This window comes from Lutra lutra, chromosome 14, assembly GCF_902655055.1.
Source record: "Lutra lutra chromosome 14, mLutLut1.2, whole genome shotgun sequence".
NCBI lineage: Eukaryota > Metazoa > Chordata > Mammalia > Carnivora > Mustelidae > Lutra > Lutra lutra.
Genome location: NC_062291.1, coordinates 77,484,021 through 77,772,378, shown reverse-complemented (window position 1 = coordinate 77,772,378; position 288,358 = coordinate 77,484,021). Strand labels below are relative to the sequence as shown.

Sequence of the window (288,358 nt, the reverse complement as noted above, 5' to 3'; positions counted from 1 at the left end):
GAAGCAGGGTCCCCGCTGAGCAGAGAACCCAATGAGGGGCCCAATCCCAGGACCCTGGGATCATGACCTGAGCTGAAGGCAGAGGCTTGACCCACCGAGCCACCCAGGCCCTCCAGGAACCTTGTATTTATGAAAATGTCTTTACCGATAGAGACAAATGGAAGAACAAGTTCCCCCAACCATGTGTACATTTTAAACCCCAATCAATTGTCAAGAAGAACTATGAAGAGATAAGTATGCTCCCGAGGAGTGTTTGTGACCCTCCAACGTAGAGTTTCTCTTCACATTAAGTATAATATGGCATATCATGAGGAACTGGATCTCATTAAGCTCTATTTCCCCCCAAAGCAGCATTTTCTTTCTAGCTGTCAGCTATTCCGGATGACTTTGGAAGGAAAACTCCCACTGCTCCATGGAAGGCAGGGTTTTCAAGTCTCCACTGGTCTGGGAACTAAGTTACTGACACTTGGAGCCTCCAGATTCCTACGAAAAGCAATTCTCAACTGAGACACGTCTTTTACCGTAGTGTGTCATCCCAGCGACAAGAACACAAAGACCTGAAGGCAGCAACTACGGCCAAATTTCGTGCACTCGTTTTTCTTATCATCTTTTTCTTTTCAGATTTTACGTATTTATTGATCAGAGAGAGAGAGCACAAGCAGGGGGAGCAGCAGGCCAAGAGAGAAGCACACTCCCTGCTGAGGAGGGAACCGGATGAAGGACTCGGTCCCAGGACCTTGGGATCATGACCTGGGCCAAAGGCAGACGTGTAACCAACCGAGCACCCCAGGGGTCCCTTCATCATCCTTATACAATCAGACTTATTTGTAGTTCCTAGAGTCCTAAGAGCTGGCTATCCCTTGAAAGAAAAAGGTGGTGAGCCAGAAAATGGAAGAATCACTAGTTAGGGCTGATAGCCATGAGGCCACATTTCCTATTGACCCGGGAGGCAATTTTAGAATGTACTGAAGAGGAGGAGAAAACTATGTATCGCAGTCACTGGGGGAGGACGGGGCAAACATTGATATTTTTCTCTATAACTGTCACCTTTATTTCACATTTTAAAAAGGAATTCTGGACTCTAATAATGGAAAAAGGAACTGCACTACCTCTTATTTTTATAATTTATGCTACCATTTTACTCTGCTTCAGAGATGAATGACATCATAACTTTCTTTTTTTAAAAGATTTTATTTATTTATTTGACAAACAGAAATCACAAGTAGGCAGAGAGGCAGGCAGAGAGAAGGGGAAGGCAGGCTCCCTGCTGAGCAGAGAGCCCAATGCGGGGTTTGATCCCAGAACCCGGAGATCATGACCTGAGCTGAAGGCAGAGGCTTTAACCCACTGAGCCATCCAGGCGCCCCCATCATAACCTTCTTAAATCAATTTAAGCTTCCATTAATGTTAGGAAGGTAAACATGATCACTGATTGTTCCATAATAAGTCTGATTTCCACTCAGCCTCTCTTTACAAGACCACAGAACTCATCCTTAAATGGAAATCCCATGAGCATCCGTTAAAATTACACCCAGAAGAATAGTCCCCTCTTGCTTTAAGTGTTTAAAGTCAGCCTGTCAGTAGAGTTGAGGGGTAACCTCAAGGGAGTTTAATAACTAGTCAGCAGATTGGCCCATAAATCATATGATGTAGGCAAAATGACGACTTCAGGATTTCAGAGATAAACTGTAAAAACCTATGGAAAGACCATGTAACTTGATGGATAGACAGAATTTTGTCCTCACCTACAGTGCCAGAGATGCCAAACGTAGCCCACAGAGTGGCTTTTTTCCTACCTGCATGGAGTTTAGGAAAATTGAGTTCATTGCTTGCATTCAAAAATTGGGAGAATTCGCAGAAAATGTGGATTTCCACCGACACTTTGAAAACATATTTCTGGGGTGGGGGGTGGGAGGTTGGGGGCACCAGGTGGTGGGTATTGTAGAGGGCACGGATTGCATGGAGCACTGGGTGTGGTGCAAAAATAATGAATACTGTTATGCTGAAAAAATAAAAAATTAAAAAAAAAAAAAAAGAAAGAAAACATATTTCTGGGGGCACCTGGGTGGCTTAATCGGTTAAGCACCTGCCTTCAGCTCAGGTCATAGTCCCAGGGGCCTGGGATCGAGGCTCAGTCGGCGGGCTCCCTGTTCAGTGGGGAGTCTGCTTCTCCCTCTCCCTCTGCCCCTCCTCCCTACCCATGCTCTTTCCCCCACTCAAATAAGTAAATAAAATATTTTTCAAAAAAAAAAAAACACACACACATTTCTGTCAACACTGAACTTAACCTCATAATGTCAGTGAGAGAGGGAGCCAGGGAAAGAGGGCAAGTCCAGCTAGTACAGAATTAAGAGAGCCCCTGGGAAGACACCCATGCTGTCAGTGGTCAGGTCAGTGCTAATATTGGCCACCATCCTTCTTAGGAGATGGGTAGTTTGCCAACAGCGTGTTGCCAGGAGATTAGATTGTCCAACTCTCCCACACTTGCAGACACCACCAAAACTTTTCAAACAAGTTAAAAGCCAACTCAAAAGCTACCTTTCCAGAGCTCCTAAGAGTCTGTCCAAGGGCACACTGGGGACATGTACAAATGAGCAATTGCAGATGCTGAGATGCGAGACACACTGTATCTTTCACTTCTTTAAATCAATCCCAATTCAGGTAGCACCACCAAGCAAACACCATCACCACTTGGAGTATCGCTGTGACACGGCAGGAATCATCTAGCATGATGACGGGACATGGCGGGGGAGAGGGAAGAGGGTGCTCCTCTGCAGACATCACTGTGAGATGTCCTCTCTCCCAGGAAAGAAAACGGACTTTTGCTCCCATCTAGTGTCCTGGAAGCCAGCCCCCCACATTCAGGGGCCATCCAGGGGGAGCGCGATCATGGACTGTGATTCAAAGGGGCATTATTAGGTGGATGTTGAGCCAGTGGCCTTGCCCTCTGTAGCATAATGAACTCCTCAGTTCAGCCAATCGGGCAGCCCCACAGGGAACAGGAAGGAGATATTGGAAATCTATAGCCAAGGGCTGTGGGAAGGAGAAGCAAAGTGAAAAAAGCAACTTGCTGAGAGCACACCTGTGAAGAAAGTGTCTGGAAGGATGCACACCAAATGTGAACACTGACCCTCCGGGACATGGTCGAGGAACACAGAGGCCTGAACGCAGCAACCAGGGCTCACTACGTCAGCTCCCCCAGTCTGTTCGGCTTCTGTTTCCTACAGCAAGCACGCAGTGCTTTCGTAATTACAAAAGTGCTGGGGCACTTGGGTGGCTCAGTCAGTTAAGTGGCCGACTGGATTTCAGCTCAGGTCAGGATCTCATGGTCCTGAAATTAAGCCCCGCCTTGGGCTCTGCACTCATCGGGGAGTCTGCTTAAAGATTCTCTCTCCTGGGACACCTGGGTGGTTCAGTTGGTTGAGCGGCTGCCTTCGGCTCGGGTCATGATCCCAGCGTCCTGGGATCAAGTCCCGCATCGGGCTCCTTGCTCCATGGGGAGCCTGCTTCTCCCTCTGCCACTCTGTCTGCCTGTGCTCACTCTCTTTCTCTCTCTGACAAATAAATAAATAAAATCTTTAAAAAAAAAAAAAGATTCTCTCTCCTTCTCCCTCTGCCCCTCCCCCCTAAAAAAATACATTTTTTAAAAAACATTATTATAAAAGCTTTTTGAATAAAATATTTATAAAATACCAACTATAAGATATTCTTATATAATACATCCTATAGGTAGGAATATAGGCATTAAAAAAGCCTATCTTTGAGCAGTGGAATGATGAGTAATTGTTTTCTTGTTTATAATTATTGATATCCTTCAAATGATCTACTTTTATTATCCATAAAAAATAATAAACATTAACAGTAAATTTGAAGATAAATTTTTGTATCTTAAATCATCCCTCACCTTCATCCTCTCATCCCTAAATATTTTAATTAAAATGGAAAGCTTCCACTGGCCTCCCTGCCCCACCCTGCTGATTTCCCATATACTGTTCCCCCCCATACAACATTTTGTCACTCATAGCTGTCCATCATCTGTTGACATGGTCAGTAAGTGACATTTCAGACAATCTCAGTGTTAAGACTGGCTCAGAAGAAAACCCACAGAGACAGCAGGCTCTGGTGGGTCTCATGTCCCAAAACCTATAAGGAGGTCACGTTCATTGTGCTCCCTCACTGCCCCAAATGTCCACATCCACTGTGTTAAGAAGAGCTTCCACTGAAGCACATGTCCTTTGACTCAAAGCATCGACTATAAGCTTATGAAGACGAATACAGACCATTGGGTAAAAAGCAAATCCCCCCCAAGAAAAGTGCTATTTTTCTATAATAGCTTCAACTAGCTTCATCTAGAGTAAATTCTGGGTAAAGAGTGTACAGCAATTCTGCCCTAGCTAATGAGACCGCACAAGGCACCACCCAGACTCATGGAATCTGTTACTGGGGCTTGTCCTAAATCCTATAAACCTCTGATGAATGTTCTTGATATGAATGATGACCTACAGGTGCTTGGGAAATTTTCTCAAAAACTCTTAAACACAGAAAAATTCACATGTGCTAAGTCCAAATGGTTACCAAGTAACAGAAACATGGAGTCACAATACAGTTTCTGTACCAAGTTGTGCAAGTTGGTGGAATCTGTCTCATCCCTTTAAGGATACATGAGGCAAAGGGAGAATTAAACATACACACACACACACACACACACACACACATACACAGACGCATGCAAACAGGTCCCCAGCAAAGAAATGCAGCAGAGTGACCTTGGGAGATAGAAATCACTGGGTCACCTGGGTAGCATGTGTCAGTTAAGCGTCCAACTCTTGATTTCAGGTCATGATCTCAGGGTCATGAGATCAAACCCCACACTGGGCTCCACGCTGGGCGTGGAACCTGCTGAAGATGATCTCTCTCCCTCTCCCCCGTCCCTCTACCACCAACAACCACCTCCCTCCCCCACACTCATTCTCTCTCTAAACAAACAAACAAACCAAAAAGACAAGAAATCGTCCAGTCTGGCCCCATCCTCCCTCTACCCAGAGTCCCTTTGGATCTTGAAAAGTGGGTCTCATGTCCCAAGGTCTGTGCCCAGGTCAAGTCCAGAGAACAGAGTCAACAAATTATTTGTTTCTAAGCTCAAAAGGCACAGTTCAAGTAAAAGACAGAAAATATATAAAAAGAGGTGCCATCTGGCAGAAGCAGCTCCCCATCCTGTGCCCTCCCCACCCCACACCCATTCCCTCACCCCGGAGCTAGGAGAGGAAGGAGGCAGAGAGCAGAAGGGGAAAGGAGAGAGCTGAAGTAGTGTGTCTTTGGGCCCTGCTCCCAGATGAGAAGGTGTGCGGGCTGGCGGCAGAGACCCAGATGGACCAGAAATCCCAGAGTGGAAAGAATCAGGAGTCAGGGACGCCTGGGTGGCTCAGTTGGTTAAGCCGCTGCCTTCGGCTCAGGTCATGATCCCAGCGTCCTGGGATCGAGTCCCACATCGGGCTCCTTGTTCTATGGGGAGCCTGCTTCTCCCTCTGCCTCTGCCTGCCACTCTGTCTGCCTGTGCTCGCGCTCTCTCTCTCTCTCTCTCTCTCTCTCTCTCTCTGACAAATAAATAAATAAAATCTTTAAAAAAAAAAAAAAGAATCAGGAGTCATCTGCCCCACACGGGACCCTGGACACCTTCTATCTTGTCTCTTGGGCCACGTAGGCCAGGAGTTTTCTGCTTGGGGAACATCTGGGATGATCAGAGGCTGTCGGAGGGGCAGGGGGCTTGCCAACAGCTGCAGGTGGTGGGGGGGAATCTCCAGGGAGGATACATCAAACTCCCCACCCGCCCCTTGCTTGACTCATTGGCCTTGCTGCTGGCACAGAGGCCAGAACAGGGTTTCCAGGGAGTACCTACAGTAAGTTCGGGAGGGGCCAACGAGGGGACACCAGACAGGTAAATTATTTTCTCTGACTCACACTTCCCTGACTGGTCAGAAAGGGCACAGTCACCTCCCAAGGCCTTGGTAAAACACAGAGAAAGCCTCAGTAAGTGGTAGCCCCCCCCCCCCCATTTCCCTCTCCCTGACACCAGCTAGAATTCTCCTTTTCTTCACCACAGCATCCTTGCAAAGACAGCTCACGCAGCAGGGCACAAGGTCCTGACACTATGGCGCTTATGCCCGTGGTCTCTTCCCTCCGTGGGCCTGCATTTAACTTACAGCACATAACTCTTCCTTAGCCTTAAAACTACAGAGGCAGGGCGCCTGGGTGGCTCAGTTGGTTGAGCGACTGCCTTCGGCTCAGGTTGTGGTCCTGGAGTCCCGGGATCGAGTCCCGCATCGGGCTCCTGGCTCCACGGGGAGTCTGCTTCTCCCTCTGACCTTCTCCTCGCTCAGGCTCTCTCTCACTGTCTCTCTCTCTCTCAAAAAAAAAAAAAAAAAAGTACATAGGCAATGTGTGAGGAAACAATTTTTAGAGACTTACGTCAAAAAGCTCTTAATTATTTATTGACTCTACTGTTTACCAGGCATTTTTTCCAAGTGCTTTAAAACTGTAACCTTATATCCCTTACAAATGAGGACGAGGAGATATGATTACGTCTGTTTTACACATAAGTAAACTTGGGCCACTAAGTTACAAGCAGTTAGGTCCTTACAAACAACAATAATGTGTGATAGTTACTAAATATTTACTATATACCAGATTCTATTCTCTTTATAGACATTAACTAGACATTTGTTTGTGTTCCTGGCCTGTACTAAGCATGAAATGTGTGTTAATGGCTCCATATTATCCAGAGTTCTCACCTGATTTCTCCAACAACCCTAACCAGTGGGTAATATCCACATGAGAAAAGCAGGTCGCAGGTCGCAGACAGGTGAAACAAATTGTCCTGGTGACCTGGTTCCTTAGTGATAGAATGAGGAGTTGAACCCAAACAGCCAGATCTCAGCTACTGCTTCTGCCGGGTCTCATAGCTGGCAAGCAGTAGAGGGAGAATTGAGACCCCACGTCTGACTCAAAAGCTCTCGACCACCTGATCATTTGCAAGGGCCGCCTATCATTTACAGAGAGTAAGTTCCATCAGCCTCTTGGTTGGGGCAGGGAGCCCACATGACCCCAGGCCCTCTGGAATATCTGTCTGCTCATTCCCAAATCTGAAGGTGGCAACTGTGTCAGACAGACCGACAAGGTAAGCCGGGCAGTTAGGATATAATATTCATGACCATCAGGTTCTCCAGTAACGCTGCTCTCCAAATTCAGACATCCTGGTTTCTAAAGCAAACCTAATTCACTCTCCTAACAGATGTGAATGCTCCCTCCTCCAAACCCTCAGAGCATTTCCTGCTCTCTGTCATGGAATTGCTCATATCCTGACTTGCATTGTGATTGTTTGTAGTCTAGTGCCTTGAGGGCTGTATGGTTAAAGACGGACTAGGTGCTGTTGTAAGAGACATCTCCAAACAACGGCGGCCTAAGGAAGATGGAAGTTAGTTCCTCGCTTACATGATGGGACAGGGACAGAGTGCATGGGCTGGAGGGTGGCTCCGCTCCATTCTGCTGCTCAGGGATCCAGGCACCTTCCTCTGTGACTCTGCCATCCTCGCAGGGCTGCCTCTCACTGCACACAGTGTGCCAACCCCTTGTCTGCATTCCAGCCAGTAAGGAAGGGAAGGAAAGGGGTCCGGGAGAGAGCAAACCCCTGCCTTCTAAAGGCAGAACCAAGTTAAAAGTTCTTTCACCATCAAAGTAAGGCAGAGCACATAGTGAAAGAAAATTAGCCATCTCAGAGCGGCTCAGTGGGTTAAAGCCTCTGCCTTCAGCTCGGCTCATGATCCCAGGGTTCTGGGATCGAGCCCCACATCCGGCTCTCTGCTCAGCGGGGGAGCCAGCTTCCCCCCCCCCTCTCTCTCTGCCTGCCTCTCTGCCTACTCGTGATTTCTGTGTGTCAAATAAATAAATAGAATCTTGAAAAAAAAGAAAGAAAGAAAATAAGAAAATGAGCCATCTCAAGTGACCATTTCATAGGAAATACATTCAAAACCATGTTGTATGCATACACACAACATTTCTCCATCCAACAAAAATGTAGAACATGCCACCATATGTCAGATGCTGTATGATCATCAGGAATCCAATGAGAGGCCTTACAAGAATGAGATGAATAAATAAGTAAACCCTTTTACGGAAGAGCAATCTGGAGGTGAGGCCATGAAAATTTCATGAAGGTAAATAATTTAAAATATGGACAAAAGTAATTTCTTCCCATAGAAGATCATAGATTAAAACAGACACATTTAAAGCTGAGTTCTTTGTGGCTTGCTAAAAAAATATATATGGAAAATCAATAATGAGGAAAATAAACCAACAGACCTGATTTATTGGACTATACTGCCACCAGCAAAATATATGACAGAGTCCCAATCCTGAATTTTTCTTTTAATGACTTTTTTTTTGTATTTTACTCTGAGACACATTTTTACTTTTTACCTATACAAAAGAAAACAAAAAAAATTGTCATTTACAGGATAGATAAATATACAGGTCTGAAATTGAATTCTTTCTGTGTCTTCTATAAGATAAACCTTCAAGGGATTTAATCTGGGAGAGGAGCCAAGAGTCCAACTCCAATTTATTATTATTTCTAAATTATATATAAAGCACCACATAAAGCCTTTAATAATAATGTCAGTGGAGCTGCCACGGGAATGCATTATTGTTTTCAGACATACACGTCACCAGCGAGGCTTTTCTCATTTCCCAAATTCCATTAAGATGGAATTTTCCATCTTTCCATTTTCCATCTTTCCATTTTCCAAATGGTGCTATCACCCCCTTCACCTCTCACCACCGTAAAAAAGTCCAATGAATGACCCACACTTCGCATTTTAACTAAAGTGACACTAGCAACATGAATAGTAATATCAAAAAGTGAAGTGTTTCCATTTAAATTAAGAGATGCATGAAATTTTGCACTGAATTAAAATGTCTTTGTATATACTTAGCATGAAGTTTTCTGAACTTAGGCTTTAGGTTTCAAAGAGGCAGAGGTATTTACATTTTATTCCCTCCTGTTGTTAACCTGTGACGTTTCTTCTCTGCACACACTGCTCCTAAGAACCTGACAATTTCTCCTTGCTCTCCCTGGCACCCAGACCCTGTCATACCCAGCATGCCATTTCCATGAGGGCCCATTCTGAAAGCCTTCTTCCCTCAAACTGCTTTAGGCTTGACTCAAGTAATAATAATTCCTAGGCACCAAATAAGAGTTTCTCATCAAGAGAAGGCCAAGCGTTGTCTCCTAGAACTTTGTAATTCTCATTCTATGTAACTGAATTGAGTGCGTATTTATTGAGCTAGTGTAGGGAAACTATCTGGCCGGTGTGTTTGCAACATAGTTACTGTTTGTTCAGGGCTTACTAAATTAAGACACAATTCTAAGTCCTGTGAGGAATACTGAGACTCATTCATTCATTAAAAATACTAATGGACCATTAACTGTGTATGTAGACTTATACATATGAACAATTCTATTCATTCAACATATAGTTACAGAGACACTTCCATGTGCCGGGTATCAGTCTAGGTTTGCAACACAGTCCCTACCTTCATGGATTTTACAGGTTAGTGGGGAAGGCGGACAGCCAAAAACTTGCACAAATAAATGTAAAACTAATTATCAAATGGGGTAAGTGTTGCAACCCTTCTATTATAAAGGGTGGGTTCCTGTGCTTCAATTTCGTAGTGATGTCACAGTCAGAGAATCACAACCCAACAAACCGAAGTCATTTCAGTATAGCTCAGCTCTCTGTCAAGGTAATGAGGACAAGGGAACACGGAGACAGCATCAAACCAGGAGGCTGCAGAGGTATAATAATTAAATGCAATATGGTGCCCTAGTTGGGATCCTAGAACAGGGAGAAGACAATAGCAGGAAAAACTGGCAAATCCAAATAAAGTCTAGAGTTTGATTAATGGCAACGTACCAAGGTCAGTACTACAGTGATGGAAGGTGTTAACAAAGGTAGAAAATGGGTGCAGTACGTGGAAACTTTTTCTGCTTTCTTTGCTGCGTTTCTGTAAATCTAAAAGTATTCCAAAATAAAAAACCTATTTTAAAAAATTAGCTCACACCTTTACTTGAATTCTCAAGAACTCAAAATAGTATCTAAATACAGTGACAGTTAACACTTCTAAAAATCTCCATTTGTGATTGACCTCTTACAGGAGCTCTCTGTTGCTGCATAACAAGTCAGCCCAAAACATAGGAACTTAAAACAGCTAATATTTATTAACTCACACAGGTGCTGAGGATCAGGGATCTGAGAGTGGCTTAGCCAAGGGAATCTGTCTCAGGGTCCTCATGGGACCCTGATGCTGATGCTGCAGGCTGAGGCTCCCATCACCTCGAGGCTCAGCGGGGACCAGAGAATCAGAGTTCAAGCTCACTCATGTGGTTGTTTGGATGCTTTAACGTCTTGCTTGGCTTTTGCCTGGAGGCATCCGTTTTTCGCCAATGCCAGCCTATATATTTAACTGTTCCAAAAAGAAAAGTGTATTCAAAAAGAAGCAGTAATTTGTTTCCTAGATGCTCTCCTCAGCGTCATGGTCAATCATGCAGGCCCTCTAGGGTGTGTTTTACCCCCTAAATAGGGAAACTCCCCTTTACATGGGGGAGTGATGCTATCTGATGGAGTCAGGGTCTTATTATTACCAAAATTTGTGTTTTTATGATTGAGGTTGAATACTTCTTCATACATGCATCATCCATTCAGTTTTCCCTTCTGTGATTTGCCTGTTCATGTAATTTTCCTTTTTATCCTAATTCGTTTTCTAATTTTTTTCCATGCCAATTTTTAGATATTTGTCTCTGCATCCCAGAATCTATTTCTTGTTTTTCAGTCATAGATGTTGCAAATAGATTACCACTTTGATGATGGCCTTTCAACAGTGATCCCCAAAAGTCCATTTTTAATGCATTCAAGTCTATCTCTACCTTTATTGTATATAATTTAAGGGTCCTGTTAAGAAATACTCCCGCATTCAAGATCACAAAGAATAATCTACTTTTTTTTTTTTTTTCTAGAGTGGGGCGATTTTATCTTTAACTATCTTTAACTTTAGGTCTTTAATTCACCAACATATGGCATGAGATGAGGATCCAATTTTGTTTTTCCTCCCGGTAACAACCCAGTTTTCCCAGGATTACTTACCAAATCCTCCATCTTTTTTCCTATTGCTCTAAAATATCAAGTTCCATATATGTAGGGCCTATTTCTGGATGCTCTTCTGTTCCATCGGGCCCAGGTTTTTTTGACTCATTCTACAATCCATGTTAATATCTGGTATTATAAGTCTCCTTTCTTTGCTCCTTTTTTCCCTAAAAATGTCTTAGCCATTCATGAAGCTTTATTCATTTATCAAATTTGTAGAATCGGTTTATTAAGCCCCCTTAAAGTACTCTTGGAATTTTAATTGGAGTTGATTGCATGTATAGACTACGTGAACAACAGTTTTATAACGTTGTGAACAACAGTTTTATAACGTTGTCATCTCCTCCCTAGCTCTTCATTTATTTACATCTTATTTTATAACCATTTCAGATTTCTCTTCATAAAGGTCCTGAGACTTTTTATTATGTTAATTCCTAGAAACTATATAGGGTTGTGGGGCTTGAGGCTTTTCTTTTCTATTTTAATTGGTATCATTTTCATTTATTTTTTAGAAGATTTTATTTATTTATTTTAGAGAGAGAGAATGGGAGAGAGAAAAAGGAAGCACACAAAGGGGGAGGGGCAGGCAGAGGGAGAAGCAGACTCCCCGCTGAGCAGGGAGCCCAATGCGGGACTCGATCCTGGGTCTCCAGGATCATGACCCGAGCTAAAGGCAGATGCTTAACCAACTGAGCCACCCAGGCGCCCATTGGTACCATTTTTAATATTACAGAATGAGTAATTTTAGAGAAAGTGTTAAAATCTCCAACTATAATTCTTGATTTGTGCCTTTTATCAGCATGTCACACCTTGCTTGGTCTTTAAGATATCGTTTCTCCCCTACATTTGTTCGATCTGATACTGAAATTGCTACCTGAGCTTTATTCGCCTGGTGCATTTCTTTCGATCTCTTCGTTTTCAATTTACCTGTGTCCTTTTGTTTCAAGTGTGACTTGGTAGATCACAAATATGTCACTGGATCTCGGGATTCTCTCACTAGTCCATCGTGGAGTCCTTGACCCTGACTCCATCCTTCACAGAGTTCCTGCCCCTTAGATGTCTCCTAATTGTCCTGAGTTCACCTTACTCCCTTAAGACTGACTGTTCCTGGGACGCCTGGGTGGCTCAGTCGGTTAAGCTGCTGCCTTCAGCTCGGGTCATGATCCCAGCATCCTGGAGTCGAGTCCCAATTCGGGCTCCTTACTCAGTGAGGAGCCTGCTTCTCTCTCTGCCTCTGCCTGCCACTTTGCCTGCTTGTGCTCTCTCTCTCTCTCTGACAAATAAATAAATAAAATCTTTAAAAAAAAAAAAAAAGACTGACTATTCCTTGACTGGTGATAGCTCTCCAGAAGAAAGGCCCTACCTTGCCTCTGCAGGTGAGTTGGGGTACAGAGACAAAAGTCCCTACTGAGACTTTCCAGGCTCAAGCAATTCCTGCCCGGGTACCCCCTGCGGTGGGCAGTGATACCAGCTCTGGGCTCATGGAGGTGGGCAGTCAGATCAATCAGGGTGTCTGTTTGCTTGTTGGGACCAGCTCCAGACTGTAAGCTTTTGAGCAACCCAAGTTCTCATCCAGCCATACAAGCTAGGATTTGGCTATCGCACTTGGGAGCGCCTCCTAGCTACTCACCTGGTTCGCCCAGCGCAGGGTGAGGGAGGGAGAAAGCCCTAAATAAAACCCAGTCTTAGTCCATCCTGGCTTTGGTCTCTTGCCCTGCACAACTGCAAACCCCATGCCCTGCACACAATGTTCCCCTTCTTTAGAGTCCATTGCAGAGTGAGGCTCTGAGCACTGTCCCCTTCCCATCTCCTCTCAGGGCCTCTCCAGGGCTGGGATCAGAAGTTGCTGGCTTCCTTGACCAGAAGAAAAATTCTGAAGAGCTTCTAAGAGATGTATTTTTTCTTGCAAGGAATTTTGCAACTGTTGGTTGCCTATAAATCACCTTAATTTAGGATTCGAGCCAATGGGCAGGCTAGTGGGAAAATACAAGCCCTTTCTTTATTTTCAATAGGTGATATGTTTATATGGCTCAGAAATAAAAAATATATAAAGTAATGATGTGAAAATCTCCTTCCCACCTTGATACATAACCACTGATATTGGTTTCTTATGCATCTTTCCAGGACGTCAGTATACACACACACACACACACAAGTAAGCATAAGAATGCACTCGAATGTGTGTGTGCACAAACACATACACACACACACAATTCTGATTTGCTCCCTTTTGCTACAAAATATGGCATACTGTACAATCTACTGAGCATTTTAACCTTTGTTATCTCCCTTAAAATGTCTGGTAGATCTGTCTCTAGAGAGAGGTCTGTCATTCTCTTCCTCTACCCAGGATCCCATGACACGGTGGACTGTGGTTTAACTAACTACCTCCCACTGACAACCACTGAGGTTGTTCATGAACTTCTACCATTATAACAACCCTGCACTGAATAATACACAGAGTTTAAACAGTGAGGGGAAATGTAAAAACTAGCCCAGGCATTTCGTTAGGTGTTTCCTAGTGATTCCTTTCTCCCGCCGCTGTTTCTTCCTGCTGCATTTTTATCTTCCTGGGAGCCAAATGTTGATGCTTTATTGCGTTTGCCCATGGCTCAGGGTCATTTTAGCAGTTGGAATTACAAAGTAAAATAGAAAAATGTATACTTGTGGAAGTCCTAAAAGTAGCGACAACAGCAACAAATCTCACGTTTGTCCAGCATCTTCTGCAGCCCTGAGTACTGAGAGAGCAGGCTGGTGGGGATGGGGCAGGCTCAGCACACAGGGACACGATCAGAGGCAGACCCCTCCGCTCTGTCGCGGCAGCCTGAGAGGCCCAGGGTGTGCCAGTCAGGCCGCTCTTCCCACTGGCTGAGGCACCCAGGGATTCCCCCCCTCCCCACTGACACAGAGACTGAAAAGAATGAAAAGCAGGGGCTCCAACTGATACGGGCAGCCAGTGTTCAAAGCAGCATTATTCACAATATCCAAGGGGTGGAAGCAAGCCCCGTGCCTCCTGACCAGTGAGTAAATAAGAAAACATAGCGTATGCATACGAGGGCATGTTATTCAGCCTTTTTAGGAAGGAAATTCTGGCAAATACTAGAATATGGATGAACCTTGAGGGCATTACAGTACATGAAATAAGCCAGTATGAAAAGACAAATACTGTGTGGTTCCACTGATGTGAGGTACCGAGAGGAGTCACACTCCCAGAGACAGAAGGTCGGGGGGCGTGGCGGGCAGCCGGCGGACCGGAGGGGGGGGGGTTACTGTTTGATGTGTACAGAGTTCCAGTTGTACGTAAAAAGAGCTTAGAGATGGATGATGGTGTGGTTGTATAATAATGCAAATGTACTTCATGAGACTGAATTGTATACTTAGAAATGGTTAAAATGGTGAGTTTTATGTGTATGTTACCACCATGTTTTAAAAATGTTTAAGAGTTAAAAAAAAAAGGGGGGGTGCGGGCGCCTGGGTGGCTCAGTGGGTTAAAGCTTCTGCCTTCGGCTCGGGTCATGATCCCAGGGTCCTGGGATCGAACCCCGCATCGGGCTCTCTGCTCAGTGGGGAACCTCCTTCCTCCTCCCTCTCTCTCTGCCTGCCTCTCTGCCTACTTGTGATTTCTCTCTCTGTGTCAAATAAATAAATAAAATAAAAATCTTTAAAAAAAAAAAAGTTAAAATAAATAACAACAACATTGGCAACCCCTTGATTGAGGACAGTCTTTGTGGAAGCAGCTGTAAAGGAGCCTTTTCTAAAAACTCCTGACCTCAGGTTAAGGTTACCTTTAACTTTATACACTAGGTTAGACTCATCCCTGGGGGGGGGCGGTGGGAGGTAGGAAAACACAGTCTATAGAGGCAAAAGTAATATAAAGGAAATTCCATTTTTACTCGAACTCTCTCTCCCTTTGCTCCCTCCCCACAGCCCCCCCCAGGCTCCCCCTTTGGAGCACCCGGAGGCTTCACACTCATGTGCTCTCTGCCTGCCCTGCCCGCTGTGGCCCGGCTCCCCGAGCAGCTCACGCCGTCACCTCCCTCTGGTCTCTGCTCAGCAGTCGCCTGGTGTGAAGCCAAACCCGACCACCCTCCAAGGTAGAACACCCCTCCCAGACTGTTCATCTCCCCTAGCCCATGTTGGTTTTTCCCACTGCACTTGCCATATTCGAGAAAACCCTGCACCTATCACTTGTTTATTATGTTCATTGCTTATTAGCTACTGTTCTTCCCACTAGGGTGCAGTTCTGGAGAAAAACAATCTCCGTGTCTTTCAGGGCTACATCTCGAGCGTCTAGAATAGAGCCTGGCTCAGACTAGGCTTGCAGCACATCTCTGCAGAATGAACTAGTGAATGCCTCCAAACCTGTGTCACAGGATCCTAGATTGTCCCCAAAAGGCAACAGCGGCGCTCTTATTATGTCAGTCTGGGAAAGAAGAGCAAATCTCTCATAATGACTTTTATCCCAGCACGTTAATGCTCTCTGGGGCACCTTCCTTATAACACAAGTCTACCTAATAAGTGAAAATTATACCCTGTAAATGAAGGAGTACTACCAATTTCAGTACCCAAATTGATATCTCTATTAAAATCATATTTCTGCCTAGTGGAGAAATGGAGAAGAAAAAATGCACATGGCCCCAGGGAAAGGTTTCCCCAGGTTGTTGCAAGGACGAGATGAGATCCTGCATGGCCATGGCTTCTTCTGGTGTCTGGTAGGTATTTAGTGCTCTCTGAAAGGCGGATATGGTCATTTCTTTCATTTCTCCTGAATACTCCTCTGTGTTAATCCAGGGAGTGCCAAAATATCAGACAGGTGGATGTTAATGGTGGATGCCTTTAATCTTTCATATTAAATAAAATTTATTTTCCGATGTTCTGCAATGTAGCTAAAATTACAATATTAATTGTATAAATATGTATTTACCTAAGGAAAAGGAGGAATACATTGTGAGTAAAATAAATTGGAGTAAAACACCTAGTGTGTGCATGGGTAAATAATTATATAAATAGAGGTGCCTGGGTGGCTCAGTGGGTTAAACCTCTGCCTTCGGCCGGCTCAGGGTCCTGGGATCGAGCCCCGCATCGGGCTCTCTGCTCAGCAGGGATCCTGACTCCTCCTCTCTCTCTGTCTGCCTCTCTGCCTACCTGTGATCTCTGTCTGTCAGCTAAATAAATAAAATCTTTTTAAAAAATAATAATTATTGGGGCGCCTGGGTGGCTCAGTGGGTTAAAGCCTCTGCCTTCGGCTCAGGTCATGATCCCAGGGTCCTGGGATCGAGCCCCGCATCGGGCTCTCTGCTCAGCAGGGAGCCTGACTCCTCCTCTCTCTCTGCCTGCCTCTCTGCCTACTTGTGATCTGTCTGTCAAATAAATAAATAAAATCTTTTAAAAAATAATAATAATAATAATTATTATTATATAAATATATTTTTTCAATGCATTAACCAAGATGTTAACAGTAGTCAGGTTAACAGTTGAACCAGGAATACAAGATTCAATTAATGGAAACCATTATTAAAGAATTTTCTGATAGAATGGTGCATTCAATGCATCGATTTTTCTTAAAAGGCAGAACTAGGAAGCAAATTTAAATGGGTCAGTAGTAAGAACAGTGACCTTTACTATAAGAAGAAAAATCCCTCAGCCAATCTGGCTGGTTTATTTGATCCTATCAGGGTCTGATTTCTCTGGCTTTCTGGAAACTTTTCAAACTTTAATGTTTGCTTCTTCCTTTGAAGGATGAAGTTCACCGACTCTTGTACATACTTAAAGAGATTAATTTTTAAGGTCTCTCGTCTGATATAAAATGTACACCACCTCCTCTGCTTTCATGTACAGTTCCCACTGAGGCAAAATAGGCACAAAAGGTTTGAAGAAGACTCAGCTATTCTTTTTTTTTTTAAGATTTTATTTATTTATTTGAGAGTGAGAGGAAGCAGGAGAGAGAGCACAAGCAGGGGGAGTGGCAGAGGGAGAGGAAGGGAGAAGCAGGCTCCCCGCTGAGCAGGGAGCCCGATGTGGGACTCGATCCCAGGATGCTGGGATCGTGACCTGAGCTGAAGGCAGATGCTTAACGACTGAGCCCACCCAGGTGCCCCAGCCTCAGCTATTCTTAAAGAAGAATACATACGTGGCTGTGATCAGACTAAAGAAATAAATGGGTCAAGGAGATTTGAAAATAAGCCCATCCCTTAACTGTCTTCTATACATCAGCCACTTATATCCATGAGTTCATTGAAATCTCATAACAACCCTTAAAAGTGTAACTGTTATCATCCTTATTGTTCATTTCGGTACACTAAGGCTCCAAAAGATAAGATTATACGATGACTAAGTGGGAGAAGGAGGAGGTGAATGAGGATAGCAATCTGTTCCCAGAGCCTGTGCTCTCAGTTGTGACCCTTCCAGCCCCTCAATGAAAGGCATGCCCAGACAGACACAGCACTAAGCATTTCTCTCCTGGGACTAGTGAGAGGAGCACATCAGCCCTGGGGGCACAGGGACCTCACTCTGGGCAAACACTGGTCCTTGGAAAATGTTCCCCCAAAGAGAGATGTATCTGGTAAGAATTCTAAAGGTACAGGTGAAGAAGCAGTTGTGGAAATGCACAGCAGTGGGCTTGCTCATGTAAGCGAAGGTCTGTTCAGTAGAAGACATTCTTGTCAAGTAGTTACTTATGGAGTGATGTAAAGCCACTCAGCATTTCCAATGATGTGCTTTAGTGTGTGTTTTTCTTGGGATTTTCTTTGGATTTATCCAGCGAAGGGTTTGTGGTGCTTCTTGACAACATCATCGGTTTTGGAAAGTCCTCTTATCTCTTCAAATACTGCTCCTGCCCTAGCCTCTGTCCTCCCTGCCTTCAAGGACTCCATATACATGTGTTAGATCTTTCATGATATACCATACGTGTCTTACACTCTTTCCTGTGCCTTCTATCCTTTTCCACTGTGTGCTTCAATCTATTTCTTTCTAACCTACCTTCTAATTCAGGATGCCTTTCTTCAGCTACATCTTCTTAGTCATGAAACCAAGTCTATATTTCCAATTCAACTCTATATCTCCAATTCTCTACTCCAAATTGTCATCTAATTTTTTGGTGATATAAAGCACCATCATTTTTAAGTCTGTAATAACTCCAGTGTCTGGATCTATTGTAGGTGTGCTTTTTTCTTTTGGTTTTCAGTCATGCAAATTGGACATTGTATATGAAAAATTACACAGAAAATTTGAAGCTCTGGGTGATAGTATCTTCCTCCCAAAAGGACATGTTTTGCTTCTTACAAGCAGTTCACATGGGGCCAAATCACCTTAATACAATCAGGGCTTAAACGGATTTAAATCTGAGCTTCAGAGCCACCTGGGTGGCTCATTCAGTTGGGTGTCTGACTCCGGACTTTGGCTCAGGTCATGATCTCAGGGTCGTCAGTCTGCACTCAGCAGGGAGTCTGAGATTCTTTTACCTCTCCCCTCCAACCCCCCTCCAAGTCTCCCCCCGCTTAAATAATTAATAAATAAATAATCTTAAAAGGAAAAATCTGAGCTTCAGTCTTTATCAGGGCTGCCCTACTTCTGATTCATCGCTATCTAAAGGAAATCCTGCAGTTTTTATCAGAATCCCTCCTCCTTGGTGTGTTGTCAACTCCAATTTTGTCCCGTTGGTCTCATAAAAATGCTGAAAGCTCTGCTGTCCCCTTAGCTGTATCTCGGTCACCACCTGCTGCTTTGGAATTACCTCAAGGGGAGAAGTGGCACCCAGGGTCCGACTTACTTTGCCACACTTCCTTCTCTTTGGAATCTCAGTCCCTCCAGTCCTTGCTTCTTTGGTAGGTCTCTGCTACTGCAAGACATTATTTTCTATGTATCATATTTTCTAGTTGTTTTTAGTAGGGCGGCTGGTATGCAGTAAGCTAGTCCGTCACTTACGGATAGTGGAAACCCCTCGCACGGCATCGTAAGTGAAAAACGGGATGAGCTGGGTATTGAAAATTGGGCAAGGGTGGGGAGGCAGGGGGGGTCGGGGGAGCAGGGGACCAACAAGGGAACAAGTGTGTTCTGGAAGACAAGATTGCTCAGCAAGAGGAAACACTGGACGGGCCGCTCTGCTCCCCCTCCTCCCCTCTCATGTGCATAATTTGGATTTAAAAGCCTCTGGAAGGTAGATTAGAGAATCTGGAAATAATATCTACAGCCAATAACTGCATTTTCTGAAATTCAAGCTGTACATTCAAGGACCAATTTCATTTTTAAATCTTTTATTTATTTATTTGACAGAGAGGGATCACAAGGAGGCAGAGAGGCAGGCAGAGAGAGAGAGAGAGAGAGGAGGAAGCAGGCTCCCCACTGAGCAGAGAGCCTGATGCGGGGCTCAATCCAAGGGCCCTGGGATCATGACCTGAGCTGAAGGCAGAGGCTTTAACCCACTGAGCCACCCAGGTGCCCCACCAATTTCATTTTTAAATAAGAGTAAATAAATGAAATGCCACAGATACTACAAAGGAGTTTTAAATGTTGTCAACATTGGCTACATGAATCAGACCAAGTACTAAATCTTCATTCGCCTGAAGGAAAACAATCAGAAGCAACTCAAGTGATATACATCACACACGTGGGATAACTAAAAACTTTTTGAAATATAAAGCCTTTCCAGAAGTTTTGGAAAGGCTCAGGCACTGTATCACTAGACTTCCATGACCATATGGGCAAGTGACATTTAAATGATATCCACTGGTCAAAACAGTTTGTGGAGTTAGATATAAAATGTCACCTTTTGGTAAACATATCCCTTCTAGGTAAATCGGACTTGGAAGTCACTGAGGTGTGTTCAGTGGCCACTGGGTTCAAACAGAGGAATGTTTTCTGGAATTCACATTTCTCTCTTTTTTTTTTAATTTGGCTCTTCAGTACAATTTATTTTGGCTTGAAAAAAAATTTCACTTCACTACCCAGCTAAGTAGCTGATGTTTAAATCTACAAGGAATGTACAGTTTGGGTGGATACCAACACTGCTGCTCAGGGAACAGGATCTTGAGGATCTATCTGACATGTCTTTCTACATACATACACACACAAACACATGCACTTACACATATATATTCGGAAATTTGGAAACAATTCAAAAATCAGCTAATGGGGATTGGTTAAGTAAAAATTGATTTAATTTTATAGAAGATTTTTTTAATAACAGAGAAAAATTCAAGAAATAATAAATGAAAAAAGCAAGTTTCAAATATTGTAATGTGATTTCATTTTTATAAGGGGAAAAAAATGGTGTGACTTCTATTTTCTCATTTATGCTTATCTGTATTTTCCGAATTTTCTAATCCAATACAGTGTCAAGAGCTACTTCATATTTATACATTTCGGGGCCTGGCAGAGCTACCAATAATATATTGATGCAAAATGTGTTTCCAGGGGCGCCTGGGTGGCTCAGTCAGTTAAGCATCCAGCTCTTGATTTCAGCTCAGGTCATGATCTCAGGGTGGTGAGATCAAGCCCCGGAGTTGGGCTCTGTGCTCAGCGGGGAGTCTGCTTGAGATTCTCTTTCTCCCTCTCTCTTGCCCCTTCCCCCTCTTGCATGTTCTCTCTCCCTGTCTAAAAAAAAAAAAAAAGGAGATACAGAGAGAGAAGGAAAAAAATGTATTTCTAAGAAGCAAATGGTGCCACAGAAAGAGGGCTGGTCTAGGATGGGAAGATCTGAATTCCAGTCCCAGCTTCATCACCCACTCTTGAGTCACTGTGGACAAGTCCCATTGCCTCTGGGAACCTCGATTCTCTCATCTATAAAGACAGAGATGATCAACCCTGTCCTGCTTCCTCCCGTAATCAGCACAAAGATCAAATACAGTGAAGCTCATGAAAGTATTCTGCCACGGGGAAAGTGCAAGCCAAGAAAAGAAATAGTTGCGACTTTATTAAAGATGTTCTTAACATTCTTGTTGGCTTGACTGAAGCTTATAAAGTTAAGGTTCTATATCTTACATCAGATAAGACATCCATTCCTACCTCTTCTTCAAATGTAGACATGGGACCCTACACAGAGGACCAAAGCAGGGGCATTGGACAGGTAGGGTAGCACCAGCCAATAAAGGGGGAAAAATGTATTTATAAAACTCGCTAAAGTGAAGAAACAGCTGTCCCTGGCCCCAGTGGCATATTGTCAACAGTTACATAAGGCAGGAAAGGTAAGGAGGTTGTAGGAGATACATCCCCATATGAGAGATCGGATATTTTTTAGATGATTAACATACTCCTCTCCCTTCAAAATCCACTAAAAAAAGAATTTTTGATCAACACACTGAGAGATTTTGTCCAAACGTGGGAGGAACATAAGAAAGGCCAGAAGTAAAATCTTGAATGTTCATCTCATTTTTCCATTCTCTTTCGCTACTCTGACAATTCCACCACTCAATCACTGTGTGATCTTAGACAAGTTACTCCACTTTCCTAATCTCAATTTATTTATCTATAAATTGGGCCTGTGCCATTTCTATGCCACAAACATTTAAGTGATGTAAGAGGCTGTCATTTACTTTTTGGGTTCCAGATAGACATAAATTGACTCGACTCGGGAGATGGGGCTCTAACCCTGGCTTTGTTGTTATCTGCAACTGTGGCCAAGCCCACTCCAACCCCCACATAATGCTCAGGTTAGGACTGGTTAGGAGGATCCTGAGCCCCCAACTCCCACCACAGTTCAAGGTACACACATCCTTCATCCACTCAGGCTGGTTTATATACAAATGACCTCCAGCCTACCACCAACAGGGATTCACATGGGTTGGTTGGTTGGTTAGTTTTCCCAAGATTTTATTTATTTATTTGACAGAGAGAAAGACTGCATGAAAGTGCAAGAAGGCAGACCAGCAGGTAGAGGAAAGAGAAGCTCCACTGAGCAGAGAGCTCAATGTGGGGCTCAATCCCAGGACCCTGGAATCATGACCTGAGCCAAAGGCAGATGCTTAACCAACTGAGTCACCCAGGCACCCCAATATGTGTTGTTTTAATACTTACAAAAATAAACACAGTACATTAAAAGAATTATTCATCACAACCAAGAAGGATTTATTCCTGGGCTGCAAAGGTGTTTCAACATCCACAAATTCAATCAATGTGATACACCACATTAATAAAAGAAGGGACTAGAACCATATGATTCTCTCAGTAGATGCAGGAAAAGCATAATACAGCAGCCTTTCTTGACAAAAACTCTCTGCAGTATAATGATAGAGGGAACATACCTCAATATCCTAAAAGCCATATACAAAAAACCCACAGTAACTATCGTTCTCAATGGGAAAAAATTGAGAGCTTTTCCCCTAAGATCAGGAACATGGCAGGGATGTCCACTCTCACCACTGTTGTTCAACATAGTACTGGAAGTCCTAGCCTCAGCAATCAGACAATAAAAAGAAATAAAATGCATACAACTTGGCCAAGAAGAAGTCAAACTTTCACTCTTTGCAGATGACATGATACTCTATGCAGAAAACCCAAAAGACTCCACCCAAAACTTGCTAGAACTGATACGGGAATTCAGCAAAGTAGCAGCATATAAAATCAGTGCAATGGATTTCTAGACACAAAGAATGAGGCAGGAAAAAGAGAAATCAAGGAATCGATCCCATTTAAAATTATACCAAAAACCATCAGATACCTAGGAATAAACCTAATCAAAGAGGTAAAGATATGTACTCTTTTTTTTTTTTAAAGATTTATTTTTTTATTTATTTGACAGACAGAGATCACAAGCAGGCAAAGAGGCAGGCAGAGAGAGAGGAGGAAGCAGGCTCCCCGCTGAGCAGAGAGCCCGATGCGGGGCTCCGACCCAGGGCCCTGGGATCATGACCTGAGCCAAAGGCAGAGGCCTTAACCCACTGAGCTACCCAGGCACCCCCAAAGATCTGTACTCTTAAAACTACAGAGTACTAATGGGGCGCCTGGCTGGCTCAGTGGGTTAAGCCGCTGCCTTCGGCTCCGGTCATGATCTCAGGGTCCTGGGATCGAGTCCCGCATCGGGCTCTCTGCTCAGCAGGGAGCCTGCTTCCCTCTCTCTCTCTCTGCCTGCCTCTCTGTCTGCTTGTGATCTCTCTCTGTCAAATAAATAAATAAAAAATCTTTAAAAAAAAAACTATAGAGTACTTATGAAAGAAATAGACGAAGACACAAAGCAATGGAAAAACATTCCATGCTCATGGACTGGAAGAACAAATATTGTGAAAATGTCAATGCTACCCAAAGCAATCTACACATTCAATACAATTCTTATCAAAATACAATCAACATTTTTCACAGAGCTGGAACAAGTAATCCTAAAATTTGTATGGAACCAGAAAACCCGAATCACCAGGGGAATGTTGAAAAAGAACACCAAAGCTGGAGGCATCACAATTCCAGATTTCAAGCTCTATTACAAAGTTGTAATCATGAAGACAGTATGATACTGGCACAAAAACAGACACATAGATCAATGGAACAGAATAGAGACCTCAGAAACGGACCCTCGACTCTATGGCCAACTAATCTTTGACGAAGCAAGAAAAAATATCCAGTGGAAAAAAGACAGTCTCTTCAACAAATGGTGCTGGAAAAATTGGACAGCCACATGCAGAGGAATGAAACCAGACCACTTTCTTACACCATATACAAAAATAAACTCAAAATGGATGAAAGATCTAAATGTGAGATAGGAATCCATCAAAATCCTGGAAGAGAACACAGGGAGCAACTTCTGTGACCTCGCCACAGCAACTTCTTGCTAGACACATCTCCAAAGGCAAGGGAAGCAAAAGCAAAAATGAACTACTGGGACTTCATCAAGATGAAAAGCTTTTGGGGCGCCTGGGTGGCTCAGTGGGTTAAAGCCTCTGCCTTTGGCTCAGGTCATGATCCCAGGGTCCTGGGATCGAGCCCCACCTCTGGCTCTCTGCTCAGCAGGGAGCCTGCTTCCTCCTCTCTCTGCCTGCCTCTCTGTCTACTTGTAATCTCTGTCTGTCAAATAAATAAATAAAATCTTTAAAAAAAAAGATGAAAAGCTTTTGCACAACAAAAGGAAACAGTCAACAAAACTAAAAGGCAACTTACAGTGTGGGAGAAGATACTTACAAATGACTTATCAGATCAAGGGCTACTATCCAAAATCTATAAACAACTTCTCAGACTTAACACCCAAGGAACAAATAACCCAATCAAGAAATGGCAGAAGAACTACTGGGTATTTACCCCAAAGATACAGATGTCGTGAAAAGAAGGGCCATCTGTACCCCAATGTTCACAGCAGCAATGGCCACGGTCGCCAAACTGTGGAAAGAACCAAGATGCCCTTCAATGGATGAATGGATAAGGAAGATGTGGTCCATATGATGCCTCCATCAGAAAGGATGAATACCCAACTTTTGTAGCAACATGGACGGGACTGGAAGAGATTATGCTGAGTGAAATAAGTCAAGCAGAGAGAGTCAATTATCATATGGTTTCACTTATTTGTGGAGCATAACAAATAATAGGGAGGACATGGGGAGATGGAGAGGAGAAGGGAGTTGAGGGAAATTGGAAGGGGAGATGAACCATGAGAGACTACAGACTCTGAAAAACAATCTGAGGGTTTTGAAGGGGCTGGGGTGGGAGGGTGGGGGAGCCTGGTGGTGGGTATTATGGAGGGCACGCATTGCATGGAGCCCTGGGTGTAGTGCATATGAATTCTGTTACACTGAAAAGAAATTAAAAAAAAAAAAAAAGAAAGAAAGAAAAAATGGCAGAAGACATGAAGAGGCATTTCTCCAAAGACATACAAATGGCTAACAGACACATGAAAAAATGTTCAACATCACTCAGCATCAGGGAACTACAAATCAAAACCACATCGAGACAACACCTCACACCGGTCCGAATGGCTAAAATGAACAGCCCAGGAAACAACAGATGCTGGCGAGGATGGAGAGAAAGGGGAACCCTCCTACACTGTTGGTGGGAATGCAAACTGGTACAGCCACTCTGGAAAATAGTCTGCAGGTTCCTCAAAAAGTTGGAAATAGAGCTATCCCACAACCCAGCAATCGCACTATTGGGTATTTATCCAAAGGATACAAACATAGTGATCTGAAGGGGCACATGCACCCCAATGATTACAGCAGCAATGTCCACAATAGCCAAACTATGGAAAGAACCTAAATGTCTATTGACAGATGAATGGCTAAAGAAGATGCGGCACACACACACACACACACACACACACACACACACAGGAATATTACTCACCCATCAAAAAGAATGAAATCTTGCCATTTGCAATGATGTGGATGGAACGAGAGGGTATTATGCTAAGTGAAATAAGTCCGTCAGAGAAAGACAAATATCATATGATTTTACTCATATGGAATTTAAGGGGGCGGGGGGGGAACAGAGGACCATAGAGGAAGAGAGGAAAAAATAAAACAAGATGAAACCAGAGAGGGAGACAAACCATAAGAGACTCTAAATAATTGGAAACAAATTGAGGGTTTTTGGAAGGGTGGGCGGTGGAGGGACGGCGTACCTGGATCATGGGCTGGAGGGCACTTGTGATGAGCACTGAGTGTTATATGTAAGTGATGAACCACTAAATTCTACCCTGAAACTAATAACATACTATATGTTAATTAAATTGAATTTAAATTTAAAAAATAAACAAATAAATAGATTTGTACTGACCTGTCCACAGGTTTTTACTGCCCAGTAAGACTCCTTATGCCCAAAACTAGAAATGTGTGAAATTTCAAGTCTTCCTCCCTCTTCTCCAACTTCTTCCCAAACTGACAATTTTGTTCCCAGTTCACTCTTAAAATAGTCCCATGATGAATAATCCAGGGTATATAAATCTTTGTCCATTTTAAGACTATTTCTGAAAGTGTATCTAGAGGGTTAAGACCATTCTTAGGTTCTTGGGGCACCTGGGTGGCTCAGTGGGTTAAAGCCTCCCAGGGTCCTGGGATCGAGCCCCACATCGGGCTCTCTTCTTGGCAGGGAGCCTGCTTCCTCCTCTCTCTCTCTGCCTGCCTCTCTGCCTACTTGTGATCTCTGTCTGTCAAATTAAAAAAAAGACCATTCTTAGGCTCTTGACACAATATACCAAATTGTTTTCTGGAAAGCCAGGAAGAACAAATTGATATTCTTATCAGCAGTGTAAGAAGTTATGTGCCCATCTTTCTTTTTTTTATTTGCAATTATGAGAAGTTAAAAAAAAAGATTCTTCTTTTTATCTTCTAATTTGTATTTTTGAGATAAGTAACAAGGATGAATGTTTTATTTCAAGTGTACTAGTCCTTTTTAGTGAATTATCTGTTCATGTCCTTTTCATATATAAGTTGCTACAAGTTCACCATGAGAAACTTTGTGGAACAATTTCTTCCACAGCTAAAAGGAGCAGGAGACTTAATTCGAGACAGAAAAATAAAAAGTGACCACTTTCTTTAAAGTAGTTAGGATTCACACCATGCAAAATGAAACAACATCTACAAAATAAAACGGCTTAAAATATTCATTTCCCTTTGAGCTTGGCCATAGCAAGATAATCCCAGTTTTCTGCGCAAGAAGAAAGTTTGCTATTCAAGAAAGCTTTCCTGGGGCGCCTGAGTGCCTCAGTCGGTTGAGCTGCAGACTCTTGATTTCAGCTCAGTCATGATCTCAGGGTCGTGAGATCAGGTTCCACACTCGGCATGGGGTCTCTCTCTCTCTCTCTCCCCTTGCCCCTCCCCCCACTTGTACGTGCTCTTTCTAAAATGAATGGATGAATCTTTAAAGAGAAAAAAGAAAACAAGCTAGCTTTCCAGAACTTCAAGCGAGGCCAAGGAGAAGACTGTTGATGTTCTCTCAGCACCAAAGAGAGCAGATGTGGCTCTGAATTCAGACCAGCAGGCTGGATTTCATTCTGTGCATGAGACACAGCACATGTTTGACTAGAGATACCCAAGGGTCAGAAACCTTAATCTTCATGGTTTTTGTTTTTTGTTTTTTGTTTTTTCTGGAAGAGGCTTACTGAGACTTAAAATCACCAATTCAGAACTCATTATATTTGACAACATTTGAGGTGAACTCTCATTTTCAAGTAACAAAACACTGTCATTTTATAGAGAATGGAACTCCAGAGGGTCCCAGTGATAGAAAGTGGTGACAGATGAAGATAATGACACACAGTCCAGAGAGCCCACAGCCACGCGAGATGCAGGTGTTGGCAAAGCTGATTTGGGAAAAGGGAAAACAACGTAGGGCCATCTAGGGTTTGACTCTGAAACTTGCTGGAAAATAAAAAGCAGCATCAGAAATTGAATGTTTTTAAAGATTTTATTTATTTACTTGACAGAGATCACAAGCAGGCAGAGAGAAAGGGGGAAGCAGGCTCCCTGCTGAGCAGAGAATCCGATGCAGGGCTCTATCTCAGGACCCTGAGATCATGACCTGAGCCGAAGGCAGAGGCTTAATCCACTGAGCCACCCAGGTGCCCCAGAAATTGAATTTTGAAGGCAATTCGGAGAAAGATGTTTGAGCTAAAAATAAATAAATAAGGCAGGTATAGTCTCAAGGGGTAAAAAAAACATGACTGTACATTACAGCTGTGTTTCAAACACAAGACTAAAAAGTCACCTGCCCAAAAGCTGAACAAAAGGACAAAAATCCCTCCTGCTCACGCATGTGACCAAAACACCACCTAAAGGAAGCTCTAAAGAGAATGATAGAAAAGGAACACTTCAAAACAGACAAATGAAGGAATTTCCAGATGGTATCTAGAAAAGTCTACCTAGCAAAAGGGATCGTGGGTACCATTTAAAGAAACTGTTTCTGACACCAGATGATACTTTGGGAGGAAATTCTGTATCTTTTCGCAGTTCCTGTATTCACAGGAACACAACACATTCAATCCAGACCCCCGGAGTGAAATGCAATCCCCCGCCGCACAGGGACACCTCACGGGGTGACCTCGAGTTTAGAGGTGGCACCTGTGGCTCTGAGGGGCTCGCTGACCTCCCCTTGCCAGGTGATCAGCCAGCCACACATGGAGGCTGGAGAACAGAAAGGACGTTCAGGTGAGAAACCGTACTTCTAACGTTGCTGTTGTGTCTGGGGCAGGGTGCCAAGTCACTGACAGGGTGGCAAGGCTAGAAGTGCCAGCAAAGAGGAACAGAGAAGGGTCTGCATTTCTGTTTGCCTCCCTTGAACATCGTTTGAGAGCAAAAGAAGGAATTCCGTTAGTCATTTCTCCCTGTTGAACTGTGCTGTCTTTTTTTTTTTTAAGATTTTATTTATTTATTTGACAGAGAGAGAGAGAGAATACAAACAGGCAGAGCAATAGGCAGAGAGAGAGAGAGAGAAGCAGGCTCCCCGCAGAGCAAGGAGCCTGATGCAGGAATCAATCCCAGGACCCTGCCATCATGACCTGAGCCAAAGGCAGCTGCTAAACCAACTGAGCCACCCAGGCACCCTGAACTGTGCTTTCTGAGTAACACCTGAGACCAGACTAAGGCACGCAGGCTCGGGGAGGCAGCACACACAGGGGGCCGAGGCAGGTGGAAGCAGGTGGGACGGGGCTCTGGTTCCACATGGAGGGGGGACATGCAGCTCAGGGCAGCACAGCCCACAAGGGAAAAGCAACCGGGTAGAACGGATAGCTGGCTGGGTGCATGGAGGGAGCCGAAGGCAAAGCCGGGGAGAGGATGGGGAGGACAAGGAGGAGGACGTGAGATGTGGAATGAAGGAAAGCCCCTGGGTGGGATGGGGGAATCAAGGATGGCGTCTGAGGACAAGCTGGCACGGCCAAGGTTTCGGACACCCGAGCCAGGGCAATGTCGAGGCTGCCCTGAGTGAAAGGAAAGCCTGTAACAGAGGCAAGGATGGAGAACCAGCCTAGGGAGGGTCAACCGGGCTGTGGCCACTGAGAAGCTCCGGGTGGGCACACAGACCAGGCCACTGTCTACACGCTGCGGTCAACAGACCGTCTTGCATTTACCCCACCCTGCGGAGTTCAGAGGGGATTTGTGCAAACATCTAGGTCCTACTTACATCAGGATTTGGGAATCTTCACCAACAAGAGCTTTTTAGCCCTCCATCAAAGAAAATAGCACTTCAGGCAAAAACAACAAATTATAATCCACAGCTCCTAAAATGTATCCTTTTCTTCCACAGGTATCATTTCAAGATGTTTTGGCTCATGCGATAATGAAATAAGCCAGAGGCAGGCAGTCAATCCCCAAGTATTTGAAAGGACTTCCCTTATTTTTATTTTTATTTCTGAGATTTAAATGCACTTTTTTTTTTTAGCCCTGGCAAAACAGCTCGCTTCTAGAAGCCTCGGTTCTCTCGTCTGTAAAATGGGGTGGATAACAGGCTCCTGTAAAGACTACAGGAAAGAGGTAGAGCGTGCACAGCGCCAAAACCTCAAGGCATCCGCACCTCCTGAGGGTCCCCCGTCCCGCAGCTCGAGCCCAGGGAGGAACATTCCGGGGTCGACAGCAGCCTCGTGCACCCGAAGCTTCTCCCGCAGTCGGCTGTGCGCTGTAAAACAGCTTTGTAAGTGCTCAGCAACAAACACACGCTGGGAAGAGAAGCCGGGGCTCTCGGGGAAGCAGGTGCACAGACCTGAGAGGCGCAGGAAAGGAATACAGTCGGGCTGGGAGCGAGCACGCGCCAGCTGTCCACACGGTGCTCCTTTCAGCACGAGCGGGGCTATTCAATCACTACAGGAAGGAAAGGCGCCGCTAGAACATTGTCTTTAAAACCGCTGTAATGAAAATCACACTCAACACACTCATACAGTTCTTTCCGCATTTCACTCGTAACGACCTATTTCTTCCAGCGCCACGCCCCCCGCCAGCGTGCGACGCCCTCGTCCGCCTGACGTCTCCTCCCACCGCATGTCCTGAAGACACTCCCCGCCCCTGGCCACCCGGCTACCACCACTGACCTGTCCTTTGGGCCATCTGCTCGGGAATCCTCCCGTCCCCGACAGCTCGGCTGCAGCCAGGGGAAGCGCACGCGGGGCTGCATTACACCGTCCTCCCTGCTTCTGAGTAGGTGAACATTTCCAGGGCGCCTGGGTGGCTCAGTCGGTTTAGCGTCTGCCTCCAGCTCAGGCCATGATCTCAGGATCCTGGGTTCGAGCCCCGCATCAGCTCCTTGCTCAGCTGAGACCCCGCTTCTCCCTGTTTCTGCCCCTACCCGCTGCGCACGCGCACTCTGGGGCGCAGGCGCTCTCGAATAAATAAATAAATAAATAAATATTCCATAATACAGTCTCTCAAAAGTCACTTTTTAGCATAAGAAATGACAGAAAAACACCGTGGGTCATCCCGAGTATACCCTTTCCACCTGTCCGTGAACCCGAAGTGCCGCTCACCCTCAAACCAGTCCACTGGCCGGTGGCTGGCTCCTCGAGACTCCCTGGCGTGTTTTATGTGTCATCATAGTTTCCGACATGCTGAACATGGTTTGCGGTAATTTTCTAGAATAGTAAGCATGTGCACTGTCCACATTCGCTTCCCTTGGCCTGAGACTAAAAGAAGAAAGCGTATTAGCTCATCTGCTCCCACTGGGGTTAACGCGAAGTCATTTTCCAAGGGTTCTGTGGGACGATGGGCTCAGGGAAAATCTAAAAGGGCTGGTGTTTTAAAGCCTGAAAACAAAACGTCGGGGTGCGGGGGGATTTAAGAACGAAAAACATGTTTTCTCGGGAAAGGAGCTTAGAGAATCACGGCATGGGGAGGTCACACACAGGTGCTCAGCGTCCTGCCGGCCTACATGAAGCAGCCAGAGCAGCGTGAGCACCCGCGCCCTGCCACCCCACACCCCGCTGGCTCCACCGCCCCTCATCCTCCTTTGGAATGACCGCCACCTCCTCCAGGCTGCCCCACTCCACACATGCGGAGCCAGGAGCAGCTCTCAGCTCCGAGAAACCAGGCCCAGGGACAGGAAGTGCCCGCCAGCGGGCCATGAAGGCCTGGGTCTTCCCTGACCTGAGTGCTCCTGGTGGCACAACAGGAAGTGACAACAAGCGACATTCTGGGTGCTGCTACATGCCTGGCGCTGTCACACACATGTTACCCGTATTTCCATCTGGTGTCCCAACTCTGAGATCAAGGAATTTCATGGCAGAGGAAATGGACCAAAACCAAAACAAACAAACAAACAAACCACTTTGCCTGCAGAGACCGGAGTGGGGAAAAGTCTTGCACAAGGAGCCACAGCTAAGAGCCAGGACACAAAGGCGGGTGGGCACCAGAGCTCTTTATGATGCTATGGAGGTTTTGCAAAGCTCAATTTAGAGGCGAAATGCCAAGACAAGGTTGATAACCTGCTGGAAGGAGGACAGACATCTTGGGGAGATGGTCTGCGGGGAGATGCAACACCGAGTCGGCCTCTCAGCTCCTCAAAGAGCTAAATTCTATCAACTCCTCTTAGAGGACCCACCTACGGAACGGACTCCTAAGAAGCCAGAAGCCCAACCTGCCAAGTGACGAGAACTGCAACTTGGAAGAAAACCAAACACTCAGGGTCTGCAGTTGAGTTCACCCTCCTCCCAGACAGCAAAATCTACACGGGAAACCAAGTCACCACCGGCGTATTGCTTGGTAAACACTAAGGTAGTGGGATGCTTCATGTCATAGGAATCTAGAGCAGTGACAAGACAATACCAAGGCCAATCATCCTGGGTTTCTGGGACAGTCCTGATCGCCAACACCCTGTTTATAGTCAGGCCATCTGTCGTGAGTGACTATCTCACACATATGACCTTCCTGCCAGGATGGTGGTTATCTACCCTCTGCCTCATTGCCAAGGCTGTGTGGATCACACCTTTCGAATAACATACGTACCTCAAAAACCAATATAACTGTGTAGTTCGTTATAATTATGCTCCGGTTTTGAGAAAACACCCTTACTTTGTAGACTCAAAAAACACACGGGTCTGTCAGCTGGAAAGTACTTCCCCGTTGTCACACATCAGGTGACCCAGGCAGGTCACCATTGTCAGTGCTGTGAGGACTCCAGCCTCCAACTTCAGACACTAATGCTTTTTTGTCCCACACTTGGCATATGAAACCCTTTCACAAGGAGAGACTCGACCTTCCCCATCTGGGGAAAGTGAGGGCATTAACCCAGGTTAGGGGCTGGAGTGGAAGGTTGCAGGAGGGGATAAGCTCTTCCTGGGAAAAGGGAAAGGTCAAGCTTGACTCAAAAGCTATGCTCACATCTAGATTATGTTCCAGAATCTGGTGAAAGTTCTCACTTGAAAAAGGCTTCTGCCTCTTTTTAAAAAGTTTACAAACCACAGATCTAGATGATCTTCCACGGTCTTTTCTACGTGTTAGATCGTGTTTTTGATTCTTAAAATTCTCTTATTCGGAAGATTATTTGGAAAGTGCCTTACTCTGTGACAAGACTGCGTGAGGCATGGTGGTTCAACACTGTTCCAACAGTGAACATCATGGTAACAAGGACAGATTCTGCCCTCATGGAACCTACTAACAGTTTTCCTTTTTTGTTTTGTTTACAGAAATGGAAGAGTAGGGCACCTGAGTGGCTCAGTTAGTTAAGCGTCTGACTCTTGGTTTCAGCTCAGGTCATGATCTTGGAGTCGTAGGATTGAACCCCATGTCAGGCTCCGTGCAGAGCATGGAGCCCACTTGAGATTCTCTGCATCTCCCTCTGACCACCCCCTTCCCATAAATAAAATCTTTTTCTAAAGATTTTATTTATTTGACAGAGAGAGAGAGATCAAAGTAGGCAGAGAGGCAGGCAGAGAGAGGGGGAAGCAGACTCCCCACTGAGCAAGGAGCCTGATGCACGGCTCCATTCCAGGACCCTGGGATCATGACCTGAGCCGAAGGCAGTGGTTTTAACCCACTGAGCCACTCAGGCACCCCAAATCTTCTTTTAAAAAAAACTGAAGAGTAATATAAATACACGTCCACAGGCAGAGCCACCCAAAAATTTATGTTTCAAGTGTTAGAATTTCAAGATTCCTGAAACCCAGCTGGTACATATTTCTTCTTTGGACATTGGCTCAAGTGTTTCTCCTCCTCTGCCCACAAATACTCAGGCTGAACGATGCTGCTGAAACCAGCTGTAAGTTGAAAAATCAAACTAGACTGGATTTTATTAAGTATATATAAATAGCCCCTATTCTTTATTTCATCACTTTGGGGAAGTTAAGTGGAGATTAGGTGAAAAGCAGTAATACTAGGTGTAGAGACATGACAGCCAAAAGGGAGTCAGTGAAACTGTATTCCAGCCCGCTCTGCCACTAGATCTGCGGTCAGCGAAAGGCAAAGCAGTGCCGCGTCCTCGCTGGAGAAGGAGGTGGTCGGCAGAAACAGATGTTGCCCGAGGTCACGTGCCGCTCTAAAACTGCTCTGTCCTAATTCAATTATTAGGCATAAATGCTACAAACTAACTACATACAGCAGGCACTCACCATGAAAAGTAAACGAACGCTGAACTCAGAGGAATATTTAAGGAAGACGAGAAACATTTGCTGCTTTTTAAAAATGCAGTGACTATTTTATTCACACTAATTAGAACATATACACAAAAAATGTGTATCATATGTTGCTTTCAAAAAATTCTATGTTCCACGAGAACTATGTAATAAACAGTGTAAAATATTTCTACTGCATAACAAAGGAAGAAAAATCAGCATTCCCATGTAGTATTAGGAAAATATTTAAGATAATTTGAAGTTATAAGTAAACAAAGTGAAATATTACAGAACAGTCTTTCCAGGAAGTAGATGTTATAGTCTAGAAGCAATACATTTCATACTCTGAAACACTTTGGTATAAGTGAAATTAATACAAAGCAAAACAAAAAAAAAAAAAAAACAAAGAACAAAAAAAACCCCCAAGAAACTCTACTTTGGTTCACATTAATTGAAAGTTTAGCAACGAGGCAACTGCACAGCTACCTCAGATGACAAAATGGAAAACCTCCCGTCTGCACCCCCGTCCCCGTGCCGCCGCTGGCTGACATGGATGTGCCGGGAGAGCACTTCCCAGGATTTCGGGGCCACAGGAGCATCTCATGTCCACCACTCTGTGCTCAGCCAGTGCTTGAAAGGCTTCATAAAACCTCAGATTCAACTTGGAATATAAGCGATCTTGGTTACTTCCTCTTAGACACAAATGACCCCCCAGTAAAGCAGCTCAGAACTACAACTCACATTTAAAGTAGAAAAGTAGAACACAAATTTTTGGAAAATCATATAACTACAGTTTCTCAAGAAGTCCATACTTGAATAAAAGAACATACTACATTAATTTTAAAAAATGCACGTTTAATAACCCACTGACAGTAAGTTTTTAAGAAACAGAAATAACCGTCTGCATGCCACAAATATTTCTTCATCGATATCAAGCATTACTTTGACAGCTGCACAACTAACCTGATCTGAGGAATTTTTAATTGCATCATTTTTAAAATTACATTTTCTTATCCATACTGTCCAAACATGGTACTGATTTTCTTCATTGTCTTTTTGTTCTGCGTGTTATCTTTTAAATGACTTCCTACTTGTGAGAATTCTTTCTGAGCAAATGTTGATGAACCACTTTTTCGTCATCCATCACAGGAGCAATGTCTTCTGAGAGTTTTCTCAGCAATGTAATTTCTACTCCAACTTTCTGGAAAGACAAGAAAGTCTTTAAAAGAAAAAAGAATCCTTGGTGAACTTTGCAAACTTACAGTAATAATATACTAATGCACTGTTGCTCCTTCCTGAAGTAAAAGAATATTCTATCACGTGCTCAGCTTTACCACACGTGCACCATTAACTGCCTCCAAAGAACACAGCATGTGAGCCCAAGACCTCGAGGCTCCGGAAGGGACAGAGTGCGCGAGGGAGTGTTCAGTGAGATTAACTAGCATGGTAGATCTTCGGAACAAAAAGAGTATAGAAGGTAAAAGAAAAAATTTCTGTCAAGTTCATGTGAGGCTTTTTAAAGAACAATTCTAAAAAGGACGAAAGGAGATAAACATAAAGAATTATCCAAAAAGGGGGCGCCTGGGTGGCTCAGTCGGATAGGTGTCTGCCTTCCGCCCAGGTCATGATCCAGGGTCCTGGGATCAAGTCCAGCATCAGGCTCCCTCCTTGGCGGAGAGCCTGCTTCTCCCTCTCTCTCTGCCTGCCTCTCTGCCTGCTTGTGATCTCTCTCTCTCTGTCAAATAAACAAAATCTTAAAAAAAAAAAAACTCTTAAAAAAAAAAAAAACAGTATCAGGAACTTAAGTTCCTGCCCAAATTTAACAACCAAGTATAAGAAGAAAGAAAACAATGAACAATGAACAAATAATGTGTGAAATGAAAGGTCTTAGTTTTTCATATTAGGTGAATCCTAATAGAATTAGGTGATCCTAGAACTACATTGTTTGGGTTTTGTTTTGCTTTGTTTTGCAGAGAGAAACGTCAGGGGAACTTAAGTCATTTCAAAATTCATTTGGAACAAGAGCCAAGACTTACAGTATACTAAGACCTTGCACTGCCAGACAGTAAAATCCATCAAGTTACAATCACTAAAATACCATATTTCACGAAGTTTAAGACACCATCAAACGTTAAGATGCACTGTTATTTTATGTACCCACACAAAGAAAAGGAAAGTAGCTCAGGATACGGAGTCTAAAAGGAGACAGGGACCACCTCAGAAAGTGGGGACACTGGACGGCTACAGCCTCAATGAGGGGTAGAAAAAAATAACCCTTCCTCTACAAGGGACAGCAGAGAAGTCTCTGACAATGGGAAGAGGAGAAAAAATATTCCTTGCTATTTGAACTGGTCCCCCAGCCCTGCCAACCCACAAATTTTGTGGTCTGAATTCACACTAACAGCAAAGTCCAAAATATCTCAAGCACAGAAATTAGGTTAAGAAGATTCGAGTTGGTACTGCTCCCCCAGCCCCATAAATGGCAGGAAAAAAAATGCAAACCATCTGGGGAAGAACTCAACTGCCATCCAGGCCATAGCTGACTAGAAGAGGTAATCCAAATTTAAAGATAAAATGTGGAATTTATATGACTTGAAATCAGTAAAATACGGTAGGCAGATAAGTTCCTGCCCAGTAGAAGAGATGTCCAAAAGCCTAGAAAACAAATGCTGGGTACACTTATCATGATGAGCACTGAGTTAAGTTTAGAAGTGCTGAATCACTACATTGTACACTTTAAATGAATTTAACACCGTATGTTAACTACACGGGAATTAAAATTTTTTAAAAAATCAATTTTCTCATCAAAACAAAACAAAACAAACACTGGGCATATAATAAAAATGTCAAACCAGAGCATATCATAGAAACATCAATGACAAAAGGGTACATTTTAATATATGGCACAGCCAAAAAAACTAAGAAAAAAGTTAAATCCCTCTATTCTTCTAAACTATGTTCTTCTAAACTATGAAGTTAAGTGAAAAACAAACTCATTTAAGAAAAAATTAAGCATAATTATTGAAATGATCATCTCAAAAGACTGGCCAACATTTTTTTTCTTTTTTCTTTTCTTTTTTGTTTTTTTTTGGTGACACAGAGAGAGAAACAGGGAGAACGGGAACACAAGCAGGGGGAGTGGTAGAGGGAGAAGCAGGCTTCCTGCTGAGCAAGGAGCACAATGCGGGGCTCGATCCCATGACCGGAGCCAAAGGCAGATGCTTAACAACTGAGCCACCTAGGCACCCCCGGCCCACCTATTTTTAAAACATGCTCTTTACCCACCCAACGCCCCAAAAGCCAAAGCATAAGCAAAAATAAAAGGCAAATGTCAAACTGGAAAACAACTCCGCAGTGACAAAAGGCTAATATCCTTAAAATATCATTAACTATAAGTCAGTTAGAAACAAAAATACCCTACACCACACCTCCACACCTTTTGCTCAAAGGCCAAGACTAGACAACTGACAACAAAGACAAATGGCCACTGAAATATACCAATAATGCTATATTTCACTCGCGTCGGAAATACAAACTAAAACAATGATAAACAATTCATGCAATTGTTTATCAGCAAAATTTTTTAAAATGGTAATACCCAGTGTTGGCAAGGATACAGGAAAACCAGCACTTATACAGACATGAAAATTGAGCAACCCTTCTGAAATGCAATTTAACAAGAGGTGTAGATTCAAAATCCTTTGCAAATGTGCAGTACGCTTAGATCCAACAATGCTACATGTAGGAATTTATCCCAAACAGATTTGTGCAAAAGGTACATGCAACTGTATGTCAGATTTATAGTAAAGTTGGAAATACATCTAAACACCTAACAATGGCAAATAACTTACTTTAATAGAACTATAAAATGGAATACAATGCAACTATTAAATATTATGTATCCCAGAGCATTGTTTATACTAGTGAAATATTAGAATAACCTAAATGCCCATCAACAAAGAATTGGCTAAAAAAACTACAGTGTACCAGTCAGTGGGACACTACACTATCATTACAAACAACGAGACAGCTCTTACGTCCTGACAGCTCTACTTCTCTCCGTCTGAAATGATCTTCTCTCCCCAGATACCCACCCGGCTTACTTGCTTCAACAACATCTTATCAGTGACAGTGTCTCGCACCATCTTAGGATAGCAACTTGTCCCATCCCACGTGTGCTCCCTCTCTCCGTTACCCTGCTGTTCTATTTTTACCATCTGGCACACTGCAATCATTTATTTACTGCCCATTATCCCCCAGAGGAAAAAAGATCTTACCTGTATCAGTGCCCACACTCCCCTCCTTCATCGTTCCAGGAAAGATGTATCCCTGCTCCTCTCCCGAGGCTAAATGCTTCACACGGCCTTGGCCCCTTCCTGCATTACCTTTTCAAGTATTTCCCTCCACAATTACCCCTTTTACTTCTGCCTTATCAATTTCACCCTCCAATACTGGATCATTCTCAGTAGCAAACAAACACACCTTAATATTATAAAATGTCCCCGTCTCATTTCTATTATCCTTCACAGCAAAACTCTTTCCTCTCTGACCCTTACCTCTCCTCCACCCACTTTACCTCAGCCATGACATGAAAACACCTTTGCTCAAGGTCACCAATGATGTCCTACGTTTGCCTCAAACCAATGGCCAAGTCTTGGTTCTTGACCTTGACCTCTCTCTCAGCAGCACTGGACACTGCTAACTACTCTCTCTTGAAGCAATCTTTTCTCAGCTTCCCTGAGCTCACAAGCCCCCAAATCTTCTCTCACTTCAATGGCTCCTCCTTGTCCACCAGACCTCTTCTCTACCTACATACTTCAAGGTGATCTCATCCCATTTCTGGCTTCAAATGACTACATATATGCTGATGATTGGTTTTAAGGTCATTACCTTGAGCTCTGAGCTTCAGACCACCGGCTCCAGAACATCAACCACTGACTTAACACAACAGAACAGATTCCCATTCTCACACCTCACCAAAAAACTATGCTTTGTCCACAAGCCTTCTCAGGAAAAGGTACCATAATCCACCCAGCTGCTCACACCAAAATCCTAAGAGTCATCCTCAACTTCCTTCCTTCCTCCCTCACGATGAACTTATCTGGAAGTCCTGGACTTCCCTCCCTGCAAAACAGATCTGCACTCAACCATCTCTCACCACCCCTACTACTAGAGCCCTAGTCAATGCCACCACACCAGCCTCTTAATAATTCTCCCTTCCTCTCTCCTTGCCAGCGTCTGCCCTCCACCCAACACCCAGAGCGTTCCTTCTGAAGTCTAAGCCAAGTCACATCACTCCTCCCATTAAAACCCTCCATGTTTCCATTATACTTAAGAGAGTAGAATACAAAGGCCTTACCAGCTTCCTCATAAGCAGGCCTGCCACCTCTGACTCCTCTCCTCCTGTGCTCCCCTTCATTACCCCCAGCGATACTGGCCTGCTTTCTGTCCTGCAGACGTGCCACGTCTGTTCCCATCTCATGACCTTTGCAGCTGCCCTTCCTCCTGCTTGGATCGCTCTCTTCATATCCTCAGATGTCCGCCTCCCTCTCATCTTTCAAATTTCAACTCCAATGTTGTCATCTCAGCCAGGCCTTCCCCAGAAGAACCCATCACCCACATCTTCCTAGTTTATCTCCACGAGACCTATCAGTATCTCAAATTTACTTACGGATTAGAGAACAGGTTGACTATCGATCTCCTCCCAGGAGAAGATAAATTCTTTAAAGGGGAGAATCCTATCTTATTTTCCACTTATCCACAGCATGAAAACTGGTGTCTGGCACACAGTAAGTACGAAATAAATATTTGAGGACCAAATAAGAGACTATCTTGTAATTGAAAATCTGAACTGGGGTAGTTTTTGACATTACCTTTAGTTTATTTTACTATTGTAATTCCAGAAATGGTGAGAACTGATAAAACTGTATCAAGAGTCTGATTATAAAATGGCTTTTCAGACCTCTCACCTACTCTCTTGACTAAGACTCCCTAATATACATTAGGAAATGATCTAAATGTACACTAACAGGAAACCAGCTAAATAAGATGGAACACAGCCACACAAGAAATTACTATGTAGCCATGAAAGAGAATGGAAAAGATACAAGCTAACACAGAAAGCTGTGCAAGTTATAAGGCTGATCGAAAACATCACGTTGCAAAACAATACATTCAATGAGATCCCTTTGTTTTTACATGCACGCGCATTTGATTGGATGTGCACGGGGCAATCCAAGGAAACCCTACTGAAAGCGGTTCTCTCTCCAAAAATAAGAAGGTGGAGGCTGAACTTAACACTTATTACTTGAAAATTAAAAGTGTCAGAAACAGGGCGCCTGAGTGGCTCAGTCAGTTGAGCATCTGCCTTCAGTTCAGGTCATGACCTATGGGTCCTGGGATGGAGCCCTGCATTGTGCTCCCTGCGCAGTGGGGAGTCTGCTTTTCCCTCTGCCTGCCACTCTCCTTGCTTGTGTGCTCGCTCTCTCTCTGACAAACAAAGAAATAAAATTTTTAAAATAAAATTAAAAAATACAAGGATTAGCTATAACTGCCAATGTCTTTTCCCCCTTACTCATGTCTTAAATGTACACACAGTGTCTGGAACTACGGGTGTCATCTCATAATTATGGATTAAGAGTCAAAATGCAGTATAAAGATCCCAACAATGTGAATGTCCAGTGACATCATTCAACAGATGAACCCTTCCCGTTACACAAGAAAAATAAACCTCTATTCATTTGAGGTACTGTGAATTGGATTCTGTTACCTACAACCAAAGGAATTCCTAACTGACATTCCTGGGAATATCTTTCAGAAAGAAACTGAAAATAAAAGAAGTCAAATTTTATGCAGAATTAGGAAGAAAATTATAACATGTCAGAAATGTAGTCTGCAAACCAATTCCCCCTCTTTAATGTCTCTATTCTGAATTTTTTTTAAAAAGAAAAAACACTAGGAAGAAACAGAAAAGAGAAAATTATAGTCAACATCAACTCCATAAAAAAGACTTCAGAGAGGCACCCAGCTGGCTCAGTCAGTGGAGCATGCGACTCGTGAGTTCCAGCCCCACGTTGGATATAGAGATTACTTTAAAAAAAAAAAAAAAAAAATTTTTTTTTCAGGATGAAACATTCACAGTGTATGTACACAATAAAGACAGACTCACACAGTGAAACTGAAGTCCAATCAATGCTGGGGCTGTTCTGGACTGATGTTCATTGTTCGATAAATTTCTTTAAGTAACAACAGAGCAGTATCTTCAGATTCCCTATCACAAAGAAAAGAACATTTTTACTTAAGTGACCATTAGTAGAAATTAACCTCTATGCATAAAGGTGGAAAATGCAGCCCTTGTTCTAGTCAACTCTACCTAAGAAAGGCAAATGACAGCGTAGTCTTAAAGCTGTCCTTGTAAACTGGATGGACACTGATCAGCTACAAAACAGCTGTGTGCAATCCTCCACGGTGACAGGGGACATCTGAAAGGATGGCTTTTCAAAGTCCCTACCACTCCCATTCTATGAAAGGTATCCCTCCAAAATCCGTGTGCGAGTACCAAAGGCCTTGGTCAAAATGAGATGACACACTGCCATCTTGTGGATAATAAAGGGGTAAAATACTGATTTTGAATATATGGCACTTGTATTTAATATTCCATCATAAATGATAAATCCGCTAAAGAGTCTCCCTAAAACGTATGTGCTAGCACCTAAAGGCCACGCGAATATTATCAAAGAAGAAACCACTTACCAATAGCATAAATGACTCTGAAGAGCGAAAAGATATTCATTAAAACTCTCTATTGGCTTTTCTTGAAGTACGTAGTCAATTCGGCGACCTCCGTTTAGCATTCCAACCTTTCCTAAGTAGTCCTCATCCTTGGAAAAATCTGGACTTTCAACAATCTTTTCTGCTAGAATTTAAACCATTTCAATATCAAAGTCAATCACTTAATCATTATCCTTTGACTTTAGCTGACTTTCTGGGCTCAAGAGAGTACCGCTTGACACACGTAGCAACCTGGGGAACTACCAGGCTCATTTCCCATTCCTCCAAAGAGCCAGGGGAAGGAAGAGGGGCTGGTTACCCGAGAGAGAGGAGAAAGAGCCAACGAGCTGACAGACGTTTTGAAGAAAAGGGGTGAGAGAACATTGTAGAAAGAAAGGAAACAGAATTAGAATCTGAAAGAGTCAAAAACATCCTGGCACAATGATCTGACAACGCAGACACAGTCTAGAATATAAGGACACCGTGAAACAGCAGCGTCAGGATGAAAATTTCTTACAGTGGATCTTTAAAATGCCTGAATACAACGTTAGCTCTCAACTCTGATATTCCACTCTGGCCTTAGAAATCTCAACAAAAACTTAAGAATGCAGAGTAAAAAGTCCAGCAACTATCAGGCAAAAACCCAGAAAAAGAAATGACATGCACTGTGAAGTACAGTTTATCATAACAGATTTTCCTTTACAAAAGAACCTCTAACATTTTAACAGAAAGGACCAGAATGGAAAAGCATCATTAAATAATTCATATGTGATATGTTTACAAATAACATTTGTACTAGAAAATGCTTCTCAAATGTCAAATTTACCTTCAACTACTTGTTTTTCCTCTTCTTCTTTGATCTGATTGGCCACTTTCTCCAGTTCTTCTTGCAGCTGAGTTGAAGAGGTGTGAGCACGGGCAAACTCGTTTAACGTCTGCCAAGCACTTTTCAGGGAGCTAATAAAGCCCTGTTTCAAATCAGATCCCATACGAGAGAGACTGTCTTTCAGCTCTAAGGAGAGTAAGATGACACATCATGTCAGTTAGTCACTAGATAAAATTCTGCACCACAAAAACTGAAACTAAAGTTAACACGCTTCTCAGACAGGGTAAGTCTTCTTTTAAACGCCACAGTTTCTTGGCCACGAACTCTCAATATATTAAAATGTTTTGTAGAGGGGCACCTGGGTGGCTTAGTCAGTTAAGGTCTGCCTTGGGCTCAGGTCATGATCACAGGGTCCTAAGTTCGAGTCTCTCATCAGGCTCCTTGCTCAGCAGGGAGCCTGCTGCTTCTCCTTCCACCTGCTGCTCCCCCCTGCTTGTGAGCTCTCTCTGACAAACACATAAATAAAATTTTAAAAAAAGTTTTATAGAGCCTTATTCTGTCATTTTTTTTAACAACTAAAACTAATTCAGCCAAAATGTGTAAGCTTCCTCTCTCCACAAAAGAAAAAAAAAAAAAAAGGTGGGAAGGTAGAGTTCAAATATCGTAAAAATGTAGGCACGTTCATGTGCCTTTTTTCTGTAAGTTAAAAGATAAGGGCCCCTCCCCTCTCATGCTCTCTCTCACTCTGTCTCTCTCTCTCAAAACAAATAAATAAAATCTTTAAAAAAAAAAAAAAGACATGGGCCCACAAGATTAAAAAGATGACTGCTTTTTTAATCTATAATCATAAAATGGTTTTGAGAATTTGAGATTTTAATATAACAACAATATAAACTTCTGATTTAAAAATGAAGAAACCCCTGCCCTTTCACCTTTTCTACTTTGTGGTCTAATAAATCCTATTTGAATTCAAGGTATTTGAGTCTCAAACTTCCCATTTTAACTCCAAAAGAGTTAAGTATTTTTTAATAGCACGATGTAAGCATCCCCCCACCAAAAAAAAGGAAGGAAGGAAGAACAGAAAAAAGAAAGAAAATCCAATTTTCAACAAAAGGATATGATCACTTTCCCCTTTTCTCCACTGCACTCCCATCCCTTCCACCCAAACCTTTAAACCTACGGATGATATACATCATTAACAGGTGTAAGAGAGACATAAACCCCACCTGGAATTATTACTGATCCATTATGTTTAATGGATGTTTTTAATTGGAAAAGTTTATATAGTTAGCAAGGAAGTAACAGCTCATTTGACTTAGCATCAAGTTTATTTCTTCTTGGTCCTTAGTTCAAGTGTTATTCTGCTTCCTAACTCCAGAAATCATGACCAAATTCTATCAATCTTTGTATCTCATCACTTTAGTACTGACTTCCCCCATTCCTAAGTATCTCAACCATTAGAACACCACACCAAGAAGAAAGTCATCAAGGAGAAGCGACTCATTCAGAACTTTCTTTATAGCTCTTCTGAACATTTAATAAACAGGTTCCAAACACAGCAGGCACTTAAATAACATTAATTTTATGAGAAAGGATCTAGTGTTAAAATTTTCATGATTAAATTACAAATGACAGGAAGGACATCATTCATTATGACTAACAGATTACAAAATGACAGAAAGGAAACAAGTTTTTATAGTATTTGCTTTTTACCTAAATGAAGTCTTTTTCTGCCTTTGTGATGTGGGATGAGAACCGCTTTCAGGTCCAAATCTGGAACAATCATAGGCTCTAATCTATAAGCCACTGGATCAAGCTGTAAAGAAAAGTGGAAATTTAGGAAAAGTTCTTTTATCTTGAGTAATGTATCTTGACTGGGTGACAAAACGGGTAACAACAAACCAGAGATTTTGATTTTTTCACAAGTGGTAATTATAAGAAGACTTACTACTGGTAATTATAAGACAACTTCTAAATTGTGAGTAAAGCTGGCTTTGCAAGCAAAGCAACAGAATTATTTCCTTGAACAAAGGCTTCCTGGTAGAAAAGTTTATTGGACAGCATCAGACCATTCTCTATTAGGACAAAGAGTTGAGTTGTACATCAAAATGAGAGTTAGTTCCTAAGAAATAAGAATCTGAGACTCTATAAGGATGATCTAATAAGTGTTTCTATGTAGGTGTTTCATCTTTTTCAAAATAAAAAGTAGTTCAAGTCACTCACTGGATGATAAATATTGAAGACTCCTTTACACGTAGGAAGTCTGTAGTTCTCATCTATTCTATCCACTCCTCGAATAGTGAGAAACATACCAATTGGAGATCCCAAGGCAAAGAAAATCTCTGGCTCAAAGTCTAATGCGTTGTAAACAACAGAAACCTAGAAAGAATCAAAAAACAATATAAGATCATCATTCCAAGGTCACAGAATAAAAAATTCAGAAGTTCAAGCTGGAACTGCACTTAATTAAAAGCATGTTAACACAGATGGTGCCATTCTAGGTATGGTTTATAATGCTTATAATCATTGTCAGCTATTTTTTTTTTTTTTTAAAGATTTTATTTATTTATTTGACAGAGAGAGATCACAAGTAGACAGAGGCAGGCAGAGAGAGAGAGAGAGAGAGAGGGAAGCAGGCTCCCTGCTGAGCAGAGAGCCCGATGCGGGACTCGATCCCAGGACCCTGAGATCATGACCTGAGCCGAAGGCAGCAGCTTAACCCACTGAGCCACCCAGGCGCCCCCATTGTCAGCTATTTTAAAGGGACAAAAAATTTCTCTTTAAAATCTTCACAGACTGGGGGCGCCTGGGTGGCTCAGGTCATGATCCCAGAGTCATGCAATCGAGCCCCGCATTGGGTTCCCTGCTTGGCAGGAAGCCAGCTTCTCCCTCTCCCACTCCCCCTGCTTGTGTTCCCTCTTTCACTGTGTCTCTCTCTGTCAAATAAATAGAATCTTCAAAAAAAAACAAAAAAAAGGTAAAATCTTCATGGACTATTACATCCTCTGTCTATATTTTACTTGTTGTACAGCATAACATACACAGTATATAGTAAGCATTGTATTTATTATAATTATAAATACCATTAAAACTGTAGATTCCAGATTCAAACTGCCTGGGCTTAAATCCTGGCTCCACAACTTACTGTGTGACCTTGGGCAAGTTTCTTAACCTCTCTTGCCTCCGCCTGTTTCCTCATCTACAAAATGGGGATAACAATGCCAAACTCATAATGGGGTCAAAAAATAAATAACCTCATCCACATATAGTGTTTAGCACAGAGCCTGGCCTATTTTAAGCATCTCACAACTGTTACTTCTCTTGAAACTACCACCTTTGTTTGTCCAAACAAGTTCCTTTCCAGTAGAAAAATGCTTTTTCCCAAGAGAGCCCCTGTTTTGGCAGCTTGCTTTCAGCCCCTCACCTCACTGACAACGGCCCAGAGTAAGAGAAAGCCCCTACATTCGTGGCACTCTGCGGTTTACAAAGCTCTTTTGTTTGTTGCTCAGCGGCAGGATAGAGGTCTTTGTCACTCGAGTATCCTGACAATGAAGAACGATGAGCGGCATAATCCGACCCCGTGACAGAGGCCCCCTGAAAGGGAGGTTCAGCAAGATTATCGTGTCCATTTCTCAGATGGAGACAGTGAGGCTCAGAGAGATGATGTCACTCACCGAAGAGCACTCACCAGTGAGGGGCAGAATGAGAACTTCGAATTCCAAATCCAATGCGCCTTCTACTACACTAGGCTGCCCCTTCTAACCAAGTCTAGGCTGTTCATCCCTTGGCTTGCCCTTATATTTGCAAATTCAATGGTTTCTGCTACTGATGAGGGCCACACAGGACATGCTCTCAAGATTATACATTTCCCCCAGCTCCAGATTAAAAAAAGGAAGAAGAAAATAGAAAGTTAAGAGAAAAATTACCAACTGGAAATTACAACATAGATGACAAAGAGCTAATATCCTTAACACACAGAAATTCTTAAATATCCAAAAAGGAAAAAGAAACTCAGGAGAAAAGTAGGTAAAATCAACACTTCACAAAAGAAAAATGCCTAGAAGACTTATGAGAAAATATCTACCTTCTCTAATGCTCAGAAAGGAAGTGGGATGCCATTTTTCTTACAAGGTGATCAGACAGATGAATGAAATACTAAAAAGAAAGAAAGAATCTTCTGTTTCCATAAAAGTCGTTTTTTCAGAAGAAAGTGATAAAAGTGAGAACACTACCTATCTGTAAAGGAGAACGACAGCAGCAGAGTTACTGAGGGGGGTGGTTAGTCTTATAGACTGCCTCTGAGAGTACGAACCGACAAAACTTTTTCAGGGGCAAGTAGAAGTAACTACCAGAATTTTCATGTGTACATTCTGGGCCCACCTACCCCACTTCCACGTATTTAACTGAAGGAAATAAGAATGTGCACTGAAAATTGGTTTAAAAGTGTTCTCACTGGACCGCTTAAAAGAGTGAAAAACCTGAAACTGCCTACATGTCCAATGTTATGGGTGAACTGTGTCCCCCACAAAAAGGTCACGTGTACCAGTACTTCACACCTTATTCGGAACTACCACTATCTTTACAGCGGTAATCAAGTTAAAATAAGGTATTTAGGTGGGCCCTAATCCAAGACGTCTGGTGTACTTATAAAGAGGGGAAATGAGGTCACAAAGACAGACACAAACAGAGGGAAGACGACGCAGACACAGGGAGGAGCATGTGAAAACAGAGGGCTGGAGAGCGGCATCTCGGAGCCAAGAAGCACCTGGCAAACCGCCGGAAGCTGGGAGAGGCCAAGAAGGGATTTCTGCTATAGGTTTCAAAGGGAGTATGGCCCTGCTGACACCTCGCTCTTGGAGTTTGAGCTTCTAAGAATTGAGACAATAAATTTCTGTTGTTTAAAGCCACCCCGTGTGTAATACTTTGTCATGGCAGCCTGAATAAACTAATACACCCAGTAATGAGTAAACGAAAAAATAAATCATTATCCATCCAAACGGTAAAACAGCAGTCATTATAATGAGAGAAATATTTACTGACACAGGAATATATTCATAAGTGTTTGAAAATGGCAATGAAAATGAAAATGTTTTGGTAAAACATTTTATGTAGTATTTCCCCATCTTTGTTAAAACATATATATAAATACATGCTTAAATAAAAGTCTAGAAAGCCGGGGCGCCTGGGTGGCTCAGTGGGTTAAGCCGCTGCCTTCGGCTCAGGTCATGATCTCAGAGTCCTGGGATCGAGTCCCGCATCGGGCTCTCTGCTCAGCGGGGAGCCTGCTTCCTCCTCTCTCTCTGCCTGCCTCTCTCCTGCTTGTGATCTCTCTGTCAAATAAATAAATAAAATTAAAAAAAAAAAAAAAAAAGTCTAGAAAGCCTTATTCAAAGAGTTCAGAGGTTAGCTCTGGCTACGTAGAGTATGGTATTTTTTATTTTCTCTTGCTTAGCAATTTCCTGGCTTTCTGGCAAAGAATGATGCACACGGGCTATTGTTTACACTGCCCCACAACCTTTTGGGTAATAGACCCTACTTGCCCACACCATGGAGGTGGCACGTGACTTGGGCAGGGACAAACAACCTGTGCCCCATTCCCCAGGCAGTACGAATTGGCTAAAATGGACCTATAACTCATACCAGGTCAAGCACATTTTCCTAACTGGACCTACCGGGGGAGATTCCTTTTCCTCTGTGGTCATAAAGCTGTAAGGAGATGAGCCTACAAGGACACCCATGATTCCAGGTTCATGGAGAAGGTCAGCTCCCGGAGAGGGACACACAGTGAGAGAGTCCTGGTCACATGGAACCCCTCGTTCCACAAATCTATACTCTGAGCCTTCAGAGTTAAGTGAGAAAATATCTGCCCTTTATTTGCTGAAGTTCAAGGTGGGGCACCTGCGTGGCTTAGTCGAATAACTGTCTGCCTTCAGCTCAGGTCATGATTCAGGGTCCTGGGATCGAGCCTCACTTCAGGCTCCCTGCCACATGGGAGGCTGCTTCTCCATCTCCCTCTGTCTGCCTCTCCCCTGCTAGTGCACGCACGCTCACTCTCTCGCTCGCTCGCTCTCTCTCTCTCTGTCAAATAAATCTTAAAAAGAAAAAAAGTATGTTCAAATTTGGTCGTATTTAAAAAGAAAGGCATTTTAGAATGCAATCAATGAATTGTGTTTACAAGCTTGAACAGGCTATTACAAACACCCTGTTCCATTTTCTGCCTTCTTTAAATCAGTCATGAATTCACTTAGGATAATGGAACTTTACAGACACAACTGAAAGTAACAATGTCTAAAAAGATTTTAATACTTCTAAGCCATTGAGATGTAAGTATATATATTTTTTTTTTAAATTTATTTATTTGTCAGAGAGAGAGCGAGCGAGCGGGAGAACACAAGCAGGCAGAGCGACAGGCAGAGGCAGAGAGAGAAGCAGGCTCCCCACTGAGCAAGAAGCCCGATGCGGGACTCGATCTCAGGACCCTGGGATCACGACCTGAGGCGAAGGCAGCAGCTTAACCAACTGAGCCACCCAGGGGTCCCGAGATGTAAGTATATTAAAGTGTATTATTAAATGTAGCACTATCGACTCCTTGGCCAATTTTTATAGAAATTTTTCTGAAAAAGAAAAAAAAGATTTTTCTGAAAGAGAAGAATTGTGAATACTAAAAAATGTAAGTTAAGTGAATGCAACAAGTTTCTCTCAAAGAAATTTAAGAATATAGTAGACCCCCTTATCCAAGGGGATACATTCCAAGACCCCCTGTGGATGCCTGAAACCTCACATAAGACCATACTCTATACACTATGTCTGTGCCATACTTACCTATGATAAAGTTTAATTTATAAATTAGACAGGGTAAGAGATTAACAACAATAATCATAAAGAGAACAATTACAACAATATACTATAAAAGTTATGTGCACGTAGTCTGTCTCTCTTGAAATGTATTCTTGTACTGTACTTGGCCGCCTTCTTGTGATGATGTAAGATAGAAGGCCTATGTGATGAGATGTAGCGGGATAAGTGACGTAGGCTTTGGAAAGTAACATTCGGTTACTACTGACCTTCTGACCACAGGTCAGAAGGAGGATCATCTGCTTCCACACCACAGACGACCAGGTTACTGAAACCACAGAAAGCCAAACTGCATGTAACTGGAGACAACTGCACTCACATGATTTTCAAACTACCGTCACTCCGTTGCTAGTAGCTATGAGGGACTAATGTTATAAAATAACGAGCAGTGGAAAAACTAAAAATAAATTTACTTCAAAAGAAATATTTTTTAATTGAGAGATGCACACAATCTTACTGAGAGAAAATGTTTTCTCCCCCCCCAAATATTAACTATTTTAAGAATTTAAAGCCAACCCCAATAATAAACATATGTGATTCCAACATAAAATGTGCAGCCCTAATCAACTTGTAAACTTACCTGTCCAGTGCCAACTTCGAAAGACTCATAATCAACATGCACAGAAGACACATAAGCACCAACTGGAAGTTTCCGCTTGGACTCGTTAGAGTCTGAGGGGAGGGAAGTCATTTCTTTAGCTCTCTGAGCATTTTCCTCTTGTCCCTTTGTCGACGCGGCCATCACTGCCTTCTTCTCTGCTGCTGCTTTTTTCCGTTCCTGTGAAACAGCAACATTTCACAACACAACCCTGAGGAAAAGTTCATCAGCTAGCTCTATGGAACAAGCTATCTCAAAGCTAAGGAATGCTCAGTAATTTCCTAGGCAGAGTGGTGTCAGACAAATATCCTTCTTAGAGTCACACACTAAATATTTAGGGAAGAAACGCCATGGTTTCTACTATTTAAAATTCTTTAAAAAAAATGATAAGAGACTGAGAAAAAACAGCAAAACAGCTACAGTTAAATCTGAATATTGGCTATCACTACACTTTTCATTCTACTTTTCTACAGAACTTAAAATTGTAATACAAAATGCCAACTATTTTCCTTTATGAACTCAACTTTAGACAGATTAAAGTACCATATAATTGTGAAATACATATTTCCTATAAAGATGTGGATTTGAGGAGAAATGTCTTCATTCAACATGTTTGCACCCAAGATGTCTGCGTGGAGCCACTGACAAGTTTTCCTCAAACCCATTTTGGGAAAAACAGACGAGCACACTGCGGTTAGAGTTCCGCAACGGAGTAACTACTCAGAAACAGGAAGGAATGAACTGCAAATGACGCAATAATTGGATCGATCTCAAAAACGCTGAGTGAAAGAAACCAGATACAAAAGAGCACGTGGCGCTGATCCCATTTATATGAAAAGGCAGAACAGGCAAAACTCAACAGTGACAGAAACCAGAGTAGTAGGAAAACAGGGAGGAGCAGACGAGAAAGGAGCAGAAGAGAACTCTCTGGTGACAGAAATGTTCTAACTCTTGTTCTAGGTGGTGATTACACAGATGCAAAAAGTTTCAAAACTTACTACGCTGAACACTTAGGATCCAAGTACTTCCATAAAGGAGGAAGTAAACCAAAGCTCTGGGAACCTCTGTGGAACCAGTCTCCATCCCCTTGTCCTACCCTATTCCCAGCTCAACTGCTATTTCAGCCATAGATAAACACAAGCCTCCCCAGGCCAGAAATGCCACTCCCCTGGCTCTGACAGCACGGATAGCACTGTTACAGGACCAGTAAGTCACCTGTGGTCAAATCTCTGCCCCTAACTAGACCACATACCCTCAATTCATCTCCAAATCCCAAATATTGACATGGTACCTGAGCCAAAAGAAATTAACTAAATCTTAAATAACTCAACTGCTTAGGCTAATCAAAACAAATCAGTCCCGACTTTATAGTCCTGTTACATGCAAAGTGATAGACACTAAGGTGTAAATATATAATACAAATAAAAGAACTACAGCAGTTCAAAAGATGAAAAGATAACACAGACCATGTTTACAATAATAAAGTAGCCACCTTAAGAACTAATTTTTCTAAGTACTTAGAGAATCTCTATAAAATTAATTTGATTAGTACATGAAAATTAGGGGCATTGGGGTGCCCGGATGGCTCAGTTGGTTAAGCAACTGTCCGGCTCAGGTCATGATCCTGGACTGGGATCGAGTCCCACATTGGGCTCTCTGCTCTGCAGGGAGCCTGCTTCTCCTGCTGACCTCTCTCTTCTCATGCTCTCTCTCATGCTCTCTCTCTCTCTCTCTCTCTCAAATAAATAAATAAAATCTTAAAAAAAAAAAAAAAAGAAAGAAAGAAAATTAGGGGCACCTGGGTGGCTCAGTTGGTTAAGCATCTGCCTTCAACTCAGATCATGATCTCAGGATCCTGGGATGGAGCCCCGCATTGGGCTCCTTGCTCAGTGGGGAGCCTGCTTCCCCCTCTCCCTCTGCCACTCCCCCTGCTTGTGCTCACACTGTGTCTCTCAAATAAATAAAATCTATGAATAAATAAATAAATGAGAATTAAATGAAACAAGTGAGTTTTTCCCAACTGCTCTTTCTTCTTTCTTCATGCTTTTTAGTTGTTGTTTTGTTTCGGATTTTTAAGAATTTTTGCTTTTTTGGTTATTATTTCATGAGATTTTCGCGAGGCTATTCTTACTGCTTTAGATGATAAGAACTAAGAACAGAGAAAATGAGCTAATATCTATTAGGGGCTAAGCTTACATGCATTAATCCAACCCTACAAGGAAGGTAGCATCATTCACATTCTAGAAATTAGGGAAATCAAGAATCAAAAACGTTAAGCAAATTGCTCATGAATAAGGAGTTGATAAGCAGTTGAACTGGGACGACCGATTCATCCATCTGTCCAGGGCTTACCCAGTTTTTGCACCAGGAAATCCCCAAATACCAATTTTAAAACTCAGAGTCCTTCCCCCTGGGAATTCTCTCAGTCCCAGGAAAACAGGTCAGTCGTCCTAGCTGGGGTTGAAACTCGGTTCTGGCGGACTCCAAGGTCTGTGCTTACATCAGTTCCACACTGCGCCCTTGGGCAGGGAGCACGTTAGCCGGCCTAACCATACTGTATTAACAAAAACTCCCAAAATCTAAACAAGAGAGTCAAAGATGAATTTTGGTTTCTGCTTTTAGGGCACAAATAAACTTTACCAGTTTAGCTGCTTTCTGTTTTACAAAGTTAGCGATCTTCTTTCTGGGTCCAAGGGGTATGCCCATTTCCTTCAGGTCATCAACTGTACACATAAGCTTGAAAAGAAAATAAACAAGCACATTAGTTAATCAGTTTAATGACTGATGAAATGAAACTGAAATCAGGAAATGATAAAAAGAAACTAGACGAACAAAAGCAATCTAAGATCCAGTCGATTTTTTTTAAAAAGTTAATTTGCTTTTAAATCCTCGATTAACTTAGCCTATAAACTCTGAGCCCTCCACATCTAAACCGTTCTAATCATCTTTGGCAGAAAATACATGCATTCTGTACGAAATTAAAAAGCTACACGGTCAACCAGACAGCGAAGTCTCTTCCCTCTGCTCCTGTTCCAACCACCTAGCTCTCTCACAGCCTCTCCCATCTGCTCTTTCCAGAGACACCTTCCGTATACACAGCACCTCGGTGATTTTCCTTGTGTGTGTAGCCTGCGAGCAAATGGGACTGAACTACGCTCTTCTCAGGTAACATATCTTAGAAATCACTTCCTACCACTACCTCGGACACTGCGTCATTTATTCAACAGCTGCATTCCATTACATGCATGCGCCTTGAACTATTTCACTGGTGCCCTCCCAGCGGACTGGTGGGCGTCTCTCAGGGTCTGCTGTCATGGACAGCGCGGCCGCGAGCGCCCTTACATACTCGTGTCAATATTTCTATATCTGGAATCATCCCTGGCAAATTGCTGGAGCAAAATATTTTTTGTATTTTTTGCATTTTGGGGGGGTATTTTTTCTATTTTAAAAGGTATTACCATCTTAACCACAGGGAACAAACTGCGGGTTGCTAGAGGAGAGGTAGATGGGAGGAATGGGGTAAGTGGGGGATGAGCACTAAGGAGGGCATGTGATGGGATGAGCACTGGGTGTGATATGCAACTGATGAATCACCGAAACTAATAATATGAAACTAATAATATAGTATATGTTAATTACATTGAATTTAAATAAAAAATTAAAAAAATAAAATAAAAATTTCCAACGCTATCATTTTAGACTAAAACCTTCATCAAAAAGAAAGTTAATCCTGCAATAAAAAAAATAAATAAAAATTTAAAAAATAATAAGGTATTACTAAACTGCTTTCCATAGAGGATGTACCAACTTACAGTCTTACTAACCATATGTAAACCGTGCCCAGTTACCCTCATCCTGGCCCCATATTATATGAACAAGCTTATTTTTGCCAAACCGGAAGGTTAAAAAAAACTCATTGCACTTTCAATCTGCCTTTTTCTCATGAGTTTTCATATGACAAGAAACCATTTGTTACTTCCTTTTCTGTACGTCATTTGTTCAGTCTTGGCCTATTCTAGTGTGTTGATGGTCTTTGTACAACTAATTTATAGGAGCTTTGAATAATAAGGAAATAAGCCCTTTGTCTCTAACGTGTGCTCCAAATATTCTTAATCTATCACTGGCCTTTAGATGTTGTTTAGGGCATCTCCTGCTGTGCAATTTTTCTTTTATGGCTTCTGGGTTTTGTGGCATACTTAGAAGCCCTCCCAGATTCCACTAAAAAACAAACGAAACTGTGTTTTTCAATTTTTAAACATTTAAGTCTCTGCCTTATCTGAAATTATTATAAGAGTACTCAAATGATTCATAATTTTTGATCTTATAAATAGGAGAAACAATTTTAAACCAAAATGAATCAAACGGGGATGCCCAGGAGGCTGAGTCGGTTAAAGATCTGCCTTCGATTCAGGTCATGATCCCGGGGTCCTGCGATCCCTGTGTCGGGCTCCTTGTTCTGTGGGCAGCCTGCTTCTCCTTCTCCCTCTGCCTGCTATTCCCCGTGCTTGTACACTCGTTCTCTCGCACTCTCTCTCAATCTGTCACACAAATAAATAAAATCTTAGGGGCGCCTGGGTGGCTCACTGGGTTAAGCCTCTGCCTTCAGATCAGGTTGGGATCTCGGGGTCCTGGGATCGAGTCTCCCATCAGGCTCTCTGCTTGGTGGGGAGCCTGCTTCCCCCTCTCCCTCTGCCTGCCTCTCTGCCTACTTGTGATCTCTCTGTCAAATAAATAAAATCTTTTTATATAAATAAAGTTTAAAAAAAAAAGGGATCAGAGCAACCCTCTCGGGTCCCCTTCCTCTTCCGGAGCTTTGTACGATCACTTTACTGTCATTCAGTAAACTTTGCTTTGCGGCCCACCAGAAAAGGAAGGAAGGAAAGGAAGAAAAGGAAGGAAAGGAAGGACGGATGAATGGATCAAACTATCCTCAGTACCAGTGATTCCATATCAATCTTTTCCTTTTCAAAAGTGCTAACATATTCAGAGAGGCTAAGTGCTTCCAGAGTCTCTTGCAAACTTAGGACTTCTTCATTTTCAACGTCAAGGTCACAAGATTCATCCAAAGTCAACTTTGGCTCTTCAGGCATCTTAAGGAAAAAAAAAAAAAATGTCAGGGGAACACTGCAAACCTCATAAAAACTCCCATAAAATGTCTCCTGATCTACAGTAAATCCTAAACAAGTTTCCTCCAAAGAGAAATCACAATTTTAGGTAGTTTATCATCCAAAGTTTGAATATTCTAAGAAAAGTGTATCAATTGAAGAAATCACTCATTCCCATTTTCTACAGTAATTTACTTAACTTTTTTTTAATCATAAACTTTCTCTCACATTTAAATTTATAATCCATAAGGAAGACAAGTGAGAGACTCAAAGGAGCTAAGATGATTCTATCATGCTTATAACCTCAGGGTACTTTGATTTATAAAAACATTTCAGGGGCACCTGGCAGACTCAGTCAGAAAGGCATAGGACTCCTGATCTCAGAATTGCAAGTTCGAGTCCCACAATGGGTGTAGAGATTACTTAAATAAACTTAAAAAAAAAAAAAAAAAAAAAAAGAAATTCAGGAAACAGTTCAGACTTTAGAAAACTGTTTGGCTTTATCTCTAATCTAAATACGTTAAGTGGGCTATACCTGCTTTTCCTGAAAATGTGGCGGCTTCACAACTCCATTAGCTACAGCAAAAGGCCCAGGAGACTTTGACAAATTCAAATCTTTTTGATTAGACAGGATGTCAAACAATATTAAAGAACCTAAAAAAAAATTAATTTTGCTTTATATGACTAATACTTTTATACCACTAAGTAAATTCTCCTTTTTTCCTCAAACTCCCTAGGGAGAAGTCATACAAAAGTTAAATGTCAATCAAGATCTGATCAATATTGTTTTCCCAAACATCAGAATAAATTAAAATATAAAGCATTCCTAGGTAACTGAAAAGCAAAGGCAGAACCTAAACAATATATTCATGTCCACCCTTTATAAAACTTAAAATCTTTAATTCTAAATCTTGTATTAATAATGTCACCCTCACTAAAAGCAGTGATAACACAACAAAAATTATGTTTAAAATGTGAATATTTGACAGTTTTACCTAAACTATGACCAGCAACAGAGACTCCTCCTTTGAAGTCTGGATTCCGACTCATAAAAAGTGCATGCAGACGGTTTATCTCCATTCCTACTTTTTCCACGATTGTCTGACAGTAGGTGGGGCTATTGTAAAATAAAATATCTAGCAAGGTTTCATTGGTAAAATGACGAAACCGACCAATACTTGGTAAAGTAATTTTCTTAATGTTCCTGTTTTAGAAAGAAAAAAAGTATATTCAGTCACTAGCCACCTTACATCTACAGACATTTTTAAAGCTTAGACAGTGATTTCTAATGAGTATAAGAATCCCATAGACTAGGGCACCTGGGAGGCTCAGTCGTTAAGCGCCTGCCTTCAGCTCAGGTCATGATCCCAGGGTCCTAGGATGGCCCTGCACAGGGCTCCCTGTACTGCAGAAACTCTGTTCTCCCTCTCCCACTCCCCCTGCTTGTGTTCACTCTCTCGCTGTGTCTCTGTCAAAAAAATAAATTTAAAAAATCTAAAAAAACAAAACAAAACAAAACAAAAAACCTTACTACTAATTACTAATTACAGAGTAATTACAGACTAATTACTTTGTAGACAAAGTTATTATAAATGAACCAAGATAAAGCAAAAAGGTGTAAGTGTGCGTACAACTATACTGCGACTTTGGGGATTCTCCAAAGAGTTATCACATAAAATAAGGCATAAGTAAAATTTTTAATTTATTTTTCTTCTATTCTTCCATTTTTCTTCCAATTAACTGGAAATCAGGATACCTGACAAAAATTGTGGTAGGAAGGATGACACGGAATATAACAAGGAATCAGAAAGGAGTTTCATGCACTGAAAATCTTTCTTGATTTGAGAATATAGCAAAGCTCACGAACATCCACAGAGACAGATTGCCCTTCATCATAATAGGACCTACCATGAAAGAATATACAGAATAACACAGAATGCTGTTTGTACAATTAGTGTTATAAACCACGTGCCCTGAAACATAATCTTCACTACAATCCAGATACGTTATTACCCCTGTGTCCTACAGTAAATATTATCTAAATCTGTGTTTCTCAATTGAGAGTATGCAAAACAGAGTAGGGCACGTTTTATTGTCACAGTGCCTACAGAAGTCGCTGGCTTTTAACAAGGACTGGAGATATATTTGGCTGTTGGGGGTCTGGGATGTTGTCTAGTGGGTAGAGGCTAGGGTGCTCCCAAACATTCTGCAACATACAGGACAGCCCCATCTGAACTGCTACCGATTAGAACAGCATTCTAAAACTGGATGACGTTTCTCAGACTCTCCTAAATATCTATACAGACATATGCATGCACACATGTGCGAACACACATATGCATGTGCACACAGAAAAGCAGCATATAATCATTAACAGCCAGAGTTTAAATCATACGTCAGAGCAACTATATCATTTAAATAAAGGAATATTTTTTTTAGCACATATGTTGAAGTTACAATAAACAACTTCATATTTTGGTTTAAATTTTGAATCTAAGTTTGACTAATCTAAACAACGAGTTATCAAAGTCCACACACCTGTCAACACCTGTGGCATCCCCACCCAAGGAACTATGCCAGTGAACAGGAAGGAATTCCACTCTGCTTACTTTCCGATCATCTAAAGATTTCTTGAAATGTGTCTGCAGCAATTTCAGAGAAACCACCCTAAAATCATCCACTTAAAAAAAAAAAATCAGGGAAGACAAATTAAATTGATTAAATTTCCTGACTTGATGGGTAGTTTATCAATTCTCTCAAATACACTAGTACTTTTTATATAACAAACCTTTTAAGAAAAAAAAAATAAAAACAACAGTCAGTCCAAAAAGGAAAAAACCCAACCTTTTGGCAACTTTTTTTTTTTCAATGTCTTAGAGGAATGTAAGAATGACTGAAAAACATTTAACTACCGTTCCTGGAAGGCAGCATGGCACTATGGGTACAGACTCTGGAATCAAACTGTCTGCCACAGGATCCCTGCTGGGGAACCCACAGACCATGATACCGGAGAGGTTCACTTAAGCCTGTGGACTTCAGTGCCTCACCTAAGAGAGAGGAGAACAGCACCAACACCTGCACCCCCAAGGTTTATTGTGAGAGGTGAGTAATACGATACGTGCAAAATGCCTGGCACAAATCAGGTAATAAATATGAATTATTATTATACAGATATGAAAATAAAACTTCAAAAATTTAAATACACCAGGTACATTCTATGTTCCATTAAACGACTTCTTTCAAACAATTCATTTTAAATCATTTCAATGCACAGGTATACCTAGTTGCCAAAAGTGCCTAGGCAGAGGCTATCTGTCAGAAAGGCTAAATTATTTCCAAGATCCCTTCTAACCCTTCAGTCTAAGATTTTAAGAGTTACATACATCTTAAGAGCAAATCAAGTATAAATTATTTCCCAGTGACCATTTAAATCTCCTCTTAACAGCTCCTCAGACAATAGTAAACAGCTGGAAACTATCTTAAAAATTAACATTTAAAAGTTCTTCTTTGGGACACCTGGGTGGCTCAGTGGGTTAAGCCACTGCCTTCGGCTCAGGTCATGATCCCGGGGTCATGGGATCGAGTCCCGCATCCGGGTCCTTGCTCAACAGGGAGCCCGCTTCTCTCGCTGCCTCTGCCTGCCTCTCTGCCTGCTTGTGTGTACTCGCTTGCTCTCTCTGGCAAATAAATAAAATCTTTATAAAAATTTAAAAAATAAAAATTTTTTTTAAAAAAGTTCTTCTATTACTTCTCAATTCATTCCATGAAATAAAATGACTAATACTTACCACATTCAATAATGCTTCTAAAGCGCAAGTCACACACAGGTCCAATGCCATGCACCATGAACACCAAATGATCAACCCGAGGCATTTCCCCTACAAAAGAAATACATACATGCCTACATACAACCTGGGAAACTGTTTGGGTTTTCGTATTTGAATAGCAATATTCTAGATATCCCTTTTGTCACCACAAACTGGGCAAAGAAACTGAAGGCCCTTCCAAGCTAATAAACTTCATTACTTTCTATGAAATGAGAAGAACAAACTCAAGGTCCATCTTGGCAAATAACAGTGAACTAGACCGAGAGATGGAGGAAGCACGCCACCTCTGATCCCAGAGGCTCTGAGCTCATGATAACCAGCAGCTTTGTACCTACTGAGACTCCATAACCTTCGTGATTTCTTCAGAACTCCCCAGGAGACTAAGCCCCACATGGAGAAGCAATATGCCCACACAGAACTTTAAAATATTTCCCCCAATGGGCTGCCTGGCAGGCTCAGTCGGAAGAGCATGCGACTCCTGATCCTGGAGTCATGAGTTCGAGCCCCACATTGGGTGTAGAGATTATTTAAATAAAATAAATAAATGAATAAAATATTTTCCCCAAATCTTTCCCTTTCCCTATATAATATACATTCTACAAAGTGTAACATCTTTAAGTTATATATGGGAAAACCAAGATAAATCTATTATTTTACTCTGGCATATAGAAACAACTACAGTTCAATCTATTTTACTCTGGTTATTTTGTTCACATTCATAATATGAGAACGCTTACTTATATTTGTAATTTTGTAAGACAATGAAACAAAAATGAAATCCGTAATTGTCAAAATAAAATCTGTATTTTCAATGGTGTAACAGGAGAAACCAAAGCCCATACACTGGAGCACTGGTTGGCCAAACAGGCCAAATCCTGCTCACCGCCTGGTTTTTACAAAGCTTTACTGGAAGACGGCTACGCTCATTTGTTTACAGTCCACCTACAGATGCTTTCACACTACACTGGCAGAGATGAACAGATGCAGCAAAGTCCATAGGGCCTCAAATATTTACTACATTGCCCTTAACAGAAAAAGTTTGCCACCTTTGCCTCTAGAGGAATACACACTAGACGAGACATGACCACAAAAGCCCAAAAATATTGCCAAAAGCCTAGTTTCAACCAGCAAAGCGCTTCTTCAGAACAATACATTTTTTTTAGAATCTATGTCACATGGTTTGTATATCTTCAACAGAATTCTCAATTTTAAAATAAACAGATATAAAAGTAATAGAATAAAAAGAAAGATATAATGCCAACCTGGCTGATTTCTGCATGTTATGGCAGGTAGGCCTAAGAAATGCTTTTTTTTTTGGTCTCCCTAAAAAAGGATGCTAAAATAGAGGAGTCTAAAAATGGCCTTGGCCCTAAACAACCTATACGCACCGTCAGGAATCTCATCAAGGTTATCATCAACTCCACGCTTCACAACCCTGGGCCTCGTCTGTCCATCTTGTGTGGTTCCCCATTCATCTGGCACTGATGAAGGCTGGAACTGAACAATAACCTTGAAGACAGGACAGAAAGATTATGAAGACCTCATGAGCAAACTGATTTCCATGACAGGCTAAATAAATTACTTCAATACATAATTACTTCATAGTATCAACAGTTACAAGTCTAGTACTAGTATTATTCTCCCAAAACAATTTTGTAACAATCCTGCTAGGGTTCACATTAACCATTAAAACTAGGCAACTCAATACCAGTAATTCTAATGCTTACACTGGAAAATATTACAACTAAATCAGAAGCAGTACACCTTAAAAACGTAACATAAAAATCCAGGTTTACATATAACAAATTAAGAAAAATTACCTAGAATGGAAAAATCTTCATCTTACAAAAATATTTAAGGCGTAATTCTTTAAGTAGCAAGATTCCCAATTAATCTACTAATTCAATTTCAATGCCAAAAACTGATTTACCCACCACTTCTTAGGAAAAAATACATTCTGTTAAATCAACTAAATTTAGTCACAAGTCACACAGAAATTTTTCTACTAAAAAAAAAGGAGGCATGCAAGACGGTGTGCAAAGTTTTGTGTTTGCATCAAAAACAAATAAAAACATAAGTTAAAAGTAATTACCATCAGGGGGAGAAATGGGAAATGCAGAGGTGAGAGGCTTTTATGTTTTATTTGACCCCTTTTTATACTGCTTAAATTCTGTTGGCATATAAATGTTTTTATTTCAGTATCAGGAAGAACTGCAGAAGTGATGACATTAAAATTACTTTTGTTTTCTTGTATAACTTCTCTGACATAAATAGCCTATGTTCTGAAAAATTATCATATGCCAAGCACGATGCTAGATGTTTTTGTATAAATTGCTTCATTTTACCTAAAATATGACCCTGGAAGGTACTTACTACATGTAAGGAACCTGGGACTCAGAGTGATTAGTATGCTAAATGAAAGAACACCCCGAATTAATATCTTTAAAAAAAACTAGTGCATGGAGACAACAAAAGTAAGAAAAGGAAGGACATTATTTTTAAAAGTTGAAACAAACCACCAGCAAGGGTAGGATGGACAAACCAGGGCCTCCAAACCAAATGTGAGCTACTGCATGTATAAATAAGGTTTCACTACACTAGCACACCCCCTGCTTCATATATTATCTGCAGCTGCTTTCAGGCTACAGCAGCAAGTTGACAGCTGCAACAGAGATCGCACAGCCTATGAAGAATTAAATATTTACTCTCCCGCCCTTGACAGAAAAAGCCTGCTGACCTCTGCTCAAATGCAAACATTTATCAAGCAACTTGAGTGGTGCATAATGAACTTCAGCTAACACACTGCCATAAGCAGAAACTTCATGAGAAAAATTTAAATTTTATTTTTGTTTCTATGATCAATGTAAACTATGGCAAGCTTTTAAAAACAATGCACTTCTTATAAATATATCCCTACAAAAATTAATTAAGATGAACATGTATCAACGACATTCAGCAAAATCATTATTAAAATGAACTTAACGTCTTAATATCTTAAACAATAACATTACCTTTGGATTGTGCATAACGATTGTCTCTCCACTTGGGAACTCTAATCTACGGTGCCACTGATTTGTGGTTACTGCTTTTTTATATTCAGCCTAAAATAATGGAAACATAATCCAGTAAAACAAATTTATGCCACATTGAGAAAAAGTGTGGAACAAAAGTATAACTATAATGATAATAAAAATAATGTAACAGAGGCTCTCACGTACTAATTGCCACACTTGTCAGTCACTTTATATAGGCTACCTTATTTAATTAATTACTCTCAATCACTCCTAAATAAGATTATCCCCATCATATAGAGGAGAAAACAAAGGTCTACAAAGCCTGTTAGTATCCTAAGGCCATGGTAACAAAGTATCACAAACTGAATAGCTTTGCAAACAGAAAGGTATTATCTCAGAGTTGTGAAGGCTAGAAGTCTGAAGTCAAGTATCAGTGGGCCATGGCCCTCAGAAACCTACAGGGAACTCCTTCCCTGCCTCTTCCTAGCTTCTGGTGGTTTACCAGCAATCTTCAGTGTCCTCTGGCTTACAGAGGCAACCCTCCCATTCTCTATTTTCACAGGGTATGACATCAAGTCCTATTGGATGAGGGGCCCACCCTTCTCCAGAATGATCTCATCGTAGCTAATTATATCTGCAAGCGCCCTATTTCCAGATAAGATCACATTCAGAGGCACTAGGGCTAGGACTTTAACACATCTTCTGGAAGCTGCAAAGGACGACACAAATGAACACCTAGTTCACAGCTACATAAGATTGCACACCGTGAGGAGCATGGCAGAACTGCAGCTCACTCCCACCCTCAACTTTCTGACTCCAAAGACGTGACTGTTGAGGGGCGCCAGGGTGGCTCAGTCAGTTAAGCATCTGTCTTTGGCTCGGGTCATGAGGGTCCTGGGATTGAGCCCCACATCGGACTCCTCGCTCAGTGGGGAGCCTGCTTCTCCCTCTGCCTGCTGCTCCCCCTGCTTGTGCTCTCTGTCCCTGTCAAATAAATAAATACTTAAAAAAAAAAAAAAAAGGCTGTTGCACTATTTTCTTACTCTTCCTCTAGATATAGTATTCTGCTTCCAACAAGGAAAAAAAAAAGCCTGGGGGCCTCTTGGACAGAGACTCAAGATGAGGTAATGTGGAACCGCTGCCACACCCACTGTCTGAATTTTTTTTTTAATTATTAACAATGATTATTTGACAATCATGTCAAAATAGACGAGTTTCTTTCTGTCTCCTGGACAGTCACTGATTAATGACTCCCCTCCATCAGCCTCTACCCCTCTGCCTCTTCCTCACTTGGCTTTTTGTAATTTTTACCGTATGTACTTATAATTTTTAAAAGCAAGATTACAAAGAAAAATGTTTAAAGAAAGAAGTTTCACTATCTTAAGAATTCTTTGCACTTTTACATATCCCCTTTCAGTCCACAGCTTTAGAATAAATGTTGTCTGCTAGAGCCAAGTTTCAACATGGCATTCTTTTAAAGGCTCTTGGTTATTCTTGACACTTTGACCCTCCATATAAAATTCTGGAGCAGTTTACAAATTTTTTATTGGGATTACATACAATTTATAAAATAATTTGGGAAGAACTGACATCTTAACTGTGTATCTGTGAACATACTTAGCTCTACTTCTTGAGATCACCTTTTTTTTTTTAAGTTTTTTTTTTTTAAAGATTTTATTTATTTATTTGACAGACAGAGATCACAAGTAGACAGAGAGGCAAGCAGAGAGAGAGAGGAGGAAGCAGGCTCCCTGCTGAGCAGAGAGCGCGATGCGGGACTCGATCCCAGGACCCCGAGATCATGACCTGAGCCGAAGGCAGCGGCTTAACCCACTGAGCCACCCAGGCGACCCAACAAAATTAATTTAATGCCTTCTTTTCAGTCTTTGCTCTTCTTAACTGGGTTCTGACTCTGTTCTGTATCAGTGTTTTTCAAACTGTGGATGATGATGAGTAACAGATTATAAAATCAGTGTTTCAGATGAAACAGAAAATATCAGAGTGGCACCCGATAAGTCTAAGTACTGCTCTACAGGCCTTTGTTTTTAGTGGTGTGTGAGAGCAGGCTGACAGCAGCTCACAGCACGCAACACAACTCCTCCCAACTGTGGATACTAGCGTCCTATTGGTAGCTCAAAGTTGGCCATGGAGGGAGTATGTATATCATGGAAATCAGCAAATTCTATAAATCAGGGGCTTTTATTCCCCAGAGAGTCTGTTACCACACATGACTATTTCTGATAATTAAATTATCATCATATGTGTGTGTATGCGTGTGTATAAAATATGTATACTAAATTTTAATGTCAAATGTATTTTTTACTATAGCTTGAAACAAAAAAAATGTGAACCCTGTGCTCTCAACAAGCTTCTTTTCCAATTTACTTTCCCCAACTAACCTCTGTCTTACTTTAGGTCGACATTTATCTTTCAGTGTCAATTTGGTTATAAAATTGTTTTTCAGAGTCACTATTATAGAGATTAGTATTTCCAGAACAGGTACAATTGATAATACCTAAGAAATGCATTTATAGGGGTGCCTGTGTGGATCAGTAGGCAAAGCATCAGCGTTTGGTTCAGGTCATGATCTTGGGGTCCTGGGATCGGGCCCCACGTCAAGCTCCCTGATCAGCAGGGAGTCTGCTTCTCCCTGTGCCCCTCCCCCTGCTCATGCTCTCTCTATAATAAATAAACAAAATCCCTTTAAAAAATGCATTTATAATTAGTTTTAAAAAACAAAATACGCCACAAGAAATCTACACTAATATGTTAGGAAAAAAAAAATATATATATATATGGATAGACAACTGTTGAGGAAAATATTTTTTAAATATAAGGGTTCAATATGAAAGGATGACACATTAAGATTAATGTGATTTAATTTTTTCTTATCTCTATTAAATATTACATCGAGCACAACAAAAATTTAATAATTAATAGTTAGCTGCTAAACTTGACTGTCAGCTCCTAACAAAACATAAAATCTAGTCCTTACTTGAAGCTACTCAAAATATGAACTAGGAAAGGTTAACAATTTAGAGGCCCCTTTTACCGATAACATAGTATTATTTTAATGTTTTCTGTTAGAACAGGTTATCTAGGGGCGCATGGGTGGCTCAGTGGGTTGAGCCGCTGCCTTCGGCTCAGGTCATGATCTCGGGGTCCTGGGATCGAGTCCCACATCGGGCTCTCTGCTCAGCAAGAAGCCTGCTTCCCTCTCTCTCTCTCTCTGCCTGCCTCTCCGTCTACTTGTGATCTCTCTCTGTCAAATAAATAAATAAAAAAAAAAATCTTAAAAAAAAAAAAAGAACAGGTTATCTAAGTTTTAATAACTACAACATTAAACAATAGTAACTACAGAGTTCTGTATCTCATTTCCATGTATGCAAATTGAATTCACCTAACTTATTTCAAACATTTAATTCAGCCACGAAGTAGACTAATCATAAGAAATTAACACAATTATGTAAAACATTACCCAGTAGTTTCAGAATGGCTAGTAAATCTTGAGACATGTGTTCCTATTCTGTTTTCTACTTATTTTCAAAAATCAGAAGTTAATCTCAAGCCTTCTACTGAACAGTAATTTGAAAAGCATCCATATGCTTGGCAATTGCTGTTAACAACAGATCCCAGCAGACTAAGTTGATTTTAAGGTTTGCTACGAGTACCTTTTTAGATTTGTGATATGTCCCTGAAAAACAGTCTATCTTCAGACAGGGAGGCCACAATTAGCATCTCATGAACAACAGCACCACTTAAAAAGCAATCCTCTTTGTGAACAGGATCAAAACAAGCTCTTATCAATAAAGCCAGCTCTCAGGGCACCTGGGTGGCTCAATCAGTTAAGCTACTGATTCATGATTTCGGTTCAGGTCACGAACTCCAGGTTCTGGGATCAGATCATGATCTCAGGGTTCTGGGATCAAGCCCCAAGTCAAGCTCCACGCTCAGCAGGGAGTCTGCTTGAGATTCTCTCCCTCTACCCCTCCCTCACACACACATACATGTGTGCACATTCTCTCTCTCCCTCTGCTCTAAAATAATTCTTTAAAAAAAAAAATAAAGTCGGTTCCATTGTGAGTGGTGTTGTAGGAGGCTCCAATATATACAAAGGCCTATGTTTTTTAAAGAAATGGGTAAAGGAAATAAGCCCACATACCTCTAGTTTTTCACTGAACTCTTCTGTATAGGGAATAAATCTGCTGTCTGTGTCCCCTTTGTAGAACCAAGTACAGCGTCTCACTTCTGCGGGCTCCTCCTCCCAGTACACAGCCTTCCTCACTCGGTCATAGAGATACACGTCATAGCGCCCTCCATCCGTGCCTAGAACCACGCTCTCGGGGTCTGGCTGGACTGGGGCACAAAGTTCACATTTTAACCCAACAGTAACAAGACATGTTAAAAAGTAATAAATAATGAGTATGGTGATTGGCTGATCCTAAAAGACAACTAAGTTCATTTTTGTTTAAAAACAAAATTTTAAGATTAATTTGTGCTGTCCAAAATTACGACTCTTCTTAACTGAAGAAAAAAATAGCCAGAGCGAAGTTTTAAAACATAATCATTTAAGGGGCTCCTGGATGGCTCAGCTGGTAAAGCCTCTGCCTTCAGCTCAGGTCATGATCCCAGGGTCCCAGGACTCAGTCCTGCACACTGCACTAGGCTCCTTGCTCAGTAGGGAGTCCACTTCTCCCTCTCCCTCTAGTCCCCACCCAGCTTGTGCGTGTGCACATGCACACGTGCTCTCTCAAATAAATAAAATCTTTAAAAAAAAAAAATGACCATTAAAAAAAAAAATCATAGGGGCGCCTGGATGGCTCAGTGGGTTAAAGCCTCTGCCTTCGGCTCAGGTCATGATCTCAGGGTCCTTAAAAAAAAAAAATTTAAAAAAAAAATCATAAAATAATTCAAATAACTGCCAGGTTTTCTTTTTTTAATCAAAGCAGCAATGCTCCATAAAGTATATTTCTAGGGGGTATTAACAAGTGACCTTTTTTTTAAAGATTTTATTTATTTGTTTGACAGAGATCACAAGTAGGCAGAGAGGCAGGCAGAGGGTCGGGGGGGAAGCAGGCTCCCTGCTAAGCAGGGAGCCCGATGCAGGGCTTGATCCCAGGACACTGGGATTATGACCTGAGCCGAAGGCAAAGGCTTTAACCCATTGAGCCACCCCGGCGCCCCTAACAAGTGATTGTTAAGTCCCATGGTGAATATCAGGAAGGGACGCCTGCGTGGTGCAGTCGGTTAATAACTGCCTTCAGCTCGGGTCATAATCTGAGGCTTCTGGGATCGAGTTCAGCATCAGGCTCCTTGCTTAAGCATGGAACCTCCTTCTCCCTCTGCCTACCACCCCCCCTACTTGTGCCCATGCTCTATTTCTGACAAATAAATAAATAAAATATTAAAAAAAAAAAAAAAAGAAATATCATCAGGATAAATACACATATTTCTATACTCCCAATTCTCAGAGAGCCTTAAGACTACGGTGCACTATCTCAAAAGGTGAATGGGGTTAAATCATTTCCAAAACTCACCTGACCACAGAACACTTTTCAGAGCATCTTCAGGAACAAGAGTTCCAAAGATGTTTTATAAATGCCCAATAGCTACAAATGAATAAGGGAAATAGAAAAATTGACACCTACATTATGCGAACTAGTCTATTTCTCTAACTTAAAACACCTTTAAACAAAGAAGAAAATTATTAAAACATTTCTTTAAAAACCTTGCTCAAATAACTCAGGACTTGTGTTCATATCACTGTCTTAAGGTACCGAGTCTGGTGGAGTCTACAGGGACTACTAAGGAATTTGACATTCACAAAAAAATAAGCCGTGGATAAATACTCTTTATTTCTGTTCTTCCTAAAATCAGATACAAATGTACCTGTACATGATCAGTACTTACCTGAGTTATAGATTTCTTCAAGATTCGAAGAGTCAAACATACTGAAAGGCATCCATAGTTGTTTGTATTCTACCTCCTTGCAGTAAAACCAGTGGGGCTGAACAGGTTCATACTGGTTTTGAAGTAGAAAAGGAGATGGCGCTTGCACAGAGGGACCTGCTGGTCTAGGCAGGGCCTGCTGTTGTGTTGGAGGAGTCAACCCTGATGGCACTGAAGGAGGAATCTGGAGGACACAAAAAAAGTTAGAGAACATGATGTTTGTCCAAGGAAACAATACCATATATGCCTCGGACCCAAAGTGACATCAGTAATGATTATCCTACATGTATTTCTAGACAACTGTTTCGTTTAATAACTAGGCCTGAAAGCAACTAAAAATTTTTTTATAAATCTAACAAAATCCAACACCAGTCTTAAAAGTAAACTGGGCAAAGTAAAGTAAATTAAATGGCAAAGTAAATTAGCACCTTCACAGAAATCAACCTAGCAGTGTGTCTTCTACGATTTAGTAAATCTTTATAACGTGCGCATTCCTTGACCCCACCATTCCATTTCTAAGAACTCACCCTAAAGATTTAACACAAAAACAAGTAAAAATTTACCTATAAAGATGTACACAATAGGTCATTTATAACAGAAAGTCACTGGACACAATCTAAATGTCTTACAGAAGGGCACCTGGTGGCTTAGTCAGTTAAGCGTCTGCCTTTGGCTCAGGTCATGATCCCAGTGTCCTGGGATCGAGCCCCGCATTGGGCTCCCTGCTCAGTGAGAAGCCTGCTTCTCCCCCTCCCACTCTTGTGTTCCCTGCTTGTGTTCCCCTGGTTGTGTTCCCTCTCCTCTCGCTGTGTCTCTGTCAAATAAATAAAATCTTCAAAGAAAAACAGGTCTTACAGAGACCTGATTAAATAAATTATGTTACTTAAATCCTGAAATTCTCTAGAGCCATTACAAATGTTGTAGGAAAAAAGTTAATATCTAAAAAACATGCATGGAAATATGTTTGTCTAGAAAAAATATAACAAAGACATATAACAAAATGAAAAGATGGGTTACAGAGAGACAATTTTTAATCATTTGACTTTTCTACATTTTCCAAATTTTCTGTACTGGAAATACATTTAAAATCAGAGTATAACTATTTTTTAAAAATTTTTTTAAACTTTTTTTTTAAAGATTTTATCCATTTATTTGACAGGCAGAGATCACAGGTAAGCAGAGAGGCAGGCAGAGAGAGAGGAAGGGAAGCAGGCTCCCTGCTGAGCAGAGAACCCGATGCCCAGGACCCTGGGATCATGACCCGAGCAGAAGACAGAGGCTTTAACCCACTGAGCCACCCAGGCGCCCCGATTTTAAAATTTTTTAATTGAAAATCATTTTGGAATGTATCAGTGTTAAAGCTACTGAGGTGTTAACTGTACAGTACTTATATGAAAGAACTTTCTTACTCTTAGAAAATACGTACAAGGGGCGCCTGGGTGGCTCAGTTGGTTGAGCATCTGCCTTCAGCTCACGTAATGATCCCAAGGTCCTGGGATCGAGTCCCACATTGGGTTCCCTGCTGAGTGGGGAGTCTGCTTCTCCCTCTGCCTCTCCCCCACTACCTGACTTGTGCTCTCTCTCTTGCACACTCTCTCAAATAAATAAATAGAATCTAAAAAAAAAAAGTAAATATGCATGAAAATATTTAGGAGTAAAGAGTCATCATGTATTCAACTGACCAAGTATTTCCCAAAACAACTGCACACATACATGGTGAGAACAGGAGAGAGAGGATGACCAAATGCGTGTGACTGAATGTGTGCACAAGCGACAGAACAAATGGGGTAAGATGAAATGACAGATAAACATGGGTTAAGGGTACCAGGGTACTATTTGTATTTTTGCAACTTTCCTTCTTCTTCTTCTTGTTCTTTTTTTTTTCTTTAAAGATTTTATTTATTTATTTGACAGAGATCACAAGTAGGCAGAGAGGCAGAGGAAGGGAAGCAGGCTCCCTGCTGAGCAGAGAGCCCGACTCGGGGCTCGATCCCAGGACCCTGGGATCATGACCTGAGCTGAAGGCAGAGGCTTTAACCCACTGAGCCACCCAGGCGCCCCTTCTTTTTTTTTTTTTTTTAAGTAGACTCCATGCCTAGCACAGAGCTCAATGCAGGGCTGAAACTCACGACACTGAGATCAAGACCCTACCTGAGATCAACTGAGCCACCCAGGACCCCTGCAATGTTCTTTTAAGTCTGAAATTACACTTTTAAAATTCTTAAATTAGATATCTTTTCAAGAGTTTAATCAGCAAACTAGTATGTTAACTATACTACACATTGTGATCCAGTTATGTTCCAATATGCTGAAATCTAACATTGCCAAGAGTTTACATGTTGAAAGGATTTAAATTAAACAATAAAACAGAGCCCATTCTCTATCCCCAAGAGAGAAGTGAGGTTATACTCTAACGATAATACTGCTACCCTTGCCACACTGGGTTGGGTTCTTAATTCTTCCTTTTAATCACTTCCATTTCTTTGATTCAGGTGATTTCCCTGTGGAAGTCAGTTGAGCAATTAGCTGGGAAAAGAGCATAAGGGAATTTCATAAAATTTACCCAATGCAAATGTTGTTCCATCACCCTCCTGAGAGAGAATCTGACTGTCTAGACCCAAACTTCATAATGTAAATAAAAGAAATTATTGGAGTAATCAATTTTAGTTCCTGTAATTGAATGGTTTGATTGAATAGAATAATTAAAAAGTGAGAAGCTGGCAGTCTGTTCATAATTGCTTCAACTCTCACATGTCCCCAGATGACATTTATTATTGATCTCTTACACTAAAATCTGGGAATACTGACATGTAGTTAACTCATTAAAATCAAGAACTACTTCCATACACTGATAATATAAACCAATATATGAACCATTTGAAGAGTTACCTTTTTTTTTTTAAGATTTTATTTATTTATTTGACAGACAGAGATCACAAGTAGACAGAGAGGCAGGCAGAGAGAGAGAGAGAGAGGAGGAAGCAGGCTCCCTGCTGAGCAGAGAGCCTGATGCAGGGCTCAATCCCAGGACCCTGGAATCATGACCTGAGCCGAAGGCAGAGGCTTTAACCCACCGAGCCACCCAGGTGCCCCTGACAAGCTACCTTTGAAAGAATGTTTCCTTCAAAGCATGTAGCTTACAAAGAAGGGCCTCTGAAAATAATTTGTCATCACGTTGATTATTAGAAGTGCAGTGTTTTAAAAGACACGGGCTAAGATGACAGACAGATTAACAAATCAGAGTGAATAGCTAGGATTTAAAAACACGTCTCCTACCGGTGGCAAAGATCCTCCAGGCATCTGGTACATCTGCACGGGAGGCCCCGGGGCTGGAGGATGGATGGGATGGGCTGGTGTCTGGCACTGCTGCAGCTGCGGTGGTGCAATGTAAGGATTGGCCCTGCTGCTCACAGGGGTATGACGATACGGATTGTGTCCTTGTTGGGGTGCTCCTTGCGGTGGGCTCCCAAAATTGGAAGGAGGGAGACTACCCGGCTGAGAAGGCAGGTAAGCATTCATTCCCATCTGTGAAGGTGGAGCACCATACTGAGCCTTCGAAATGGGCGGTGAACACGCATTCAACCCATCTTGGGGTCCAGTTGTAAAAGGGAGAGCAGCAGGGGACTTGGAGAATGCGGAGGGCCCAGTTGACGTTGCCACAGTCGTTAACGGTGACTGTCCAATATTCCCAAAAGGATCACTACTGCTTGATACCTGAGAGAAATAACTAAATGTCTGTGGGGTAGATGTGTGAGCCAAAGTCTGACCGAGGAAGCTGTCCTCCTCACCAACATCCGTGGAATCCTCTGAAAGGGAACGGGAGAGCAAACGGTTTAAAGGTTCGTCTACGGCTCTGCAGAGAGGATCCAACACAGCAGATCTAGCAACTGTACCTTATTTTATTGTTCTATTTCTGCATTACAGAAAAAAAAAAAAAGATGAAAACCTTTTTTTTTCTTCGAAACGAAAAACCAGAAAATACGAATAAGAAACAAGAAAAAGAGGGAAAAATTAGATTTCATTCATAAGCCAACCTCTCAGAGATAATCACTTTGGTACATGACCTTTTACATTTTTTGAATAAATATAGTTAAGAATTTATTTTGTAAATATATATAGATCGCATCTATTTGTTTAAGGATGTTTTCAAGAAAGGAAATGAAATTTGTATCTATAATGTTTATATCTCATTTTTTCCTGGTAAAAAAATAATTCAAATATTATTCTACTACCAAATTACACATAATTTTATTTCTACAACTTAAGTGCAGATATGACTGTGTTGACAAGAAGGGTGTGTTTCAGGACTGCTACCTACTACAAAGCACTCATTGTAGAAATGAACATGTGGCATTTGTATTCCCAAGGCAAAGTAGGTCAACCATTTATTACCATCCCTAAAATCACACAGTATCACATCCAGGTAACTAGCCTTTAGAGAATGTCAAATCGGGAGAAAAGTCATTTTCTAACCAAAGGACGTTCTCTTCACTTCCCTTTGCCAAAAATGATTTTCACTGCAGGTACTGTCAACCCCAAATTATCTTCTCTTCTGCGACCAAGCTGTAAAATAAAAGCCTGTTCCCTGGGACGCCTGAGGGGCTCAGTCAGCTAAGTGTTGCCTTCTTCTCAGGTCAAGATCCGGGGGTCCTGGGATCAAGTCCCTCATTGGGCTCCCTGCTTCTCCCTCTCCCTCTGCCTGCTGCTCCCCCCGCTTGTGGGCATGTGTGTGCGTGCCCGCGTGCACACACACTCTCTCTCTCTGACAAATAAATAAAATCTTAAAAAGAAAAAGAAAAAAGCATGTTTCCTCTACACGACCTAAAAAGTCCAGCCTCTTCTTCCTTACTAAGTTTTTATAAGCCCTTACCTTAGCTTGTAGAAACTTTCCTCTCCCTCATCTTTTCCTCCTCCAGTCGGAATTCATTCCCTCTTATCTCCTGCTGCTGGAGGCACAGAGCCCAACAGAGGACCCACACCCAGCACACAGCACGCTGTGATCCTTGCTCCCGAGTGGCCTTTCAAGCTCCAGGATCCTTCTTGACCTCTGCTGAAGGAGGCCACTTGGCTCACAGAGATTCTGGCTTGAGCTTCTAGGTTGCTCCCATTATATTTCTCACACATCAATTTAACTAAGATACTCCACTATTTAAAATACTCCTCTCAGTTGTTTCTTTGTAACTAAAAATAAAACATCACCTCCTGGGGACGCCTGGGTGGCTCAGTTGGTTAAGCAGCTGCCTTCGGCTCAGGTCGTGATCCCAGCGTCCTGGGATCGAGTCCCGCATCGGGCTCCTTGCTCATCGGGGAGCCTGCTTCTCCCTCTGCCTCTGCCTGCCATTCTGTCTGCCTGTGCTCGCTCTCTCTCCCTCTCTCTCTCTGACAAATAAATAAATAAAATCTTAAAAAAAAAAAAAATCACCTCCTGCACAAAGCCCTTTGTCTGCTGGTTCTATTCTCATTTTCAGATATATTTCAGTTCCCACTCTCTCTCTTCAACTGCCTGGACCTCACTTGTCTGTATTTCTCAGTTTATCTCTCAACAACTAAAAACATGGAATGGAGAAAACCTCTGTGGTATCCTTCTTCCTTTAAGACAACTTGGGATCAACCTGATCTAAGAAACTTTTTCTGATTAGCATCCATCGTAAATGAAATGCTGATCTCAACGTGCTACCAGCTCACCTCAGGGGCACTTTCTGATTACACGTGGACACATTTGGTAAAGACACCCACAACTTTAATGGGCACTTGTACACTTGTGACACTCGCAACTCTGTCTCAAACCGATACTGTTCTCAGGTGTTCCAGAACCTATTACCCAACTGCTTCCTCGACACTTCTGGCAGCTCAACCACATACACCTCAAACTTAGTAAGCCTGGAAATGAATTTGTCACCTTAACCGTCTCCCTTCTTGCGCTTTTACTATACTATCTCAACAGATGTTTGTCAACATCCATTCAGACACTCAAATCAAAACATCTCCTAGACTCCTCCCCTCCCATCATTTCTCAATTCCTTCATTTAGTCATTCAGATACTCATTCAAGAAACATGTACACAGTATCCAGAGGCAGATACGTTGATTTCACAAACACTTACATAACACTAGGTGCCAGACACTACACTCGGCACCTTACAAAAATCAATTCACTTCTCCTGACAGCCTTATGAGGCCGTACAGATAAGGAAAGTGAAGCACAGAGAGGTAAAGTAACATGCCTGAGGTCACAGAGCAAGTTACGGGCAGAGCCTGGGCTGGAACACAGTCTGTGCTCCCAAATACCATACTCTGTATTATGCCACACAATCATTAAACAGCAATACCCCTAGACAATAATAAAGAAGTGAAAGAGCTAGGGTAAGCATAGGAATGGGGGACAAGGAGAACGAGGAAAAGCTTCTCAGACAAAGGGAAGCACTGTCTTGAAAGATGAGTACTGCATTCTGTACCTCTGCTTTGCAAATATTACAAGTCTATCCCAGGAGAGGGAAGCTGTCCATCCAGGACATTCCCTACCGCATCCTAGTTGTGAAGCACTAACTTCTCTGCATTCCCTAGCACACCAGTAGGTGTTCAACAAAAAACTGGGTAATGTCAGTGCCAGCGTGGAGCGGCCAGCCCTCGGGACAGAGGGCTCCTTGGACGAAGAGCAAGCCTCCTGATCTAACCCCCGCTTGGGATATCTCAAAGCCCCCGGGCCACTCAAACCTGGTCACTGATGGCCCAGGCAAGCTACCCGGAGTCGGGTACACACGAAGGAAAACCCCCCACCCGACCCTCGTCGCCCCACGCCCCCACCCGCCTCCCCACACACACTCGTCCCACCGGATTCCCCTCTCCCTACTACCTCCGGGCAGGAGCAAGGAGGCCGAGGCAGCGGCGGCTTGGGTGACTGGGATGAAGGGCACGTTGAAGCTGAATTCCGTGGCCGAGGAGGAAAAAAGTAAGTTAGTGCCCGATGAGGAGGTGCTGGCGGGACCGCCGCCACCGTTAGGTTTCCTCTCGGCCATGGCTGCCGCCCACCGTCCGTTACACGTCTCCTGGAAGCCGGTGCACTACCACCAGCCGGAAACCGGTCGCACTCGGGGCCAACACACTTCCGCACTTGCGCACAAGGCCCGGAACTCCGGGACGCCGGTCAGCCTCCTTCCCTTCCTCTGGAAAGCGCCGCCAGAGAGCAACATGGCGGCGCTGGCTTCAAGCCCGAGTCCTAGCACGTAATACTCCCCGGCGCTGCCGGGGCCGAGGCTGGGGCTGGAGCGTGGGTGTAGCGGTGCTGCTAGTTCTGAATTTAGGCGCGAGCTGATGCTGAGGGGCACGGGTTGCGGGGGGCACTCTGGGCTTCCTAAAAGTACGGTCGGGCGAGTGTAACTGGCAAAGATTTCGAAGGAATGGCAGAAGGCTGCAGGAGCAGACAGCGGAGTGCTACCCGCATTGGGAGGGAAGAAGAGGTGTGTGAGCCATTTGTAGCCAAAGCCGAGCCCAGTTCACCCACGCTCGTACTCACATCCAGCCCGCCCACATGTCTTTCTGGACTGAACTGAACTCTTTCTGTTGGCCCAGAAATAGAAATGGCAAAAACTTTGGAAGTTTTTAAGCCGTGCTTAAAAGAGGATCCACAGAATTGAAATTTAGAGGTGCTACTTTTAAAATAGCTTTCTATATCTGTCTGCAGTAATCAGATTAGCTGAATCCCAAAATGCACTGGGGGTGATTTGATGTAATTGTCATCTTTCATGTAGTTGGAGATTATGAAACAAAAAGTAACAGATAAGTAGCTTTTTGAAGAGTGGGAGAGGAAGACAGACCCCGAAAGAGGCTTTGAAATAATGAAACACCTCCCCACAGCTGTTCACAAGCCTGTATAGAACCTATTTAATTAACTCAGTAACTATTTAGTGTGCTTACTGTCAGAGATAAACAAAGCCAGACACTGGCTAAAGCAGTAAGAATAGATTTTACTCAGTAACAGCAATTACAACAGGAAAGAGGGTACATCGTGAAAGAACTGAACTTCCCCCAAAATAAAAAGACTGGAGACTTTTTAAAGTCTGGGGTGCTACCGGGAAAGCATTGAGAGGTGCCAAGGGGTGTTGGTCCATGGGACTGGGCCACCTGGGCTTGTTAATTGGCATGTACCTGGAGGAGAAACAAACTTCTCATCTCTTTATGACAGCCAGTTACACAAGTTAGGGCAATACACCACCAGGCAGGGAGGAGATGGGCCTTGAGAAGACAGTTCTGTGTGGCAGAAAATTATAAGGGATTGATAATTGCAAGTTTTCTAAAATAACTATGCTGAAAGGGAGCTCAGGGGCCTATATGCCTAGCACCAAGTTTGGGCTGGAACAAACAGTAAATTCCCCCGGCAGTGTTGGGCTTTCTCAGGGCAGGCATTTTTAGGAGGATTGGGGTCAGTCCAGGGACATGACCTTAAACTGCTAGAAGGTTGCTAAATTTGGTCAAGGAGAGTATCTTTGTCATTCCTATGGGGTAGGAAAGAGTATACTAAACATTGAGAGTACGGTGGTATATAAGATAGATACAAGATCCTCCCTTCTTAGACCGTATACTTTGGCTGGGAAGACAGAAAACTAAACACATACTGACAGTAAACTATAGTGTGATGAAAGTTGTAATATAGAAATTCCCAGTGTGTCCTGTGGGATATGGACACCACCAGGGGAGGGAGGCCTAACCCTTCTGTGGAGAGAGATAGCAAATATTTAGACCAATCAGACCATCAATAAAGGACCTGCATAGTGTTGAGTGACAAGAAAACCTTCTTTGAAGAAAAATTAAAGTCGGAACCTGGAAAACAATGAGGAGAAGCTAACTAGAAAATTTGGTGGGGAGGTTTTGGAGGAAGCGGTAAGAGGTCATTTCAGTAAAGTCGCAGTAGGTAGGGATACCCTGAGACACCACGTTTGGGTGTGAAGAGACACACGTGTTAGAGTCGGGCTAGAGCCCAATGACCAACTGGGAGAAAGTTGGGAGAAGAGAATGAAAAATTCGGCGAGGCCAGATGATGCGGGGTCTTACAAGTGAAGAGCAAAAGGGAATTGAAAAAGGGTTGAAAGGAGGGCGGAGAAATAACATTTGCTCTGCGGAGGGTCCACTCTGACTCGTGGGTAGCAGCATAGAGGAGGAAGGAGCAAGCTGCAAGTAGGAAGAGCAGCGAGCAGGCTGCTCCAGTGGACCAGGCAAGCAGTGGCAGAGGCTCAAATTAGACCACGGCAGTAGGAATGAACAGAAATAGGAGTTACTTCTGGGGAAAGACGTCAGATTGAACCAAAGTGTCATTTTCTTCCTCCCAAAGCCCTACTGAAAACACAAATAGGTGGGGGATCCTGGATGGCTCAGTCTGTTAAACCTCTGCCTTCAACTCGGGTCATGACCTTGGGGTCCTAGAATAGAACTCCTCCGCTTTGGGCTCCCTGCTCAGTGCGGAGTCTGCTTCTCCCTCTGCCCCTCCCCGCTGCTTGCACTAGCTCTCTTGTGCTCTCCCGCTCTCTCAAATATATAAATAAAATCTTCCCCCCTCCAAAAAAAAAAACGCTATTAGGTGTGTTTGTTTTTTAAACCCATAAGGATGAGGTGATTGGGAGAGGATTTGACAGCAACAAGATTTTGCGCGCGCGCGCACACACACACACGAAATGGACCGTTAGTAGGTGATTTAGCAAACCAGTAATGGGAAAAGCGCAGGGGCAACTTTATTTGCATCATAAAATTATTTTAAGGCTCAGGTCCTGATAACCTCAGGCACCTCAGGAAGGAGCAGAGAAGCTAGAGAGAGGTCCTGTAATTAGGTAGATTGATTAAAACTGTTGGAGAAGAAGTTAGGCCCCTTCCTCCTACTCCAAGTAACTGGACCACTAACCATCCCCCTTCTAGAGAAAAGACTGTAACTTTTCCCTTCTGGAGTGGGCAACAGAAGGAACACTAAGCAAATATGTGCTTACTGAATAATCAAATACTCTCTCCCACAACCCCAGCCCAGTTTCTCTACTCAGCTCTAAGAAGACTGGCTGACAGGTCTTCAACCTCTAGGCAGAAGATTAGAAGAATGCTCTTTGGGGCATGGGAAGGAGAGATGTAGAGATGCTGAAGTCAGTCTTCCCAAGGAAGATAGTCCAGCCAGATCACCTCATAATTAAGCTCACAGTCAACAAGACCTATTTATATGCTCTGAGCTCCCAATCACTTTGTTAGTCGCCATGATGTGGGACACAAAAGCAGAGGAAATGCAGATAAAAATTAAATCTCCTTATAACCTGCAGACCACTGACAAGTACTTGAGATAGGCTGATTATAACTTTTCTCCAGGATCCTGAGTCTTCTTAAAATATGAAAGTCCTTTCGGAACTTTCCTTTATCATTACTTCTTCCAACCCCAAGGTATATAATCAGTTGCTCCTCACAATCCCAGGGAAGCAGAGAGTAGCAGGCAGTGACTCTTTCTGCCCATGGGTCCTGTCCCTGGGCTTTAATAAAACCACCATTTTGCACCAGAGACACCTCAAGAATTCTTTCTTGGCCGTCAGCTCTGGATCCCACCAACAAGATTTAAAAAGATGACATCACCCACACTTTATTTTTTCATTTTTATTTTTGCTAAGTATGCTCTACACCCAATGTGGGGCTCACACTCACAATCCCAAGATCGAGAGTTGCATGATCTACCGACTGAGCCAGTCAGTCACCCCAAGTCCCCACACTTTAAATACAACCACCAAATGTTGAGAAGAGCCTTTAATGTGAAAGAGATCAAAACAAGACACACAAAAAAGGAAGAAGAAATAGCAATGTAGAAGGAACAACCCACCCAAGAAGTAAAAGACTTAAAAAAATCTATCAATAATATCCTCAGGGGCGTAAGAAGGTCTGTAACCAAGAAACAAGACTAGGGTGTTATTTTAAAAAGAAATGTTCAGGGAACAAACAAGCAAATCAGTAGAAGGAAGATAAATAATAAGGAAATTTCCCAAAAAGTGAAGCAAAAAGACAAACAGATGGGAGCTAAAAGAGAAACATAAGAAAATTTGAGTGCCGGGCAAGGAAAGCCAATATCTGTATATTAAGAATTCTGCTAAGAATAGAGACAGAGAGGGACACCTGGGTGGCTCAGTTGGTTAAGCAGCTGCCTTCGGCTCAGGTCATGATCCCAGCGTCCTGGGATCGAGTCCCACATCGGGCTCCTTGCTCATCAGGGAGCCTGCTTCTCCCTCTGCCTCTGCCTGCCATTCTGTCTGCCTGTGCTTGCTCTCTCTCCCTCTCTCTCTCTGACAAATAAATAAAATCTTAAAAAAAAAAAAAGAATAGAGACAGAGAAAATGCGGGGGAGGATATCATCAAAGAAAAAAAAATTATTCCCAGAAATGAAGAATACAAGTTTCCAGGTTGAAAGGGTTGAGAACCCAGCACAATTGTTGAAAACAGACAAATACTAGAACACTGGAGACAAACAGAAGATCCTAAAGATTCCAGAAAGATAAGAACAGGTCAAATGCCAAGGATTCAGCTCTCAAAACACTTACCCACCCCCACCCCCGCCACCACCAAGCACACCTTCTAAGAAAGCAAACAGAGGAAGAACTCCACCAAAATAAATGAATAAGCCAAGAAAGTCTTCTTATGTGGGATACAAGAAACACGGTGTCCAACACAAGCATACAGGGGAATGTGAGATGTTATAACAAAAAACCCCAAAAATGCAACAATGGCTCAAACAAAATAAACGTTCATTTCTCACTCATGTAAGAGTACATGTAGGTAACCAGCTTTTCAGCTTCAGCATAAGGTTCCATAGCTGCTCTCATTCCTGCCAGCTGTGGCCACAGGAAGAGGTCAGAGCTCAGACACAAACATCTCCTCTTAACAAGTGAGGCAGCCCTTGCCCGAGGTGCTTCTGCTCACATTCCACCAGTAGGAGCTCAACAAAAGGATCTCGGTACAAGAACAGCCAGGAAGAGTGTCCCCACCTGAGCAGTTGCATCTTAACTACAATTCTATAGTTGTTCTGCAGGGAGGAAGAAGACTTAAATGGGCACATGACCAGCACCACGACAGTCTGTCCCTCTGGCCACCAAATACCAACCCATCTTCCCTAACATAGAACATACTCACTCCCCAAAGGAAGCAATCAGCTGCATTCATCTTAAAAACCCCAGGATCGCTGCGGGCAGCTCAGCCTTTTCCATGAGGTCCAGATGTGGCTCTTCCTGGGCTATGACAAGAGGAGAGGGTAATGGCCATGGAGACTCCCACTGTGCCCCAGAAGTAATGAAATCCTGCTAGGAAGAAATTGAAAATACTTCCTGCCCTGATAGTGGAGAATATTTATCACTAGTCCTGGCTGCCTCTTTTTCGGGATTCTGTATCTCTTTCCTCAGTCTACAGTCTTCCCGGGCCTCAGCTTTGCCCTCAGGAGCTTTCTCCTTGTCCAGGATCTTCCGTGGCCATCTCTGCAGTGGCACTGGGAAGCATGTCCTCTTTGGGAACTGTACAGCTTTGGTTGCCCACCTCCTGCTCCTACCACGGATGGGGCTTGAGACTCACTTTAAAGTTTGGCCAGGGGTACCTGAGTGGCTCTGTCATTAAGTGTCTGCCTTTGGCTCAGGTCATGATCCTGGGGTCCTGGGATCAAGCCCCCCACTGGGCTCCCTGCTCAGTGCGGAGGCTGCTTCTCCCTCTCTCACTCCCCCTGCTTGTGTTCCCTGTCTCGCTGTTCTCTCTCTCTCTGTCAAATACATAATAGAAATAAAATCTTTTTTTTTTTTTAAGACTTTACTTACTTATTTGACAGACAGAGATCACAAGCAGGCAGAGAGGCAGGCAGAGAGAGAGGAGGAAGCAGGCTCCCCACTGAGCAGAGAGTTCGATGCGGGACTCGATCCCAACACCCCGGGATCATGACCCCCGCCGAAGGCAGAGGCTTCAACCCACTGAGCCACCCAGGCACCCCTAAAAATAAAATTTTTTAAAAAAGAAGAAAAATGAACCGCAGGGTCCATAACCTGCCATCTCTCACAACCCGGGGCAACGGCATCTCCGTCTGCCCACGGGTCCTGTCCCCGTGCTTTAATAAACCACCTTTTTGCACCAAAAAAAAAAAAAAAGAAGAAGAAGAAGAAAAATAAAGCTTGACCAGTTGCAAACGTTTTCAGGTCAAGGTCCTGGTGTTTTATTCCTGATAGCTCCATGTTCCTTACTTCCGTATCTGACCTTAGCTCTTTTTCTGTCAACCCTATAGGCATGGGTGGGAAAGCTACAACCTTGATCTGACCTTTGCCATAAAGCTAGATCCTTTAGTTACCTGAGAGATCTTAAAGGACCCTTGAAAATATCTTTGAGAAAGATTCTTACCTCCTCTGATCTGAATACTGAAGGCCTTCATTTCTCCTGTGCTGGCTAATCTGGTTGCAGTGGCCACCTGTGCCCATTGAGGAGAAATGTGTCTGTCCGAATCGAGGTGTGCTTTAAGTGTAAAATACACACCAGATTTCAAAGAATTCATTAAAAAAAAAAAGAATGTAAAATATCCATTAAAAATCTTTACATTGATTATTCAAATTATAATACTTTGGATATGTTGGGTTAAACATATTATTAAAATTAATGTTATCTGGGGAGGGGATATCTGGGTGGCTCAGTTGGTTAGCCTTTGACTCTTGGTTTTGGCTCAGATCATGATCTCAGGGTCATGAGATCGAGCCCCATGTCAGGGTCTGTGCTCAGTGTAGTCTGCTTGAGTTTCTCTCACTCTTCCTCTCCCTCTGCCCCTCCCCCTTTTCTCTCTCTGTAAAATAAATAAATAAAATCTTAAAAACATGTTATCTGTTTCTTTTTACTTTTTTTAAAAATTCTTTTTAAAAGATTTTATTTATTTATTTGATACAGAGAGAGAGCACAAGCAGGGGGAGCAGCAGACAGAGGGAGAGGGAGAAGCAGGCTCCCAGCTGAGCAAGGAGCTGGATGTGGGACTCGATCCCAGGACTCTGGGATCATGACCTGAGCCGAAGGCAGCAGCTTTAACCAATTGAGCCACCCAGGTTTCCCAGTTTCTTTTTACTTTTCAAATCAACTTTATTGAGGTATAATTTACATGATAAAATGCATGAACTGTGAGTATACAATTCTATGAGTTTTGACAAAAAGTATATATCAGTGTAGAATAATTCCATCCCCAGACTATTCCCTTGTTTTCCTCTTTCCAGCCTTTTACATAACTTTGTAAGTTCTACTCCCAGCCCTACTCAACCACAGATCTACTTTCTATTTTTACATTTGTCTTTTTTTTTTTTTTGGTGGCACCATTTTAAAAAATTTAAATTCAATTAATTACTTGGTGATCATATTTGTATATTTGTACACAAATACAAATTGAAACCACAATGAGATACTACCTGATGCCAGTCAGAATGGCTAAAATTAACAAGTCAGGAAATGACATGTCAGTGAGGATGTGGAGAAAGGAGAACCCTCTTACACTGTTGGGAATGCAAGCTGGTGCAACTACTCTGGAAAACAGTGTGGAGGTTCCTCAAAAAGTTGAAAATAGAGCTACCCTATGACTCTGCAATTGGACTACTGGGTATTTACCCTAAAGATACAAATCTAGTGATCTGAAGGGGCACTTGCACACCAATGTTTATAGCAGCAATGTCCACAATAGCCAAACTATGGAGAGAGCCCAAATGTCCATCGACCGATGAATGGATAAAGAAGATGTGGTATATATATAATGGAATACTATGCAGCCATCAGAAAGTTGAAATCTTGCATTTGCAGTGACATGAATGGAACTAGAGGGTATTATGCTAAGCAAAATAAGTCAATTAGAGAAAGACAATTATATGATCTCACTGATACGTGGAATTTGAGAAACAAAATAGAGGATCATAGGAGATGAGAGGAAAAAATAAAACAAGATGAAACCAGAGAGGGAAACAAACCATAAGAGACTCTTAATCATGGGAAGCAAACTGAGGGTTGCTGGAGGGGAGGGGGATGGAGGGATGGGGTAACTGGGTGATGGACATTAAGGAAGGCACATGATGTAATGAGCACTGGGTTATGTAAGACTGATGAATCATAGGCCTGTACCTCTGAAACCAATAATACATTATATGTTGATTAATTGAATTTAAATTTTAAAATATTAAAAAATAAATTCAATTAATGTATAATGTATTATTGGTTTCGGAGGTAGAGGTCAGTGATTCATCAGTCTTATTAATGCTCAGTGCTTATTACATGAGGTGTCCTCCTTAATGTCCATCACCCAGTTACCCCACCTCCCCACCTCCCTACATTTTTCTTTAGTAAGTTTCATACAAATGGAATCAAACAGTATGTATTCTTTTGTACTTAGCATCTTTTGATTAATATAATGTTTCTGAGGTTCATCCAGGTCATGTGAATCATAGTTCATTCTTTTTTCTTTATTAAATAGTGTTTTATTGCATGACTATACTGCAATTTGTTTGCCCATTCATTTTTTGGTGGACATTTGAGTTGTTTCAAGTTTGGGGCTATTGTTATTAAGGCTAAAATGAACATTTATGTAAAAATCTTCATGTGAACATGTTTTCACTTCATTTAGTCATAGAATTGTCAAGTATATTTAACTTTGTAAGAAATTACTGCTTTCTTTTCTTTTTTTAGGATTTATTTTTTCAAGATTCTACTTATTTTATTATTTATTTTTCTAAAGATTTCATTTATTTATTTGACACAGAGAAAGAGAGCACAAGCAGGGGGAGCAGCAGGCAGAGGGAGAGGGAGAAGCAGGCTTCCTGTGGAAGAGGGAGCCCGATGTGGGGTTCGACCCCAGGACTCTGGGATCATGACCTGAGCCGAAAGCAGGTGCTTAACTGACTGAGCTGCCCAGACACCCTTTATTTTATTTACTTAAAAGAAAGAGAACAAACAGGACCAGGAGCTGGAGGGGTAGGCAGAGGGAGAAGGAGAAAATCTCAAGCAGACTCCATACTGAGCACAGAGCCCTGCATGGGCTCAATCCCATGACCTTGAGATCATGACCTTAGCGAAGACTAAGAGTTAGATGCTTAATTGATTGCACCATCCAGGTGGCCCTCTTTTTTTTTTTTTTTAAGATTTGTTTATTTATTTAGAGAGCGTGCATGTGGGGGGGAGGGGCAGAAGGAGAGGGAGAGAGAATCCTCAAGCAGACTCCCTGATGAGTGCAGAGCCCAACACAGCACTGGATCCCAGGACCCTGAAATCATGACCTGAGCCAAAATCAGGAGTCGGCCGCTTAACTGATTGAGCCACCCAGGTGCCCCACCACTTTATTTTCTAAAGTGACTGTATCATTCATTTTCCAACCAGTAATATCTATACTTGGTGTTGCCAGTATTTTAAATTTTGGCCATTCTAATGGGTGTGTAATAGTATCTCACTATGGTTTTTTGTTTGTTTTCAATTTTTAATTGACGTATAGTTGACATATAATATTATGTTAGTTTCAGTCGTAAAACATAATGATTTCACAGTTATAAACATTATGAAATGCTCACCACTGTAAGTGTAATTTCTACCTGCCACCATGTGAAGTCAGTACAATATTATTGACTATATTCCCTTTGCTATTCTTTTCATTCCCGTGACTTCTTTATTTTATAATCAGAAGTTTGTACCTCTTAATACCTCTTAATGTAACTACTAAAACTTAATTTATATATGTGGCTTCCATGTTATTTCTGAGACTGACTATACATACAGTGGCCATACCATATTTAACTATATTTATATAGAACTTTGACCCCCAGCATCTGCAGCAATTGGCCTAGAAAAGTCAGGACTTGGTCAATGAGTCCCAATTTCCTATTAGTTGTCCCCACTTACTCTTCAGAAAACAAGGATAGTTAAGAAATCCCTTCTCCCTTTGTGTTCCAAGAAAAGGATAAATGCAAAAGACCAACTTGCTTTTGCATATTCCAACATAAACTCACATCTCCCCTTCCTCAACAACTCCCTGGCTTTACAAAACCTCAGCATTTAACCCTCGTCTTCCAGATGTTTCTGGATGAAAGTTCTCCCTGTTACAACAGCCTGAACGAAATCAGTCTCCTTCATGTTCTGGGCCAATCCCTCTTTCCCTTATTGCGGCCTGCTCTCCAACCACTAAATGAGAGCCACACTTCCTGTTTGTTATAACACCCCACTTATACCAGCTCTCTGAATTCTTTAGAGCAATGTTAGCAGCTGTAACAAAGAGGCCACAGAATGCAACGTTCCCATGAAAATCCAGACTGTCTTTGACACAGGGTCATTCTAGTCATCACCATTCCATCCATCATGAAGGAGGAAAGAACGTATCCAGGCCAAAAGTTTTCTGCTAAGACACTGAAATAAAAGTTCATACACCTCATTAGATCCCAGTACATTGGTGAGAACCTAATCACACGGCCCCACCCAGCTGCAAAGGAGGCTGGGAAATGTAGTCCCTAGTTGGGCAACCAGCCTCAGCTATACCTCTGAAACTAAGCATTGTAGTTCTTCCCTAGGCAATCTCTCCGGAGGTATGGAAGCAGAAGGGAACAGATTTTTTTCAAAGTCTCAATGAAAACATGAAAGGAAGAATCCTTAGGATAATGGTGATAGGAGACCCTAGGAAGACAGTTTTATACCAGAGGTAGAGGGCAAGAAGTCCAGATTGGAACAAGTCAAAATCTCTGGGAAAAATATCCAAGAAAATATGTCTAAACACCTAGAGAGGAAATTGAGGCAACTGATGGAAAATGTGCATTACCCATTAGGCAACCATTTATTGAGCACCTATGCTATGCCAGGCACTCTTCTAGGTGCTAGGGAATAAAACAGCACATAAATACCAAAATCATTGCTTCACGGATCTTACAATTGAGTAGAAATTCTAGGGCAGTTGGGGTTGAATTAATAACAAGTATGCAGAAAACTAGCAAATGTCTTAAAAGGAAATTTACCCCACCCTGAAGGAAACTACATTCAACTCTTTCAGCTGATTCTTTTAGTATTTCTGTTTTTAAATTAATGTGGTTACATTGCCACTTCTGAAATTTTTCCCGTTTGCATTATGCACTGATGTCCCAGATAAACAATGAGGATTTTGCCCCTTTTGATCTTTGTCCTCATCACATATGAGCCCTTTCCCCTCTTGCCTCTCACTAAAGTTAAATTATAATGCTGGTTAGATCGACATTCAAATTTTAACAGTATTATGATTATATAAAGACTATTAGTAGCCAAGTCATATAATGCATTGTCATTACAACAACAATACAATGTCATTGTCATTAATTTTTCTTTGCAAGTTTTGTTTTCCTAGGCTTGGAACACTCTTCCGCCCCACTTTTTGCCTACTTAACTCTTATTTATCTTTCAAGTCCTAGTGTAAATGTCACATTTCAGGAAAGCCCTTGAGCATCCTTTTTCTTCACCCCACAAAGGTAAAGGAATTACTTAATGCCTTCCTTGAAAATACAGGCTTGGAGAATGGGGGCAGAAGTGCTGTTACTGGTGGTGGGGAAAAAATGGTGCCCTGGAGATGTACTCTTTTGGACCCTGCCCTGGCCACTTATGTTTTCACAACTACTTATTAGTAGTATCAAATCTTCCCACCAAGAAATTAGATGTTGCAGTCATTCACATTATAAAATAATGACATTTCAAAAACATCACAGTGTCTCTTTAAGTAAATCTGAGCAACTGTTTGTTTATAAGTAACTAAATACAGAGGGAGAAACCTAAAACTGCAGTGTCCCGAGCCACTGCTGACTTGGTATCCATCTGCAATTTCCTATGAAACAAATCTTAGATTATTATGACTTAAAGGCAGATGTTTTTGTGGCTGTATACATTTAATTTGCATGTTACTGGTCACAAAGCTAAAATATGGGATTTCTCCATTTGCTACAAGGGACTTGGCAACCCTCTCGGCGAAACAAATGAATAAATGAACCAAGTGGTGGTAGCGCCTTTGGATGTTCACGTCAGTGTTCTCAACTCACGCAGACTCACAAGAGCCAGATGTATAATCCAGTATGCCGACTAATTAGTTCATAATGAGATGTACAAATGACCCCCCTCTTTGCCCCAAGTGGGACTTGAGATTTGAATTCAGTTCTTGTTCGTGGGCTCTCCACTTTGCCGACTCTATTCAGATCATTCTTCTGTTAACAAGCTCTATTTTCGGCTGTTGATACTGCAGTTTTCTCAGGTACATTCCAGGCCTAGGAGAAACATGCTATTTCATCACCAAACTTGGATATTTTCCAAATTTCCTCTCTAAAAGGTTACCTCTAAATTTGATCTTTTGTGTGTACTGATGCCTCCATCTCCATTCTGAGGATATCTCCATACAGGCACGCATTGTTTTATTATGCTTTATTGCACTTCACAGATACTGTGGGTTTTTTTGTTTGTGTGGTTTCTTTTTACAAATTACAAGTTTGTGGCAACACTATTCTGAGCAAGTCCATTGATGTTATTTTTCCAAAAGCATTTGCTCACTGTGTATCTCTGTGGCAGGTTTCGTAATTCTCATGGCATTTCAAACATTTTCCTTATTAATGTGTTTGTTATGATGATCACTGATGGGTTATTGTGACTTGCTGAAAGTTCAGATGACAGCACTTTTTTTTTTTTTTTGAAGATTTATTTATTTATTTGGGAAAGGGAGGAACAGAGGGAGAGGGAATCTCAAGCAGACTCCCCACTGAGCGCTGGATGTGGGACTCCATCTAGTGACCCTGAGATCAGGACCTGGGCTGGTTTACCGATTGAGCCACCCTGAAGCCCCCTGAGGACAGTATCTTTAAAGCAATATATTTTTTTAAAAAAGATTTTTAAATTTATTTGACACAGACACGGCGAGAGAGGAAACACAAGCAGGGTAAGTGGGAGAGGGAGAAGCAAGCTTCCCGCCACGCAGGGAGCCCAATGTGGGGCTCGATCCCAGGACCCCGGGATCATGACTGGAGCTGAAGGCAGCCGCTAAAGGACTGAGCCACCCGGGCGCCCCTTAGGCAATATTTTAAATTATGCACCTTCTTTTAGACATAATGCTATTGCACACTTAATAGACTATACTATAGCATACACATAATCTTTGTGTGTACTGGAACACCAAAAAATTCGTTTGATTCGCCTTACTCCGATTTTCGCTTTATTGCAGCGGTGTGCCTGTACACCTTCTTCATGAACCTGTCAAAGCTCCCTGGCTGTTTCCAGCTTCTAGGCAGAGGCAGACCAGGTAGGTTTTCAGTTATGAGCTTGCCTCTCATTTAGGAACTGGTCCCTCTAACATAGCGCTGGAGATGACAAGCAAAGGGCGTTTGGGGTTTTTCAAAGTGCCCCTTACCGAAATGCATACCTCCCTCAGTGGGATAGGACGTTAGGTAGCTGAAGGAAAATCACTGCATGGGTTTCAGGCAGGGCTACAGAGAAAGGAGCAAAACCAAAACCAAAATCACATCAGCACCAAGAGGAGGTGGGTGCACCCCAAGGGCTGTTTCACCCCCTAATTCTGCCCAGAGAGGAACCCGGGTTCTCCTTGGGTTTGTACTTTCAGGTTGCTGCGGCCTCCTACCTGGGCAAGGCCTCCTATCATGAATTAATAAACTGGACATCGGCAGTTTCCCCCTTCACACTTGCGCAGCGTGATAAACCGCAACACGTCAACTTAGGCCACGACGCCAGTCTCCCCAAAGCGCCGCGTTCCCTTCCTTTTGCCCATCTCCAAGATGGCGGCGGCCATGCCGCCGCGTCGCGGCCCCGCCCCGCCCCGTCCCATCCCGCCCCGCCCCCGCGCATGCCGACCCGCCCCTCCTCCCGCCTGCGGGGCCGCGCCGCGCATTCCCGCCGCCCCTCCCCGCGCGAGCTCCACCCAGGTCGCAGGCAGCGCGGTCGGCGGCGCCTATTTCCCGCCATTGTGCGAAGTGGAGGCTGGGGGCCCGCACGCGCCGCCTGCCCGTGGCCAGCAGCTTCTCGGCTGTCGCCGCCACAGCCGCGGTTCCCTGAGGCGCCGGGAGGCCGGGCGGCCCGCGCCCCGAAGCTCGCCGTGCGTGGGAGGGCGCGGGCTACGAGCGACCAAGCCCCCGAGGAGGAGCCGCGGCGCGGGACGCCGGGCCGCGGCGGCCCCGGCCCGTCGGCGAGATGCCCTGTGGGGAGGATTGGCTCAGCCACCCGCTCGGGATCGTGCAAGGCTTCTTCGGTGAGTGGCGGCGCCGGGGGCGGGCCGGGCGGGCCGCCGAGTTTCCCGAGCTCGGGGCCCGGCCCCGCCGCGCGGCCCCACGCGGGGCTCCCCCGAAGGCTCTCGGCCGGCCGGGCCTGCGCGGGCGACGCTGAGGCACCCCGATGCCGGTGCGGGGGCCCGGGCCGCGGCTTCCCGGCTCGGCCGCAGGTGCCTCCCACCTGCCCGATTCGCGATTCGCGAGCGGCCAAGGTTACGCGGCGAGGAGCCGGCGGTCGGCCGTGATTGCCGGCCTCGCTCCTCTCCGTGGCGCACCGGGAACCCGCGCCCCGCGTGCGGCAGTTCGCGGAGGGGTCCTTGAACCTTGGGGACCCGCTGAGACCGGGCGAGGAAAAGCAGTTTGCCTACGGGGAGCCTGCAGGATATTTCAAAACTTCCGGTGTTGGGGGGAGTGCTCGCTCGCCGCAGAAGTTGGCTCTAACTACTGTATTGCACACATCCTCCTTTTCCGAGATGAGATTGGGTGTAAGGGCTTAATTTTGCTCTTGGGATGACTTTTCCACCTGCCAGGTAGACGTCTGCTCTCGTGCCAGAGCTAGCGAGAAACGTGGGACTGCTCAGACGAGCTCCTGCGCAGAAAGAGCCGAGAATGCTGCAGACAAGATTAGTATATTTTAGTTGCAGTTTATTTGTAAATGCTACTTTTCCGTGAAGCGTCCACGGGGGGAATTTTAGGTTTGCGTGCGGTGAACTGGTCATTTTGGCCCCCTCCCTCCTTATTTTGCACTTAGGAGTGGTGGAGGCAAACCAGGAATCCCTTAGGTTGTAGCACCTGGAGATAACTTGGCGTTGTAGGAGTGGCCTCCGCTCCTGGGAAACACCGTGGGGTATTGGTGAGAAGGGCTAGTGAGACGCTAGATAGTCTCCAGCAGCCAAATCAGTGGCGTAAAATCCATGTATTTCTGGTAGGAGGGACTCAGCAACTCTTTATTCATTTTCCATAAAATTTGAGCTAGTTTAGTTTTCTGGTTTCCTAGGCCGAAACTTACAAGCAGCAAATTCGGAGGAGGCCTGGATAGGCGTCCGGATTGTAGCCCGTGAACACTGACAAGTGGTAAAGACGAAATCTACAATTATGTGTATATAAATTTTTAAAAAGGTAAAAAAAAAATCACTATAACCATAGGGTGCTTTGAGGAAGGGGCACCTATACCTCCACTAAATTCTCGTTCACAGTGAATACTGGAGCCCATAATTAATGTCCAAAACAATGGCCCCAAAATGTGGAGTGAAGATTAAACTGCACAGTTGGTGGGTGTAGATGCATTGGTAATTTTTAGGGAAATTCCATCAAAAGTATAAAGTTTCGGTGCTTAAGGGCAAAGTTCCAGTTACAGATATTTAGAACGTTTATGAGAAATAGCCCATACTTTAGTCTTGACGGATACATGGGATAATTTTATATTTGATGTAGTTTTGAAAGTGTTTGTCAGATTTTGCATACTAAGTGTGTGATCCTAAGGGGCACGTTTCATTATAGTGCAGAAAGGGTATGTTTGGGTATGAAATACTGGCTTTACGGTATTTTGTAAATTTTGTAAATTGTCAAGGGCACCTGGACCTTGTTGATATGTTTCCCCACAGGATGCCTTCTTTTCCCATATAGATTGTGTGTTATAGAGAAGAAAATAATACACTTTATAGTCATAATTTTTTGGGAGAAGCTCTTCTGAAGTATATATCTTCACTGTATTTTTTTTTAATCGCCGTGAATATATTGAAAACCTTTATGATAACAGCATTACAGGTATGTTTCTGTGAAAAGTAAGTCACATGGTGTTAAACTTGTAGACTCACTTCTGTTTTGTAGTAAATTGTTTTAAATTGATTTTCATCCAGATAGAGAAATGTCTTTAGTGGTTTATGAGACCTTTCTTGGCTCCTCCCCTACTCAGCTTTCAGACCTCATCACGGCATTCCCTCTCCTATTGAACCTTCTTTCATTTCTTTGTTTTGAATCTTTCCTCTAGGTCCTCTGCATCAGCTGTTTCCTTTGCCTCATCCCCACCTCGTTCCACTTGTACATTCCTGGCTAACTCTTTTCTTTTGGGAACATAAGTTAGGTACTCCCTGCTTCGATTACTACAGGATCCTATGTCTCCTGGAAAGTAACATGTGTTAATCTAAAAAATAAAACTGCCAGTTACTTTAACAGTAAAAATTGGTTTATTAGAAAATACAGAGAAACTGCAGTTCGGGACATGCAGGCTGTGCAAACCGTAGACAAGTCCCACAAACAAAGGAGAGGAACTTTATTTTACAGAGGAGGACATTGGGATGGATTATTTTGAAGGAAAGCCCATTGGAGAAAAGCAGGAGTTGAGGGTGATGCTGGTTTCTCAGTGGTTGAGTTGTAAGGATAGTAGACTTCCTGTAGGAGACGCTATGTACAACTCTCCCTGTTGGTGCCTGTAATTGATTCTTTCCTGTTGCTGAGTCTTCTTGTTAGGGGTCTGTAAATGACAGTTCTTATAATTGACATTGGGTGGTACAGCTCCCCTTTTCAGCCTCTTCTAGCTCCTTTACTTATTTTTCTTAATTTTTTAAAAAGATTTATTTTCCAGAGGGGGGGGTGTGTGTGAGCACAAACGGGGAGAGGCAGACTCCCCATTTAGGAAGGAGCCTGATGTGGGTGGGACTCAATCCCAGGACCCTGGGATCATGATCTGAGCCGAAGGCAGATGCTTAATGACTGAGCCACTCAGGTGTCCCTTCTTAATTTTTTTTTTTTTTTGAAGACTTTACTTACTTATTTGAGAGAGAGAGAGACCGAGAGAGAGAGAGCGCTCTTATGAGCAGTGGGAGGGGAGGAGGGAGAAGCAGACTCCCTGCTCAGCAGGGAACCCAACCACGGATTCCATCCCAGGACCCCAAGATTATGACCTGAGCCAAAAGCAGATGCTTAACCACCTGAGCCACCCAAGCGCCCCCCAGGTCCACTTTAGTGAGGTTTCCTTTTATTAATTTTCACATATGTAAAGTAAGTTGTTGAAGAACTTGTTTCCTGGGTTCCTTTGCTACGTTTTTTACTCAGGGAGTTGAGGGCCTGTATCTGACTTATTCACCCAGTATATCCTCATTGCCTGGAATACACCTTGTACGTTAAAAATGCTCAATGAGGGGCGCCTGGGTGGCTCAGTGGGTTAAAGCCTCTGTCTTCGGCTCAGATCATGATCTCAGGGTCCTGGGATCGAGCCCCGCATCGGGCTCTCTGCTCAGCGGGGAGCCTGCTTCCTCCTCTCTCTCTCTGCCTGCTTCTCTGCCTACTTGTAATCTCTGTCGAATAAATAAAATCTTTAAAAAAAAATGCTCAGTGAATATGTGCTGAATAGAGGCAGTGAGAAGACTGATGAATCCATCAGAAATGTTGTGAACTGGGATGGTACTGTGACCACAAGTCTCAGATTTAGGACAGTCCTGTTGGACCTCCTATTCTCAGAGGATTCAAGATCCTACCAGGTTTGAGTTACCTTCCCATGCAAGTCCTAATTCTTCTTCATTCAGATCGGAAACTTGGAAATTCAGTGAGTGGCCAGTCGTAACTACAGGGGTCATAATTCATTTTTGTGATGCAATCTGTATCTTGATTTTGTATGTGCTATATTACAGTTGTTCGTAATGTACATTTTTTTCCTTTAAGCTTTCATAAAATATCTTTAATGTTTCCCTCAGAGTTTCTACAAGATCTTATGTACAGGACATTGAGATCCAAAGGTTTAAATTATGATTTAGAAATACTTGGGTTCAGCCTATCTTTGTTGGTCTCTGTTATGTGCGTAGTGCTAATGGCTTAGTCCCTATGGTGACTGTTCATTTAGTGATCCATATCACATCACTTCCTTTAAACAAAGGCAGGAATCATAATTTTTTAAGAAAGTTCTATTTACTTTTTTCTCTTTTAATATTTAAAATAAATTTTCTTTACTTGAATTAATGACTTCTGTTAATTTTGGACAAAGCAGGAATGCATATCGACTCTGATTTCTTTCACTATTTTCTCTTTAGATTGTTGGTTCGGTCAAGATCATTATTACTGGTTACATTCAAGGTACTTTGTATCTAACAGACTAGCTCATGCAAAAAGCAGTGGTTTGTGGAGGAGGGTAGGGAGAAGTATTTGATCACTAGTATTTTATTTATTTATTTTATTTTTTAAAGATTTATTTGAGAGAGAGAGAGAGGTAGAGAAACAGAGAGTATAAGCTGGGGGAGAGGGGCAGAGAGAGAGAGAGTCCCCAAGCAGACTCATCACCGAGCACAAAGCCTGGCGCAGGGGCTTGATTCCAGGACGGGAAATCACAACCTGAGCTGTAACAATGAGTCAGATGCTCAACTGACTGCGGCACCCAGGTGCCCCTTGATCACTATCATTTTAGAGAATTTAAAGCAATAATAAAATCGACTAAAAGTCAGTCTGCTTTTTTATTGTCACCATGAGTCTAGATCATTCATCACCTTTTGTTTGTACCCACCTTAGATCTCTCCTATCATCCTGACCTTGGTAGGCCACTGAAAAAAGGCATTTGTTATAAGGCTGTAGAACCCAGAGATAGGGAGGGCATCTTGGCATCCCAAGAGCAGAATCAGGAACTGGAAAGATAGCAGGAATCTAAGCAACTCTTATCAGTTTTTCTTCCTTAGGCCACATTCATCTCTGTACATGGATTTAATTACCTCAACTCCACAACTCCCAAATTCACTTGTTCTCAGTTCCACACTAGCATCTTTATCTTAATCCCAGATATTAGGGCTAGAGAATCTGATTGGCCCAGCATGGAGTCAGGAGTCCACTCACGCACCAACAGCTATGGCCAGGGCACAGAGTTTTGTAGGACAGTGCTGACTATTGAGGCCCACACTTCAACAGTGGGGCAAGTTCTCTGAGAAGTACCTGGGGCAAAAAGTACAAATATGTATATATGCATTTTGAGGTTATTAAATAATACCTTGCACATGGTTATAAAAAAATCACAGTGGTATTAAATGATCAGTAAAAGGATGCTCTTTCCCCACAGAGGTAACCACTTTTGTTTCTGCTTTTAGTGCCTGTATTTATTTATTTTTAAGATTTTATTTATTTTAGGGACGCCTGGGTGGCTCAGTTGGTTGGACGACTGTCTTCGGCTCAGGTCATGATCCTGGGGTTCCAGGATCGAGTCCCACATCGGGCTCCCAGCTCCATGGGGAGTCTGCTTCTCCCTCTGACCTTCTCCTCACTCATGCTCTCTCTCACTGTCTCTCTCTCAAATAAATAAATAAAATCTTTAAAAAAAAAAGATTTTATTTATTTTAAACAGCATGAGCATGAATGGGAAGGACAGAGGGAGAGAATCTTAAGCAGACTCAGAGCTGAGTGCAGAGCCCTGTGTAGGGCTCCATCTCAAGGCCCTGATGATCATGACTGGAGCCAAAACCAAGAGTTGGATACTTAACCACCTGGGCCACCTAGGCACCCCCTTTGTGTAAAGTAAAATAAAAAATAAAAATAAATAAAAAATAAAAATTTTTTTGTTGAGCTATAACTCCCATAATGTGAAATTAACCATTTAGAAATGTACAATTCACTATCATTTCCATCACCCCAAAAAGAAATCCTATGCTAGTGAGCCAATCACTCCCAATTGCTCCTTCTTCCAGTCTCTGGTAATCCATCTACTTCTGTTTAATATTTACCTAGTCTGGACATTTATGTAAATGGAATAATACTGTGGACTTCTGTGTCTGGCTTTTCACTTAGCGTAAGATTTTCAAAGTTGAACCATGCAGTGGCATATATCAGCACTTCATTCCTTTTTATGATTGAAAATAATATTCCGGGGCGCCTGGGTGGCTCAGTGGGTTAAGCCTCTGTCTTCGGCGCGGGTCGTGATCTCAGGGTCCTGGGATTGAGCCCCACATGGGGCTCTCTGCTCGGCGGGGAGCCTGCTTCCTCCTCTCTCGCTGCCTCCTTCCTCCTCTCTGTACCTGCTTCTCTGCCTACTTGTGATCTCTGTCAAATGAATAAATAAAATCTTTAAAAAAAAAAAAGAAAATAATATTCCATTGAGTGGATGTACCACATTTTGTTTATCCGCTCATTGATGGATTGCCCTTAGTTGTTTCCACTTCTTGGTTATTGTGAATAGTGCTGCTGTAAACATCCGTGTGCAAATTTTTTTGTGAATGTATGTTTTAAGTCCTCTTGGTAACATACCTAGGAATGGGCTTGCTGGGTCATAAGGTAATTTTATGTTTAATTCTTTGAGGACCTGCCAAACTGTTGTCCCAAGTGGCTGCAGCATTTTAAATTCTCATCAGTAATTTGTGAGGTTTCCACTTTCTCACATCTAACACTTGGTATTTTCTGTTGTTTTGTTATAGGCATCCTAGTGGGTGTGAAGTGGTAACTCCTTGATCTACATTTCCCTACTGACTAATGATAATAGCCTCTTTTAATATGCATGTTGGCCATTTGTATATCTTCTTTTGAGAAATGTGTATTTAAATCCTTTAATTAGGTTTTTGTCTTTATTGTTGAGATAAGACTTTTTTTAAGATTCTGCATACTAGACTTGTCAGATATATATTATTTGCAAATGTTTGTTACCATTTTTTGGATTGTCTTCACTTGGTAGTGTCTTTTGATGTAAGTTTTAATTATTTTGTACATAATATACTATAATTTATGTAAAGGACAGAAAGCAACAGAAAAGCTTTCATAACATTTTACTTGTATAAGTTTTTAATTTTGACAAAGTCATATCCAGTTTCTCTCTTTTCCCTTTGATGGCCAAATCTAAGAACCCATTGTCTAATGCCAGGTCATAAAAATTTATACTTGTGGGCTCCTGGGTGGCTCAGTGGGTTAAGCCGCTGCCTTTGGCTCAGGTCATGATCTCAGGGTCCTGGGATCGAGTCCCGCATCGGGTTCTCTGCTCGGCAGAGATCCTGCTTCCCTCTCTCTCTCTCTGCCTGCCTCTCCATCTACTTGTGATCTCTCTCTGTCAAATAAATAAATAAAATCTTTAAAAAAAAAATTTATACTTGTGTTCTAAGAGTTTTGTGGCTTGAGCTCTTAGATTTAGATCTTTGATTCATTTTGAAATAGTTTTTATATAAGGTATGAGGTAGGGATCCAGATTCATTCTTTTGCATGTGGATAGTTAGTTGTCCCAGTATCATTTGGTTTTGGTTTATTTTTACATTTACCAGTTTATTATACAGGATATGATGAACTATACAGATGAGCAGCCAGATGAAGAGGGACATAGGGTGAGGTCTGGATGGGACATAAGGTGAGGTCTGGATGGTACCTCACGCTTCTGTCTCCAGGGAACTGGGGTATGTTAGCTACCTCCCAGCAGGGGATGCATTCACCAACCTGGAAGCTCTTGCACTATTTGTCAAAAAGACTTCTCTCTCCCCAGTGAATGGTTTTGCCACGTTTGTCAAAACCACTGGATCATAGATATATAGCTTTACTGAACTTTCAATTCCATCTATTGGTCTATATGTTTATCCTTATGCCAGTACCATGTTGTCTTAATTACTGTAGCTTTGCAGTAAGTTTTAAAATCAAGAAATGTGAGCCCTTCAACTTTGTTCCTTTTTGATACAGTTTTAGTTCTTCAGAGTCCCTTCCATTTCCATATAAATTTAGAATCAAATCGCCCATTTCTGCAAAAAGTGACAGCATTTTGGTAGAGATTGCATTGAATCTGTAGTGCTTTTAGTTCTTTTGATAATAGAGATAATTAAGATTACAGACTCTAGAACTAGACTGTTTAATCAAGACCATATTTGGCTCCCTGGATCATTTTTTTTTTTAATTTTAATTAATTATTTATTTGACAGACAGAGATCACAAGTAGGCAGAGAGGCAGGCAGAGAGAGAGAGAGAGAGAGAGAGAGGAGGAAGCAGGCTCCCTGCTGAGCAGAGAGCCCGATGCGGGGCTCGATCCCAGGACCCTGAGATCATGATCTGAGCCGAAGACAGAGGCTTAACCCACTGAGCCACCCAGGTGCCCCTCCCTGGATCATTTTTTAAGGATACTTCCCTTTTTACTACAGAATTATTTTCAGTAATAATCAGTAAATGAAGCCATATACAATGCTTAAGGTATTCCACATTTCAAAATGGTTCTGGCATTGCTTCTATCACCTTCCTCTGTCCCCTGCTCCCCCATTTTTGAGTATTTTTTTGTTTGGTATCACTGTGGATGTTGTTTCATGTTGGTGGGTACCACACAGGAGATTAGAAAATTTTTGTTTTAATTGTATAATGAATTCTTTGAATAAAAATAACTTCCCAAGTTCTTGCAGTACAAAAAGGAAATAATGGATAATTAGTAAGTGAATTCTAACAGAACAGACAACTGCAAAAGACATAAGTGAGGCAGTTACCAAATCATGCCTCTGATGTTTGTGTATTTTCTTGATTCATTCTTTAGTTACAAAGCAAATAACTGAGAAGAATACATTTCAGTATTAAATCTATTATTCAGATTTAGTGAAATAGTTCTTGTATGAGCTAAAATTTGCACTTATTATACCTCTTATTTCACACTTTTTTTTTTTTTTAAGATTTATTTATTGATTTGACAGGCAGAGATCCCAAGTAGGCAGAGAGGCAGGGAGAGAGGGAGGGAAAGGAGAAAGCAGGCTCCCTACCAAGCAGAGAGCCTGATGTGGGGCTTGATCCCAGGACGCTGGGATCATGATCTGAGCTGAAGGCAGAGGCTTTAACCCACTGAGCCACCCAGGTGCCCTCACACTGTTTTATATATTAAACACTACTGAACACTCCCAAGTTACCTCATAGAAGATAGAATTGAATGATTCAAGTTTTGTTCCTTCATCTTTGTAATCACTGTGTTGTTTATTTAAAATCTGTCTTAATGCACGTGGGACTCTAGATTGCCACGCAGGAGTTGGGGGATGCTTATTGCCCCTAAGCAACTTTGGACTGTTCTGGACCATTTAAGATTTACCGTCCAAGCAAAGGTACTTAGCTGAGTTTTTGTTGGGAAGAACTGACATCTTGAAAATATTGAATCTTTCTATCCATGAATGTGGAATATTTCCCCATTTATGTGGTTCCTTAATTTCTTTCATCAGAGTTTTATAGTTTTCCTTATACAGATCTAGTACATATTTTGTTAGATTTATACACAAGAATTTCATTTTGGGGGATGCTAATGTGAATGGTATGTGTTTTTAATTTCAAACTCTACGTGTTCACTGATAGCATGTAGGAATATGATTGACTCGTGTATATTAACCTTGCATTTTGCAATCTTGCTATAATTGCTTATTAGCTCCAGGAGGTTTTTTTGTGGATTCCCTTTGGGTTTTCTATGTAGAAATATTTCATCTGCGAACACTTTTATTTTTTTCTTCTTTGTCAGTATACCTTTTATTTCCTTTTTTTGTCTTACTGCATTAATTTGACTTCTAGTAGTGTCGAAAAGGAGTGGTGAGAGGGACATCCTTGCCTTTTTCCTATCTTACTGGGAAGCTGTTGGTTTTTCACTTATTTTTAATTCTTCGATTGCTTTCCTTTTGAATGTAAAGGCATATTCTAAAATTACTTTTTCTATCCAGCAACTTTAGATACTATTTCAGGGTTTCTGTTTCATAAGTTGAGAAAATTAGTATCTCTACAGCCTTCTATTCTTCTGTCTAATTCGTGTCAGTCATTGTGCATTACCAGTTTACAATACTTTAGTGCTTTATCTTATCATAAAGGTCAAAAACCAGTGAATAGCATTTACGTTATTATGATTGTGTAATTGCTTTCCCTGCAGGACCTGCTAGTGTGTTTGGACCAGCAGGGAAGGAAGTACAATCCTGTCATTAAATTACTTTGCTTTAAGGACAGTGTTTCAAGAATCAAGGTCGAATGGTTTCTCTTACACTCCAGAGTTTACTATCAAGCCATAATTTATAATTTTTCATCATAAAATAGGTTTTATACTTTATTAAATACCTATTTTCCTGTCCCCGAGAGGGTTATATTTTTTTCTTTTTCTTTTTTTTTTTAAGATTTTTCTTTTTTTTCTTTTTTTTCTTTTTTTTTGATGGGAAGAGTGTGCGCGCACTGGGGAGCAGCAGGTGGAGGGAGAGGGAGGAGCAGGCTCCCCGCTGAGAAGGGAGCCCAATGCCTGGCTTGATCTCAGAACCCTGGAATCATGACCCAAGCTAAAAGTAGACATTTAACCCACTGAGGCACCCAGGTGCCCCTTTTCTTTAATCTTTCAATGTCCTAGGTTACACTCAAAGATAATAGACTGTTTTTGTATTATTGGGATAAGTACCGCTTGGTCTAATTTTTCTTTTTTTTGAATACTCCATTGGATTCAGTTAACAGTTTATGTAGGATTTTTGCATCTTTATCTTTTGTGAACTTTGTTTCAAAATGCAAAATTATCTGGACTTGGGACTTCATGGAATTGAGAGGAAGAATCAGCAGTTTTTTTTCCCTCTGATATCGATATTAAACATACGATGTTCTTTGACCAAGTTGTGGTAACAATATGAACTCTGTCAGTCTTGTGGCCATTTTGGCAGTTTATATTCTTTCAAAATTTATCCATTTCTGGGTGCCTGGGTGGCTTAGTTGGTTAAGCATCTGCGTTCAGCTTGGGTCATGATCCCAAAGTCCTGGGATCGGGTCCTACATCCCCATATCGGGCTCCCTGCTCAGCAGGGAGTCTGCTCCCCACCCCCCGACCCCATGGGCCTGCTCTCTCTTACAAAACCAAATAAATAAATAAAAATCTTCTAAAAAATTTATCCATTTCACCTGAATTTTCAAATATGTTTTTAATTCATAATATTTCACACAGTTTTTAATATTTCTGTTATCTATATAACATTTCCCCTTTTTTCATTTTGTTCTTGTATAGTTATTTGTTTCTTTTAGTATTGTATTCTGTTTTTTCTGCTTTTACTTATTTGTACAATTCTTTCTTTTGGATCTTCTTTGTTTTTCTTCTGAACAGTCTTGCCAAAAAATTTGTCCATCTTAATATTAATGATTTTTATTAGTGTTTTTGTTCTCCACTTCATTGATGTTTGTCCTTAACTCTGTTATTTTTCTTATTCTTTGAATTTGCTCTATTTTCTTTTTCTAGCTTCTTCTACCTGCCCCCCCCCCAAGATTTTATTTATTTATTTGACAGAGACACAGCGAGAGAGGGAACACGGTCGGGGGAGTAGGAGAGGGAGAAGCAGGCCTCCCACAGAGTAGGGAGCCCAGTGTGGGGCTTGATCCCAGAACCCTGGGATCATGACCTGAGCTGAAGGCAGCCACTCAATGACTGAGCCACCCAGGTGCCCCCTTTTTCAACTCAGCTTAAGTTGAATACTGATAAGCTCATCCATTTCCACTCTTTCTTGGTACTTGATAAATGTATTTGAATCTATAACTTTCTCTCTGAACACCACCTTAGTAACCCACAAACATTAACCCTTGTAACTCTTTGTTAACCATCTGGGAGAATTTCATAATTACCCTACAAATTCTTCTCTCCGGATTATTTATTAGTATGGGCTTCTTTGTTTTTTAAAAAAATCATTGTAAAGGGGCACCTGGGTGGCTTAGTTAGGTAAGTGTCTGCCTTTGGCTCAGATCATGGTCTCAGGGTCTTGGAATCAAGCCCGGTGGAGAGCTCCCTGCTCAGTAGGGAGTCTGCTGCTCCTTCGTCCTCTGTGCGTGCATGCTCTCTCTCTCTCTCAAATAAATAAAAACAAATCATTGTAGATATAAGGGTGCTTGTATATTAAGCTTTCCTTTTGTCAGGAGTTCTTGTCAACATTTTGGACAGAGAATATATACCTGTCATCTGTTGAGGTTTTCTCTATGACTAGCACATAGAACTTTCTGTGAATGTCACATGTGCTAAAGCAGTACCCTGAATATTTGTATTCATTGGAGAGCTTATTATCTTCATACCTGCTGTATAGTTATTTCTGTGTTTTATGCTTGATATATGTTTCTCAGAGGGCTCTGTTAAAAGTCTCTAATTGTGGTTTCTGTTCAGTTTTTCTCTTTAGTTCTGGAAGTTGTTGCTTTGTGTATTTTGAGGTCATGCTTTCAGGCTTATGTGTATTTTCTTGAGCAGGACTGTTTGTTAAAATTTAACTTACTTATATTTGTATTATTGCATTCTTATTGAGCAAAAATTTGACATTTTTATCAAGTTCTTCCAGCATTTCATTCGTATTATTTACTGAGAACTACAATTTCTTTGTGGTTGTTTTTCAGCTTCGCCCTCTGGATTATTCCTCTTAATTTGTGCCAGTTGCTTTTTAGGTTTGTTGTTTGCTATTTTGGATTTTTCCCCCATTGCGTTCATGAGTTAATTTTGTTTCTAGGACCTCAGGTCTTCCTCTTTAGTGGACTCCTCATTTTAAATTTAAAAAATATATTTTTAAAGACTATTTTAGAGCATGAGAGCATGAGCGGGAGGGTCAGAGGGAGAGAGAATCTCAAGCAGATGCCACAGTGAGTGTGGAGCCTGATACAGGGCTCAATCCCAGGACCCGGAGATCACAACCAGAGCAGAAACCAAGGGTCGGATGGATGCTTAACTGACTGAGCTACCCAGATGCCCCTTAAATTTAAAAATATTTTTTAAGAAAGGTTGTGTGAGAAGAGAACAAGAGATAACATCACACAATGATAAAACAGTTTGCTAAGAAGATGTAAGTGTACATGTACCTAACAGCAGAACTTTAGAATGCATGAAGTAAAAACTCAGAACTGAAAAGAGAAATCTGTTTTGGAGATTTTTACCACTTCTCTTTTAGTAGTCTGCAGAACTAGTGAACAGAAAATAAGCAAGGATATAAAAAAACTGCACACCACCACCAACCAAGTACAGCTAATTACCATTTGTAGAATGCTCCACCAACATCAGCAGGATATTACACTGTTTTCAAGTGTACGTGGAACATTCCCCAATATAATCCACATCCTGGATTGTAAAACAAACATTAAGAGATCTTAAAGAGTTGAAATCATCAGGTGACCATAACGAAGTTAGATTAGAAATCAGTAACAGTTGACAAGGAAATTGAAACTCGTGGAAATAATATATATTTTTTTAAACATTTTATTTATTTATTTGAGAGAGAGACAGTGAGAGAGAGCATGAGCGAGGAGAAGGTCAGAGGGAGAAGCAGACTCCCCATGGAGCTGGGAGCCTGATGCGGGACTCGATCCCGGGACTCCAGGATAATGACCTGAGCCTAAGGCAGTCGCCTAACCAACTGAGCCACCCAGGCGCCCTGGAAATAATATTTCTAAACAATCCATGGATCAAAAAGTCTCAAAGGAAATTTTAAAATATTTGAACTAAATGAAAATGAAAACACAGCATATCAAAATTTGTGGGATACAGCCAAAGATGTGTTAAGAAGCATTAAGTACACTTACTAGAAGAAAAGGTCTCAAATCAATAATTTAAGTTACTACCTTAGAACTAGAAAAGCAAAGTAAACCCAAGTCATATAGAAGGAACTACTGAAGATAGGTCAGAAATGAACGAAATTGAAAACAGAAGAAAAAAAAAATCAATGAAAGCCAAAGCTGTATTTTTTTTTTTTTAACAAAAAGCTCAGTAAAATTCATAAATTTATAGCCAGACTAGCAAAGGGGGGCGGGGAGGGAAGACACAAATTACCAGTACCAGTAATGAAAGAGGAGATAACGCTATAGACTGTATGGACATGGAAAGGATGATACAAGATAACTCTATGGACATTAACTCAGTAAGTTAGTGGAGTAATTCCTCAAAAAACACTATTTTTTGCTATTTTTACTGTAGCAAATCACCACAAACTTAGTGGCTTAAAACAACATAAAGTTATTATTTTACAGTTATGGAGGCCAGAATGATGTGGGTCTTACTGGGTTAAATCAACTTGTCAACAGGACTGCATTCCTTTCTGGAGGCTTTCAGGGAGAATCTGTTTCCTTGTCATTTTCCAGCTTCTAGAGTCTGCCAGTGTTTCTTGGGTTACAGCCCCCTTCAGGTTCTTTTCTCATCTTACTAGTGACTGCTGCTTCTGTCTCATTTTTCCACATTAAGTACCCTTGTGATAATCTTGGACCTACCCAGAAAATCTCCCTGTTTTATCTTTTACCTAAATTCCCCCTTTGTTGGGTAACATATTCACAGTTTGTGGGGATTAGGATGTTGCCATCTTTGGGGGGGGAGTCATTATTCTGCCCACCACAATCACATGTTATGCACACTCATCCAAGATGAAATAGATACCCCTCCCCACCAGTTCCCCCTCTTTCCCGTGTCCTCCTAAGGGTCATTGTTCTAATTTTCATTTCGATGAATTTGCTGATTCTTGGTACTTCATGTAAGTGGAATCCTATAATATTTGTCCTTTTGTGTCTAGATTATTTTACTCAGCATAATGTTTGTAAGGTTCATCCTTGTTGTCCTCATTGTTTGACAGAGTACAAAGGTAATTCAATGGAAAAGGATCTTTCAACAAAGATAGTGGAACAATTAGATATTTATTTGCAAAAATATGAATTTTAACCAAAGATCTCATACCTTATACAATAATTAACTCAACATGGGTCACAGATCTAAGTATAAAACCTAAGACTATAAACATAAAAAACTTTCAGAAATAGAAGATCTCAGGGTTTGGCAATGAGTTTTTAGATGTGCATAAAACAAAACTTTGATAATCATCAAAACTAAAAACTTTTGTTCTGCAAAAAATACTGTTAAGCTATTGACTAGAAGAACATGTTTGAGATTCCCAGAGAAGACTTGTATCCAGAATATATTAAAAAAAAAAAAAAAAAAAAAAAACGCACGATGGTAATTAACCCAATTGTAAAAAGGGTTATTAAATAGATGCTTCACTAACTCAGCATCATTAGCCACAAGGGAAATGCAAATTTGAACCATGATGAGATACTACATACCTATTAGAACAGCTAAAATTGGAAAACACAGTGACAGTACCAAATTCTGGTGAGGATACAAACAGCTGGATTTCTAATACGTTGCTGATGAGAATGCGAAATGGTATAGCCATTCTGGAACACAGGCAAAATCTTAAAAATTAATCATACATTTACCATGTACCCAACTGTCCCATTCCTAGGTTTTTACCTAGAGAAATGAAAGCTTATGTTCACACAAAACTTGTTGACAAATGTTTGTATTTGTTTTTGTTCATAGCTATTAGATCTGGAGACAATTCAAATGTTCTTCAACAACTAAATGGAGAAACATTGTCATTCAGCTATACCATGGAATACTATTCAGCAATTAAAAGAAATGAACCATTAATATACTCATGTGTTGGGGTTCCCAGGGTCACTTCTTTCTTCAGAGATTCACTAAAAGGACTTACTGTGACTCCATATATATTTGTATTCAAGGCTAAGATTTATTACAGCAGAATAGTGAAGATATACACCTGGATCATAAGGGAAAAAGAGACAGGTGGAGTCTGGAGGAATCTGTGTTTGAATCTCTCCCATGGAGAATTCATAGATTGGAAGACTCAGTTTTGTTAAGATGTCTGTTCTCCTCAAATTAATCTGTAGATTCAACACAACTCTTATCAAAATTTTAGCAGACTACACAGAAGTCAATAAAGTGGTCCTCAAAATTAGACATGTTGAGGATGGGAATAATCAAGACAAAGTTGAAGAACTTAAGTACTTGATTTTAAGACTCAAGGTCAAGCCGTAGTGGTTAACACAGTATGACTGTAGTATTAAGGCAGCATAAAGATAGACAGATAGATCAGTGTAACATTATAGAGAATGTAGAAATAGGCCAACAAGTACAGTGAATTGATTTTTGACACAAATGCCAAAACAGTTCAGTGCTAGAAAGAAAGCCTTTTAATTAATGCTGGAACAAGTGGATCTTTTTTGGCAAAAAATGAGCCTTGACCCCTATGTCACAATATAAACAAAAAGATTAATTTGGTGTCAGTTACAGACCTAAATGTGGAAAACAAAAAACCTAGGAGAATATCTTTATGACCTTGGGGTCTGTAACTATGAAAGAAAAACTTGGCAAATTGGACTTCATCAAAATGAAAAACTTCTTATCAAAAGACATAAAAGAATATTAAAAAATGAAGTACAGATTAGGAGAAAAATATGCTCTACATATATATCTGACTTAAGACATGTCTAGAATACACAAAGAATTAGTACAATCAGTGATGCCACAACAAAACCATTTTTAAAAAATGGGCAAAATTGTGACTAGGCATCTCACAAAAGAATTCGTTGAAATGGTCAATAAACATGATAAGTGTACAATGTCATTAGGAAAATGCATATTAAGACCACAGTGACATATCAGTATGTATCTGGCAGAATGACTAGGATTAAGATTGACAAGGTCAAGTATTGGCGAGGTAGAACCAACTAAAGCTCATACACTGTTGGTGAGAGCCTATATTTTTTTTCCTAGTTCCTTTGACTCTTAAACTAGATCAAGATTGAGTGATTGAGTGTGATGATGCTCAAATTCAGATGGCCAAGAATTCATAGCAAATAATGATAAAGTGATATGCGTGTGCTAATTAGCAGGATTCTTGGTTGCAAGTGACCCAACTTGGTCCTACTTAAACTCAAAATGATGCATACATTGTCTTGGGTAATCAAATTCATGAGTGGGTTAGGTCGGGCTGTCAGTTAAGCCAAATAATTAAGCCGTGTCTGCTGTTTTTCTCTGAAATGGCTTAATTTTGAGACAGAACTTAGTCCTAGGTGCGACGTGCAGCTTCGGACCTTGAGTGCTCTGTGTACTTGAATATCTGGTAGGGCCATCCTTGTCCTGGCTTTATGTCTGGAATACACCAATTTCTTAGACCTCAGCATGTTTCAGGTCTACCCCTCTTTCAAGGCCCAGCTCAAGTACCCCCTCCATCAAGAAGCCCTCTCTGAGATTATTTGACCTTCTTGCTTTTGGCTGTTATTCTCTGTTCACCACTTTAAGTTTGTCAGCTCTCAATGTCCTTATTGAACCTAGTGGAGTGCCAGACACATCATAGGCTTAATAAATAATGGACAGTTATTGCACGCTTGATTTTTTTTTAATTACCTGTTGCAGTCCTTTAATTGTCTAGCAGTACCAGATATTTGTAAGGTGGCCTTGGGGAAAATCTGGTCTGTATACACACACCTTCCTGCCTCCTGGCCGGTCTCTGATGAGGCTTCAGCATCTGTTAGGTGGCATGGTCATGTTTGTTTGTTCATTTTCTTTCTTTCTTTTTTTTTCCCTTTTATTTCCTTTATTTTATCTGTACCCAGTGTGGGGTTTGAACTCACCACCCTGAGATCAAGAGTCACATGCTCCACCAGTTGAACCAGCCAGCCAGCCCACCAGCCTCCCCAAGCATGTTCATGTATCTTACACAAGTGCAGTCAGAACAGCAGTGTTGGTGTGCTGTCATGACTGTGTATCGGCCTTTTCTTTAATACCCATTTTCAGTGGAAGCAAAAACACACATTCTTTTTTTTTTCTAATTCAGTAGTCCTTTATTGGCATTAGTAATAGTGGTTCTCAGACTTTAGTGTGCATCAGAATCAGAGGGCATTTTATTTATATATTTGTACTATTTTTTGTCACAATTTGCCAATGGCACTTATTTTTTCTTCTCAACATCCTGTTCTGCAGCTTCCTTGGCCCTTTTTGCTTGACTGGGTGCCAGAGCCGGGCATGGACACGGGCCATGTGAACGCTGGCCAATGCCTTGCAGTTCTCCTCCTCCATTGTGCCTCTGGCTTTCTCCTTCTCATAGACATTGCATGTCGGCATGACTGGTCTTGTCAGCTGGGTAGCCAGTTTGAGGTCTTCAGCAGACCTCTCTCCCTGCTTGGGGACCAACGACTTCCTGGGAAGGGGTGGGCTTCGAGTAGTACCCCACAGCTGCTGTGTGCTAGCCTTCAAGGACTCTGTGGACTTGTTTTGCCTTCTTGCATCCACTGAGATCCCAGTGGGGATCCATGCCACCTTCTAGTAGATGCCAGCCACTCGTAACTCTTCCGAGCTGAAGCCCCTGCCAGCTCTCATTTTGGTGTAATGCTTCACAGTAGGGCACCTCACCTTGGGCTGGAGGGGTCCAGACACAGGGCCTGGGTGATGCGTCAGGCCTTTTGTCTGTGGATTTTCCGTGCTGGCTGGTTGAACCATGTGGCCATGCACCTTTGCCAGTCCTTGTGAAAGTGGGACTTCAGGGTCATGCCATTCTGGCTAGGTGCCAGGCTGCCCCACGGAGGGGGCATGGCCAGCAGAAAAGGACCGGCACTGCAGAACCACTGAGCAGGCACTTTAGAACATCAACTGCTAGGCCTCACCTCCAGAATTTCTGATTCGGTGTGTCTGTGATGGGCTGAAAACTTTGCATTTATAACACCTATTCAGATGATTCTAATGCTGGTGGTCGAGGACCAGTTTACTAGTGAATTGAAACCTCATTCCACATCAGAATCACTTGAGGAGTTTATCCCCCGCCCCTTTTCCAGAACTAGATTTTGCTCAGTTTTGTAAAAGTGTTTGGAAGCCCTGCTACACATAGTGTTAGTGGGATTTTATGAGTATTTCTAACAATCAGCTCTGTAACAAATAGAGACAGTTCCTTTACTTCACATCTGCAGAGCACCTAGGGATGAATATAAATGGCGGAAGTATTGGCTAGCTGCGTGGTTTGCTCGCTCTCTCAAAATAGGTGTTCCTGATTCTGGCAGTGGTTTTCTTTGGTCTTGACCAGTTCCCATAATTTTTTCCCCAAAGCCTTGGTTTTCTTACCTTTTTTTTTTTTTTTAAAGATTTTATTTATTTATTTGACAGAGATCACAAGCAGGCAGAGAGGCAGGCAGAGAGAGAGGAGGAAGCAGGCTCCTTGCTGAGCAGAGAGCCCGACGCGGGGCTCGATCCCAGGACCCTGAGATCACGACCTGAGCCGAAGGCAGCGGCTTAACCCACTGAGCCACCCAGGCGCCCCAACTTTTTTTTTTTTTTTTAAGGTTTTATTTTTAAGTAATCTAGATACCCAACGTGCAGCTTGGACTTAAAGCCCTGAGATTAAGAGTCACATGCTCTGCCAGCTGAGCCAGCCAGGTGCCCTGGTTTTCTTATTTTTAATATGACATTAAAAACACCTTTCTCATCATTTTTCACTCATGATAAGAGTTGTCAGTGGCTGCTATAACTGGGCTGGGGCAAGACTCATAAAACTTTTTGCATGGTCTTCAAGTGTCTCTGGCAGGTTACTTACTGGTTGCAAAGGGAACAAAATAACCTACTGTCAGGAAACTGGCTGTCATTCTGACTGGGTGATTAAAGTGAACATCATCAGCGAGGGAAGACGGACCTCTTGTCTCTAGATGATTCCATTACAAGGGCACGGCATCACTAATGGAACAGTCTGACTGATAGTGCACAACCGCGGTCTGATCCTAATGAACATCAGACAAACCCAAAGTGAGCATTCTATATTTCTTTTACAGGTTTTGTACTCCTCTTAAACATGAATGTCATAAAACACAGATAAGGAAAGACTGAGGGACTGTTCAGACTAAAGGAGATTAGAGAGACATGAGAGCTATGAGCAATATGTGATCCTAGACTGGCTCCTGTACTGACGAGGAAAAAGGGCAGTCGGGCAGCGTCGGAGTGTGGTGGTAGGTTAGAGAGAAAGTGTGGTATCAGTTTTGAATTTCCCGAGGTGGGTAACAGTACTGTTAGCTATGTAAGATAATCTCTTTGTTCTTAGGAAATACACATGGAAATACTTAGACGCAAGGGTATATGATGTGTATAACTTAATCTCAGACGGGTCAGGAAAATACATACGAGGGATGAGATAAAGCAAATGGAGCAAAGATACAGCAGAAAGTACAAAGTATTCTTTGTACTATTCATGTGATTTTCTTGAAAGTTTGAAATTATTCCCAAATTGAAAAAAAATTTTTAGAACACCTTTTCATTTCAGGGTAGTTATAAAGAGAAAATCTGTATAAAAATGTTTCTAAAGAGCACTGTGCTTTGTCCAGGTAGCTTCCTATCTCATTCTGTGGGAATTCTCAACTAGGTTGTTGGCTCCTGAGAGCCTGCGCCAGGCCAGCACTGCCCAGTGTTGTACCCAACCCCTCAGCAGGACAGCTTCCCGAGTGCCCAGTGTGGCAGCGCTCCACGAGGTTGTGACCTGAACATGGTCTTGTCAGCTATTGTCCCTTTGGCTCTGAAAAGTCCGTTTTTCTTTCAGCCCAAAATGGAGTTAATCCTGACTGGGAGAAGAAGGTAATTGAATATTTTAAGGAAAAGCTGAAGGAAAATAACGCTCCTAAATGGGTAAGTTTATTGCTATTTTCAGAGGGGAGGGTTGGGCTTTCAGTTTCTCTCAGTGGAGTGGTAATCCACACAGAATTTTAGTATATGTGCTGCTGAAGTAAGCGCTAAAATTTTAAACTGTATACATTCATGTGTAGTGTCTTCCGCTTAAGTGCCTATGTATTAAAAGATTTTGCACTTTTCCAAATGAAATTTTAGATTCCAGCGATTGAGTGCTTCTGTGTTGGAGCCTCTAGGTGGCAGTGTTTGACCGTGTTACTTTCTAAGACCAAAAAAATCAGTAATTGTGAGTCCTGAATATCTTTATTATCTTCATTTAAAGAAAAGTGGCATGTACTAGTCTTACGCGAAGAGCTCAACAAAGCAAATGCCTTTCTGCTGCTTGAGAAGTGTTTTTAAGGAAGAGCGTCCTTTTACGTTAGAGTCGGATGTCATTATACAAACTTGGAAGAACATAAAAAATACTTTTGTGTCCAGCACTTTTGTTATGTTGACTGTTGAGATCACTGGCTTCCTGATGGGGCTTGGTGGGAGGTGGTGCGCAGGGAGGGGGTTGTTTCTGGATATACAGCCTCTGTATATGTGCTTAACATTCTACAGATAAGAATATTTTATTGACTTGTTTTCCTTTCAGGTACCATCACTGAATGAAGTTCCCCTTCATTATTTGAAACCTAACAGTTTTGTGAAGTTTCGTTGCATGATTCAGGATATGTTTGACCCTGAGTTTTACATGGGAGTTTATGAAACGGTTAACCGAAACACAAAAGCACGTGTATGTATTGCTTTTTTTCATGAAAATTTCTGTTTATAATTAGTGGTATTTTATCCTTGTGTTGTTTATGGTAGTTTTGATTCAGATATACTGATATGCTGTTATCCTTTGTTTTGGATCATAGGTCCTTCATTTTGGAAAATATAGAGATGTAGCAGAGTGCGGGGTATGTATCCTTAAGATATATAAAACATCTTAAGAACTTCTTAAGCAGCGAATTTATTTCTTTTGGTTGATCTTAAGTGTATTTATTTTGTGTATAAATAAGTTCTAAGAAGTCATGTGAAATGTTTTATTTACCTTTTATTTAAGCTTCTCTGTTAAAGTTTTTGATCTTTTAAAAATCTCTTAAAAGGTGGAGTATTGTAAATAACTAATTCCTTTCTTTTCCTTATATCTGTACACTTGGTTTCAAAATTAGAGGGTTATGGTAAATTCTTTTAAAGTAAAAGAAACTTACTAGAAAAGCAGTTATAGAGGCACTATAATATATCTGCATTTTTAAAAAATTGTTTTTTTGTGTGGTTCTACTGAAACTGGTGGTAATTGTCAGTTGTTGAGGGGAAAAAAACAAGTATTACAGGTGGGGATTGATCAGCAGGTGCTTAAGTAGAAAGGTGGCACATTGGTGGAGACCCCCCCTCCCATTCTGGGTCTAGTTCTCTGCTTTGGTGATCCAGACTCCCAGTTTAATCACATTATGTGGGGCTTTTTACATACTGGGAGTCTGACTCCTGCTTACCCAAACTTCAAGAGATTGATTTGTAAGCCCTAATACCAGCACATTTACTCATAGTAGAAGCTGTGCCTGATTAAAATGTCCTAGCTCAGGGCCAGTCTGGACGGCAGAACAGCCCTTATATGGAAGGTTGCTGCAAAGATTCTATAAAACAAAAATGTAACTTCATATAATTATTTAGGGGAACTCATGAGAGTTGGATTTGCTAATCTTAACACATAATGAACTCAAGGTCTCCCAGTGTCTTTTTTCTTTGAGAGTGTTTCCATAAAGTAAATGTGGTGCCAAGTCTAATGTGTCAACTTTACAAATAGTTGCTGTGGCCCTTGTTTGAGAAGCCCTTAGCCATATTAGCCTCATCTATCAATACACGGTAATGGAGTATCACCGTAAGCTAGTAATCTCAGCATCTGGAAATAGGAAAGTAAAATAGGTGAGTCTGTCCACGTGTGACACTGCTGAAGGCAAAGAGTTTGTATTGTGTTGCTAGAAATAATAAGTAGAAGCACCAAACCAGGAATACTTTGGTCCTGGAAAGAAAGAAACACATAGAAAGCCCTGCTTGTACATACTAGCTCAGGTGAAACTTGATGTGTCTTGGGTCCTTCCCCGCACCACCAAAATGGAATATAAATTTTATTTTACTTTTAAGAGATTTTTTGTTAATATATGTACTCAAAGTAATATGTGCTTATTGAAGTAATATTTTAATATTACATCTTGGGTTCTTTCTGTGTCTTAGGATTTTCTCATTATATTTGAAATGGAGAACATTCCTTTTCTGGGGAATAATATCTGACTGAAATCTCATGTCAGAGTTACTGCTAATGAATATTTCATTAAGTTCCTATTTTATAGGCTGATACTGATATGGTCTATGAAAGAGACAGTGCTTTGTCTTTGAAAAAAATAAAGTATCCTGTTTATTAAAAGATTTAATTTTGTGACAGGGTGAGATGTATTATGCACTTAAGGGAAGGTAGTATATTGATGGTTGCATGTGAAATGATTTTATGTCCTTTTTTTTTTTAATGGGTTTGGGTTTGGTATTTAGTTTTTAATTCTTAATGTGAAGTATTTACTGTGGTTTTGTAAATAACATGAATATGTGGTTTGCTAATTAAAGTTTTGCTTTTGTTTTTCTTAGTAAAACTTTAAATATGCTTTTTGTGTATATCACAGCCTCAACAAGAAGTTGATTTAAACTCCCCACGAACTACCACTCTGGAAAGACAGACTTTCTATTGTGTCCCAGTGCCTGGGGAATCTACGTGGGTAAAAGAAATATCCTTTATCTGAAGTTTCTTCTGTGTTGAGTGGTTCCTGATTATATTCTTAATTGAAAAAACCACAATTAAATTTTGAGTTTTTGAAACTTAGTGTTTTTACACCAACAAAATAAGCTGGAAAAAAATTGTTCTTCATTTACAGAACTTGGCTTTATTTTAATGAAATGTTTTTCGTTTGTCCTAAACAAAAAAGTTTATAAACAACCAAAGTATGCGTCACTGAGAAATGATAAAATTGTGGTACATTCCTGTAGTGAAATACTGTTAAAAAGATTGAGCCCACCGTGGATTTAAAGGTACTGAAAAAGTACCATAGTTAAATAAAAACATAGTTTCAAATTAGAACTAATTCTAGATTTCTTAAGGGGAAACAACATGTTGGCTCACTGAGAGATGTGGAAACATCTTGGTATACTTTTTTTTTTTTTTTTTTTTAGGTGTAGTTCATATACCCTGAAATATGTAGATTTTAAGGGTGCACTTGAGTGGACAAATGCATACCCATTTAAATTACACCTGTGAAAGTAAAGTGCTTGTTCCAGAAAGTTCCCTTGTGTCTTTCCAGGCACCTCACTCACCTTTTGTGACCACTGTCCTGATTTCTTTCACTATAGCTTGGTTTTACCTATTCTGTACGCCCAAAAATGGAATCATAGAGAGTCTTGTGTCTGATTATTTGTTCTCCATAACACATTTGAGATTCATCCTTGTGTGTGTGTGTGTGTGTGTGTGTGTGTGTTTGTGTGTTGCTCATTCCTTTTTATTGCTGATTTTATTTGTTTACATTTTTTCCACTTGATGAGAATTTGGTTTTTTTCCCAGTTTGGGGGTTGGCATTTTGTGAGAAGATTTTTAGTTAGGTTTTTTTTAACAGTTTTCTTCTGTGTATCAGTTGTGATAAGTTGTATTGTTCAAGGGATTGTTTCAAAATCATTTAGTCTTAGTTGAATTTATGTCAATAACAAAGCTTTTCATAATATTTCCTTAATTTCTTGTCTGGAGGATATCTAGCAATGATCTCTTTTCATTTATAATAATGTTCATTAATTTTTTTTTATTCTTGATCAGTGTTGTTAGTGGTTTGTCAGAGAACCAACTGTTTAATTTTCTGTTTTCTATCTCATTGACTTTTGCTCTTATTTCCTTTTATGCTAGTTTGGCTTTAATTTTTCTCTGGCTTCTCAAAGTGAATGCACAGATCATTAATTTCAAATCTTCCCTTTCTTATATTAGCATTGAAGGCTGTATATTTCTTTCTAATCACTGCTTTGATTGTATTCCAGACTTTGATTTGTTTTCACCATCATTCAACTCAATATTTTCTAATTTCCCTTGTGATTTCTTTTTTGTTCCTTGATCTTTACAGCAGTTTACTTCCATTCATCCCCTCATTCTTTGTGCTGCCGTTGTCCTACACTTCATTTGTACTTAAACTATAGAGCCCACAGTATATTACCCTGTTTGCTTTAAACATTTGTCTTCTTGGGACGCCTGGGTGGCTCAGTTAGTTAAGCGTCTGCCTTTGGCTCAGGTCATGATTCTAGGGACCTGGGATCAAGCCCCACACTGGGTTCCCTGCTCAGCAGGGAGCCTGCTTCTCTCTCTCTTCTTCTTTCTCTCTCTCTGTCAAATAAATAAAATCTTTAAAAAAGGGTGCCTGGGTAGCTTAGTCAGTTGGGCATCTGTCTTCAGCTCAGATCATGATCCCAGGGCCCTGGGATTGAGCCCTGCATTGGGCTCTCTGCTCAGCGGGGGCCTGCTTCTCCTTCTTCCTACCATTCACCCTGCTTGTACTCTCTTCTCTGTCAAATAAATAAAATCTTAAAAAAAAAAAATCTTTAAAAAAATTTGTCTTCTACATAAATTAGGAAATGAGGAAAAAGTGTCTTGTATGTGTTTGTGGTATGTACCATTTCTAGCTCATTGTTTTTTTTTTTTTTTAATGGAGTCATTTAACTGAGCTTTTCTTTAAGTACAGATCTGTTGGTGATGAATTTTTCAGCTTTGGTTCAAGGAATAATGTCTTTGTTTCACCTCTATTTTTGAAGGATGTTTTTGCTGGTTATAGAATTCTGGGTTGACAGCTCTTTTCCTTCCCCAGCACTCTGATGGTCTTATTCCATTGTCTTCTGGCCTCCATTGCCTTTTTTTTTTTTTTTTTTTGGATCCAGAGTGTGAGTATGGGGAGGGGGAGAGAGAGAATCTTAAGGATGCCCCATGCTGGGTGGGGAGCCTGATGCGTGGCTCAGTCCCTGACCCTGAGATATTATCTGAGCTGAAATCAAGAGTCAGATGCTCAAATCATTGCACCTCCCAGGTGCCTCTGGTCCCCATTGCTTTTGGATGAAGGGCTAGCCGTCATTTTACTCTATCCCTGTGTGTGACATCTTTGTTTTTCCCCTGGCTACTTCTGATGTTCTGTCTCTCTGTGGTTTTTGGCAGTTTGGCTGTGATGTGGGTCAGTGTGGGTATTTTTGTGTTTATCTTGCTTGGGTATTTTCGAGGTTTTGGATCTGTGGACTGGTATTTTTCAGATTTCAGCCTTTATTTCTTCAAATGTTTTTCTGTCCCAGTCTCTTGTATTGTCTCGTTTTCTGGGGATTCAGTCACATAATCATTAGATGTTACTGATCTCCAGGTAACTGAGATTCTGTTTGTTTTTGTTCTGTTTTGTTCTCATTTTAGATATCTTTCAGTTCTTGATTTTTTCATTTGGTTCTTTTCCATTGTTCCCATTTCTCTGCTAACATTCCTCATCTTTGACTCATCAGTCTTTCTTTAGGATTTTAACCATTTATTTGAGATATGGAGTATGTGTGTGGGGGGGGAGGGGCAAGAAGGAGAGGGAGAAGCAGACTCCCCGCTGAGCAGGGGGCCCAATGTGGGGCTCCATCCCAGGACCCTGAGACCATGACCTGAGCCAAAGGCAGACACATTACCAACTAAGCCACTTAGATGGATCTTGTCTATATTTTCTTTTAAACTGATAAGAACAGGTACTACGCTTGATCATAGCGAAAAGGCCGAGAAGTGATTGTATTTCCTTTTAAAATTATGAATTTTAAGGTTTAGAGGGAACATATCTCAACATAATAAGGTTTAAAGGGAACATAGCTCAATACATATATATGAAAAAATAGTGAATTTTAGATTGCCTTTTTAGTGTCCTTTTCGGCTAATTCCAATATCTGAGTCATCTTTGGGTTTGTTTTGATTGGTTATTTTTAATCCTGATTGTAGGTCGTATTTTCTTGCCTCTTCATATATAACTAATAATGCGTTACTGTATGCTGATGTACAACATTGTAGAGAGTTCGGTTTTGTCTTCCTTTGAAGAATGTTGCGTTTTATTCTGACAGGCAGGTGATGTAAGTGGATCACTTTGACCTTGTCATGGCTTGGTTTTGCGATTTGTTAAGGTGGGCATGGAATAGCCCTTGGTCTGTAGGACACAGTCCTTACTCATGAAATGTGCTATTTCTGGTCACACCTCAGTGCCCAGGTTGTCCATCAGGGTCCGGTTCTAGTATTGTAGAAGTCCTGAATCTCCATTTAGCTCCCAGCCAACTAGCAGCTGTTCCCTGCTAGCCCTTAAGGAATCCTGACTTGTACATCCATGGTTTTATGTTCAGCCAAAACCCCATATGGAGGCTGCCCAGGTTTCTTGGTCTTATCTGCAACTCTTGCCTCTGTTACTTTCTGCAGCTTCCAGGTGCTCAGGAGCCCGGAACTGTGTGCTCTGTTTCTCTGTCCTGCAAGGGCAGGGTCCTTGCTTCTCTTTGTTGCGGTTTGGGAAATGTTCCCAAGAGAAAGCTGGGAAGAGTGTGGAGTTTACTGGTGTGTTTCCTTATTGAAGAACTATAACCTTATGTTCTCTTACGATGTTCAGTTACTGAAAACAGTTGCTCATATCTTTTATCCAGTTGTATAGTTTCCTTATAGCACAGGTAGGGGGCATGAGGTTAAGCTGCTACTCTCATGATCAAAACTGGAAGTCCAGTCTTTTAAAAGGATGTTTTAATTTTAGCCAAATTGCCAAACCAATAATCTTTTATTAGCCCTAGAATTAGCATACCTTAGGATATTCCTCAGTGCCTGGTAGATTTTCCTTAACTTTTCATTTAACGCCTATGTTAATGCAAACCAAGCTCGAGTCAGTCCGTCAACGTCCTACACTCCCAGTCGTCACAAGAGGAGTTACGAAGACGATGAAGATATGGACCTACAGCCCAATAAACAGAAAGACCAACATGCAGGTGCCAGGCAAGCAGGTAGTGTGTGCCAACAGGCTTTCTGTTCATTTCTCCCTCAGGTCCATTTCCAGAATTAATTGTTGTGTAATACAGCTCTAGATTTAGGAAATGACAGCAATTTGACAACCTTGCATTCAAGTTCATCACTGTTATAAACAGTCTTGAGAGTTTTTGCAATACTCTGGTCAAACCGTGCTTCATAACTGAGCAGTTAGGCATCACTTAGTGAGAAGTGTCTGCTTTTCTGTTAGTCTTTAAGAGTCTCAGGTGGTTAACGGACAAAGGTCTTTTTCTCATTCTTTATATTTTTATTTCAGCTCCTAAGTAATATGGAAGTCTAGTAGTTTATCCTGAAAATGTTTTTTTTTTTTTTAATATCTGAAAACATCCTTTTTTATTTTCCTTTGGAGATAGTAGAACTTTATTTTTTATTTTTATTTTTTTAAGAGATTTTATTTATTCATGAGCGGGACAGAGAGTGTGTGCATGTGTGCACACAAGCATGGGGAGGGACAGAGAGAGGGGGAAAAGCAGTTTCCCTGCAAGGCAGGGAGCCTAACCCTGGGATTATGACCCGGGCCAAAGGGAGATGCTTAACGGACTGAGCCACCCAGGTGCCCCAAGATAGTGGTACTTTAATTTAGTAAGATTGAAAACATCGGAGGAAAACCATGAAATTGTGGGCACTAGGTAACTTTGTACTCAACTTGAGATCAGAGAGCCCTTAAAATAGTCACAGTTCTATTCTATGTACACACATTTGTAGTGGTTTATCTTGAAACATGCTGAAAACCCAGTAAATTCTGATTAACACGGGGACCAAAGTTTGGAATGTCCTAAGAGCATGAGATAGTTTCAGAATTGGCATATTTCATTCTTGATTTTACCAATCACAGTGTTTAAGAATAGTGAATTTCTTTATTGCGGCAGATAGAGAAGTTTGTCATTATTCCTCCTTTTGTGGCCAGTCATTTCTCTGTAGCACCATCCTCAGAGGGCAAGTTGAAGGGTGCGGGGGTTGACAAATCCGTCTAGTCACGGGGCATCTGCAAGATTGGGTTGAGAGTGGTAAACAAAGAATTACTAATGAATTTCATTTAGCCATATGTTTTCCTACTTTATATATATTTCCTTAGAGCTAAGGCATACTTTAATGTTTTTAACATCGGAATGTTTTATAGTAAATCTGTGCAAATGTGGTGGTCTTTTTCTCCACCCCCCCCAAATGCTTATTAAAATTAATGGTGTATCATAACAATAAGTAACATTAGAATCCAGGATATATGGTAATTCTGTTATCTAAGCAACTGATGATCTCTCCTCCTTTTTGCTTTCATTTGGATGTCCTACTGTAGGCTTTTTGTACATTTGGGCGCATCATTTATTTACAGTGTAACTTGTTTGTTGGTTTCTCAGTAATCTTTCAAGCTATATATATTTAAAAAATATTTTTGAGATAAGCGTAGATCACATGTAGCTGTAAGAAATAAGTTTCCCCTGATGGTAACATCTTGTATAATTCTAGTAGAATATCGTAACCAGGAAATGGACATTGCTACCGCCCAGTGACCTTAGATTTATATTTCCTACACACAGTTATTTGTGTGCGTGTATTTTGTTCTGGGCAGTGTCGTCACATGTAGACTCATGGGACCACTACCACAGTCAGGATCCAGAATGGTTCATTGCCCACATCTTTCAAAGTTGTCCTTGTAGAGTCCTGCCCACCCACTGCTCTCCTGCCTCTCCCCTCCCCAGAAGTCCTTAACCCCTAGCAAACACGAACCCATTCTTCATCTCTGTACTAATGTTATTTTATTGCAACAGTGTTGCATAGTTGGGAATACTTCAGTTAAGAAAAAAAATAAAAGATCCGGTTCTAGCTTAACCTTAAAAAACAATGGTAAGTTACGTAAATGGAATCGTACAGTGTGTACACTTTGTGGATTGGCTTTTTTCAGTCAGCAAAACTTGAGATCCATCCAGATTAATCTGTGAATCAATAGTGTATTCCTTCTTATTGCTGAGCAATATTTTATGGTGTGGCAGGCTATGTGATTTTAATTAGTTATAGGCCCTAAACTGTGACCACTTCAGGGATAGAGGGCATTTTTTAAATCATCCTTGTGTCCCCAACAACTAGTCTGATTCCTAGCACACAGTGGATGTTACAAATATTTGGTAAATGAATGTATTGCTATATGGTTTTATTCTGAGTAATAAGTAGAAAAAAGTATATTCTACCAAGGCGGGTTTGTTGTCAGTAGACATCTTTAGATTAAAGTTGTCAAAGTAACTGTAAATATTAACTTTTAAAATATACTTGAGATTTGAAGAGGGGAGTTTTTTGCCATTTTGTTGTGTGGGAGAAATGATTAAATTTTTTAGATCTTCATAATCTTTGTTCTCTTTTAGGTCAGACAAAGGGTTTTGTTAGCATATCTTACTTCCTTAAGAACTGTGACAACTTGAAGTTTTTTTGTGTTCAGAAGCATCATTTATATCAGACTTGAAAGGCTCTTTAGAAATGTTCTTTCTCTCCAGGAAGCCTTAAAAATGACTAAGTGCAGTGCTGTTCTTTGAATTTAGGGAGTGTTGGTGGTCTTCAGTGGTGTGGAGAGCCAAAACGTTTAGAAACTGAAGCTTCTACTGGCCAACAGCTGAACTTCTTGAACCTCTCTTCTCCTTTTGACCTGAATTTTCCACTGCCAGGGGAGAAGGGCCCTGCATGCCTTGTGAAGGTACTAAACCTTTTATAGACCTGACCTTGATGTAGATGTGGAATGTGTCTCAGAGTTAACATGGAGTATACTCTTAGCATTTGTGTTTGTTTTCTGTGGCTGCTGGAGCGAATATTCACCACGTCAGTGGCTTTTAAAACAACAAAAATTTTATCATTTTACAGGCTTTAGGTCAGAAGTCCAACATTGATCTCACTGAAGATAAAATCAAGGTGTCCTTTGGGCTGCATTCCTTTCTAAATGATCTGGGGGAAAATCTGTTTTCTTGCCTTTTCCAGCTTCTAGAAGTGCTCACATTCCTTGGCTTGGGGCCCCTTCTTCCATCTTCAAAGCCAGAGTGTTTTCATAGTCACCTCTTCCTGGAAAGGACCTTTGTGATTCGATTGGGCCCAACCAGATCATCCAGGATAATCTCTTCGTCTCAGGGTCTTGAATTTATTCATACCCCCTTTTGCTTATAAGGTAACCTATTCACAGATTGCAGGGAGTAGGATGTGGACCTCTTTGGGAGGCCATGTTCTGTCTACCACGGCATTCTTAAATTCAGTTGAAGAATATGGGGCACTTGGCTGCCTCAGTTGGTGGAGCCTGCGACTCTTAGTCTTGGGGTTTTGAGTTTGAGGCCCATGTTGAGTGTAGCGCTCACTTAAAAAAAGAATTGAAAAATATTTTGAACACAGAAGTAGAACAATTTTTTTAATTCATGTGAATTCCTATGTCATTTCCAGCTTCCGACAATATCTAACTTTTTCAACATTCTTCTCATCAAAATCTTTTTCTCATTTGTATTTAAAATAAAACAGAGGCAAAAAATCTGTTGGCAGTTTGTTCTATTTTGCTTACCCTGGTTTTTTGATCCTGATAGGTGAAGCAAGCAATGTAAGTTTCAGAAATGATCATTGAGAATTTCCATTCTTTTATTTTGTGGTTTTAAACTTAAGTGGCACTTCAGTTCTGTACCATAGGGACCAGAGTGAGGACGGCTTTCCTGCCATGTTTCGGTTCAGCCTCACCAAGAAGAGGCTTTGACAGTTATTAGCGTCCATCAAAGACACAACTTTGAAAGTTTTGAAAGTTTTGAAAACCCTCATGGCCTTTCTGAGTTTTGTGTTAACCCTCCTAATGGTGCATAGTTGGTGAATAAGTCCAAAGTTAGTAATCCTGCAGTTGTTTCCCACCCCCCTTCTCTTGGTGTTCTGAATAGATTTTGAGATAATGCAGGGTTTTTTTTTTTTTTTTAAGATTTTATTTTTCATTTATTTGAGAGTGAGAGAGAGCACAAGTGGAGGGAGGGGCAAAGGGGACGGGAGAAGCAGACTCTCTGCTGAGGAGGGAACCCATCGTGGGGTTCTGTCCCAGGATCATGACCTGAGCCGAAGGCAGACGCTTAACTAACTGAGCCACCCAAGCACCCAATAATGCACATTTGTAATGTTAGTCATCCATTGGGAAAGCCTCTTCGAAGTAGTGTGGTGTATTGACAGCAGACCCTGGTCTGGGGGTCAGGAGTCCTCTGTTTTAGTGTTAATTGCTAACGAGGAGAATGACTTTAGGCAAGTATTTTATCTCTCTTGGTTTCAATTTATGAAACAAAAGAGTGGCTTTAAATTCCATTTCCTGACCTAAAAATCAAAAATATTATTTCTTTAGCCTTAAAACTAATATTTTATGATTTTTTTGGTGTTATTTAGTCCTAACAACGTGGTTTCTTACGATCTCCTGTCAGGTCTATGAAGACTGGGATTGTTTCAAAGTCAATGATGTTCTTGAGTTATATGGTGTCCTATCTGTGGATCCTGTGCTAAGTATACTGAATAATGATGAAAGGTGAGTCTGTTTGTTCTTTTTTGGGTAACTTTATTTTGATAAAATTTCAAACTTACAGAAGAGCTGGAAGATAATGTTACGAAGAGCTTTCTCCCTTTACCCAGATTTACCAGTTGTTAACCCTTAGTGCCCCATTTGCTCTGTCATTCATTTGTACTCTCACATGTGCACGTTTTTGTATATGTACATGTTTCTCTGAAACACCTGAGAGTAAGTTGCGTACATTATCCCCTAAATACTTGAGTCCATATTTCCTAAGAACAAGGACTTTCTCCTATACAGTCAGAGTACAGCCATCAAAATTAGGAACTTTTAGAAAATTAGAAACACTAATCCACACTCCATACTTAATTTCACCAATTATCTCAATCTTGTTTCTTCTGGTGTGGTTTTTTTTTTTTTTTTTTTTTTTCTTTTTTAAATTTTTCCTTCTTTTCTGTGAGTCAGAATCCGTAGGGTCACATGTTCCACTAATCTGGAACAGTACTTGACTTTTGTCTTTCCTGAACTTGACACCTTTTTTTTTTTTTTTTTTTTTTTTTAAAAAACTTTGCCAAAATTCATTTCTCACTTTCTGGAGGCTGGGAAGTCCAAGAGTAAGGTGCTGACAGATCCAGTGTCTAGTGAGGGCCCCTTTCCTGGTTGCAGATGGCTGTCTTTCCTTGTCCTCACATGGCAGAGAGCCTTGACACCTTTGAAGAGTATAGCCAGTCATTTTGTAGAATATCTGTTTGGGTTTATGTGGTGTATTCTCATGCTTAGAATCAGGCTGTCATATGAGGAGGCACCTGATGTTAGTGTGCTGCACTATTGGTGGTGGTAATTTTGATCGTTTGGTTAAGGTGGCATCTGCCAGGTTTCTGTCCTATAAAGTTACTGTTTTTCACTTTGTAATAAGTAATTTGGAAGGAGGTGCTTGGAGATTACATTAATATCCAGTTTCTTTTTTTTTTTTTTTTTTTTAAGATTTTATTTATTTATTTGACAGAGATCACAAGTAGACAGAGAGGCAGGCAGAGAGAGAGAAGCAGGCTCCCCGCTGAGCAGAGAGCCCGATGCGGGACTCGATCCCAGGACCCTGAGACCATGACCTGAGCCGAAGGCAGTGGCCTAACCCACTGAGCCACCCAGGCGCCCAATATCCAGTTTCTTATTTAACTTTTGTCCACTTATTTATGTAAAATTTTATTTGTCAGAGTGTGCACGGGCATGTACACAAGCATGGGAAGTGGCAGGCAAAGGATGAGGGAGGAGCAGGCTTCCTGCTGAGCAAGGAGCCCCATGTTGGGCTTAATCCCAGGACCCTGGGATCATGACCTGAGTCAGAGGCAGACGCTTAACTGACTGAGCCACCCATGTGTCCCTCATCCACTTACTTTAATATCCATTGATGATTCTATTTTATTTTTAGTTAGAGCATGAGCGGAAGGGGCAGAGGGAGAGGGGGAGAGAATCTCAACCAGATTCCACGCTGAGCATGGAGCCCAGTGCAGGGGTCAGTCCCACGACCCTAGGATGACAACCTGAGCTGAAACCAAGAGTCAGACGCTCAACCGACTGCACCACTCGGGCGCCCCTGTCCATTGATGATTCTTGATCGGTTATTACTAGATGGTGATTTTCTATCTCAGTCATTCCTTCTGCACTTGTTTATTGGCATTCTGTTAGAAGAGAGATTTTCCTTCTCATTCATTTACTTAAGTAATTTGTTTATTTCAGTGTGGCTGTTAGTCTGGTGCTCGAGATTCAGGTTTTCTCATTTGGCTAGTGAGAGTCGTTGTAAGCAGGCTCTGTGTCTTTGCTGATGTGACCTCATTTTTGAAAATGTCTTTCCTGGCACACACGCTGTTTCAACCTCATCTGTCCTTCCTCTACTCCGGCTGCAGTATCAGCCATTTTGCTAAGGAGCATCAGTTTCTTTTAGTGAGGAGTTTTATTTAAAAGTCAAGATCTGAGTGCTTGTGTGCTCACTGGTATCAGGATTGGTATTGCTTCTATGCCCTTTTAATGGGCGGGGCTAGGAAATACATAGACACATACACTGTGCGCGTACAAATAAATGCACATTTATATGCCCGTATACATGCATCTTCATGTATTTTCAAGTCTATCAGAACTGAACAGAACATTCACAGTGTTTCCAGTTCCAGTTCTGCACTCAGATGTTCTCCCTTCTCCCTTCCTATATTTGTAGCCCCCCTACTAACAGAAAGAAGCTTGACTCTCATTGTTCTCAACGTATTTCCACAGTGCAGAGGAGGTAATTTCAGAATCAGCAGTCCACACCGCTGCAAAAAACAAACCTTGTAACTCTCATCCAAGACTGGTTTCCATTTCTTTTTATTTTAGAATGAGGCGTACAGTTAGAGTGCTGTGTCTAAAATTACCGGGGTGAGTTTTCTTCCCATTTGGTCCTTTTGCTCATTATTCATTTTATGTGGTTAGGTTCGGTTGGTTTCCATTGCATTTCTCTTCAGAGTGTTTCTTCTGTCCTTACTGTTTTGATTTTTTTTTTTTTTTACATATTCATGAGTTTTTATTAGAGCATACACTAAGTTTGTATGAAAAGTGGTGGTACATGTTTTGAAGAGTTTAATTTTTAAACTTTAAAATCTGTTAACATTTTCTCATTTGTTTTGATTTTGACATTGTTACCCAAATCAGAGCTATATACAAAGAATATAGGGGTGCCATCTCCCCTGCCCTGTTCCCACTCAAGCTCCATAGAGAACCAACCTGTTTCTGCCTTTATCTTTACTGTATTTTTTGCAAAAATAAGTAGACATGTGTATATTTTATTCCCCTTTATTATATAAAAGATAGCATGTTATATATATTCCTTTACACTTTCTCTTCACAGCTGACAATATATCCTGAAAATCCAGATCTTCCTCATTCTTCTTGTTTTGTCTTGAGTTTGCCAAGGAATGGAGTCATAACCTCCCCCCTGCAACGTAATAGTTTTCTTGTTGGGTATTGGACATTCATCTTGGTTTCCCTATAAGAAGAACTTATTTTTCACTATTACAATAAAGGGGGGGGGACACAGACATGTTTAAATAACTTTAAATAAACTTAAATAGCATTCCTTAATAATAGTATTGCAAATTGCTTGCCTTGGCTGTTTCTGGTGATGATGATTTTCCTGCTTCAGTCACTTCATTGGTTGAAGCCGCTTAGTGCCCAGAGAGAGCCAGATGGCTTGGGGTGCCGACCTGGTGTGGCCGTTTACCGGCCACGTGACTTCTGCAGGGCCTCACCTTCCCACTGGAGACCAGTGTAGGTGAGGCGTTAATGAACTGGTGTGTGCATAGAGAAGGACCCTGCCTGGCACGTGGTCCAGACCACGTACGGTTCTTTTCGTCCTTGTGTGTGAGGCAGGCGGCCATGTGAATGGGTAACTCTGTAGAGCAACCTGTGAAGTCTGAAGTTCTAAACACATCTTAGTGATTTGTTTCAGTTGTATCACAGTAAATCCATTGTCTGCTAATTTATTTAGCAAATCTGAAAAACTCAACACTTTTTTATTTCACTGCTTGACTACTCACTATTCAAGGGAGGTGTTGTGGAGGAATAAAAGTTAGGAAAAACAATTAGCAAGATAAGAGATGAATGGATCTTCCACACTGAGTAATAGATGCCTAATGGCTTATGAGTAAAAGACCCTGGTTTTTGAGACAGGCTGTGAAGCATTTCATGTCTCTGCCGATGAAGTGATTTCAAAACACAGACACTCTTCACCAGTGATGTGCTCTATCCCATTAACCGCAGCTACAGCATACTCAGTGAAAGTGTTCTTTTTCTTGAAAAACACATATATATCCTTGTGTGACCTAACTAGCCTGTGATCTGACCATTGAGAATGAGGAGCCATTTTCCGTTCTCTAGGGAGACGTACAGGTGGAACTGTTCTTGGCTTGAATTCTCATGTTCAGAGATGTGGCTGTGACTTGTGACTTTCTCCTCTCTCCGCAGGGATGCCTCTTCACTCCTGGATCCGATGGAATGCACGGACACGGCCGAGGAGCAAAGAGTGCACAGCCCTCCTGCTTCATTAGTGCCAAGAATTCATGTGGTTTTAGCCCAGAAGTTGCAGCACATCAATCCTTTACTGCCTGCTTGCCTTAACAAGGAGGAGAGCAAAACCTGTAAGTGTAAGTGCTAATGCCTTGGGAGCCAGAGACCGTGGGCCCCTGGGCGGGAGCCGCCTGCAGCGCGTGCTCTGCTCACAGTGGGGCCGAGGCAGCCAGATCCTCGTGCTCAGCCTCAGTCTCTCTAGTAGTCGCCGTGACCCTGGCCCGTTTTCCTTCCCGTTAATTCTCTTTATTAAGATGAGGCGAAAAAGAGTTTACAAGCTGTCTTATCTCAAAGATTGGCATCACTTAATGACCAGTATTTAAGTCTACACTAGTTGTCTAGTGACTTTAGTGCTTTGTTCCACTTGGGTTTGTTTTTCCTTCTTTGCCTGAGACACTCAGGAGGAGTTGGTGTGTGTGTTCTGAGTGTGGCCTCCCTCCCTTCTCCAGTCGTTTCAGGTTTCATGTCTGAATTGTCTCCCGTCCGAGCAGAGCTGCTTGGGTTCCTCACGCATGCGCTTCTGGGAGACAGCTTGGCCGCCGAGTACCTGATCCTGCATCTCATCTCCACGGTGTAAGTGCCAAGCTCCCGGCGGCCTGCGGTGGGGGGTGGTGCTGACGGCGCAGAAGAGCAGGAAGGTTGCTCAGGCCATTGGTGTTACAGTTCATTAGCTGCATCATCAGGTGGTTTTTATTCAGTGTGACAAGTGTTACATGAAATCACACATTCTTTGTCCACCTTGTTTCACATGTAACCTTTTGTTTATGTCTCCCTTAAATATAAGAGCCACAGTCAGACAAAGAACCTGGCTGATAAGTAAAATGAGCTGTTTTATTCTTTCTGCATTCTGAATTCTTGGTTTATACATCCCACAGCTCTGCAAGGCCCACGGGGCGCACATGTAATTTGTAGGTGAAGGTGCTCACTTCCTTTCCACCCCTCCACAGGTCTCTGTTTCCTGATTTCAGAAGTAATGAGTGTTTTCAACAAGTTTCAGGAGCATAAAGAAACTGGAAACTGTCATCTCACCCACTGAGAGATGATCTCTGTTAACACATTTGGCTCATGTTTGTTTCATCTTTTTTGTTTACATATGTGTACATCCCTGCACAGGTCTCCGTGGTACTCTAAACGCCGATCTTGTTTTTATCATTTACTATGTGTTAAACATTCTTCCTTTGTAATTCTTCATGAACTTTTTAATGGCTGTACAGTATTTCATTGTAGACCATTGTTCTAGTTCCGTAAATGCTGGTTTCCTAACTTCCCTCAGTTCCAAATGACCCTGCAGTCAGTGCCTTTGTTCTCCACATCCTCCCTCGGCTAGGATTTCAGACCGCAGCACATAATGGTTGAGTGCACAGGCTTTGGAGCCAAACCCTGCAGGTTCAAATCCAGCTTTCCCACATCCTGCTGTGTGAACTCGGGCATGTTACTTCAGATTTCTGTCTCAGATTTCTCACCCATACAGCGAAGGTGACTTGCCTCAGAGAGCCTGGGAATTACACGAGACAGTTAAGCACTCTGAACAGTCCTAGCGCATGCACAATGCTCATGCGCAAACGCTGGCTGTTATTGTTATTATTCTGATAAATGAGCTGGTCAGAGTAATTTGCTTTATTTTTAATGACAATATTTTGCTAATCTTTGGTTGCTTTTCATTGGAAATTGGGAATCCACCTGAATATCTTACTGGTTGGTATCTTTTTTTTTTTTTTCCTAGGTATACAAGAAGAGATGTTCTTCCACTGGGAAAATTCACAGTTAACTTGAGTGGTTGCCCAAGGAATAGTACCTTCACAGAACACTTGTACCGGATTATTCAACATCTTGTTCCAGCAGTAAGATCAATATAAATATTAATTATTATATAAATAATAATTATTAGAGATCTGAACACACTTGGGCGCCTGGGTGGTTCAGTCAGTTAAGCATCTGCCTTTGGCTCAGGTCATGATCCGATGATCCTGGAATTGAGCCCCACGTTGGGCTCCTTACTCAGGAGCCTGCTTCTCCCTCTGCCTCTGCCCCTCCCCCCTCCACTCATGTTCTCTCTTGCTCGCTCTGGTCTCTCTCTCTCAAATAAATTAAAACAAAAGGAAAACCTGAGCGCACTTTAAAAACTCATCTAATTGTCTTTCATTCAACCCAAGTATTTCAATTTGAAATTGTAATAGATCTTATTAAGGGGAAACGAAGCCTGTCAGGTTCCACAATTTACATACTCACCCCTAAACACTGCGCTTTTCTTTTATTGCCTTAGCACAAATTTCTGTGACTCTTAGGGCACGATTACAAGTAAATCCCTTAAGATTATGCTGTTGGTTGATCCCAGTTTGTGCAACTTGGTATCTATCCTTTGTGTGCATTAAAATCTTAAGTCGTTAAATAAGCCTGAATTACAAGAGCATAATTCATTTAGCTGAGGTAATAAAGATCTTTATCTCCATGGCCCCAGTTTTAATTCCTGTTTAGAAAGTCGAGCTGCCTTTGTTTGCCAGGGTGTGTGGAGTGCAGGGTTTGTGTGGTGGTGAGACACTGGGAATGAAGAAGTTGCTTTTGACTCGTCATGGACTGACAATGCTGATCACTTCTTATTTTGGAGATTTAAGAGGTTAAAATAGATCATTCATGTGACCGTGCCGTTGGAGGGTAAGTGCTAGCACTCTTCCAGGCCTGTAAACAGCAGTGGACCAAACAGACTAGCATTTCTCACACTCCTTGCCTCACTTGACACTCTGAAAAAATTATGGAGGGCTCAAAGAGGTGTAGTTTATCTGGGTTGTTTTTATTACCAGTTTGCCATAGTAGAAATTAAAACTAAAAATAGACTAAAATATTCATGAAAATATATCAATATATCAATTACGTATGAACATAAAATTTTTTTTTTTTAAGATTTTATTTTTATTTATTTGACAGAGAGATCACAAGCAGGCAGAGAGGCAGGCAGAGAAAGAGGAGGAAGCAGGCTCCCCGCTGAGCAGAGAGCCCGATGCGGGGCTCCATCCCAGGACTCTGAGATCATGACCTGAGCCGAAGGCAGCGGCTTAACCCACTGAGCCACCCAGGCGCCCCTGAACATAAAATATTTTTGTAACAATAGTGTTTTCCCAATTCAAAAAACATTAGTGATAAAAGTGACATGGTTTAAAATTTTTACCAATCTCTTTAATATCTGGATTAATAGAAGACTGCTGAATTGAAGAACCCTTTCTGCATTCAGTCTCTTATAATAGGATGTTTTGATTAAAGTATATGACGGAAAGCTGGCCTTTTTGGATAGCTGTGGATTTCTTGGATACTAGACTAAAACTGCCCACACGACATTTTTCTTTTTTTTTTAATTGAAAGATTTTTATTTATTTGTCAGAGAGAGAGCGTACAAGCACAGGGGGTACAAAGGGAGAAGGAGAAGCAGGCGCTTTGCTGAGGGAGCCCGATGCGGGACTCAATCCCAGAACACTGGGATCATGACCCGAGCCGAAGCCAGACACGTAACCAACCTAGCCACCCAGACGTCCCCCTACATAACGTTTTCTTGAAGGATAGTTGCAAGTGTGAAATATGTAATGTCCTCAATGAATTTTTTATACTCTGTTGTAGTAAATTCATTGGTCTGTCTTGCATATCGAATGGGTCTTTTTTTTTTTTTTTTTTAAAGATTTTATTTATTTATTTGACAGACAGAGATCACAAGCAGGCAGAGGCAGGCAGAGAGAGAGGAGGAAGCAGGATCCCTGCTGAGCAGAGAGCCCGATGCGGGGCTCGATCCCAGGACTCTGAGATCATGACCTGAGCGAAGGCAGTGGCTTAACCCACTGAGCCACCCAGGCGCCCCTCGAATGGGTCTTTTATCCATGCATGATTTTGACCTCATGGGACTCTATAAAAATTGTGTCAGCAACTCCTTGGGAGTTCCCTGGACCACATTTTGGGAATTGCTGAAATAGATTTTAGATTATCGTGGTAGAAGACCAACAGATAATAAGTAAATACAGAATCTGTCATTGAAGTGCCACAGGAAGAATAAAGGCCCAGGAGAAGAGGACTGGGGAGCACGGGGCTGGGGGAGAGTCGCTCACGTGTGCAGTGTGGTCGGGGAAGGAATTCGGGGAGAGACTTGATGCGGTGTGGGAGCAAAGCCGCATGGCTCTATTGCGGGGAATGTCCGTGCTGGGGAGAGGAGAGGACAGGCCCGGAGGCTCTGAGGCTGCTGTGCGCTCTGCCGCGTGGAGGCGCGCAGACAGGCCGGTGCGGCTGGTGTGGAGTGAGTTCTGGGGAGAAGGGAAGGAAGTAAAGTCCGAGCAGCAGCCTAGCGCACAGCCGGGCACGAGTTACGTTTCTAAATATAAGAGTTATTTCCTTTTTGATCTTTTCATTTTGCATCGCTTCGTAGTGGGTTTGTGGGTTTCACTCTTTCATTGTTACCATATCCCACTCCCTTCCATTCCTCTTGTGTGTTTGTCTGGTGCCGAACTCTTTCTGAACACTTGGCTCGCTCATATCTCGTTTCGTTTTCACGGTGGGTTCCGTATGCGCGACCTGCTTCTGCTGACGTGGAGCTAGACCCTGCCGTGTGCCCCTTGTGTTTTGACAGACTGGGCTTCTTTAGGGCTTGTTGGCTTCTATCTATAAAATGGTCCCAGCCCTCTGCCCCATTTTCTTTGCATCACCGAGCCATAGTACAGTAATCCCGTAAATTCTGAAAGTTTCTCTCTTCCTCGGCACCCTTCTTCTCCCCAATTCCAGTCCCCACCCTTACCACACAAACTTCTATTTAGGCTGGAGGGATGGGGGGAGAGTGGAGTGTGAAGCAGGGTGCAGAGGGCCTTGGGTGGTGGGCTCGGAGAGCCGGAGGGGGTGCAGGGGTGTCTGACAGATCCTGGGCTGGGGTCGGATGAGGAGGCGGCCTACAGTGCGTTCTAGGACCCGCAGCGCCCGGGCCCCGCGCAGCGCGCTCTGCTCCTCAGCTCTCCTTGCGACAGCGGGAGTCTGAGGAATGACTGTGATTTTAATGATTTTTAACTCCAGGAGCACTGAAGAAAATTAAGCTTTTCTCTCCCCATCTTCAATAAATATTTTCTGTTTTGCTAGCCTGGGGTTGTGGTAGATAAAAGAATTCAAGCTTCTGAATATTTGGCAGATGCATCTGAATTATCTATTGTTTGTTTCTGGTTTGCTGGTAAATTAGAAATTAAGAATACTGCACAAAACAGTGGAGAATAAAACAGCACATAGAATAGTGAAATTCTTATTTAAGGTGTAGATTTATTATTTAAGGTGTATATGTAAGATTTTTGCTTTAAGAGCTCAAGAAGCTACGAAACTACATCCTTAGAAATTAAGATTTTTCCTTATATACAAATGGAAAGTATTTAACCCCAAATATGTATTTTCTTAAAACAGGGAAATTTTATTCCTCGCTCATTAAAAAATTTCTCTTTGCAGTCTTTTCGTCTGCAAATGACTATAGAGAACATGAACCATTTGAAATTCATCCCCCACAAAGACTATACAGCCAACCGCCTGGTCAGCGGGCTCCTGCAGCTCCCGAGCAACACTTCCCTCGTGATCGACGAAACTCTCCTCGAGCAAGGGCAGCTGGATACGCCAGGTACAGACACGGGTGTCTCCCTTCATGTCTAACCTCCCATGAAAGCCAGATCTGGTGATGACTTGTAGAAGAATCACTGATCGAGAGACACTCACATTTCACAGTACTTAAGATCAAGGCTTGCCATGTGAATTTGTCTAATGGGGGAACTGTCCGCTCACAGACTGTGTCCATCAGCTGTGTTTTGTCCTGCTATCAACATGGTACAGTGACGGGGCAAGGACGTTGCAAGTTGCTCTTGAAAGGCTGAGAAGGAGATCTTGCCTTCAGTCATATGTTAGCTTAAAAGAAAAGTGTAGAGAAGATCTAATAAAACATTTTTTACTGTGAGTGTGAAGTTTAAAATTTTTTTTATCAAAGACTCTGGAAAAAGGTTGGAAGGGTTGAACTAACCTCAGTTATGGAACTTGTTATAAATTGGCAAGGAAACTGGTTGCTTTATTTGTCCTCAAATGATGTTTGAGAAGACACTTTGCTGGCGGTAAGTTCAAAAGGGAGAGGTAGAAGAAAAAGCGTGGACGGGTATCCTTAAGACACAGATGAGTATAAAAAATCAGTAAAATTCAGTAACCTTACTTCTTTGCATAAAAGTCATTTTAGTTCTACCATATTGTTCTAGACCGGTGAACACACCATACAGAAAGTGATTGTGCTTACTGGGAACCTGTCTTATGCCCAGTTGCATACAAGATGCTAGATTAGATTTGGGGGGTCTTGGCCCCAAAATACATTTATGTGGGGTGACCAGTATTGTCTGTGAAGCCTATTACTTAGTGAACATTTAGCTTAGGAAGTTGAACAGTGCGTGAGATACTTTTGTTTCTTTCTTTTTTTTTTTTTAAAGCAGTAGAAATGTTATGTCTTACAGCACTTGTTTAGGTGATTAAAATCAAGTAAGCAAAAAAAAATTTTTTTTCCCTAGGTGTTCATAATGTGACTGCCCTGAGCAACCTAATAACGTGGCAAAAGGTGGATTATGACTTCAGTTACCACCAGATGGAATTCCCCTGCAATATTAATGTGTTTATTACTTCGGAGGGGCGGTCACTCCTTCCGGTACGGTGGGGTATTGTAAGATGGAGGGAGGTTACCTTGGAAGGATATCTGTATTTTTGTTTTGTTTCTTGGCACGACTTGTTATTGAGAGGTTAAACTTGTTTCAGAATCGGGGCTGCTGATTGTTAGTAAGAGAATTGATTATTTTGTTCCTGCCTGGAGGGAGGATGGAAACCCATCTGTGAGGAACCAGATATGGCAAATCACAAGACAAGCAGAGGAAGGCTGTTGGGCGCAGCAACTCCCACATCCAGGCATAGAAAGTAGAAGCTGTCTATAAATTGCCTGATTCACATCTAGACCTTTGTTCTTACTGTCTCGGTCCCATTGTTTTCTGTCAATCTAATGTGAGAAATACTTTAGAGTTCCTTTTAAAATGTTCCCGATGACACGGTAATTATTTTTGTGCTTTATGGTGAAATGCTCTGGTAAATCATCAGAGTGACTGATGAAGAGAGCTTTTAATTGAGTTTTTTCATGTTGAGAAGTGCGCCCAGTTGTTTCCAAAGGTGTACAGTCTCTGTGAACTCGTGGTCACTGTGATTTATGAGAAATTGCTTGTGAACGAGAATGAAGTGGCCCGTGTGTAAGTTTTCTGTGGGAAAGTGTGGTTTGCTTTATGTGGTTTCTAGAAAGGCAGGTCCAGTAGGACACAGAGTACAGATTCCAAGATTAAGGAAACCTTGGAAGAATTTTCAGGAGCTGCTTTTCAGAGGCTGGCTGCCCTTCTGTGTCCGCCCGGCCTGTCGAGGAGGGTCAGTAACCAAAGAAGGGCTCACTCTCGCCGTGAGCGCGGAGGGCGTCCCGGCGCTTGTGGGTTCGTGTTAAAAAGTGCCCCCCCCCCCCCCGCCGTGGGGGACAGTCGTGCCCGATCCCTTCGCGGGCTGATGCGGACAGAGCCGCGTCCTGGCGAGCCGGTGCGGCGCTTGTCTCCCCAGGCGGACTGCCAGATCCACCTGCAGCCGCAGCTCGTCCCGCCCAACATGGAGGAGTACACGGACAGCCTCCTGTCGGCCGTGCTGCCCTCCCTGCTCAACAAGTTCCGCATCTACCTGACGCTGCTGAGGTTCCTGGACTACAGCATCTCCGATGAGATAACCAAGGTGCGTGTGCGCTGAAGGAACCGCGGCCCGCGCCGCCCTAGACGGTTCGGTCCGCTCGGGCTCGCGCGGCCCCCGGCCAGCCGACTGGCGGTGTGGTCTCTGCGCGTCGTCCGTCTGTCCGGCTCCGTCACCGCGTCCGGAGGCCTCGTTGGCTGCCGTTGGCCCTCAGGCGGCGCGGAAAGACCCGGTACTGCTTTGTACCTTTGCCGTGTCATTCCCGACGGTCACCTGCGTGGACTCGCGGCGCCGCGCCGCGTCCCCTCGTTCCGGCCCGGAGGAGCCGCGTGGTTCCCGCAGGCCGGGTCCGCCGCCCCCGGTTCCGTCACCCCCGGTTCCGTCCAGGTGTTGCTTGTCTGGGGCGGTCCGGGTTTCTCCGTGTTTGAGGACCGGTTCTCCGGGACGTAGAGTTCTCGGTGTAACGTGTTCCTTCAGCGCCTTGTCCGTGCGTCCTCCTGTCGCCCGCTGGCCCCGACGGTTCCGAGGAGCCGTGCTTCGGGCTCAGGGGCTCCCCCGCGGGGGTGCCGTCCACACTCTCCCTGGCGTCTGTGGGGCTGCAGCGCCCGCCCCCGCCCCCGGGGCCGGGCCGGCGGCTCGCGCGCACAGGGGTGCGCGAGGAGTTTGGGGAGGCTCTGACCGTTACTTCTTGAAATTCCTTTCTGCCTCTTTCTCCTTCCTCCTTCCAGCACTGCTGTGAGTGGGCGCGCTGGACGGTGGCTCACAAGTCGCGGAGGCTCCGTGCACTTTCCTTCCTCCCTTCGCTTTCTCCTGCGCAGACCGGCCGTGCGGCTGACCTTTCTGCACTTTTGCAGACTTTCTCCGCCTGCCGCACAAAGCTCAGCCTCGTTCCCAGTGAATTTTAAGTCTCAGTCACCTTGTTCAACTTCAGAATTTGTTTGCTTTTTATTTTTTTTTTTTAAGGCTTTATTCAGAGAGAGCAAGTGAGTGAGTGGAGGAGAAAGAACAATCCCAAGCAGACTCCGCACTGAGCGTGGAGCCCCATGCTGTGCCCCGTCCCACAACCCAAGGTCATGACCTGAGCTGAGACCAAGAGTCAGACACTTGACTGCCTGAGCCAGCCACCCCCTACTTGCCTTTTTTCCCCCCAAAGATTTTATTTATTTATTCGACAGAGATCACAAGTAGGCAGAGAGGCAGGCAGAGAGAGAGGAAAGGAAGCAGGCTCCCCGCTGAGCAGAGAGCCTGATTCGGGGCTCGATCCCAGGACCCTGAGATCATGACCTGAGCCGAAGGCAGAGGCTTAACCCACTGAGCCACCCAGGCGCCCCTCTTGCTTGCTTTTAAAATAATCTCTCTCTCTCGATACTTTTTTATTCGTGGTGACATCATTCTCATGCTTTTAGTTCTTTATATGTGTTTTTTTCTAATTCTTTGAATATATTTAAAGAGCTGATTTAAACTCTTTCTCTAGGGGCACTGGCTGGCTAAGTGGGTTCAGCATCTGCCTTTGGCTCAGGTCATGATCCCAGGGTCCTGGGATCGAGCCCCACACCAGGGTCCCTACTCACCTTCTCCCTCTCCACCGCTTGTGCTCTCTCGTGTGTGTGCTTGTGCGCAGTCTCTCTCCCTTTCAAATAAGTAGATAAAATTAAAAAAAAAAAAAAAAAAGTCGGGGCGCCTGGGCGGCTCAGTGGATTAAAGCCTCTGCCTTAGGCTCAGGTCATGATCTCAGGGTCCTGGGATTAAGCCCCGCATCAGGCTCTCTGCTCAGCGGGGAACCTGCTTCCCCCTCTCTCTCTGCCTGCCTCTCTGCCTGCTTGTGATCTCTGTCTGTCGAAAAAAAAAAGGTCTTTGTCTAGCAAGTCCAATATTTGGGCTTCCTCGAGGACCTTTTCTGTTGACTTCTTTGTTTCCAGTGAAGGGGTCCAGATACTCTTGTTTCTGTGTCTCATTTTTGTTTTGAAAACCAGCTATGTGGAAGCCAGGATAGCTCTGCTCTGCTGCAGCGGATCCTCCCCCCTAGGGTTTGTTGTTGCTTAGTGACTCTTCCAATGAACTCTGTGACGCGCATACGCGCATTCTTTGTATGCGGCTCCTGGAGTGTCTGCGAGCTCAGCGGTCAGTCAGTGATCAGATAGAGATTTAATTTCCTTAGATGCCTGGGAACAGGTCTCCCAGTCAAAGCCAAGGGCCCTGTGTGCACACGGGGGCAGGCCTCCAACACTCTGGCACACAGCGTACAGCTGTGACCCGCTCTTCTCTTTCTGCCTGCACAGAGCACTCAGGTTAGCTCAGGGCCTCTTCCGATCTGAGTGTGCGCGCGGCCTTTTGCACGTGGGTGACCTGCACTCCTGGGGAGATAGAGATCGTCCTTTGGAGGCTTTTGGGGGAAAATGTTTCATTTCCTAGTTTTTTCTTTTAAGGATTTTGGTGGGTTGTCTGTTTGTCCCAACTACTATCCAGTGCGTGAAGCAGCCGGGTTGATTAGTAATTGCTTCTGATTTTGATAAATTCCCTGGGAGAAGAGGCTGTTCACATTGGGTAAGTGGAGTCTGGCTGAATGAAGACAGCCTTGCCCGTGGATTCTCGCCGGGAGCCGGGAGCCGTGGGCAGAGTGTGACAGATCTCAGGAATGGTGCTTTGAAGGAACCCTCTCCTGCGGCCTCTGGGCTGTCCCTTTTCAGGGCGTGGGCTGGGTGGGTGGGGAAATGAAAATGCCTTAGAGCCCAGCGTTCGTACTTGACCGAATGCTCCCTGTGTTCTGGTTTTCAGATTCTAGAAGAAGCAGATTTTGATAGTTTTTGCTAGTGTTCTTGTACCCTTCAGTGGTGGAAAGAATTTTCTGAGGCCCTCCGTCACTCTGCCACTTTTGCTGACGTCACCCTGCCCTGTTGGCCTCGCACATTGCTGACCCAGATGTTTGCCTGGCCGCCCCCGGCTCTGTCGGCAGCACTGGCCTGCGGGGGGCGGGACTTTCACCCTCCTTTCTCCGAGGAAGCCTCCGCAGAAGGGCTGATACCTCGTTTGCACATCGGCCAGTGGACCGTGTTACTTTTTCCCTGCGTAATACACAGTGTTTGTTCATAAGCAGCAGAGTTCAAGTCCACTTACTCTCTCGGTACAGGCGGTTGAAGATGACTTTGTGGAAATGCGCAAGAACGATCCTCAGAGCATCACTGCAGATGACCTCCACCAGCTGCTCATCGTGGCTCGGTGAGTAGTCCGTGTCCGTAACTGCTGTTTTAGTAAGCTCTGTGCGAACCTTCCGATTTTTAGAAGTAACTGGGATTGGTACCGTGGGAAGGTTTTTCCTTTAAGGGTTTAGTGAAGGGGGTTGTTCGGCCAGTGACCAGTGGAACAGGCTTGTTTTGTCTCTAACCTTCAAAGATCCCTTCGTGGAAGTCTGACTTGGCTCTTGACTTGTCTGTAGCTGCCAGATGGTCTTGACCCCTAACCCAGCATATTCTGAGGTTCTTTTAAAAAAAAAAAGGTGGGGGGGAGAACTAGATCCTGTCCTAGGTCTAGACTTAAATCTGTTTCTGTGATTCACGCCAGGTTTCTGTCTCTCAGTGCCGGTCAGACAACACTGTCAAGAGAGCGATGGCTCAGAGCAAAGCAGCTGGAGTCTTTAAGAAGAACCAGGCTTCAGCAGCAGAAATGTGTGAATGGAAATGAACTTTAAAGATCTGACGCCTAGGAGAGTGGTGGGCAGATTGTGGCCACATTATTGTAAAATTCAAATACCATTTATACCACATTGTTTTGTAGATAATTTGTATCAAAAACCACTGACTTTTCCTGAAATCAGCCTGGTAACATCTGAAGTTTATATAATATTCAGTAAGGGCTTTTACCTTACTGATTTTATGGAGCTTTTGATTGTTTTATAATTATATAAATTAGTAACAATGTACAAAAATGTATTTGATATTAAAAGTTTAATATTGACGATAATGTTGCTGATACCATTTCCTTAGTTTCAGCTAAGTCATAGGTCAGTCAGATTCTGTTGATGCTAATGTCAGCTTCACTTGAAAATTGTTGGAATTCCAAAGTCAGAGGAGTTGTTCACTTGAGATTTTTACAATGTCTTTCCAATTAACGGTGGGCCTGAATGTGTTTAGTGGTCGAAGTTTGGGGAATGGGGTGTACCTGCCATTAATTCACATGACTGTGTGAAATTCTGTAGTATCATTTCCCAAACATTTGACCACACAAGTTTTTTTTTCCACTTAACAGTTGTTAATAACCTACAGAATTAGTCTTTTTTACATGGCAGTGGTTCCCAGACTTTTGGATTCCATGGACCAGTAACATTTCCAAAAATTTGGGGGACAGGGTTGCCAATGTATTTTGCCAAGTAATCTGAAAGAAACCACTGTATTATATCACTTTTTTTTTTTTTTTTAATGAAAGGACAGTCTCAGAATGAGAGTCCTTTAAATGGAATAAATATAACTTTTTTGGAAAAAAAAACACTACATTGTCCTTATTTTTCTCATTTCACCCCCGTGCATTTGGGAACCACTGTTTTACGGAACTTAAAGGAATGCTGCCCTAGGATAGCTTGTTTTGCCCAAATAGGAAGAAAGCAAAGTTAACTTTTTAAAATATGCCTTCTGTAGAAAATAAAGTTTTAAATTGTTTTCCTAATAATTGTCATTTAGTTGCTTTGATGATGGTGTTGGATTTTAAACTTTTGTGTAAGTTTTTCCATTAGTTCCAGATGTGTTAGTCAACGAACATATCTGCTAATCCAGGAATACCCAAGAAAGCCATAGGTAAGTTTTTCCCAGACCAGTTACAGATTTAACTTTTTTTTTTTTTTTTAAAGATTGTATTTATTTGACAGAAACAGAGGGAGAGGGGGAAGCAGGTTTCCTGCTGAGCAGAGAGCCTGATGTGGGGCTCTATCCCAAGACACCAGGATCATGACCTGAGCCAAAGGCAGAAGCTTAACTGTGACTGAGTCACCCAGGTGCCCCTAACGTAAAAGTTTTTTTTTTTTTTAAAGGTTTTATTTATTTATTTGACAAACAGAGACCACAAGTAGGCAGAGAGGCAGGCAGAGGAAGGGAAGCAGGCTCCCTGCCGAGCAGAGAGCCCAACGTGGGGCTCGATCCCAGGAAACTGGCATCATGACCCGAGCCGAATGCAGAGGCTTTAACCCACTGAGCCACCCAGGCAGGTGCCCTAAAAGTTTTTAAAGTAACAAAAATATCATTACTCATACTTAGAAAGCAATTTAATACAGTATAGTAGAGTAATTGTGGTATCAAGAATGTTTGGAAAGTTTAGACCGTTTTTTTAAGTTAACAGTGGTTATGTATGAAGATTAATGTTTTTTGGTTTTGTTTTTTTTTTTTTAAAGCCAGTAACTTACCTAGTGGGACACAGATCAGCTAAATGATCCTGTAAGTATTGTTTTGGCATCTTTCCCTCTCCCCCTCCAAATTAATATTGCTAAACAAGGAAACAGGGTCAGCCTTGAAAAGCAAGGAATTCATTATGCCTAATGAACTGAAGTAGAAACGACTAGCTGTTTAACTTTTCCTAAACTCCAATCTATTTTTACAAACTAATGTAAATAATGTTTATATTTAGAATTCTAACTGGTTTTCATTTTTATAACTGGTAGAGTAAACTTCCTTAATCTTTTAGAAACAAAATGAAGACTCAACTGGATTTGTGGGGACAAAATTCCAGAGAGTAGATTAGTTACTGTGGTTATTGTGCAAACGTGAATTATAATTTACCAAAGGGAAGTACATAATTTGCTTGATCTTGCAGAAAAGTTCCCTTGAAAGGAAAATGCCCTTTCAAATAAACAAAACTTCCCCAATTATTAGTACTTTGGGTTATTGTTCATTATTGTAAGACTTACCCCATGATGCGTGAGAAAAGGTCCAACGCCCTCCTTATGGGAAACCTTTACTAAAAGCTTACCGTGGGAGGTCGTGCAGTCTCCTGTTGGGTTCCCACTGGGGAAAGAGCCTGGAACCTGGGCTTCAGAACCACCTTTCTTTCCTGGTTTGCCCACACACTGGACAGGAACGTTTGCTATTCCTATTTGAGTCAGTGGGAAACTGAACATAACACCCTGCCTGGAATTAAACATTGCCTTCTTTTTAGTTTCCACAAATCTCTTTGGGACACATTTCGTGGAGTTTAAAAGATACATTTATCACTTGACCTTTGCTTTTATTTTCTCTCCCATTGTGCCACACTTTAACACTTTCAAGACCAGAAGAAAAGAACAGAATAAAGCGTTCAGTTTCAGTGTTTGGATGTTTAAAATTTGATGGTTTGTGATGCATTTCATTTTTAAGGTCTACATATAAACACTTAAGAGAGGAAAATACTGGAAAGGCTGAGACCCAAGTGATCAGTTATAGCAAATTTACCTTATGAATTTTTTAACCTGATTTAGAGATCAACATTATCTTTATTTAAGGAATTCTCATACACATTGTCACTTTAAATTACAATGATGTTTTATTTTAAATAGTCACAAGATTTGACACTTCCCAAAAAAAGATACCACTAATAAATAACAAATGTTGAAATACTTATCAAAGTTACAACAGACATAATGTTTAGCTGAGAATCACTTCAACAGGGTAAGGCTCTAAAGATACCAGACAAACCAATACTTGTTTGGAATAAGGTGTGCAACGTTCTTGTATGGGCTTTTCTGAGGCCACGGTTCCATGGGGTCAGGATCATAGTCATGAATCAGTTCTAGTACAGCTGTGCATCAGACTAAATTTTCTGCAGTTTATAGTCTAGACAAGAGGTTAAGGAATGTTCCCCTGCAAAAACTTACAACCTGAACATTCATTTCAAGAATTACCAGCATCTGATAAAGGTAGTCTTCCATTCCTAAAAACAGCAGAATAATTTAATAGGTGCTGGTAGTTACATCTGGTGTCTCAGGTTTTATGACTGACAGGTCTTTAATTCTAGACTTTGGGGTATACAAGGGGCAGAGTATTTTCAATTTAAGTAGACTGTGGGGAAAATCAGGATCAAATGGGCATATACCTTTCTTGACTGCAGTGCCAGTAACCCTCAATTTACTCTTAATAGGGAATGGTTAAGCCATCAAAACTAGAGTTTTTTAATATTCAAATGCTTCTTCGTACTAGTAACACTCAAAAGTCACTAAAAACTAAATATTTAACACAGAAATGAATGGACAAACAGAAGACAAATTATGAAAAAGCTATTCCCCTAAATGTGTCCATGTTCATCCTTCGTGTTTACTTCCTATGCTTCACTTATCCACCCACTGCACAAAAGGTTCAGGTTATTAGGTCTCTAAGTAATTATCCCCAAATTACTTTCAGACACCAACTGCTCTGTAGTGTATGAGCTACTTACGTTTACACGTTCTAGGATGACACACTTCTTTCGTCCTGGCTCTCAAATCTGGAAATCTGCCCAAGTTCAGCTCCTTTTAAAAACTTTCCCGATAAACATAATTAGAATTTGTGATCCCTAGCTTCAAAAACAATAGGTTAAAATAGCCTAATATGTGAAACCCCTTTTTGGATTAAATAAAAGCCATAGGATTCTTTGTGGCTAAAAATTAAATCTGAATTATTCGTGTCTGGCATTGTGTAAACATATTTTTAAGTTCATTTTGCTGGACTTCATTAACCCCTTCAGGTTCTGCAGGGCTCTTCTGAACCTTTGCCACTGCGAAGTGGATCCCCTGGGTGAAGCCAGCTTGGGTGATACTAGCAACTTGGACCATGGAACTTCGAATCTTTGCAAAGGGAGAGACTGCTCTGCTGCTACTGCCCTCTGAAGGAGAAGGAGTTACGTGAAGGCCTGTCTCAAATTCAGCCATGCTGGAGCCAGAAACAGGGGTCTTTTGAGATACAGCTGGATGCACTGGTTCGACGGACAAGTACTGGGGACCTGCTGCAGGAAAAGACACATCTAACTGAGACGGCCGAGAAGGTATCTGTGCTGCTGATTCAGATTGTGTTTCTTCTTTAGAAATTTGATTGGTCATTTGATTTCCTTCCTCACTAACCTGCTGAGAAACGGACCCTGGTTCTGACAGCTGGGTCATCTTGTTTTGTGCGTCTTGTACAAATCTATGGCAGTAAACGTCCACAGGCTTGGCAAAGCTAGTCAATACGTATATGTTGTCAGCAGAAGGACTTTTCTTCAAAGGAGACTCGTGGCCTTTTCCAGACCCACTTGCAGGGGCAACAGTCTCTGAAGGAACGTGAATGCTAAGATCAGTGCTGCTGATGGACTGGGACCGGCTGCCTAACCGAGGCGCGGAAGCAATAATACCACAACTAGGAAGAACATAGTCTCTTGGCCCTACGTTCTCTAAAGAATTAGCTAGCTGTTTGTCTTCATCAGATTTGGAATTTGTAAGGAATTCATCAGAGTGGTAGGAGTCATTCTCCGAAGACATTTCCCCATCCGACTCTGCCTGGACTTTGTTATCCCTCACACCTGTGGTTTCCATGGTTTCAAGACTACTATCTGACTTCCAAAGATTCACTTTTAAGTTGGGTTTTAGAAAGTTAACTTTCATTTCAGGTTTGGCAAAGTTTCCTAGCTTTCGTAGATTGCCAATATTTACATTAGATTTGGTCTGCTTCACTTTTTGATTTAGAGATGAAAATTTGCTCATTAAAAAATTCTTTCCCTGTGCCAAAGAGCCTTGGTTTTGAGATCTGATGCCAATGATGTCTTCATGAGGTTTACTGCTCTTCCTACAAATTAGAAGAGAAAAAAGTTCACTCCCTCTGAAATCCAATACACCAGTTCTAATTACTGTAAGAGGAAGCTGTTAAACTTTGATTGGGCCCAATTTCTGAAACCACGCACTGCTAATAAATGCAGCTAATCCCTTGGAGTTGATGCTAGGACAGCACTGTCAAAAGAAATGTAAGCTAGATGTAGTTCTGCATTTTTCTAGCCATATTAAAAACATGAAATTTTGATGATCCAATATATACAAAATATTTCAACATATAATCCCTATTAGAAGATGATTAATGAGAGATCTTATTCTTTTTGGTACTAAGTCTTTGAAGCAACCACTGTGTTAGTAGTTTACAGCTAGGCATCAGAAGCCTTTATAAATGACATCGACAAGTTGTCCCCGGGCACTGAATGGGAACAGTGCCCTGGCTGGGTGACTTTAAGTCCAGCAAGCAGTTTCCTGCATGTCCTGCCCTCAAGCAGCCCATGCAGTGAAGAGCCAGCCTGTGGAAACACTCCATCTGTAATATCTTAATCCTACTCGGAAGCTCCTTGCAGTAGCTGGGTTAATCATGTTGAGTTCTTCTGGATCAAAACTTTGTCTTTAGATTTGATCATTATTACTGCATGTTTCCTTCAACTGGGCTCTCTTTGGCATTCAGAGGAGGAGGAAGCAGTAGAGGAAGGGATGGGGAAGAGGCCTCTCGATGGCTGCCTCAACCTGCATTTTTGTATATTCTGAGAATAAAAACCAAAAAACCCAATCCAAAATTCAGACAACACCTGCCTTACCAGGGAATATATTCCAAGATCCCCAAGATCTGAAGCCACGGATAGGATCAAGCCCTATATAGACTATGTTTCTCCCTATACATATATAACCTGTGATAAAGTTTAGTTTATAACTAGGCAGAGTGAGAGATTAACAGGAATAATTTATAAGACTATAAATAAAAGTTAATCTCTCTAAATATCTTATTGTATTCTACTCACCCTTCTGGTGAGGATGTGAGATGATAAATGTCTACACGGTGAGAAGAAGTATATGACACAGACCCTGGGACAGTGCATCAAGAGCTCCCAGACCAGGGCTGACCACAGGTTAACAGGAACATGGATGGGGGAGGAGGGGAACTACTATGGTCACTTTCGTGGCAAGGGGCTACCATTTGGGGCAGGTCTACCACACTGACAACCTAAACAACCAGCCAAGCCAACACAGACCATCAATGGGAATGTACAGCAATTTAACTAAAGCTGTCTGCACCCATTCCAACTTGGCTGGATTCAGGTGGGAGGGGGGAGATTTTGTTTCCTTATATTTCCTGTAGATTACCTACAATTATTTTAAAAGATACAGCATATCTAACACAGGGTTTTCTTATTTGGCATCCCTCATGATAGCTACAAATACAAGCAAAAGTGACTGGTATTTGCCACATGCCTCAGTATGGACTTACTGGTCATGAGCATTTCATAAAAATTAGGATGTTAAAGAGCTATGGAAACAATTCTCTCTACTAACACAAGACTGAACAGTTTTTCTCTAGATGAGCAAATTGCTCTTTAGCCGAATGTGGACCATGAAACATAAGCAGGCGGGAAATCCAAATTGTGATGTGAAATAGCCTACAGGCATTCTTAACCACCGGCGTTCATAGAGAAAGTGACAGCCAGTATGTTTTAAAGTTGTTTAAATTATGGCCACAAGTAATGTATTTCTAGATAGACTCTCAGAAGAGCAAACTCTAAAAGTATTACTTTTTGATCCACAGAAATGTGACACGTCTCAGTCTAAACACCAACGTGTTAGACCATAATGTGATTCCTCCCCATCTTGCAAATACTTCTAAAGAAATGGGACTTCGGATAATAATCTTTTTACTCTTGAGAAAATTGTAGTAGTATACTTACCGCTCAAGTTTTTTCTCAATTATAGGTACATCTAATCCCATGGCTTGCTTGGTCATCTGGAGCATCTCTGCAATGCACTGCAGGGTATCTGAAACGCAAACACAACTGCTTGCCAGTTTCTCCAAAAACATACTAAAATAGCACTTGTAATTCAGACCCCTAAATGAAATTTGTGGTCATACATTTAAATCCAAGTTTATTTGCTAAAATTTACAGAAAATTGCTTGTTTACTACTCTCCCCACTAATTCAAAATGTTCTAAAATGTATTTTAACAGAAGAGTTAATAAAGGACAAATGAACCAAATCAATTGGAATTAAAAGTTTCTTCTCATTTGTCCCGTGTTAGATGCCAAGGCAACAGCGGTGAACAAGACAGAAATGTCCCTTGACTACTGCCCGTGAAAGGCACACGTGATAGGAAGAAGCCCTGGTACCCCGTGGCCAAACACTGAGATTTCCTTGCCCCAGCTACATCAGTTCAAATAATTTCCCTGCTTTCTGGGGGACAGAGTGGCTACTTCATGGTCATAAAGCTATGTTCCATTTATAATGGTATGGACTGTCCTCACTTCTAGAAGCAGATCAAAGTTATCTGAAGAGCAGATCAAAAGTTAGCACCAAATACGGTCATCTCTTCATTACCTTTCCCATCCTCTTCTGGATTGCGCATTACAGCTCTCAGTGTGTGGAAATAGCCACTTGTTTCTTTGTATCTGTAGTGCAGTCGCATGCAGGAGAACTTCGGCTTACCAAAGAGAGTGGGTTCGGGACCTAAAAACCCAAATGAATATGGTTAAACCTTTCACATAAAATTCATTTCTCTGTATCTTCAAAATACTAACACTTATTCATCAGGTTTTAGCACATTTTTCTTATTTCTTCTAAATAAGAGTATACAATATAAGCTTATTGTGATGATTTGGTTTGATGAAACTAAATAAAGACTCTTCTTCAGTCTCAAGTATTTAAACTTCCTTGATCCTTGCATGAATCTTCATAAGGTAAGCAATTAAAGAAATAATTACTAGACCATATCATTCACTGCTAATCTAAAGAATAGAAGAGAGTCCTAAGAAATAGACCAGCTGCAATGTCACTATCCTTTTCTGATTCTAGTAAGTCGTACTGCTTGCTCAAACAATGTGGCCCCCTCTTGGAAGAACAGTATTTGCTTTCTAGGACTTGGTTAGCATGTTAAAATTTACCTATTTCTATTTTTTCCAGGTCTTCTAGACTTAGTCGTTGATACTGGTTTACTTTATCAACTTCATCATCATAACTGGATAAAGGGAAAGGAAGTAAAAATAGGATTAAAATCAAAACCGTATTTGGCTTGTCAGCTGAGACAGAATAGGAGCAACTTCTACGCAGTTAAAATCTTCCAGGGCACAATATACTCTTGGGTAAAGAGTTTAAACATTTAAAAACTAGATGAAATGAGATTGACATATATGTAGTTTAGTAGCTAAAGGAGAATCAGCTTATGGATCTTAAACTAAAATCAGTTAACAAAATATAATTTGTTTTATAAAAACTTCTACAAAACAAAACCAACAAACCTAAAAGGAAGGCAAACACATACATATACTGAAAGGATGTGTTTGTGATTAACACAGCAGATAAACCTGCTGTCCAAACTCAAGAATAAAAAATCCATAAATCAATGCCAATGGGCACCTGGGCCAATGACTTAAAAAATTGTTCGTTAAAGGCCAGAAAGAAAGAATTTCCTTAGAGAAAAAAAATTGATTTTAGTAAGGCAAACAAGCAAGTACTTTTTTTTTTTTTTTTTTTCTGGTGGCATTGTTAATTAGTAGTGTTTCTGGAGATCTGGCAGTAAACCACAAAAGTATAATTGATCAGACTCTTGTAACCAAAGAGGCAGGTGTGTGCGTGTGTGTGTGTGTGTGTGTGTACAAACACAATTATCTGCACAAAGACAACTGTTTCATTGCTAATATAGCAATAAAATGGAAGTATCAGTGCTAAACAATGGAGACATATGTATTGTATAGTGATAAAAATATACTTATTAAAGTATATGGAGTACATCAAAACATGAAAAATATATAGGAAATAAGCTAAGTGCTAATAGAATATTAAATAAGCTAAGTGCTAAAATCACATTCTCAGATTAACAGTGATGGAACAGTTATGTAGGGTTCCATGAAATTCCTTAAAATGTATAAAACCAGATTCTTTTTTTTTTGCATTTAATTTTTTTATTTTTTTTCAGCATAACAGTATTCATTATTTTTGCACCACACCCAGTGCTCCATGCAATCCGTGCCCTCTACAATACCCACCACCTGGTGCCCCCAACCTCCCACCCCCCACCCCTTCAAAATTCTCAGATCGTTTTTCAGAGTCCATAGTCTCTCATGAAAAACCAGATTCTTAATGTCATGAATCCTAATAAGGAAATGTACTCCTATTACAAGAACCATTAAAAGCTTTAACTCAAGCAACTTACTAGGCCACGTAGTAGGCAGAGTTAGAAAGCAGTAACAGCACATCCACATCTCTGTGAGTAGCATCAATGAGGCTAAACAGACATGACATAGGGAATTAAATATTTTCATTTTCATCTGCATTTTCATCAAGATTACCCCATAGCAGAACCACTTAAGATCGTTGGGGGGGGGGGGGCAGGTAGAAAATCAATCAGTGAATCCTACTTTTGAAGTCAGATGCATACAATCTATCCATGGCCGGGGCAGGCAGAGTTTTGGGGTGGGGGCTGTCAGGAAAGGGCTGCAGCTGAGAAGAGGTCCCTTCTCAGAGAGTGGTGGTCAAGGAGGTGGGAGGATTCAGGGAAATAAGATAATTTCCAGGGAGAGGGGATTGGGAAGAAAGGAAAACCCTCAGGCTCAGAGGAAGAGAATGTCTAGATTATCTCACAAGACCTAACCATCAAAAGGACACTGCACGGGAAGGATATTTTTACACACATGTAGGATGAATCTTTTGGGGAAAAAAAAAATTAACATAGATATGTATAGATAAAAATACATAGATGCAAAAATTGGGACTGAGCCCAAACCAATCTATATTTCTTACTCCAGATTTATCAATTTATTTGCCTTTTAAAGAAGGAGTAAACATTTCCTTTTTCTAAGTCCGTTTTGCTGTATTTTCCCACCACTCACAAATCAAAGTAAGGGTCAGAAACTAGATGAGTGCTGATGAATTCATTAAACGTACAGCAAAATGTACATTTTTGTAAGGTTACTAATAAAAAAATGGTTGACATATAAAATCTATAAAAAACCAAAAGATAAAGCTGGCAAAATGTGAACTCAAAACTTCTAAGTCATGTAATATCAACAACCTCTAATCACAAGGTGGAAATCAATCTACGTTCTAATTAGTCTCAAAATTCCACTATACTCCCTTTGAATTTCATCCCTATTTGCCAAGATTTACCAAAATGCTATGGAAAACAGTAGGGGGGGGAAATCACTTGTCGATGGAAGTCACATCCTTCAACTGCGTCAGAGTGAGGTCACTGTCTCCTGCGTACTGCGGGGACAAACGCACCAAACTTGGAACCCGCAGTAATTTACATCAGCGGCACCTCGTCGCAGCCGACCGCCGGCGGTCTCACGCTAACGTAACACATTCGCCTCAATTTTCACCCAAAATAATACCGAAAAATACGACGACTGAGCCACCAGGACCCGACAGCCCGAGGCTCCCGCGTGCGGAACCCCGCGCACGCCCGCGCCGCGCCCGCCGCGGTACTTACACGCGCGCCGGCCGCGGGCGCCTCCGCCGAGCCTCCGCAGTCACGTCAGCACACATTTTCACGGCTCTAAGTCTACGTCTCCAAGTCAGCGCGGCCCCCCCGCCCCCGCCCCGGCGGTCGTATCTACACCAGTCCTCCGGGATCCTCAGTCACAAACACTATGTCTGAACACAAAGCACTGGGCACGGAACAGGCGGTCAGGAAATAGCCCCCCACCCCCCCACCCGCGGCTTTACTGCAGTCTCCGCCGCAGTAAAGAGTCCCTCCCCCCACCCTCCCCCAAAGCGCACAACGGACACGACTGTCAACACGGATGAGAAAAGAAAGACCCCCCCCCCGCCCCCCGCGGTCGCAGCTCCCGGGCTGCTCTACTCGTCCTTGTTCTCCTGCCAGTCGGGCATGCCCTCCTTCCACACGATGAACACGAACACCGCCAGCACCACATGCAGCCCCACCACCGCCACAATGGTCGCGTAAAAGCCACTGTCGTCAGGAGACATTAACAGGAGACTCTGGAAAAGGAGCAATTTGCAGGAAAAATACAAGCCCACAGGAACTTTAACCATCAGTCCTGCAAAAAGGAGAAAAATCTTGAAAGTCGTGGCCAGGCTGCCGCCTTCGGGCTTGGGCTCGGCAGCGTTGCCAGTGGCATTGCCCGTGGCGTTGGCGGGCCGCTGGGCGGTCGGCGGAGGCCTATGGGAGCGCGGCATGGTGTCCGTCCGTCAGTCAGTCCGTCCGTCGAGAAGTCGAAGCTCAGTCAGAGCCGCCTGCACCCGACCTCGCGCCTGCTGCGACTGCGGAGACTGCGGCAACTGCGGCAACTGCAGAGCCAAGCCCCGCCCAGGAGCCGCCACTCGCTTCCGGCCGCCCCCGCTGCCGCGGCACCCGCCCAGTGCGCATGCGCGCCCGCCCCCGCACAGCGCCCGGCCCGCGGTGGGGCAGGGCGCCGAGGAGCCCGCAGTGCCCGGGACCCCCGCCGGACCTTCACCGGACCGCGCCCACACCACGGGGAGGGGTCGTCACCCAAGAGACGCGGGTGGCCGCGGCACTGCGAGCGACCCTCTCCTGCACTCACACGCCCGACAGCGCGGCTGCTCCTCTGAAACGGGGGGCGGGGGGGCGGGGAAGTGGTCATCTACTCGGGGTGGAAAAGCGGGTCCGGTAGAGCTGGGCAAAATAAGGAGTGGGCCGGTGCAGGTCCCGATGGGCAGCTGGGCAGGACGCCCGGCGTCCTTCCACTTTCCAGGCTCCTCTCGGGACCCGGAGCGCGCCCCCAGGCACCTGTCACCGAGGGCCCAGTGTTTTGGCGGCAACGGGGCGCAGGGCTGGGGGAAGGAGCGGCGGGACCCGCAGGCCTCCGTGCCGGGGGCTGGCCACGGGCGGTCCTAACTGAGCTCGGGGCTGCAACAGAACAGGCCGCGGCGGCGGAGCCGGGGAGGCCCGCGGGCAGTGTGGGGACGGCGCGGTGGCGCGCCGGGAGGGAAGGGCAGAGAGAGCAGGCGCCAGGAGCGGGCCGTCCCGCTGCGGCAGGGCTGCGTGTGTTTGCCAACTGCGGCCGGAACTGGTTTTTTGCCAGAGAGTTAAGCGGCTGCGACTGCAGTGCGGCAAGTCTCTGGCGCAAAATTTCGGAGGTCGTCAAAAACACTCAGCCATCAAGATAATTGTTAGTGCAATACTTAAAAAAAAAAAAATCAAAATTCCAAAATATGACGAACAAAACACCAGCGTTTTAGATAAAGATAGGATGCGACCCTGCGGCTGTACAAGCTTGCTCACTTGGCTCACGCAAACCCTAGCCCTAGCCCCTGTAAAAGTTTATTTACCAAAACACGTAGCTCAACTCGACAACAAAAAAACCCCACAGACCCCAGTTTTTAAAATGGGCAAAGGATTTCAACAGTTTTCTAAGGAAAATATACAAATGGCCAAGAAACACAAGAAAAAAATCCTTCCCATCCTTTGTCAGTAGGGAAATGCAAACCCAAACCAGTGAGATACCACTTCACACCCCTTGGGAGGAGTACAATTTAAAAAAAAAAAAAAGGGAAAGGAAAAAGTATTAGCGAGGAGGTGGAAAAATTGGAATCCTCATACACTGCTGGTGAGAATGTCAAATGGTACAGTCACTGTGGAGAACAGCTTGGTGGTTTCCCAGAAGTTAAGCACAGAATTACACATGACCCACCAATTTCCACTCCTAGGTATGTACCTCCAGATAAAAACTGGTGTTCAAACCAAAACAGTATTACTATTTACGAGAGCCAGAAGGTGGAAACAACCTAAATGCCCATCGTGGAAGAAAACAGACAAAATGGGCTCTAACCACAGGACGGAATACCATTCAGCTATAAGGAGGAATGAAGCCAGTCACAAAAGGAAACATGTTATGTGATACCATTTATATGAAATGTCCAAAACAGGGACACCTATAGAGACAAAGAGTAGATTAGTGGTTGTCTGGCCACAGGGAAAGGAGAATAGGGAGGGAGTGATCGCTAGTGAATACAGGGCTTTCTTTGAGAGTAGTGAAAATGTGACTATACTAAAAGCTATTGAATTGTATGCTTTAAGCGGATGGATAATGAATTATATCTTAAAGGTGTTTTTAAGAACATATACACAGAACCCAGGAGTGAATGGCTAAGGCAGACAGGTACTAACTACTAAAGACCCAAAGCCCGACAGTTGGCTGGCTGGCTGTCTCAGGACCTGAGCTGGCAACAGGCATTCCCAGAGCTGCTTCTCCCTGCTCCGTCAGTCGTCCACGGCTCTGGCTCAGCTGATAGACTGTACAAGTGTTCTGTAGCAACTCACCTAACCGAAGAGCCAGTTTCCACATATACCTTCAGGGGAAAACTATCCACCATCTACAAAATAATCAAGCTTTTGCAAATGAAGAAAAATACCAGTGACGAATTTAAAAAAATTTTATCAGTATTATAAAGCATGGCAACCACAAGATGAAGTAGAGAGGAGCTAACAAAGTGGATTCTTAACTGTGTAATCAAGATGCAAACACACATTTAATTTTGGAAATTCCAATGGACGCGTGATACCCATCAGAGAATCATCCACCTGAGACGAAAATGAAGTGGATCTGAAGACGGTAATTACTCTGTATCTGAAAAAGCATCTCCTCTGGAATGAAAGGCAGAAGAAAAGACTGTTCTGAAACACTGCTCCTGCCCCAGCTCCTCCAGGGCCCAAATGGAAGGCTCCAGATCGCCTGTGCCTTCCAAAGGGGCCAACACCGGGACCAGCCACAGGGTGGCAAAGTGTCTCCCTTTACCACAAAGATACCAAGACGCTTGATAGGCAGGTCTCGGCCTTTTCTCGAAGACAACAAGCCAAAACATGACCTTCAAAGTCACTGACTCCAAAGCACCAGCTTCATTATCTACTCCATCCGCATCACCTTATCTCACAGCTTCAAAGGCAGCAGTTTCTAGTAAAACAGTAACAGTGGGAAACACAAGAGGCAAGACAAAAACTAGCAAGCAGCTAACACCTTGCTTGTAGCAAGCTTTAAATAGCAGAGCTAAACACACTTCACATAGTTTTAACCTCCTCACTCAGGATACCAACTTTACATGGGAATTACAGGATCAGAAATCAAGTCAGCTGTGAATGGCAGTTCTACAATTTGGATTTTTAAAAATCACCTATTGCTTTAAAGTATTTCTCTTCATTACTGTGTTGTTGTAATGCCCCCTTAATTTTGCACCCAAGGTGAGTGCCTCAGTCAGCTTGCCTTAGTGACCAGCCCTGTATCTGAAAACTGCCACGCATCACACGTCCATGTCCCTAGCTTTATGGACAAACGCTAGTACTAATTATGACGAGACCATCAGAAATTTAAGTGTCCTTAGTTACTAGAACATCAGTCCAACTCACCTGGGGTCACAGTCAATGAGGGCCCAGCCCCCGTGGAACTTTTCATCATCAGGCAGCAGTAACTTCATATAACTTTGTAGCAGCTGGCTAATCAGTTCCTGGTGGCTTCTCTGAGTCTCCTTGTGCAAAGCTTCATGTTCTTTCTCCTTGGTAAATATGGAATAAAGATCTTCCGTCACTGGAATGCCTTGCATCAAATCTAGAGTAGAAAGTGTTAATATCTATCATCATCTTACTTGGCTAATACATTTAAAACAACAGAACTCATAAGAAAACACAGGCATGAATCGTGGTGGTCTTGGATATGGCTTTTTTGTTTTAGATATGACACTAAAATCACAAGCAACAAAAACGAGAAAAATCAACGAAGTGGATCTCATCACAATTAACAACTTTTGTGTCTCAAGGACAAGATCATGAATGTGAAAAGACAACCACACAACGGGTGAGAGTATTTACAATCATCTGATAGGGACTTGGATTCAGAATATATAAAGAATTCCTACAACTCAATAACAAAGACGACCCGATTTTAAAGTGGGCATGGGGGGCGCCTGGGTGGCTCAATCAGTTGGGTGTCTGCCTTTGGCTCAGGTCATGAACCCAGAATCCTGGGATCAAGCCCACGCCGGGCGCTCTGCTCAGTGGGAGTCTGCTTCTCCCTCTCCCTGCTGTTCCCCTGCTTGTACTCTTTCTCTGTCAAATAAATAAAAACTAAAATCTTTTTAAAAAAAGAAAAAGAAAAAATAAAATAAAACGGGCATAGGATCTGAACAGACAAGCTAACTTGGTCGTGGTGTGGCATGCAGCTCTAGCTTCCGGAAGCACTGTAATCCATTGCCCACAGACGGGTAGGACAGCGAGACTGGCAGCTTCTGGGACAGAGATGCCGACCACTGGCCTTACGAGGGGAAACAGTAGGCCCAGACTGCTACTGGCCTCTCTCTCTCACCTCTGAAGAAATCCAGCTTCAAGATTCAGGTGAAGCTAATGTTGTGGACAGAGAAAGAGAGACACAGAGCCTGGGTCTGCAGTGACCTAACAGCCACTAGGTCAATCAACGGAGGAAAGGTATCCTATTTTTCCCTGATTGAACTGCTAAAATCCAGTTTTCCAGTCAACACAAATCCCACCTGTGGCAAAAACCAAACTTCTTTACACTAGACATCTCAAATTCCTAACTGGCCTGTGCCGAGGCCCTACATGTCATGTATGACAAAAAATCAGATTAAAAAATAGGATTTAAAAAATATTCCCAGAGACCACAGGACAAGCTGTTACTTTGGTTTCAGTCCAGAAGGCTCTGCATTTACTTTAATCCTACGAGGTAATACTTCCATGCAAATTAAATTTAAAAAATTTGCCAACGTATATATTGCACTGGGCAAGCTACCCTCCATTTCCTCTTCCAAATAATGATAAGAATTGGCTAGGATTATCCCTAAATCTGATAGCCTGATACTATGTTCATTCATTCTCACAGGAAAGGATGTTGTGTTGTCCACAGCAAAAACACATGATAAATGTCACATGGGGGAAAGCAAGACCTCTCATTACATCTCGCAGCCCTGAGTAATGGAAAAACAAATTGAATGTGGAGTGTTCAGTTGATGAGGCTCTAGGCTACCTCGTTCCATACTCTAGGAACCTCGGCTCTGCTTTCTGTGACATGAACAGCAACCCGACAAATACGTATGGAAATGAGCGGTTGCTTTTGTTGCTTCAGCCTAAAAAATTCATCAAAGTCTAGTCATGTAAAAATCTGAACTTGATTTCTTGGGTAAGATACTGAATATAGAAACACAAGTATATTATAAAACATGAACTATGTTAATGAAGTTGGTTTCTGTGAAACCCTAGTCACAGAGGAATAACAAATTTTAAAGAAAGAAAAGCATTTAGGTTTCTTACCTATAACAGCTTGCCTATAAGCATCCTTAAACCGATTCAGGTAATACCTATTTGCTGAGTTAACACCGTCTTTCATAACTCCTGCTAACTTCCTTTCTCCTGTCCTTGTAAAGTCACCCTGTCAAGGAAAAAGTCATTTTGACAATTGATTCAAAACACAAGAATGTCCCCAGAGTCAGTGTGGGCTTTTAATACAAGACCAAAATTCTGTAGGCTTTTGTAATTTCTAAATAATGTAGTTAAGTTAAAATATCTACTAGTATTTGGCTGTGACCCAAGCACATCAAATAATTAAAGTGCTATTTGTGGCATCAAGTCTTCACAGTTGGATGGTGCTTTAAAGTAAATCCTCTCTTGGCAGTCCATAGAATTTCTATAATTTACAGGTCAAAACTTCCTATATAACAAAAAAACAAGAAGATTTTCAAGCCTCAAACTGGTATGATACTCAAAAATCACAAATTTCTGATGTGGGAAAGTGTGGACAGTGCCCTAGAGTTTATTACAATGGGATTTAACCAGTGCATGTGGACGTGTGTATATGGGGAGCAAGAGCAGAGAGTTCTGTCCCTTGCTGCCCATTACAATGCTGTAGAATGATCCAACGAAAATTTAAATGGTTTTGTTTTGTTTCTCTTGCTTTTCACAACAACAGTGTCGGAGCAAGTCCCTAGAGGGCAGTGACTTAGCTGAAAGTCTGTGCCGCTTAATCATCTCTCCATCTCCCCCAACCCCTGGCAAGCACCAAAGTCTTGTTTTTGAGTTTGATTTTTTAAGATCCTTCATATAAATGAGATCATGCAGCATTTCTGGGAAGAACTTGAGAAGGAATGGCATTAATTCTTCTTTAAATATTTGGTAGAATTTCCCAGTGCAACCATTTGGTCCTGGGCTTTTCTTTCTTGGGAGGTTTTGCTTACTGATTCATCAAATCTCCTTACTCATTGGTCTGCTCCAATTTTCTATTTTTTCGAATGTCAGTCTTGGTAGGTTGTATGTTTCTAGAAATGTATCCCTTCCTTCTAAATTGTCCAATTTGTTGGCATATAACTGTTCAGAGTAGGCAATTGTGATTCTATGTATTTCTGTGATATCAGCTGTAATGTCACTTTCATTTATAATTTTGAGTCCTTTTTCCTCTTGATAAGTCTAGCTAAAGGTCTGTTGATTTTATCTCTTCAGAAAACCAATTCTTCAAAACAAAAAAAAAAAAAAACAAAACAAAAAGTTGTGCCAGAAAACCAACTCTTACTTTTGTTGATCTTTTCTATTGTTTTTCCTAGTCTCCCTTTCAAATATTTCTGTTCTAATCTTTAGTATTTCCTTCTTTCTGCTAACTTTGGGCTTACTTTCTTCTTTTTCTAGTTTGTTGTAAAGTTAGTTCTAGTAAACTTAGGTTGTCTGAGATCTTTCTTTTTTCTTAATGTAGGCATTTATAGCTATAAACTTTACCTTTAGAACTGCTTTTGCCACATCCCCTAAGTTGTGTTTCCATTTTCATTTGTTTCAAGTTGGGTTTTTTTTTTTTTTTTTAATTTAACCCTTTTTGATTTCTTCTTTGACCCAGTGATTGTTCAGGAGTGTATTAATTTCCACATATTTATGAATTTTCTAATTTTTCTATTACCGATTTCTATTTGCATTTCATATTCATTTTCATTCATTTCTGACCACCACTGTGGTCAGAAAAGATACCCGAAACAATTTCTATCTTTTGGAACCTTGTTAAAACTTGTTTTGTGACCTAACCTATCATCTGTCCTGGAAAATGTTCCACGTGTGCTTATGAAGAATATGTATTCTGCTGTTCCTAGATGCAATGTTCTATATACGTCTGCTGGGTCCAGTTGGTCTACAGTCCTGCTCAAATTTACTGTTTCCTTATTGATTTTCTCCCTGGATGATCCACTGTGGAGAACGGGGTATTAAAATCCCCTACTGGGGTGCCTGGGAATGGTCTAAGCCTTCACAGGCGTTAACTCATACAATCCCATGACAGTCTTGAAGTGTGTCTAGTATTATTCGGATTTACAAATGAAGAGACACAGAGAGGTTAAGTGACTTGCTCAAGATTGCGAAGCTAGTAAGGGGCAGGACTGGGATTCAAATTCAGCAGAGGCAAATATCATACTCTGTACCGTATTCTAGCAACAGACATGTTCTATCTGTGTAACATTTCAAAAACCAATTATGTCACACAGAATTCCAGATTTCCAAACTCCCTTGAAAAACTGGAAGAGGGGCGCCTGGGTGGCTCAGTGGGTTGAGCTGCTGCCTTCGGCTTAGGTCATGATCTCAGGGTCCTGGGATCGAGCCCCGCATCGGGCTCTCTGCTCAGCAGGGAGCCTGCTTCCTCCTCTCTCTCTGCCTGCCTCTCTGCCTGCTTGTGACCTCTCTGTCAAATAAATAAATAAAATATTTAAAAAAAAAAAAAAAGAAAAACTGGAAGATCTAGCCACACTGGGCCTCTGTCCCCATAAGGAAGCAGAACAGCCCCCTCCCGAGACAACATATGCTCTTCCTTAGGTCTGTCCCATTTCCCCCTTTAAGCTAATGGGTGGTCCCATTTCCTGGCCCTAGGAGAGTTGGAATATGTGACCCCTGCATGAGCCAAACTTTCCAGAAAGGAGTCAAGTACATAGACTACCATCTGTAGCCCAAGTAGCTTTCTCTCAAAAATAAGGTTGGTTTAAAACCCCATCCTGTGTCCCACAGAATGATCCACAAAAGCTGGCTGTCGGTGTTTACCTTCAGAGCAGCTGTCCCAGCATACTGTCGGCTAATGGAGTCCCCGTTGTTGGCCCACATTATCTGATAGATCCGATTACATTTCACTGGTAGTGGCTGTTCTGGGGGCATCACACCTAATTTTTTCAGCTAAAATTAACACATTGGTGGATTAGCTGCATATTAGGCAGGAAACCATAGCATAAAATATACATTGCAGCAAAAGGGAGCATGTTCATGTACAATTTTGGACCCTCAAATAAAAGAAATGGTGTTTCTGGACTTTTCTAAAATAGAGCACAATTGAGAGAGAGTTTTATCAATTGCTACACATGATTAAATAGAATGAAATATTTCACTTGTCTTGGTGTCATTTTTAACGTGTAGGCTTATATTCTATTTTGTCTTTGTTTTAAATTTGCCGATGCAGTGAGACTATCAAAAAAGCCTGATGAAACAACAACAACATTAGCAGTAGCAGAGCCATGAGTGCCCAGAAGGTGTGAGCCTGCGCGGAGAATGGGGTTCTGAGAGCTGTTTTTATACAAATTATCTCATTGGCTCCTGGTAACAACCTGCTGCAGTCCATACTCTTACGTCCATTTTAAGGATGAGGAGATAGAAGTTGAGAGAGGCCGAGCTTTTCCATGGGGTCAACACTGAAGATGTGGTAGACCCAGGGCTTAGATCAAAACCTGGCTGCTTAGTGCACAGTGAGAAGGAACAGACTCACCATCTCAAAACACAGTCCCGAGGTTCCATCAAAAAAGCCCAGACCCCATGCTAAGAATGTCTACCTTGAGAACGCAACACTCAGGTGTTGTGGGGCTGGGGATCTAAAGGGGACACTGAGTACAGATGCTGGGACCGCAGGAAGCAGCCGCCACCAACAGGAGTGGAGGATAAAAGCTGGTTCTGTGGCACCAAAGGAGCCAACAGCTGCAGAGAAGGCGCCACGAGACAGGAGAAGCAGCTTGTCCCTTCCTCCTCCTCCGGCCTCACGGTCTTCCTCTGGCGCCTCCTACTGGCAGAGTCTCACACAGCGCCAGCTGGCTGAGCAGAAGGGCCGCAGACTCCCAGCCGCAAACGCACAAGGCCCGACGTGGAGCTAAGAGGAAAAAGGTGTATGGCCACACAGGCCCACCCGATCGACGACGTTGAAATGCTGGGCCTCACATTTTTGAAATGAGTACTTAAGAAAATGCCACTTAAATCAACTTATTTCTACTGAAGGTTGTACTTTCCAGGTTTTAATGCAACTGTCTGTATGCTGTAAATGTTCTACAGAACGATTTTATGTACTTGTTTACACGTGGGAAAGAAGCAGAAATGAATACTTACAATGCAGCACACACACACCCCCCCCCAGTTACCTGCTGTTCCATGACCACGCGGGCGATGGCGGCTTGGACCACGTTGGTGCGATCCAGGCAGTCCATGCAATTGACACGAAAAATCCCTTCTTGTTTACATATCACCCCCGCTTGATCGACCCTTTTTCAAAAATAGATTGGGATTATTTTACAATATGAAATACCTTAATGAGGTTTTAAAAAACCACAATTCCTTAGAATATAGCAATAACTAACCAGGAGCACTGGTTATCCACTTGTTTGGAATACTATGTGACAGGCATTACTGAGCACTTTGCGGACACTGTTGTTAATTCACACAATAAGCTGATAAGACGTTATTATCCCCGTTTTAAAGACAAACAAAAGAAAATAAAACCGAAGGGCAGAATGACTTTTCTTCAGTCTCACGACTACTAAGCAGAGCTGACACAACTCCGAATTATGCTCTTCTATACATTAAAGCCAGAAGGCCCTTTAATTTTTTTTTTTAATTTTATTTATTCGTTTGACAGATCATAAGTAGGCAGAGAGAGAGGAAGTGAAGCAGGCTCCCTGCGGAGCATAGAGCTCAACTCGGGGCTTGATCCCAGGACCCTGGGATCATGACCTGAGCCGAAGGCAGAAGCTTTAACCCACTGAGCCACCCAGGCGCCCCCAGAAGGCACTTTATAACACCATCTTGTCTGTCCCATTGGACTGCAAGGAGAAATGCATCTCAGTGCATCTAGCTCGAGCAGACAAAGTCACTTTACCACTCAGTGAGGACTCCTGCAGATGCCGTGTGTGTCTAATTTCTCTATCTAATCAAATGTTCTCTCCAATCCTTTAATCCAGTTTCTTCTTCCTACAACTCCCTCCTGCTGATAATTTTCATTTTCCCCTCTCTGGTAATTCTGAAATGCCTGCACACTGAGACCAAGTACCTCGAAGCCATGTTAGGGATGCTGAGAGAGAAGAGAAAGAGGAAATGTAGACCACGGAACATCTACTGGAGATAAAGAACAGCCAGAAAGAGCGTGTCACTCCATCTTGCCTGACCTCCTGACACCTCTGCCCTGTTCTAAGCTAAAACACTGCCCAATGACGGCCACTCTCTTGAAAAGGAAAATAGGAATTGGGAAGCAAAATGAAAGAAAAATGCTTTTTCAGCTTGCTGCTATTATTTTAATACTTAGTAGTACCAAATACATATGATTTCACAGACTAAGAGTTTATATCAAATGGACTTATGAAATACCTACCAACACCACTTCATGTCAAGAATAATGTCATAAATGGCATCTGTTAGTGTTTGAACATTCTCAAACTTCATTCCTCGGCTAAAATACATGCCAAAGGAAAAAAAAAAAACTTTAATAACAGGTTTTTTTTCATCTTAAGATACAATATTTAAAGTAGCTTGGAAAAATTAAAATTATTGCTTTAAGTACATACGGTTAACACTACTATAAATTATATGGGCAACTATATAAATGCTTATAATTAATCTGCATTGTGAAAGAAAATATATTTAAGAATACACTGAAACATATCACAGGTATCAGAAGCTTCTTTCCCCCACCAAATTTTCGATACCTGGGTAGAGGAACGCACATTAGAGCCAGGATTATGACAGAAGAACCGGCTTTCAGAGCACACACGGGTTAAAGTTACCATCAAAATGATTCACCGATTATTTTTTTTCCGGAGCAAACGCTGGTGACGTTGATCCATAGGAAAAGAAGTATTACTAATACGCAATAAAGACGAGACAAGAAAATGACTTTTAAGTAAGGGGACTCAATTACTTTTGCCAGGCTTGGACCCAAGCAGAAAGGAAAAGCTCCATAAGTTCTTCGGGTGACAAAAGGAAAAATGGAACTCTCACGTTGTCTTGGAAAAGAAGGACTAAATATTGCAGGAACAATTAAATTTTTAGCCAAAATAAAGCTCATGTGAAAATCAAAACTAAGTAACAATGACAAGAAGAGATGTTTCTTTCCGATTGGAAGACGAGAAGCTACGGTTACCATGGCAGCACGTGCCCCAAACACCGGAACGGTCAGAATTCCCGTCAGGAAGCCCTCTTACCAGTGCTCGTGGAAGTCAAATGAGACGTAAGTGAGCTGTGAGCTGTTGTAGAGTAACACTTGCTTCAGGTAAGCATCACCGATAATTTTCTCCCTGCCTGCCTGGTCTACCAAGTTAATAATAACCTGTGAGAGTAAGGAAAAACAAATTCAGTTTAGTCAGACGTTAAAAACTCAATGTGGTTTTTAATCACTTTATTTGGAATTATGTTTTAGAAATATTTTATAGCCACAATTAGAAATTTATCCCTTCAAGCATCCCTTTTTTTCCATAAAATTAGACTTTCACTTGTTATATTTCGGTTTATGAGAATCATTTACGTAAATAGCATTAATAGCTATCTTACGCATTATGTATTTGCAATAACCAATTAGGATACATAATAAAAACCAGGTCCTTTATCATAGCAAATATTTAAGTTATTTAGAATAATTTTTAAAAGAAATATACGAGACCTATATATGGACACTATAAAACTGCTGAAATACCAAAAAGAAAATCTGAGTAAATGGAAAGACAGTATGATGCCAGATAGCAAGGTTTAATGCTGTAAGGATGTCAAGTCTCTCCAGATTAATTTGAACATTTAACAATCCCAATCAAAATTTGATCAGCTCTTCCTATGGACTTGACAAGTTAATTCTAAAGTTCATCCGGAAGGATAAATATGCAGAATAAACTCTGAAAACTATTAATAAAAGAGGACTAGACCCATTGAAGAGCAAAACATACTCAAGTCTACAGCACTTAAGATGGTAGTAGTACTTGTGTAGAAACAGAGGAATGACCCATAGAACAGGACAAATAGCCAAGACACAGACCCACGTACATTGAGGAATCTAAACTATGGTAACAGTATAATTCTGGGAGAAGTACAGAATATTCTAGAATAGTGGGGAGAAACTTACTTTAGCCCCTACATCTCATTATGCACAAATTATACTGCATTAAGGACCTAAATATTTTTTTAAGTTATAAAAAAAAGAAGAATATTTGGGGTGATGTTTCCATAACTGTAGAATGGGACATGACTTTCTTTTTTTTTTTTTTTTTTAAGATTTTATTTATTATTTGACAGAGAGAGATCACAAGCAGGCAGAGAGGCAGGCAGAGAGAGAGGAGGAAGCAGGCTCCCCGCTGAGCAGAGAGCCCGATGCGGGGCTCGATCCCAGGACTCTGAGATCATGACCTGAGCCGAAGGCAGCGGCTTAACCCACTGAGCCACCCAGGCGCCCCGGGACATGACTTTCTAAGCATAAGATAAAAACCAGAGGCATAAAGAAAAAGATGGACAAATGTGACAACATGAAAATTTAAAACCTCTGTAACAAATGACAATACAAGTAAGCAAAGGTAAAACAACAAAACAAACAAAAAACTACCTGGGGGAATATACCTGTAACACAAAACCAGTAAGATATAAGAGTGCTATAAATTTAGTTAGAAAAAAAGAATAAAGGATACAGAGGAAATTCAAAAGAGAAAATACACAGAGCCAACAGACATGAGGCTACAACTTTGTTAATAATCAGAAAGGGAGATAAACCAAGAAACAGACTCTTCTTAACTATGGAGAACAAACTGATGGTTATTGGAAGGGGTTCTGGGGGGGACAGGAGAAACAGGTGACTGGGGTTAAGGAGGACATTTGTTGGGATGAGGACGAGGTGTTGTGTGGAAGTACTGAATCACTACCGTGTATACCTGAAACATTACACCGTACGTTAACTCACTGAAATTTAAATAAAAACTTTTTAAAAAGCCCAAAGAAATACAAATTTATAACAGAAAACTAGTTTTCAGCTATACAGAGGCAAACATTGAATCCTAAACAGAGTCAGCATTGGTGAGTATATGAGGAAGTGAGCACTGACTCCCATTCTTGCTTAGAGTATAAACTGTTGTGATCTTCTGGGGATCAACTGAGGGGCAGGTGTCAATATTATATGCCTACTATTTGACCTAGCTGTTCTACTTCTAAAAACATATTCTATGAAGCACATAGAGTCCCAAATATATGAACGTTGCTTTCAGGAAAATTTTTATGCTAGCAAAAACTATATCCTAAGGCTGCATCAATGGAGAAATAGAGAAAAAACAGCCATGAAACATTAAGTGAAAACAGTTGCAGAACAGTGTATATTGTACAGCCCTCCACTGACTTAATTTTATAAATGTGTATTTATGCAGGTGCAAGATGGTTTTTGCTGCAAATGACAAATCACTGACTCAGATCTTAGAACAAGAAGTCAGGAGGTTGCATGGTTCTAGAATTGCTTAATTCAGTGGTACCAATACCAAGTCTTTCCATCTTTTCTGCCATCTTTGGCATATTGATCAGGGCTCAGGTTGGTTCGTTCACAATTTTGACACTGCCGAAGCAGCATATCAAATCCAAACACAACTGCCACAGAGGGACTGTTGATTCCTGTATCTCTTTTTATCACAGCAGGAAATCATTCCCAGAAGCTTCCAGCAGACTTCCCTCACATCATACCTCACTGGCCCAGCTGCCAATGAACACATACAGGTCAGTGCCCAAACCGGTCACTGGTGACAGGAACAGTGGAGCCACCCTGAGTCAGACCGACCTGTCGGTCCGCCTCTCAGAGAGCGACTGACGGGGGGTGGGGGTTGCGGAGCAGGTGGATAAGGGAACATTACTGGGCTACTGTTAGAAAGGAGGAGGTGTCTGCTCAGAACATACACAGATAAAACTGATGTGTCCAAACAGGTTTTGAAAGTCAACACAGAGCAGGGATGAAGGTGCTGAGGAGGTTACTCCTTCTGCTTCCTTTACAATACTGTACATCTCAGTACTGTTACAGTTCGCACAGTGATTATGGGTTACATTTTTTTAAAGTTTTTATTTATTTTTTAGTAATCTCCATACCCAGCATGGGGATCGAACCCGCAACCCTGAGATCAAGAGTCACAGGGCTCCTCCAACTGAGCCGCCAGGTGCCCCTATGTGTTATATCAGAATCGTGGCTTACTTTCTGTAATGCTAGTGATAACTCCACATACTGCTGATACATGAACTTATTCACACTGTAAAAAATTCAAATGTAGATAAAGGTCAAATCCTTCTTCACTTCAACACAGACCCACAGCCTTCCCCGAAGGTGATGAGGATTAGCAGCGTGCTGTGTGCCCTTTGAGCCCATTTAAAGGTATGCTGATATAAATGCGCATCCACATATGTGTGAGAACACAGATATGGAAAAGAATTACATGGTTTTGTTTTGTGGGTTTTAAATGGCAACACACTATATGCTGTTACAGTCTTTACTCACTCTACTGTGTGATTTCAAGATCTTTCCACGCTAGTACACACAGATCTACATCTCCACCTCGTTTCTAAGCCATTGTATCCAATGCTTTACATGTGCCGCACTTCATCCACTGACCTCCTGATCAACCTCGTGGATTGAACGTCGGTTTCTCTCAGATAGACTTAAGATTTTTTTGTCTTGGAGTCCCAGTTTTTCCACGTCCTTAACAAAACTTGGCTTATACTATCTTTTTATTTTAGTCATTCTGGTGTGTCAGTGGTTTTACTTTGCATTTCCCAGATAGCTGATGAAAGGGAACACCTGTCACATGTTTACTGGCCTGTTAAATATACCTTTCCGTGAACTCTGCTCAAGTGTTTTGTCTAGTTTTCTTTCAGGCCAGACATCTTTTTGGGGAGGGGGGTTTATAAGACTTATTTAAAAAATAAGTTTTAAATAAGAGTTCTAGATATGAGTCTTTTGTCTTAGATATGTATTTTTAAAAATCTGAAATATCTTCTCCTACTCTGTGAATTGCTTTTCCATTCTCTTAACGGTGCCGTTTAATAAACAGAAGTTCTTTATTTTTTTACTATTTTTTAAAAGATTTATTTATTTGAGAGAGAGAGAAAGTGTGTGTGCTTGAACAGTGTGAGCAGAGGGAGCAGGGAGAGGGAGGAGAGTGGACTCCCCACTGAGGGGGGAGCCCAACATGGGGCTCAACGCAGGGCTCGATGTCACCACCCTGAGATCCCTACCTGAGCCAAATCAAGAGCTGGTGGCTCAAATGACTGAGCCACTTCGGTGCCCCCATTATTTATTTTTTAAGTTATTTATTTAAGTAATCTCTATACCCAACATGGAGCTTGAACTCACTCTAATTTATTAATATTTTCATTATGGTTGGTGATTTAAGTCCTATCTAATTTTAATGCAGTTTCAATAAATACATGATAAAACTTCAATAGAGTTAAAAATTTAGTAAAGTCAAATGTATTATTATTTTTCACTATGGTTAGTGCTTTTTAAAAATTTTTATTTATTTTTAATATCTAATTGCATATATTAGTTTCTATGGTGTCAACAGCAAAGCTGATCAAACTTAGTCAAGTTTCATCAATTATATAAACATATAAAGATTTCTCAAGGAAAAGTGGTCTCCCTGAAAGCAAGGGGGCAGGAATTATTTTAATTAGGCCTTCATATTCTAAAGCCTGACCCTAGAAATCATAGATGAATTTGAAATTGAGAAGTCATAGATGATTGTGTTAGCTAACTCAAAAAGAGACTGAGGTATTGGTTAGCATTTTTTTTTCTTTTTTAAAGATATTTTTAATTTATTTGACAGAGAGAGAGAGAGAGGTCACAAGTAGGCAGAGAGGCAGGCATGGGAAGAGAGGAGGAAGCAGGCTCCCTGAGGAGCAGAGAGCCTGATGCGGGGCTCGATCCCAGGACCCTGGGATCATGACCTGAGCCAAAGGCAGAGGCTTTAACCCACTGAGCCACCCAGGTGCCTCTTGGTTAGCACTTTTTTTTTTTTTAAGATTTTTTTTTAATTTATTTGACAGACAGATCACAAGTAGGCAGAGAGGCAGGCAGAGAAAGACAGGAGGAGGAGGCAGGCTCCCTGCTGAGCAGAGAGCCTGATGCGGGACTGGATCCCAGGACCCTGAGACCACGACCTGAGCCGAAGGCAGAAGCCTCAACCACTGAGCCACCCAGGCGCCCCTTGGTTAGCACTTTTTAAGCCCTAATTAAGACCCGAGGTCAAAAAGGTGTTCTAGGGGCACCAAAGAGAGGCTGGGGGAAGGCCTTAGGACTTTAAAAAGGGAAAAAAAAAAAAAAAAGAACTTCTCTATTTCCCTTTAAAAGATTCATGATTTAACTTTTCAAAGTCAGATCCATATCCACCCAGAAATGATTTCTATATATAATATGTAGTATAGATATCAAAAAGCAAAACTACTGGACTAACGATCTAAGCATATTTTGATTGATAATGCCATTTGTAACAGCTGTACCAACTTCTGTTTCCACCAGCAATGTGTGAGAGTTCTCATTTCCCCAATTACTTGTCTTTATCTCTTATTATCAATTTCATACTTTTTTTCAGTCTGAGGGCTTGCTTTTTTATTTTCCTGCTCAGGCTGTCTTTGCAAGGATTGCACAAAATATATATGTTAATTTTGGAAGAACTGACTTCTCTTCAGTACTAGTCCTTCCTCCTGGGAACATGGTATTTTCTCTCTGTTTATTCAGGTTTTCTTTTGTATTCTTAGTCACTCTTTCTCCCACTTCCCGCCTCCATACACATGCTACCTTTTTTGTCTGTTTATTAGGTTTTAGGTTATTTCTTCCTATTTGTTGTTGTTGTTGTTGTTACTGTTAGAAAAATGCATCCTATAGCATTACACATTCAGACTGGTCATTGCTGATGGGTAAGACTTACTGATTATTCTATATGAATCTCATCTGAAATCTAGTCATCTTATTGAACTTGGAATTTTACTCAACAGTTTTCACTTGATTTTAGTCTATATGATCACAGTCCTACATATGAATATGTAAGAAAGATGGGCAGAGAAAAAAGACATTGAGAGATACATATCAAATTATCTTCAGGAGGTGGGACTATAGTTGTACTGAGAGATACCTTTCATTTCTTACTCTAGATAATTTTTGGCCTGTGGCAACTAACTGATAGACTGATCTCTTATCTAAGAACAGTCTAAAGTAGCTGATTCAGTGATAATCTTCTTAAGGAATATTGAAAATACTCTTAGCTTATGTGTTCTTCAACTTCATGACAAGATGCCATTTTGCTTAATTATGAATAATACATTGTTATTTTCATGAAATTTAAAGAAACAGATATATAATCATGGCTGAATATGAAGGAACATTTTATTACTACAGATCAAAGCCCACCTGTTTTTTGTAAATTTTCAGTTGTTCTTCGAAATGGGCACAGAAATAGGCAACAGTGTCCTTTTCACCTACAAAGAAGTGATACAAAATCTATTTTTCCTTCTAATGTTTGAGACAGAAATTAGTGTCTATTCCATCTTTACTTTTACGTTTCAATAATTTATTGACAACCAAATGTAACTAAGATGGTCCAAAACCACTATTTTAAAATAAAATGCAAAGCCAAAGATCCTAGATTCCTTTTTTTCCCAATCAGACTGAACTGAACTACATTGGAAGTACACACTGTGAAACTAGGACCTTTACTGTTCATGCATCCGGCCTATTGTTAGAAAGAGCTCCATGTAATTTATAGTAAGAGACTAAAAAACCTCCTACAGATATGAATATTAAAAACTGAAGGTCTACTGGATTCTCACAAAAATATACTGAGTTTTGAGAGAAAATATTCTGTAAACAATTTTCAAAATCAACCTCATTGAGTAATCTGATTAGACTGACATGACTTAGCTATTCCTGTGCTACAGTTAAAATACTGGAAGAAGTTAAATCCTCAATATTTAAAACAAAAACAAACCTTTCACAGTGAGATATCTGAGTAAAGGCACCTTAACTATTTTTTGTAGATGCCATCTTCAGATATTTCCTACTTTTATAATACTGGCTACATTTACCCTTTTCCAAAAGTAAGCATTTAAGAAAGTATTCTCCAAGGAAACAACAGTTTAAAATCTGTGAAATAAGCTATATTTTATTCTATTGTCAGGGAATTTTTTTATTGTTAAATAACTTACTTAGATTATCAATAATCATTATTATTCCTGCAAATACTATATCACTACTAAATTTCACACAGTTTTATTATTTTAAATGAAGTATCTAGCCCAGCAAATCAAAACCCATAAAGTAACTATTATTTTTAAAAATATTCTCTCTGAAATCATCACTGGCAAACCGAGTAACTAACAAGCTTACTTTTGTCCAGCCGGGGTCGCGGATTATATCGATACCCAACCTGGCTCCAAAAGACAGGCACAGAGCCTCGTGTTTGAATAAAGGACAAAGTATGATTATGAACATGAATTAACTGCTCAGTTTCCACATAATTCGCCACATTCCCATTTTTATCCACTCCTCTCCGTTTGTAACGCATTCCTAAAAGACAATTAAAACAGAAAACAGCAACGTAAAGAAATGATTTAGTCTGATCAGATATGCTCCTTAACCAAGGACGTCTTTTAGGATAGCTTAAAGGATCTCATGTGCAACCAGCAGGCAGAACAGTAACAACTTCCCCCAAACTCATAACGATATGCATCATTGTTTTTTAAAAGTTGAAGTGAAGATACTTTCTGTGAACTGAAAGGGAAGGGTTTTCCCAAGGGTGCTAGCACTCAGGAAGGATTTATTACCATGATCCAGGCTGTCAGTGGGAACAATGGTATTTAGAAGCACATCCCAAGTGACTCTCTTCTCTTCTCCATATATATACCTCCTTTTCTTTCTGCTTTTGTTAACTCTCCCCCATGCACCTCCCTCCAGAAATTGGTCCCCAATTACATCACACTATTTAGAGTCACTGAGCACTTTGAAGCCAATTATGTTTCCAAATCCATTATTGTCATTAGCATTTCAACACATCTGCAGCTTTACCATTCTCATCTAAATTTCACTTGCACACGATTTCTGCCCTCTACTCACCTGCTCTGTGCCTACTTCGGCGTGAAATGAGAGCCGCTAGAAATCGTGGGTGAATGTCATCTACACAGGTGGACTCCTGAGGGGGGGTCTCTGGGCTGCTTTTCTCATCATCAGATGATTCATTATAATTAACCACCAGTTCTTCAATCTGTACGAAACCTTGGATAATGGGGATAATCCAAAAGTCCACCTCTGGTGTCTGAAAACAATATGAGCATCATGTTGCTTCCCTTCTGTACAGCACAGCTGCTCCCTTAAACCCATACAGAAGCTAGCACATATTTGTGAGTTTACCAGAAGCAGAAACCTTCTATTTTTTAACCATGTTTCCTGCATATTGGAGGATGGCAGGAAGGAAGGAGGGAGGAAGACAAAGAGGAGAGCCTTTCCTTTTCTCTGTGGTGATCAGTTCAAAAAGAGCTGCCTGACGGGTGCCTGGCTAACTTGGTTGATAGAGCACATGACTCTTGATCACAGGGTCGTGAGTTCGAGCCCACTGTTGGGTATAGAGATTTCTTTAAAAAAAAAAAAAAAAAGCTGCCTGAGAGGGCCCCCAACATAGACACCACACTGCCTGGGTAACAAACTCAAGCTCTACCACTTACTAACTCACTCAGGTAAATCACTTAACCTCACAGTGCCTCAATGTCCTGCTTTGAGAAAGAGGAGAGACAATTACCTCATTAGACTGTGTAGAAGAGTAAAATGTAAAAAGGGTTTGGCTTAGCTCCTGCCTTATCATTAAGTATTTAACAAATGTAGCAATTGTGATTATTCCCCTTGGCACAGAAACAGACAAACAAACAAAAACCAACGTAGAGGTTGATTTTTAACTCCCCATTGCATCAAGGCTTTAATAAAATACAACCAACTCTGATCACCTTGTTATGAGCAAAGACTGACTCTATTTTCTAGTTTAGGAAAAAAACTCGCCTTGCCAAGCTAAAATCCACATAGCAAATGAATCAAAACAAAACAAAAAATCCTTCCACGAGTATCTTATTTTACCAAGTCACCCAACATAATTAGGAGTATATTAATTACACTTAGACACGTCCGCTTCTGTGCCTTTCAGGCTAAGAATACTCGAATTTCCCAGCTGACTGTCTGCAGGGACAGTAAAGGTAAAAAGCGCTCTAGGTAGCTGTTCTCGCTCTTTATCTCGCATCTCCACAACCGTATCCAGCCTTAGCCTTGGCACGACCTTCAAACCCCCCTCACTGTTCATAGCCACATAAGCCAGGACCTGTCCCACGGTTATGTTTTGTTTTACGGAGCACGCGGATAGGATCTTAGGAAGGTGGTTAGAATTGAAAATAGTGAAGTGAAGTGTCTATTTGCATTCATTATTCTTACCACCATCCTCATTATTTGTATTTTTGTTCCAACAATCATGCAAAACTCTTGACAGGAAAAGAGAAATGTACACTGCCAAATGCATCTCGACTGCAAGTCATCGGTTTTATTTTATTTTTTTATTTTTTAAAGATTCTATCCATTCATTTGACAGAGATCACAAGTAGACAGAGAGGCAGGCAGAGAGAGAGAGAGGGAAGCAGGCTCCCCGCTGAGCAGAGAGCCCTATGCGGGACTCGATCCCAGGACCCCGAGACCACGACCCGAGCCGAAGGCAGCGGCTCAACCCACTGAGCCACCCAGGCGCCCAAGTCATCGGTTTTAATGGTAATTCCAAGTGTCTGACAAAAACTCTGCCAAACATATTAGAACTCAGTATGTCAGCAAACGGCAAAAATTCGCATTAGTCACCTTTTTCTCCCCATCACTGAATTTCTGTGGTCATAGTTTGAGCAGCCTCATAAAAAGAGGTGAGAACATTTTCAAGCCTCATTCTCAAGAGAGGCATGGTGGATATCTAGTGGTAGACACTGCTCAAGTCCAAAATCATTTATACTAACCACTGCCAAGGGGGAGAGGAAGAAAGGAGAAAAAGGATTTGAAATTTTCGAAAAGTTAATGAAAAGACAATATGTTACCCATTCAGCTATTTGCCTACTTTGTGTCCAGAACAGTAACTAGCACCCAGCAAGCCTTCCATACATATTTGTGGACTGAGTGAATGAATTGTCCTTGGACGGTCATAACTCTTTGAAATACGTGACAAAGTAAAGGAACAAAGTAATCACTAACCTGGAAGGAACCTCAAGCAATAATCTCACCATATTCCCTATCTTCCCAGATTCAAATACTGGCAGTACTGGAATGTCCTTTGAGATTTGTCTCCTCCAATTCCCAGATGAGACAGAAAAGTTAAATGACTGGTATCATTAAAGGAAAATTGGGCTTCAACATTTCCAATGAGTACAAAAAAAAACCTGTTTTTCATAGGAACCCTATGGACATTAGTCCCACAGCCTTAAATTACTACTATCCTATGGGAACCTGTTAAAAAGCTAGGCCTTTGGCTAGGCAGTAGACTTGTGAATTGCCTTAAACGATGCCTTGGCTTTCCTAGCTAAATGATTCCCATTCTAGAGGGGAAAACATTTTGTGAGATTTTTTAAGTAAAACAAAACAAAACAAAACAAAACAAAGCTTTTAAAAGTAGGCTGCACACCCACTCAAACTCCCAATCCTGAGATCAAGAGCACATGGCCTACCAGTTGAGTCACCAGGGCACCTATTTTAGTGAGGTTTTGTTTTTTTTTTTTTTTTTTAGTTTTGTTTTTAATTTTTTTTAATAAACATATAATGTATTTTTAGCCCCAGGGGTACAGGTCTGTGAATCGCCAGGTTTACACACTTCACAGCACTCACCACAGCACATACCACCCCCAATGTCCATTTTAGTGAGATTTTTAATTCATCTTAATACAATTGAAAAATATTTGCTTCGTAACTATAACTATAGGATATTTTAGAAACAATTACTCACACCAATCTCAGTAAGATCTTGTATCATATATTTATTCCAAAAAAATCGGTCATCAACCTGGAAAAGGTAGAGAACAGTTCAGAAACATGTTGTCTGAGTTTTCCTACAGAAGCCAAACAGGTCCATAAATTGTTCCGCTCTGAGCTATGAGAGAAGTACCTTTTGCCAGAGAGGACGGAGATCCTTCTCCCCAGCGCTTTGCCTCTGCACTGAATTGGTCAGGTCATAGGTCAAGCTATAATAAAAGGACTCTGAGTCCATGAACATCTTTAGCAACTCCTCAAGTAATCTCCTCTCCAACTTCTCCTTTTCTTTACTTTCCTTAACCTGTAAGAAATTCAGCTACTAATTACCACAGGAATTCAAACGTGCAGCAGCATGTGGATAATATCCAACTTCCTAGGAGACAAGGGAAAATGATCCCAAGGACCACGCACAGACAGTGCTTTCATAGGATAAGCAGTTCGAAAACAAATTTACAGGGGAGAAAATTACCCTTCGATTTAAAACTAATCAAAGATGAATTCCAAGCCCATATCAGTTAAACTCTTACTTTCTTTTTATTAGGAGCAGACACATTGGATTTAATATGTGTAAAGGTCTTCAGTAGAAACTTTGAGTCGTCGGGAGATGGTACAATCTTCTCTGGTTTGTTAATTCCAAAATGATGCTTCTTACAGAGCTAAATAATTAGGAAGAGAAAGAAAATTGTTATTCGTATCGGCTTGTTAAATGTTCAGGTATGAGTGCAGAAGGGGCTGCTACCGCTCATGCACTTTGGTCAAAAGAAAACCTCAAGGCTTATTAGTAAAGAGACCAAATAGCGAGCTGATCGTAGAAAGCACAGGTCTGGTTTCAAGGATTAGAAAGTTACAGTAGAGGATAAGCAAAGAATAAAGGACAGGATATCCTTGGGATTTAGGGGTGGGAAATTCAGGTTAAGGTTGTAATTACAGTAAATTCTTATCAAATACAACTGAAAAAAATCTCTGGTTGTTAATGCTCTGAAAATTGGCATCTAAGACTAAAAATATTGCAAAATACACATTTTCTATGCTCCAGGGGCATTACTTTCCAGCCATTTGTGCTAAACATTCATTCATGCTGGTTAACTGAGTGTTTTGGTCAAGAAGATGTCAAGAGTCTGTTCTACTGGGAATCTTAAAAGCTGGACATGTCAACCACTCTCTCTCCACCTATCCTCACACACACGAATAGAATCAGCATGAAAACATACTCTTTGGGACCACAGATTAAATTTGAAGAAGCTGTAAGCAGAGGCTGCAGGAAATGTGCAGTCCAGCTGACAAAGATGAGGAAGAGGGTGGGGACGTATTACGAGAAGGGCACAGAGGTTTAAAGAAGGCTACCTGGTTAAAGTCAAGGGTCTTACAAATAATTTCATACAGCTCAACACACAAAGCAAATATTCTGAAAGGTACATAAAGATTCTATTAACCATATGCAAACTAATTCCATTTTTTCAACACACTGGTTGTATTACTACACTAAGCAGTAGGCTCTCATTGAGAACAAACAGTTAATGCCCATTATAAGTGGTGTCTTACTAAATAATGATTACTAGATGATAAACAGGATTTAAAAAAAAAACCTTAAGGAGAAGAGCAAAAGCTAGTCCAAACTTTGATCTTATATTGAATAAAAAGGGTAAAGGCATGCCTGTTCTATCAAATTTGGAAGTGGACAATTCTGTCAATCATCCCTCAATAAAACTGAGGGGAAACGGAAGTGGAGACTGAGGACTGGGCTGTATTCAGACATAATGGAATCTTGCAGATCTTATGCCTTTTCAAGATTATGGCTACCAAACCCTCTCTTCACATGGGTTCTCCAACCTGATTACAACTTTAGGCTGCTCCTGCTCTACCAGTGAACACAAGGGGACTGAAGATGAGTCACTCACAGTCGTCCTGCCAAAACTGAGCTCATGGTTTCCCAAAACGTAAGCAAAATGAACAAGATCTCAAGTTGACAGGGAAGGCGAGAAGAACTAAGCAAAAGGACACTGCTCCAGCATCTCCTCCCTACCTTGTATGGGACACTCCCATCAGCACAGAAACACACTGATGTAGCTCTCCTCTTCTCCTCTTACACTTTCTCTTGACACCTCTTCCTCTGCCAGCTAGTGTCCTAGTCCTCTGTACTCCTCACTACCCCCAACCTCCTGCTGCTCCCCCATACACTGCTACCTTCACTGTGACCAATGACCTCCCCTTTGCTAAGCCCAATGGTGGAATCTTGGTCCTTATCTTAACCTCTCGGTAGTATCTGACACAGTTCGTTACTCCCTCATCCTCTCTGATACACTGTACACTTGGCTTTCACTGCTCTCCCTTACCTCTTTTACTGGTTCCTTTCCAACCATTTGACTTCTTAATGTCTTGGCCACCAGGAGGTTCAGTTCTTGACCCTCTTCTCTATCTACATTCTCTCCCTCAGTGATTTCACCCAATATCATGGATTCGGATATCTTCCATATGCCAGCTTCTCCTTCCTAAATGGGTATTTCCAGCCCAGCCCTCTCCCAAAATTCTAGACTCACAAGTCCCAATATTTCTGTTTGAATTTCCACCAGGCATCTCAAACTCAACATGTCCAAAACCAGATGCTCATCTTCCTTCCACTGGCTTTACCAGCACCCCCCCACCACTTTCCGCCCCTTGCTCACTCCAGCGCATCTACACTGGCCTCCTGGCTGCTCCTCAACACATCAGGAACACTTCCACCTTGGGGACTTTGTCCTAGCTGTCCTCTCCCCAGACCTCCTACCACCATCTCCACCCCAGGCACTCCCCCCATCACCCTTACTCTGCCCAGCTTTTATTTCCCAGAGCACATATTACTTCCCAACATGCTACATAATTACTATCCTGATGTTTATGATCTGTACTCCCCCTGTTATAATGGAAGCTCTAAAGGCAGACATGTTTGTCTTGGGGACTCCTGTATCTCTAGTGCCTTCATAGCACCTGGCAAGGAGGTCTCAAGAAATATTTGTTAAATGAATGAATCATCTCTGATGCTAAAATATAAATGGTAACCTCCAGATTCATACGCAGGGCATGCATGTAAGTAGTCCCGTGAAAAGTCACTCCCCATCTTCCATGAATATCTCCTACACACCCCCATCTTTGTCAGCCCAGAATTATTAGGGCAGTAGAGAAGCAGTTTTTTTTTTTTTTTTTTAAGATCTTATTTATTTATTTGAGAGGTAGAGAGAGACCAAGAGAGCATGAGCAGCAGGGAAAGGGAGAAGCAGGCTTCCCACTGAGCAGGGAGCCTGACGTGGGGTTTGATCCCAGGACCCTGGGATCATGACCTGAGTCAAAGGCAGACACTTAACCGACTGACCCACCCAGGAGCCCCAGGAAGCAGTTATTTTTTTTTAATATATATATATTTTTTTAATTTTATTTTTTATAAACATGTATTTTTATCCCCAGGGGTACAGGTCTGTGAATCGCCAGGTTTACACACTTCACAGCACTCACCATAGCACATACCCTCCCCAATGTCCATAACCCCACCACCCCAACCCCCTCCCCCCATCATCCCTCAGTTTGTTTTGTGAGATTAAGAGTCACTTATGGTTTGTCTTCCTCCCAATCCCATCTTGTTTCATTTACTCTTCTCCTACCCCCTTAACCCATGTTGCATCTCCTCTCCCTCATATCAGGGAGATCATATGATAGTTGTCTTTCTCCGATTGACTTATTTCGCTAAGCATGATACCCTCTAGTTCCATCCACGTCGTCGCAAATGGCAAGATTTCATTTCTTTTGATGGCTGCATAGTATTCCATTGTGTATATATACCACATCTTCTTTATCCATTCGCCCGTTGATGGACATCTAAGTTCTTTCCATAGTTTGGCTATTGTAGACATTGCTGCTATAAACATTCGGGTGCAGGTGCCCCTTCGGATCACTACGTTTGTATCTTTAGGGTAAATACCCAGCGGTGCAATTGCTAGGTCATAGGGTAGTTCTATTTTCAACATTTTGAGGAACCTCCATGCTGTTTTCCAGAGTGGTTGCACCAGCTTGCATTCCCACCAACAGTGTAGAAGGGTTCCCCTTTCCCCAGGAAGCAGTTTTAAAAAGAGGTTCTCCTATTAGTCCCCTGCCCCTGCTTGCAACACTGAACAGCTGCAGGTTAGCAATTTTTATATAGAAGGTTACTAATTATCTAGTCATATTAATAACACTTTTAACAAAATTGAAAACATGTCGAAAGTACTTATAAACTGTTGCAATTTTAATTTCTAAAACATTCGTCAGACATAGTTATTCCTTAAGAGTATTCAAGCTAGCAAAATTTCCCCCAAGGAATGTTTTGAAGCCCATGCTCAAGACCTAGCTATTCTAAAGTAACCTTGTTGCAGCACATCCCATCTGTACCCAGGCAATGCTTACTCTCAGAAGTCCCTTTTTCTCTGCAAGGCTAGTTTCCTGCTGTGTCCCCTCTAGGACCAGGACCTTCCCTTCATTCATCCCCCTCTCCTCCGTTCCTACCATCTTCTAACACTGTTAGAGTTTACCAGAACATGTATTGTTTTAATCCATTCCTCGACTCTAGAATTTCCTATGAGTTAGCAGGGTACAAACAGTGTCATAGTCACTTGTGAGAACGTGGTCTGGTTGGGGTAGGTCAAAGAGTGAAAGCCCAATGGGACCACTCACGCAAAGTAAAATAAGGACCGCCTCAACTCCAAAGAGGATACACCTTGTCTCTAAGAACAGGACACTGACAATCACTGCTGTGGTCTCTTTCTCTGGTCCCCACAACTCTGGCTCTTCCCCCACCTCTGACTGATCCTTCTCAGTTTTCTTTGTTAGCCTCTCTTTCTGTCTCTAAAGACAGTGGTCTTTCCCAATGTTCTGCCCTTAGCTCTCTTCCCCTTCATGCAGTCTAGAAAACATTTTCTCTCTCATTTTAACAGTGACTGGTATGTTTAACTACACATTTCTAACGCCACTCTTTAGCTGAGTTCATGATATAAAAATGCAACATCTCCCAGCTACTGACACACTAGTCCCTCAAATTCAGCATCCCCAAAACTGATCAACATTTGTTTCCCAAATCGTTTTTCCTTTGGTTGCCCCACCTCACTAACGGCACTAACTACTGGACCCCTTTGGCAAGAAACCAAGTGATCATTTTCCATTATTTTCCCCTAGTATCTCCCTATCAACCCCAACTACCTCATGCTGATGCTAGAGTGTTCATTATCTGTTGCCCAGAGCAGTATTTCTCAAGGCAGGTGCTACTACATAACAGACAGGAGAATTCTTTGTGCATGATTATCCCACACTGCGCTGACAACCTAACAGGCTTCCTCTCCTGAGCTAGGGAGTCACACTCCAGCATTAGACCCCTTTTAAGTACCCTTTTTAAGTTCCCTGTACCCCGTTTAAGTTCCCTTTACTGTGCAGTGGCCAAATCTCTTGCTCCCACTGCCTCATTCCAGACCCAGAACCCAGGAGGCCTAGGGTCTCAGTTCAATCTACCACCCATGTATGGTCCATGATGCTGCTTCTCTCTAGACCTGGAAAGGTCTTTTTCTTTTTTTTTTTCTTTCTCTTTCTTTAAAAAAAAAAAAGAAAGAAAGAAAGAAAGAAAGAAAGCCCATTCCTAGGCTTGGTTCCAATCCCAATATCCGCTGACTTCCTTATCTATAACACCCAAATCTAAAAATCTCTGAAACCTGCAAGTTCATTTTTTAAGTTTGTTACAAAATTCATTTAATGGCCAAATATGGCCTGAACAAATATGAGACTACTGATAGTCATCTTTATATCCCTTAGTATGAATATTCCTATGCTTCTTCAGGAAATATGAATGTGTCATATTACAGGGTAATGCCCAGACTCACTGGGTGTAGATGGAATATTTGAAATGGCCTTTTGAAAACCCTCAAATCCTGAATTCTAAGATAAATACGGCCCCCAATTTTTCAGATAAGGACTGTGATCTGTATAGCAGAACACAGACTCACAGTACCATCTTAATCTGGAAGTCTATTTCTGTCTCTTAAAACCAATTTTTCTAAATAGAGATTTAAATTTACTTTAAACAATAAATATTTTAGAATCTCCGATGTAGTTACCTTTAGAAAGGTATAGGTTATCATTTTTTAAGGGGTTACATTTTTTTTTAAAAGTAAGCTACCATTTTTTTCCTAAGTATTTTTTATAATCACCCAATGTTCATCCCAACAAGTACATTCCTTAATCCTAAAAGGGTTAAATTTAGTCCTACTGAAAAACAAGGATAGAGAAAATAACTTCTTGGGATCACATCCAGTCCAAAGATGCTTTGTTTAGACAAAGCTCTTGGGATTACAACATAAAGCGCTCTGATAGTGGGATCATCTTCCCCTTTCCAGAGGCCCAGTCAGTTCTGTGCAGTGTGCTTAGGTCCTTACTTTGATACACATGATCTCAAAAAGAAAACCACCACCATAAGCCCCATGATGCTCCCTTAGTTTTCATATTACTCTAGGAGCTTACGTTTTACAACCAAGATTAAGGGACATTGCTGCTGCTGTTTAAGAAAAGGAAAATAAATTATTTTCCTTTAAAAGCGGTATCTATATCCATCTGGTGCTAAGATTTTTTTTTTTTTTTTTTTTTTTTTTTTTTGACAGAGATCACAAGCAGGCAGAGGCAGGCAGGGGGAAAGAGGAGGAAGCAGGCTCCCTGCGGAGCAGAGAGCCTGATGCGGGCTCGGTCCCAGGACCCTGGGATCATGACCTGAGCCAAAGGCAGAGGCTTTAACCCACTAAGCCACCAGGTGCCCCTGGAGCTAAGATTTTAAACAGACATCTAAAGGGGAATCAAATGTGGAAAATGATGCAGTTATCTCTTAAGGCAATGAGATACAGCAAATAAGATATGCAGACGGGACAGTAGCCTATAAAACTTTAAAGGATGTTTTCTTTTTTTTTTTTTTTAAAGATTTTATTTATTTATTTTTCAGAGAGAGAGAGGGAGAGAGAGCGAGCACAGGCAGACAGAATGGCAGGCAGAGGCAGAGGGAGAAGCAGGCTCCCTGACGAGCAAGGAGCCTGATGTGGGACTCGATCCCAGGACGCTGGGATCATGACCTGAGCCGAAGGCAGCTGCTTAACCAACTGAGCCACCCAGGCGTCCCTAAAGGATGTTTTCTCAAAAGAAAGAACATCTATGTTCTCATCTCTTTGAACTCCACAGATTGTTCATAACCTTGTATAGATCTTTATTCTTTTCTTTTCTTTTCTTTTCTTTTTAATGCCATACCGCTTTGAAAAATAGTCTGGCAGTTCCTCAAAAGGTTAAACACAGAGTTACCATATGACCCAGGAATTCCTCTCCTAGGTGGATGCCCTAGTGGGAGGCGAAAACAAATGCCCACCAAAAACTTGTGCATGAATGTTCATGGAATGATTCATCACAGCCAAAAAGTGAAAACAACTATCCATGAACTGATGAATGGAGAGAGAAAATGCAACAGATCCACAGAGTGGGATGAAAAGGAATTAAATATGCTATATACCAACGACCAGCACGCACTTTGAAAACACTGTGCTAAATAAAACGAAGCGAGTCACAAAAGGCCACACATTATAGGACTCCATTTATGAGGAATGTTCCGAAGAGGCAAATTTAGAGAGGCAGAAAGCAGATCAGAGGTTGCCTAGGATTGATGGAGCTGGAGTTTGGAGAGAAATGAGGAATGACTGCCAATGAGGTTTGAACCCAACAGGGTTTCTTCATGGAGAACATAGGTGCATATGTTCTAAACCGATTATGGTGAGGGTCACAAAACTGAATATACTGAAAGCCACTGAATTATAAGCTGCAAATGGGTAAACTGTGTAGGATGTGAATTTTTTTAAATTGGCAAACAAGCCTTATACTTGAGGTAAAAAGGCAACCAAGGCAGAAAACTAGAATAATCTATTAATTCTAGTCTCTATAATAAAATTGCTTCTGTTCCAATTACAGAAGACAGACGAGGCCCTAGCAAATCTGAGGATAGTGACCACACTAAAGAGCCTGAGGGCCCTGCCGGGCAAGGTGAGAACACTGAAAATGATACACAGGCAGCCAAATTAGAAAGATGTAGAAAGAAATGTAAGACTTGGTTTTGTTTAAAAACATCTTTTCATGTGCATACGTTCTGTATATTTATGAAAAATAATATAAGTAGGAAAAATATGTAAAACGCAAAAAATGAAAACTTTTCGGAAAATTTGAAAGTAACATTGTTCCTTCAAAGTGGCTGGGGTAAATGGAAATAACCATTAAGACTCACTGGAATATGGACAATGATTATTCCTAATAGTAGGTTTTTTCCCTTCTCATTTACAATTTACTACACCAAAAAACCCCACAAAAACCAAAGCAAATAACAAAACTACCAAGCTTCTAAAGCCTTTTAAATGGATTTATATGGAAATTGAAATAAAGATCCCAAATATTTAAATTAACATGTCAGAAAATAAGAGAACAATTCATGATTTCAACGTAGCCCTTCCTCCCATTATTCACTGTTGGAAACTGCTTCTACCGTAATACAGAACTAAAAGAAGAGGAAAAGGCTTAAGTCCAAATTTCTAAAATGATAAACTTTTGACAGATAGGTGTGCCAAACTATTCACTAAAATTGGATCTGGAATTATTTTCTCTATGTCATGTTATCCCCCAATCAACAAGGATCATGACAGATTTTCAACTCCGAACATAAACCACACCCATAATGTCCCCTGATAAGCCCTGTAGTTTGTAGGGTCCAACAGAGCTGTCAAAATATTCAACTGTCTTGGGGCACCTGGGTGGCTCAGTGGGTTAAGCCTCTACCTTTGGCTCAGGTCATGATCTCAGGGTCCTGGGATCGAGCCCCGCATCAGGCTCTCTGCTCAGTGGGGAGCCTGCTTCCTCCTCTCTCTCTGCCTGCCTCTCTGCCTACTTGTGATCTCTCTCTCTCTGTCAAATAAATAAATAAAAAAATCTTAAAAAAAAAATTCAACTATCTCATGTGGAGGGAAATCTCATTTTCATTTAAAGATAATCTGTTTTACTTTAGAATATCAAGATAGAAAAGAGGAAAATGTGAAAATGAAAAACTACATCAAGTTTTCATAATATTCACATTTTTGTGCTTAAAAATTCCATGTAAATGTCATCATCTAACCACCCCCTCCCCACCAAGCTTTAACCAACAGTCAGCTACTAATCTCAAAAATGTTATAGATTGGTGGGCAAAAGGGCATCAGAAAACCTTGAAAAATCCAACACGGGGTCCAAGCTTCTCTGGACCAGGAGTGACAATACATTTCCCCAGGGCTGGGAGTGCAGATGTGCAAGCTGATGACTGACAGGAGGGTAAGTGCTAGACAAGCCGGTCGCCTGCTCTGAATCTAACTTCCAGGGTCCCCAGGCTTAATGCTGACCAGAATGCGAGCCCAAGGGATGCTCCCCCTCACGGCGAAGATTGGTGACAGAAAGACATGCCGATTTTTCATTTTGTCAGCAAAGCCATCCAAAGACACTGATGACACATCTATTGGCTCAGTGAACTAAGAGAATTTTTGCTAGTCTGCCTGCTCTTCCCTATAATAAAATGCAAACAAAACCACAGAGACCTGCTTTTAAGAGGCCTAACCGCTACCGAAGTTATTTGTCTCTGGGTCAGCAATAATGAATAATGTTCTGGCTCTAGTACCAATAAAGGGGAATAGGAAGTACTCTAATCTTTTTTTTTATTCCTGTAATAAAGAGACTATCAGGGTCCTCTTAAATTCGTGTTTTTTTAAGATTTATTTGAGAGATCGAGAGCACAATGTGGGGAGGGGCAAAAGGAAAGGGAGAAGCAGACTCTCCACTGGGCGGGAAGCTGGCTGCGGGACCAAGACCCTGGGACCATTTCCTGAGCTGAAGGCAGAGCCTTAACTGACTGAGCCACGCAGGTGCCTCTTAAATTCTTTTCAACGTTGGTTTATTAAAATTAGATTGTCAAACTACCAGTAAAATCTGAAGCATAAAAACAGCTGTATTTTTATTTATTTTTTAAAACAATGTAACCCTGTTTCTAAACTTCCACCCCAAGAGCCCAGCCTGGAAAAACATGTATTGAACTGTGGGGCAGTGGCTGCTATGCTGTTACCTGCTCTTTAGGTAACAACGAGGCAGCTCAGAAAGAGTGATACAGGACCAGACAGCCTGAGTCCAGGTCCAGACCCCACCATTTGCCAGCTGGCACTTAACTCTTGCCAAGCCTCCTTTCTTCACCTGTCCAGCCTGGACCCAACAGTGCTCACCTCACGGAGTGGTCCGAGCGGCTCAGTTGGCTGAGCAGCCGACCCTTGGTGTCGACGCAAGTCATGATCTTAGGGTCATGGGATCAAACCCCACATTGGGCTCCCTGCTCAGCGTGGAGTCTGCTTGAGATCCTCTTTCTCTTTCTCTCCCTCTGTACCACCCCCATGTTTGTTCTCTCTCTAAAATAAATAAATCTTAAAAAAAAAAAAAAAAAAAAAAAGGAGCGTAGGACTAGGGCAGAGCGATGATACCCCTAGAAGCCAATATCCACACCAACAGCAAACATGATACAAATTCTTCCGTGGGTTCTTCCACCAGGTGGCAGTACAGTGTGGTTAAAAAAAAAAAAAATACTAGCCCTGGGAAATCTCATTATTTCAGACTTAAGTCCCTCTATTATAGGCTTGATTTCCTCCTGAAAAATTAAAAGACTGCACTAGGTTGGTGGTTTCTTTCTTCAAAACAACAGCAACAAACAAACAAAAAAACTTTTAAAAATTACAAAAGAAATATATGCTTGAAAATTTTCAAGAAATAGAGATAAAAGGCATATAGAGTAAGTTAAATCTCACCTTCTTGACTACCCCTACCCTCCCCCAAATTAGGAGTTTTCAAACTGTACTATGCAGAGTCCTAGGATTCCCCAGAAGCAGAAGGTGGCTTTCCAGTAGAGGCCACATAGGCAGGGACCCAAAGATCCCCTCCTCTGCATCACCACCTCAACCAAAGCAGCTCAGCTTTTATGTATCTGATATACTGGATTTCACAGATTTTGAAACAAAGTTTCTACTACTAAAGTCAAGTTTGAAAAACAAGGACTAAATTACTTCAAAAATATCATCCAGCTCTATAATTGTGATTTTGGCCTAATTAAACCAAATACTCATATTTGTTATTATATTTATACCAAGTTTCCATAAAATTTCCTTAGACTTCCACCTTACCTCTAGCTCAAGATCCTGAGGTTCCATCTCAGAAAGGGATAGCACAGCAATTTTGGTAATTTTACACACCTCATGGTCTCCTGGAAGTTTGCCCACCAGTGCTTTCTGCCGAATTAAAATAAGCCACCATGGAAGATCTGAAAGAGAAAAGTCACACCAATGTCTGGTATCCATAAAGGACCACTATCCTGGCAAGCTGAAGATGAATAATCTAACATAATACACATTAGATATAACCCTTCAAAGTAAAGCACATGACAGATATATAAATGGCCCTCACATGTGAAGATATGTTCAATCTCACTTAAATTAGAGAGATGTGAACTAAAATACAGTGATACCATTTTCATCCATCAGACTGGGGGGAAATATGGAGATATGACAGCACATTCCCTAACAAGGCTGTGGGGACAAGGGAAATGTCATACAGTGCTGGTAGGAATAAAAGTAGAACTTTTCTGGAGGGAAATTAAGTAATACCTAGTAATAAAATATATGCACTTACTTCTAACCTACTAATCCCACTCTTGTGAGTTTACCTTGAATATACACAATCAACCTAAAAGTATGTACACTCAAGTCTATTCATTGCAGCAGTTTGTAATTACAAAATATTGGGAACAACCTGATTGTCCAGACACAGGAGAATGGCTCAATAAACTAGGACACAGCCACTCTGTGGAGCACTATGCAGATATAGAAAAGAATGAGGCTTGGTCTAGCAACTGACAAGGAATGATTCCTGGATACAGCACATGGATAAACTAGATACATTTACAGAACAAGGAGATAATAAAATCATATAAGAATTATATTATCGAATCAAAGCACAAAAGAATATCTAGCATGTGCCACCCATTATGTAAGAAAGAAGATCTGAGGGGTGCCTGGGTGGTTCAGTTAGTTAAGCACCGGACTCTCGATTCTGGCTCAGGTCGTGATCTCAGGGTCCTGAGACTGAGTCCCAGGGTGGGGATGGAGGCCTCTGTGCTCACTGGGGAGTCTGCTTGGGATTCCCTTTGCCCCTATCCCCCCATACAGGCTCATTCTCTCTCTCTCTCTCATTCTCTCAAATAAATAAATAAATCTTAAAAAAAAAAGAAGATATGAGAAAATATGCATACATCTGCAAATTTACACAAAAAATAAGAGTGATAAATTAGTAGTTAATGAGACTGGTTACCTGCAGAGGGTAGGCAGAAACAGGATAGAAGAAGGGGGATCAGGGAAAATGATAGTTCTCTGAGTATATCCTTTTGCATAGTTCCGACTCTTAGAACCATGGTGATGTTTCATATCTCTTCAAAAATAAAGAAACAGTTCTAGAATGTGTTTGTGGGGCTGGGAAGGGGACTCAAAATGCAAACAGCAACTCAACTCTGCTTCGAATGGACAATGTTACTCTGGAAAACATGTTTTTTAAGGATAAAGACAAAAAGAATTATATATAATATTGTATATATAGTATAATAGTGAATTTGTTGGAAGGGTATGATTGAGCAATTCCAAAATTACTTTAGGTGTACACTAGCACTGAGCAAATAATGTATTGAGGACAATGGGTGGGGCGGGGGGGTAATGTGGTAAAACAAACTAAAGAAATCTTTAATAAATACAAGAAAGAAGGAAAGAAAACACCCAGAGGCCCAACAAGTATCTTTCCAATCCACATTTTTACTTTTCACAAAGATTTTTAATTAAATGAGAAATGCTCTATGAAAGACAGCATGCAAATGTAATTTTTCAGTTTATGAAATTATACCCTTAAGAAATACTACCTAAAAAAAAAAGAAATACTACCTAATTAGCACCAAAAAAAAAATTGAAATAGTGTTTCACTAATTTCTTGTGAAAAACCAGCATACATATTCACCATATGAAAAACACTCTTAAAAGAGATATATAACATTTCAATTTCCCCCAAATATCAATCAATTCTCATTTTAGGGATCGTGCTTTGGAGATGTGCTTTAGGCATTTCATAAATGCAAGAGTTTGGAAGAGTTTCATAATTCTTTATAAAGTAGGGTGGAAATTTACTCCAAAGTTTCAAGTTTTTACAGGCCATTTCATTATTCATTATCATTAAACATTAACCAAGGTCCTACCACGGGCTAGGGAGTATTTCAGGCATGGATCAAGATCAGTTATCAACCACCTATCATATAATAAATCAAACACATAATAAATAAAGCATGTAACATGATATTTGTGCTTCAGAAGGGTAGGAATTAGCAACAAACAACATATGTTAAATGTCAATACATTTTGTTGAATAAAACAAAATAAAACCCTTACCATAGGTCTCCTAACCTCACAGGAATAATTTTTATTTTACACTGAACAAATTAGAGTGTTGGCAGTTACCCAGACAAGCCAACCCTAACGAAAACCTTTTCCTACTTTATGCCTTCTTGCTGGAGTTGACTTTGGATACATTTCATATTAACATTGCAAATTATAGTTTTAATAAATCACAGAAATGAATAACACAATGTGCATAAGCAAATGCAATAAAAATAAACCATCTAATGGCACAGTGACAAAATATAAAAAAATATTAACCTTCTAACAGAGGTTTCACTCCATTCATAAACTCACTTGGGAAACCAAAAGGCATCATTTTTTCCCCCAAAACACTGATACTGCCAATACTGAAATACAACTTACAAATTCAAATACACTTTAAAATGAAATATGCGGGGCGCCTGGGTGGCTCAGCGGGTTAAAGCCTCTGCCTTCGGCTCGGGTCATGATCCCAGGGTCCTGGGATCGAGCCCCTTGCCGGGCTCTCTGCTCAGCGGGGAGTCTGCTTCTCCCTCTCTCTCTCTATGCCTGCCTCTCTGCCTACTTGTGATCTCTGTCTGTCGAATAAATAAATAACATTAAAAAAAAATAAAATGAAATATGCATATTTTTAGAGTTTAGTTAGCTACTTCAACAGAAAAAAATGTGAAAAATTGAGGTGTTTTCAAAAAATATATATAGTATAGACTGAAGTTCAATAGATCTGGGAAGTTAGGATGAAGATTAAATCTGAGAAAATATAATGTACATGATCAAAAATGGAAAAAGAATCTGTAAAGAGCAGCATTCCCTTTTCAAGGAGGCTTTAATGTTCTGGACTTTGAGGTCAGAATTCAGACTTAAATTTTAGCTCACCACTTATTTTTTTTTTTTAAGGTCTTATTTAAAGAGAGAGAGAGAGAGAGAGAGAGAGAGAGCATGTGAGCATACACAGGGGTAGAGGCAGAGGGAGAAGAGAATCCCAAGCCGACTCCACACTGAACGCAGACCTGATATGGGCTGGATCCCAGGATCCTGAGTCATGACCTGAGCCCAAACCAAGTCGGACACTTACCCGACTGAGCCACCCAGGTCCTCCGACTCTGCTTTTTTACCCTGTACTTGGCAGCACAATACTTGGCTGACCTCTTGGTTTTCTTGTCTGTGCAATGCGATGAAACTGCCTGCTGCAGAGAATAGCTATGAGGATCAAATAATTTTTATAACTGATGTGATTGTTACTAACAACGAATGTTTACCATCCTTTGGTAGCAAAACATCCTATAAAGCTAGGTAAATAAAACAATGGGGGTATTGGTACAGGAACCATCAAATGAATACCAGAGTAGAACAGAACAGACAGAAACACCCATAGAATACGGGCACCTCGTACATGATGATAAAGGGGTGGGAAGAGAGTATATCATGAATTAGTGTTGGAACACATACTGAAGCATTTGTGGTTAAACAGGTTATCTGGAGTCTGCTTTGAAATAATTTAGCAGCTGGGCATGTGGGGATCACGGATTAAAAAAAAAAATGTCTTTTTTATAGTCGACTTCCAACCAGACCTACGAGCGGCATTGGGTTAATTGCTCTCTTAAGTCTTTTAATCTCCGGTCTGTTTTCAGTCTCACACATGGATCAAAAACAAAAACAAGACCATGAAAAGTAAAATACGGGAATAGATATAGGCTAGTTATAATCAAAGTAATTTGGGATGATGAAACTTTTGGATTTAGTGCTGATGGTCATACAACTTTGAGAATATATTGTACACTTTTAAAAGGGTGAGTTTTATGGCATGTGGATTACATATCAAACTTTTTAAAGCTCCTTCTTAAAAAAAAAAAAAAGAAGAGGAAGAACTTGTTAGGAGTTTTAACCTAGTGAAGCAGAAAATAAACTAAAAAGTGTATTTTCTGCCAAAAACAAAGGTAAAGCTAGAACAGCCTACTGATTCTTTTTTTTTTTTTTTTTAAGATTTTATTTTTTTATTTGACAGAAAGAGACGGAGCACAAGCCAGGGGAGCAGCAGAGGGAGAGGGAGAAGTGGGTTCCCCGCTAAGCAGGGACACTGATGTGGGGCTTGATCCCAGGACTCCGGGATCATGACCCGAGCCAAAGGCAGAGGTTTAATAACTGAGCCATTCAGGCGCCCTGAGAGCCTACTAATTCTTGAAATACATCAACACTATTCCAAACAGCTACCTTTTCTCACTAGTGTTCAAAAAATGAATTGAAATTATCACAATGGAAGGGCACCTGGGTGGCTCAGACAGTTGAGCATCTGTCTTAGGCTCAGTTTGTGATCCCAGGGCCCTAGGCTTGACCCCCACATCGGGCTCCCTGCTGAGCAGGGAGCCTGCTTCTCCCTCTCCCACTCCCCCTGCTTATGCTCTGTTTCTCTGTGTCAAATAAATGTATAAATAAGCTTTAAAAATTTATCATAATGGAAAGAAAATGAAGATTTTTGAATTGGACACAGAGTTATCTTCAGGCAAAATCAGTGACTCTAGAAAACAAAGGAAAACCAAAAAACCTCATGGAAAACAATAGCAACGTCTATGCTATAATTATTTTGCTTTAGGTAAAACAGCACTTAACAACCACAGAAGCCTGGAAAGTCTGGTGAGACGGGCATGTTAGTAACAGGGTTAAATGACTCAAATAGATGCTTTATAGTTCGAACTTTAAAACAACAAAAATGTGGAAGTATCCAGGCACTAGTGTTTAGCAGTCCCAGGATGCGTCAGGCATAATGGTATAATTAAATTTTTAAAGAACACCAAGTCAGGCTATTAATTTATATCAACCACCAGGAAAAGAAATTTTTTTTGGCTCAATTAAGGCTGCCACGTTGAGATGCGGATGTGTGGGAGAACCAAGAGTCAAGGGTAACTAGGCTAGCAAGGTCCTTCGGCAAAAAGACATTCTTTCACCCTTTTAAACACATTACGGTGGAAGAAAAAGTCAGTCTTGTAACCCTGGCTTCTCCAGGAAGAGACAGACAAGGAATTCTGACTTCCCGGCGAGATAAGAAAACAGAGAAGGAAGGCATTATCTTGAAAAGCGTGACCAGTAGAGCAAGCTAAAACAACAGTCCTGGAAAAGATTCCATTGCTCGCTCTATACAAGAACTGACTAACTTAAAGGGGGACAAACGATTGTGGAATAAAGATTCTCATCAAAAAATTTTTTTCGGGACGCCTGGGTGGCTCAGTGGGTTAAGCAGCTGCCTTCGGCTCAGGTCATGATCCCGGCGTCCTGGGATCGAGTCCCACATCAGGCTCCTTGCTCGTCAGGGAGCCTGCTTCTCCCTCTGCCTCTGCCTGCCATTCTGTCTGCCTGTGCTCGCTCTCCCTCTCTCTCTCTGACAAATAAAATTAAAAAAAAATTTTTTTTTTCATCCAATTTCAGAAAAAACTGTTTTTAGAGAGACACTCATGACCTCACGTGTAGGAAGTATTCCATCTACATGTTTCTCAACATGGCCATCCATCCTACTGACATGAAGAAAAGATCAGCATTTGATCCAACGATGAGTGTCCAGCAATCCTTCTTATTTTTATTTATGTTAATTTTATAGGGAATATATGAATACATTCTATTTGCTTAAAAATGTGAATGCTAACGGATAAAACTAAAGTTCCATTTGACCATTATTCTCCATTCCATGGATATTCTTTAGATCAAATCCAAACTCCCAACTTTGTGAGAGCAATTAGTTACCATTTTTGGCATTACTCCTTTTAATCCTACTTGAAAGCTTAAAGAGGACTTAAGAAAAAAAATTCAACTTTATTTTTCCTATGAAACATTCAGATGTACATTGATTTACCAAGAACTTTTCTTTGAGGATGAGCCACTGATGGGTATTCGGGGCTGCTGTTTATGCTTTTTCTTTTTAACGCAACACAGCTTTATCTAGTATTTCCAGAGTATTCAGCTCAGCTTCCTTTTGCGCATAGTGCTGATGTGCTTACTGACTATTTAATTAAATTATGTGATTACAATAATGAGTTAAACAGATACAAACATGTTTGGGATCAAACACAAGCCACCATGCACCAGCCTAGAGGGGGGCTTCCTACCGGCTCCCCCACCAGCCAGCAGCTTTCAGCCTTCAGAGCAGCCCGGGCACCCACCAACAGGCTTTGCAGAGAGGCAGTGGGGCACGCTGGTTAATTTGGTAATAGATTAAGTGAGATTCAATGAAGAGAGCTCCTGACAGAAATACATACAGACTCACACGTGCCGGACAACTGAAGTGAATGAAATATTTGTGTGAAAAAGATTTTGCTTTTCTTATTTTCTTTTCTTCTGGCTCACCTGTTCCAAAGACTGGCTCTGACTGGAACTGATTCAGCAGGATTTTTTGTTCAGACTTTATTTTTTTTGAGAGAGAGAGAGAGAAAAAAAAAGCATTTTGCGGCATTTTGCTCTTTTGGACACCCTCCACTTTCTCTGTCTCTCTCTCTAACCATTCATGTCATGACCACAGGGAAGTCTGCTATTGACGCTCATGCATTTACCTCCTTTAGCATGCCCCCAAACAGCAGACTATATTCTCGAAGACAAAGCATGTCCTGCACCTCTGTGGGGTCCGCTTCTCGTAGGAGGTCGGGGAAATGGCCAAGCAGAGAGCACCTGCTGCCTTGACATGGTCCACTGTGAACGGAAGGGCCAGCACACTAGAGTTTTTAACTGTGGCCATATGTGAATCCAGAGAAAAGGGGATCCCTATACTCCATAGTTGTTTGTAACATAATATTCAAATACAGATATTTAAATTCTTGAAGGGCTTCTGCAGCTGATGCCTCGGGGAGGGCTCTGCATTCCCACACATACACTGGAAGATGGAAACATGCTGGTAAAGAAGGAAAATGAGAATTGGGAAACGGGATTACAGTGGCTCGCCTTTCCTTTCTTCTGTGTCAAACTGACATCAAGAATACTGACATGGAGGCATGCCTGGGTGGCTCATTTGGTTACGTGTCTGCCTTTGGCTCAGGTCACAATCCCAGGGTCCTCGGATAGAGCCCCACAGTGGGCTCCCTGCCCTCCCCCCAGGAGTCTCTTCTCCCTCTCCCTCTCCTCCTGTTGTGCTCTCTTTCTCTCGAATAAATAAAATCTTAAAAAAAAATACACGTTTCTCTGTCATTTCAAAGTGACAGTCTTGAACCAATTTCAGTCAAATGACTCATTGCCCTTTATATATTTTGAAGTTTTGTTTAGGTCGTTTGAAGTTTTGTTTACATCTTTCTGGTAACCTAAGCCTTTTATAATTATTGAAAATGTATATCCCTTTATCCTTCTTGTCATAAAGTCTGCTCTGATATTAGTATAACTACATCAGTTTTCAGTAGGTTAGCATTTACAAGATTTATTTTTCCTATACTTTTATTTTCAACCATCCCTTATAGATATACCTAAGGTGTCTGTCTTGAGAGCAGCTTGTAGATGAATTTGACTGTTCTTCCACAATGAAAAGCTCTGTGCTTTAACAGAGTATTAAATCCATCCATATATAATTATTGGTATATTTAGAAATCAGTCTACCATCTTATTATTTGTCTTACCTGTTCTATATATACTTTAATAGCCTTTTGGGGGTATTTCAAAAATTATCTATGTCCTCCTTCATTCACATTTTACAATCTTTTATTTTTCTGTTAGTGGTTATATCAAGGGAATGATGATAAGAACCCTGACTTACAAAAGCCTATTTTTTGTTTTTACCAGGTTTTTTTTGTTTTTTTTTTTTTAGATTTTATCTATTTATTTGACAGACAGAGATCACAAGTAGGCAGAGAAGCGAGAGGAAGGGAAGCAGGCTCCCTGCTGAGCAGAGAGTCCGATGCAGGGCTCCATCCCAGGACCCTGGAACCATGACCTGAGCCGAAGGCAGAGATTTAAGCCAAAGGCAGAGGATTTAACCCACTGAGCCATCCAGGTCCCTGTTTTTGCCCATTTTACCAGTTTCTGGTCAGTGAAAGAACATTAGAACAGCAACCCCTGTCAACTCCCTATCATTTCTATTGTTGTGTATTTATATTAATCTTAACTCCATATAAAGCCAAATTCCTTTAAATTTGCCAACTTATTTACACTTTCTATGGATCTCCATCCCTTCTCACATCTCTATGCTCCCATGGAGTGTCATCTAACTTTCGCCTGAAGAACTCTCTTTAGTATTTCCTTTTAGTGCAGATACTACTGGTAACAAGTTCTCTCGGTTTCAGTTTGTCTCAAAATGTCTTTATTTTCCTTAGATTTTAAAGGTACAAAATGCCAGACAGGCACTTTGACAATATTGTTCCACTATCTTTTGGCTTCCATTGTTTCTCTCAAGTTTCACTGATGCTTCTGAACTTAATGTGCACTTTTTCTTTGCCTGTTTTCAGGGTGTTTTCTTTGTCTTCAGTTTTCGTCAGTTTCATTATGAGGCACCAAAGTGTGTGTGTTTAATACTTTCCCCCTTGTGGTTCAAAGTACTTCTTAAAGCTGCGACTTGTATTCATAATTGGTTTTGGAAAATTCTTGGCTATTATCTCTTCAAATATTGCTTGTCTTTTGCTGTCAGAAACAGACTAATTTCTCTTGATCTCAGTTTTTTGAATGTATTAAGTCTCTTTAAATGATCCATTATATATTAACACACTATACATTATAAGAGAAGCTAATAATTGGGAAATCTTAATGGTTTATCTCAGGATAAATTATGTTCCAATTCAAGAGATCCTGTTTTGTTGCCTTTTTTTTTAAACACAAATCTTTGGTAGGAATTTAAATTCAGTTTGTATGTATGCATAAAAGCTACTTCATTGGGGCGCCTGGGTGTCTCAGATGGTCAAACCTCTGCTTTCAAGTCGGGTCATGATCCCAGGGTCTTGGGACTGAGCCCCACACCCAGCTCCCCGCTCAGCAGGGAGTCTGCTTCTCCCTCTCCCTCTGGGGCACTGCCCCCATTGCTCTCTTGTGCTCTTTCACACTCTCTCTCTCAAACCAATAAAAATCTTAAAAAAAAAAAAAGTTTAAAACCTACTTCATTGATTCACATTGCATAAGCTATTAACTGGCCAATTACTACTTTTATATGAATATGAGCATGAATCTGTAGGGTAGGTTTTATGCAAATTCATACCTGAATTTAAGTTTCTAAAGATATGAATTCATAGTATATCTAATATAATGTTTTGTTTTATATTTAAAGGCATTTCTGGGGCACCTGGCTGGCTCGGGTAGTAGAGCACGCAACTCTTGATCTCAAGCTTATGAGTTCAAGCCCCACATTGGGCATAAAGCTCAGTAAATAAATAAGTAAATAAACAAATAAAGCCATTTCTGTTTTAAGCTATATTAGCAGAAATGCTTTTGTCCCTCCTAATAGAAATAGAGCACTATACATCCCTGAATATTTTCAGGAAGCCTCGTGCATCAAGTAAGTGGAGTTACAAATAATACTAACACTACACCAGCACCATTTTTTTTAAAGTCAGGTACCTGGTACCTAAAAGCACGTCATACTGGGCTTCTAATTCTCTTACCAACCAAAAAGCCAATCATTAATTTGTTAATCTTTCAGACATAGCAGTTATTCAGTATTTCTTGACTGGTTGCTCTGTTGCCTACTAAAGGTTCCCCAAGTCTGGGTTTACAGAACATTGACAACAACTCACAAGGAGAGTATCCAGGGCAGGAGGCTTGTTATAGACAAATGGTGGAATCAGAAGCATATTCAGGTCAGCTCACAATGCTTATGATGAATTTAAATCCCCAATAATGACTGCCCATAAAATGAAATAATCTCTTATACCCTTTTTTGTCAGTAATAATCTTAGAGAACTAGAAAAGTCAAACTTAAAGTATCCTTGGGCAAAATGAATTTGTATATAAAAACATTTTCTATATAACTATAGCTTATCCTCCTTAAAGTGCTACGTTTTCTTACATTTTTTGAAAAACTTCAATGTGTTACATGTTTTCCTGCCTACTAAGTATAATTACAGATAAGTTTATAAAGTATAATCGGTATTTTTTTTTAGATTTATTTATTTGAGAGAGAGAGAATGGGGGTGGGGAGAAGCAAAGGGAGAGGAAGAGAGAGAATCTCAAGCAGAGAGATCCAGGCTGAGCACAGAGCTGGATGCAGAGCTTAACCTCATGACCATAAGATCACGACCTGAGCCAAAATATACAGTTGGATGTTCAACTGACTGTACCACCCAGGTGCCCCATAATTGGTCTACTGTCTACCATCATGAAGATAAATTAGTGTTGGAGAGATGACACAAGCATGCTTCAAGGTTGGAAGCCACCTACAAGAGGGGTCCCCAAGCCCACAGGTTGTAAGCAACTTGAGAACCAAGTCAATTCAACCAGTAATCTGTATTTTCTGCTCTGGATGGCTGACATTGGCCACATCTAAGTAAATGAGAACTTACTAAGTTTATCAAGATTTCTTTTCTTCAACAATTAGACCTGATAATAATTTGATTGCAACCACTTCAGAAAGTTCAATAAGATAAAAAGTTCATAAAGAATATGAGAGGAAATATAAAAAGCACCTTTGTAGGTGGTCCATACATACAGTCACTCTTACTGTAACAATTCTCTTCTTTTTCCAAAGCTAAAAACTTTTAATATCACCACCACAGAAATCACTGAGGAGAACTGGAGTTTAAGAAAAAATGGGTCTGGGGACACCTGGGTTGCTCAGTGGGTTAAGCAGCTGCCTTCGGCTCGGGTCATGATCCCAGTGTTCTGGGATCGAATCCCACATCGGGCTCCTTGCTCGGCGGGGAGCCTGCTTCTCCCTCTGCCTCTGCCTGCCGCTCTGTCTGCCTGTGCTCGTACTCTCTCTCTCTCTTTCTCTAACAAATAAAAAAAAAAAAAAAAAAGAACAAATGGGTCTGTAACTGGAAACTGGAATGGTAGTGGAATAGCCTAAGAGGCATGCTGGCCCATCTCTAGAGAATCTCTCTGCCTGAAAATACACATATCTGCCAATGACAGATGGGCTCAGCAACAAGAAGCTTCCTTGTGTGCCAACCCTTAGGAAAGCCCAGAGCTATGGGTCACAGTCATGTGGCTAGTTCAAGGGTTGCCCCCGCCAGGAAGGTGGAACCATCTGCACCATGGAGAATGGAATTCAGATTAGGGACAAGGGAGGCAATGGAAAATTCTGAAGTGTACAATAATGGAAGAGGCTGAAGGGAGCCAAGAGAGGCGGTAGGGGCTGCTCAGCACCTATGTACCAGGGAGAGAGTAAAAGGAAGAGGAAGGAAGCAGAGAAGAGTGAGGAGAAGATGCCACTTAGCTGCCTAATTCCCAGACCCAAAGCCACTCATAAAACAGGTGCCCCGAACTACAAGTAAAGAGTCTTTTAAGCATTGGCCAGGAACCTAGTCACCAATGAAACTTTTACCTCCAAAATAAATAATTCTGAGATCCTCGTGAATAACAAAATGAATATAAAATGACTGGATTTGAATTACATTTTAAATCGTTCCTATTTTGGCAGAAACATAGTGTCAGAAATAATACTGCCTTTGAATATTTCCCTCAAAGCAACTTTAGTACGTGAAAAAAATCACCAGAAGTTACCAAAAGAGAGAACTGTTCAACTTTTTAATTAAGACAGAGTCAGAAGTAATGACAACAGAGTACATCAAAGGACCTTCTGATTTAAATGTTTTTAATGGCTTCATTGAGATATCATTTATAGATGATAAAATTCACCCATTGTAAGTATACAACTCAATGATTTTTTTTTTAAAGATTTTTTTATTTGTCAAAGAGAGAGAGAACACACAAGCAGGGGGAACAACAGGCAGAGCAAGCAGTGGGAGAGGGAGAAGCGGACTTCCTGCTGAGCAGGGAGCCCAATGTGAGACTCAATTCCAGGACCTGATATCATGACCTGACCTGAAGGCAGACGCTTAACCGGCTGAGCCATCCAGGCATCCCACAACTCAACGATTTTAATACATGTATGGAGTTGTACAACCATTATCCCAATCCTTACGTGTCTGTAAGAGTGAGTTGTAGGTAGACAATAAAACAATCTACTTCTCTCACAATGCAACCGTGAGCAATTATACTAGTATTTAAACATAAGAAGCCCTGCCAGCTTCTCTCCCTTTCCCTACAATATCCTCAAAAACTGGGGTTTTCTAATGGCTTTTCAGGAAAGTACTGAAGCAAGGCTAGTAACCACTCATTCACCACGAAGTATAAAAAATATTTTATGTCATTATCCCAGCAAAGTCTCCCCAGCAGACTAAAATCACACTTTGTAAACCATATGCATAATACATTTTACCATTTTAATGACTGAGACATCTTCACGACTTCAAGAGTGGAAAAACAGCAGATGGCAAGCACTATTTTAACAAATGAGCTACTTGGGTGAATGGTGTCTCTGGGTCTACAACACTTAGAGTAGTAACTCAGTCACTAAACCAAGAGCCTCTATTGCCAAATTAATCAAGATTTCTGAGAGTTTTCAAACTACTTCTGAAAATATCATGGAATATATACTTTCAGTTTTTATGTTCTGATACTTCTTACCCTAATTGAGCTTATCTTCTTCTCAACCTTCAAAATAGATTTGAAAGAGTTTTTGTGACCCATTTAAAGTCTGCAGTCTAATGCAACCTTTTCATGGATATCTGGGTGAAGATAACAGCAATCTCCCCAACATCCCATAGAAAACAGAGAAAACATCAATCATGTAGGCCTTTTGCAGGGCTGCTGACTCTGCCAAGAATCGTCTCTCCTCTCACTCTCTTCCCTTACCTTGGCCTTTGTCCAGATTATCTCACTCATTTTTCAGGCCTGGACTCAGACATCACATCCTCAGGGATGCTGTCCATCCAGGACCCCCACTGCACCAGTCAGGGCCCTCTATCATGTACTTACAACATCCCACACTCTTCTTCAGAAGCCTAAGCCTAATGATCACACAGTGTGATCGGGTAAGTAAGGTCTACCTCTTGAATCCAATCCTACACTCCTGGAAGCTTCAAGTTTTATTCACCCCACAGTCCCCATCACTGAGTGCAGACCTTGACATGCAGTAGGTATTCCATAATTATTTGGGTTCCTAATTATTATCCCTATTATCCTATATCCTATAATCCTATAATTTAACCTATTATCCTATATCCTATATCCTATCCTATATCCTATATCCTATAATATAACCTATTATCCCTTGGGTTCCTAATAAAACTCTGTTTTGTGTATGCAGATACACATAATTGCAACCAAATATTTATTGAATATTTATGAATAGCCCTGCTGTAGGCCAGCAGAGAGGGACACAGCCCCTGGCTCCCTGCAACTTATCCTTAGGGGACGGGATAGGAGGCGACGGAGAGAAAAAAGGAAAACAAAAGATTAATGAGTAATTACAGTTGTGATGAGAATCTAACTATGATTCTTTAGTCCTCCTGGACCCGACAATGGATAAAATATGTTGATATTTCATGAAGCTTTTCTTTCATCTATTTAGCACATGACACGTTCCTTCTATTTTCTGTTCTTCATATTGATAAATCCCACTGATAAAACCAAAGTCAGACATTCAAATTGCGGAGAGACACTACATTACGCCCTAGCTTAAAGTCCACCTGCCCACCAGAGAGGCTTTCCACATCCAAGGAAGGGTAATAGTTCTAAAAAGGTATTTCCTAGACACCAGGGTTAACAGAACAATTTTCTGGCAGAGCCTACTAAAAGGAAGGGCAATTATCAGCCATGGATGCAATAAATAATACTTTAAAATTCTTCTGCCACACATTTTTTAAAAAGGGGTTCATGGATTATGGAATATAACTTACCCTGATGCTAATATTTAACCACTAAAAACATGTCTTTTTATAGATCCCCACCATGTAGTCTTTTAATGACATGTTAATATCATTAGTTTCAGCAATATTAACATTACTGGAAAAAACAATCTAAGTTTAAAATTTATTCAAAATTATATAGCCGGGACTTAAGTGGTTCTCTAGTAGAATATCTGACACCTCTAAGTGACCTTTAAAACTAAGGGGGAAAATTAATAGCCAACATCTTTTGAATGCTTACTAGTACCAGAAACCATGCTAAGCACTTAAAGGAGTTTAATTAAATCTCACAATGATCATATCAAGGAGGTGTTAGCTTTGTCTTACAGTGGGTGACTGGCCGTTCAGGTGAAGTAACCCGACCCAAGGCTACTATGTGATCTTCGAGTTTAGTCCAACTCTGGGGTGGGTGCCCCATCAGTGATATCTGGTGAATGGCCTATCTCACCGTGAAATAAAGGGAAAGAATTCTCTTTGGTACACTTTTGTAATAAGCATTCTAAAAGACATTAAGTTTCTGTTATGGGCTGAACTATGTCTTGCCAAAATTCATATTCTGGAGTCCTAACCTTCAGTACCTCATAATGTGACTCTATTTTAGAGGCAGGGTCTTTAAAGAGGTAATTAAGTTAAAATGAGGTTATGGGGGGGTTCTCATTCAACTCAATGGTGTCCTTAGAAGAGGAAATCTGGACACAGATGCACTCAGAGAAAGGGCAGTGTGAACACAGTCAGGATGATGTGAAGACACAGGGAGAAGACAGCCATCTACAAGCCAAGGAGAAAGAAAGAAGAAACCACTTGCCAACACCTTGATCTTGGACTTCTAGCCTCCAAACTGTGAGAAAATAAATTTCTGTTAAGTCCCCTAGTCTACAGGCCTTCACTATGGCAGCCTTCACAAACTAATCCGGTACCTAAGTCATGCCTGCTTACATTCCACAGAGCTCAGAGTTCAGTGACAATCAGGAACAGTGGCATGGCTCACCCACGCCGCTGTTAGACTGTCAATGACAGCTGTTCAAATAAACTTATGTTCCCATCTCACTAGGCAAGAACAAAAATTCGTGCATTGAAATATGGAGAATAAGTAGGAGGGAAACAGGAGTGAGAAAGAGTTTAAATACAGACATGTTATTTCCCCAACCTCTACCCCCAGAAGATAAGATGTTCCCAGGGGAGAACACACCTGAAGTGACAGTGTTAGTTCTAGTCCATTCTGGGAGTATATCTCCCACCAGCCAGGCCGATGGTGTGACCAGAGCAGGAGTTTTAGTGGGGCTCAGGGAGGGAAGGGATGGGGATGAGGCATCCCAGGGCAGAGATGCAGGGAGCCAAGGGAGAAGGGGGAAGATGGATGCAGAAGGGCGGGGAGCTGGGGGCTGCGTGGAGGCAGAGTGACACACTGGGGTGTGGCTGCAGTTGTCTCTGGTGGGTGGTGGGTGAGGGAAGGAAGAGCAGCAGGGGCCCCAGAAAAGATGTTCCTTTGTTTCCTCCCCACTCCCTCTCCTAAGAGCCAAGCCTTAAAAGTGATGTGACAGGAGAAAAAAAAAAAAAAGTACAGAGATTACTTCTTCCTGCCTTTCTTATATTTTCTTTCTTCACCTCTCCCTTTTCCAAAATGTCCTGCAGACAGGAACCCCCACTGCTTATCAACCGCTTGCTCGGAGTCCAAACAAAGGCAAGCAGTGCCAGGAGGGAAAACACATGTAAACCAAGACTGACGGCAGGAGATGCCCATATTTACCACCTAAAATGACCAGACTTTTACTGTATCATAAATTCATCAATCAACAACTTATATTTGTTTGCTGTTTGTATGAAACGTTTGGGTTCTCTGCCAAGTCCAAGGCCTCCTGCTCTGACTGAAGAAGTAGACCTCTGGAGCGTGGTTGAACTTTGTGACCAGGGAATGCCCTTGGCCCAGACAGGGCAGCTAAGAATCTCTTTCCCGAGGGTCTGAACTAGACTCACTGCTCAGTCCTTGACGGCTAGGCGGGCTCCTGCGGTGTTAGGGGCTGGAGGGTTGAGGGTACCATGCAAGAGCAGAAATTCTGTCCTATAATATACTGAAACAGAAAGCCAAGAGTAGAAAAATAAAAGAAATATATAGGAGAAGTGATGCTTAGAGACTACCCACCCAAAAATGTAATCTCAGACACCATAAGGCATCCACTTCTTGGTTTTGGTCCCTTGGGTTCCTAATAAAACTCTGTTTTGTGTATGCTGATACACATAATTGCAACCAAAAGAGCCTTGATAAAACGGTGGTAATTTATTAAGTACCTTCCGGTTTATTATCTCATTTAGACTCCTAATACTGCAGGGGAAAAAAGAGAACAGTTATTTTTACTCTAGTTTTACAGCTTACAAAGTAGAGGCTCATGGGCATCATGGCCCCAGTGAAACAGCTTTTGGGAAGCTCACTCTGATGTTCACTCTGGGGTTGGCTACGTGACTTCCTTTGGCCAGTGGAGTATTAGCAAGCTCAGTGACATAAGTTGAGGCTTGATAAAACTCTGCATACTGGGACTGGTCTTCTTGGTACCCAGCCCCCACCTTGGAGAAATGTCCAGGCATCCAGTATAGAAAGAGGACCCAGGAGGAGGCCTTGTGAGATGAGTTACATGGACAAAGACGTGCCAGGCAAAGTCCCAGCTGACCTCACACAACAGAAGATAAAGGGCAAAAGAGCCTCTAGGTCAATCCACAGAATGGTATAATATTACATGTTGTTGTTTTAAAGAATTCCTGGGGTCTTAGCAATAGATAAATGAAACCCATGTTAAGTAACCCCCTCTATATCTCAAAGCTAATAAATAAAGTTTGGATTCACATCTCCTGACTGATTTCAGTGATTTATTCATTGTTCCAGGATGTGATTGAAACTGAAGAAAAATAACTCAAAAGTTTCATGAGCTTCATTTAAACAATAGAAAATGAGTTTTAGCTCAGAACACTCAGCTATGAAATTATCCTGTCAGCATATAAATGAATTAAAAATATATTTATGTAAATGTGGACAGGTAGGAGAGTGTTACTAAAATACTTAGCATGGTTATACAATGTCTAAATGCTTTTCTTCTCATACCAGAAGAATTACAAAACTACCAAAGACAATACAACAATGTTTATAGCGGTCTTATTTCCAATAGCAAAAATAAACCATCAAAAAATTACCCGCTGACAGGAGAAAGGACAAATGACGATATATTCATACGAGGGTAAAAATAAAGAACTCGAGCTTCATACATCAACATGGATAAATCTCAAAAATATCAAGTTGAATGGAGGGGGGGCAGGGAAAACAAGGAGAAGAACACAACAGCTTAATATCATTTATGTAAAGTCCCTCAAATACAAACCTCAGCATCATATTACTTAGGAAAACATATGTAATTAAAGCACTAATGAAAATCAAGGGAATAAACACAAAAATAGTAGCTGCTCTTGAAGGGCAGAAAGCAGGACACACTTGGAGGAAGGCACAGTGAGGGATCTAAAGACATTAGTTACGTTGCATTTCTTAGTTTGGGTGGCAGGTATATGTGTGTTTTACAACAACCTGTACTGTACATCTGTGGTAAATAGCTTTTTGTATCTATGAAATATTTCATAATAAAAGCAAACTTTAAAAAATAACCAAAGAATCTAGCAAAGGAAAATTAGTCTCCAGCAATACATGCTTTTTAACACACAGAAATCAACCTAGCTCCCAAATACACAACAATTTTATTTTTAAAGATTTTATTTTTAGGGACCTGGGTGACTCAGTAGGTTAAGTGTCTGCCTTTGGCTCAGATCATGATCTCAGGGTCCTGGGATCAAGCCCCATGTAGGGCTCCCTGCTCAGCAGGGAATTTGCTTGAGATTCTTTCTGTCCTCCTCTCACTCTGCTCCTCCCCCTCCACTCATGCTTACTCAAAAAAAAGATTTTATTTTTAAGTAATCTCTACATCCAATCTCAGGCTTGAACCCATAACCCTGAGATCAAGAGTCACATGCTCTACCCACTGAGCCAGTCTGGCGCCCCACAACAATTTTATTTTAGAAGAGTAAGAAAGGGAATACTATAGAGGTAGCTAGACTCTCAATTACATGATAATGATAAAGTCGTCTATAGTTCATAACTCATTAAAACTGATGCCAAAGGAAAAACAGATATTTAAATACAGTGTTAAAATATTTCAGTTAGGGGGCACCTGGGTGGCTCAGTGGGTTAAAGCCTCTGCCTTTGGCTCAGGTCATGATCCCAGGATCCTGGGATCGAGCCCTGCATCAGGCTCTCTGCTCAGCATGGAGCCTGCTTCCTCCTCTCTCTCTGCCTGCCTCTCTGCCTACTTGTGATCTCTGTCTGTCAAATAAATAAATAAAATCTTTAAAAAACAATATTTCAGTTAGTACTTTTCAGGACTTTTTGGAACCTACCTATATAATCTCTCTTTTCTCATCATCAAAATTCCCTCTGAACCTCAGACACAAATGTCTGTCTTCTAAGCAAGGGCCTGATGAACAACCTAGACCCTTCACCAATTAGCCTGCCCTGGTTAGGGTACTTGGAAAGGGCTGCCACTGCATGCCAGGAGAACCACACACTTCCCTAGACAGAGTTGACTATCCAGAATGGACAGGTGACCCAAAGTTGGACAGTCATGGTCTGCCATCTGCCTACCTCACCAGCCTTCTTCCTACCACCTTCTCCTTTGAAATCAGTGCAGTTGGTGTATCTGTCAGAGCATGTACCACAATTACCAAATTATTATATATTTATTTCAGTGATTACTTACTAATGTCTATCTCCCTAAACAAGGGTGAGGTCAGTTTTTTCTCACTGCTGTGTTCTACCAACTAGCATAATTCCTGACACATAGCAGGTTATTTGATACTTATACCTACTTTGGGCAGACCTAAAATTAGGGCAAAGGAATCAAAGCTATAGCAAAATCCACACTCATCTTCAAAGAAGAAAATGTCATAGGATGCGCCATTAAATTTAACAGATTGAAGGACTTTATGGAAACATACCTGAATGAAGTTGAATTTTCCCAATAACACCTTCTACCAATCCCAAACAAATGGGATTCCAGGCAAGGAGTAGATCAGTAGCTAAAAGAAAATAAGAAGCAATCATGAGAAAATATTCATCAGAAAATATATTAAAACAGTATCTTCAGCAGTCTATTTTAAATGATCAACATCGCCAAAGGGCAGTTACGAATATCCAGAACTGAATACATTACTATAAAGCAATTTGTGGAAAAGTATTAAATCCAAGGCCTGAATGAGGTTCTGCTCTGAGGACAATTACGGGGAGAGAAATGACAAGCCGACACGCTTCTCGGATAGGAGGCAGTACTTGGGCGCCCTGCAGTGGAGGAAAGAGGCTGGTACACTGCAAGAGGGCGAATCAGGGGAGTCCTCCGCGGTCCCGTAGCCCAGAGCCAGTCCCAGATTCAAAGACAAGAGTTGAGAAACAGCCAGAAAGAAGGCCACTTACTGGATCACACCCTGGAAAACGCCCTTTCCCAGAGAACCTTACACTAAGAAAAAAAAAAAAAAAATCCAGAAAGCCAGTGCTCTTTTATTTTATTATTTTTTTAAGATTTTATTTATTTATTTGACAGAGAGAGATCACAAGTAGGCAGAGAGGCAGGCAGAGAGAGAGGAAGGGAAGCAGGCTTCCTGCCGGGCAGCGAGCCCGATGCGGGACTCGGTCCCAGGACCCTGGGATCACGACCCGAGCCGAAGGCAGCGGCCTAACCCACTGAGCCACCCAGGCGCCCAGCCAGTGCTCTTTTATGTGACTTCTGTGGCAAAACCACTAAGAGCTACTGACATTTCCTGAGTGCCTACTCTGTGCCAGACATCCCAATGAGGGTTCCCCAGAACAGAACAGAATGCTCTGGGTAACTTTTCGCAATTCTCCCAAAGACGGCACATAACTGATACCATTCTAATCAACCAGGCAAGAGCCTAATTCATTACACTCAGTGGATGTATGAGGACATCAGGGCTTAATTCTCTTGTAAAACCCAGGTTGTAAAAGGCTGTTATATACATGGAGATAAATGTAACACTAGGAGTAGCTCCATAGCTGGAAAAAATTACCAAGGACGAAAACAGTATTTCCCTTAGTAGAAAATTAAAATTACATTTTAATTATTACTATTTAAATTTTATTTTAGGGAAATTTATAATCAATCTGTAACTCATGGGGTAATTACAGACCTAATAATCCATAGTCTCCAAATTCATTTGAGTTTTGACTACTGTATCTTGAATGTCTTTGTTGTTAATGATACATTCAGTGGGAGGCAAATAAAGTTGACTTCTCTTTGGGCAGAACTGCAATTCAAAGCCAGGCCTGCATGACTCATGGCCTGTGCTCTTAACCATTCGGCTACAGAACCCATATGTGGAACCAACCAATAAGACAATATTTACATCTTAAATAATATGCATTCATATTATAAAAGTCATACTGTATAACATTGGAAAAAATATTTTATTACTCCCATCTTCCAGCCAGAAAACTTATTTTGCTACGGTTCAGGTCATATGTCTGTGTGCTACTGCATCACAAGACCACAAATATAGCAATGTATGCTCATTTTTTTCTTGTAACATTTCTTGAGTATTGTCTTATGTCTTTAAAATACTCTTCAAAATTTTAACTTCATGACTACATAATTTTCCACTAAAGGAAGCATTCCTTACTCTTGGGCATTTAAGCAATTTCCAGTTTTCCCCCTATTATTAAAAAATACACAGGGCGCCTGGGTGGCTCAGTGGGTTAAAGCCTCTGCCTTTGGCTCAGGTTGTGATCCCAGGGTCCTGGAATCAGGCCCGCGCCGGACTCTCTGCTCAGGAGGGGACCTGCTTCTCCCCTCTCATTGCTCTCTCTGCCTACTTGTGATCTCTGTCTATCAAATAAATAAATAAAATCTTAAAAAAAAAAAAAAAACTGTGATGGGGTGTCTGGGTGGTATAGTCGGTTAAGTGGCCAACGCTCAGTTTTGGCTGGGGTAGTGACCTCGGGATCATGAGATCCAGCCCCGCGTAGAGCTCTGTCCTCAGCGTGGAGTCTGCTTAAGATTCTCTCTCTCAAAGGGGAGTGCCTTTATGCTGTTAGTGGGAATGCAAACTGGTACAGCCACTCTGGAAAACAGTATGGAGGTTCCTCAAAAAGTTAAAAATAGAACAACCCTATGACCCAGCAACTGTACTTCTAGGTATTTATCCAAAAGATAGAAAAATAGTGATTCAAAGGGGGCACCTGTACCTCAATATTTATAACAGCAATGTCCACCACAGCCAAACTATGGAAAGAGCCCTGATGTCCATTGACAGATGAATGGATAAAGAAGATGTGGGAGATATACACACACACACACACGTGTGTGTGTGTGTGTGTGTGTGTGTGTGTGTGTGTGTGTATAGGAATATATAGGAATATATATATTCCTATATATAGGAATATTACTTAGCCAATAAAAAGAATGAAATCTTAACCATTTGCAACCATGCAGATGGAACTAGATGGCATCATGTTAAGCAAAATAAGTCAGAAAAAGGCACCATATTTCACTCATATGTGGGATTCAAGAAACAAAACAGATGAGCATAGGGGAAAGGAAGAAAAAATAAGATAAAAACAGAAAGGGAAATAAACCATAAAAAACTCTTAACTACAGGAAACAAATTGAAGCTTGCTGGAGGAGAGGAGGCTGGGGGAAGGGTAACTGGCTGACGGGCATTATGGAGAGCATTTGATTTAAAGAGCACTGGGTGTTATATGCAACTGATGAATCACTAAATTCCACCCCGAAACTATTAATATACTATATGTCAACTAAATTGAACTTAAATAAAAATTTTTTTTTAAAAAGACTCTCTCTCTGCCCCTCCCCACACATACTTGCTCCCACTAAGATAAATAAATCTTTAGGGAACCCTCCTACACTGTTGGTGGGAATGCAAGCTGATGCAGCCACTCTGGAAAACAGTATTGAGCTTCCTCAAAAAGTTGAAAACAGAGCTACCCTACGACCCAGTAAATGCACTACTGGATATTTACCCTAAAGATACAAATGTAGTGATCCGAAGGGTACGTGCACCTGAATGTTTATAGCAGCAATGTCTACCATAGCCAAACTATGGAGAGAACCTAGATGTCCATCAACAGATGAATGGATAAAGAAGATGTGATACACACACACACACACACACACACACACACACACACAATGAAATACTATTTAGCCATCAAAACCCCCCAAAATCTTGCCATTTGCAATGACGTGGATGGAACTAGAGGGTATTATGCTAAGCGAAATAAGTCAATCATCATATGGGAAAGACAGTCATCATATTACCTCTCTGATATGAGGAATTTGAGAGGCAGGGCAGGGGGTCATGGGGGGTAGGGAGAGAAAAAAATGAAACAAGATGGGACTGGGGAGGGAGACAAACCATAAGAGACTCTGAATCCCAGGAAACAAATTGAGGGTTGCTGTGTTGTGGGAGGGGAGGGATAGGGTGGCTGGCTTATGGATATTGGGGAGGGTATGTGCTATGGTGAGTGCTGTGAATTGTTAAGACTGATGATTCACAGACCTGTATCCCTAGGGCAAATAATACATTATATGTTAATAAAAAAAGATAAATAAATCTTTTTTAAAATACTGATAAATAATGGACATCCTGCAAATATTTTATTGCCTCTGTAATTAAGAGCTCTAGGACAGATTCCTGGGAATGAAATTAGTAGGTGAAAACATAAGAAAATTTAAAGCTTTCAGAAATTACCAAATTGCTTTCCACAGGGTTATACCAACTTAGACTTCTGCCAGAAACATAGGAAAATGCTTGTTTTAAAGTACTCTTGCCACCATTTAGATTCTTTTATAAATTGTTCTCATTTGTTGGTATCCATTGCCTAAAATGATGTTTATTTTCTTTTCATTGCAGGTAAAATTTAACAATTATACAATTGGCTGCTTATGTTTCTTCTTCTAGGATTTTCTCATTCATATCTTCTAACGCATCCTGTATGTTTTTTATTGATTTGAACGCCTTTCTATTAAAGATGTTGACTCTGACGTGTCTGCCCCTATTTTCAATTTTTAATTCTTGTACTGCTCCTTTTTCCATTATCTTTATACTTAAAAAGTTGTTCTTGGGGCACCTGCGTGGCTCAGTGGGTTAAGCCTCTGCCTTCGGCTCAGGTCATGATCTCAGGGTCTTGGGATCAAGCCTTTCGTCAGGCTCCCTGCTCAGGGAGCCTGCTTCCCCCTCTCTCTCTGCCTGCCTATCTGCTGACTTGTGATCGCTCTCTGTCAAATAAATAAATAAAATCTTTAAAAACAAAAAAAAAAGATTCTCTCAAAAAAAAAAAAATTCTTTACCCAGTATTAAGTATTTATTAATTTTACTTCCTTGTTAACTTTTAAAAGTCTAGCTACTCTACTGGAATTCTTGTTGGTGTATAGACTAAAAATACCCTGATTTCTCTTCAAACAACGTGCCAGAATCTCCTTATCAGGCAGGCCAAGTCTCAACATTGACCAGCACAGACGCCCCTCTATGGAAATCGCTCCAACTACCCATAAGCCTGTACCCTGACCTCAGAAGAACAGACCACAGTTGGAGGACTCTACCTTTTGGGTACCAAATGAGCCCAGAAACATGGAAGAGGAAGACAACGTTAGAGGTAAAGCAGCCAAAAACAGTTACACAGAAGTGGAACTTTATGCAGAAGGAAAGCAGCAAGAAAAATAGTGCAGAGGAAAGTGCAAAGTTTGTTCTCAACTTTGTCCCTTCAGTGGTAAAACACTTAGCAAGTACCTGCCAGGAACCAGGCGCTGTACCGGGCTAAGAAGATATAAAAATAAAGGGGCAAGCTGCCTGGAACAGAAGACCAGTGACTGCGGTGGAGATGTGGATTGATAAGATCGGAAAAAGTAAACTGAGGCCAATTACGAAGATATGAATAAAAAACTAATGAGCATGTGCTTCCTGGAGGCCAGCACAGGCAGATAATGGCATAAATAAAACAAGACTGCAGCCACGGACTGGCTGACAGCATTGACAGGAGGTAGAGCCTGAGAGTAGGGAAAGGAACAGCAGGCCTAAAACGACCTGGAGCTACATAGCCCAGGGGAGGGGGATGGGCAGTAAGTGAGGAATGCATAGGAGATTAACATGAACCACCACAGAGGAAGCCAGGGAAGGACAGGATGGGAATAAGCAAAATAAAAAATGCCACTGAAATATCTCTTCTCTCCAGAGTGGGAGAAGGAACAGAAGGGACAGGGTATACAGCAGCTGAAAGTGAAGGTGGGTGAGAACCTCCTAAATCAATATTCTTTCCCATCTTTGGCAATTGGGGCCAGGGGAATACATCAGCCATTCAAAAAATTAAAAACTTTAAAAATAAAAACTAGGGGCACCTGGGTGGCTCAGTGGGTTAAAGCCTCTGCCTTCAGCTCAGGTCATGATCCCAGCGTGCTGGGATCGAGCCCCGAATCGGGCTCTCTGCTCAGCAGGGAGCCTGCTTCCTCCCTTATCTCTCTCTGCCTGCCTCTCTGCCTACTTGTGATCGGTCTGTCAAATAAATAAAAAAAATCATTAAAAAAATAAATAAATAAAAACTAGAAAGAAACTATCAAGACGACCAAGTTCTGTCCTCTAAAGACTAAAAAGAATAGTCACAGATAATCTTTGAGGTCCAGAGATAGCCAGTTGAACCCATTAAGACTGAGTTCCTGGGGTGCCTGGTGGTTAAGCTTCTGCCTTGGGCTCAGGTCATGATTCCAGGATCCTGGGATCCTGTCCCACGTCAGGCTCTCTCCTGAGCAGGGAGCCTGGTTCTCCCTCTCCCTGTTGCTCCTCCTGCTTGTACTCTCTCTCTCTCTCTCTCTATGTGTCAAATAAATAAATAAAATCTTTAAAAAAAAAAAAAAAAGACTGTGTTCCTAATGAGATGATCAAGGAGAAATATGAAGCAGAAGAGATATTCAAGGAGGAAAACAGAAGATGATGAAGTCAAAAGTACAGGTGTAAAAGCTGCCATCGGAAAGGAATGACACTACCTTTTCCAGGTCGGGAAGGTGAAAGGCTAAATATAGCAATGGAAAAGCAGCAAAGGAAAAGATCAGATGGCCTTGACTCCGTAAAAACAGGAGTCTAAGATCTCTTTCCTTTGCGGGGAGGTAGGACTGAGGGGGACAGAGCAGGGCACCAGAGGCTTGGTATGGTGAGGGAAATCCAGAAAGTCAATTTTTAGAAGTTCTATGTGTGCTTGGAAACTTGGTGTTTTCAAGAAAAGTGTCAATCCATTAGCGGGTCATGAAATCTATTTTGTATAACAAGATCAGCATTAACATCAATGAAACAGAATAGAACAGACAACTGGAAAACTGCACCAGATAAAAAGAAAGGTTCCATGAAATTTTCTTGCTTCCAGGTCCATATGTTCACCAGGACATGATTTAAAAAGTACTCCTTATTATGGATCTCAAACATCTGAACATGCTATTTAAATTTGGGGCTCATTATTTCAACTTTGTTGATTATTTTGAACAACACTTGTATGTACTTGCTAATATTTTCAACTGCTTAACTTTAAAGTTTTTGAGAGAGGGCTTATTTTTCTTTTTTACTGTCACACCTTGTGTATATTTTTCCATTTCTCCTTCTTAATTTTTGCTTGAGATTTTGAGACTGCCTTGTTAGGCACATACACGTTCAGGATTAATATACCCTTCTGGAGAACTGCTGTTTCCTAGGATGTAATAACTGCTTTTAAATAGTGCTCTTTGTCCTGAATTCAAGTTTGTCTAACATTAATACCATGAAACAAATACAGTAGGCATTAGAAAAGGACAAATATGAACATTGCTAATCCGAATGTATCACTTCTACTCCCCAGAGCCTTAGGCACAAAGTCCAAATTCCTTGGAACAAAAGTCTGCATGGGCTGGTCCTGTCCACCCTCCTTCTGCGTTCCCCCACCCCAGCATCCTGGCCTTCCTACAACCATCCAGAAGTGTGAGCACGCTGGGTCTGGAATGCTGCTCCCCACCCACTTCTGCCTGCTTTTCATTCCAGACTCAGAACAAGAGTCACCGGTGTGCCCTGATCTATTCCCCACTCCACCCACCGAGTAGAATTCATCAGGCAGTCTTTTGTGGCCCTCCTGAACCTTGCCTGTATTTCCATCATGGTACCTTATTCTGGTTTCTAATTACTGGCATCTAATTATTGACTTCCCTATCTCCCTGACTGAACAGGAAGCTCATCAAGACCTAGTCTCATTGAGCGTTATATGTCCCTAGTACATGGTACACAGCTGGTTCCAAAATGCTAAATGGACAAATGAAGGTACGGCATGGAAATGGAGAGGGAAGTTGAGGTCCGGTAATTAACACTGAATCACACAGAAGGGTTCACTACTTAACAGTGGCAAAGTTGCGGTCACTTGGTCTATTTCAGATAAAGACATCAGGGCTGGCTGTGACATCAGTGCAACAAAGGCTTGTCAAAATCAGAACACCATTTCCCACTTAGTGCAGGATTCTTTTTAATGTACCTCTATCACCATAAGTTTCTCTACAAAAAGTACTGGAGTGTAACACCCTCATTTCACATTTGTACAGGGTTTTCAGCTCCGCAACATCATTTCAGTTGCACAAGTCAGAACCTGGGAGACATCCAAAGTGCTTTTCTTCCTCCCCAAGTCCTATTGATCTTCTCAATATCTGATGAATGTCTCACTTCTCTCCAACCCCACTGCCACTACCCTTGTCCAGGCCAAGACCTCCCCCATTCAGGTTCAAAAACGCTCTGGTCAGCCCTACATCTGGCAGGCTGCTCAACACATAAAAGGCATGCAAATATTTACTGAATGCACGGAGAACTCCAGACAGTTTGGTCCTGTGGTGTGGAGAGCTAGCTGTAAGGAGGAGGCTGAAGAACTACACAGGGACCACTTGGCGGGGGACAACAGAGAGTAAACGCAGGAGCTGTTCCATCCAGATGAGGCAGATTTGCATAGGAGACAGAATGTGAGGACCAAGAGACTAGACAGTCTGGGGATGTGGGCACAATGAGGGTACTGCCTGCTCTCTGAGGCCCAGGTGAAGACTGTCAGCTCCACTGCAGTCCCGGAACTCCTCTCAGCAACAGCTCCTCTGCTGTAAGTGGAAATGCCGTCTAACTTGCAGAGTTTGTAATAAGCATCAAATGAGAAATTATGCAAGTGCCCAACACAACGTCTGGCACACTCAATAATCTTTAGCTCAAGTTGGGAAATGTGTATGTGTTTAGAATTCCAGGTTTCTACCACTCAAATATCTCCACGATTTTTATTTCAAGGGTCTTACATATGGATTTTGTTAAAGAGAACAGAAGAAAAAAAACTTCAATATGTTTTTACTTATTAAATCTTATGGCAGGACCATAATTCCTGAAAGCCCTTTCAGAGTAATAGATGTTTTATGAAAATATCTCAATGTCTAGATATGCCCCAGAATCCTGTTCCCTTAAATCATGAAACACAGACCGATAGCTCTGATGCACCTCCCAACTAGGCATCTGGTCTCCGTCCCAGTAACCCATCTGGGTCCAAATGGCAAAACTGAGCACGACAGCCAGCTTTCTCCCTTCCTATGATCCTCCACACACAAGAGAGAGGGAGACTCTAGAAGAGGTAAAATCTAAAAGGAGGTAAAAATATACTTAGAGAAAAGACACGAATATTATACATGTGAAAATAAGTACTGGGTCCTAAATCATGAGAAACCACAGAAAAATATAAATAGAATGTATAACTTTTAGTCAGCAACAGAAAGACACCTGATGAAAATTTAAGCTGTCCAATGAAAGACAAAGAAAGTTGTAGGAAAAAGAAAAAACAACAACAAAAACCTCCCACATATACACAATAAATGGAAAACATAAATAAAAGGTAGAAATAACTCCTAATATATTAATGATTATAATAAATGTACAGTTTCAATTAACCACTTAAAGGAGAGACTTAAGTCTCAGCTTTTCAGTTTATTTAATTCTATGCCTGTTTTACTTGCCACTGGTAGAAGAGACTCATTTAATAGTTATTGAACCAAATGAATGAATAATTAAGTAAAAGTAAACATGAAAGATTGAAATGGAAAATGGATTTTCTCCTACCAATTGCTTATCTTCAATGACATTTAATAAGACTAACATCTCATTTTTACTGTTTTTAAAGGAAGCCCCAAAAGACCCGTCTTTTCCAATATGGCGCTTTTAATACTAAAAGCATTTATCTTTCAATAGATATAATAAATAGTGCAGTTGTAATTTCTCACAATGGAAGACTTACCTGAAAATTCGAGGATACTTTAAATTATCTTAAAAGGGTTAGCAGGGGCACATAGCTTCCCTGGCCCATGTAAAGACAAGACAAGACAACAGAGGAAGTCCTAAACAGGCAAGGGAACTGGCAGGCCTAGGAAGTGGTGTTGTCTAAACTGCTGGGACTCTGCTGCCTGGCACAGCACCTTGCACACAGTTCGCCTCAAAATGTATATACCTTTTTAACCTGTTGCTCTTCACCAAGGAAATAAGAAGTGGCCTTAGCAGAGTCTGTGGGTACAGAGGACACACACAGCTATTAGTCTGAGCATATGTGGCAACTACACTCGGTAACAGACACCTTGTCACCAATGTTAACGGCTACTCTGGAAGCAGAAGACAATGGCATTGCAGACAGCGTGACCAGTGGGCTTCTACCATCCTTCCACAGAGAGCAGCCGTGTAATGGATCTGCTCCAACCAACATATTGCTTCCTAATCTTTCCTTCAAAAAGTACAGTCCCATGTGTCATGCGAATTTGAAAGAGAAACATTTGAAATTTGCAAATAGGTTTTAAAATTTAGGAATTTCAAATTTATCTGGTAGAGTTGCTTACAAATTACTCAAGTACAGCTCTTTAGAAATAATGCCAAATTTAAATTAGTGAAATAATTAAAGTAACATATACCCAGTCTTTGGGTATTTTGTCATAGCTCAATTGTTTGACCCATTAGGTCAGTATTTCCACGCTTATTTCAGACCCATCGGGCAGTACATGGCTTCTATTTTCACATCCCCTCCTCTTCCTGCTACACAGAAAACAAGTGATTAAATACGGTGTGCCTGCACAGCCCATGAGTCATTCATTCCAAGAGCTCAGAGTGACTGGCGCTCCCTCAGCCCAAGATAAGCCTGGGTCTCACACATCTACTGAAGTTTATAGGCAGTTTCACTTGTATCTTTAAGAAAAAAAAAAAAGGTGCTAGAGTATGCATAAATAATCAGACCACGTTTCATTTCCTGGTAAAGACAAAGGATATTATTGCTCTGAAAAGACAATCACCAACACCAAATTCAAACAGATGAGGACAAGGCTTCTAACATGAGGAACTGAAAGTTCCCAATCTTAGCTCACGCTTCAGTTCTCAAAATTTAATGAAGCAAGGAAAACATGTTAGGGAATAATTTGACTCAGGTACTATCTTTTTTTTTTTTTTTTTCAAAGATTTTATTTATTTATTTGTCAGAGAGAGAGAGGGAGAGAGAGCAAGCACAAGCAGACAGAATGGCAGGCAGAGGCAGAGGGAGAAGCAGGCTCCCTGATGAGCAAGGAGCCCGATGTGGGACTCGATCCCAGGACGCTGGGATCATGACCTGAGCCGAAGGCAGCTGCCCAACCAACTGAGCCACCCAGGCGTCCCAACTCAGGTACTATCTTATCATTGTAAAGTTTGATATATATTTTTTTGAACTCTCTAACGGTAATTATTTTCCAGCATTCAGCAAGCTAAAGAGCTGACCCAGTTTAGAAGTTCCAGCAGCTGGTGATTTCGTGGGGTGAACTCCAACTCAATGGTTGCTGATGATCCTGGCTTCTCAGGATCATCATCTGGGAGCTTTAGAAAATGCAGATGTGGGGCGCCTGGGTGGCTCAGTGGGTTAAGCCGCTGCCTTCAGCTCGGGTCATGATCTCAGAGTCCTGGGATCGAGCCCCGCATCGGGCTCTCTGCTCGGCAGGGAGCCTGCTTCCTCCTCTCTCTCTGCCTGCCTCTCTGCCTACTTGTGATCTCTCTGTCAAATAAATAAATAAAAAAAAATCTTAAAAAAAAAAAAATTAAAAAAAAAAAAAAGGAAAATGCAGATGCCTGGGCCCCACCCCTTCAGAGAGCCTGAGCCAGCTGGTTAGGATGGGGCCCTGGCACAGGTATTTTGTTAATCTCCCCCAGGTGATTCTAATGTACCAGCAGATTGAGAATTACTGGTCTAAGGGATTGTGGGTTATTGGGTGGAACCTGCATAAGTAATTTTATCCTATCAGTTTGATTCTAGATGATGCCTGCGCCATATAGGACCCGGAAGCACTCCCATGAAATAAAGTACTAGGAACTCTATAAAGATCACATAACATAGTTAGTTGGCATAAAAGCTGATCTAAACTAGTATAAAGAAATATTTCAAAAAAATAACCTTAAGAATATTTAAAAGATGAGACACTACTTAGGAAAGGGATCTTAAGAATTTCTAGACTTTTCTATTAAGATGGGGAACTAATTATGGTACAGTAACAGAGCCACAAAGTTTTGACTATGATCACGAAGGATATCAGAAATGGCTTTTTAAACTCTACAATAACCAATCTAAAAATTGTTATGATTCTCTGACATGCAAAGTCCCAACTGTCACATCTCAAGAAAAGGCCAATGCAACTCAAAAAAGAACAGAGGACAATAAAATAAAAAAGACTTTTGTGAAAGGTCAGACGATGTAATCAGGTTCTGGGAGGACCTGCTGAAAATGGAAACGTACAAAATTATGGAAGGTATGGACTTCACAGGGCATTCAGAATACTGCATAGGAGACACATGTTTAAAAGACATGGCTTGAGAATAAATGAAGGCAAGTACAGCTTAAATTACAACTTTCCAAACTCATTACCTTAAGAAGCTGACAACATAGTCAGTTCAAATAAGGATTAGATAAAATCATCAAATAATAAACTCCTAATGCATTACCCAAGGGTTGGGATATACCCCACACCTTCTGTGTTCCCCAAAACTGTTCTTTGATGTATCTTTCAGAAATAGGATCCTGAAAGCTAAATCAGAGCTAACAATTGGTATTTCTTTTCCTCATTTTAGAGCTTTCAACCAAGATGCATAAAATTAACACTTCAATAATTAAATAGATGCAACCTTTCTCCCAGCTGGTGTTCAAATGATTTCCTAGCCTTTCCCAAAACTCTGTTCAAAACTCTTACTTTCTTCCATCGAGGGTGGCTTGTATTGTTTATTCTGCCACCATATGTCCCCAACGAAAAGCTCGGCCTTCAAACCCACATCAGGTCTAGAATTTGCCCTTTTAATTGGCCTCAAATGAAGATGCTTCTAGATCAAACACAGTGCCCTGTGAGTGGGAGGTAAGGGGGAGTGCCTGTAAGATTTCAGTCTGGCCATTAGGCACTACTCATTCTCATAAACCCTTTTTTTCTTTCTTTGAGTACCCAATTAGGATGAAGTCATTATGCATACAAAGAGTTATGTCTGCCAAGAAAAAAAGTCCTTAAAAGTCTACCAGTGTATACAGCTATTTTTCCAGGGCTTTCCACTATTACAGACAGAAGCAACCCTACTATTTAGAGCTGGAAGAAACTTTACAGAATAAAAAAAAAAAAAAAAGAGCACCTTTCTTCCCATTTTCTTTATTAGGAAGAAAAACAGATTTTTCACTACCTTGAAAACAGATTTTCACTACCTTGAAAAAAGACAACACTAAATCCTCAAATTTTAATACCCAACACAAGCCTCCCAACAGAACTGGGCCTTAAGCTCTGTCACAGCATCTGTCACTCTAGAATCCTGTGTAGGTCTCTCCCCCACTGGACCACGGCCTCAGCTACAAGGTACAGTGTTCTAGCCACCTTTTTCTTTGGCACAATGCCCAGTAGACAGGTCCTCAATAAATGTTTAAAGAATAAATAAATGACTTCACAGAATTTCAGACTGAGTAGAATTTGGAAGGAGAAAGAAACAGAACATAAAATTACAGGGGGGGAAACGAGGTGGCTTCTTTGCAAAAAGGGAGTTCAGATGGTCCCCCCCTCTTGATGGTCTGACTTTTTGACTTTACAATGGTGCAGAAGCACTATTCATGCAGTAGAAACTGTATTTTGAATTTTAAATTTTGATTTTTTTCCTGGGCTAATGTTATGCCAATATCATATGCTCACAATGCGGGGCAGCCCCGGCTACCTGTAGCTCCCAGTCAGCCATGTGATCCCAAGGGTAAACAGCCCACACACTGAACACCCATTCTGTAGCCATACAACCATTCTGTTTTCACTTACAGTGCAGTATTCAATAAATTACAGGCGACGGTCAACACCTGACTATAAAATAGGCTTTGCATTAGATGATTTTGCCCAACTGTAGGCTAACTAAAGTGTTCTGAGCACATTCAAGGCAGGCTAGGCTAAGCTATGTGTGGGAGGCTAGGTGTATTCAGTGACCTTTTGACTTAACGATATTTTCAACTTACAATGGGTTATCAGGATGCGACTCCATCATAAGTCAAGGGAGATGTGCACTGGAAAGAGATAAAGGGGAACAAATGAAATAGCTGCTAGAAATGAATCCTGGAGTCAGGAAACACAGGGGCCCAGGAGGAAGAGCAGCAAACTATGACTCTGCTCAACAACTTCTGCACCCTGAGGGTGCAGGGGGTCTATGTGCCTGAAGTAGCGAGAAGAATGTATACACCTGGCATAAAAACAATGCATAATGATATTCAGGAGCATTAGTGATATTATACTGATATTTAGTTTTATACTAAAACTAAAAGCATTAAGGCAGGGTTTAAAATTTCCCAATTATTTCAGATCTTGTGACTTTTTCAAATTGTATATATTGACCACTGCAGAAACTGTGAAATTTGAAGTTCAATGTAAGTGAAAAGTTGTTTCAAAAAAAAAAAAAAGATTCATAAAGAAAATGTACTTTTAAATATCCCACTATCAAGTTATAGAAATGCAGGATTCTGAAATAAAATGAATCAACTTAAAAGAAAAAACAAGGAACACAGACCTAAAATCAACCTGTATTTCATTCAACCAGCCTTACCAAAGAAAGCAGGCAGGAGTGGATGCTTTTTTTGTGAATGAGAGCAGTTTCTGTAAGGGTCTCACAGCAACCGGAAAATGAGTCATCCTAACAGAGCATGGGATTTAATTAAGATCCTACCAGTATGTGTTGTGATAGTACTACAATGCTAAATGTTTGGTGTTTATCATCAATTCTAAAATACTACTTAACATTATCAACAGCTACTGATAATTTTTAACATGTATTATTTCTCTATTTTGTTAAATATACTCCAAATGTTCTTCTCAGCTCAATATGGTCAGTTAATACATAAGGATTATAACTTAGGCTAGCTAACGAGTAATTATTTGTTAGAGGTTCTAGGACATTGCTGTTACTTCTCAGGGCTTGTGTTTGCAAGACTAAATTTTTAAAGGTTATATTTTAAAACATTTGAACAGAAATAGACCAGTTTGCAGTTTATTCGTACAAAGATAGTAATATAGCTTACAAAGATCTAACACGTTTAAATCCCCATGAAACCACACCAAACCACCCAACCAATGGCAAAACTAGTCTGATCTTCCAATAGTCTAGTATCTATCTGCAAATAGGTCACCTAATTTTGTTATAAATTCAGCAACAAGTGATTTTTTTGTTTTGTTTTGCATAAGGGCCAGTTCAAGAAAAATAAAAATGTCTTTGTATCCCATTTATTTTCATTCAAAACGAGAAGAGATTTATTGAATCCCAGACTTAAAAGTTAGATTTCCTCCCTTTATGAGTAAAATGACCACAAGAATGGGTTTTGGTTTTTTGTTTTTGTTTTGGTTTTGGTTTTGGTTGGCAAGAGAGGCAGTGTTCTGGTCTTCTATTCTTATACTCTCGGTTTAATCCTCCCAACAGACCCTTTGCTGCTGAAGATATGCAGGGTCGACCAGGGACTAGAATCATTTCAATTCATTCAATATGATTTTTACAGAAGACCTGCTATGGGCCAGGTGCTAGGGAAATGGTGATACATCTATACTGCCTTTTCTTTTTTTTCTTTTTTTTTTTTTTAAGATTTTATTTATTTATTTGAGAGAGAGACAGTGAGAGAGAGCATGAGCGAGGAGAAGGTCAGAGGGAGAAGCAGACTCCCCATGGAGCTGGGAGCCCGATGCGGGACTCGATCCCGGGACTCCAGGATCATGACCTGAGCCGAAGGCAGTCGTCCAACCAACTGAGCCACCCAGGCGTCCCTATACTGCCTTTTCTTTACTGGGGCTGAGGTAGGCAGTTAGGACAAAGGGGAGTCATGGTGCTGGGCATCCGGGAGCTGCATGAATGCATCCGAATTTCTGAAACACCAAGCTGTCAGGGCTCCCTGGTCTCTGGCACCTAAATGCTCTAGCCTACAAGGCCTCGACACTGCCTCTTCTCTAACTCCAGCCTTTGGAAAGTCCTGGCATCTGCTGGCTCAGGCCTGAGAACATAAGCATCTAGGAACCAGTGATTCTACAAAAGTTCTAGCCCGCTTTAAAGGTGGTTTTCCTGGAGACCTCTCTCTTCCACTCCCTCTCTGCTTTATGTGCTCTGCAAGGATGCCTGTGAAATTGGATCTGGGACTCTTGATAGACTGCTAAAGGCTTCAGGTTGCTCATCATTGGCTGAACTAGTTCCCAGTCAGTACATATCAATGTTTCTGCTCCAAGATCTACCCTGTATCTATTCCCTTCCCAAACTGCAGATGTTCTGAAAACTTAAGGGAAACCTGATCAACTGACCATAACTTGGAAAAAGCACTTGGCAATCTATTCTAGAACAACATTCTCTGCAACTACATAAACTAATTTAGCAACAAGGGGTCAGGGCAGGGGTAGGGTCAAAGAACCAACCAGTAGTCCCGTTATCAGCCTTTCATTCCATATAGATCCTTTCTCAATATGCATGCTTTGACATTTGAGGCTTTTTTATTTTCTCCATATGCTGCCCTATAATGATTATGATAGCTAAAGATATATTTCAGGTATTACCCATAAAAATATAAATCCTGTAACTGTAGTCAAGAAAGTAGAAAGGTAAAAAAAAAAAAAAAAAACAAAAAAGAACCAAACAGGGAAAAAAAAAAAAAAAAAGAAAGAAAAGAAAGTAGAAAGGTTTGTAAAAATGCTTTTGTCATTATTGAGGAAAATTTGGCTTTGGAGTCATATACTGAATTAGAAGCCTCATCCTCTTACTCTGTGAATCTGGACATGTTACTTCTTTGTGCCTCAGCTTCCTCACTTAGAAAATGAGGATAACAAAACTCTCCTCCTGATGTTTATTGTGGGGATGAAATGAAATAGAACCTATCAAGGGCTTAGAACAGTATCTGATTCAGAAAAATGCTCAATACATAAAAGCTGTTGCTATTACTACTATTAAACTCGGTTGACAAAGTAGACAACAAAATATGCATAAAAACTTCTCCAAATCTGTACTACTTGATTGCAAATGTCATCATTCACTTTAGACTATTTTTTTGAAGCTAAAGAAGTGGGGAGTTAATTTAGAAAGAGGGGTCTTTTCTACTTTGCATGCATCAATGTTCATTAAAAACAAATGTACAATCAACCTAACTACTAGCCTGTTAGAAATATAAAATATTGATATAAAATATAATATATAAAATATGGGAGAAAAGTGGTTTGGGGTATAAAACTGCTAAGCAATTCAAAGGAAGACCAAAGACACCAGGAGAAAAACCTAGTTATTCAACCAAATGGTTAAAAAGATTTTTACAATAGATTTAATAATCAGTTTTTTAAAAAGTTTTTAATTATTTATTCTAGAGAGAGAGTGAGTGCAAGCACACACCTATGCACACTAGCAGGGGGAAGGGCAGAGGGAAAGGGACAAGCAGACTCCTCAGTTGAGCGCAGGACTTGATCCCACAATCCCAAGATCATGACCTGGGCTGAAATCAAGAATGAGTCACTCAACAGAGCCTCCCAGGCGCCCAAATAATCAATTTTTAAATTAAAATGCCCTACAGCACCTGGGCTCAGGTCACCATCTCAGGGTCCTGGGATCAGGCTCCTTGCTCAGCAGGGAGTCTGCTTCTCCCTCTGCCCCTCACTCTACTCATGCTCTCACACACTCTTTCTCTCTCTCTCAAATAAGTAAATAAAATCTTAAAAAATAAATTAAAATGCCCTGTTATGTTTGGCATGGTAATTTGTGATTTTTAGAAAACATGATTTTTTTTAAAAGATAAAGTTCAGGGATGCATGGGTGGCTCAGTTGGTTAAGTGTCTGCCTTCAGCTCAGGTCATGATCCCAGGGTTCTGGGATCAAGTCCCACAGCAGGCTCCCAGCTCAGTGGGGAGCCTTCTTCTCCCTCTGCCTGCTGCTCTCCCTGCTTGTGCTCAATTGCTCTTTTGCTCTCTGACAAATAAATAAAATCTTCAAAAAAAAAAAAAAGATAAAGTTCAAAATCATTTTTTTCCAAAGTAAATACCAAATGACACTGAAAACTCTAAATAAACTGAATCTAGTTTCATAGGATTCTTCAAAAGAGATAAAAGTTCTATGTGGATTTTAATTCCATAATTATAATTTCTCATTCAAAAGAAGTTAACTTCATATGACATACTAAAAATAATTTTCACACACACACACACACACAAAAATCTCTAAGAAGAACAGGAACACTTTTTAAGGTTTCTGTGAATTCTAACTGAGAGCTACTATCCCCTCCAAAAAAATGTTCTCTGGTATTCATCATTTAGAGTATCATATCTATAAATATAGTTTACATGCTTATGAATGTTATGTATATGACAGATGCTTTGCCATCTTTTTATGGTCAGTCTCAGAATAGAACGAAGCAATACTCAGCAGGAAATTACATGACGCCATCATATCAGACAAAGCCACAAGGACTTAGTGGAAGCAATTTTAAGACTAAAGAGATAAGACTATATCACCCTTCCCCAATAGTAGACTGTATTATAGTCCTTTTTAAGTCTTTAAATTATAATCTTTATTCTCAGATAGTAAAACACCACTCTTAGGAGATTACTGAATATTCACACAGAGCTTTATCATTTTTCCTAGTAGAAAATAAAACAATCTCTGGTAGTCATTACCCTGCAAAAGACATAAGCATCCACCAAAAAGCAGTTGTTAGGTATGAATGCAGACTCCTCACTACCCTTAAGAAACTGGAAAGACCAAGAAAAAAATAACAGTACTCAAGTGTTTAGCTAGAAGAAAAAATTTTAAAAATTTAAATAATGTTAAAGAAGAGAAGGAATACTATCACAAAGGAAGGAATACTACCACAAAGACTTAAAAAAAAAAAAAAGGTGATGCTAAATCAGATAGAAAAAAAACACAAGTGGAAATTCACTTTCCTCATATTTACTTCCTCACCCAGCTGGACAGAGATTTTCTGCCCCAATTAGAAGATATTCTAAAACAGGGCCTAAAATTAATATTAAGCATAACACAACATCCTATTTTTATGGCAATGATATTACGGAGAAAAAAACTTGCACTTTACCTCAGCTCAACCAAAAAGACCTTCCTCGTCCTAATTACTCTAAAGTCCAGACACCAAGATGAGTAAGTACGGTTCTTGCCTTGGGGAATGCACTGTCCACTAGGGAAGAAGCAAGCAAACTATTTTCATATGATGATGCATTATGGGCTATAAGAGAAGTGTGCACTAGACATAAAAAGCACCTGGAAACACGATAAAAGTGACCAATAATTCTACTCCAGGAACGTGGGCTAGGGTGAGCAGAGTATCTGAGCTGTGCCTAACAAATTAGGCAGGCAAAGGGGCTGAAAGCATTCCAGGCTCAGGAAATGATCATTTTAACTTTAAATATCAATAGTGATTCTTCTGATGTCTCTAGGAAAAAGAAAAGTACTGTTTCAGGTTGTTCAATAACCACAAACAAAAACCACTACGCCCACAGCGTTTTTTTGTTTTATATAATACTGCCCTTTGGAAAAGAAAAGGACTTGGTCAGTAATCTATTCAGTTAAATAGCCAATAGGAAGCAATGAGATTTTAAATGCTGTCATTACAAACAACAGCAAAACTGTCCGTGAAAGCAGAGGGAAAAGATCTAATAAAATGAAAACAATATTAAATGATCCTATAGAAAGAGATCTGAAAAGCACTTATCCAATTAAAATACCATTATTAATAGCCATTCCTTAGAAAGGATCTTGAGCAGTGCATAGGAAAAACTATTTGGTGAAGTTTAATGCATGGGACCCCTTACTCACTGGGTACCCTTGAACACCTAAAGATCAAAACAGACTGTTACTTCAGAAACATAATGGCCTCTTCCTTCCTCTAGATTTTTGTTCTCCTTCTCTCTGTGGTCTCCTATATCCTCAGAAGTGATATAAACTTAACTGCAAAGACTACAGACATTTTATTCTGAAAAAAAAATTTTTAATTTGCCTTTTGATATGGACTTCAGATATATACACAGTAATACAAATCACATGGCTTACTCCAAAAACCTAGGCCCAGATAACCCTGTGAATATTCCTTAAAGGCTTAATCCTGTGACTCATCTCAGTTTCTTTAGCTCAGAAATATGGGTCTCAGTAGCCTTCCACTGAAAGCTGCTAGCCAGCATCCAAGAAGAGTTGACTAAGTTACTTCACTTGAGGGGAGTAATTTATCCCCAAGCAACCATTAGGACTGGAGAGACTCCTGGTACAAGAAACAAACACAAACCAAAGAAAATGGCAAATAATTCACTTAAAACCCCTCCTATTCTGAGGACTCCTGTGACCTTACCTCACTGCATGTAATCCACTAGCTTGGTTCACCTCTGTCCATCTTAGAGGCTAAGAGAAAGGAGAGTGGCCCTAGAAATGGAAATAAAACCAAGACTTCCCTATTTATATATGTCTTAATCAACTGCCCAAATTCACAGGTGACCGCCTAGAGAGCTCCTGTTCCTTTACAAAATACATTAATTCTGGTCCTCCAAGATGTACACTGAACAAACACTGAACAAGTTGGTATTGGTTTTTGTTTTATTTATTTATTTATTTATTTGACATACAGATCACAAGTAGGCAGAGAGGCAGGCAGAGAGAGAGGAAGGGAAGCAAGTTCCCCACTGAGCAGAGAGCCCCATGCGGGGCTCGATGCGGGGCTTGATCCCAGGACCCTGGGATCATGGCCTGAGCTGAAGGCAGAGGCTTTAACCCACTGAGCCCCCCAGGCGCCCCAGCTGGTTTTGGTTTTTTGTTGTTGTTGTTGGTATTGTTTTAAAAAACATTTCTGTGATGTACAAGGACTCAAAAGCCCAACTCTCATTTTATAGTTGAGGAAATGAGGCACAGAAAAGTGTTCTGTCCAATGAACTGGAGATGATCTCAAGTTCCGGGCAGCTGTAATCGTCAAGCCCTAAGAGTCTAAAGAGTTGGCTCATTGGCAGCCTGGAGAATTTTGCAATCTACCTTTCCCCAAGGAACATTTGAAACCTTACCCCAACCTGGGAGCAGGGTGGTGGTGGGGGGGGGGTGTGCCAGGCAAGTGGTCAAATCAGGAAAAACAGAGAACAGAAGGACTGGAGACTGGTCACAATTATCCTATCTACAACGACTCTGGTCCCAAGATCATCAGGGACGTTCTCTGGGTGTAATCATTTCTCTTCCATTCTGAATAGAGGAAATAAAATGTAATAGCTAGAAAATACACCCAGAGCCTTGGGAAAAATAACAAGTTTTCCTTCACCGCTCTCACAAATCAACTAGGTCTTCTTAGGAAAGCCAGAGAACCTGCCAGAAAGTGTTCTGGAGGCTCTCTCTGTGAGCTCAGGCAAGTTACTCAAGCTTCACACCTGTCTTCTCACCTGAAAAAGAGGATGCCACCACTTGCTTCGGTAAGGCTGTTGTGGGGACTGGGAATAATACATTAAGGGAAAAGGTCCCTGGACACCATCTTATACACAGGAACAGCTGTGATAAGCAATGCTCATTTGGACTTTCTCTACTTTTCAATTCATACCATGTAATCCTTGTCTACCTCACACACAAGAATCACACATAAATTTTAAATGTTCTGGCTATTTCTTTAGAACTCTGTTCTCGCACTTCTAAAGTGAAAGCTCTCTGAGGTGATGAGGAAAAGGAACAGGCAACCTCAAACGGGGAGGTGCTACCGAGTCCCCCCCACAAAGGAAGCCGCCTCCTGGACCCTTGTCCGCTCTCTGAGGGCAGGGGCTGCTGTCTGACTCACCGAGGTCAACTAGTTTTCCTCACGCAGACTAATCCGGGCAGACCTAGGCATCTCCTACCAGCTTACGCGACACCCAGACACGGCCCCACGATACATCCTGTATGACAATACTGAGTCATACGAAAGTATTAAAAGTTCAACATTACAACGCAGTTCAGTTGTAATACTAAAGTCAAAGAAAAGGAGCTTTAAAATCGGGTGCCTATGAGGTAACCAGAACGAAGTCACACCTCTAACAAGAAGGGACCAGAAACACACAGATGTCAACAGGGAGTGACCCTCCTGCAGGACGTTCCACTGAACCGGCGCGATCGTTTCTGGCCCAAGATCGGGCCATGATTCGAACCCAGAACTTGTCTCAAAGGACGTGCCAGAGCCGCTCCGGAGTGGAAGAGGCCTTTAAGGCCAGGCGCCCCTCACCCGAACTTTCCGGCTCGGCTCCGGTCCGCTCTCCCGGGCAGCAGAGCGGATCTCAACGCCGAGGCGCGCTCGGAGGAACGAGGGTCGCCGGCCCTTTGTCCCCCGCGGAGCGGCAGAGGCGAGACAGGCGCTCCCTCCCGTCAGGAAATAATGACAGCTCGAGCGCCTCGGCTCGCGCCCGCCCCGCCCCACCCCGCCCCGGGCGCCTGGGCCGCAGGCGGCGCCCGCCCGCCCGGCTGCCCGCGCTGAGGGGCGGCCGCGCCCCCTCCTCGTCCCCCGCCCCGCCCGGCTCCGCCGCGCCGGGCCCGGCCTAGGGCCATCCCGCGCCGCCAGCCTCACCGGGTCGGAGCTGGAGGCCGCCGTCGCGGCGGCTGCACCACAGCGCGCGCTCGCCCTGCTGCAGGATGTAGTGGTCCTTGGCTTGGAAGAGCTCCATGCCGGCCCCGGGCTCCGAGGGAGGAGGCGGCGGCGGCCAGGCGCGCCCCTGTCTCCGCGGCCCCCGGTCCCGGCGGCGGCGGCTGCCCGCGGGGGGCGCTCGGGGCGTCCTAGTCGGCCGGGGCCGCCGGAGCCCGCGCCTCGAGGAACAGCGACTGAGGGAGCGCCCCAGCGGCCAGGCCCGCGGGAGGAGAACGCGCACCGGCGGCGGCGGCGGCGGCGGCGGCGGCGGCAGCGGCGGCGGCCTTAGAGGCCTCTCCCCCAGCTCCGCCCCTTGCCCGGCTCCGCCCCTGGCACAGCTCCCGGCCCCACCCCCTTCCGTGGCTCCTCCCCGGCTTCAACCAGGCTCCTCCTCCTCCCTGTCGCCTCCGCGCGCCTCTTTCTCCTTTCCGTGTCCCTTTCCGCCGTTTCCCGCCGCCCTCCAGCTTCTCCCGGGTTTCTCCTCCTAGCTCCTCCCCCAGGCTCTTCCTCCCTGCTCTCCTCCACCCCCGGCCCTCCTTCGGCTCTTCCTAGGCCCCGCCCCTTGACGGGCCCGCCTTCCCTCCAGAGGCGAGGGCTGGCTTGGCTGAGACAGCCTGGCCAGCTGTCCTCATGCCGTGTAACTTCTGGAGCAGAAGCTCTCTTCGTGGGATCTTCCCTCCCATACCAGAGGGTTATTAACTACTTTCACCAGCCCTGAGGAAAGCCCGGCCGACTCCTTACATCCAGCCTGAAACCCCCTCCTCCCGGGGCCTGAGTTGCCCTCAGAGACCCAGACCAGGAGAGCCGGGAAATGCAACCCAACACGCTGGTTCCTGGGGTCTAGCCCCAGAGCAGGGCCGTCCTCTGTGTTGATATTTACTCTCAGAACCTTGTGACTTTTGACGACAGCAGGTATTCAACAAATACACATCCAGGAGCATGTAACAGTGAGAAACACACAAGTATTGGCACAGGGCTCTAACTAGCGAGGAAGAAGGGAGCAAAATTCAGAAGCTATCGTGTCCCGAATTAAGTAAGATGGGTGTGAGAAGACGTCAAAAAAGTAAGTCATCAGTGAAGTAGAAGGGATCTAGTCTGACAAGCCTCCCCCAACCCCAAAATCTTTGAGCTATTTTGGAAGTCCAGCTGGTATGTTGAACCGAATATGGCTTGGGAGTCAGGTCCCTGGTTCCAGGTCCAGCTCCGTGATCTAGTGTGTGATCTGGGGGAGCTCTCCTGGTCTCAGATGGTGGTTGAACTAAATGGTCTTTAAATTACACTCTCAGTTTTATATGCTACTTGCTACTTCTGTCTCCTGCATTCTGTAATGTTTTAGAAGGGAAGGGGGGAAAAATGAGGTAAGACACAAGAAAAGGAAGGCAATAATTTTAACCTTCTGCTTAGATAAAAGTGAGAGGGCCCCCAAAGCAGCAAGGAATTCCATATTAGCCCACACTGATTTCTCTGCTGAATTTCCATAGCACAGAAAGACCCATGATGACAAACTGTCCTGCAATCTCTGATAAGTACCAAGCCTCCTTGGCTGCCCAGATATCTTAAACATAAAAATCAAGAGGAGTGATACTATATCAAAGCTTTATGATGTAAGTTGGACACAGAAGATAATGGAGACAAGATTCAGTAAAACCATCGGTTTCAGCTTTACTGCTGAATTCAACCATATGTTGACTTTCCTTAGCAAAAATGAATAGGTAATGAAAAAGTCCTGTGATGACTGTATGTTCTACAAATTATTGTGTTTTTTTAAATTAATCGCATTGTCAGATGTGAAGAAAACAATGCTATTGTAATTGTTTGAAAACAATTGGCTGGTTGATTGAAACTTTTCCTGGTGTTTTGAATCAATGATTCCAACCCTAGCTACCTATTAGAATTACCTGGGGAGTTTTTCCAACCACACCAATGCTAAGACCTCAGACCAATGAAATCAGAATCTAACTGGGTTAGGCTCTGGCATCAGCATTTTTTCCTAAGCTACCGAGAGGATTCTAACGCGCAGCCAGAGTTAAGCAACACTTTTTAAGATGAAATTAATTGGAAAAAACCTGTCTGATAACAGCTTAGCAGAAAACAGCAGTCAATCATTAACTAATACCATTCTATGGGGTCGGTTACCTATAAATCCAGAGTTAACAAGCAGAATCTTTAGGAGAGAGAAAACCTGAAGAAAAGTTGCTCCTGGAAACTGACTTTCTCCCCTCTCTCTCTAAATGCATGCCTGGCTGAGCAGAATGAATTGAAAGAGGAAATACTCTGTCCTTAGCAGATATCAGGTCCCCAGTCTCCTGCCACACCTGCCCTGCCTTGCTCCTGCTACAGAATTCTTGAACCTCAGACCCTGCAGCTTTCCCATTCTGTGGCTGGCCTCCCCATCTCTGGCCTGTGGCTACCTGCTAGCCTCCATCACTCTCTTCCAGCTTCCAAATTCGAGGCCCTTCTGCCCTTGAATGATGTCACCCAGGTTGTGCCCGAAAGTCCATGTGATGCTGTTCTGCTTTTTAAACAGGGATGACCCTATCTTCTTTTCCATGTATGGTGTCCTTATACTCATTTAAGCATATTCACTAGGGAGGTAGGTTGTAGTATCCAGCTCTGTGTGATCCCAGTCAAGTCAGAAATCTTTTTTTAGTCTGTTTTTTTATTAAAAGAGATGATTACCAAGGGCTTTTCCAGCCCTGAAATCAATGAATGTGAGGAAACGTGTCCACATAGTTAAACCTCCGCAAATAATGATGGTAAATGACTCAACTCTGATTATTGATTTGGCCTTCAGTATCAAGTTTATTATTTGTCTCTGAGATTTTGAGGTTCTGATTGGACTCTAGTGTCCTCTGGTGAAATTTGACTTTTAACATCATTTCCTGTCTACTTGTCCACAGTCTTGTATGCTGTTTGTCTATGAGAACTTTCTTCAGTCTTGTTTGTATAGGAGAAATCTCCCGAAGGAGGGACTTTTAACAAAATACATGTTCTGCCTGCCAGGAGGCTGCTCATTCTTAGCAGCGGAGGTGGTTAAAGGCCCCAGGGACTTATAAGCCAAACGTTCACATTTGACCAATCCTCAGCCAATTTCTCATGGATTTGCGTGCCAGTAAACTTCTGCTACCTCCTCCCATAATTTCACCAGGGAAAACTGGAAAGTGTGACAGCCATTCTGGAGCACTTTGACATATATAAAATTGTTTGACAAAAGGGGGAAGGCCTCTCAGGAGACTGTCACATTGGTCTAAAAGAAAGAGATTGCTTTGTTCACTGGAGAAGACCATCTCCTTAATTTCTATACTTTAGGGGGTTAAAAAGTACTCAGTGTTTAATTGGTCTGATAAAATTGTCCACCCAAGTCATTGTTTAACCAGCTATGATAATTCTTTCATGTGTGTCTAAGAGAGAAAAAAATGAATCTAATCTCTCTGCATCTAATCTCCTTCCAGAGGGAAGATAATTAGCCTTTACAGTGATCATTTCATATTTGTCTAAAGCCAGCTCTCTCTCTCACTTCCTCTCCATTAGGCATTTACTTTTCAATTAAATAAAATGGTTAAAAAATTAGTTCTAAAAAAGCTAATTTGAAAAAAATGTCCAAGATATACTGTTAAATAGAAAATGTCCAAATTGCAGAATAGTATTTTAAAGTATGCCATTCGGGTTTTTAAAAGGGGAGAATGAGAGAGAAAGATGTTTTTTAAAGCCCAGAAGATTTCTGAAATAAAATACGAAGAAGTATAGTTACCTCAGAGCAATGTGAAAGGGGAGTGGATGAGAAATGCAAGGAGGGCAGAAACTTCTTTTTAGTTTATATTCCTATACAGTTTGGTTTTTGAACCATGTGTTTTTAATGCTTTAAATAAAAAACAACAACAACACTAGTTAAATGTGTGTGTATAAAAGTCCTTCCACCACACACAAAAACATTTTTAGGTAATCTACTGCCTGAGGGTCTAGAACCTTTGTCTGGACAACCAGAAATCCAAGGCATGGGTTTGTTGTTTTTGTTTTTTTAAAGATTGTGTTTATTTATTTGACAGAGAGAGAGAGATCACAAGTAGACAGAGGCAGGCAGAGAGAGAATAGCAAGCTCCCCACTGAGCAGAGATCCCGATGTGGGGCTGGATCCCAGGACCCTGAGATCATGTGGGGCTGGATCCCAGGACCCTGAGATCGTGACCTGAGCCGAAGGCAGAGGCTTAACCCACTGAGCCACCCAGGCGCCCCGGCATGGGTCTTTTTATTTTTCATACGCTGCTTAGTACTTTTGAGCTTTCCTAACATCTTAAATGCTGTCAGAGTGAGGTATGATTAAGTAGATAAGCCATTTTCCTGCACTGTATACTTTTTTAAACAGAGCATAAGGAACAGAGATTTTCTTAAGCACATTTTCGAAACCACAGCAATAACCGTGGCTTGTTCTTTCCTTCTACCAATTATAACTCTCAGGTGGATGACCTATTGGGTTGGTACCATCATAAATCAATAACAATGGTCAAAAATGCTGTCTGTTAGATAATCATATTAGAGATTTTTTTTTAAAAGAATGCTTTGGCAGGGGCGCCTGGGTGGCTCAGTGGGTTAAGGCGATGCCTTCAGCTCTCATGATCTCAGAGTCCTGGGATCGAGCCCCACATCGGGCTGTCTGCTCAGCAGGGAGCCTGCTTCCTCCTCTCTCTCTGCCTGCCTCTCTGCCTGCTTGTGATCTCTCTGTCAAATAAATAAATAAAATCTTTAAAAAAAAAAAAAAAGAATGCTTTGTACTGCCCCAGGAAATAACATGGAGGACTTGCTCCTAGAGAAACTTGGTACATCTTTGGAGCTGCTGCCCAGTAGATTTTATTTTTTTTTTAAGATTATTTATTTATTTATTTGACAGACAGAGATCACAAGTAGTAGGCAGAGAGGCCGACAGAGAGAAAGGAAGAAGGAGGCTCCCCGTGGAGCAGAGAGCCTGATGTGGGGCTCGAACCCAGGACCCTGGGATCATGACCTGAGCTGAAGGCAAAGGCTTTAACGCACTGAGCCACCCAGGCACCCTGCCCAGTAGATTTTAAATCCACTGTTTCTTTTCCTGGTGAAAGAAAAAGAAAATCTCCCAGTCTACCACAATTTTGTAAGGGTAGCACTTGGCAACAAGGAAATACAGGATTGCAGTTTTCCTACTACTGTTCCATCCTTTTTCCTCAATTTTCTAGCCATTCCTCATCGAGCCTGAGTTAGCAGAGAAGGTGTGTATTGGGGGATGGGTGTTTGTAGGGCTCCCGACTGGATGGGCAAGGGGGTGGGGTACACAGCTTGTGGGGAGCCAAGAGTGGAATGAGATTTGCAAAGTCTCTAAGATGATGTTTTTAACAAGGCCCATGATGAGTAACCCGAGACCAGCTGCAGATGTGGCAAACATCTTTCAAAATTCGGTCCTCATCTAATTTTAGGATTAGAGTTATGCTGTTGCTGATCTCAAATATGGTGAGATCCTAACATTTAAGTTGCCCATAAGCAGTGCATCGTTTCTCACGGTTTTTCCCATCACTGTTCTATGAATTAATCAAGATTCTAGGTTGTAGGTGTGATGCTTATAAAGCTACAGCCCACGGGACTCCGTCCAGGGCAGCACCGAACTTAAAAAAGGACCCATTCCATACAGTTAAAAATAATTTAAGGAAATGCAATCCTTTGTGAATATTTCTCAGTTATTATAAAGCCCTCCGTAAATTGTGTTTTGAGTCTTACTTTTCTTCTCCTCATTGTCCTCATACCGCACAGATACCCCTGTCCCTTTCCTCTCCAGGCTCCTTCCTCTTTTTCAGCTCTTTGCTATGAAATCTGACCACTTAAAGATACCTTCCTTCTTAGAGGATGGGAGAGGGAAAGAAATAGCACAAGGCTAAGCCAGAAAGCTCTCCAGCTGTGGGGCAAAGAGGGCAGGCTGGAAACACTCAGACTAACCACGCTGTCCTGCAGTAGGAGCCTGCTACTCCCTTGGGACTCAGCATAATTATTTTCATTTTGAACTGGAAAAAAAAGTCTCCTGTAAACAGTTTGGAGATGGGGGCGGGGCTTACATTCAGAGTCCAAAGACCAAGATGTGGACTTTTCTCCCCTTGTGAGTTTATGATGAGAACTCAAGAGTTTGGCTCTGAGGAGGATAGCAAGCTTCAGGGATGGGCGTCTACCTGCAGAAATAGACAAGCTCCGGGTCTGAAAGCACTTCGCAATTCACCACCAGACCTGTTTCCTGCTGGCCCTAACTATGAAGTCTAGTACTTACTGTTCTGCCTGCTGACCTTGGAGCCGAGAAATCTAAGGGAGATGGAGATGGAGAGAGACAGGTAGGAGAGACAGTGTGATGCAGGCAGTTCTGATGGACTCTCTTCTCTTCTCCCCTGCCCACCCTCCTACCAGCCCTGCACCTTGCTCTAGGCCCAGTATGCAGAAGTGTTTGCCAGTTGCATGTGACCCCATCAGCTCTGGTAAGTGGGGAGCCCCTGTCTGGCCACCTCCTCCATTCACCAAAGCTGTGTGGGCAGGCAAATCTCCCACTTGTCTCCAAGCCTGGCTTCCTTCATGTAAAATGTGGAGAAAATATAAAATTTTCTTTACAAGTTTCTCAGCAGGATTCAATGAAGTCTGAAAGGGTGTTCTGAGCTATAAACTGTTATAGAAATGTCATTTTATAATTTTGTAAAAATCTACTTTATGTGTAAAGTGTCCCCACTAGATTTCAGTTTATTTCATAGGTTCCTAACAGGTCATATATACAGAATATGACCTGTTAGGAACCTATGAAATATACATATATATTTACATATAATGTTAATAAATATTAAAATATATTATATTTATATTATTATATAATATATATGTTATATGTATAGTATAATATATACTATTAAAGAAGAAATAGGGGCACCTGGCTGGCTCAATTGGTAGAGCATGGGGCACTTGATCTCAGGGTCGTGATTTCAAACCCCACCTTGGGTGTAGAGATTACTTCAAAAATTAAAAAAAAAAATAAAAAGAAGAAATATGTTAATATATACATGATTCAGATATTTTAGCTCAAATCACATTATTGGGGAATAGGAGTGATTGATATTAATCATATAACTAGAAGGTGGATGTTGGCCTTAATTCACATTAGAGACAGAATTCGCCCTGAGGCTAATGATACATAAGCTTTGGGACTTTTGGATTTCATCCAAAGCCCTATACCAAATTCTGTACTCGTTTTGTATTTTCCTTTCTAAAGAGGACCCTCCATATTTTAAAAAGCATTAGGCACCACAAACCTTCCTCCCAACACTAGCATAAGAGAACATTCTGTGCTTCTGCATTCCAGGAGAATTTTGTGCCTCCTCTTTGTCTTCTCTTGATCCGTCCTTCTGTCTTCAGATATTTCTCTGGTATCATTTTAGCCTCTCCTCTCCTTTCTAAACTCAGATATTCTTTCTGCCACCTCCAACTCTCTAAGCCACTAACAATCACGTGGTGGGGGAACACATGTATACATGCACCCACACACTCACTTCCATCAAGAGATAAATTTGGAGATCGGAAACAGCGTGTTCAAGAATAGCACCATTCATCCCAAATGACTCAGACGGAGACATTCCAGTTCATGGGGAGCCTTTCTGGCGAAAATGGAGCTAGGAAGAGTTCTTTGATTTGATAATGCTAGGCTTATAGATTTTCCAGGAGAGGATTCAAAAGTGCTATTAATAGGAAGAAAGTGTTTTCATCATGTGATATCAGACTAGGCTGTCTCTGGAAAAAATGGAACATTCCTTGAGGCAAGGTGTGCTTGCCCTTGAGTGATTCAGAAGGAACCTAGTCACACCCTTTCCTGGTCCAGGAACTCTCAGAAAGTACGCCAGACACCCCAGTCCTCTCCTAATTCATGAAACCCAAGCTCACCCCCAAAGCTCCAAAACGTGCGCGCGCGTGCGCGCGCACACACACACACACACACACACACACACACACACTCCAGAGCCAAGAGAGGAACACTCTTAGGAACACAGGCTGAAGCCCAAAGTAGTAAATACTTGGGGAGGCAAGAGGGTAGAGGTAGGTCCTAACCTGTTAGAAGTGTTGAAATTTTCTTTTTCTTTTTCTTTCTTTTTAGGATTTATTTATTTTATTTTTTTAAGATTTATTTATGAGAGAGATAGGGAAAGAGAGAGAACCCAAGCAGGGTGCAGGGAAGAAGAGCGGGAGAGGCAGACTCCCCACTGAGTGTTGGTCTTTACCCTAGGACCCTGGGATCATGACCTTACCTGACTAAGCAACCCAGGCGCTCCAGGGTTGGAATTTTCAAAAGAGGGACTGGGAGACATCAGACTGGGTGGGAAGATTGAATGAAGGCAGGAGGCAGACACTGAAAAACTGGAGAGGAATTGAGGACACAGGTAGTATCCATTCTATATTCTCTGAAGGCCTGGACTTCACACCACCCCACCCTCAGTGGCAGGAGGAAAAGACTAAGTCAGATGAAGGCAGAGCTTCCAGCCCTTCTACGGGACTGCTTTAGATGCCATATTGGACTTTTCACTAAAAGTACAGCTGAACCTCCCCTTACCCCAAGCCAGCTGAGTAATAGCCCTCAAAGGTATCAGATCCTAATCCTGGAAGGCGAGATCCATTTTCTGAGGTCTGTGTAGCTACTGCTGCTTGTATCATACTCGCCACAGGGCTGAAATCTCTTATTTGGACCTGTCCCTACTCTATAGCTCTGACAAGTCGTGGAGCCTCTGTCAGGCACTGTGCTTCTCCCCGCTCACTTCTTGTGTTGCTTTCCTGGGGCTGCTGTAACCAGCTCCCACAAACAGGGGCGGTTCAAACAACAGAAATCTATTCTCTCATAGTTCTGGAGGTCAGAAGTCCAAAATCAGGGTGTTAGCAGGGCCATGTCTCTCTGGAGGCTGTAGGGGAGGATCCTTCCCTGCTTCTTTCTAGCTTCCGGTGACTTCCGGCCGTCCTTGGCACTTCTTGGCTGGCAGCTGTGTTCCTACCATCTCTGCCATCACTGTCACATGTCCTTCCCTCCCCACTCTAATCCAGTATGACATCATCTTAACAACTAATTACATCTGCTAAAAGCCCTATTTCCAAATAAGATTGCCTTCGTGGGTTCCTCATGGACATGAATTTTGGGGAGACACGATTCAGCCAAGTACACTTGCCCAAGGAACATTTGTAGGTCTCTTTGGATGCTTGATTTTCTTTCACTGCCTCTTTTAATACACCAACCAATTCCTTATGTCTTGGGAAGAAAAAGCCGTAAAGAGTGTAACAGAAACCTATATGAATTAATTGTCTAGTTTTCTTCTGTTTCTAGAGAAAAAAGATTTTTCTCTTAAGGAAAGGTAAAACATCAGTCAAAGGGCATTGAGTATGACAGCAGCCACATTATTAAAGTGTGAATATTGACAGCTGACTCCCTCTGTTCCAGGAGTCTCTGTTGGAAGTGGGCTGTTCCCTGAACTGCTTCTCCTTCCCTGCCCTCAAGGAGGGTCCCATGGTGACATACCTAGAGCAGATCTCCAAACTGATGGCTTTGCCACCCATCCTTCTCCTCTTTGCCCACCCACGGCCCTTGAAGCCGAGACCCAGAGTAAGGAAGGGCTATGGCTGGTACCCAGCTGTCTTAGCAACTCAGCATTCCACAAGAAAGTGCCACTGACTGTGTGGCTTAACCAATAGGAATTTCTTTCTTCACCGTTGTGGAGGCTAGAAGTCCAAGATCAACATGTCCTCAGGGTTGATTTCTTCTGAGGCCCCTCTCCTTGGCTTGCAATTGGCCATCTTCTCACTGTGTTCTCATATGATTATCTCTCTGCCATGTGTTAGACTGTCCTAATCTCCTCTTCTTATAAGGACACCAGTCATATGGGATCAGAGCCCACCCATATGACCTTATTTTACCTTAACTGCCTCCTTAAAGACCCTATCTCTAAATACAGTCATAGTGTCATAGTCTGAGGACTTCATTGTAAGAATTTGTAGGGGACACAGTTCAGCCCATAATAACAGTCAAAGATTTCTTCAGCTTACATACTCCTCTTCCCATCAATCCTAGCCATGCTTGGGGGTCCATCCAATCACCCTACAAGATATGGAATCTTTTCTCTAAGTAGATAGATAGATAGATAGATAGATAGATAGATAGATATAAACCAGATACTTGCAATAATCTACCCATGACTAATGTATTCTGTGAAGTTCTTGGATCATTGAGAATATCTATTAAAATGATCATTTCAGAGACATATTGCAAATATTTTATTAACTGAGAAAATGGAAAAAAACAAGAGTAGGGAAATTTAGTTTCATTATTAATCTAATTGAAAACAACAGGTTTGCTGTGTGCTAAAAATAGTACCCGTGTCTGAGCGAGCCAGACGACTGAGAATAATCAGTTTTCTTAGAAAAATCATAAAAGCCTCAATCGTAATGAAGATTTATGAGAAAGAGTCTTCTTCTTAGAGTACTCAAAAAGGGTAAGCAAAGGGCAATAAAAAGTTCAAATTTCAGAGACAGAATGAGAGCCAAAGGGTTGTATGCCTAGAAGAAAAAGACATAACAGCTAACCATATTCACTCTAGAAGGAGTGAACAGTGATGCTGCAAAGTAGGCATGCAAAAAACATGCCTGGCACCAGGACAGAGGAGTTCTTTTTTTTTTTTTTCAGGTTTTATTTATTTATTTGACAGACAGAGATTAAAAGTAGACAGAGAGGAAGGCAGAGAGAGAGGAAGAGAAGCAGGCTCCCTGCTGAGCAGAGAGCCCAATGTGGGGCTCAATCTCAGGACTCTGGGACCATGACCTGAGCTGAAGGCAGAGGCTTTAACCCCCTGAGCCACCCGGGCACCCCATTTTTTTTAATTCTCATTTTACAGCATCTCTTTTTTTTTTTTTACGATTTTATTTATTCATTTGACAAAGAGAGCGGGAGAGCACAAGCAAGGGGAACAGTAAAGGGAGTGGGAGAAGCAGACTCCACTGAGCAGAGAGCCCGATGCGGAGCTGGATCCCAGGACACTGGGATTTTGACCTGAACGGAGCGCAGCCACTTAACCATCTGAGCCACCCAGGCACCCAGGACACGGGATTCCTATTTCAGCAGGTAAAACAAAAATTTTTTTGGAGGTAGAAAGTATGAGATAGGCAAGCTTATCACTAATGATGATGTAATTAAGCCATGGATCCTTTCTCGGGTCATCAGCTCAATGTCAATTCCAGGCTGTATGTGCCTGTAGCAGTAGGAGATGTAAAAAACAACAACAACAACAACAACAACAAAAAACCCATGAGGTTGACAAGATTTATATCAACTTCACAGATTAAACAACAAAAACCATAATCTACAGAATTGTCAAATCACTATATTGTACACACACAACTAATATAACACTGTATGTTAACTATACTGGAATTAAAATAAACACACACACACACACACATACACACACAAAACCCCACAGTGCTAGGGATGCATGCCATTTACACTCATCTTTGCAATCCAACCAGTGAGAGAATATAGTCAATTAAATATCTTCCTCTGTTCTAAGTCTGTGCATGGATTGAAAGAAAACAGCTGAGCTCCTGATAGAATGAGAAAATAACGCCTTTGCCTAGGTGACACCCATGACATCAGAGCAAGAATTATTGTCAGGTACCAAAAGAAAGAGGTGTTAAGAGAAAAGATACGAACAAGTTCTGAGGAAAGTCCATTTTTTAAAAAGGGGGCGGGGGGGGCGCCTGGGTGGCTCAGTCGTTAAGCATCTGCCTTCGGCTCAGGTCATGATCCCAGGGTCCTGGGATCGAGCCCCACATCGGGCTCCCTGCTTGGTGGGAAGCCTGCTTCTCCCTCTCCCACTTCCCCTGCTTGTGTTCCCTCTCTTTGTGTCAAGTAAATAAATAATATCTTTAGTTAAATAAAAAAAAAAGGAGGCAAAGGAGATAATAATGCTACCTCTGATGATTTTCCACAGCAGCCCTGAGAGCTCAAATTACTTAAAAGACCTATTTTTATTCTGAGGTAATAGGAGGTAAGTATCAGCAGCACGTACAGATGGTTTCCGTGATGCCTGGGTTCTCCTGGCAGGATCTCCAGTCCTGGAGGGAGCAGCACAGGAGAGCACCTATAGAGAGAATGTCTCTCTTTGTCCTGGAAGCATCTCCCCAGCCAAATATATATTAGTTTAACATAAAAATACTATGTAAAATATCATAAAATTATTAATTATATTAAAATTTCCATCAAAAATCTCAAAGCTACTGAGAGCAAGAATTAGTCCTATTCTGTAGGTTAAAATAAGAAAGGGGACAGAAAGATATGGTCATTTGGTCAGCATTTTAGTTTCTTAGGGCTGCCAGAGTACCACATACTGGGTAACTTAAAACAATGGAATGTTAGGGGGCGCCTGGGTGGCTCAGTGGGTTAAAACCTCTGCCTTCGGCTGGCTCAGGTCATGATTCCAGAGTCCTGGGATCGAGCCCCACATCGGGATCTCTGCTCAGCGGGGAGCCTGCTTCCTCCTCTCTCTCTGCCTGCATCTCTGACTACTTGTGATCTCTGTCTCTGTCAAGTAAATAAATAAAATCTTTAAAAAAAAAAACAAAAAGCAATGCAACGTTATTCTCTTACAACTTCCGAAGGCTAGAGGTTCAAAATCAAGTTGTTGGCAAGGCCACCCTCCCTCTGAAGTCTCTAGATGGGAATCCCTTCTTGCCTCTTTTAGCTTCTGGTGGTTGCTGGCAACCTCGGTGTTTCTTGGTTTGTAAGATGCATCACTCCACTTTCTGTCTCCATTGTCCCCATGCGTCTGTGTCCAAATTTTCCTCTTCTTATCAGGCCACAAGCCATTGGATTAGGCCTTCAGTATGACCTTAACTTGATTACATCTTCCAAGACCCTACTTCCAAATAAGGTCATATTCACATGTACCAGGGGTCAGGACTTGAATATATCTTTTGAGGGGATATAATTCAACCCACAACAGTCATTTTAAGAACAGGACATTGGTATCCAAGGGTAAATATACTCAAAGCCACCAAGGGCCATGTCTCTCCAGGCAAAAAGGGAGACAACGCTGTGTTTACTGGTGAAAGGACCCAGCATCTCTCCCTCTGAATAAACTCTAGGAGTTCTTCCCTTTTCTAAGATTCATGATTCTGTGACTTGTAACTTATTGTCTATAGATAGATAGAATCTGTCTATAATGTCTTATGTGACTTTTCCATTACAAAAAGTTCACATTCCTATCTCTAAAGCTGATATCAGTGGTTTTGCTAGGAAACTTCTTCCAAAATGGGATGGTCTGCTCTAAACGATTTATCTCTTCTTTAGAATGAAAGGAGGAGAATGTCTATAGAAGAAAAAACATAACAAAATGGATATTTTGAGCTTCTATTCAGCGTAAGACTCCGTGATCGCTCCATCAGTCTACTTAATGTCATGTACACAACCATCCCCATTAAGGGATATGGCAGATGAGAGGCAGAGCACATGAGACCTTGCCAAGGTCTCATAGGCCCTAAGAAGGTAGAGAGGGAGCTAAAGACAAGTGCATCCTTCCTTTGACCCTAGGAGCAAGACAACTGGAACTAGAGAGAAGAAGAGAGAGGATGGTGTGGGAAGGGCCTGAAATGGAAGTATCCTTCCTTCCCTCTGAACCAAGTAATGGTTTGTTTAGGAGCTGCTGTCTCTGTTTGTTCAGTATGGCCACTGATGAAGAGAACCAGAGTAAGCCACTCACGCAACACCCTACAATAGGGGCCCATTGTCATGTGAGTCACGTGACTGTGACCTAAGCATTATTCTCCTTGACTGTGCCATGCTTTGTTGTGAGGCTGGAGAAAATCATGAAATGTAATCATTCTTTCTTAGTCTGGAGGAGAACCAACAAAATTGAATGATTCATTCATGGGTGACCCCACATTGTTTCATTCTACCCCATAACATTCTTTGTCCACCTTCTCCTTAAAAGCATCTATTCTCTCAATAACTACTATGTGTGGTTTTCACAAGCTGATGACAGCTTAAAGCAGCTTAAAACCCAATTTTTTTTTTATCTTCCACTTCTCCTTTTTAACTTGTGTTACTTTACTTCTTCACTTTCTGCTCTTCCGAACTATTTTATATTGCCTTCTTTCTCTGTGGAGTTTTCCTGTATCCTCACTTTCTTTTTTCTCTCTTCAAACAGTTTCTAAATCATGCCAGATGTTTGACTCTCTCTTCCTTCTGGTTCTCTGCAGAATCATAAAAACAGAGAGCTTAAGGGAAAAAAGGAATTTTCAGGTAGTTTGATGGCATTGTTTTACAGATGAAGGGCTAAGATCTAGGGAATTTAAGACATTTCCCCAAAGTGGGGCGTCTGGGTGTCTCAGTCAGCTGGGTGTCTGCCTTCGGCTCAGGTCATGATCCCAGGGTCCTGGGATTAAGCACCACAGCTGGCTCTCTGCTCAGCAGGGAGCCTGCTTCTCCCTCTTCCTCTGTCTGCCACTCCCCTGGCTTATGCACTCTCTCTCTCTGTCAAATAAATAAATAAATAAATCTTAAAAAAAAGAGAGAGAGAGAGAGACTTTTCTCCAAAGTGCTACAGTTAATTTGTGGAAGGACCAAGCCCTACAACTTAGGTGCCTTGATTACAATGCAGCACGGATTCCTTCTCCATACCTAATTCCACATTCATGTAAAAAATCTGCATATCCCTGTCATCTGTACTGATCGTTTGTGCTGTGCAATAATGTCAAATCATAGGCTCTGGGTCCTAAAGGACCAATTTTGGAAAGTTATTCTGTGCTTAAAGTGTTGGAGTCATTCCTAGGTAGATGGCAAAAGTAGTCACAAAAATTTGTAAAATGTGACATCCTTATTATTCTTTACAAAAAAGAGAATTACAAAGGAGAAAAAAATGGGGGGAAGTCTTGATACAGTAATACCAACAGCAAAAGTGTTGAGAAAGTAAGAGGAAGTGAAATTATATGACTCAAATATACTCATGGTATACTCATAAATTTCCCTTGTGAGCACAACCTAATAATAAACATTTAGGTCATAGGTCAAACAAGTGACTAGAATCAACAGCACTGTTTTCCATGAACTAGAATGGGACCAAATGTTAGCCTGTGTTGTGTCCCCGATGGTCCTCGCAGTTCCTGATGCATCATCATAAGTGCTCAGTGCACTTGTCTAATACATGCTGGTTGAAGGAGATACATAGTCTACAGAAAGCTAGGTTAGAAGATTGCCTTAGCTGGACTCAGGGTTCTTTTAACACCAAGATTCCATAACTCTAATATTGAAAAGCAGACCCAAAATGTTACCAATTAGTAATAAAGAATCTGCAGTTATGAACTTCTTCCACTTATCAGATGTTGAGATGCATATATGTAATGGATATGATTTGAATCCCTTGGGTGTAAGGACAGCAACCAACTCAAGCTAGCTTCAGCAAAAAAGAGAGTTTCTCATGTGACATGAGTGTGTTAAATGGAACCTGGTACTCACCAAATATTCCATGTGTTCCTCCGCATTCCCCAACCTCCCTTGCAGTCCATTTGGGGCCATGAGACTGGACCTAACCAATGGATTGTGACACGCATCACTTTTGGACTGAGGCAGTTATGAGTGACTCTACCTACTCTCAGACATTATGCTCACATGAAGTGAAATAAGACGGTCACAAAGGGACAAATATTGTCTGATTCCACTTATATGAAGTACATAAAATGGTCAACACTTGGTTGCCAAGGCTCAGGGAGGAGGGGGAGATGAGGAGTTATTGGGTAAGGGGTATGGAATTTCAGTTTGGGTAAATGAGGAAAGTTCTAGAGACGATGGTGGTGATGGTTGCATGATAATGTGATTGTACTCAATGACACTGGACAGTACACCCAATAATGGCTACGAGGGTGAGTTTCATGTTATGTATCTCTCACCACAATAAAAAAAACAACCAGACAAATAGAAAAGCAAGCTGGAGGTAAGTTGTATGGCACCGAATCAAGAGGGAGAGGAAATTACACGCATATATTTGCTTCTGTTTTTATTTTTTATTTTATTTTATTTATTTATTTTTAAGATTTTATTTATTTATTTGACAGAGAGAGATCACAGTAGGCAGAGAGGCAGGCAGAGAGAGGAGGAAGCAGGCTCCCCGCTGAGCAGGGAGCCCGATGCGGGGCTCGATCTCAGGACCCTGGGATCATGACCTGAGCCGAAGGCAGAGGCTTAACCCACTGAGCCACCCAGGCGCCCCTGCTTCTGTTTTTAAAAGGAAAATAAACATAACTTTTTTGGGGCGCCTGGGTGGCTCAGTGGGTTAAAGCCTCTGCCTTCAGCTCTGGTCATGATCCCAGAGTTCTGGGATCGAGCCCCGCATCGGGCTCTCTGCTCGGCGGGGAGCCTGCTTCCTCCTCTCTCTCTCTCTGCCTGCCTCTCTGCCTACTTGTGATTTCTGTCTGTCAAATAAATAAATAAAAAATCTTAAAAAAAAAAACCACATAACTTTTTCATTGTTAACTTTTGTGGAAAGGAGGGAACAGGGTAGCGGGAACAGGGCAACAAATTAGATTTATCTAAATATATTTTGTAGATTGGATTTTGAAACTCTGCAGATATATTACATAATTATAAAATAAAATTAACAATAAAAAAAAAAGGTGGCTGCATCTCCTCTCTCTCTCTCTTCCTCTACTCCAGTAAGCTTGCAGGCCACCTCTTCCGGATGACGTAGGTATAAGAGAAGGAGCTGCCAGACTGCTTAAGACTTCAAAGGGAGGCAAGAAATAAATTTGGGTTAAAGCACTGAAATGCTGGGGTGCCTGTGTGTCTCAGTGGGTTAAAGCCTCTGCCTTCGGCTCAGGTCATGATCCCAGGGTCCTGAGATAAGGGAGCCTGCTTCTTCCTCTCTCTCTGCCTGCCTCTCTGCCTGCTTGTGATCTCTGTCTGTCAAATAAATATATAAAATCTTAAAAAAAAAAAAAAGGCACCGAAATGCTGTGGAAACTAGGGTAGAGTGCTTTGACCAATATAGCAGCTGATGTAGTGTGGTCTGGACCATGCTACGTTCTCAGGACCTGTTGCTCGGTTTGTCTCTAACCTGTGGGGCACAGATGCAGCCAGGCACCCTCCTACAGCCCTGGAACCAAGAAGGACTGAAAACCATTTAGACTTCCTGTCAGACTCATATCTCTTCCTCTCTTTGAACTTCTGTTGTTTTTGTATTTTTTTCATTTACAGACCAGTTTTCTCTGTTTCTCTCTCCACGTGATAAACAGAAGCTAACCAGCCCACAATTCAGACACTTATATCTCCTCCAGTCAAGAGACAAGTTCAGATACTGTCCTGAGTCCCCTGAAGAAAGGATGCTACTGGCTTAGCTTGGGTCAAGTGTTTGTTCGTGGTCTAATAATACGGTCACTGGGGGAGGATCCCATCCTCCTCTCGCTCCTGTTGTGACTGGGGCAAGCAGTCACCCAAGAGAAGTCTCCAGCAGCCTGCAGAAGGCAAGCCCTGTAGAATGACTCTCGTGGTTAGGGTATGGGTTCAACGATCCAAAATAATAATGGCATAAAGAAGAGAAAACCGGTTTTATTCTCTTCCCTTGAAAAGGCATTTTAGGACTTGTATAGTGGGTATAGTGAGTTGAATAGTGTCTTCCCAAAATTCATGTCCATATGGAACCTCAGAATAAGACCTTGTTTGGAAATAGGGTCTTTGTGGATGTAATCAGTTAAGGATCTAAAGATGAAATCATCCTTGGTTTAGGGTAAGCGCCATATTCAATGACTGGTGTCTTTAAAATAAGAGGAGAGGAGGGGCACCTGGGTGGCTCAGTCAGTTAAGTGTCTGCCTCTCGGTTTTGGCTCAGGTCACAGTCTCAGGGTCCTGAGATCCAGCCCACGTGGGGCTCCACACTCAGCAGAGAGTCTGCCTGAAGATTCTCTCCCTCTGCCCCTTCCCCGCCCCCTCTCTCTCTAAAGTAAATAAATAAATCTTTTAAAAAGGTAATAAGAGGAGAGGACACAGGAAACGCAGAGCAAAAGGCCATGTGACAAGGGGGCAGAGAGTGACGCAATACTGCCACCAGCCAAGGAACAGCTGGGGCTCTAGAAGCTGGAAGAGGCAGGAAAGATCCTTCTCTAGAGTCCTCAGAGAAAACATAGACCCCAGAACTGTGAAAGAATAAATTTCTGCTGTTTTGAGCCACATGGATAGTGGTGATTTGTTATGGCAGCCCCAGGAAACTAATCCAGTGTTTCTCTGAGCATCTGGGACCCACACTACTTCCAGCTTCCTTTCCATCATCCCCAGGAGGTAGCCCTCATCAGCATGGTCCAGCGTGGATCTCCAGTCTTCATAGTCACTGAGCATTAGGATGGGAAGGAGGGCAAAAGGAGCTCACTCCCTCCTTTTAAGGACATATCTTGTGGTAGCACCCACTTGCATTCCATAGCCAAGCCTATCTGCAGAAGTTACTCTGGGTGGGCAACAGCTCAGCTAAAACTTAGGTTGCTATTACCAAGGAAGAGGAGGGGAAAAGATATTGATAGGCGATGAAATATTTCTAAAGGTTTTTGGGTTTTGTTTGTTGACTTCCTAGTCTCTTATTTTATATTTTAACAAAAAAATCAAGGACAGACTTCTGGAAATTTTGCTGCATCTGGGTGTTGAATAATGGACCAGGGGCCAGAGAAAATCAGTGGGAAAAGCATTCCAGCCCAAAAGGCAGCCTGAGCGAGCACACAGAGTCCTTCACTTAAATTAATCACTTTGTCAGGAAATCCGGCCTGGTTCCCCAAATTAGTTTACCTCCCTCTGTCTCACACCCATCAGTCTGAAGTTCTCCTTTGTAGCACTCACTGTTCTTATTCAAGTGTGTTGACCTGGTAAAGGAAAACTCATTAAGGTCAGAGACTGTGTCCACCTTGATCACTCACCATGTCCCCAGCACCTAGTTCAGTACCCGGCACACAGTAGGTGCTCAACAAATATTTGTGATTGAATGACTGTGGGGACTAAGGTAGGAGACTGCATGTTTCGGAAAGATCAGGAAGGCATAGGACCAATACAGAGGCACGTTAAGGAGCTAGCCAGAATGAAGACTAACTAGAAACTCAGGCCAGATTTTGTGAGGAGCGGGGTCTGTTACTTTTTTAAGGTTTGCTTTAAGATAGTATGGTACCAGTATACAGGATTTCTTCTTTTATAACAGAAATAATGATACATATTTGGTAGAATGTTGGGTGGAAGCGATGAGATCATATTGTCTGGCTCGTTAAAGGTACCCAATCAACAGCAGCCATTACTAGAGGAGGGAAAGGCTGGGGTACATAAATCAGTTCACTTTTTATCTGGCAAATTTTTCATGAGAGCCCCAAGTAAGTCTGTAAGAGGGTCATTCACCCTGCCCCTCTCCAGGATGCACACCAGTGGGATATATGTCCAAGAATCTCTAGCCAGAGAGGAAACCAAAAACCAACCTTCACGCAAAGCTCCAGTCAAAACTGGATTTGACAATGGCTTAACCCTAGGCCTAAGGGAGATGTAGTCCTCCTCTCTTGCCACTGAACTGAACTGACAGGGCCCACAGGGCAAGGGTCCCTGGACCTACCCTCCCTGCCACCATGGAGGTGCTTGGAATGAGAGAATGACAAATCCCCACTCTCGTCTTCCTCAGGAGGGTGGCCGTGTCACGGAGAGCTAACCATATAAGAGCATCACATGCGAATTCAGGAAATGAAAGAAGGGAGGAGCCTGGGGCCCTGCCTTTAAGACGAGTTACCATCCCCCACACCCGCACCTCCCCGCTGAGGTGAGCAGTGCTGTCAAACTGGCCGTCTCCCCAGGAGGAAACAATCAAAGCAGAGGAGAACAGTGGTGAGATTGTTTCCTCCAATATTCTCCCAAAGGCGGAGAGAAGCAGGAATTTTCTCCCTTACGTCCTGGGTCTCAAGAGGAACTACATTTTTATCCAGTTCTCTCTAAGCTGCCGGGCATTGAAGGTTGGGGAGGAGGTTCCTGGTCGAAGAAGAGGATATACACAGGTATGGAGTCGTCAGTGAGTGTGGCAAGTCCAGGAAACAGTCTGTAGAGAATTTTGTTGAAAGCATAGTGAGTGTGCAGAGGAAGCAACAGAACGGTCTTAACAGGTGGGCAGGAACAAGACAGCGTGTCAAGACTTACTAAGTTAAAGAAATGTGTCTGCTATGGTTTCAATATCTGTGTCCTCCTCAAATTCATGTGTTGCAATGCTGACCCCCCTATGTGATGGTATTAGCAGGTGGGGTTTTTGAGAGCGGATGAGGGCGGGAGGCGGAGCCCTCACGAATGGGATTCGTGCCTTATAAAAGAGGGCTCCAGAGAGATCTCTAGCCCCTTCCACCCTGTGAGGACACAGCAAGAAGTCTATAATCCAGAAGAGGGTCCTCATCCAACCAGGCCCTGATTTAGGACACCCGCCCTCCAGATCTGTGAGAAATAAAATTCTGTGAATTATAACCTACCCAGTCTGAGGTACTTTGTTATCTAGCAGCCTGGATGGACTGAGAAATAAAAAATGAGAAACAGACATCATATTTATCCATGAAATACTAGAGGCATTCTCATTAACTTAAGACGGGACCAGGACGCCTGTTATTCCTGGTAGTCGGCATTTTTCTGGAGTTTCTAGATAATGCAAAACACGATTTAAAAAAAAAAAACAGGCATAACAATTAGAAAAGATAAGACAAGCTTATCATCATTTACAGGTGCGATTGCCTATCTCTTGCTTTAGGACAGAAACCGCTGAATTGGAGACTCTATTAGTGCCATAACAAAATAGACAGGGGGCTTAGAAAAAAGAAATTTATTTTCTCCAGTTCTGGAGGCTGGAAGGCCACAGTCAAGGCGTCAGCAGGTTTGGGTTTTCCCGAGGCGTCTCTCCTGGCTGCCTTCTGTGCCCTCACACGGCCTTTTCTGTGTGTGAGCTCATCCCCGGTGTCTCTTACTCTTCTTATGGAAAACCCCATAAGGGCCTCACCCTTACGATTTCATTTACCTTAATTATCTCCCCATATGCCCTAAGACAGTCACAATGAGGATTAAGGCTTTAATGTATGAATTTGGGGGAGATGCCATTCATTTCATATCAGAGACTAAGGTCTATGGCCATAACGGGGCTTCTGGAGATCTTCTCTCCTGAAATGATCAAAGAGAGAGGTGAGACTGGGAGAGAGACAGAGACCCAATTCGAGCAAGCAGGCGAAGCACTCCCCACCCCCCGCCAGTCTCTCTACTTCTCCTGGGAAGAGCGAGCGGGGGAAAGAAAGGGAGCAGGTGTGTTACCCTCCCTGCGGGTTCTCGGGGCTGACTGCTCATTAGAATTACCTGGAGAGCTTTACGGTTGTAAACTCCTGGACCCCGCCCACAGAATTTTTTAGGTAACTGGTCTGGGGGAGTTTGGGCCTGGGTACGTTTTTTTCCATGGAGATACACTTCACATACCACAAAATGTACCTTTCTAAAGTTCTGTGACTATCACTGATATATAGTTCCAGAATATTTTCATCATTCTGTAAGGAAGCCGCAGACCCTTCAGCAGCCACTCCCCATTCCTCCTTCCCCCTGCCCCCAGCAACCACCAATGTACTTTCTTTCTCTAGAGATTTGTCTGTGGGAGACATTCATATAAACGGAATCATAGAACATGCAGCCTTCTGTGTCTGGCTTTTTTCATGGGCTTGCGTACTTTTTTGGGGGGAGAATCTTGCTTAACATACAGCTGGAGTTAAGCACCACTGGGCTAGCAGAAGTCCTCTCATAGAAAGGACAGAACTTCCAGAGGAATTTCTCTGAGTCTCCCTTAGGGTGAGCCCATAGCAAAAGAGATTCCCAGCTGCTCCCGCAGAAAAAGCCGGTAAAGGGCTCGGATTGGCCGGCTTGGGTAACATGGTGGCCCGGACTAGTCACACGATCACTGCTTTGACCGTTAGCCTAAGAAAAATGAGGGAATCACTGAAGGATTTTACACAGGGGAGGACAAAGTCAGATTTAGAAACATTTACTTGACTTAGGAGTTTAAATTACTAAGGAAAATCAATTAACCTTCAGACCCAGTGTACTAAGAGTCTGACTCAATGATGCTACTAATAAAAAAAGATATGCTCTGTAATGAAGTGAATGTTTGTGTCCCCCCAGAATTCACATGTTGAATCCTTACCCTCCCCCCAACCATGTGATGCTATTTGGAGGTAAAACCTTGGGCACACAATTAGGTTTAGATTAGGTCATGAGCATGCCCCCCCTCCCCATGATGGGATTAATGTCTGTCTAAGAAGAGGAAGGGAGATCAGAACTCCCTCTCCACCACACAAAAACACAGCAAGAAGACAGTTGTTTGCAAGCTGAAAGTAGCATCTTCATAGAACCCAGCCATGTTGGCTCCTGGTTCTGGGACTTCCCAGCCTTTAGAGGTGTGAGAAATAAATTTTATTGGTTAATCCACAGTATTTTGTTATGGAGCCCAACCTAACTAGAATATTCTCTAAATCCAGTTACCAGTATACAGAAAATACAGAAGACAGGATCTAATGAAATGACACTGTGGGGATGAAATCAGTGAAAACCCAGATCAGCAAACCCTACACCACAGACCACAAGTTTCTGTTTTTCTTTCAGTAAATACACTGCTAGGAAAAAAGATGGAGAACCAACAGATGAAAAGACTTGTAAAGGCACAGCAGTTGGGGCACCTGTGTGGTTTAGTCAGTTAAGTGTCTGCCTTCAGCTCAAGTCATGATCTTGGGGTTCTGGGATCAAACCCCGCGTTGGGATCCCTGCTCCATGGAGCCTACTTATCCCTCTCCCACTGCCCCCACCCATGCTCTCTCTCTCTCTCAAATAAATAAACAAAATCTTAAAGAAACAAAAAACACAGCAACTAATCACAATGTATGAACGTTACTTAGCTCCTAATTTTTAAAAAAATGTGTGACAGGGGCGCCTGGGTGGCTCAGTGGGTTAAAGCCTCTGCTTTCGGCTCAGGTCATGATCCCAGGGTCCTGGGATCGAGCCCCGCTTCGGGCTCTCTGCTTGGCAGGGAGCCTGCTTCCTCCTCTCTCTCTGCCTGCCTCTCTGCCTACTTGTGATCTCTGTCTGTCAAGTGAAATGAATAAAATCTTTAAAAAAAAAATGTGTGACATTTATGAGACAGTTGAAAATAGAACACTAGATATTTAATGATGTAAATAATTATTAATTCTTTTTATGTGTGGTAATGGTATTTTAAAATCTCTTTTAGAAATCCTTACTGAAATATTTATGAATGAAATGAAGGGATATATGGGCTTCTCTTCACAATATTATGTGAGGGGGGAGTGGGTTGGGATAGGGATGGGGCAAGCCTAACCTGGGTTGACGGCTGTTGGGGCTGGAGGGGAAGGAACACAAGAACATTATAATTTGTCCCTTTTAGCGTATGTTCAAAATTCGGCATAACAAGAAGTTAAAAAGTAACAAAGTATATATTGCTATTAAAGCAGCCATCATATTTATCCATGAAATACTAGAGGCATTCTCATTAACTTAAGCAACAGGATAAGGAAGGCTGCCTTCACTGCTTGGTAATGGTTTGCATCTCTGTGCATACACAAAAGTATTAAAACTATATTTCTTTTAAAAAGGAGGAAGGAGGGGCACCTGGCCAGCTCAGTAAGTAGAGCATGTGACTCGACCTTGGGTCATGAATTCAAGCCCCACACTGGGCATAAAGCTTACATAAAAATAAATAACTGGGTAATAAAAAGGAGGAAGGAAAAGAACACTCTGGCTATTTGTGGGAGTAACTGGGTTTGGGTTTGAAAAACTGAAGGTACAGAGACAAGTTAGAAGGCTGTTCGAACGACCCCAGGAATGATGGTGGAGGCAGGAGGGAGAAAGAAAAGTACATAGAAAGTAGACCACTGAGTGTTTGGTATATTAAGAAACTGTCAATTCTTTTGTGTTGGGTATTTGGTTGGTGTGGAGAGTGATGGAGAGATAGACATTGACTATGGTGTCCAATTTCCGGCTTGGGGGAGGAGGTGGCAGTATCTGCAGAAGTGGAAAACAGCAGGAGAGGAGAAAGTCTGAGGGAGGAGGTGGTGAGTTCAAGTGTACACACAAGGACTTCAACATTCCTGTGGGACATCCAGGGCAGCTGTCCAGGTGGTGAAGAGATCTGTGAGGAGGTCAGGCAGATGAAGTTAGAACCTATTCGTGCCAAGCAGGTGATTACAAGCACATGGGAGAACGAGACTGCCTGGAGAGGGACTAGAAAGGAAGAGAGGAGTCTGGAGAAGGAAGGAAAATCAGGGCTGAGAGGAAGGTCAGCGCTGAGAGGAGAGGTGGGAGCCCGTAAGACAGGCTGGAAGGAAGCAGACAGCAAAGCAGGAGAAGAATGAAGGACTGTCCATTTTATGGAGGCCATAGAAACGGGAGCAGGAAAAAGGTCAATAGTTTCAAAGCTGCTAAACGTCCACATACAGAAGGAACTGAAACTCTCCAAACAAAGACCTTGTTGGATTCAACAACAAAGACCTTGTTCATGACCTCAGTGAGAGCAGATTTCGGGCGGCCAAGCACATGCACCAATCGCCTTGGGTTAAAGAGGAGCATGGGAGGAAACAAAGATGCTTCTCATGGCCTGTTCTTCTCCCCACAGTCCCTTCTAAGGCAGGTTGCTCTGCCCATGATCCAGTGGTCCCAAAATAGCTGTATCCTGTAATATGAGGCCAGTGACCTATGACTTGTCTCAATTGAGGAAATTATCAGGCTAATTAAGTCCGATCTCCTCGGGCATTTGTCTGTTGATAGTGGAAGCCGAAATCCTGAGGCTGACTGGCACTGCAGTGGCCATTATGGGATGGTGCTAGATGGTTAAGTAGAGAGAGGGGCAGAAAGGAAGAGATGTTCAGAGAGAAACAAAGAAAGAGAGAGGAAGGGAAGGGAGGGAAGTGGAGACGAGGAGTATCTGATCCTGATGGACTTGCAGTCCCCGTTCCAAGTTGCTATGAGACCAGCTGGGCGTCAGCTATGACACCATGTGCTTCTAGACTTGCATGTGGCTTCCAATGGTGGGGGCAGCTCCCCCGAGCCATCCAGATGGGTTTCTACTCCCAAAACACTTGGGCGAAACAGGAAGTAAGAAAGCAGAGGTGGTGAGTGTAGATGACTTTCAAGAAATATGGTTTTGCAAGGGAGGAGTGGCGTGGGGCAAGAATTGGATAGCGTGATGAGAGTAGCCTGAGGATATTCTAATGGTGCCAGGGAAGGCAAGAGAAAGAGAGTTGCTGAATACATAAGAGAGCTGGGAAAATGGGAAAGCGGGGTCTCAGGAGAGGTACTCGGTAAGATCACCCTCAAACAGAGCCCTTGAGCTCAGCGTCCTTGGCACCAATACATGGGGCCCTACGCACCCCAGGATGGGGTGGGTCTCCTGCCCACTGCCCTTGTGTTCATGCCTCCTCGGTAGGAGGGGAGTCGCGATGACCCTGTTGCTCTCTCTTAGTCCACGGTGCCTTTCTATCAGGCTTGTAGCTGCTCGGGTTCAGTGTATAATATATCATGTCAAATGCCCAACGGACTCGCTAGGTCACAGCCTGCAGGCGTTTGGGTGCTGTATATGATTGCTTACCATCGATGTCAGTAGCGCCTGGCTCTAATACAGAGTTTCAAAGGCAGAGTGCTATATTCTGGTTGTTTCTAGCTATATCTTTCAATATCTGTGCTCTGTGATCCAGCTTACTTAAACTTTATAAACACTGGTTTTAACAGATGAGTTGGGGGATAAACAGCAATGTTCATCTGGGTATGTGATATAAAACAAGGAGGGAGGGATTGATGCTAAAGAAAATGCCACTCCTCCTTATTTATTCCCCCGAAGTTGAGAGAGTACTGAAATGTAGAACTTACAATGTAAAAGTTTTCTGCATTTCATTTCCAGAGAAAACGTCTATTTATAATCTGACATTTGTTTTTCCCAGACCTGAGAGGACAAACATAAGATAGACACATAAAAGCAAACTAAATGCTGTCATGAACCTTCTCCTCTGCATCCTTTTTCACTTAACAATACTCAGAAGTAGAGAGATGGCCTAGTAATTTTGTAGAGTATATATGCATAAAAAAATAATAAAAGGAAATATAGGCGAATAGCGATTATCCCTGAGTGTTAACAGCATGGAAAAGTTTTTTCTTTATATATATTTTTTGTATCCTAAATTTTTTTGCAACAAAAGTACATTACTTCTAAAATCAGTATATATATGAATACACATATACGTATATGGATAATTGATACATATACATATTTTACTCACATAGATCTATAATATACTTGCACACACATACATACCCTTGAATACACATATAAAATACATATATATTTGAAAACAAGAGGCAAAAACGGGGGCACCTGGGTGGCTCAGTGGTTAAAGCCTCTGCCTTCGGCTCAGGTCATGATCCCAGGGTCCTGGGATTGAGCCCTGCATCAGGCTCTCTGCTCAGCGGGGAGCTTGCTTCCCCCTATTTCTCTCTCTCTGCCTGCCTCTCTACCTACTTGTGATCTCCGTCTGTCAAATAAATAAATAAATAAAATCTTTTTTAAAAAAAAGAGGCAGAAATGATGAATCTGTACATCCGGATTAGTTTCTCATTGGAACCGGTTGTTTGTATTTCCACTAATGTTGATGTCACTATAGAAGTCCATTCATGGGGCGCCTGGGTGGCTCAGTGGGTTAAGCCGCTGCCTTCGGCTCAGGTCATGATCTCGGAGTCCTGGGATCGAGCCCCGCATCGGGCTCTCTGCTCTCTCGGGGAGCCTGCTTCCTCCTCTCTCTCTGCCTGCCTCTCTGCCTGCTTGTGATCTCTCTGTCAAAAAAAAAAAAAAAAAAAAAAAATCTTTAGAAGCCCATTCATATTTATGGTTAAATGTGGGCCAGAGTCTTTAGAAACCAAGCCTCCTTTCCATGTTGCTGAACCATGGCTTACCCCTTCACATATACCCTGTTGCCAACAGCATCTTGCTGGTAGGGTCTCCATAGCAGGAGGCAGTTATAGATGGGGAAGGAAAGAAATTATGTCACCAACTCAAGTGGCCTGCCAGACAAGCCCAAGGATTAACACTTGTGGGTCAGAAAGAGAAACAAATGCAAGTCAGAAATGTCTTAGTTCCAGCGCATTTGAAGTAACACACAACACAAAAAAATAAAATGCATTGGTTTACACACTGAAAAGTCCAGGAGTAGATAGCCATCAGGCATGGTTGGATCCAGGGATTCAAATTATGTCATTAGAACTGGGTCTCACCCCACCTCTCAGCTTTGTTTTCCTCTGATCGACTTCATTGGGGGGCCTGTTTTCTCTGCACGGTGGCCCCTGGAAACTCCAGATTCTCCAGAAAAAGACTGATTCTCAAAGCTTCAGCAAAAGCCATGGAGCTGATGCTGGGGCTCTGATTAGCCAAGCCTGAGAAATGGTAGGGGAGGGAGTTCACATCAGCTGAGTCACGTGGGTTGAGAATGGAAGGTCAGAGTTTTCTCAGAGTAAAACTGAGGTTCTTCTGTTAGTGGAAGAAGGGGAAAGTGTGAGCAGGAAACAATATCGGATGCCCACATTGGTGACCTGGTTTATTCTGAGATCTGCCGTCATGTCCATGTCAAAAGAAAGAAAGGAAGAGAAGGAAGAAAGAAAATTAATCTCTATAGAGATTATGCCTAAAATAGATTTTTTCCCCCAAAAAACTGAAAATGAAGCCCTACTGACCAAGGGATCTATATGGAAAGAAATGTCCTAAGATGTAAGAAATTGGCCCACCCACACAGAGTGTTAGCTGTGGAGCCTTGTCCATTCGTCAGGCCAAGCCTCTGACCTTCACGGGCAGTGGGAGTAAAACAAGGACAAACACTAACAGGGGGCCTCCATGTCCCACAGGCTTGAGCTCAGCTCCCAAGATCCATCCTATCCACCGAGTGCATGCCAATGTTCCCTCCATCGTGACCTCCCATTTGGCCCCAAGGGAGACAAAAATTGAAGACAAGACAGGATGTTGCCTAATGTATCTATGTGTAACTTGCCATTTCCCTGCTCAACAGAATTCAGTAGCTCCCTGTCACCAGTCAAAGCGGGCAAGAGAGCTCAGCTTGAACTTTATGGCACACTATGGGCCCCACCTAAGATGACGTGTCTGCCTCTAGTGCTTTGCCCTCTGTGCTCCAGCTACTTCAGACAGCTTGCTGGGGAACTTCTCCCCATCAGGGTCCCTCCCTCTGAAGGGACCTTCTGTACTAGATCAGCCGTTTTCCAACCTTCCTACTAGATCAGCCCAAAGGAACATGGGGGGATGGACTGAGTCTCGTTTGCTAATGGACATCTGGCTCTTAGCCCGCTGTCTGGGACAGAGCAGGCTCTCAATCATTGTTGAATAAAAATTTTCCCTGAATGCACTTCATACATTTCCCCCAGCAGGCTCTTTTGTTCATCTTACTTCTGCTCCCCTAAAAGATGCTCCAAGTCTTAACTGGATTCCCTTAATCGACTGTCCTCTCTCTCCATGCAGCACTCATAGGAGTCCCGATTCCACCTGCCTCTTATCAGCAAATTGTGTTCTGCCAGGCATTGCCCCGGCACCCCGAGCCAAACTCCTGCCACATTTGTTCTGTTGCCGTCAGCCCCTTGCCCCTGCTAGGCTGCGAGCTCCCTGAAGGCAAAGGAGACACCTTATCCATCTTATCCCAGGCTTACACTCTCTGTTCTTAGCAGCACTTAGAGTAATGTCTGCCATGTAGCGGGTATCACTAGTACAGGCCCCTCTGCTGTGTGCAGGAGTACTTCTTGCCAAAATATTGAGAGGAGAGGAGAGGGGAGAGGAGGGGAGAAGAGGGAAGGGGAGGAGGAAATCAGAGATTCGTTCCTCTAATTAGGTGACTGCCCTCAGACAGTAAGACGCTCCAAGTCTGGTGATACCCGGTGGTACCTGAATGGCCAGGATGGGAGAGAATTCAGTTGCCACTTGATTGGGGACACCTCCCAGTTGATCTGAAAATGCTTTCTGCCTGCCTTACTAGCCTCTGCTGACCCAGACATGGCTGAGCTGCGACGGAGGATCTCAGAGCAGCCAAGCGTTATCTTCAGAGGAAGGACTAAAAGAAACATCTGCGTGTGTGCAGGAACTTTGTGGCACCCATAGAAGAGCGGTCTTATAACACTAGGCTTCTGGAAAGAAGGGACCCACATGACACTCCTTGCTCAGCTCTGATGTGTGGGTTTTTTCCTTACCTCCAAGCCTTTCTCCTTCAGCAGCCGGGTGTCCTACAGTTCAGCTCAGTTGGGATGCCACTGACCTAGAGAGGGCATCGGATTCCACAGGTCAAGGGCTCAGTCCTAGGAGACTGCCCTCACCAGCCCCCCACTTCAGATACCAATCACAAATGCAGACTATCAGCTGTGCTTCTGGCCAAGAGGCTATAGAGTGGAGGTTCCCATGACCCCTCCTTGGGTTCAATTAATATGCTAGAGTGGCTCACAGAGCTCAGAGACTTAACATTTTACTTCCTAGATTAGTGGCTTATAAAAGGATATAACTCAGAAACAGCCAGATGGAAGAGATACAATGTATGGGGAAAGGGCACTCTTCTGTGCGCTCTCCAGGCTGAACACTCTCGCCAGACCCCCGCATGTTCACTAACTAGGAAGCTCCCCAGGCCCCTACCTTTTGGATTTGTTATGGAGGCTTCCTTACACAGGCATGGTTGATTAAATCACTGGCCATTGGTGACCTGAGTGCAGTCTCCAGCCCCTCTCCTCTCCCTGGAGGTCTGGGAATAGGTCTGAAAGTTCCACCTCCCTGATTACATGGTTGGTGCCTCTAGTGACCAGTCCCCATCCTTAGGTGACCGAGGGGCTTTCCAAAAGTCACCTTGTTCACATAACAAAAGACACCTTTATAGCTCTCACCACCTAGAAAATTCCAAGTGTTTAAGAACTAACTGTGCCAGGAACAGAGTCAGAGACCAAATATATATTTCTTATTATATATCACAGTATCATAGCCTCTTTCTTCCGAACCCCCTCTTTCATGCAACTAGACCTGATGCCCTCTCCAGAAACCGTCCCCTCTTCACAGCTGGGGAGTAAGGCTGTTGTCCAATCTGGTGGATTTTTTTTTTCTGCGTATCCCATCGATTCTTGAGAAATGTGTCCTAGAATCCCCCACTATGATTGTGGATTTGTCTTTTTGTTTCTGTCAACTTTATCATCTCTTTAGAATGATTTATTAGGTGCTGGATGTCATGTATGAAGAACTATGTATGTAACTCGAGGCTCTAGGTGATGGTGAGATTTATTTTTGATTCTGGCAGGCAATTAGGGTCTGGGCAGATACCCTTAACTCTGGTTTTAAAACAGAAGCAATTTTGCCCACCAGGGGGCATTTGGCAATGTCTGAACACACTTTGGGCTGTCTGAACTCGGTGGGGGGCGGGAGTGAGGGGGGTGGAGTGGTGGGGGGATGGGTGGAGGATGGGGGTGGGAGGTGGTGTTGGTGCTAGTGTTATCTAGTGGATGGAGGCCAGGGAGGCTACTGAACTTTCTACAACGCATGGGACGGGACCTTCCCCACAACGGAGAATGAGCTAGCACAAGATGACAGCCGCAATGAGGTTAAGGGTCTCAGCTTAGTCCAACCAAAAATTGACTGGACTGGAAACTGGGCTTCAGTCTTTGTGAGGGTTTTTCTATTGTCACCACTTTCTCTTGGGAAGTCCCAGCTGAAAGCCTGAGGGAGTTTACCTAGGTTCCTCTTCCTTGGTGGTGGTGAACTCTAATTTTTGTCTCTTTAGCATAAAACATTGGAAGCTTCTCTGCCTCTTGAGAATGGGCAAATGCCTCCAAGCTGATCTGCCTGCTAACCCTTCTCTCCAGGATCTTAGCCCTCAAATCCTCACCCCCCTTGCTGGCTCACTTACACATACACATCTCATATGTTTAGTCCAGCTTTTCTAGCTATCCTTGATAGGAGGGTGACCTGCCCGTCTACCTCCCTGACACCACCTTTCTCCAAGAAAGAAGAAGCTGAGTCTCTCTTTTGTCTTGCATCTTTCAAATGCAAGCTTTAGACTTGACCATCATGTTCTGTCTCTTCTCTGTCCATACTTTGTTCATTGTGCATTGAAGGAGGCAGCTCTGGTTCCAAGAGGGGGAATGGTGATGGGTGCTCTGATTTCCCATAATTACTGCCACCAGCAAGAGCTATGGGAGACAAGGTGGTGCGGGGAGCGGGGGTGGCGGTGTTTTTCTCACAAGTTATCTAAGAAACAAACATGGCTCATTGTTGATGTTTCCATTTTCATACAAGGGTAAAGTAGTCCAGTCTCATACAAGGAAATGCAGTTTTTTCCTGTCAACATTATTTTGACCTCGCTCCTTATGAGACAATAAACCTGGCACTAACGTGCTTGCGAACATTTGCCTTTTCCCCCACACTCTGGTGTATGTTGCTACAAAACCAACCAAAATGTGACTAGGCCAGATCTCAGATGGGTGTCATCAGTTTCCATCATTAGAATGGAATGTTAATCCAATTGCAAATTCGATTATTTCTGATTCACAAATCTCCCCAGTTTTAGAAAAGGGGGGTGTTTCATTCACCCATGGCATGGAAGAGTGGACGAGTGCACACCTGGGTTCTAATCTTCAGACCAACACCATGTCCCTGTACTTGCTTCCCTTACTTGGTTTCCAAATAAGACCTTAGTCTCTGTTGGCTCATCCTTTGTATTATAAGAAATAATAATAACAATAAAAACAATGAAAGAGGTAATTCATTCCAAAATGGAGCTCCCAATCATAGGAATGACTTCCAGAGAAAGCAGTAAAGGATTCCTTTGGGTTGGGGTAAAAATGGAAGGCACGGTCATCAGTCGCCCCCTACTGGTCAAGAGTGGCTACCTCGCCTCAGATATTAGTAATTTGTGTGGTTGAATTCTGTGTAAGAATCACAGAACTGAAGCAGAATGTCATGAGTCCAAGGGGAAGTGGCTTGCTGAACACAGAGTGAGTTACTGGGGGTGCTCGGATGAAGAGCCATGATCTGAGGACCCCAGGGATCAGTTTAATAACCACAGTCTGCCGAGGCCACAGGCTACAACAGCCTTAACCTGTACTCTAAATTAATCTCCCACCCCTACCCCCGGGGTGATTTCACCCCTTTAAACAGCTTTGGTAAAGCCTTAGCTCTAAAGATTTTGAGTTTCATATTCTAATGTATCACACACAAAAAAATCACATTTATCCAAAATCAACCATTTCAGCCACACATTTTGCACTAATTAATAATAAGTTATTCTTGGGGCCCATTTCTTCCCTTCCAACCTACCCCTCCTCTCTTTCCCCCTCTCTCTTCTGTGCCATTCTAAGAAAATGTATCCTTAAAACTCTTTGTGAAATAATTACAAAATGTCATTTTATTTTTGAACTATGTATTTGCTGATATCTTGATCATTAGGGTTCAATGTAGTGAACAAAAAATCAAAATGGAGGGTTTCACTCTATTTTTAATACTTTTAAGTCTGAAGGATTTAAAAATGTATTCGGGATAATCTTTTTTGTTTGAAAGGACTTTATGACCCAATAATTTGTCAAAATTACCTCCAAAAAATGTTAATATAAGTGGACACCTGTTGGGAGAAATTTCTAAGCCAATGCCAGCTGCTTCTATGTCAGAGTCACCTTAGAACTTTTTTTTTTTACTCCGAGTCACCTTAAAACTTTCATTATTCAGGTAAGAATCCTTGTCTGGATTCTTTTAATTATGAAAATGTAGGGCAAGGAAGCCCTCGTTGCCCTGCGTGGAAAGTGGTATAAAGCTTTTTGAAAGAGTGGAGAAGCCTGCCCCCGCCTTTAATTCCTCTCGACGAGCAAATCTCGTTGCCAGGGAGGAAGAATGGAAAAGTGTCTAGTAGTCAAGGAGCCTTCTGCAGGCAAAATCTCCAGATCGCAGCTCTTTCTCTCTGAGATCCAAAGACGGGAAATGCTGTTGGGGGAGATGCAGGGCCACTGACAGAAAGGGATATGAAAGCTCCTGAGGGAAACTCTGTGAGAGAGATCAGAAGTGGAGAGAGCAGGGGTTTGGGGGTGTGAGGGTGGGAGGTGGGAGGCAGCTTAGTGAGGGTTCATGAGAAGCCCAGAGACCCATGGGTAAAATAAATAAATAAATAAATAAAGAAAAGAAAAGAATGGTTGACAGCATTTGGCTGCGTTCTGTTAAAGTTGACGAAGACTCTTGTTGAGGTGAAGGTATTTGGAGAAGTCCTGTTATGGTGACCAGCACCTCCTCAGCACCACGCGTGGAGGAGATGTGGAGGGTCCATGTGCAGCCCTCTGGAGGGCTTCTTGGGGCCCCTCCTGGTTTTGCCACTGACCAATGCCACAGAGTCACAGACTCCTCTGTTAGGAGAATATATTTGCACATCATCTGTAACCCTCTGGGCAGCCATATTCTTTTTTTTTTTTTTTTTTTTTTTTTTAGATTTTATTTACTTATTTGACAGACAGAGATCACAAGTAGGCAGAGAGGCAGGCAGAGAGAGAGGGGGAAGCAGGCTCCCTGCCAAGCAGAGAGCCCGATGCGGGGCTCCATTCCAGGGCCCTGAGACCATGACCTGAGCCAAAGGCAGAGGCTTAACCCACTGAGCCACCCAGGCGCCCCTGGGCAGCCATATTCCTCCTGCTAACCAAACCGTTTATCGGTTTATAGTAACAGGTACGAGAGTTTGCAGTTCAGTGAATTGGAAAGGTCCCTGTCCTCTGCTCCTGGGCCTCAAGCCGGAGGCTCGGGGGCTTTCCCTGCTACCAAGTGGTTGCCACAAGGCTGAGACTTAGTGAGGATCCCATGCCGGGTCCTGCCCAGGGTACGGCTGAGGCAGGATATCTGGATCCACGTGCTGGGGGTATCCGTGCATTTCAGGAGGTCTTTGGACTCGGAGCCCGGAATGCGGTCCTCGGCGGAGGCCTTAGGGATCCAGGCCAGGTTCTGCCAAAGGAACAAGGAAGGGCTGCCTTTCAGCAGCAAACCCGAGCGTGCCTCGGAAGCACTCCCCGGAGGGTGAACAAATGACACCTGCGATCTCTCTCCCCGCCCACACCTGCCTCAGGCCTGACCCCGCCGACCTGAGTGCACCCCAAGGTTCATGGTGGGAGGTTCGAGGGAGGCAGAGGCCTTGCAAGGAGGACCCTGGACTTCGCGCTCCCAGAAACTCCTGCAGGTGCTCAAGCAACTATTTGGAAAAATTAGACCTGATTCCTGGAGCCGAGGAGGGCTGGCTGAAGCAGACCGAGCTGGTTACCAGAGGTGACTAAGTCACCTCGTTTCAACACCCAAGGAAAGCTGGACTTGTTTCCTTTTCCGCCGGCTGCGTTCTTCAGCGCGTGGCCCTGCGATGGAGCTGGTGGGGTCCTCAGGCGCTCTGTCTCTAGGAGATCAGGGCTCTGCTGAGGGGACGGCCCTCCGGGAGGTGTGGGCTGAAGCACATCCCTCTGCTTCATCACGCCCTAGCTGGCCCTCGGCAGACAACCCGGGAGCTGGTCGGCAAACTGCCCCCCTGGTGGGAAGCGTTGAGCTTTCAGTCAGATCCACACATTTAAGCCTTTTCAATAAGATGTGGAGAGAATGGGGGCACCCGGGTGGCTCAGTGGGTTAAGCCTCTGCCTTTGGCTCAGGTCATGATCCCAGGGTCCTGGGATTGAGCCCCGCATCGGGCTCTCTGCTCAGCGGGGAGCCTGCTTTCCCCCTCTCTCTGCCTGCCTCTCTGCCTACTTGTGATCTCTCTCTCTCTCAAATAAATAAAATCTTAAAAAAAAAAAAAAAGATGTGGAGAGACTGAGATGTGGAGAAATTCGAACTTTCCCACACCGCGGGTGGGTACGTAAAATGGTGCGGCCACTCTGGAAAACAGTCTGGCAGTTCCTCAAAAAGTTAAACACCGAGTCACCGTGTGACCCAGGCATTCCACGCCCACGTATATGCCCGAATGAGACAAACAACATGTCCACGCTAATACCTGTACACAGGTGTTCACAGCAGCATTACTGATCATTGCTGTAAAGTGGAAATGACCCAAATGTCCATCAGCTGATGAGTGGATAAGAAAAATGTGGTCTAGCTATGCACTGGATGCTTTTTGGCAATAAAAAGTAGGAAAGCACGGCCACCTGCCTCAACAGGGATGAACCTGGAAAATGTGATGCTAAGTGAAAGGAGGTGGTCACCATTACTATACGATCCCATTGATGACTGGGACGGGCAGGTCTATAGAGACAAGAGTGCATTAGCAGCCAGGGACGGGGGATGTGGGGAGGGCTAAGGGGAGCCGGGCAGTAAATGCTCATGACTATGGGGTTTTCTTTTGGGGATGATGAAAACGCTCTAAAGTTGATCGTGGTGATGGCTGCACCCCTCTGTGAAGATACTAAAACACGTCAAGTTGTATACTCTAAATGGGTTAATTGTGTGGTATGGGAATTATATTTCAATGAGGCTGAAATTAAAAACACAAAAGAAGAAGAAATGTAGAGGATGAATCTGTGAACAGTGGGACGGGAAGCTAAACGGTTCAGATATAGAGACCACGTGGCCACGGAGAGCCTGTGGAGGCCGGGTCGGGTGTATATAGAAGCTGTGTCTGGAGAGGGTCCGAAGGGGAAGTAGGGGAGAGGAAGGCCTTCTAAAGCTGGATGATGACCCTGCTGCCAGTGCAGTTGCCACCGCCTCTGGAGACTCTTTCTAGAACGCTCCACCTCACACGGCTAGAAGCTAACAGAGGCACACCACGTCCCAAGCAATCAGCTCCAACAGCCCCGGACCTCGGTAACTCCCCTTTTCACTCCCGCACTGCACTGGCCGGTCGACGCTAAGCAGTTTCGAGAGTCTGTCACTCATGAAGGCTGCGTTCCTGGAGCTTGCCCACGGCCAGCTGCCACATGACGATGCTCAGCTGGTCCTTTTTGCAGCTTGTCGAATCTGGCCCACCCTTCCTGCATCCGGGGAGCAGTGGCAGGAAGGCAGGCCTGCGGGGCCGGGGCAGCTGAGCCTGTACACCCTCGAGGCTCTGGGTCAGGAGCTGGCCCTCACGCCGGCTCTGTCCGGCTCAACCCCCCACCGCCTAGGGTTGAATCTGCTTGCATTTTCTTGAGAGCTGTATAAAGGGGCTTCCTTTATATGTCTCAGTTTTGGAATTGGAATGTCCCCCTCAGTCCTGACCACATATACACCATTGAGGGGTGCCAAGGGGTGACTGCCACGTTAGGCAACAAATGCCAGGAGTATTGACAGCCAGTGTGCCCCTCTTGTCCCTATGTCTCCACTCCTTCATGTTTGCCCGCAGTAAGTTCCAGCTCCCAGGAGCCGTGATGCTTCCTGGTCTCCCTTTGCTGAGGTCATTCTCCCAGAAGGCCCATCTTGGAAATGGCCAGTGGTTGCCAACGTGAGGGCTCCCCTCACGGCATCACGTCCTGATTCCAATGTCCTCATCATTGGTGGGCAGAGGAGAGCAGAGCACTTCTGGGATTGCTGGCAGTGAGTTCAGTGGCAGATCCTGGGCCCTTAGCTCTGTGTTTTCCTTCAGCCCCTGCTCCCCTTGAGGCCTGCCCTAGTTTAGGGCTCAGAGGTCTTGGCAGTAAACTCTGTTGCTTGAGGTCATTTTTTAGCCTGGGGCAGAAGAGCTGGGGGAGGGTCTCTGTTCCCTATTTCTTACAACCATAAACTCCCTGCCTGGAGTGCATGTAGAGATGTCATCCAGACTCGAACAGGGAGGTAACAGAGATGGAAAGGGAGGGAAGAAACTGGCATGGGGTGCCATTGCCCCGCCCTTGGACCCATGTATCATCTTGAGGTTGCAGAGCAGAAGGACCAACACGATGGATCTGTTCCCTGGTCCCTTTCCCCTTGGCATTGGTAGTATGGAGGGAAGAACGGTGGAAACAGTCCTCCTGTCAGTGACCATCTTGGGTGAGCTGTTGTCCTCCAGACGAAATGTTACCCAAGTAGAGTCTGACACACTCACTGTCACCATTTAACTAAGGGAGCAACTGAGGTTCAAAAAGGTGAAGAGGCTGCTGAAGGCCACAGAGTTACTGAGTGAAGAGGCTGGGATTGGAACTCAGTCTGACACCAGTGCTGACTCACAACCACCGCCCTCAGCATGCCCGTGACCCAGGCAGGCCCGTAAGAGAGCTGGAGTGACGGGGGAGAGTTTGAGTTTTGTTCACACAGCGGGCCTGGAGGCATCTGCGGAATTCTCTAGAACGGAAGGGCCAGGAGCTGGGGCACCTTGAAGGCAGGCCAGCACTGAACTAGACCCAGCAAGGTGCTGTTGGCGGTCTGTGAGTGACAGGATGAAGCCTTGGATCGGCAGAGGAGAGAGAAAGGAGTTCAGCGAGATGTCGAGGATGGAAGCGGGCAGCCCAGTTCCCTCGGTCTGCCCCTTCTCTCCTGTTGAGTTGCTTCACCCCGAGTGGGGTCAAGGGAACCCAGGCCACAGTCCTCACTCAGCTCATAGCAAACGGAGGCACAGAAGGGACTGGGGACGGAATTAAGTATATACAGCACAGTGGGACTTGCAATTTGCTAATTAACAGCCCAAAGGCCAAATCTGGCCTACAGATAGGGGTTGTTGGGCTGGCTGCATTTTAAAAACATTTTAAAATGGAGAGATCTCACATGAACCAATTTCTGGACTTTCTTGAACACTGGAAAACTCTGACAACACTGGAGCCCTGTCCCTCCAAGCCAACTCCTGGGGGGTGGTGCTAAGCAATGGCCTGTGTCTGTCCCCAGGTCCTCCCCCACCCCTGGGACAGCTGGTTCTGTCACTCCTGCCCCTGTGGTGACCTCTGTATCCGAGCTTGCACCCCAAGGAAGACCTGCGTTGCTGAGAGGTGCTGCTGAGGTGCTGTTGAGGGAGCCCCATAGGCAACTGTGCATAGAGGTTTGGTGTTCAGGAGAAAGAGGGGGTCAGTGACATAGACCCAGAAGTGACCACGGTGTGGAAACTGGCAGCCAGTGACCCAGTGAGGGCAGAGAGCATAAACAGTGTATGTGAGTCATGGTTGTCTAGAGAAACATTCTGTGTGTGTGTGTGTGTGTGTGTGTGTGTGTGTGTGTGTGTGTGTGTTGTGTGTGTATGATAAAGAGAATTATTTTAAAGAATTATTCACACGATGGGGACAGTCAAGTTTGAAATCTGTAGGTCAGGCAGGCAGGTTGGAAACTCAGGTGGGAGCTGATTGTACAGTTCTGAGGCAGAATTCTTTTCATTTCCAAGAAAACAGTTGTTCTGCTAAAGGCCTTGAACTGATCGTGCGAAGCCCACCCCCATTATCGATGGTCAACTCCTTTATGTCAAGTCAACTGACTGTAGACATTAACCACATCTACAAAATACCTCCACAGCAACTCTTAGGCTAGTGTTTGATTAAGTATCTGGGTACTGTCCCCTCACCAAGTTAACACACAGCTAACTATCACCCAGCAATAAGGGCGGGAGGTCAGGGAAGTGAGCCTGGGAGAACTTGCTATTTAGGAGTGGGCAGGGGAAGAGGGTGAGTGGGCAGGGGAGGAAGGTGAGTCTGGCAGTTCTGATGGGGAGAAGCACGGGGAGGTGTGGCACCAGTGATTGCAGCACAGCGACCAGAGGGTGCTGGGTGCTGGGTGCTGGTGGGGGATACAGCTGGGAGAGCAGTGTTTGGGAGACCCAATGGTGACTCTGGGTCTTTCACAATATTTCATAATAAAGGGGGTAAACTGGAGGAACAAGGAAGAAAGGTTTCCTTCTGGTTTGTGATTTTTGTAAGCTAAACCAGGAGAAGGAGCCCTGTTCTGAGAGAAAGAGAGAGGAAGCAGAAGAAAACCAGGAAGAGACGGATGGTTAAGACTCCTGTTGTGACCAGAGAAGACCTTTTGCTCAGGGATGGGGATGTGGAGAAAGCCCAGCCCACACATGGGGAGGCAAGGACATCAGGGCAGAGCTCTGGCTGGAGCAGGCAGGGTCAGGAACAGCAGTGCTCCTGACAAAGGCCCCTTCTTTCTTACCTGAGATGCTTTTTTCCAATCCCCTCTGCATCTCCTTACGCCTCCTTCAGGCTGGCCTCCAGGTACACCTGCAGTTCTGGCCCTCTTGGCCTGGGCTCCCGTCTGGGGAGGACCCCAGGCTTTCCCCACTCTGTGCTCTGCTCCTGGTCCCGGCTCCCCCTGCTCAGCGCCCTGCCAGGGACTAAGGTGGCTCTTTCTGATCTCCACTCGTTCCTGGTGGGTGGCACTGGACAACAGGCGACCCGAGTCCCAGGAGAGCAGGAACACACCGAAGTGTGCATGTGCGCGCGCACGCGCGCGCGCACACACACACACACACACACACACACACACACACACACACACTCTCTGGGAGGAATTTCATTTCCAGTTTTTAAAAAGCAACAGAGTGTCACCTGGCACATTGAGATCATCCTTACACTTACTTGGGGCTTACTACTGCTTTTTATTTTTAATCCCTTCTGGGTGCATCACCACAATGTCCCCCCCCCACCCCCACCACCCCTTAAGGCCTCCAAGGGCTTAAACCAGCCGCTCAGCCCTCTGCACTCACTTTTCAGAGCTCAGGGGAGGCGGCACACCAGGGGGGATCCAGGGAGTGCTGCTCAGGAAGGGCAGGTCCAACAGGGGCGTGTGCGCCCGCTGGCACCCTTTTGTGCCGCCTGGAAGCACAAAACATGCCGGAACATGGAAAGAAAGGTATTTGCCGGAGTGACTCAGATATGTTCCAGCATTTTCCCACAGGCTCCTGCATATCCCAAAATAACTTGGGCTCTGGATCCTGTTTCCTGGCGTATGATTGCATTTGTCTAATGTTACAGAACAGTGGGCAAACGGGCCATACTCACCCAGGAGCTGCAGGAACGCACAGCCCACAGTGGGGCGCCGTGCTGCACGGAGACTCAGCCCGTTAAGAAGCGTGGACTCACCAGAACCATCCAGACCACCTGATCAGGGCCCATATTTCATGGGAGGGGAGGAGGAAGTCCTGGAGAAAGGAACTAGCCCACACTCAACACAGCCAGGGACTCTAAACGCTCAACTATTATAGATGCTCATTTTGGAATAAATGTCAGTTGAGCCTTGGAAACGTAAGATCTTAAGTCAAAGGGACTTTAAGTCTCTCCTGGTCATCCAGGGTACCTCTGTGCCCAGGTCTGGACAACAACACCGGAATTAGGAGGTTTCAAAATGGACTGCCTCAGGGAATTTAGTCTTCTTCAGGAAATGACTGGAGATGTTCCAACAGATGGAAGACAATTGGGCCCTGGCAAACAGACAGAAGGTGTGGAATTTGGGGGAGGGAAAGTCAGAAGGAAAGTACTGTCCAAGGAGGGCAGGTTTCACAAAATGGAGGGCTTAAGGGGGAGCAAGATCTGGACGAAAGGGGAGAGTGGCAACGGCACACTCAAGGGTGGGAATGTGCTGGAGCAGTGCAGACCCTTGGTGAGAGGAAGTGGGGGGTGCTCTAGAAAGTTCTGGAAACCAAGCCCAGGGACCTGGGCTGCCAGCATTGAAGGTGCAAGTAGCTTTCAGTGTGGATGCCGGTACTTGCTAGTTCCAAGTCATTTGCTTCATCCAGGAGACAGGAATTTCACAGGATTTTGACACCAAATACATATATATACACACATATATATGTGTGTATATATATAAAATAAATGTATATTTATATATATAAAATGTATATGTATGCAAGTATGTATATATATGTATGTATGTGTATATGTGTGTGTGTATACACACACACACACACACACACAGACTTAGTGTCTAGAAGAGATGAGAGGTTATTTTCAAATTTCTGTGATCCTTAGACAGTCCTGTTCCTCTTGGCCCCCAGAGCCCACTTGGTGCTAAAGATGGTGCAGGGACGCCTGGGGGCTCAGTCGTTAAACGTCTGCCTTTGGCTCAGGTCATGATCCCAGGGTCCTGGGATCAAGCCCTGCATCTGGCTCCCCACTCTGCTTCTCCCTCTCTCCCATTCGCCCACTCATGCTGTCTGAAATAAATAAAATTTTTAAAATAATAATAATAAGAGGGGCACCTGGATGGCTCAGTGGGTTGAGCCTCTGCCTTCGGCCCAGGTCATGGTCTCGGGGTCCTGGGATGGAGCCCCGCATCGGGCTCTCTGCTCAGCAGGGACCCTGCTTCCCCCTCTCTCTCTGCCTGCCTCTGCCTACTTGTGATTTCTCTGTCAAATAAAAAAAAAACTTAAAAAAAAAAATAAGAAGAAGAAGATGGCGCACTGTGGTGAGACTAACATGGCCTTTATGTCTCCTGGGGCTGGATTCAAATCCTGTCTCTGCTCCCAGCTCTGCGGGCAAGTCACTTCCTGTTGCCTCACCTGCTTCATGAGGACATTGAGAATAAGTAACATTTGTTACATTCCACACTCCACATGTCTCAATTTATTTAATCACTTTCCCCCATTTTACAACTGAGGAAACAAGGAAGGAAAAGGCTATGGGACTTGTCCACTGTCCCAAGCTATAACTGAACCCAAGAGTTCTGATTCAAGCCTGTGTTCTCCACAGCGATGCTCTCTAAAGGGCACCTGGATGATGACACAGCAGAAGCCTCCCCCAGCCCCCGCCAGATACTCAGTGGAATCTGTGCCCCGATGCAGAGACCAAGACAGCCTAGTTAGTAAGAACCCTGCAGCCAGCCCTATAGCCAACCGCTTGCCCCTGTACAAGACCCAGGGACCACCAACACAGGCCACAGAATTCCTACCCAGACAGCCAGGCACCATCTGATTTGGATGACTAAAAATCTAACCACAGTCAAGAGATATCAATGTTTAGTGATAAAAATAACATCAGTCCGATTCACAACCACCCAAGGAAACTTCACGTTAAGGCCCATTGGGCATAGATGCCCAAATCACAAAGAGAAGCAGTCACGTTCTTTATCTTTGGTTCCTTTAAAAAAGTCCAGTAGAGGCCTTTCCCCTTTTCATACGTTCGGGTTTCTGGAATCAATGGTGTGTCATCAGCAGCCAGCTTGTACTCCCCGCCTGAGTTCACCCGGAGCGATGCTGGCAGGTTCCCATCGGGATGACTGAAGACTTTCTCAGCGGGCTAAGAGTGGCGACTCCAGGAGCGTGTATTTTTGTATGGCCCAGTCACACACCAATATTAAACTCAGTACAGTCATGAGGAATTCGGCACGGGGGCTCTACATCAACATGCCCTCTGGGGGTTCCAAGTTCTCAAGACTGTCCATTTTTGATTTACAAGCAATTAAAACACCCAAATCTAGGAGTCAGAGGCTAGTGGTCCTCCCCAAGCTTTGAAAAAACACTGGAATACGAAGAAGTCTCTTTTGCACCCAGTGGCTTCCAAGTGTACCTGATCCTAACCCTAGTGGCTTCTAGGAACCCAATCCGAGAAGATGCACCCAGCCTGGTGTGATGACTCAGAGAAGTGTCAGATAAAGATGACCCCAAGACTCTCACAGAACACATTCTCAACCCCAGCGACCTGGGCCGCACACAACACGTGGGTCAGCCTCAGGCATCACAAGGGACTGGCTTTCGTGTGTGCGTCTGAACCCTCCCAGCCCCTTGCCAAGGCCTGAGGGCGGCCTGAGGCCAGGTGAGCAAGGATGCTGCTGGGGCGGCCCGAGCTGGGCCAATCCGAACGCGACATTCCTATCCCCTGGGTGCACAGCCCCGAGTCTTCCTGGTTCACAGCTTCGATCTGAGGATGAAATGTGGTGGCCACTTGTTCTCTCACGAGCCAGACCCAGAGAGAGCTCGTGGATCCCAGAGCCGGCCTGCAAACGCAGCTGCCACGGACTGTTCCTGAAGCCAGTGAGACCCAGACTTGATGCTGCCGCTCCTCCAAACTTCAGAAATCACAAAAAACCATCTTGAGTTATATTATTACTTTATTTTCCTTTTTTTAAATGTAACATTAAAGTCATCCAACATACAGATACTCCTAGGGCTCCTTGCACATTTTATTCTATCTAAAGTTAGCTATTGTAGCTATGAGATGAAGAGAATCATCCCATTAAAAGGGCACTGTTTCTGGAAAATGGGTTCCATATTTGTGCGATGGGACATCAACACCCCACCCACCAGCCGAAAACCTCCTTCGGTCCAGAGCCTCATGAAGACAGCTTGCAACCACGGCTGACACGTGGTGTCCGTGTACAGAAAGGGCCCCAACAACAAGCAGCGGGGTTAAACTTCTGAAACAAGCAACTTCTTCATTTGTACAGAGTAAGAATACAGGAGAAAAGCATCATTTTCCTTTTAGCCCTTTAATTAGTGTGTTTGGCCTCCACCCAAGTTACTGTATACCAAGCGCCTACGAATAGTAAAAACAAACTGATTTAAAGTCCCTGAAATGCATGCAACTTAAAATTCCCTAACACACACCAGCAGCTCCCAGCGCCGGGGTCTGCTGCGTGGGGCGGGGACTACGGGGCAGCTGTGTTTCCAGCTGTGTCTGTCGTGTCGGTGCTGCCTGGGTTTGCAGCTGCCGCTTCTCTGGCTTCCGGCTGCTGGCTTTCTGTCTGCGGATCTTCTCCATTTCCCGCACTTTTCTTACTCTTGTCTGTTGCCATGGCACCCATCTCCATGATCTCCTGCAGTGGCTGATCGGTTTCAAGGGCACGAGGCTGGAGTTCATAAACCTGGACTTGACCTGGGACATCTATTGCTTTCTGTTCAAGTTTCTCCAGGATGGTCTGAACCTTCCTGACACCATCTCTCCTGGCCTGACGGACATCAGCTCGTCCTTCGGGGTCTACCGAATCCAGCGCCAGCAGCTCTTTGGTCAAATACTCTTCTATCATCAGGTACTTCTTGTCCGTCTTCTTGCCTTCGAAGTTGTCCACGGCCTGCTCCAGCCCCTGCACGTTCTGTAAGATGGCCTCCACCTTCAGCACGCCCGGGTGTTTTGGGGGTGCCTCTGCTTCCGCTGGTTTGGGAGGTGTGGCTTCTGCGGGGGCAGGGCCGGGGGCTGCCCCCTCTTGGGCAGCTACATTCTTGGGGGGCGGGGGGACAGCAGGTGGGGTGGGGCTGGGAGGACAAGGAACCGGAGCTGCTGGAACCTTGACTTCCACCCTCTCTGAGGTGGGTGGGGGCTTCTGGGTGGCAGGTGCCGAGTCTGCCTCCTTGCGGATCACCTGAATCGGGACGTGTCCAGGAAGGAGATCTGGTCCAACTGGGCCTGGCTTGCTTTCAGGTTTGTTTTCAGGTTGGGGAACCGGTGAAGATTCTCGATGAGTCATGGGCTGCTGAAAAGAGGCAAGGACACAAAGATATTTTTAATACCCGGCTGAGAGTCCCAAGCGGTTGTCTGTGGCGCGCACTACTGACTAGAAAGAAAGCTGGGGAATGGCTTTAACAGCAGCAGAGATTTTTAAAGTCCACCACATACAGTTACAGAATGAAAACATTCTGATCACGTACGGGACCGAACCACTCATTTCCATTTGTCACCCTGGACTGTGCGTCTGTTACCGCTCACTGAACTTTTCTGTAGATGGTATTCTTAGGGCAACAAAAACAAAACCGATAGTTTCCAAAAATGAACACTTGCTCACCGAAACCTCACGGACTGCCGAGCTAGCCTAGCTCCAAGCAAAGTCCTGCGTGACTCAGAATCTTGGCGGGGCAGCCACGGGGGAGTAACTGCCACAACCTCTCACTGCCGCCAGAGGGACCGTCTCTGTTCCGGGGAGGACAGTCCCACGTCCTGTTTCAGAAAAGGTGTAATCTGCTCTTTTTAAAAATCTACGACAGCCTCGTGGTTTCTGCCCAGACTGATGTATTTTTCTGAGAATAAGCATGATGCCCAAAATAGTTAGCTCTGGGAGGATGTCGCGGGGCTCCTCTGCGCCAACACTTGGCCATGCGTCCCCGCGGGTGACTGCTGGCTACACGGGCCGAGATGCTTTTTAAGGTAACTACAAGCGGTAGTTTCTAGAATGAGCTGTACTTAAAACAAATATCTTGGTTCTCCCAGCATTTCAGTGAACATCTCACCCCCCCTTTCCTGGTTGAAGTGGAGTGGACAGACGACACTGTTAGTTTCAGGAGCACAACCCGGTGACTTAACAGTTCTACACGTCCCGCAGTGCTCATCTGAGTAAGCACAATCACCGTCCGTTCTCTTGATACTGATTGTATTCCCTACACCTCACTTCATCCCTGTGACTTTGTGACTGGAAGTCTGTACCTCCTAATCCCCTTCATATTCTGCCCATCCCCCATGTGCTTCCCCACTGGCAACCATCAGTTTATCCTCTGGATTTAAGGGTCTGCTTGGGGTGTTTTGGTTTACTCTTTTGCTTTGTTTTTTAGATTCCACGTATGAGTGAAATCTACGGTATTTCTCTTTTACCAACTATTCACTTCACCTGATACCCTCTAGGTCTATCCATGTTGTTACAAACGGCAAGAGTTCATTCTTTTTCGTGGCTGAGTAATATTCCAGTGTACTACGCACTCCACATCTGCTTAATCCATTCATCTATAGATGGACACTCGGGCAGCTTCCGTATCTTGGCTATTGGGAATAATGTTGCAATAGACACAGGGGTGCATATAGCTTTCCTAATTAGTGTTTTTGCCAAAAGTGTTTTGCCAAATGTTTTGCCCCTTTAAAAATTTCACGCATCCTCATTTCATCAACTGGGGAATAAGAGTTAGACTACATGATTTCTAAAATACTCCCAATTTAAAATACTAAATTCCGCTATAATGTTGTTAAGTCAAAGCTTTGCAAACCTTCAAAAAGAGTTCTTTGAACAAATGCTAAAAGGGAGGGCACCACAAACAGGGTAAGGAAGAAAAAGACTAAATATTGTTTTACTGATTCTGGGATCTATATGGGAAAGACACGAGGGGAAGCATTTCTGGCTCTGCACATGGACATGCTTTCCTGGGATTCCTGAGCCCAAGTTAGGATCTGGCTGCTACGTAGCCATCTGAGTGCCAAGAACCCCGTTTTCCACCAGACCTCTTTTGCCAATGTGGATGTCCTCAACTCTGGCTCTTACCACTCAGGGACCAGCCATACATGTCACTTTTTTGAGTTTTAAAATGATCTCTCAGTAAGAAAAATGACCTTAGAAACTCTTAAAGAGGGGATGCTCTACGGCTTGTACACTTTGAAAATGTCAAGGTCACGAAAGCAAAGGAAGTCTGAAGAACTGTTCCAGATTGAAGGAGACTGAAGAGAAAGGGTATCTAAATGAAGTGCTCATGATCCTAGATTAGATCCTGCAACGGGGAAACCGCTATCAAGGAGATCTGAAAGTGGACTGGGTATCAGATAACAATGTTATAAGGATGTTAAGTTTCCTAATTCTGATCATTGGATGGTGGTTATGAATGAGGTCTCTCTTTGGAAAATATTTCCTGAATTATTGATGGATAAAAGGGCACAATATCCATAATTAAATGTCCAACAAACAAACCACATGGATGATATGCATTGAAATAAGAATTGGCAGAGCAAACAGAGCAAAATGTTAACAGTGAATGTGGATGAAGGGTATACTGGGTTTCTTGGTATGCTTCTTACAACTCCTCTGTAGGATTGAAATTATTTCCAAATAAAGAAGCTAAAAAAAGAAACATAGGAGGATGTTATCACCATTTATAGTAAGACACCCCATGTATTTGCCTACGAGGGGCTCTCCTTCTAAAAACTGTGGCAGAGAACCAATTCCGCTGCTCACGTTGGGGGGCCCAGAGCTGCTCAAAGCTCCGCTACACTATAAGCTGTGAAAATGAATGACCTCCTCCTCCAGGATGTGCCCTCCAAGTTGCCCCTGAAGGATGAATAGGTCTGTGCCTGGGACTACACCAGGCTGGAAGGTTTCCCAGCCAGCCCACCCATCATCAGTCAAACAACGTGGTCCTTCACCCCCAAGGAGAGAGGTGTAAGACAGGTCCCTGTCATTAAGCTCAGAGCTGAACAGGTAAGATGAATGCTTTTGGAATGCACAGAGTAACCCACACCCAGCCATGAGGGCCTGTGACGGGATGCTGTGAGGAGGAGGAGGAGGAGAAGGAGGAGGATTCACAGAAGAGGCAAGACTGGCTGGTCCCTCGGAGGGCGGGGAGAACCTGGGCTGTGACGGCATTTCAGGGAGCTGCGTTAGCATGAGCAAGGCACAGAGGTGGGATGAACAGAAAGGGCTTGCGGAGTGGAGAAGGGCTATCTGTGAGGAAGGAGACAAGCTGCCCGGAACACTGGAGAGAAGGCTGGGGCTGGGGTGTGGAGAGGTCTGAAGGGCCCTGAAAAAATGTGGTGGGCACGAAGGTGCCCGAGTCCCCGGTGTGTGAGTGACACTAGACACGGGCCCGAGCTATTTGTCCCCAGGCAGCGGAGGTTCTGTCCCGAAGGCAGCCTCAATGACCCATGAGCAGAAGCTGCAGAAGTACTGAGTGTTCCCAGCACCCGTCCTGCACTTCTGCGCATGACTGGCCAATTCCCAGATCTCACTTCCCCGAGGAACACACGTGTGAGCTAGTTAGGACCCGCGGAGGGCCCAGGGAGCCTGCTCATTGCTCCTCGGGCCCTGGAGAGCCACTGCCGGAGCCAGGCTGTGGACACCGACTCCGTACCTGAGGCCTGTCGACCACAGTGTGCATACGGTGGGGTGACGGCGAGTGCACTGGCGTGCTGCTCCTGGCCGGAGAGCCCTCCCGGCTGGATGCACCCCGGACAGGGGACCGGAATGGGGATGCTGCTCGCATGGGCCGAGGCTCCCAGTCATCCCCTGGGACCCGGGGATACATCGGCTGGTAGGTCTGGTATTCACCCTGCTGAGCTGGGTAGTGGGTCTTCTGGGCTTGGTGGAAGGAGGGCTGAGCCGCTGGCCGGGTGACATTCTGCTCGTGTATCACAGGGATGGGGATATAGCCCCGGGGGAGCTGATGACTGCCCAGGCTGCTCCTGCCGGAGGATGAGGGCAGGCTGGCCGAGGAGGACGAGGACGAGCAGTCCGAGGCAGCTGGAGACTGGGATTGCTGCAAGACAGAGAGAAGAGGCATGAGTGACTCTCTGCGCTGGTGCCCCAACCTTGCCTCCTTCATGTGCCTGCTCAGGGTAACACATTCGGACCTTTTACCTCAAACCTTTCCATCTCCAAAATGTACCGCTAGCACTCGGGGCTCTAGAGCCAAGGGGCATTCCAATTCTTGCCAGCTCAATAGCCTCTTTAGAATTAATTAATTAATTAATTAGAGCGCATAAAAGTGGAGTTGGGGGGCAGAGGGAGAGGCAGACACCCCACTGAACAGGGAACCCCATGGTGGGGCTTGCTCCCAGCACCCCAAGATCATGACCTGAGCCAAAGGCAAACACTTAACCGACTGAGCCACCCAGGTGCCCCTCAATAGCCTTTTGAGAATCTAAAGTATGGGAAAAAAATGCCCCGTTGTTCCTGAGCTGAAGATTCAGTAAGACCATCTGTGGCCATGCTTCAGCCTAGGGCCGTGCACAGAAGTGTTCAATGCACTGCCTGTGTTGTTGCTACTCCTGCTGTTACTGATGTCACCTCTTTCTCTAACCCTTTCCTCATAGTCTACAGGGGATCGTGCTGGGCACGGGGAGCAGCACATCCTGCGTGGCCCGAAGCAGGCCAGCCCACGGACCACCTAGAAAAAATAGGTGGGTGTTTCCCCAGCTGGCTTCAAAGGACCCTGTTCAGATTTCTCTGATTAATGTGTCACTTCTGATTTTTACAACAAAAATATTACAAATACAGGTACTCCTTCAAGACAGGAAAAGAACAGAGCCAAAGGAGGCAAGGCTAACTCTGGGCACAGACACAGAGCGAGCATCCGTGCTCACCAACACTGCCAGGGGACACAACCAGACAGTCTGCAGATGGGAAAACCAGAAGGGCTTACTGCTTGGGAAACCTACTGGGGTCCACGGGCCCTCAAATCCCAGCTAAGAACTGGATTAAGAACTCTTTGGTGATTAGTGTACTGAAGCATGGGCGTCAGGCTTAAATAAAATCCTATCGTCGAACAGCTGACTTCCCTTCTCTACTCTGGGTCTCCTTTTCTTTTCCTTTTTTTTTTTTTTAAGATTTAATTTATTTTTTATTTAGTTATTTGAAAGAGAGACAGACAGTGACAGAGACAGCGAGAGTCAGCACAAGAGGGGAGAAGAGGGAAAACCAGGCTCTCTGCTGAGCAGGGAGCCCGACATGGGGCTCAATCCCGGGACCCTGAGATCACAACCCGAGCTGAAGGCAGACGATTAACTGACTGAGCCACCCAGGTGCCCCTTTGGGTTCCTTTTAAACCACGGGACACTGTGTGAGCAGGTGTGCCGCCTCGTTTTCCTATCAGCACAGCTCCAAGCAGCCGTTTGTGACACGGAGAGCGGGAGGAATACGGAGCAGCAGATCAGGAAGCCGGAGGCCAGGCTTCCAGTCCCAGAAATGCCACCCCTCCCCCTTCATGCATTCGGACCAAGCAGTTTATCCTATCACACCTGTAAAATGCTGGGGGACGCTGTGCTGGCGGTCACGCTGTCTTTGCTGGGTGACCTCTGCTGCTGCAGGCAGGGCCCAGATGCCTGCATGACCAGCCCTGGAATACACCGGCTCACTCTCCTTACCTCAGGTCTGTGGGAGCCTGGGGGCTGGGCCACCGCAGCTGCTGCTACCGCCTGTCCACACTGTCTATCTGACTGGGTGGCTTCCGCCACACCCCGCAGAGGTGACTGGGACCTCTGAGGAGCCTCTGTGGCCGCCTCAGTTCGGAATCGCTGTGTTCCTGGCTGGGGACAGACAAAGGAAGGGCGTGGCTGCCAGCCCTCGGTGCCTTCGTGGAGGACAGGAATGGCAATGTAGCCTGGTCGGAGCTGGGGGTACACGGCGTGGCCTTCCCGAGCGGGCAGCAGCCTGGGGCCCTCCTGGGAAGGGCCATTTGCAGAGGACGGTGCTTCCTGCAACACAGAAAGGAGAAACAGTCTGGTTAGGAACTGGGAAGAAAACACCCCAAAGAGGCAACAACGTGGTGCTAAGTGCCATCTTCCCCAGTGATCCTGGGCACCTCCCCCACCTCCGGCATCAGCCATGCCAGCTGAGCCCAGAGGGCGAGGCCGCTGGCAGGCACCCTCTGCGTCTGCCAGATACCCCCCCACTGCAAGGCTGGCGTACGGGCGGCAGCTTACGAGTTAGGGGCATCCAGAGAAAGCAGGTGAGCTGCCGTGTCCATTAAGCACAGGGAGGTCCCAATTTCCGAAACTGGTCGGACAGGTTTCTTTTATGGGTGACAGTTGGCAGCAGGATGTAGGAGAGCCACTGACTGCCCCCAAATCGGAGACGCAGATCAGAAGGCACGAGGATGAGTCAAGTCCAACTCACTAAATTACTGCCGGCTTCCCCGCTTCCTCAAAGGTCCTAGCGTTTCCTAACAACACAGGGTTGCGCTGGACCCAAACACAGAACACAGCTTGGACATCCTTGCAGAGAGGCGGCAGTGGGCGAGGCTGCCTACCCGGGGACATTTTCAGAACAAGCTGGAAGAAAGGGAGATACGGCACACACAGGCAGCGCAGCAGGAGAACAAACACGGAGGATGAATTATGCTGGTCCGATGATGCCAACAGAGGCTGCTCTGGCGGGGAGTGGCTGGGGTCCCTCTCGTGTCCTCTCAGGAAGTTGTCCCTTCAGCCGCCTGGCTATTTTGGGACCCTTAAAGAAGGCCAAGTTCCAGATGTACCACAGAGAAAGATCTTGTTTCAGACAACAAGGCCGGTCAGTCCCTCACCGGGCAATGTCATTTCTCACCAGAGGCTGAGCAACCAAAGTCGGGGACCCCCAAGGCTTCCAGTCTTGACCCTCCTAGAGGGTCCTTTGCAGAGGAGGACTCTGAAACTGTGCCACCCACACACAGCCGGCTGGGTCAACGATGAAGGAGAATGATCCTTCCTGAAGGACGTATCTCTCCGAACCGCAAACAAATGCCAAAGCCGGAGAATCCGGGAGCTTGCAGGGTCTGCTTCTCACTGTCGCAGAACCAGTCACAAGTGAGGAAAGCGGATTTGCACCGTGAGGGATCGGCCATTGTACTTTTGCCTTCTTTCTGTGTTTGTGTGCAACAGGCGGCGGTGGTGGGGCCTGGAATTTAGCTCTTTCAGACCCTGTCAACTGCCTCCCTCCTGCTGCGCCCCTGCCCTGGGGCCTCCCACACACAGGAGAGGCAAGGGTGTCGCTGTGTCCTTGGGGACACCAGCAGACAGGCACTCTCAGATTAGAATACTCACGTGTTCAGGGTGGCGGCATTATTTTAGCCTGCTTAGCTCTCAGGTCACCCAAGAGCAGGCCGTGGGTTCAGGCCTCCCATTCAGAAGCCAGTTCCTGCTGGGAGATGGGCACCAGGAGGGAAGCAGCAAGAGGCACTGAGGACACCCAGCGCTACTCAGTACCGACTCCTAACCCGCCGTCTGGGCATGTGATCGCCTCACCAGGGCGCCCTTCCTTCCAGCCTGAAGCAGGGGCCCGGACAAGTCCTGGGCATCTTCTCTGCTTGCTGCCTGGGGGCTCACCGTTCCCTCCCGGCCACATACAAAAGGCTTCAGCTATCCATACAATCCTCGGGCAGGGCAGTTAGGAAGCCCTCATCCACCGACCACCTCCTGGTGACCATCTAGCTACCCAGATGCCGGGTACTGTGGGCTCACCAGACCAGCCATGCACGATCCCTGCCAACTAGGGGCTTACAAGACAGTCTGAGACAGCAGGAAACACACAGGAAGCAAAACCGGCCAGAAAGCATGGGAGGCTCTGTCAATGGGGGACAGGCACGGGCTTTTCTAGCTAGGATGGGGCTGTCCTAGAGAGGCACACAATTGTGCTGTGCAGACCGCAAAGTGTCAAAGGAATCAAAACCCAAGGACAAAGCTAATTGACAGAAGATTCACAGCAGGGGCCACCCCGTAGGAAATGGGAGTCCCTGGGAGGGTGCTGAAACTTCTGGGAGGACGGAAGTGTTCTTTTTCTGCAAAGTGGTCAACAGGCAGATACATATGTGCAAACCTATCAAAGCACACACTTCAGGAACCCCCACACTGCCCAGCCCCTGCCGCATTCCACCCGCATGATCCGATTTTAACAGGGGCAGGCTGCCAACCCCACCAGGCCCGCACAGCCGGCTGTTAGCTGTGCCTCCAGCTCAGCCCCTCCCAGGGCCTGGAAACCTTAGATGGACCTGGCTGAGGCTTGGCTCCTCCTGGGGGAAGCCCCTGGATCCAGAAGGCATGGCAGGCCTGCCAAGAGTTGCACATTTTATGCATCTCACTGAATAGATTCTGTACAGCTACGAGAGAAAAGGGAAGGCAACGGCCAGAGGGCAGAAGGAGGGAGGAAGCATGAGTACTTCCTCCTGCCCAGAGGAGGTGACAGCGGGGCCTGCCTCCTGGAGCCAGTACGCTGCCTGGGTCTGGGAAGAGGTGCCTGGTCTTGATGGTTTGGTTGGTGGAGGAAAGCTGTGGTCACTGGTTGGATTCCCCAGCAGCAGAGGGAATGGGGACAGCACGTGAAGGTCAGTGCTGAGCTGACCAACGTAAGGCCACAGTGCAGAGGCCTCACATCCACGGTCCAAGGGCTGCTGACAAGAGAGGCCTCGGCAAGACAGAAGGAGCCGAAAGGAGAAACCCGGACACATGAGGAAAGGAGGGGAGGAGGCCGGGATGAGAGTAAAGAAGGGCAGGCAATGCAGGGGCTGACAGCCTGGAAAGGGAAGGGTGACCAGGGAGGGGAGCAGGAGGAGGAAATGGAGAGGCCTCTGTGGCTGGCAGGACAGCAGCAGCGAGGGGGAAGGGCCATGACCAAAACTGAGTCCTGAGCCTGGGGTTCCCGGGGCGATGATGCGGACGGCTGAAAGGGTTATGGGCGGCTAGAGGCCCTGACGTGCCACACTCTGGCTTCCGCGGGAGTTGACCCATTTAATAAAGAACCCCATGTCTCTCCACGAGTCTCACATCTAAAAGAATGCTCCCGTCCCATTCTGATTGGGGTTTTGTTTAGAAAAACACTGCTGGGGGTAAGCAGAAAAACCACATCGGCTTTACAGAGTGCGAGACTGAGCACTTGTACAGGAATAAATAAACCAGCAACGAAGCTCCCACCTAGACGAAGCTCCGGAAGAGGAAGGCTGACACCCCTCCCCCGCGAGTCTACGGGGCTCCCGTTAGATTCCTCTCAGCAGCAGATGCTTCTGTGCTGACTAACCAGAAAGCACCACCCGAAAGGGTTCAATGGCCCATTCTGTCTTCTAGGGTGCTTTTCATCACAATCTAACAAAAAAAAGACACTTTTTTTTAAATGAGGAAAATGGGGAGCCTGGGTGACTCAGGACGTTAAGCGTCCAACTCTTGATCTCAGCTTGGGTCTTGATCTCAGGGTCATGAGTTCAAGCCCCTTGCCGGGCTCTAAGCTGGGCATGGAGCCTACTTTTAAAAAATTAATAAAATGTAAAAAGTAAAAGAGACAAATATTACAGTTCATGATTCTCGAAGAATAGAACACGCCTCCTCAATCCCCTAAGAAGTTCCAGCACATCTGGAAGCCTATTGGTTAAGGCCAGCATTCCCGATGCAGGACCCATGACTTGCCCCCTTCTGACCTCAGTGGGGACCAGGGACCGCTCCTGGTGTCAGGGCAGGGGGAAGAGGGGGGGCGTGAATGAGCCACAATCACGTGACCAGGCAGGCCCCCAGTGCAGGTCCTCCCCTCCTCATCGCCTGCCCCGCAGTTTCTTTAGATATAATGACAGCACTCCAGGAACTCCCAGGGTAGCTCAGCTCATCATTATCTTGGGGCAAAGACGTCAGGAATCCATATTACAAGATCTGATTAGGAAACAAGTCTTTCACTGCTTATCTCACTGTACACTCATTTATAAAATGAATTGGTCCATTCTTCTCCCTTGCTTTGCACTACAGTAAAACCCTGAGATGTATCTCAGGGCACTCAACTCCATGAGATGGCAGGATAAAAAGCAGAGAAAATTACCCTAGATGAGCCAAAATATGCCCTGTTAAGTGCAAGGTACTATTATTAGAGAAGCCTGGGGTCAGACTCTTGAGCTTGGGTGAGACCTTGGACGTAGGCAAGTCTTGCTTGCTTACGAGCACTCTTAAGAGCACCAGAGCTTTGCTGCTGGTTTTTAATAACAATGTGGGCACTAAGTGGGCAGCTAGGAGATGTGGAAAGAGACCACGCTCAGTCCTAATCCTGGATCTGCTCCTAAAGATGTGTGTTACATAAGCAGCTCATAAACCCCTCTCTGGACCTTACTCTCCTTAGCTGTAAAATGAAGGCGAAGCCCAGATACTCCATGAAGCCGTGGTTCTCAAACTCGAGGTGGCACCAGGAGCACCCAGAAAATGCATAGACATGCAGACCCTAACTAAGCCCAACCTGGACCACACTGAGAAACATTGATCCACATGAAGTTCTGTCTTGCTCTGGCATCTCCATGACGCTTATTCTAAGGTCCCCTTTAGCTCTAAAAATCTACATAGAGCTCAGAAACAAGGAAAAGCTGACGTCACAGAAATCTAAAAATGACCACTCTTAACTGTGTTCAGTTAAATCGAAATGGAGGTCACTGGGATTCAAGGTGTCCCAATGTTTCATGTCCTAAGTGAAGAGGTGGCCACTGACCCCCAGGACTCCTTGTGCCTTTTTTTTTTTTTTTTTTTTTGGTTAAAGACTTATTCATTGAGAGAGAGCAAGCAAAGGTGGGAGGGGCAGAGGACAAGAAAGAGAGAGAGTGAGAGAGAGAGATAAAAATCTCAAGCAGACTCCCCACTGAGTGCAGAGCCCAACCTGGGGCTTGATCTCACAACACTGAGATCACACCTGAGCAGAAACCCAAGAAAAGGAGTGCTTAACTGTGACACCCTGGCACCCCAGGACTCCCAGTGCCTTGAAAGCAGGGCAAGAACACCAGCCCTTGGGTAGCTACCCCGGCATATGCCAACCACCGTGCCGGACGCTGCACTTTCACAGTTTTGGGGACAGCCGGGGAGCAGGGTTTGCCTTGACCTATCCACAATCGGTTCCCCATTCACTAAGTGGCCTCTGAACCGTGAAAACAGCCCCATCAACCCCCAACCTCAAGTGTTCTCAGCACCTACAAGTCACAGCTCCCACCAAGGTGGGCTGAGCCAAGGGTCCGAGGAGCGGAGGTTAACTTTCAGCGCTGCCCCGGAGCACTTCCGCCTCCACAGCCCCGAGTCTCAAGTAGGACACACATCCTATAATTGGGTTTTGAGGCCAGAAGAGCTTTCACAACTGTCCGGTGTTGACTTTTACTAATGACCCTTCAAAAACAAATGAAACTTCAAAAACAAAAACTTCTAAAACAAAGAAAAAGATGGAGGAAAGCAGGATTCCTGAAGTCCCCATGTATCCATGGCCTGGATGGCGGTTAGGTAGCTTGGCTCCCTTCCAGCAGGCAGGAAACAAAACAAAAGAAAAACTTCCTTCTAAAGCACGCAGAGTTGAGCTTCAACATCCTTCTAAGACTTTCTGTTCGGTATGCTCAGGCCTTGGACATGAATTAAGTATGACTGCCAATCTGATGGGTCCCTCAGCCAAACTCAGTTCCCACCACACCATGATGAAGGGTCTCTCCCTCCGGCCAAGTCTGGGCACATAATGGACACCCGGCAAATTCCGACCGGCAGGCAAAATCCTTCTCCTCAGAAGCCCGTGTACGGTGCTGCTGGTAAGACAAGAGTCTGTGCTCACCACAATGTCTGGACACAGCCCAGTGACAGGGCAGCTGGCGGCTGGACCTCACTGCCCGTTACCAGAGCACAGACTTTATCCTGGGGTCACTGAGACAGGTGTCCCGATGTGCTCCTACTGGGGAAAGCTCTCTATAGGATGAAACTCAACGCCTCTTCTCTTTGCAGCTGTGTCCAAACAAGCAGGAATGAACCCGCCTGAGCCCCGGGCTTCAAGCTGTCACCCTGAGCTCTGGTCTCCCCCGCTGCTGCTCACCAGCTCTGTGCCCTCAGACAGGACAGCCGGCTACGGAGACTCAGTTTCTCCAGCTGTAAAAGTCCCCACAGCTCCCAGGCATTTTTGCAAAATGTAAGTGAAATGAGGCATAAGGAAGGCTTTGTAAACAGAGCCCGCCCCGAGCCCTACACAATCTACACAATCTCGTTCCTTTATCCCACAAATGGTTACTGATAGACCCGGATATTCTTGTTGGTGGAGCCTACGGGCGTACAATGCCTAAAACCTCAGTGGTCCCTCCAGTCGGTAATAAGCCTATTAGAGTGAGAAGCCCCTTTATCTGAGAGTCTTAAGGACACAAATTAGCAAGGGTGCCATTTTCTCTGCTGGGAACTGTATCTAATGCTTTACAATCTGGAATCAAACACAGCCAACACTCTAGGGGCCCAGCCCTAAACTCCCATCCTGCACCAAGAAGCCCCAGCCCAGCCACTCGGAAGAGACCCTCCCCGCGGACCAATCCACACTCAATTTGCACTGACCGTGGCTCCTTGCACTCCTGCCCCTGAGACCTAGTGAGAAAGCCCAGGCCAGGCTGGGGCAGGAGGATCTGTGCGGGAGCAGAACCTCACCCTGGCGTCTCACCAACAATCTCAGTGTATCCCCCCAGCAGGGCGTGTGGGCACCTTCCAGACCAGGCACCGCAGACCACGGGGGGCATTTGGGCGTCAGTCTCCAGCTCCCTGTTTCCCCCACCCTCTAGAGCCCTCCTCAAGGATTCCTTGCAGCAGGTGTTGGCCCAAGGTCACATGGGCAGTTACCAGAGAGAACCCCAGTCACCGGACGCCCAGCTCCCGAACTCATGGCTTCAGGGAAATGAAAACCTTAGTTCCTCTTCAGAAAAAAGGAGCAGGGACACCTGCTCAAAGGATCTGAAATCAGGAATCACAGATGGAAAAATACCTGACATTTCCGTATCAGGAAGCAAACTGAAGTTACATAAAGAGGCCCCCTCAGGCTTCTTCCCTGGGTTTCTCAAGGACTGGTCTCATACAAAGGCGGGACGCTGACCAATCACGAGGCTCTACCATCTGCTAGACACCAGCTCTGCAAGTGTCTGTTGGCATCAGGATACAGGGCTTCCCTGGATACGCATTTTGTACAAAATCACCCCCCCACACACACACAAATCTCCCAATTCACCAACCGCAGCGAGGGCAAGGGCCCCTTTAACCAAGGGAAGCTTCCTTGAGGGGAATTCCTGGGGATGCTCCTCCCCACCCTGGGCAGCTGCTCAAGGCATTGCTCCAACAACCACACTCCCCCACGAGGGTGGTGGCAAGTAACAAACCCCCCTCCTCCTTCCACATGCAGTGACATTTCCACCCCTTAGAGCTGGGTCCAGAACAACTGTGCAATTGGCCAGCCCCTAGTTAACGTGACTCAGTTTCCCCACAACACCGACGGGGCACCTTACTCCTGCCTGGCAACTGCCCTGGGGTCTATAGAGATGTGGAGGGAGACACTCCCCTAAGGGAGTCAAGATTAAGGGTTAACACACCACCCCCTGAAGTAGAGGCCCAGAAACAGTGTCTCCTGGCCCGTCTTGGCTGAGAGATGAACTTGGCTGGGGCTGTGCGCTGCCGGTTTGATTGAGGCGCCAGAAGGCCAAGTAGCCTTCATCTGACCCCTCCCCACGTGCTGTTGTGTCCCCAAATTAGGTGGGACATGGGAACCCCGGGGAAGAGTGCTAAGGGCATCCAGACACTTGTCAAAAGATAGCCAGCTAAGGTAGTACGAGGGGGTAAAAGGCTTGCTTCTGAGAAAAAGACTTGAGGCCTACCTGGGAGCCAAAAAACCCATGTCCAGACAGATCTGTCTGCCACGTGGTGACTCCCCTCCTACTTCATAGCAGAGGCTGTGACTCTCTCCACGGATTGAACACACATGTCCGGTCGGGCCCTGACTCATCACTTTCCAGGCACTAGCCCCTTGATCCTCACAGTCACGCTGGACAGGTAAGGTGATGTTCCCATTTTACAGAAGGGGAGACTGATGTTCAGAGAGGATGACTGATTCATCTGAGATGACCAGAATCCAGGTTTGTTTGACGTCGAGGCTGGGGATGTATTAACCCTTTCACTATTCCCTCCCCACCTATATAATCTGTCATAGTAATTGTGGCTGATATCTTCAAATTCTTCATCTTCCCAGGGTAAACCGCAGCAGGGGAGAAAGCATTTAGTTTTGCCCGGTCCAGCTGGGCTGAGGCTCAAGACCTGGAACATTCAGTTCAAGTGTGCTCTGGGCCAGGGAGCCCATGCTTGGTGCTGAGTCATTGCCTGGCTGAGGCAGGGCCTGCGAGAGAGGGCCGAGGGCACTCCGCTCAATTCTGAGTCACCACAGCCCCTAGCGCCCCGCGTGGGGCCTCCGGAGGGAGAAAACCCAGCTCTAGCTGACCCGAGAGCTGGTCCCCCTCTTGACACTAAGGGTCTGTGGGATGAATTTGGAAGATTCAGAAAGTGATATGGCCGCCTTGTCTTCTGCACACATACGTTCTTCCCTAGCCTCCTGCTGTTTGGATTTAACTATTCACTCATCCATCCAGGGTTCAAGAAGAATCTTTAAAATGACAGGGGGGTGGAAATCTACAATTGGACCTTAATGAACACAGAGGACGTGATTTCAAAATAGGAAAGGGCTGTTCTCCACCAGGATGCTCCGGAATTTTCAGTGGCGAGTCTCCCCTCAGTTGCTGGGGACACTGCTCTGTGCTGGGAGCTCTGGGGCAGCCACTCCATTTACAGGCACTTGACGGAGGCAGTGAGCAATCTGTAATTCTGGGCTTTTCTGAACGGACAGTGAATAAGAAGGCTCACTGTGCCCCGTCTGGTCTTACTGCCAGCCACATGGGGAAAGAGAGAGAGAGACAGACTCCTTTGAGGCTGCTCTCTGTGCAGCTGGGCACTAGCAGCGTCTGGGAGCTCTGGGCCTCTCCAGCTCATCTGCTCGAAGATGCTCATCGCTGGTGGGGACAAAAAAGAGCTTCTCTAGACTCATAAGGATGATTTAGGAAATCAATACTAAAGTCCTTTGTGCAAAAGAGGCCATTTAGAAATGCAGTAAAAAGGAACCTGCCCCTGGGGGACCTTGGGGAGCCCAGGACAACACTTCAGTGCTTAAAAACCGACAGAAGGCTTCCAGCAACTTCCACTAACTCTGGGCTCCAGCTTGCACTTCAATTTGCAATAAGGGTGGCTTTCCTTTTACCAGCCTGTCCACTCCAGAGCCCGGCCCGGGTTTTACCCTTCTCCGCACAGAATCATTTACTGAGACTGGAGACCCTGCCAGGCACTGATGGGCAGAAAGAGGACAGTCCCCCAAAGTCCAACTCTCAGCCCATGGGGATTAGAGCCTGAGGCAAAGCAGACAAGTGGCGCCTTTTGGAAGAAAGATTCCAATCAAAGTAACATGGAGTCTGGAGCAGAGATAGCCCACTTCCAACTGGAGAGAGGGTCATGTCAGAAATGCGGCACGGAGAATGGCATGGAAGGAGACAGACCTGTCCTCCAGAGGCACTGAACACCATGTCTTGCAGAGAGCAGGAGCTCAGGAACTTTCAGATGGAATGAATGAACGGAGACTTGGGCCCATCTCCTAAGTTCAGACACAGGCTCAGGAAACCAGTGGTCTGTAACCAACTGGGGTCATGCCTGGGATGCTCCGAGCATAAAGGAGTTCTAAGAAGCAGCCAGGCCCACTGGGGGCAACATTATCTGTCACCCGTCCTGACCCCCCCTGCCCCAGGTGAGGGTAAAACCTCTGGCTACAACAGTCTTTCCATGGTGCCACAGCCAACAGGCCTCGGATGCATCTAATAGTTTCCATCTTAAGCTGTTCTGAGGATTTAAAGAAATAAGGTTTGTAAAGTACCCAACCAGCATTTGGCATAGGTATATATGCACATGCATGCTGTGTGTGTGTGTGTATAGAGATAAACAAGAAAACGATAAGGTTCATTCTATCCTAAAGAACTTCTCTCTCAGGAAGCTTTTGCAAGCTGCCTGGCTTCTAAGGCCCCTGAAGAAATCTTCTCAGAAATATGTGAAGACTTAGTAACACCAGACATCCCATACAGTCACACAGGGCCAGGCGGGCAGTGAAGAGCAAGGTCCACATTTGCAAAGGACAGGATCTGGGGTTTAGCTTCAGAAATCCAGCTGTGAGTTTGGGATCGGATGCAGAAGAGGAGCCCGAGTCAAGACTCGGTTAACCAGCAATGGGGAGCTGGGAGGGGCTTGGGAATTCCACGATCAGGCAGACAGAGGTTTCCTCAGTGCTCATCAGCACTAATGGGTCCTCAGAGGTTCCTAATAAGCAAGGCCTTTGTCTTCTGCTCCCAGTTTTCCTGTGTAAGATCTCTTAAGTATTTAAGAGCAACATCAAAGCAGCAAAAATGCGAAGGAGAAAGAGTGGGTTGGGGTTATTCATGGTTTCCTATTTCTGACGATAAACACCAGACCATTTAAAAAGGTCAAGAGGAACTAATAAACACGTAGAGTGTCTTATATAAGGCGACTGTGTGTCATTCCAAAAATGGGGACAGGAGGACAGGGCTAATCAAGCCTCACGGGTGGTCTGAAGCCTTCTGCCTCACAACTAGCCCCAAGAGCATCAGGCAGCTAAGCCCTCCTTGGCCCTGGCTAATGTCAAATGCCGCCACAGCTCCCGGGTACTGGCTTTACCCTAGTAAAGGGCAAATCTGCCCTACAAAACAGGGGCAAATTATAAATTATGTTCAGTTCTTGCATAAGCCAAACACAGCCTGTTCTTTGGAGGGTAAAATGAAGGTCTTGGACGAGCTGGACATCTGAGGCCTCTGACCATGCTCTTCCTCCTCCCCCCCCCCCCAACAAATCCCTGTCATCAGTTGCAAAGGAATTTGTTCCCCCATCATGCAACTTGCTAGAAAATACAAAGGAGGGAGAATGGCCACTCATCTCCTGATCGTGCTCGGATTCTGTTAAGAGGCCCAAGAGCCTGCAATCGATCTGCAAAGAGCAGAATGATCTCATCTTTAAGAAAATTCAGGAGGCTCTGCTAATCCTGGAGCAGAAAATAAATGGGTCTCCCTACTTTAGTCGTAAGTCAAAACGTTTCCAATTTCCTCGGAAAGGACATTTCTCCATCTCTCTCCTAGGGCGCAAGTGTAATCGGTCAGATTTTTATGAGGAGCTTCTGGTGGGAGGGCAAAGCAGGAAGGAAATGCTCTGGCTCACTTCTCTCTGGGGTACAGGAGGGTCTCGGGACTGCCCTAAGTCAGACTCGGGGCAATGCCACCCCCATATTCACACACGCACAAGCCAGGTACAAGGGGAGTTGGCCCAAGAAGGACGATGGGGCCTCAGGCAAAGGATCTGCAGCTTAGATGTTAAGCAGGCACAGCTTGTAGGATTCCAGGGCCTATCTGCAGGAAGGTGGGCACTAAATTGCAATTCCCCTCCCCCTACAAAATGGGATCACCAGTGGCTTCCAAATGCCAGTCTGGCAAAATCAGGATCATCAGAGAAACTTCTCTGACATCCAGATGTCTGGAACCCATTCTGAGAAATATGATTCAACATGGGGGGTGGGGAGGCAGGTAGGGGGATGACCCCGCTGACAAGCCATGTTCTTAAAAGCCTTTCCAGGAGACTTTCCAGGCCTTGGGGATCTGTGCTGGTGACCTCCAAGATCTGCAAAGCTAGAACAGCCCTGCCCGTGAAGCAAGAAGGGTCTCCCTCTGGTGCCAGGAAGGTTTGTGAGAGAGCAGCACAGCACCCCAAAGCCGCTGGTCCGGGGGATAACAGGGAGGTGCGGCTACTATCTTCAGACTCCAAAGTGAGCACCAACCTCTCTGCCAGGGAAGGGGCCTGGACCGGAATGAACTTGCCAGGAGATTAGTGGCAAACCCACGTGCTCAGAAAATTGACATCCAGGAAGACTGCAGGTGGGGAGGTCCAGTTGCTTGGAGCGGAGCTGGATAAAGCCCAAAGTCTTAGCCTGTAGCCACCCTGCCTCTTCAACGAAAGGCAAGACACTTGCTCTCACTTGCCCCCTCTGTAAAACTAGGGACAGGTGTCACTCTAACTACCTCAGGGCATTGTGGGAGACCAATTGGAAAACCACAGAGAACAAGACTCAGTGAAACATGAAGTTCTAGTCACTTCCTTGCCCTGAAAGCCATTCCTTTACCAGCAGGGTTAGACACAAACGCACAGAGGCGGGCTTCCCCTCCCCCACACTCCCAGCCTCCGCCAAAAAAGGGTTTTCTCCTGCTTAACAAATGGCGCTTTATTGACTGATGGCATCTCCTCTTGAAGATAAGGAGGTTCAGAGGGTCCTCTTAGCTCAGCTCCTCCAAAATCGCCCTTTGTTTCATGCCAGGGCCCTTTCTTGTTATGCATTAAGAAGCCAGTTTCTAATATAAAACAATATTGAAGAATTTTCCATTGTATTTCATTCAGAGGAAGATGCCATTCATGGAAGTGAAACTGAATTAGTCACCCAGATGTTCTGAGCATCTCAAAACACAGGTATGAAAGCCATGAAGCCCAAAGAGCCAATGAACTGAATGTTTATTCTCTCCTTAAATTCCGGTGCCATGCCGACAAACCTCCGGTAGTTAACCTGGTAAAGAGAACTCATTTCTTGAGTTACCACATCCAGTCATCGCCATCCAAGTAATCACAGCACAGAGGTCAGCCACGCAGCACTCGGTGGCCAGGAGGACACAAAGACAACCAAATATTCCAGCCGGCACGGTTCACAGCTTCACAAAAGTTCTAGACACTTCTTAACCATCTTCTGAGCAGAGACCCTGCCTCTTATCAGGACCTTCTGGTGTAGTTCTCCTTGCTATTAGTACCTGCTGAGTGACCCTTGGAAACATTCTTGAACTATCTGGGGTTCTTTCTCGGTAAAACAAAGAGGATGACCTAAAAAGATCTTCGTGGGTCTTTCAACTTCAAAACTCTGACTTAATTTTCAAATCCACTTTTCTGGCATCAGACATCTGATCTAGAAGCTGTTTTCTCTATTTGTCGACAACAATAGTAACTCAACCTGTTTTTTTTCCCCTTTCAAAAGATTTATGAAACCACAGCCTAACCAATCCACTGGATGGGTACACAAAGATCTCAGCTTGCTGGGTGAGTCTTATTCTAAAAACAAAGTGCTGGCAATCTGGATATATGCTACACTCACAGTGGCTATGTTCAAACTTGACCTTCACTCACAACAAAGGGTGCTGGCAGATTCTGACAGTCCCTGTCTCTATATGAAGGAGGCCTTGAGAAATTATAGTTTTACACCACACCAAAAATCTACATCTATGCAGAACACTGGAACAGGGCTGGTTTGAAATGCGCTTCAGTTTCACCCAATTATGGGCTGAACAGACACAAAAAAAGTATATATAATTATGCCCATCCTGGCTAATTACATACTCTTGTACTAATTTTCAGATAAAAATATACAATTAATTTCTCATAAATGTAAGTTGCTGAATGTTCGACATCTCCCTTTTGGGTACCAGGCTGTCAACAATATTTTTAATTTAAAAAATGCATACAAAGGAAAGTGGATGATACAAATATTTCTCCTAAAATAATGATTTATAATGTACTTTTAATTTTGTGAATTTTTAAATCTTCAAAACAACTGACCAGTTCTTTATAGCTTTTTTAAAAAAAATTTTGCCCAGACAGCATAACAGGACCTTTTCTTTAAGTGTATTTCTTTCTTGCCAAGCTTTTTACTTTAAAATAGTTCAAATTTATAGAAAATTCGAAGTGTAGCACACTTAGCTGTAATCAGACTGATTCCAAATTTCTATTTCCAAACTTTCATGCTCTTAAGAGTTAAAGAACATATAACTTTGCAGATATGTAAATGAGACATACTTCTGGTGCGTTCACAAAAGTACTTCTGTATTAGTTATTTGTGTATTAGAAACTAATCCTAGGTATCTTAATACCATAACAAGGAAGGGAATGGATGCCATTAAAAAAAGAAAATTCTTTCATGCCAGTGTGAGGCAATGTCTTAAGCCAATGGTCAACCATGAGACAGTCTCATATCTTCAGAAATTGCCTGGGAGAAGAACAACTTATTTTCAACAAATCATACCGGATGTATTCTTACGGAAAACCATTTCAAACAATAATACAATTTTAACTGCAGATACAAAAAGGGGGACAAATGTATTTACATCAGCCCCTGAGTCACTCTGTGCCCGAGACAATAAAGTCAAGATGCCCCTCGACCAAGCTGAGGAACCTGAGGAGGCAAAAGTCCTTCGAGACCACCCCCCAAGCTTGCGAGCGGCCCCCCACGGCGTCCGCCCGAGCGCGGACAGCAGTGAAACCCGGACCTCAGCCCAGATGGGCGGGCGGCCGCAGAAGCCGCGGCGGGGCCTGGCCCGGGCCTCCGGAGCTGACCAGGCCGGCCGTCCCTCCGGGCCCCTGGGCCGCCCCAGCCACCCGACCCTCGGCCCCTCGGATTCGGCCGGCGGGACGGCACCTGGCGCCACGGCGCAGGTCGCGCTTCCCGGGCCGACCCCCGGGAACCAAACGTGGCCGGGGGAGGGAGTCCCCTCCCCCCGAGGCCTCCCCCTCGCCCCGACGCGGACCAAGGGCAGACCGCAGCTGGGGCTCGTCGGGGCGCAGCAGGCGGACCCCGGGCGCAGGCGCCCGCCGGCAGGTGTGCCCAGGGTCCCCGCGGCCCCGCCCGGTGCAGCCGCCCCTGCCGCTCGCCGTCGAGGGGGGCCGCCGGCCGGGGCGCGGCGCAGGCTGGCTCACCTTGGGGCCCTCGGGTGGCACGCGCGGGTCGTTCCACGTCGTGGTGCGGCTGTTGTGGTCCACGAAGAAGGGCCAGCCGGTCTGCGGATCGATCTTGATTTCCCAGCCGGGGGGCAGGGGGTCACCGGCGCCGTTGCCGGACGCCATCTGCACCATGGGCGAGTGGGTGGCAGCGCTCATGCTGGGTCGGGGTCTGCCCGGAGGGGCGGCCGCCGGGGTGCCGGGTCGCGGGGAGCCGAGTCGTGGGGTGCCGGGCCTCCAGGCGCCGAGTCGCTCGCTGGCCGCGGCCGGATCGAGAGCGGTGCGCGCCGCCGACGTGTCCGGGAAGCCGGCGCCGGGCACCTTTATGAATTAAAGGAGGGGGTGACGTGGCCCGAGAGGGGTGGAAGTGTCTGGAAAGAGCCTCCTCGCTGCCAACCGGGAAGGAGATAAAGGGAGGTAGCAACTGGCCGGCTAGAAACTTCTGGTCCTATCCAGAGAAGTTGGCGGCGAGCGGGCGGGATGCAGAGCTCCGCCCTGAGTCATCGGCTATAATCGGGGCGGGGCGGGGAGGGGCGGGGCCTGGGCGGGGAGGGGCGGGGCCTGGGCCGGCCGCCCCTCCCCCACCCCTTCCCTTCCGCCGCCGCCCAGCGGCCAAGGCTGGTGTTCCCGGGCGGAGACTGGTTGGCGGGGCGGGTACCGGGCAGGGCGTCGTTGGTGAGCGCTGGGCCGGTTTCGGTTTTCAGACTCCCTCCCTCTGCGTGGAGCTGAGGACTGGGACTGCGCGCAGAGTGCCTGCTGCCGCTCCTTCCCGTAAAAACAAAGTCACCGTGAGCCTTTAAAGTCGTGAATTTTAAACTAGAGTCTCGCACGCCTCCCCCCCCCCTTTGCTCCCTTATACACTGATAACTTGGGGACACTGGCGTCCTTCCAGTACGTTTTAATCACTTTTTCTCAAGGGCGTGAGGAACTCCGGAATGTTGATCTGACACCATAACAAAGCCGGGGAAAAAAGGCAAATACAAATAGAAATTCACCTGCCTTCTTCGGAAGCCTAAAGAA

The 288,358-nt window shown here is 43.2% G+C and overlaps 4 protein-coding genes, 2 long non-coding RNA genes and 2 pseudogenes across 13 annotated transcripts; 2 read left to right on the top strand and 6 right to left on the bottom strand.

Moving 5' to 3' along the window:
- Positions 1-33,691: 33,691 nt before the first annotated feature.
- Positions 33,692-74,662, bottom strand: SEC23IP (SEC23 interacting protein). 5 transcript variants are annotated; one of them, XM_047702474.1, is made up of 19 exons: positions 74,430-74,662; positions 70,854-71,383; positions 67,539-67,761; positions 65,791-65,984; positions 61,626-61,715; positions 60,003-60,123; positions 58,576-58,665; positions 57,326-57,467; positions 55,783-55,991; positions 55,323-55,441; positions 54,620-54,772; positions 52,323-52,418; positions 49,665-49,862; positions 44,453-44,608; positions 43,943-44,045; positions 42,230-42,415; positions 41,386-41,548; positions 40,802-40,903; positions 33,692-34,852 (listed from the first exon to the last, which is right to left on the bottom strand). In XM_047702474.1, the coding sequence occupies exons 1-18, from the start codon at positions 74,590-74,592 to the stop codon at positions 40,822-40,824; spliced, it is 3,018 nt and encodes a 1,005-aa protein (XP_047558430.1). In that variant the 5' UTR covers positions 74,593-74,662; the 3' UTR covers positions 33,692-34,852; positions 40,802-40,821. The 5 variants fall into 5 exon arrangements, with proteins under 5 accessions (XP_047558430.1, XP_047558428.1, XP_047558429.1 ...); XM_047702472.1 differs by having other exon boundaries at positions 33,692-34,834; XM_047702473.1 differs by having other exon boundaries at positions 33,692-34,830.
- A 14,010-nt stretch (positions 74,663-88,672) lies between these two features.
- On the top strand, positions 88,673-137,271 carry MCMBP (minichromosome maintenance complex binding protein). 2 transcript variants are annotated; one of them, XM_047703563.1, is made up of 16 exons: positions 88,673-88,802; positions 109,098-109,183; positions 109,818-109,958; positions 110,083-110,124; positions 111,880-111,981; positions 116,113-116,257; positions 118,829-118,980; positions 120,707-120,807; positions 124,783-124,955; positions 125,334-125,457; positions 126,608-126,725; positions 130,336-130,501; positions 131,424-131,557; positions 132,496-132,660; positions 135,743-135,831; positions 136,174-137,271. In XM_047703563.1, the coding sequence occupies exons 1-16, from the start codon at positions 88,745-88,747 to the stop codon at positions 136,298-136,300; spliced, it is 1,923 nt and encodes a 640-aa protein (XP_047559519.1). In that variant the 5' UTR covers positions 88,673-88,744; the 3' UTR covers positions 136,301-137,271. The 2 variants fall into 2 exon arrangements, with proteins under 2 accessions (XP_047559519.1, XP_047559518.1); XM_047703562.1 differs by having other exon boundaries at positions 124,783-124,961.
- On the bottom strand, positions 106,476-107,143 carry LOC125085252 (60S ribosomal protein L13-like; annotated as a pseudogene).
- LOC125085396 (uncharacterized) lies at positions 114,811-115,021 on the bottom strand (annotated as a pseudogene).
- A 1,819-nt stretch (positions 137,272-139,090) lies between the features above and the next one.
- INPP5F (inositol polyphosphate-5-phosphatase F) lies at positions 139,091-222,641 on the bottom strand. Of its 2 annotated transcripts, XM_047703560.1 has the most exons (20): positions 222,328-222,641; positions 200,211-200,291; positions 181,042-181,178; positions 170,326-170,454; positions 169,932-170,099; positions 169,773-169,829; positions 166,880-167,078; positions 166,154-166,333; positions 165,179-165,246; positions 158,976-159,100; positions 158,147-158,224; positions 156,924-157,044; positions 155,572-155,700; positions 152,824-152,941; positions 150,913-151,111; positions 145,744-145,815; positions 144,476-144,549; positions 143,913-144,041; positions 143,269-143,356; positions 139,091-141,362 (listed from the first exon to the last, which is right to left on the bottom strand). In XM_047703560.1, the coding sequence occupies exons 1-20, from the start codon at positions 222,422-222,424 to the stop codon at positions 140,210-140,212; spliced, it is 3,402 nt and encodes a 1,133-aa protein (XP_047559516.1). In that variant the 5' UTR covers positions 222,425-222,641; the 3' UTR covers positions 139,091-140,209. The 2 variants fall into 2 exon arrangements, with proteins under 2 accessions (XP_047559516.1, XP_047559517.1); XM_047703561.1 differs by lacking the exons at positions 150,913-151,111; positions 152,824-152,941; positions 155,572-155,700; ... (10 more) ...; positions 200,211-200,291; positions 222,328-222,641 and adding an exon at positions 147,019-147,908.
- Positions 222,642-248,923: 26,282 nt separating this feature from the next.
- On the bottom strand, positions 248,924-262,291 carry LOC125085266 (uncharacterized). The gene is made up of 3 exons (XR_007122837.1): positions 262,060-262,291; positions 251,699-251,763; positions 248,924-249,292 (listed from the first exon to the last, which is right to left on the bottom strand). It is a non-coding gene; the product is annotated as an uncharacterized LOC125085266 (long non-coding RNA).
- A 3,091-nt stretch (positions 262,292-265,382) lies between these two features.
- On the bottom strand, positions 265,383-287,829 carry BAG3 (BAG cochaperone 3). Of its 2 annotated transcripts, none has more exons than XM_047702151.1 (4): positions 287,318-287,829; positions 272,114-272,443; positions 270,103-270,507; positions 265,383-266,756 (listed from the first exon to the last, which is right to left on the bottom strand). In XM_047702151.1, exons 1-4 carry the CDS (start codon positions 287,495-287,497, stop codon positions 265,938-265,940), a joined length of 1,734 nt encoding a protein of 577 aa, XP_047558107.1. In that variant the 5' UTR covers positions 287,498-287,829; the 3' UTR covers positions 265,383-265,937. The 2 variants fall into 2 exon arrangements, with proteins under 2 accessions (XP_047558107.1, XP_047558106.1); XM_047702150.1 differs by having other exon boundaries at positions 265,383-266,759; positions 287,318-287,828.
- LOC125084622 (uncharacterized) lies at positions 270,503-271,544 on the top strand. Its single transcript, XR_007122655.1, has 3 exons — positions 270,503-270,586; positions 271,064-271,150; positions 271,248-271,544. It is a non-coding gene; the product is annotated as an uncharacterized LOC125084622 (long non-coding RNA).
- Positions 287,830-288,358: the final 529 nt, after the last annotated feature.

What these genes read in the sequence shown, in the direction of transcription:
- SEC23IP (XM_047702474.1), bottom strand. Translation starts at nt 74,592, where the DNA reads ATGGCCGAGAGGAAACCTAACGGTGGCGGCGGTCCCGCCAGCACCTCC. An exon ending in CCTTGATGAGATTCCTGACG is followed by an intron (nt 58,666 to 60,002) that starts GTGCGTATAGGT and finishes TTTCTTTTGTAG; the next exon opens with GGGAAATGCCTCGGGTTGAT. An exon ending in CACATTTTCAGGAAAAGCAG is followed by an intron (nt 54,773 to 55,322) that starts GTATAGCCCACT and finishes TTTTTCCTTAAG; the next exon opens with ATGCCTGAAGAGCCAAAGTT.
- MCMBP (XM_047703562.1), top strand. Translation starts at nt 88,745, where the DNA reads ATGCCCTGTGGGGAGGATTGGCTCAGCCACCCGCTCGGGATCGTGCAA. An exon ending in AAAATAACGCTCCTAAATGG is followed by an intron (nt 109,184 to 109,817) that starts GTAAGTTTATTG and finishes TTTTCCTTTCAG; the next exon opens with GTACCATCACTGAATGAAGT. An exon ending in TGCAGGTGCCAGGCAAGCAG is followed by an intron (nt 116,258 to 118,828) that starts GTAGTGTGTGCC and finishes CTTTGAATTTAG; the next exon opens with GGAGTGTTGGTGGTCTTCAG.
- INPP5F (XM_047703560.1), bottom strand. Translation starts at nt 222,424, where the DNA reads ATGGAGCTCTTCCAAGCCAAGGACCACTACATCCTGCAGCAGGGCGAG. An exon ending in CCGAAGTAGGCACAGAGCAG is followed by an intron (nt 166,334 to 166,879) that starts GTGAGTAGAGGG and finishes ATTGTCTTTTAG; the next exon opens with GAATGCGTTACAAACGGAGA. An exon ending in ATTGAGAAAAAACTTGAGCG is followed by an intron (nt 141,363 to 143,268) that starts GTAAGTATACTA and finishes TCTAATTTGTAG; the next exon opens with GAAGAGCAGTAAACCTCATG.
- BAG3 (XM_047702150.1), bottom strand. Translation starts at nt 287,497, where the DNA reads ATGAGCGCTGCCACCCACTCGCCCATGGTGCAGATGGCGTCCGGCAAC. An exon ending in TGCCACCCGAGGGCCCCAAG is followed by an intron (nt 272,444 to 287,317) that starts GTGAGCCAGCCT and finishes TCTGTGTTGCAG; the next exon opens with GAAGCACCGTCCTCTGCAAA. An exon ending in CAGGCTCCCACAGACCTGAG is followed by an intron (nt 270,508 to 272,113) that starts GTAAGGAGAGTG and finishes TCTGTCTTGCAG; the next exon opens with CAATCCCAGTCTCCAGCTGC.